The 243,793-nt window shown below is 39.7% G+C and overlaps 11 protein-coding genes and 1 long non-coding RNA gene across 34 annotated transcripts; 2 read left to right on the top strand and 10 right to left on the bottom strand.

Moving 5' to 3' along the window:
• Positions 1–736: 736 nt before the first annotated feature.
• pcmtd2b (protein-L-isoaspartate (D-aspartate) O-methyltransferase domain containing 2b) lies at positions 737–11,348 on the top strand. Of its 2 annotated transcripts, none has more exons than XM_086277339.1 (7): positions 737–1,040; positions 3,398–3,558; positions 3,639–3,789; positions 7,538–7,640; positions 7,719–7,890; positions 8,166–8,289; positions 8,368–11,348. In XM_086277339.1, exons 2-7 carry the CDS (start codon positions 3,403–3,405, stop codon positions 8,934–8,936), a joined length of 1,275 nt encoding a protein of 424 aa, XP_086133465.1. In that variant the 5' UTR covers positions 737–1,040; positions 3,398–3,402; the 3' UTR covers positions 8,937–11,348. The 2 variants fall into 2 exon arrangements, with proteins under 2 accessions (XP_086133465.1, XP_086133466.1); XM_086277340.1 differs by lacking the exon at positions 737–1,040 and adding an exon at positions 1,047–1,197.
• Positions 4,336–5,723, bottom strand: LOC147305402 (uncharacterized). The gene is made up of 2 exons (XM_086277341.1): positions 5,427–5,723; positions 4,336–5,245 (listed from the first exon to the last, which is right to left on the bottom strand). The coding sequence occupies exons 1-2, from the start codon at positions 5,706–5,708 to the stop codon at positions 4,601–4,603; spliced, it is 927 nt and encodes a 308-aa protein (XP_086133467.1). The 5' UTR covers positions 5,709–5,723; the 3' UTR covers positions 4,336–4,600.
• An 840-nt stretch (positions 11,349–12,188) lies between the features above and the next one.
• On the bottom strand, positions 12,189–30,239 carry kif3b (kinesin family member 3B). Of its 6 annotated transcripts, none has more exons than XM_086276648.1 (9): positions 29,920–30,239; positions 27,349–28,848; positions 25,568–25,669; positions 25,149–25,271; positions 23,903–24,021; positions 23,502–23,618; positions 22,625–22,730; positions 16,123–16,334; positions 12,189–15,749 (listed from the first exon to the last, which is right to left on the bottom strand). In XM_086276648.1, the coding sequence occupies exons 2-9, from the start codon at positions 28,747–28,749 to the stop codon at positions 15,644–15,646; spliced, it is 2,286 nt and encodes a 761-aa protein (XP_086132774.1). In that variant the 5' UTR covers positions 28,750–28,848; positions 29,920–30,239; the 3' UTR covers positions 12,189–15,643. The 6 variants fall into 6 exon arrangements, with proteins under 6 accessions (XP_086132774.1, XP_086132776.1, XP_086132777.1 ...); XM_086276650.1 differs by having other exon boundaries at positions 27,349–28,845; XM_086276651.1 differs by having other exon boundaries at positions 29,941–30,239.
• Positions 30,240–30,792: 553 nt separating this feature from the next.
• Positions 30,793–44,340, bottom strand: LOC147305399 (carnitine O-acetyltransferase-like). Its single transcript, XM_086276897.1, has 13 exons — positions 43,840–44,340; positions 42,601–42,719; positions 42,442–42,495; positions 41,916–42,081; positions 40,205–40,376; positions 37,907–38,082; positions 35,856–35,956; positions 35,375–35,494; positions 34,619–34,741; positions 34,097–34,232; positions 33,745–33,807; positions 32,175–32,312; positions 30,793–31,425 (listed from the first exon to the last, which is right to left on the bottom strand). The coding sequence occupies exons 1-13, from the start codon at positions 44,218–44,220 to the stop codon at positions 31,318–31,320; spliced, it is 1,857 nt and encodes a 618-aa protein (XP_086133023.1). The 5' UTR covers positions 44,221–44,340; the 3' UTR covers positions 30,793–31,317.
• Positions 44,341–45,388: 1,048 nt separating this feature from the next.
• On the bottom strand, positions 45,389–54,997 carry LOC147305398 (kelch-like protein 7). 5 transcript variants are annotated; one of them, XM_086277845.1, is made up of 13 exons: positions 54,879–54,997; positions 52,714–52,837; positions 52,299–52,401; positions 51,797–51,890; positions 50,773–50,897; positions 50,529–50,704; positions 50,209–50,383; positions 49,734–49,837; positions 49,087–49,303; positions 48,732–48,933; positions 46,520–46,617; positions 46,181–46,367; positions 45,389–45,816 (listed from the first exon to the last, which is right to left on the bottom strand). In XM_086277845.1, exons 2-13 carry the CDS (start codon positions 52,819–52,821, stop codon positions 45,750–45,752), a joined length of 1,656 nt encoding a protein of 551 aa, XP_086133971.1. In that variant the 5' UTR covers positions 52,822–52,837; positions 54,879–54,997; the 3' UTR covers positions 45,389–45,749. The 5 variants fall into 5 exon arrangements, with proteins under 5 accessions (XP_086133971.1, XP_086133969.1, XP_086133968.1 ...); XM_086277843.1 differs by having other exon boundaries at positions 52,714–52,840; positions 54,879–54,996; XM_086277842.1 differs by having other exon boundaries at positions 52,714–52,840; positions 54,835–54,993.
• A 1,105-nt stretch (positions 54,998–56,102) lies between these two features.
• Positions 56,103–62,209, bottom strand: pofut1 (protein O-fucosyltransferase 1). 2 transcript variants are annotated; one of them, XM_086278330.1, is made up of 7 exons: positions 62,057–62,209; positions 61,132–61,271; positions 60,664–60,846; positions 60,381–60,493; positions 60,082–60,274; positions 58,140–58,382; positions 56,103–57,468 (listed from the first exon to the last, which is right to left on the bottom strand). In XM_086278330.1, exons 1-7 carry the CDS (start codon positions 62,193–62,195, stop codon positions 57,274–57,276), a joined length of 1,206 nt encoding a protein of 401 aa, XP_086134456.1. In that variant the 5' UTR covers positions 62,196–62,209; the 3' UTR covers positions 56,103–57,273. The 2 variants fall into 2 exon arrangements, with proteins under 2 accessions (XP_086134456.1, XP_086134457.1); XM_086278331.1 differs by having other exon boundaries at positions 61,150–61,271.
• Positions 62,210–68,082: 5,873 nt separating this feature from the next.
• Positions 68,083–72,621, bottom strand: LOC147305396 (uncharacterized). The gene is made up of 3 exons (XR_015126593.1): positions 72,450–72,621; positions 70,200–70,283; positions 68,083–69,991 (listed from the first exon to the last, which is right to left on the bottom strand). It is a non-coding gene; the product is annotated as an uncharacterized LOC147305396 (long non-coding RNA).
• A 1,354-nt stretch (positions 72,622–73,975) lies between these two features.
• Positions 73,976–124,071, top strand: plagl2 (pleiomorphic adenoma gene-like 2). 3 transcript variants are annotated; one of them, XM_086277033.1, is made up of 4 exons: positions 73,976–74,250; positions 113,250–113,372; positions 113,566–113,963; positions 114,815–124,071. In XM_086277033.1, the coding sequence occupies exons 3-4, from the start codon at positions 113,629–113,631 to the stop codon at positions 116,301–116,303; spliced, it is 1,824 nt and encodes a 607-aa protein (XP_086133159.1). In that variant the 5' UTR covers positions 73,976–74,250; positions 113,250–113,372; positions 113,566–113,628; the 3' UTR covers positions 116,304–124,071. The 3 variants fall into 3 exon arrangements, with proteins under 3 accessions (XP_086133159.1, XP_086133158.1, XP_086133157.1); XM_086277032.1 differs by having other exon boundaries at positions 113,517–113,963; XM_086277031.1 differs by having other exon boundaries at positions 113,464–113,963.
• Positions 124,072–127,434: 3,363 nt separating this feature from the next.
• tm9sf4 (transmembrane 9 superfamily protein member 4) lies at positions 127,435–150,767 on the bottom strand. Of its 4 annotated transcripts, none has more exons than XM_086277338.1 (18): positions 150,748–150,767; positions 142,452–142,562; positions 141,077–141,176; positions 140,777–140,933; positions 140,492–140,633; positions 139,383–139,506; positions 139,101–139,222; positions 138,510–138,621; positions 137,831–137,901; positions 137,621–137,753; positions 136,288–136,369; positions 136,113–136,188; positions 135,858–135,941; positions 133,984–134,159; positions 133,822–133,885; positions 132,741–132,860; positions 132,485–132,574; positions 127,435–131,370 (listed from the first exon to the last, which is right to left on the bottom strand). In XM_086277338.1, the coding sequence occupies exons 1-18, from the start codon at positions 150,748–150,750 to the stop codon at positions 131,221–131,223; spliced, it is 1,917 nt and encodes a 638-aa protein (XP_086133464.1). In that variant the 5' UTR covers positions 150,751–150,767; the 3' UTR covers positions 127,435–131,220. The 4 variants fall into 4 exon arrangements, with proteins under 4 accessions (XP_086133464.1, XP_086133463.1, XP_086133462.1 ...); XM_086277337.1 differs by lacking the exon at positions 150,748–150,767 and adding an exon at positions 148,161–148,209; XM_086277336.1 differs by lacking the exon at positions 150,748–150,767 and adding an exon at positions 148,061–148,108.
• Positions 150,768–161,950: 11,183 nt separating this feature from the next.
• Positions 161,951–169,073, bottom strand: LOC147305393 (transcription factor 7-like 1). Its single transcript, XM_086278067.1, has 6 exons — positions 169,017–169,073; positions 167,212–167,345; positions 165,835–165,897; positions 165,469–165,625; positions 162,646–162,753; positions 161,951–162,088 (listed from the first exon to the last, which is right to left on the bottom strand). Exons 1-6 carry the CDS (start codon positions 169,071–169,073, stop codon positions 161,951–161,953), a joined length of 657 nt encoding a protein of 218 aa, XP_086134193.1.
• Positions 169,074–179,330: 10,257 nt separating this feature from the next.
• On the bottom strand, positions 179,331–200,259 carry hck (HCK proto-oncogene, Src family tyrosine kinase). The gene is made up of 13 exons (XM_086276812.1): positions 200,070–200,259; positions 190,105–190,244; positions 188,004–188,037; positions 187,382–187,475; positions 187,128–187,223; positions 186,753–186,856; positions 186,111–186,260; positions 185,584–185,736; positions 185,287–185,469; positions 184,905–184,981; positions 182,895–183,048; positions 182,470–182,601; positions 179,331–181,595 (listed from the first exon to the last, which is right to left on the bottom strand). Exons 2-13 carry the CDS (start codon positions 190,234–190,236, stop codon positions 181,393–181,395), a joined length of 1,512 nt encoding a protein of 503 aa, XP_086132938.1. The 5' UTR covers positions 190,237–190,244; positions 200,070–200,259; the 3' UTR covers positions 179,331–181,392.
• A 6,676-nt stretch (positions 200,260–206,935) lies between these two features.
• rbbp8nl (RBBP8 N-terminal like) lies at positions 206,936–230,090 on the bottom strand. 7 transcript variants are annotated; one of them, XM_086277603.1, is made up of 15 exons: positions 229,950–230,090; positions 224,605–224,680; positions 224,452–224,494; positions 217,665–217,760; positions 217,016–217,128; positions 216,748–216,823; positions 216,388–216,566; positions 216,264–216,307; positions 214,098–214,174; positions 212,405–213,131; positions 212,210–212,306; positions 212,027–212,094; positions 211,710–211,857; positions 209,155–209,235; positions 206,936–207,753 (listed from the first exon to the last, which is right to left on the bottom strand). In XM_086277603.1, the coding sequence occupies exons 2-14, from the start codon at positions 224,663–224,665 to the stop codon at positions 209,180–209,182; spliced, it is 1,785 nt and encodes a 594-aa protein (XP_086133729.1). In that variant the 5' UTR covers positions 224,666–224,680; positions 229,950–230,090; the 3' UTR covers positions 206,936–207,753; positions 209,155–209,179. The 7 variants fall into 7 exon arrangements, with proteins under 7 accessions (XP_086133729.1, XP_086133730.1, XP_086133728.1 ...); XM_086277604.1 differs by having other exon boundaries at positions 206,936–207,254; XM_086277602.1 differs by having other exon boundaries at positions 206,936–209,235.
• Between the last annotated feature and the right edge of the window lie 13,703 nt (positions 230,091–243,793).

The raw sequence follows: 243,793 nt of genomic DNA, 5'->3' as shown, positions 1-243,793 counted from the left end.
CTTATTCAAGGGATAGACCAGCATTGTAGCTACGTGTACAGACAATTTAGCAAAGAATTGATTATAAATTGTATCTTTAGGCCTTGTGTTACTAGCAGCTTAATTTGTTCCCACATCTTTTCAAAGATAACAGCTTTAAAAAGGTAAAATAGTATTTCTCCACCAACAAGGTGGTCCCCAAAGACCTATTAACACAAAACATGATATGTGTCCATAACAAAATGATACTGGACAAGCGGAGGACAAAAGAAGCACGAGGTCTAAAAAAAAAACAACCTACCTAGTACCTACACTAGATAACCATTTTCTGAAAGTCATGTCCTAAAGAGATGGGGAAAGCAAAGACCTCACACAGGACCTGAGAGATGAATCTGGCCTTTCAGTTAATCCATGTACCAGTCATTGAAGGAAGGGAAATGGGTGGGAAGAGAAGGCTGAGAAATGCCAAACCACACATTAGCTGGACTGAAAAGCAGTGATAACAAGTCTTGTGGGGTGATAAATCCAAATATGAAAGTTTTGGTTCAAATAACTGTCATTAAATGTATGGAGAAGGTCCATTAGTACTGCATCCAAGTAAGGTACTGACTTGACTTTTAACCTACTGACCTACAGATGTTGGAACACAGCAACTACCAAAGCGACTGTAATTCAGTAATAATTAGTAAGACGGTGACAGGCCAATCAGAGCGAAGACATGCTTAGGTGGGCGGGAAAACAAACAAACACACAAACAAACACTGAGCAGCATCGAGACTCAGTTGGATGAAGCTGTTTTCCTCTCGCTGCCGTTCACATTTGCGCTCTCCGTCGGTTTCCACCCGCGTCTGGCCTGTTCCACTTCCACAGCCCACACTGCTGAAAGTAGGCCATCCCCCTCTGGCCGTTACTCTGCGTGTGTTACGTCTGACGTCAGAGCGTCAGCTGGCCGAATGTTTACATCCAGCAGTGATGTGTTTCTGACTGGATCCCCCACCAACAAAAGGCTGAGCACAAGGAAAAGCGCAGAGACAGAGAATATCAGGCGGCGTTAATAAGAGGTACACGCTTCAGCTGGGCCGTGTTGTGTGTGGAGGCGCGCTGTGTGGCTGCAGACCAGCAGCAGCTCGCTGGGCTCCTCTCGATTTTCCTGATCTTCCACCGACGATAAGAATGCAGTTGTGTTTCTGCTTGTGTTGACCTTGTCGTTCCATGGAGGTTTGTTACGAATGCATTGTGCTGTTGTTATCCTTTAGGCTGGGTGATTATTGGCTCAACCGAGCTCCATTTATTTATTTATTTATTTCGAAACTCGATCACCTGAGTGGCGCAAATGGCACCGCAGCACAGCAGCGTGCAGACGGGTATGCTGGAGTTGGAAGTCCCGGCCGGAGCCGGACTTTAGACTCGACGTGAAAAGCGTTTTTAGAAAGGAAAGGGCGTGTTAGCTGATCACTAAATCAGGAAATAAATAGCCAAGTTCAGTTGGCACTGTTTGGCATGAAGCGTGTACCCTACTAGCCTACTAAACCACTTAGATACTAAATTACGAAAATGACCGGCAGCGCCCTGCTGTGGCCATTTGTGTCCACAACCCAAAACAAAACAAAGTAAATCAAAAAAGAAGAAGAAGAAAAAGGCGGGTGATCATACTCACGGGGGCATAGATTCCCATTGTATGCCAAAAGATAAAATAAAATAAAAAACATAACGAGGCAAAAACCTTGTTCTTCTCCTCCCAAGAATTCATGTTCCTTTAGGGCTTCACCACCTGACACTTTTTTTAAACGAAGACAGTACATCCTCTGTTATTTAAATGCACTCAGCCCTTTCTTCTTTTATAGCCTAACGAGGGTGTCCAACATTTCGCAGACAGTGCACCCTGCAGTGATCTCTGTCCTTTGGCACTGCCCTATGGTGTTTTTAACAGAGTTGGTCACATCCTAGTCACATTCTGCTGCTAAAAGCCACACCTAACCCTCTTACTGCAGTTTGATCATGTAATTGGTGCTGAAAGTCTCCCTGGGAAGCGTTCACTACTAAGATAAGATAAGATAACCTTTATTAGTCCCACGTGTGGGAAATTTGTTTTGTTACAGCAGTGGACAGTATAAAAGTTACACAGAAAAATTAGAAAAAAAATAAACACCGGAATAAGATATCAATAAGATACTGTGTGCCATTAAATTTATCCAGGAGTTGATCCAGATGCATCCTGTTGAAGTGAGAACAAAGGAAAAATTTGAATACTACTCTGCTGCAATGCTTCAGTTCTTTTTAAAAATTTATATAGCACCAAATCACAACAGCAATTGATGGCTGTAAGGGTACTGTTCACGTGCTAATTAGTGCTGACAAGACTAGTAATTTGGTAGAATTCTACTCTGCTCCTTACAACAAGTCATATTATTTGTAATATAATTCCATTAAAAATGCTCCAAAAGGAAACAGCAGTAGCAAGATGAAAAGGTCCAGTTCAGTGGCCTGAATCAACAGAGGTGAGTCTTAGTAGACCGCTAGAGGCCATGGCTGCCAGTGTAACAATCCTTAAGAAAAAACATAGACTATGTATCAAAGTGACTATTTTAACATGTGAGTCTGTGGATATTGATTGACTTTTAAAGTTAACCTTAAGAGGACATTAGAAGACCTGGACATTTTGGCACTTCTGTGTTTGCTCACTTTCAGCCATACAGGTTGATAATCACCTTCTATTCACTTCATCCATTTGAGGTTAAGAAAATGAAAAAAAGATCAAATATAATACAATGTATTCTGCCTCTTTGTTGAGCCAAAGCTTGATGGCGTTTGTCTACATGTAAATGAAAGTAAATGGTTCTGAAAGTAAGTTTAAAGCTGCCAGAATACTGTTGAAATGTGCAGGGCAAGGAGCAGTACTTAATTTGCTTAATAATTTAATCAGATATGTTGTTCAGCTTCAGTTTAACTTCAGTTTTTTTAGTTTAAGATAGCCTGCTAACCTGTTTAACTTTATGTGTCTGTTACAGATTAGTTTTGGAACCCACTGGCATATTTTCTTATTTCTTGTTGTTTTTGACACTGTTTGTTTTGCACACAAACCAGAACAAAACTCTAAGATATTTAATGTTTTAAGGAAAACAGCCTATCCTTTCACTGTAGAATCCTGTCCTAATGCCTTTTATTTGTTTCAGATTTTTTTTCCCCACAGGGTTGTGAAATTGACACTAAAAAAACAAAGACAGTGTCATTTGGAAACCTTTAAAGTGTGCAAACTTCTGGTGTGAGAGGGCACCAACCTAGAAGTCCTCCTTTAATGAATGAACTTAAAAAACACTGAAAGACTTAAAAAACAAACAAACAACAACAGCATGAACAGCTACTGGAACTGTGTCTCAAAGTGAAACCGTGCCTTATGCTTTTGTCATCTGGTCTTCAGTCAGGATGGGTGGAGCTGTGAGTGCCGGTGAGGACAACGATGACTTGATTGACAACCTTAAGGAGGCTTACTACATCCGCTCAGACCTGGTGGAGCGAGCTTTCCGAGCTATCGACCGTGCAGACTATTACCTGGATGAATACCGGGATAACGCATATAAGGTCAGCACAGTGAAAGTGTGTGGAATCAGCCCACAGGGGTCTAAGCTGGTAAATGTACTATATGCTGTTGTTGCATTTAGGATCTGGCATGGCGGCACGGAAACATCCACCTATCTGCTCCGTGTATTTACTCGGAAGTGATGGAGGCTTTGGATCTCCACCCTGGACTCTCCTTTCTCAACCTTGGCAGTGGGACGGGCTACCTCAGCACCATGGTCGGCCTCATTCTGGGTATGCAGCTCCTTACTTTTTCAGCATATATTCTTTGGTTATTATTTAAAGGACACCAAATTAGCTATTAGCAGTTAATGCTTTTAGCGTACCCAAACAATGACAGCTGTCACTGGATTACTTTACTCAGCAATATTTTTGATGTAAAAAGAAGCATCATTTTCCTGTGCTGTCTGTGAAATTCTTTATTCACAGTAGAGATGGATAATGGTGTTTTCTTAGTTGTCTAAAATATCTGCATGTTCACAAAAACAGTTAATAATAACAATGGTTGTTTCAAGGCTTTTCATATTATAAGATAAAGACCCTACAACATTTTTACAGTTTTTGCCCACTGCTTGAACACATTTTGCAAAACTCCGCTCTCTGTGCCAAAACTGTACACACAAGTACACATGACACAACACTGGGAAATATACCATTCACATCTGTGCCAAATTGAAACTCTACTCCCAAAACCTAAACTCTGCTGTCAAAACCTAACATTCCTTTGTCAAAATGTAACTCAAAATGACAAAATGACACATACTTGCATCATATGCAAACACTGACAGATCAGGGGGAACACACTAGTCTTCTTTATATAAAACACTGCAGTCCTTGATTTCCATTGTTTATTCAGAAGGCACATTTACAGGACACACATTTTCAAACAACCAAAAACGCAAATAGACCTACTCAATATTGTACATTGCAGTACCATGAATTCAGATAAAGCAAAAAAAACAACAACAACAACACAATAATACTGCAATAGAAAAAACACTATACTGTAAACACAAAAAACCATGACAATTGTGCATAAGTGGGCTCATGGATCCCGCCGTCTGTTGGGGTCTGGCCACAGGACCTCATCAACATCGCAAGCAACGTCCTCTCCCGCTAGGCACCGGGGAAAATATCCTCTTGCATGTCGAAACCATCCATGGATTGCTGTCACCTGAATGTCGCCGCAGGCCTGTTCCATTGCCTGCAGAAGAGGCATGCGGGCATGTGGTTGGCGGTCATATACTCGCCATCTCCAAGCCGAAAAAAATTCCTCTATAGGGTTCAAAAATGTTGAGTAAGGGGGCAAGTATACCACTTCAAATTGATTGTGGTTGGAGAACCAGGCCTGGACCAGAGCAGCCCGATGGAAACTGACATTATCCCATATCACCACAAACCTGGGCTGATCTGGTCTGTTCTGTACAACTATATCATGGAGAGCATCTAGAAATGTGAGTATGTGTTGGCTATTGTATGGACCTAGTATTGCATGATGGTGCAGAAGCCCTCGAAGGCATATGGCGGCACATAATGTGATGTTTCCCCCGCGCTGCCCTGGGACGTGCACAATTGCCCTTTGGCCAATTACATTACGACCCCGTCGTCTTGTTTTGCTCAGGTCGAATCCAGCTTCATCAATGAAAATGTATTCATGAGGCTGTGCAGCTCCATCCATGGCCAAGATTCTCTGGAAAAAAGGGGAACATATCACTGTACTACAGTGCTACACATACAGTACCCTCACCCCATCACACAGGTACCTGTGTAGCTCTCAGAATAGATCCATGTGGTACTGATATGGTACATATTCAGCTGCTACTGGACTTCACCAATACTCTATTGTAAATGTAAGGGACAGTTACACGTACCCGTACATATTCAGCTCGAAGTCCTTTGACCCTGTCACTGTTCCTCTCGAATGGGACTCTGTAGAGCTGCTTCATGGTGATGCTGTGTTTACCCAAGATGCGTCTGATGGTGGTGATGCTCACATGGTCTATGTTGCTGAACACTCGCCTGTCTGCAAGTATTTTCCGTCGTAGCTGGTGGAGACGGATGGCATTGTCTGCCCTCACTAGGTCCACAACAGCAAGTTCCTGCTGTTGTGTGAACAGGCGTTGCCGTCCTCCCCCAGAAGGTCTTCGAGTCATTCTGGAGAAATACAACCACATATTGTCATCGGTTTGCTTATTTTTCTTACAGTACTTTACTGTATGTACTGTGTCATCCACTGTACAACACTACTTCAATATAAGGAATCAGCCACTTTGGCTGCAAAAGGAGCATTAGCACCCCGTACACTTGATATGGTAATGTGATATACTGTAGAACAGTGCTATGAAACCATCTGAGTAGAGCAGAAGGTATGGAGGTGAAGACATACCTGTTTTCTAGTCGGAATGTTCGTATTACAGATGCCACTGTGAAGCGGCTTAGATGTGGGTGGACTCTCTGCCCAGCTTCCCTCATAGTCAGGCCGTGGTTGATGACATGGTCCACCAAAGTTGCTCTTATATCATCAGAAATATGGGTCCGTGCATGGCCTCTTTGACCTCCTCCTCCTCTTCCTCTTGCTCTCCCTCCATCCATGCTTGCAAAGTTCTTGAAATGGCTAAACTGAGGGCTTTTTGTGGTTGGCTAATTGGTGTTCAGTTTTGCAAGTAAGTGCCTTCAGGTGTATATTTGAGTGGTTGCAATTACCCGATGTGTTTTGTATTTTGGATACATGTGTTTTCCAAATGGCACCCTGAAATTTCATTTTTGAACGAAGTGTCTTATGTATGAAATAGAGTGTAGTATGCAGGACCATGTGTGTTGCATAAAGGAGTAAGTGTGTTGCATAATTGCAACCAGAGTGCAAAGCAGCACTTTTGTTTAAGGTATGGGTACATGTGTTTGAGGTATGGTAACAAAAGCTTCAAGTTGTGTTACTTTAGTCTAAGCATGGGTTTATAGTGTTCAAGCAACGAGCAAAAACTGTAATACAAAGACACCTTTGGCAGAACCAGGCTCAGGCAGGAGCAACCACTGAACGGTTGGAGAGTGAGTGTTAAAATAGAAGAAAGGGAGAAGGAACAAAAAGGCTACGGAAATTTGGTTTGATGAAAAACTTTGTGTTGATTTAATTTCTTGATTTATCATTGATTTCTTTTCAAACTGTTATATAACTTATTTATCAATGCTATTTATTTTCTTGGTTAAGGATTTGATTATTCCTATGGGGTAAAGGATAGGATAATTATAAGCCACAAGGCTTCAGCCTATTTCTTTTTCGGTTACTGTATGATTGAGTACTTTTATGTAAAATGATAATCTATGTTGTTGTTGTTGACCGAAATAAAAATTTCACTTCTTTCACTTCACTTCAAAAGGACAAAATGAATCCAGTACACTGAAGATGTTAACACTGAAGATACTCTGATATTCCTTTAGTGGTTGGATGTTTTACTGATAGTGATTTTGTGGACTGGTCTGCTTCTGAATGTGAGTAAGATCAAAGAACCGGTGGTCAACTTCAGAAGAAAAAGGACAAATGCAGGCATAGGTGTGTACGTGTGTCTATCCTGGGACAAGATCTGGATGTGGTGGAGGAGTACAAGTAGCAGCACAGCCACGTCAACAGCTTGAACACCAACACAGATGATGTGTACAAAAGGGGATGAGCAAGCTCTATTTCCCAGGAAAGCTGAGCTCCTTCAGTGCATGCTGGAAAATGATGAAGCTTTTCCAGCTGTGGTACACTGCAATCAGGAAGGATGGCTTTGTGATTGGCTGCAAACTGAACACTTTTGAAGGCCACCAGAGAGTCTAGGAGATCATCTAATTATTGGGGTTCTCTATGTTATTGTAGGGTCTTTAACCTACAATATAAAGCACCTTGAGACACCTGTTGTTGTGATTTAAAGATATATAAATAAAATTGAATTGAATTAAATATTCATAAGGTTGATTAGACACTGTGCTGTGCTGACTGTTACAGGTCCCTTTGGAGTGAATCACGGCATAGAGTTACACGCAGATGTGATAGAGTACGCCTACCAGAAGCTCGACTCCTTCATTAAAACCAGCGACAGTTTTGACAAGTAGGTTTCTTGACTTGTCAGCAGCATTTTTTTAATCTCCTCCATGGCTTGTTGTGCATTGCTGCTCTCTCACTTCAGATTTGAGTTCTGTGAGCCATCCTTTGTGGTGGGAAACTGCTTGGAGATCCCTCCAGAGAGCCGTCAGTATGACAGGGTGTACTGCGGGGCCGGCGTGCAGAAAGAGCATGAGGATTATATGAAGAACCTGCTCAAGGTGGGGGGCATCCTGGTGATGCCTCTTGAGGAAAAGGTTTGTGGTCTGTCTGAGTCTCCATGGTATTTTATGTTACTTTTTAAAATATAAGTGTAACTGGAAATATTCAAGAGATAATCTCTATAAATAAATATCTGCATGTAGTAATGTCACCCTCGCTTTTGGAGCTACAGTAGTGATTACAGGAGCTGCAGTTTTTGGCACACAAACTGATAGTATGAACTCTTCATGTTACTGAATTCAATCAGATGAAAAAAAAAATCATTTATACACACAAACGTATTAAAGGACTACCCTTCTGTTTTATGCAGTTGACCAAGATCACTCGAACGGGACTGAACAGCTGGGAGACCAAAAAGATCATCTCTGTGTCCTTCGCCCCTCTGGTGCTGCCCAAACACAGCACCAACAGCAAACCCAAGACTGTTCCACTACGTGAGTGTCATTTGTCCTTCTTTCATTTCTCGCCATTTTCATTTCCCTGATGTTGACTTGCCATTCTCAACATTTCAGCCAAGTTTGAGGTGCGATCGTTACAGGAACTGGCCCGTATCTGCATCCGCCACACCCTCAGGGTGACCACGGATGGAGGAGACAGCCACTCCCGTGGCCGAGGCTCCTCGTTCAGCGTTGGCCGGGGCCTGGCGGTGGCAGGGCTTCATAAGTATGGGCCTCGTTTCAAACGCAGGAGGGTCCACCGGCGGCACTGCAACGCCCTCGTCCTGGCCACCCGCCAGGTCGTAGCCAGCAGTGGGATTGGTCCTGCTTCCTTGGACAACAACAACAACCAGGGGGCACGAGGAGCGGAGGAAGAGGAGGAGGCAGGAGAGAGGGAAGTGAGGCAGCAGATGAGAGGGGGCAGGAGGGTGGGGAGGGGATCTGGAGGCAGGGCAGTCGTGGTGGAGGAGGAGGAGACGGTGGAGGAGGAGGATGAAGAGGAGGAGCAGGAAGAGGAAGAAGAGAAGGAGACGGGCGAGCTGCTCCGACCCCAGCCCGCTGTGAATGTCCTGAGAGAAAGGATCCTGGGCCTGCCGCTACCCGAGCCTCTGAAGATGTACCTGCTGTACTACAGAGAGAAATGAGCTGCAGCCAGGTCCCGAGTCAGAGTCCAGAGCTGGAATCTTGCAGGGGCTAAAGCCTCTGTTCCAATCCCACCACCTCCTGTACAGGCAGGACGATACACCTTACTGACCCCAAGCTCCGCCACGGGTCTGTTTCTCTCTTTTACCTGCCCTCATAGTCGCCATCATCCATCCTGTTTCTGCCCCCTCTTTTTCCCGCTGCTCTTTACTCGAGTCATTTTCTGGTGCTGTGAAAAGTCAGCTCCGTACGTCCAGGGGAGGGGGAGGGAGGGTTTTCCATTTGTAAACTTTGGACCTCCTTTGGGGTGCAAAAAGACAGAAATTGGTATAAAATAAACCATTTATGAATTAGCTCTGCAGCTCTAATATTAGAAACAGCAGTTTAACAGTCCACTGTTGCCTGAGTACATAGCTTGTACAGGGGCATCTTAGTGGCACTCAGAGAAGATACAGTCACAGGGTAAACAAGACAACCCAAGATCAAAGACTGTAGCAGAGGGATCGGTTTAGCCACAGCCTGGAACTGATTACAGCTGGAGAGTACAGAATGATGGAGTGGAAGCCAGTTTGTCCACAAGCAGCTGTTATCACTGGGATGATGTCATTTTACTAAAGAAGATTCAGATTAAAGGGTATGAGAACTAAATAGATTTTCTTTGGTGATGTTGTAGCTATAGCAGACAACCGCAAGATAGCGTGGCAGGTTTCTTCCACAGATTTCTAAATAAAATGGGAGCTGTGCCTTTAGCCCCCAGTCCATGATGTAATTTAAGCCCTTAAAGGATAATTGTGGTTTATTTGTTTCTGTTGTGTCTCGACACTAACAGAGATGCTCTAAGAGCCATTTCACTTGCTGTTAATCCCAGTGTAGAGAGAGTAGGCTGCTGCAGAGGATGCTGGTCAGCTACTAGCTTTTTTTACACCTGCTTCTAGAATAAAAACACAACACTGATAATATGTCAGGCTGGAAATCAAATTGTACTCGTCTTTTTTTTCTGTTTTTTTTTTATTTTTAAACAAGGAAACTGGTTCTAGTCTCCTGCTAATACATGCTAATTGGTCAGCTGAGCATTTCTGCCATGCTTCCTTGATGGATTCAAATGTTTACAAATGATAAGTACATACTAGAAGTCTGGGCTAGCATACAGCTGCCTGTGTTGGCACAACTTTCAGTCAAATCAAAGTCTGAGCCCTCGCTTAATTTTTCAGCCTGAGAGGTTGCTGCTTTGAGGAACCCACAGAACTACAATAACCAGGGGAGCACAGCAAATTTAAATAAAACCAGAATTACCCTTTAAATTATCTTATTTTTAAGGCTGACGCTCGGTCATCTTTTCCCTGTGTTTTAAGAGCCTAGTTGACGATCTACTGGGCTGAGTTTTCCTTTATTTTTTTTTCTTCTTTCTTTCTTTCCTATGCATAGGTTTCATCATACATTTGTCTTCGTCTCCTTGGAGATGAAGCTGACTTTAAGCCTCACATTTGCATCCAAAGGGCAGTCTCACTGTTTTTCTCTGCATCCCATTAACCAAAAGAGAATGACCATAAAATATACTAATATTCCATTTTACATAAAAAAACAGCATGATAAAAACACACAAGTAATTATTCTGATGACTGGGTGTGTGCTGTCATGTTCCTTGTAATATTTAGGTTTTTGTGAATGAAATCACTTTTTGAGACTTGAAGTGGTGTGTATGTATGAAACTGGTGTACTTTTTGTTTTGTGAATCATAAGAAAAAGCAACTTTAAACAGGTACTTTAAAATAGAAGATACTTCTTTAATTACCATTTTCCCCACTGTGGACTCTAGTTTGATGGGCATTATTCCTTTGTACTTTACACCTTCTTCTGTGCCAAACTTTAGTTGCATGGACTCAAATCTGGAGTGGGACCAGCAGATCAACAGCAAGTCACTCATCACAAGAAAAATACATTTCTAAAACTACACCACTTCCACTGTTTGGTACGTAAAAATCATCTAAAGCCTTAGAATATTTTTTTTCCATTTGAAGGTTGTTTGCATTCGAAGAATCGGTTTTGAAGCACAAGGCAATGCAGAAGGCACTCTGCATCAGTAATACAGTGTATCAGATAAATCATGGATGTGACCACAATAACGGGAATCAGAGAAAATAGTTCCAAGTGTAACGTCACGCTTCACTGTGATTTCTTTTTTTCTACTGCTTGATCTACTTTCAAGTACTGTATGTGCACCATTCCTTTATTCAATACAAATACCATTCTGCTGTGCTGTTGTGCTCCTCTGCTGAATGTATACGATCCCACACTTTTTTTTTCTCCTTTTCCTAAAGATCACAGTTTGGTGAGACTGACTTGCTTGTTTTTCTGAGTTGAGCTGTAATATTGACCTGCAGATAATAAAGTTCATTATATAAAAGTTGACAGTTTCTTGTGGTTTTGTCAGGTGAGTATTGAGCTTATTTTTCTCTTAGAGAAAAAATGTGAAATATGACAATAATCCCAGAGATAACAGGTTTGCAAATATATGAATTTATATAATATATAATTTAAAGGCGACATGCTAATTTATTGGGGGATTCCACCAGAGCAGGTCCAAAAAAACCTGTTTTACAATCTGGGGAAAACAGGTCACAGCTTTTAATTTAGGGCTTTTCAGTCCCTTTGCTACAGAATTAGAAACCTAAGCACCTATCCATTCAGTCTGCCTTTACAAACACTGAAAGAGTGGGTTTTTCTAACAGCTCACTGAATTTCAGGTAACACGATGCCACTATTGCTGCAAGTCACAAGTGAAATTTCTTCCCCTGCTTGACATCAGCTGTATTATTCCAAAGTGGACACATGCAGCAATCACAGTCCACATAAAGTTACAGAGCAGAATCACTGAGTTCTGAGGCTTATAGCTTGGAAAAGTCAGCAATGGTCTAACTCAAAAATTGCAGTTCCACGCCTCCTCTATAATTAACAGAAACTGTTAGCCTCATGACAACTTTCCATGGCTGGAGTAATGCATAGGCCTTGTACTGTTGTCTATATAGTATAGTTGCACTGGACCTTTGTGAGAGGCCACAGTCCTTCTGCTTTTCCTGGTCTAAAACAAGTTTTAGCTTTGCCTTAACCCTTCTACTGATTAACCATGTTTAATTTCCATCTACTTAGCGTGCGTGTGTGTGAATGAAAGAAAATACGGAAAAGTAGAGGGAAGGGTAGGTCCTAATGTGTAACATCACACATTCTTAAATACCCTCAAAGACACACCACAGTACTCCCATTAATTTCTCTTTATTAATGTAAAGACACTAAACAAGTAGAAGACATAGCCAAGTCAGATACATAAGCGCACCAGCAGAATCGTCATATGGCTACAATGACAGCATGTAAAAATTGATCGCAAACAGTCTGGGAGTTTGGATCCAGTGATACAAGATTTTTCAATTAAATTATACATTCACATTTTGTTCACTAACTTTCTATGACCGATGAACACAGTCACAACCAAAACATGTTACTCAAGCGTGCTAAAGTCATGCGTATACAGCATTTCAATGTTAGCTCTTATTTTAATATTTATGTTTGTGAAGTACAACTTACAGCTAATGTGCCAATACTGAACCGTGACTCTCTCTGCACAGGCCCACATCAACAACATGACCCATGCTTTCAACATCCATGTGGAAAACTCATCAACTAAGTGGGGAAAACAAGCCTGTAACTTGCCGAATACAAAGACACATAATATATATATGATGAAAAAAAACAACATTTCAACATTAAATTACAGAGCTCCAAAAATAAAATAACAACAATCTATTTTCAAGAAAAAGAATGAATAAAAAATTATATCTACATTTGTATATAAAAACATAGGATTGTAATAAGTTAGACTTTTTCAATATGGAAACTCATGTGTTTCTTACAGATCTAAAAGTGACTAAGGATTGCCTTTAAACAAGTTATATTCATTACAGTATCTAAATAGATACGCAGGCATGGGTCAAACAGCAGAGGGATCCTTGAGGTACCCTGTGAGGTCGGACCCCAACTTTAAGTCGGTGGTTTGAAAAGAGGGGGGGGGGGGGGGGGGGGGGGGGTTTGGGATAAATGTAAATAGACGTTAGTTAAAAAAATTTTTTCCTTGTTTTCTCCCCGATTGCCACGACTTAGGAAAACAATTTTCAAAAAAAAAAAAAAAAAGAAGAAAAAAAAAAGTCACATACTTTTATTGCACAGAGGTAGAGTTAGGGCTACCTAGACCTCACAGGGATTGTTAGAGACATAGCCCTGATGGTTTACAAGTCTTCAACTCACAAACTGCACACATCACAAGTATTTTAAAAAGATTTGCCACTTGACCCACGCTTGCTGAAATGACACAGTGGGTTGGAAAACCCTGCATGGTAGCAGCGAGCAGAGAGCGCACCCCTTCACGGTTAAGAATATGGGGAACAGAGAGCAGCAGAGAGGCAGGCTGAACCATGACGGTTAAAACTGCATATTGTCCACCTGGAGGCAAATGTTGAATGGTGTGTCTGTGGGGGTTTAATGTTCTTTTACACTCACACAAATACCAAGGTAGATAAAAATAAAAATCACAAGGAAAATATGTTGACCCTTCATCTGCCCAACTTTGCAGTGGTGCTTATCCAAATGACCCAGGATGCCCCCGACTGAACTTCACGCTCTTAACGATTCTCTGATCCTGGAATGAATTTGTAGATGAGCCGACGAAGACTGGGAGGCCTGTGTGTGCACGGCTCAAATGAAGGAGCAGAGACTGAGGATGCAGATTAAGGCACCATGGAACCCTGACAAATCTGAGGCACATTCCAGGACAGTACTTTTGACGTGGCTCAGGCTGTAGTTCAAGCTGATCTCTGGTCTGGTGGCCAACTGCTATGTCATGCAACCTAGAAACTGTCCACAGAGGGTACATGTGTCGGGCTCTCCCCCCATGTTCCCCACCTCCCTTGTGTGTCTCAGGAATAACAGCATCTACTGATTACAGCAACTCGTGACTGAGTCCAGATCTGGAGCATGCTTTATTTCCTGACCTACACACTTGCAGACTTAAAGAAATAGTCCACCATTTGAGAAAGTTTGCTTATGTATTAGTGTGAAATCTGTACGCTACATAAACCACAAGCAGAAACTAAGAAGCTTAGCTTGGCTCAGCTGAAGAACAAAAACAGTTCTAAGGTACTCAATCATAATATGTCGTGTGTATTTTTTTCCAATAAATATTTCATTTTAAATGTGTTTGTGCTCATTTAGAAAGAGTGACATCACATAGTTTGAGCTCTGACTGCTATTAGTAAACCTTTCAGTACTGTCTACAGCACATGCAGCTTTACAGCTGAGGGATGCGGATTGTTCATGGTAAGCTACCAACTAGCTTGTGAATCATCACGACATAAAGTTAGCCACAGTATGGCAAAGGTACTGTGGCACTGCATTACAAGGGAAATGTAACTATTTAATAACTTAAAATGTGCTGACTGGGTAACAAATCCAATAACATCACTTTTAAAGGGAAGTAATCAAAGCAAAAGGCTACAACCATTTCCTCTTTTGACACTGGTCGCATTTTCACATGCAAACAGGCTTCGCTATGTGCATGCCTTTGGTTTCAGAACTGAAAAACATTTTGGTGAGATCCTACTTAAAAGCTCTTTTTGGCTTGAGAATTCAACTTGACTAATAATTTACTTGTTCTTATTGCTTTTGTGTTGTGCTGAGCTGAGCTAGATTTGACACCGATATTCAGGTTGTACAGAGTAACATCCATTAGGTTGACTGGATTTACCAAAAACAATTAAATGTAAACACCAACATTTTATTTGGTAATTGTAACAGACTAACTGCTTTGCAGTTTGTTTATTATTCAGTTTATAATTTATTAACTAGATTCTATGTCTGCATTTGCATAGTTTTGCCTTTTCAGCTGAGCTGACATGCTCCCTATTAGAAATTTAGTACGAGAATTTTTGAAATTCAAATGGCAGTTTCACCAGCTATGTCTAAAGCCGATCACTTTCTGCTTCACACTTCAGCGTAAAGGTGGTAAAAATTCTTAACGCTTCTCTTTTGTAAGTGTATTTGCCAAAATGTGCAACTATTCCTTTAAGACTGAAGCCAGCACATGCAACCACACGCAATCTTAAAGCTCCTCTAAAGCAACAATTAAAGTCGTGGATAAAAACAGAAAACAAACAAACCCATTCAGACAGTGATTCAAAGATGCACAGACATGCAGCCAGATGTACAACACCACATTCACACACACAACTATGTTAGTGCCAGGTTCAGAGCTCTCAGCCCCCTCCCCCCACTACCACACACACATGTCCACATTTACAGTAACATGAAGGACATCTAACACACATCTAGGAAGATATGAAGTAGTGCAAGGGAAGGTTAAGCCCACCTTTACTTTTTTGTACGTTAAGAACATTGTGATGCGTCTCTCACACACACACACACACACACACACACACGAAATTACTGACATTCATCAATATCTAGGGAACTGTAAAAGCAGTGCAGTATAATGTCATGCACAGCTGCTATTGTTTTGTTGTATTCAAGAGATCAGTTAACAGTGGTGTAGTTAAAAACTAGAAAGCAGCATTAATCTTTTTTTATACCCATCCTCTAAAGGTCATTCCCAATGTGGACAGGTGCAAAACAGGTTGGCAGGCAGTGACAGTAGCAGTAGGAACCATCACTTTGGCACCAGGCCACGGGATTGGGGATAAAGAGGGGATCCTGGGCTGGAGGGGCTGTATGAAGAGGTCGGGGTACTCGACTTCTTGCCTGTTCTTGGTCGTCTAAAGGAGAGAAAAGATTGGCATAGAGTTAGAAAACCTTTTGGTGTCACACCATCAGTGAGTTTATGCTGTTTACAGGGTTCATCTGTCACATATCAAAAATTTGCAGAGTCTTTAACAGGGTAAATCATTTCCTCTGAATGCAAATTTACAATCTGCTGTCTCCTTCCTTTTGTGTTGCGTTGTACAATATGGACAGAAATGAAACAAAGAGGAAGAGATTATTTTGTACAACAAGCCAATGTAAAGCTGTTGCAACATGGTGGGTGTAAAATATTACCAAAAAAAAAGCAAAAAAAAAAAAAAAAAGCACTAGTATCTTAACAGGATGCGGCACTCGAAGGTGAATATAACTTGTGGTACTGTTGCTTACCCTGACTTTGGCTTCTTGAGGCTGCCGCTAGCACCAGCAGGCAGCATTTGTCCCAAGCTGCTGTGAAAGCTTGAGGCATCTACCTCGATCTCATCCTCATCCCGAAGAGCATCCTCCAGAGCTGCCGCCAGCTTTGGGGCGATAACTGGCTCCTGGTACTCTTTAGAGGTCCGTGCAGGAATGTCCATATCCAGCATTATGATGTTCTCAGCCTAGAACAATGACACAGAATCACATTCATCTGGGAAAATTCAGTTATATACAAATGTGGTCAGAAGATTTACACATGTTGGGAAGGTCTCTTAGAGACTTTTATAAACAGCTGCAGATCATCAGTTCAAACTCCTGTATGCAAGTATAAGTTTGCCAAGATCTTGAAGAAGACCAGCTGTTTAAGAACAACCCAGGAACCACCATGCCTCGGGCCTACTGTGAATTGGAAACTACTAGAGCACCAGTGTGAAAATAATATGATGTTATATAATGCATTGCATTATGTTTAATAACCAGTAAAGTATTTGCAATGAGCTCAATCTTAAACCTGTGCAGCAGTAACGTTAATCTTTTAAATACTGACAACTGCCATTGCTACGTCTCAGCCTAACTTTAAAAAGTTAGGCGTACTGGCACAAAAGTTAGGCGCACACAAATTTTATAATAATTTATATAATTATAACGTGTTTTTCTGGATACACTGTGCTTTTTCAGCTTTCAAAGATTGATGACACCGTGTCAGAGCACTGGCTATGAATTTCAGACGGATCAGGCCTTAACTTAACAGAAAAGTTAGCAATAGTTCTTTTCCTATTCCACTTCTGTCGTGCCTAGGCTGCTCACTACGGCTGGGTATCATCACTGATTTCTATAATCCATTCGATTCCGGTTTTCAAAGTCCCGATTCGATTCAACTTAGCCTCAGTCAGAAATATTATTTCTGATCATTTATCAGTACTGACTTCTTCAGAATTGTGAACATCACAGCAGATGCCTTTGTGTGAAAGTAACTGAGAATAAAACAGAAAAACATGAAGGAGATTTTCCTGGTCTGGCTTTTTATAGCAGATAACCTTAAAAATATTCTACAATGTTCTGCATATAAAGTTTAAATTTCTTCAGTATTGAACAACAGAAAAAAACAGGCTTTCTTGTCCGAGGTCATTTAAGTGAAAAAAAGAAAAGAAAAAGACAGCAGCCACAGCGCTGTAAACAACGGTAGACTGGTGGGTAATAAGCGAATGAATAATACAGAAAACAGAGATTGGAGACGGGAAACTGTTCTTGAAGTACAGAGAGAGATAGAGAGAGAGAGCTAGCTGTGCATGGAGTGTGATTTTAATAGTCGTGGAAGAAAAACAGCAAAATTCATGACGACATTAATCAAATGTGAAGCGCAGTTTGCTGCTTCTTTTGCTGCTGGCTCGGTGGATTTTGGTTGGAGAGACAAAACCTGCAGCTCAGAATCAGCGCAAAAAGACATAATCACAGCGCGGACCGGACGCATCAGGATCGCTAAGCTCCGACAGCGTGTACGTCTACGGGCTGTCGGGTGAGAAAGCCGAGAAAGTTGATTCTGATGCGTCGGTCCATTCTGTGTTTACGTCTTTGTGTGGAATCCGTGTACCTGCTCTCATTTGCTGTTTGGTTGTTGTTGAAATGGTTTTGTGAGCTTTAATCTGAGAATCTGGCGTTTCTGGCAAAACACAGTTATATTTAAAAGTCGATTCAGGATTTAATGAATTGATATCGCTTTATTCAAGCTACTCACCTCCCACTTCCACCTGCACTTTCAACTGGACCACGGCCAATCAGAGAGGTCCCGCCCCTTACTATCTCTGATTGGTTTAGTCCACGATAGGGGCAAAATGTGTGTCTGTTGTTGACCACAGGGAAGGTTGCAGATTTTTTTTTTTTTGCTACCCGAACAGTTGGTCGCACAGGTGCAAGCAAATTTTTTTTTTTTTTTTTTTTTTTTTTTTTAGTCGCACCACTGAAAAATTTGGTCGCATTTGCGACCAAATTGGTCGCACTCTAGAGCTCTGCTACACTGCAGCATTCGAGTTATCACATTCACAAGACCTTCAGAAAATTGGACGTTTGATTTAAGCTCGTTTGATGCACCTATGGTATCATTTTGTAAATCCTAGTTGACTTCTTCTCAACTATGAGCAGGGATCTAGATTAACTTTTTGCCACAGTTGCACTGATGCACTTTTTTTCTTTAAGAGTACCAGCACAAAAGTTAGATGCACCCAAATTTTTCAACCTCATCACTTAACCCCCATGTTTTACATGTTCACTATAACTTTACGTTAACTTAACAAAAAAAGTTATCAATCATTCTTTTCATCTTTTCTCATTACCCACAGCTACATCTACTTCTGTCGGGGCTAGGCTACTCACTAGGGCTGGGTATCATCACCGATTTCTCTATTTGATTCAATTCCGATTCGAAAGGTCCTGATTTGATTCTATTCAATTTTGACCCAGACAATCAGAAATATTTTAATGCTGATCATTAATCAGCACTGACACGTGTGAGACTTCATCAGAGGTGTAAGAATCCCAGCAGATGCCTTTGTGTCAAAGTAATTGAGGATAAAACTCAGAAAAACATGAAGGAGATTTTCCTGGCCTGGCTTTTTAAATAAATAAATACAATTTTATTTATATAGCACCTTTCTAGACAGAATCACAAAGTTCTGCACATAAGATAACAAATAATAAAACTGTAAAACAGACAATATAAAACAGGCAGAAATTTAACCAAAAACAGTTTTAAAAAGGTGAGTTTTGAGTTGTTTTTTTTTTTAAAAAACAACTACCGAGTCCACAGTTCTTAATGTATGAGGGAGAGAGTTCCACAGTCTTGGGGCCACAGTGGCAAAAGCTCTGTCACCCTTTGTTCTCATCTTAGTCTGTTTTATAGCAAGTAAGCCCTGATCAGATGATCTCAGGGACCTGCTAGGGACATAGGGCTGTAGCAGATCGGAGATGTAGGATGGTTCCAGTCTATGCAAGGCTCTAAATGTCAAGACCAGGATCTTAAAATGTACTCTAAATTCAACAGGAAGCCAGTGTAGCTGAAATAGCAGTGGTGTCACATGTGAATACTTTGAGGATTTTGTCAACAGCCTAGCTGCAGCGTTTTGCACAACCTGCAGACGATCCAGAGAACCTTTGCTTAGACACAAACAAACAGATACAATAGTCCAAGCGTGAGGAAATAAATGCATGTATAGCTATCAGTTCAGGGAGAGATAAAAATGGGGCTTAATGATGTCATTTCTTAAATGATAAAAACAAGACCGAACCAGAGATTTCACATGCCGATCCAATGTGAGAGTCGAGTCAAAAGTGACACCTAAATTCCTGATAGAGGATTTAACATGCACAGAAAGAGGACCAAGGGCTTTCACTATCTGGGATAAAGTCTGTCCGGAGCATATATGAGGACTTCAGTTTTCCCCTTCTTGAGTTGGAGTGCTTGATGGAATCAGTCATTTAAAAGCTGAAGCTTAGATAAATCCTGGGGGCTTAAAAGAAATGTACAACTGAATATCATCAGCATAACAGTGATAAGAAATGTCCTCAAAAGAGCCCATTATATGCTGGAGGGGAGAAGATATATTACAACCAATAAAGGCCCCAAAACCGAACCCTGAGGGACACCACAAAAGTAAGGGAGGTAGAGGATGACCTACAATCGGAGACCACCACAGAAAAAGATCGGTTATGTAGATATGAGGAGAACCACCCTAAGGCAGTACCTGATACACCAACCCAATGTTTTAAGCCTTTCAAGGAGGATGTGGTGGTCAACAGTGTCAAAAGTCGATGTTAGGTCCAACATAACTAGGACCGAGCATTTTCCTGCATCATTATTCATCAAAATGTCACTTGAGACCCTAGGAAGGGCTGTTTCTGCGGAGTGAGCTCTGCGAAAGCCGGATTGAAACTTATCGCAAATGTTATGTTTGTGAAAGTATCCAAAATGACAGGGCGTGATGAGGTGGAGATAGACATAACAGGTGCTGAATGAGAAAAGTTCATTCTTATGTTATTAATCTTTGCAAGAAGAAAAGAAAGAAAACTGTCACAGTCCTCATTAGATGAAATGGGAGCTATTGAAAGTAGAGCAGGGCGATATGGCCAAAAATATTTATCACGATATATATTTGAAAATTTGCGATAACGATATAACTGACGATATAATTGATGCGAGACAAAATACAACTCCACAACATTACTAGCGCAAAAAGACAACCTACCATTTATTTTCACTTAAACAAGAAGCTGGTTTTTATGTACATTAAAGCTTTATAAAAATGTAACAGTGCAAATGCAAATTCCTTGCTGAAAGTTTAACCAAAAGGCATTTCCAGTAGAAATGGGCTGACATATCCTGAGCATAACCATGTATAATATCCACTGAAGTTAAAAAGAGGTGCTTTGCAACATTAAACTGCAGTGTGCAGTACGTATTTTTCGGACCATGAGGTGCACGGGATTATAAGGCACATTAAGCGAAACAAAGCAGTCAGATAAATCAAACTTTATTAAACTCATTCTTCTTGCTTCCTCCACTTCTGTACCATTGATTCATTAATGTTGAATTCTCTGGCAGCTGTTCTATTCCCATGTTGTTGCAGTATATTAATGACTAACCTGGTATTGTGGATGGATTATCTCAGTTGTTCTCCTGACTGAAGTTTGGTCCGTTTACAGCATCCTGCCATGCGATTGCATTTGTCTCTAACCATGAGGAACCTTCACGTTAACTTTTATAAGTGGAAAAGTGTTAGTGTTCGTCCTCCAGCTTCACTGTTTATGTTATGCTAACATAGCTGTGTCGCTAGCGATCACGTAGCACATCATTATATACCAGCTAGCCCAACTTCAGTAACCCTACAAACGTCACTGCTGTTTAGTTTCCTGTCTTCATTTATGTTGGACGTGATAGCAGAGCTGTACGTTTGAATTTTTTCAGAAATCTCTCAGTCAGAACATGCTATATCATGCTTAGGTAACTAGCGAAACTAGCGAGCTAACTTCCGCTAGCTTCCTGCTAACTTCTAACTCCGTTAAATGTAATAAATTTTGTTTTCATGGATGCCTGGAAGTTAAACTTCATAGTTACACCTGGTAAAGCAGCAATGCTGATCGTTTTATTAAAGATGAAAGAATTTAGACAGTTTTTAACTCTCAGTGATGCTGCAGTGTTTGTTTGACCTGAAGTATACGGAGTTTAGGACCCAGATTACTCCCAGATTTAAGAGCATCTTAGTCCGACAAATACGACAATAACGACGGCCGCTTGCATGTTCTGCAAAAAAATGTGCTTTGTTGTGTATCTGACGGACAAACACCAAATCAGTTCCACATCACTGAAGTTGCACCATTTTTACAAACCAATTCTGGTTCATCTGTTTCACTCAACAATCGGCCATGTGCGTATGAAAACAAAGGCACTGCGCATGCGCGTTTTACTCATTCTATCGCGATATTTCATTTTCCTATCGTTGCCTAACATTATACCGGTATTACCGTGAACGGTATAAAATGGCCCAGCCCTAATTGAAAGTTTACATTTCTACGCTATTGAACAGCAGAAATGAGGCTTTCTTGTCAGACGTAATTTTTTTTTGGGGGGGGGGGGAAACGCGTCCGACAGCGCTGTAAACAACGGTAGACTGGTGAAAAATAAGCAAGAAAATGAATGCAGATTTTAGACGAGAAACTGTTCTTGAAGTACATGGAGAGAGAGAGAGCGAGAGAAAGAGCTGTGCAGAAAGGGTGATTTTTATTGTGGTTGAAGCAAAGCAGTAAAAGTAAGAGAGAATTCATGAAGATGTTTATCAAAGGTGAAGTGCAGTTTTGATCTTCTTTTGATGCTGGTTCAATGAGTTTTGGTTGGAGAGAGACAAAACTTGTAGCATCAGAATCTAGCGCAAAATAAGAAGTAAACACAAAGCACGGACCCGGAGCATCAGAATCATTGAGCTGTCAGTTTTCATTTATATTTAAAAGTCGATTTAGGATTTAATGAATCGATATCGCTTCATTCACTACTACTACTCACCTCTATCCGCCTGCACTTTCAAACGTACACACGCTTAGGACTACAGGACTATCTGGACCATGGACAATCAGAGAGGTCTCGCCCCTGACTATCTCTGATTGGTTTAGACCTCGATATAGGCATAATGTGTGTCTGTTGTTGACCACACGGAGACTTTCAGAGACTTTTTGTATGGCTGGTCGCACTGGTGCGACCTACGAGTTTTTTAGTTGCACCATTGAGAAATTAGGTTGCATATGCGACCAAATTGGTCGCACGCTAGAGCCCTGTATGAGAGTGAGGTGAATTTCAACGCGTTGTGCTCCCATGCACAACCTTTGTTGTCCCCATCAGCTTTCTACAGCTGAGGGAAAATACAGTTTTATATGCAGTGATAACTTAACTATAATAACAACACTATAAAGGAGAGGGAGAAAAGCTTACTTTGTATCTCATGTCAGGCTTCAACATCATGGCCACACGGGCATGGTGACTGAGGGGCCTCCAGTAGCCGACTGCAGACCGAGGCCTGCTCATCATCTGATGGTCACTGAGTGAGAAAGAGAGAGAGAGAAAAGGAGTATTACAAAGCAGCATGGGAAATTTGCTTCTTGCTTTGGTGTTTTACAATAAATCAGTTGCCAGCTCTGCCACTCTGCAGCACTATAATGAGCAACTGTGTGCACCATTTGCTAGAATTGCATGCCAAACAGCATCTATTGAAGGGACTTTTAGTTTCCCTTTCCTAATAAGGCACAGGTTCCACAGCTGGTTCTCCAACACTTGTCTGTTTTAGCTCTTTTCCAGTAGAACCTATTAGGGTCAGGTCGGCTCGGTTTTTAGGGTTTTCCATTAGGTGGCAGTACCTGGTACCAGGTACTTTTTTAGTACATACTTGGCCGGAATTCCAAGCGATCTAAAGTGATCAGAAAACATGACGTCAAGACTGCATGCCACCGATTGGCTAGTCAGTGATGTCATTCGATAAGTCTCCTTCACGAGAAGCAAAACTTCTACTTATGAATCCCTGCAATGAGGAAAATGGCTACACAAAAAACAACAGCGTGGTTCCAGACCGAGCAGCAAGTATATCACCGACTCAATGTGTTCCTTTGTTGTGGTGTTTAGAACGACCCCACGTACATTGGGTGGTACTCGATTGTAATGGACAACCAAAACAGAGTCGAGTAGGTAGTAGAGGAGAAGCACTATTTGTGAACCTATACAAAGAAAGGTAAATATAAGCTAGTCAAGCAGAAAACATTCTAAAAATGTTATGATTTGAGATGGAAAGACCCACTCTGAATATTCCCAGACTTACTCCTCAATACGTGTGATGGGCTTCATCTTCCATTCCTCAGGCTCCTCATCGAAGAAAGCCCTGTTGACTATTTTGTTTTTCTCCTCTAGAGGAATGAAGTTTTCAATAATCAGATGTCTGAAAGAAACACATGAACATTTAATAGACAGACAGGGAGACAGAGAGAGACAAAGAAAACTCAGACATGTTATTTAAAACAGGAAAGGTTGAAAGCATTTGAATGTAATGTATCTGTTCCTCATTAAATATTTCATTTCCATGCACTACAGTGAGAAAGAGTCTTAAAGCACAAGAAGCTCCACTAATTCGCTAGCAATCTTTTTACGGTTCCTCCTCGATCACATGACACAGTCTTGATCAGAGATTTGTGTCGGGCCAACATTGATATGCAGACTTCATACTTGAGTTTGAGGTCCCTGGTGAGTTCGTTTTGGATCTGCTCCATCTCCTGGCGCTCGTTGATGTGTGCTTCTTGGAGATCTTGGATTTCTGCCTTCACTGACTGCAGCTTGGAAAACAGCTAGAGGAGAGAGAAAGAGAAAACTAGAGTGACCAGAAAAAGACTGTTAGAGCATTCAGCCTTAAATGTTTTTGTTTAAAAGCCTGATTGTCATAAGGAATAATGAACAACCCAAATAGAACACCACAGACAATACCCGACTTAAAATAGCAGTTGACCTACTTACTTGCAAGAAACTTTATTACCCGACAAACCAAAAACACTGTACCTTCAACAGTGTCATTATGATGACAAGGTATGCCAACTTTGTCAATCTCAATATTAGATTCTGATCGTTTTATTTATTTATTTCTTATTTTTTGTTAAATGAAGGTTATGAAATTCAACATTTTTTTTACCATCCAAATCCATATACATGTTGATATAGTTAGTTTGTTGCACATTCAGCACAATTATTTTCATATTAAACAAATTTTAATACTAGACAAAGATAGCCCGAGTAAATATGAAAGGTTTTGAAATGATTACATCATTTAAGTAAGACAAATATGCAAAAAAATCTAACTCAGGAAGGGGGCAAATACTTTCACAGCATTGTAAACGTTCAGTTCAATTGAGTCAGCTCACAATCACCTCAATGTGCTTATATTGTAATAAAAAAAATTCTATAAGGTTACTGAGATCTGGTAATAATGATGGGGAGGAAGAAGCCCTTTTAACAGGAAGAGAACTCTGGGGAAAACGAGGCTCAGAGATAGACGGCCATCAGCTGGAGATTAGGGTAATGGCTTTTGAAATGAAAGATACCATGTTTACACTGCAGGTTTACCTCATTCTACATAAAGTGGAGAGTTTGTTTCCAGCCAGTCTGGTTTATCAACGACTCTATACTCTGCAATGCCATCATTAATCTTTGGTAACAAAGCAAAACACTTTTCACTTGTTTTCACTTTCATTAATTTCCATTTCTATATTCATTTTAAATGTCAGGGGCTGATATTGTAAAATCATAGCCTCTTAAAAAAAAAAGAAAAGAGTACTCTCAGAACTCAGTTCCTCTTTTTCTTTTGTGTCAACATGAAAACAAAAACTATTTTGACATTTGGGAATCAATTCAGAATTCTTCCATACCCATGTGAACCAAATTTGTTGATAATGCCTTGGGCAAATGTGACAACCATCCTCACCTTTTTCAGCTTCTTGGTTTTAATGTCAACTTCCTGTTGCAGAGAAGTGTAGGTCTCCTTAAGCTCCAGTGTCTCTTCATCACGACTTTCCATTTGCTGCTGCATCTCTCGCTCTCGCCGTTTCTGGGGACACATAAACAAACTTGCATGTGTTCACAACTTTTAATGGGTTCTGTCTCTGAGATCAAAGACAATTTACTGGCTGAAAGATGTTTTCGTCTGGTACTAAATGGACAAAAATGTTCACTTTCAAAAATCAGTGCCTAGTCTGCTGAAGAAGTCTGAAATGCCTAACAAGGAATTTGATGAATTTGGAATCATAAGTACATGGGATAGAAAACTGCTAGCAGAGTAATGTTTTGGTAATATAGAAAGTATTACCCCTGTACTTGGCCTTGGTGCCAACCCCTTTACTATACCTGTTCAGCAATCTCCTGCCTCTTTTGCTCCAGCATTCTTTGCTGCTCATTGGTGTGATCCACAATGTTCTTCCCCCCTACTAGGAGCTTACTCTCCATCGCCTGGATGCAAATAAAAATTAGGAAAAGATCTCTTTAAGTCACACAAGGGATAAAAGAAAATGACTCCAAGCACAGGACCAGTACAACCTCAAAGAAGCTATGGTAACTTTTGTGAGTGTAATTTAAATAATTTTGAGCTTGAACGCTTCCTTTTGTTCAAAATTGCTTCAACAGATAAGTAGAAGTTCCCCACAGCACATAGGTGCTCATGTTTGATTTGACAGATTTGTGTGTTATTTTTAACACACTGGATACCCTTCTTTGTGTCTACATCCAGGGATCTTTTGTTTCTTAAGTGAATGTGTGAACCACTGCACTACGGAGCCACAGCTAGTTCTAAAAGGAAGAACACCTATGCCAGAGTCATTTTCATTGACTTTGTCTCAGCTTTTAACACGATCATTCCACAGCAGTTGGTGGAAAAGCTGATTCTATTAGGCGTGAACCCTGCAACCTCCAACTGGGTTTTCAGCTTCCTGACAAAGCGGCAACAGACAGTCAAGGTGGGCAGCCACACATCAAAGACTATCTTACCGAGTACAGGCTCTCCTCAGGGGGGTGTCCTGAGCCCGCTGTTGTTCAGTCTGCTCACACATGACTCTAACCAAATTGTGAAGTTTGTAGATGACTCAACAGTGGTTGGCCTCATCACTGACATGAGTGATGAGTCCACTTATATAATGGACATGGAGCAGCTTGAAGTGTGGTGTAGATCTCATAATCCCACCATCAATGTGTATAAAACAAAAGAGATGGTAATTGATTTCAGGAAGTCTGGCAGAGTTCACAGACCTCACCATAGATGGTGCTGCTGTGGAGAGGGCCAGCAGTGTTAAGTTTCTGGGTGTGCACCTAGAGTTAATACCACAGCAGTTTAAATTGAAACAAAAAGAAAAAGCACAAAAGCGTCTCCACTCCCTCAGGAGACTCAGAAAAGCAGGACTCTCCACACTTCACCTCACAACTTTTTGCAGAGGCACCATTAAAAACATCCTGACACAAAGTTTTACATCTTGGTTTGGCAGCTGCAAGTCCAATGAAAAGCAACAACTCAATAGACTGCCAGGAGGATTGTTGGTGCCCCTCTCTCGTCTCTGGAAGAAATCTACAAACAGAGCTGCATACACTTAGCTATCTCCATCATCAGAGACTCCCACCACCCCTCTCATAGCCTGTTCTCCCTCCTGCTGTCTGGCAAGAGAGAGGAGCATCAGCTGCAGAACCACCAGGATGCTGGAAGGGTTCTTTGCACAAGCAGCGAGACTGACAAATGAACTGTGCCCCCTCCCCATCCATTCCGCTATTCACAAAGCTATACTGTAAGATCTACAAGCGGACTTTGATAACCCCTATCTACACATGCATGCACACACGCATACAATATACAGCTCAAATACACACACGACTTAATTTAATTACCCCCTTCTGTGAAAGGACTGCTGCTGCTATCGGAATTAGTGTGACTATTTAGACTTGAGTTTGTTTTAGAATTTAGATTTTGTTTTTTGTTTTTTTTATCCCCGTTTATTGTTATGATTTATTACTGCCTTTTTAAAAACATTTTATTGACTATTTCACCAGCTGATGAGTGTTTCATTTCAGCCTGGGTAACACCATACGAAATGACAAACTTCTTGAAACTCTTGGTACTTAAAAAAAAAAAAAAAAAATCTGCTTACCTTAACTTTGGCTGCAAGCTTCTCTCCGGCCTCCCTCTCCTTCCGGAAGTCTTCCATTTTCCTCTCTTTCTCTTTAAGAAGCCGGGCTTTCTCCTCAGCTACCAGGCTGTGATCCTCCAGGATTGCCTTTCTCTCCTTTTCCAACTTCTCCTGCTGTTCTCTCCAGTAGTCCCCCTTGTCGTCTCCATCTTCCTCATCGTCCTCTGTCTCGCCACTTTCCAGACCCTCATCATCGCTCCCTTCCCCAGCTCTCCTCCTCAGCCTTCTCTTTTTCTTTCCTGAGCGTTTCTGCAGCTGCGCCTTCAGCCTGGCAATCTCCTCCTGAAACTCCCTGAGCAGGGCATCTTTGGGATCTTCATTGATACGTGGTTTGTTCTTGATATTTTTTGCCCTGTTTGAATAGCGCAGAGTTGTTAAGGTCTCCTCCACATTGTAGGATGCTGGGCCAATGTTGGCAACCATGACAGTGCGGGCATTGCCCCCTAGGGAGTCCTGCAGCAGACGTGTCAGCTTCGAGTCTCGGTAAGGGATGTGGCTGCTCCTGCCATCCACCAGAGCTGATATGACATTACCAAGAGCAGAAAGGGATAGATTTATCTTTGTGGCTTCTTTAAGCCTCTCCCCCTGAGCTCCAGTCTTGGTTTGCCTTTCACTGCCAGCTAAATCCACCAGGTTGAGTTTGCCAACTCTTATGTGGTTCTCTCCATCCACACCCAACTCACTGCACTCCACCGTGATGACAAAAATGGCGTGAGAGCGTGAGCTGTGCTCATTCATATTAGTGGCTCCAACTGATCGATTCTGGTTTCCCACATTCATGACATGCTCGATCTCTCGCACACTCTTGGTAACAAATGATGAAAGATCTTTAACATACACACCCGTGTCGGGCCTCTCCCTGAGCTCGAGACGACGTGACTGATCTTTTGAGAGCAAGTCTCTGATCTCCTCCTGGTAGATTTCTAAGTATGACGCTCTGACAAGGTACTGTTGGTTCTGTGAACGTGAAATGTGTGTGAAGATGTGCTCAAAGGAGTTTGGGATCACTCCTCTCTTCTCCGGATCATTTCTCACCCCTTCCATAGTGTAAGTCTTCCCTGTACCCGTCTGGCCATAAGCAAAGATGGTCCCATTAAATCCCAGAAGAACAGACTCAACCAGGGGCCTGAAGGTTTCATCATACATTTCTAGCTGTTTGGAGTTCCAACCATAAACAGCATCAAATGTAAAGATTTTGGGCAGTTCGTTGCCCGAGGACTCCCTTGGGTTTCTCACAATAATTTGGCCCAGTTTGACATCAACAGACACCACACTCTCATACTTGGCGGCCCGCTCTTTCTCGTTCATAGGACGGCAACGGACCACCACCTTGACTGACTCCGAGCTCTTGCTCTTGGACATGGTGAGGAGCACCTGCCAATCCTTGCTGCTTGGCACCTTGTCTTCCTAAAGAGCAGCTTTAGTAACACTTCAGCAATAGATTGCCCAAATCTGACACTGCTGGGGTGAAAACAATCAGTGAATTACATCTCAGATCATGGTTAAAGCATCGCACAGGTTAAAGTGAAATTCTGCCACCGGATGGCACTGCTTACAAGCAGGTGTTTTGATTTAGGATAAGTACTAGTGCCTAACTTCTTTAAATTTTATGTGTTTTTAGATATCCTCGCTTCTGCACAACTTTGTGGAAGATGATGGTTCCACTAGCTCACTGCACTACCTTGTGTTAGAAAGGGGTATTACAAAGAACTAAATACCAGCCCTAATTCAAACAGCTGGTGTCTCTTTATGACAACATATAGATGTTTTGGACACATGCTAATGACTGTTATTTCTTCAGTCTCTGTTAACAGGTTTAGTTGATTCGGGAAGGGTTAAAAGTATTTTTAACTACCTTTAAGGACAAAAAGAGAAACCCACTTGGTTAAGGTATCGGATAGGCAGCGAGACCGCTTACCTGACACATCTGAGCAGCCGTTCCCTTGCACATAAAACTAAGCTTCCTAAGACTTTTGCAGCTATCACCGTAAAATACCACAGCAACAGGCATAATCACACATTAAGCTAAATATAGTTGTTTAAATGAATAACCGTTTTCCTATTCACATGCAAACTGAAAAAAACAATCGCACTGATACACTGTTCTGTCAGAGTACATAGCAATGACACTACTTTAAATTGGCTAACTGGATTTCAGCTAATTAGGTGAAGAAACCTCACCTTGGTTTAAAGTTGGAATGTCAGATAATTAAATGACAGCCTTTAGAAAGAAATTTGATAAATGGTCAATTTTACGATGGCAGGTTAGTAAACGTTACCAGTTGATTAGTCAAACTCACGGATCAGCTTTCTAGCGTTAGCTCATTTTAAACACGTCCTGTAACGAGACCACAACACTGGGCTAGCAACTGCAAACAAACTGGTAACCTAAGCTACAAATCTGGTAGCACTGCCCGGCTAACACTCTTAGCAAATCTAAAGATTATATTCAAGATATCGCTACGCGAAATTTCGCAAAACCTACTAACACAACTTTACACCAGCCACACAGAAACGTAATTTAACACTAACCAGTGACAAACGTTAGCTTACGCAAAACTCCCACTGCGATGAAGTGAATCGTCGATGGCTAAATTCCTGCCGAACCAGCAGCGGTTCGATTTTGTTGCGCGTCTCCTCGTGAATTTACGGAACGGGTGCTGGAAGTGGCCAAAAATGATCACGTGAAGTCTGGCGTTTAACTTTGTAAGACCCAACCCATCAAAAAAAAAAAATAGCAAGAAAATTCAGATTTTTTTTTTGGAACTAAGATGTCTATTAACCCTCATAACAAAATCCACGGGTTTTTTTTTTTTTTTTGCTACATCATGTTGTGTATGACATATTTAGTGTATCGCATTTGATACATCGGGTGTTTTTGGCACTTTTTTGTAAACAATGTTATTTTAGACAAAAAAATAATTTTGTCCATAACATTTTGAAATTATGGCAAGTATTGATCATGTTGATGAGATCTCAGGTCTCAGAAACTGATACTCATGTATCAAATATAATACAAAGGGCATTATAGGGTTAACAGCAGCTGGTATCCTGTATGTTACATTACTGCCCATTTCTAATTCCTTAGGCAGGAATTGTCATTTCATTCTTTGAAAAAATTCAAAATCTTGTGTGCTCTGAGAGATGTCCTCTTAGCTGAATATAGCTATCAATGTCCAGAGATGCACTCTAGAAAAAAAAAATTTTTTTTTGGTCCAAAAGTTTGCCATAGTGAGGTTGGATTGCAAAGCAAAGACAATTTAGTTGACTTTTTGTAAAAGAAAATATTCACTTTCAGTCTAAACACCTGGACAAACTACTTTTAGACATTTGCATCAATGCATCTCTATAGGAAGGAGTTACATCCAAATGACTGAACTTCAGTCAGACAGCTAATGTTTGAAATTGGTGTTTTATTACAGAAGCATAATAGTCTTTAGGCTTCAAGCTCAGCACTCATTTCTCAAATAAAATGCACATAGAAATTGGGGTGTGACAATTAAGACTAACACCTAGTGTTTTTTTGTGTAAGAATTTTCCTCAGCTGTGTCTTTGTGTTTAGCATGTGTGCCATGACACTGTCTGCTCCAGCCCACCTACCACAGATCACTCACAGGACTACCCGGTCTCTGCAAGTTTCACAAAAGATCAAAACTTAAATCTAGAATGGAATCTCCCATTTTTGAGCAAGTAATCAAAGAAGTGATGAGAAATCCCCACCCCCTCAAAAAATTCAATAATCATTCAAATAAAAAAATAAAAATAAAACAAAAGAAAATGCAAAAAATAAGGTGAGAGTTTAGCTATGGATGATTTTTAAGTTGCTCTTGGAGCTTGCTCCAGCAAAGCCCTCATGTCCAGTAGTGCATCCTTCATATTTTGGATCAGATGACGTGTGTTTAGTCTCTTGTGGGTGTTGGAAGTTAACAGTCACTTCATCATTGAGATGGCGTGACTGTTATGTACACTGTAGCACAAACTGTATCCAGAGTTTTCATCAACCTGATGGACTCCCACAGAGCCGGTATTGGATGTCACCTTGTGAAGAGAAATTTAAGTGAGAACGTTGCTTTACAGACCTTTAGATAACATTGTGAGTCCCACCACAAAATATGTGAAATGAAATGTTAGAGATGCAACTAAAATGCACTACTACTTTAATTCAGTCATGTTAAAAGTGTCAGATGTTTAAGAGCTGCGATGACTTAAACATTTCTTCCAATTTAAATCTTTGTGTGAATGTGAAGAAATCTAGTCTTAAATAAAAAGGTTCATTTTTAATACAACATCAAGAATCGGGCAGAAAAATGATCGCTCTCATGGACATGAGAATACTTGCACCCTGCAGCCATCCACAGTTGTTTGTGGGTCTTTCTGCTGTATGAAGTCACTGTTGGGTTTTATGGATGTCTTCCACTCCAAACTGACTTCTATATATTATGTTCAATATCAGAGTTTAAAAGAAATGTAAACTATACAATTTTACAAAGGGTCTTCTTTAATGATGATTTCTTCCACTTTAGTATACTTCCACTGGTTGAGTATTTTTTTATGAAATTTGAAGGAACATTTAAATAAATGTCCAATTTTGTTAATAACTAAAATATCTGTAGACACATACAACTGATGATTTTTTATAATTTTTAGATTTTTTGGACATTACATAATGACCTGCAAGGACTTCTGCTGGGTAGCTATTTAATCACATGCATGTGTTAGTGAGAAATATCAGTTTTACCTATAAGCCCTTCACCAACATAAACAAAGCAACATTAATGTGTTTTTACCTGACTTGCGGCGAATTGGTAGTTAAGGATTTTTTTGTATGAGATGTCTCTGAAGATGTCAGGCATGGGGAGTTTATTCTCAACAGCTTGCAATCTGAGAGCAATGATATGGGCTACAATATCATGTCCTCCAATTACCTGTAAGAAAAGAAAAATACTACATATTTAACCAACAACTCTTTGGGATACTATTACATGTCTGTCACACTCATATCTTTAATTAAAGATTAAAGACACAGGACCAAGTTATGCATTGCAACCCCTAACCCAATTTAAAATAGGAACTTGGCCTAGTTCTCTATTATGTGTAGATGAGTGTGGTTTATACATAGAGTATACTTAAATGGTTTATAGGTCAATGTTAAGGGATGTTAAAAAAAAAAAAGAGAAAAAAAAAGGAGGAGGGGGGGGGGGTCAGGTACAAGGACAAGAATGAAAATAAGTGGTGGCTCCATCACCAACTACAGGCACTGCATGAACTTGTACACAGAAACACTTTCTGTTGCTTAGTAGTTAAATAGCCCACTATTGTTCTGACCTTGTCAGTAGCACTGAAGTACACACTTTGTAGTTTTATTAATGCAGTCACACTGTGTATTCATTTACAATTTTTTGAAGTGATGTGAATATTCAACATTATCTAACAATCAAACAAAAACGCTTCCTCGATCATGCCAGCTTTATATTCATTCTCGTTAGATGAATATTTGCAGCAATCTCATTGAATTCAAATCTGAAAATCTACAAAATTACAATATGATTAAATAAGTTGATTAAATAGGTTTGAAAGGCTGAGAAGCTGCAGTCAATCCTTACATCAACAAGGGCAATGCAAAGCATTGACAGGGGTGTGTAAAACACACTGCCTCTGGACTCTAGAGTACAAAGTGATTAATCACCCTTTTGAGTTCGCCAAGCCAGTGGTTGCCAGTGGTTCATGGTTGCCAGAAGAACGGCACTTGTGTGACTGCACTGTCCAAGTGTACAATTTGGTGGCGAGGGGTTGTTTTTCAGGAGTTGGACTTCCAGATAATAAATGTGCTTCTAAAAGAACGGTCAGAAATTCCCATAAACACACTCTTAAACCTTGTGGAAAGCTTTTGCAGCAGAGTTGAAGATGTTAAAGCTGCAAAAGGCTGGCAACATTATGTTAATAGATTAAGAATGGGATGTCACTCAAATTCAATGCGTGTGAAGGCAGGTGAGTAATATAGTATAGTTGCATCTACTCCATTTTCTAAGATTGATGGTAAGACCTGTCTAGTTTTCCCACCAAAGCAGTGGTGCACATCAGTACATTGGTATACCATGCTCCCACTATTCAACTGTGTAGGTACACAGGTCTTCTTTGCTTCTCTAGAGTTCTTTTTCGTTGTCAGATATTTTCACTGTCACACCTTTGAAGACTGATGGAATAGGTTATTATTATACTTTAACAAATTTTTATTTGATAGAGCAACATGCAAGAGTGAAAATTTAAACTAATTCAGAGTATATGGAGAGAACAGTTGCTGCCAGAAGATATAAACTCCACAAAACTGAAGAACTAAATGTTGTAAATGTTACTCACCGCCTTAATATTCTCTTTGTGTGTTTTTATGGCTTTTTCCAACAGATCAATCTTCTCCGTGTTCTGTGTAAAACAGAAAGATGAAGTCTGGTGAACTGCTGTACTCTGACCCAAACACAAACTGTGTCAAATACCGAGCTGAGAATGACAACACTGTTTTAACTGTACATCTGTAAGTATGAAATAAAGGTTTATATTATGGAGAAAAAAAACCAACCAAAAAGCACGAGTATCAACAGTACTCCACTTTAGTGCTGTACACACTCAAAGGTACAAACAACAACTGTCCCTGTGCAGATATTTATGAACCTGATTGTAAGAGTTGGATTTAATGTTACCCATCTTGCCAGACCTGCTTTTGAGGGTCATCAAAGGCCTTGACAAAGGCAGCTGAGACACTTGTCGTTGAAAGCAGTAGGGACACACGTCCACGCCTGAACATTCGCTGGCTGACAGCTTCATATGATGCACAGACCTGCTTATTCATCCTGTCAAGAGAAGGGAGAGAAAGATTTTCCATAAACTGCGTTGCAACAAAGTTCTAAAACTTACTGACTCATGAGAGAAATACTGGCTCTGCGATGTAGTAATTCCTCCTTCCTTTGGGCTAATGTAAGCATACTGGCTGAGATCACAGCAGTTTTTCCTCACTATAAATGCCAGAATTTTAAATACCATATGAAATACATTGTGGGGCATCCCAATCTCTCCAAAGTGCTTATAAACTATGAACAAGCTAGACATCTCATGTCAGGGAGTGTTATTTCACATATCTCCATGTGTGAAACATTCTAGTAAAGCTGCTTGTCTGTCTGTCAGATCTGACAACATTCTGCATACACATCTCATTCTCCATGAGGTTTCAGGATTTCACCTGTAGTAGGCCAGCTGTATGGCCATTTGGATGAAAGCATCAGGGCTCATGTTGTGGGCCTTCAGATAATTTTTCCCAAAGTGGTCAAAAACCAGAACACTCAGATCAAAGTTTTGGATGTTTCTGTAGTTGGAGGAATGGAACAAACATTATACAGATGCAATAACAGACTGTGTCAAACACAAGTAACCATTGAATACACACAAATGCCATTTTGGTGCACGAGGCGAGATTATGGTTAGGCACTTTGTTGATACTTGACTTGTGGTAACAAACTGTAATAAAGGTCAGGGATATATTACACACTATTAATTCTAATTACAGAAAACCTGAACATATTCACATCTATTAATTGGGTGCTTTACATACATTGAGATTTTTATGCAGCAAGACCAAAAGCCACTTTTTTGTAGCTCACTTGAGTTTTATGAAGGACAGGTTTACACCAACACAATAAAAATACCACAATGTATTCAATTTTGAACACATTTGTTGCTTTGTGTTGTGAAATTTATTTTAAAACTCACACAAGATGTGTTGTGTGTAACATCCCATTTTGTTTTTCAACATCATTTCTAAGTGCAATATAACCTTTAACCATATTCTTTTCATACATATAACCAAATGTTTTATTTGTTCTAATAGCCATGCCTTAGCCCTAGCTTTGTTAGTGGATGACAGTCTTTTCGTGCCAGATGTGCAGATGTTTGTTCAACATGAGCCATATTGAACAATTTAAAAGTGATATGTACTCACCTGTCCATGCTCCTTTTAGCCTGCTCAATGATCTCTTTGATATCAGGGGTGACATGGAAGTGTAGTTTCTGGGGCATAGGTAAAGGCAGAATGGAAGCTTGCCTCATCTCTGGCTTCTTCCTGTTTCAAAAATGAGGGCAAATACATTTGGTGGAACAATATCACATGAAGTAACAAACCAAAGGCACCATACAGTATGCCAAACAAACAGAGCATGTGCCCTCCTTTAATCCTTAAGTCATGAAGGAGGTGATGTTTGCACAGCCAAGTGATCATAGCCCAGGCGTGAACAATTAAATTCATTCATACCTTCCACACATAAATACATACATATACCCAAATTGTGTGATTCACGAAAACCATACATCTGCGTTAATGCCATGTAATGATTTTAAAATTTAACATCTGAATTTTCAGTAATGTCATAACAAAAGAAAAAGCCTAAATCTACATAACCGAAAAACAATTTGGTTCCACTTACATGGATGCGACAAGATAGTCAGTTAAGGCCATACTAACTGTACCATCAGCAACAATATGAATCAGATTTAAACCCCATGACCCATCTTCTGCAACAATTATCTGAAAGACAGAAACAGTATTAGGATTTAATTGCAATTGTGTTGTCTCCATGTTTGCAATTTTTATGATCCTACCTGTCACTAAATGGTTGTGGATTAGAAACTAACATACCCCACGAATATGCTGCTTTACACACATTTGTGCAGTGAAACAAATCTTTTTTTGGGAGGGAATAGCACATACTCAGAGACCTGGCAGATAATTCTGGTGTTGGCCAGAGGGGCCGATGGTGCGATATGGCAGCCTCGCTTCTGTCAGTCTGCCCCAGGGCAGCTGTGGCTACAACTGTAGCTGCCTCCACCAGTGTGTGAATGTGAGAGTGAATGAATAGTGGCATTGGTAAAGCGCTTTGGGTGCCTTGAAAAGCGCTATATAAATCCAATCCATTATTATTATTATAATTCAGGAATTTGAAGAAAAAAAAAAAGAAAAAACTACTTTCTTACTTAGAAACCAGGAATGTCTGCTGGACATACCTCGGGTATAGAGGAATACAACAGAGGAGAAAAAACAAACAAACATTTTAGTCAACTAAAACAGATTAAAGAGGTACACCATGATATCTACATGAGTCAAGTCGCTGTACTGTAACATTTTTGAACTTTTTAATTACAAAAATGTAATTTAAACTTACATTGCAAGACACGGGTCTTCTGGGTTTTTTTTTTTTTTTTTAAAGGCAGAAAGATAGCAAAATAAGTGAATAGAGTAAAAGGCCACGAAATAAAATGAACACTGAATTTTTCTCTTTAGCTACATTGTATAAAGGGTTTTCCTTAACCACATCATTACTCGAGAAGGTCAAGTATACAATCAAGAGATCCCTTCATGTATGTAAATACAGAAGGTTATTCTTAAGTTTTTCAGTTTAACCAGTGATTTGCACCTTATTGTATAAACTAGAATAACTGGAAGAAAACAGCATGGAGAAGGAAAGGAACAGCTCATCATCGTCTGAAACATTTCACATCAGTCCTCAAACATAGTGGAGCCAATGCTGTTGCACAGTTATGTATGCATGGGTCACTAGTGTTTATTGACTGATAGAAGTAGCAGGAAGACAAAAAAAAGCAATTACAAGCATAGATTTCAACTCATTTCTACACAATTTTAATAAGAAATTGTATAAGAAAATACCCACCCACCTACAAAGACAACATTTTGGATGGCTTCATTAAGTATACTAAAGTAAATTCATTCATTTTCTTCTAAATATCCAATTCAGGGTTGCAGGGGGGGCTGAAGCCTATCCCATCAGCCACAGAGTGAGAACAATTCACACTCATACCTAAGGCAGACGGCTACGTGCACACGTACACGCATCGTTTTCGTTCCGTTTTGGCCTCCCGTCCACGGCGCTTTCCCCAAAGAAAAACGCAGCGTTTTGAAAACCCTCTCGAAAACGCATACATTTCAAAACGGAGCTGTCCCGCGTGGACACTCAAAAAACGCAGACTTTCTAAAATGATGACGCATTTTAGTCATGTGATGCAGGCATGTGACCAATTTTTTAAAAAAAGATAGCGGAGGGCATTATACAGCAGTTGTTTTGTTTGCTCTCAATTTTGACAGCCCTATTAAAGATTTGTATCAGTTTGTACATGCTGCAGATAGCTTTTCTTCAAATTATTTAATTCTCACTCGCTTTGGCAACTTTGTACTGTTGTGTTACTGGCAGCAACAACTCCGCCTCATTGTTAGTCTATTTAAAAAGCTTGGTGCTTTCCCTCGACCTTTTGCCGCGATGTTTCAACGAGCTGATAATGGATTGGAAAACCAGTAACTGCTTACTGTGAGGCAACAGTGAACCACTGAACCTCCATGTTGCCCATTAAATAAGTTAATGAATATCAGGTGACTGAGGGGAGCCAGATGGGAATTTCGCCCCCCCCACACACACACAAAAAATACCACATAACCATCCATTTCTTCAGGCAGGTTGTTTCTCACCTGCAGTGACTTGTCAAACCAGCGGTTGGCACTATTCCACTGGCTGCCTCCTCCATGTGTTATTAGGTGGAAATCACATGTGACGTACTTGTCAGACTCTCGAGGTATGGCTCTATCCAAACACAATGTGAAGATGCTCCTTTCAATGGCTGACAGTGATTCTTTGTTTGTTTGATCTACAAAAAACAAAACCAACCAAACCCAATGATTTTTAACAGTTTAACAGATCTTGCTATGACAGAGTGTCTCCATCACAGACCGCATGAAGCAGTCACAGGTACACATGCAAATACACAAAGGCAAGTAACACTATACAATTTCACCCCTCACTTATGTGCAAAAAAAAAAAAAGTTAACATTGCCCCAGAAAGTTAATTCTGTTCACCTGAAGGTACAGTTTTCAGCAGGAGAAACATTTCGTCATCCAAGTGACTTCTCATCTGACTGCAGGTTTCCCTAACCTTACCTGGATAATTAGGCATGCATCAAGTCAGTTAACATCGCCATCATTCCTTTTCTCGTCTCTTTTTTACTAGCGTGACCAGGGGTGTAGGAATTGGTTGATCTATTTATCCATACATTCATAAAACACACTCACCAACTAGAGAAGTGCTCAGCATGCTCTTCCCCACCCAACCTCAACGTTTGTAATGCAAAAATAGGGGCACCTTCTTATTAAATAGTATGTTCATATGCACGTCCAAGGTCACACATATTTTAAAATGCACCAAAGTTTCCTCTTTGGTGCATTTTTCATCCTAAATGAGACATTTTGGTTTAACAATAAAATACCTTTGAATAAACAAAATTACTGGTCGAAAGATTTTGTTGAAGTAATTGTTACAATTTGTGAAATATTCATTAATTAAACAGTAAACATGGCATCTGGTGAGAATTTGTTATATATTCTTTTAATGAAAATGCTGAGTGGAAATGATGAGCATTTTAAAAGATTGTACCTCTTGTATTTTTTTCCTCCTCCCATGCTAATCCAATAATGGCTGATACTGATGGTGTAGGAGGTCCTCTACCAGCATAACTAAAGCATGGTTCAGGGTCAAGTTTTATAAAAATTGAATCTCTGACATCTAATCTTAAAACTGGAGTGGATCTTTCTCCTGAATAGGAGCTGGTTCTACAGCAAATAAGCCTGTAGTTGAAAACATGGTAGTATGATATTTAAGCTGTGATGGGGCTGATCATTCTGGACTTTGTGGAAAATGATTCTAAGCAAGTTCTTAATTTATAGAGAAGAATATCACACTGCTCAGCCTTCCTGGAAAAGTGTACTCCAGAGTGTTGGAAAGAGGCTAAGACTGATTCACTGAACTAGAGACACAGGAGGAGCAATTTAGATTTGAGTTGAGTTCAAATATCTAAAGATTCTGTTCTCAAGTGTTGTCAAGATGGAGTGAAACAGATCACTAGATTAGTAGCGAATTATGACAAAGAGTTGACAGTGAAAGCAAAGAATTCAGTCTACACTTGATTTTCTAGCCCTCACCCAGTGTCATGAACTCTGTTTACCAAAACAAAGATATTTTGGGCACAAGTGGGAGAAAAAGGTTTCCTTTCAATTGCTGGGCTAGGTTTGCCAGAGGTTACTTCCTGTTAAATAGTAGGTCTTCCTTCCCATTGTCAGCAAGCACTTGCTAAGGGAGGATTCTCTGATGTTTTCTCCACTATCATAGGGTACTTACAATGAAAAAGTGCCTTTTTTTAAACTTTGTTTATTGAGTGTTATTTCAGTGTTGTCCTTTTAGGATAGGACCCTGGGGTGTGCAGTATTGATGGTTGCCCAAGTCTAGAAGTTTGACTTGTAATCTTTTTTTCCCCTCTTTTCTATTTTTTTTTTTTTAAATTTACTAAGGAAAATCCTCTTGCTTCATTTTACAAATTCAGTTGTTGCTAACAAGCTAGCTTTGGCTCTTCCATTCACATGTTTTATTTACTGGCTAGCCAGGCTGATAATAGTCTTTTGTAACTCTGTAATTGTAACCTGTAAATTGTGTTGTTGTAATAATTAGCTGAGATCCACTGCAAACTAGCTGGGTCACCCATTAGAACCTGCAGCACCATGATGTGCACTTAGCCAAGCTCACCAAGGTTGCAGAGAATAACGATGATGTGCTAGGATGAAATAGATGCCAAAAATGTTTTTCTGTGTTATTTTCTGGTTCATCACATCATAGAGAATGCAGATTACCCTTCTTTGCCAAGATCAGTTACTGTTGACCACTTTATGTCACACACTTTTTTCATTAGTTTAATCTGAGTTAAAGCTAAGCTTGGCCTTACCTTTCATACTGAGATATGCTTTGCTCCAAGAGTCACGATCCAGGGTGGTGAGGATACCGACAGGCTCCGTGTTAGTCTCTGATGTGGAGGTGCAAATGCTCTCCATCTGAACACAAAGCTGATCAACTGTCAGCGGAGTCCCATCATTGTGGTAGACCTCCACCACAAAGAACTGATTCAAAGGGAGGACACAGATTTATAGCATTACTGAGCACATGCTTCCCATCCAACTCAGCACTACATGCCTTACATTTGGGTAGTGGGACTAGGTGAACAGCCCACTCCTTTGGCCAACAGCAAAGAGTTTTTCAGCTACTCTTTCAAACATTTCAGGTAGTGTTCAAGTGTCTGCAGAGAGGAGAATTGAGTTGGGTTCCACTTGGTTTGCTTGGATTGTCATCTCTGGCAAACTCTCTCTTCCTATCTGGGGTTCAACTTTTGACCAGGGGGACTGTATTCAATAAGGGTCGCCAGGCTAGGCCCCAGATGCTAACCAATCTGCTTTGGTTATGAGTGAGAGGGAAAGATAACTGAAACCATACTGGCTGGATTAGTAAGGCCCACATCAGGTGCTAGGGAACTGTTGGAATACTACTATGGAAGTAACCTCAGCGGAAGAGGGTACATGAGATGGACATCAACAGTTGATGCCACCGACATCAACTGTGTGCAAGGAGAAGAACCATTGTAGAAGAATAGGCCCCTGCACGGTATGCACCACTGGCAGATAGAGGAAGTGGCTGACATCAAGAAATCCTACCAGTGGCTGGGAAAAAACTGGACTGAAGGATGGCACAGAGGCACCTCTAATGGCAGTACAGGAACAAGCTCTAAGCACAAGATCCATAGAGGCTGGGTCTACCACACCAGGTAAAAACCCCAGGTGCAGGCTGTGCAAAGATGCCCCTGAGACAATCCAGCACATAACAGCAGGGTGTATTATTGAGATTGACCAAGCTAAGATCCTGTAGGACTTGCAGATACAGACAGACAAACTGGTGATAGCTTATCAACCGGACATGGTAGTGGAGGACAAGAAGAGGAAGGAAAATAACCTTTGAGCAAGGGAGAATAAAGACCATGCAAAGATAGGGTATGCGTGAGAAATGGAATCCATTTGACTGTTTTTTGTAGGTCACGAGTAGTGTTTATAGAGCAAATATTAAGCTAACATTATATAGTACAGTGTGTTTTCGCAAGTCAATAGCCAGGGGTAACAAACCTGTGAAGATGTTACTCGCTACACTACAATATTCAAGCAAATAATTAAATGTCTTTTTAAAAAGGTGTGCTCATTTCACCCATTTCCTTATACACAGTAAACTATTCACTCATCCGTGTGAATTTGAGTGATATCCCATTCTTAACCCATAGACTTTAATATGTTGGCCCACTCTCATTAGGGATAAGAATAGAGAATCCCAGTAGTTCAGTTTGTTGGAATTGTTAGCTCGCTTGCCATAGAGTCCAATCAGCCGATTTCATTTTGTCTCAGAGGAGGAGGAAAATAGTGGCAGTCTACAGCGTGGATATAAACATTACTTTTATTTCTATTCCACAAAAGCACAATGGCAAAGTGTATACTGCATCCAGGACAGAAACAACCGCATTATGCTTTTAACACAGCTTTGGCTCTTTGCAAGCATCTCCACAAAGACTCTGGTAATATGTTGTGCAAAAAAAAAAAAAAAAAAAAAAAAAAAAATCTTACCTGAGAGTTATATGCCACTGTGATGTGTTTGGGTGGATTGCCGATCTTGGCATGGAACACCACCGAGTCCCTCTCCAGACCTGGGATGCGGCAGGTTGACAGCAACTGGGAATATTGCTCCATACAAAGAGGTTTCCCTCCCAGATTCTCAGCTGGTAATGTTTCACTGTGAAAGACACAGCCTCCATCAGTAAACCGAGGTGGGCTGAAAAATAGAGGCAATACACAAGTACCAAAAACTACTAAACTGATCTCTTAACCACTTTTCTTGTTTTGGTGTCTTTTGGAACATTTTGATGGAATTAGAACTTACGTTATTACAGGCATTTTTACAAAACAGACTCAGTTTCAGAGGCTCCCTAATTAATTTTACCGACTAATAGTTTCATGCTCAGGTGAGATCAGTTTCCTCATTATTTATTCTCAAAAGGTCCTGTGAGCATATGACGTGTTAACTGCACTATGGCATCTTAGATCTCTGGAGATTAATTAATTAATTAAACATTAATTTGATTCTGGTACTCACTTTTCAATGGTTGTCTTAAATTCCAAAAGAGCTATTATTAGTTTGGCTGCACACCTAAGCAGCAAACCCCCCCAAAAAACAAAACATGTTAGTCGTTTTAAAAAGCTATAAACACATATACAAGGTATCATTTTTGTGTTAGAGTGTGTGTTGGTTTACCTAATTTGTCCCTGTTTATCCCTGAAGTCCAGTCGAGGACACGCAATCGGGACATTTGCGTTAATCACCACAGGGCTCCGGTTCCCAAAGTATTCCAACTTCCCCCACAGGTCTGTCGTCTACACACAGTAGCAGGCTGTTAATTAATCCTGCAGAAAGCAGCTGATAAAAATTAGTGTCATCACTTGAGTTTCTAAGATGTTGCAAAATTTCATTTAAGTGTTCCTACTCTATCTGCAGTTCTTGACAAATTTACACCATTTTCTGTAATTGGAGTATTTTCATCAATTACTATAACTACAGCTGTACATTCTGCCATTGCCTTTAATGATAAGGCTCAGGGCAAATAGACAAATTATACATCAAATCACATTTTTTTAATTAATGGAGTGCAGTACCACAGCTCACTTAAGACAGTCAAAGAATTATATTTTATAAAAACACTTATAAACCAAAAATATTATGATTAATGTATATTACTTCTAGACTAAATATTACTTTTGCTGCTGCTTGTGAATAGCATTCACTCAATTTCACTTTGTTAGTGATAAACTAGTTTCCAAATCAGGCTGTGGGACAGTGTCAGACTTGAACACACAGAGTAAACTTTAACCCGATGCATATAAACATTTAAGTTTCAAAACTCTGATGGGCAGCTGTCAGATTAGAAACTGATGGCAGCACTTGAAGCACAGTGAGCAGTAAGACAGATTTATATAACTTTCACTTAATGAATTATTTCCCCACTTGCAATGATCAAAATACAAGTTCTCTTTTGGATTTACGTCATCACATTTGCAGCAACAGTGTTTCATTTTACTGTTTAATGCAACATTGTTAATCAATAAGACCAATAAAGATTCATTTCAACTTTTCAATCACAGTGGTTTTCAGTTACCAAATGTTCTGAAACAGAGCTGCTTTGTTTGACACAATACATTTAATTATCAGTACTCTTCATTGCTGCCTGCAGTTTTTAGGTTTTGTGAAGCCATATAAAGAAAGACTGGGTATGTTGAAATTTCTTCATAGTATAGTCCTCTGGAATAGCATTTCTATAGTACTTTTCTATTTTTACTAATGAATAAGGCCTGATGTTTTTTGTTCTAACTGATCCTACCTGAGACCTTTTTAATTCCATCTTCTTCCTTCCCTATAACATGATCATTCATTTTCAGTCAGTTCCCTATGTCTGGTCACTGCAACTTGAACCTCTTTAGTGGCAGTAAATGAGCTCACCCAGTTGTCAGTGTTGCATGCTTTCCTCTCCAGGCTTCTCTGCAGTTCCTCTCCAACCCCTCCTCTTTTCATAAAGGCCTCAACCAGCTGTTTTGCTCGCTTCCACTCATCCTCTTCTATTATGGGCTCCAGGGCACTGAGGTAGCCCTCACATGTTTTCCGCAGAGGGGGGACAGGTACCCTGGGAAGTCCCTTCTGCTGGTTCAAGTATCTGTCACTAATAAGAATCACTCGTACAGGCTTCACTAACTGATAAGATCTGACCTGGTCTGGAGGATTCATCTTCCCCAACTTCACCTGGGAGACAGAAAGACAAAAATACACGAATATAGAATAAAAGAAGATCAGATAATAAATCCTGAGACTTTTACTAGCATTCATTTGGTTAAAACATGAAAAATTGCTTCTGTTAATTATTACGTTAACAAAAACATAAAACCTCACACATATTTATGAATACAAGGTAATGGGCTTTTGTTATGACTTCAGTAAGATAAATCCTAAACAACTACACTGAATTGCTTACCATAATTCTGCTGAAGATTCTCAACATTGTATTTTCAGGAAACTCGCACAGAATGAGGCTGGAGTGTATTCACCTGTTTAACCGGCAGTTACAGTGCTGGAAAAAAATGCCAATAGACAAATAACTATCCTGAATCATTTATTGTTTGGCTTACACAGACACATCCCCATTAAGGTGATAACTGCTGAGGTAAAAACAAGCAGAAAACACTCCAGGGCTGCCAGTTTGTTACTCCACAAAAATAATAGCTTTCAAGCACACCTGCTCTACATCAGACACTGGCTGTGTCCCAATTCAGGGTCTGCACGCTTGAAGTACGCATTTCAAGTGCGGTTACGTCACCGCCACGCCACGACGGCTGTCCCAATTCGAAGTGTACTTCAAATGCGTCGATTTCCCCAAATATCAAGCGTGGTCTGGTGCACGCTTCGTGGTCCCATATATCCCACAATTCATAGCGCGGCGGTGGGTGTGGATAATTTTGCCGCAAAATGCGGCAGACGGGAGCGGCCGAAGAGGGTTTTTTTTTCTTCCAAACTTTATTGAACTTATAAAGCGAACAGTCAGTCATTCCAGTTCAGTTTGTACAGTAGACATACAAGGCAAATAAGAGTAACAATATATAGTACAATGAAAAAAGGATAAATAAAGGATAAAAAAAAAAAAAAAAAAAAAAAAAGGGGGGGGGGGGATGTGACAGACTTCATAACAACTTTGTACTTGAAAGTTGTGACAGCTCATTCGTTAAACATTTCTGAATGAATTTCAATCAATGATAAACCTTTTTTTTTTTAATTGGAAGTTAATTTAAGAGTTAAAGTAATATTCAATTTCAATCAAAAACAAATTAAATGATGGGGTTGAGTTTTGAAATTTACATTTATGTATATGGAATTTCCCTAATAAGATGGAGCGGCCGAAGAGTGAACTGTCAAAAGTACTGAATATGACGTCACTTATTTATGTGCGACTGTTTAATAATCTCTCTCACACACACACACACACACACGAAAGGAACTTACGCAAAGCAAGGGGGGGGGGGGGGGGGGGGAAGACTCCTACAAGAACATTTCAAATCATTAGCAAAGCACTTTTATTAAGTTAGTCATGAATCGATAAAAACAGCACATATCTGCCAAACATTTACAAGCAAGAGAATTTTTACTGCTAAACAAAGTTAAAAGAACATAACCATTCTGTAAACATGCACATTAAATATTGTGATGAGTAACCCTTTCAGTAGTAGGTCCTTGTGCAAATCAGTTTACTATTCCACTACAGGAATCCTAGGGGTCTCAAACAAGCATCATAACAATCAAATGTGTATCTTGTCCTATGAGGATGAGGCAAATAAAAACATTTTGCGGCTGCCTGCAATGAACTCTCATGGACCAACTGTGCAGATAATGCAGCTGGTGGAGAAAAAAGCTTGAGCTTTGGATGTTACCCACCTGAACACAAAAGAAATGTTTCAGTAAGAAGTTGAGCAAATAGATTGAGTGTTTACTGCTCAGACTTTATAGTAATGATGCTTCTTTTACAAATATCAGCAGTGGCTAAAGCATCATAAAATAATAAGGTAAGTCATATTAGGCACTACTTTTTACAACCCAACTGCCCAATCACTTATGTTGATTTCTAACAAGAATGTATCATTTTGTTAAAGAAGTGTAACCAAAATGGTTTGACTGACTGACATACATTTAAATTCATATTCATGAGATGTTTAGACATTCTGAAAAATAAAGTGCTGTCCATTTTTATATTTAGTTATTCATATAGTTTATGTCAACAGTATTTAGTTGATGTACCAACCTATTGGTTTTTGTGTGGTATTCTAGGACATTTGTGAGGCACTGTGCCCCTAGTCCCCTGCCTGCCAGCACAAAAATGACGTCACCGACAGGCACACATTTCACTGAGAGACTTCTCCATGGCATCCTTGAGGCAGCATGCCACTTGTTAGTGGTAATATCATAGTATTCTACTGAGTCAAGGCCACCTGGAAAACAGGGAATCCCCCCCCAAAAAAAAAACCAAAAAAAAAAAACCCACACACACAAACAAACCACCATGCATTATACAGACCTACTAGCTATGGCCATCGTGATAAACTACAGTAGTACTTTGATTCCTTAACACCATTTTCTTTACCAGTTGACCCTTCGCCTCCAACAGCATAGATCTTGTTGTCGATAACCACTAGCCCATGGTTCTTCCTGGCAACCCTCATTTCATGCAATTTTCTCCACCTGGAAGGTTGTAGCAGAAAATAAATATAGTGTAGAGGAGAAAAAAAAAATCTAATGCGTATTCTTGAGAGTTTTATGACCCTCTGAATAAGCTTTTAAGGGAATTTATTCAGCAAGATTTTCAAATGTTTGGTAATGACAACCTTGGTGCCGAAAACCGATGTCCAAAGCAAAGTGTCAAAAACCCTAAAGTTCCCGGAATTGTCATTGAAATCTGGTTCAAAATTAATCTCCAAATTCCATTGTTAAAATGTGCAGCTTCAAAGCAGAAATAGACTGGTTTACACCCACGTACAAAAACTATTCTATAATCAGTTTCTCTGCTTTGACATGAAGCCTTGAAAACCACCAATGGTTACTTATGCTATGCCCCAATTAAGGGGCTGCATGCTTCGGAGGCCGCATTTGAAGGCCGTTTATGTCACAGCCAGGCAATGAAGGCTGCTCCAAATGAGTCCTTCATTTCCCTGGACTTCGTGGCCCAACCTATCCCAGAATTCATAGCACCTCCCAGCCAATTCCAGTTTCCAATAATGGCGGAAGCTAACTAGTTGTAATATTACTCTTTTCAATACTTTATTATAAAAATATTATTAATAATATAAAAATACTTTTCAAACACTGCAATGGCGGAGGAGCCTGGCTAAAGAGTTTGAAATATTACAGTTCTCTTCCATAGTGTTGATTTTGTCGTTTCCCTTGCTCACCCCAAAAAGTCACAGCTGATAGCTGCCCCATCCTGAGCCTGGTTCAACCAGAGGGTTCTATCTGGTTAACAGGAGTTTTTCCCTTGCCACCAACACCAACTCTCTCCACTATGGTAGGATCTTTACTATATAAAGCACCTTGAAGTGACTGTTGTGATTTGGTGTTATATAAAATAAAACTTTAACTTGACAGAGTTTGTACCAACCAATCATCCTGCTCCTAGTATTTTATTAGCATTACTTAGGACTAATGAGAAGGTATTGGCCATGTAGCCATACAATCTATGGATGAGCTTATTAACAATCTTGATAATGTATCAATTATATAATTTTATTATATAAATAGAATTAAACTAAAAGTTCAGAAAACTTTACTTCTGACTTCGAATTTGGTCAAGATTTTTAGAAGATGCATTATGGTATTATTTTGAAATCCCATGTTTTCACAAGTTTTGGTGTCCTTGTTGACCACCTGCCGGGGTGGCTATAAGATCCACTGTGCACTGGGAGAAACCTGGAAACCATGTATTTTTACACTGGCGTCCACTGTGGCCAGTACAACAACAGTAACTTTTGTGCTTACTTATGCAAGATTAAAGCTACGTTCACACTGCAGGCGAAAGCTGGGAACTGTGTCATAACTTTCAAAGAGGTCCACAGCTGACCCACCTGCAAAAACAATACATAATATCAGACTAAAACTGCTGGGAAGACAACGTTGGAGAAACGTTAACATTTTATTTGTACTGTATAACCTGCAGATTCTGACAGAAATCTGCAACTATCCTTTGAAGCACCGCTCCTCTCTTAAACAGCAATAAGGATCATTATTAGGTTATTTACATTATTATGTAAATAACAAAATAACTTAAAGCAAAAATTGGGAAACATGAAGTCCGAAGTCTTTATATTAAGGGCCATCAGTCAAACAATATAGTTTGCTCTGGGTCTAAACAGAGTGCGTTGTGTGTGACGTCTTCTTTTGCGCATGCGGCCGCTTTGAGCGTTCACACTAGAGCGCGTTTGCTGTCGCATTTTATTTGTAGTGTGAACGAGCAGACAAAAAACAAAATAAACAAAAACGGATTTGATCAAAAAAAATTGGAATTGAGCATTAAGACCTGCAGTGTGAACGTAGCCTAATACTTCAGCTGCCACTTTTCTTTTATCTAATTCATCAAAATTCCAGCGTAATGCAGGAACACCATGCACAATCGCCAGTGACACTGGTCAGTCATGCAATAAAGTGGTATACATTTAGCTTTAACTTTGCTAGCCTCCTGATGCCCATTGATTCATACACCTCCTTTAAAGCACAAAGTCCCAAACATTGCAAACATACACAGACAAAAAAAAAAAAAAAAAAAAAAAAAAAAAAAAGCAGCATACAGAGCTGTAGTGACTCACTGTTGTGTGCTGGGGTCATAGACCTCACAGTTCCTGAGGACTCTACCAGAAACACTGTTGCCAGTCAGTCCTCCACAAACATAAATGAGCCCATTGGCCTCCACTGAGGCATGACTGCAGCGGGACACTAGCATGCTGGTGTTGACCTGCCATGACTCTGTCATTGTGTCATAACTTTCAAAGAGGTCCACAGCTGACCCACCTGCAAAAACAATACATAATATCAGAAACATATGCTTGCAGACATGGCTAGAAACTTTCCCCACTGATAACAAGTTATACTACATTCATAGCAAAACTATAGCAATTCACTGCCCACAGTCTCTTCAAGAGATACACATATCACCATGCATACCCGCTTCTGATCCTCCAGATGTGAAGATCTTGCCCTCAAAAACACAAGCAGACATGTTCTCACGAGGTGTTGGTGGCCCTGGCCTGGAGCATCTATTCCTCAGAATGTTGTAGAAGTCTGTGTGTTTGATGTGAAAGCTGTGTGAGCCACCTAAAATGGAGCCCACCCTATTCTGGCGTTTTGACAGTTTGCAGTTGATGCTCATCCAGCTGTAATCCTGAATGGAAAGCAATACCAACACTTGTGTAATGATTAGAACAGACCTGCTATTGTATGGAACTATTGAAAGAAAACAACAAAACAAACAAACACCGAAGATTAACCAAATCGTTATTCTACTAATGTGCACCACTATTTAGCCTCATTTACTGTTTGTTGCTTCGTGCTCATCTTCTCAATCTTATTTCCCCTTAACCTTCCACCAAAAATGGCTGGCCTGCCTTGAGCTGGAAGTCACTTTGAGAGTTTTTCCTCCTTATAGTAGGTTAAAGGTAGCTCATATGTAATCAGTGGGATTCCTCTACATTTACCTAAGGTGGCAATGTAAATAAGCATCAAGCAACTGCTAAAAAAGCACATACCCAAACGATATTACACAGTCTGAAGTGATGCCCCTGTGGCTAGAATTTGTAAATATTTGTTGTTACCTTGGGGTCAAAGTAGTAGCAGCGGTTACCATTAAACAGACCAATGCAGTTGTCGTACTTCTTGCGACGTGGTTGGCTGAGCTCTCCAAGGTCCCACATTGCACCTAAGGCAAAAAGCAATGAGGGTTTTTTTGTGAATGAATAGATCCATCTACACAGTGGAAAGCAATATCGCAACTATTTGAACTTTGCCTGTGTCACGTGACGAGCCAAATTACCAATACTGGCCATTTAGAGCAACAACATATACATACACACAAAACCCAGAAAATATTCCAGCAAAACCCTGGAATTCAATTAGCCACAATATTATGTTGAACATGTATAACAGGTTTTACTGAAATTCATCAGTTTAAACTTTTTGCTTCCATTGAATGATGCAGATCATTTCATTGGGAATGTTGGTTACGCCACTGTTCTTGCATGAATGTCTTAAACTTGAATTTGAGTGCAAGCTCTCCATTTTGCTACTCACGGGTGATCATCTGTAAACAGTGTGGGTTGTCCTGGAAGAGCGGCTCAGTCTTTACAGTTTCTGACAGGAAGGTTTTGGGGACCAGAGGTAGGCGAATGCACCTCAAAACATCCACAATATGCTGTTGTCTACTTGGGATGTTATACTTTAGCCAGCGCACTGCAGCATCATAAACCTGAATGGAGCAACATGTGGGAACAAAGGCTTTCTACAGTGTTTTTGTTTTTAAACTTGCTTTAGTTAAATTTCAGGTCTAGTTTGATTTCAGTTGGCTACATTTTTTTGTTTTAAATATAAAATTTTAGTCGACACTGTGGTACCTGTGTCTCACAGTAGACAGTGAGTTTGTCCTGGTGCAGTAGTTGCGCGAGCTGTGCAATGTCCAGATTTAGAAATTCATCCAGTCTGCAGACATCAGTAAAGTGGAGATAGGAAAACTCCTCTGCTGCTGCCTTCAGCTCTGGACAGTTCATGCGGTCTGAGAATACTGAAATGCCTGCAAAAGCACAGAACAGGAATCACTCAAAGAAATCCACAATGGCAGGTCTGTGTTTCTGTTGTTACCCAGGCAGTTTGTTGCATCAATCTGTCCAAAAATGAACTTCGCACACATCATCTTCACTGGTTCAATCTGGTACTGGTTGGCCACATTCAGCAATGACTCTGCATTAGTACTGTCCACTGTGATTCTGGGACACGGCAAAACACAAAGTATGAAAAAAGAAAACAATCTTTTATTGCCATATGATGAGTGTACTGCAAAGTAAGGTTAATGCACTAGTTATGTTAAGGCTTTCTGGTTTAAAAGTGAATAAAAATGCCATGTTCTCTCCTATTCTTTTATTTACGGCATGTGTTTAGAGCCAAGCATTTATAAAAAAATAAATAAATTTAAAAATTTAAAAAAAAAGGCTTGCTCTTAATCCAGTGCATTTGTCTGGCAGAAACCTTCCTTATGCCTTTATCTGCATGAACCTGTGTGTGCTGTGACTCAGCCACAGAAAAATGATCACACTTAAGTTCTTGTGAAATATCTAAGGTTTTCATTCCATGGCCAAGCATTGCACTATTTCACACTTTTCAGCAGAAGAGAGATCCTTTTTCTTTCCCATATAGCTTGAAAATGGTGGTCTGCTTAATAATGTGGAACATACTCTTTAGTAGTTTTTCCCCTCTAATTAGGCTCACCTGGTAAACTAATAGTCACAGGTGTCAGAGATTGATTTTAGTGATCCAAAGAGCACTGAGACACAGTGCCATCCATGCATTTAATTGAAAAACATCATATCTAATCTTTATGACACCAAATACAATTTTCATAATAATTTGGAACGCGGTGTAGGGATTATTCTGTGCAGAATAAGACTTGTGACACGTCAAAATCCCATTTTATGTGAGTGCACACAGAGTCTGAAGCAGAAAGCTGGCTTAAAAGAAAAAAACAAAACAAAACAAAAACTGCTAACCACTATTGTGATACCCATTACCACTGACTGTAGTTTTAAGCTTTGTCAAGCCAGTTAACACAAACAAAGCCTTATTGGGTTCAACTTGCTTCACAGTATAGCCCTGTTTTAAACACACTTACTGTGAGGTATAAATATATTCAAGCAACAGCTCAAGAATCTCAGGCTCAACACTCCTGAGCTCCACCTCAGGAGACACAGACTCCTTCATTCTGGCTGAAAGTGAAAAGAAAATCAAACAAACAAATAAAACAATTAACAACAATTAACAGAACTACATCAACAGCCATACGCGTTTCAGAAATTAGCCATCTTTGTTGAAATAAACCATTGAGCTTTTGTGTTTGAAGCCAAATGCAGTCCATTTTGTTAAATGAAATGTATATTGTGAATTAAAAGGAAGGCAAGCAAAACCAGAGTCGATTTACCATTATGTTTCAACTCACACAGTTACTTAATTTTAGTCTTTACAAGATATTTACATTTTGGCTCACATGGTTCTTTTTCTATTTTACTCAACCTGAGGGATGCTCCTCTGATGTTTCTCTGGAGACAGTTTTGTAGTAAGGCCTCAAGGCAGAGTATTAATGTGTGTTCTTTTGTGTAGTTTTGTGTTATCCTTACTGGTGAACATAAGTCTGAAGACATGGCTGGCTGCAGCTAGCACTGCTCTGTGTGCTGCAAGGCGTTTTCCCTGAACCACAAGGGTCACATCACAGAGGCTGCCCTGGAGAAAATCAGTCATCAAAAAGGTGTACTAGATAGCAAGTTCAACTTTGTCAAACTTTCCTTGTGTTTGACCTAAAGCCCCAGTCAGAGATTACCAATGTAGCGACGCCAATTATTTAGTCGGGTAAATCAGAGTTTCCTGTGTTACTTTTGTGACACAGGAAATTCATCAGTAAAATAACATCAGTATGCGTCGCTAACCCGTCAACCTTGCTTTGTACTACAAAGCACAAGAACCAAGACGGGAACAACCACAGTCGTGCCTTTTGGCAGCATTAGTCTACAGGCTTTTGTATTCTTAAACACCCACCTGTTTTCTCACGTGGTTAAGGAATCCCATGTAGTTGGTCAGACATGTGCGCTCTCTGATGGCACTTTTTCTGTTATTTTTCTTGGCACATGATGAGGAGGCCATCATCCCATTTATGTCGGCGCTACTGTCAGAAGATATGTTTCAGTAAACAGTTTCTCTCAAACTCCTTCCCTTCTGCTGCTCTTGAACCAGGTGAGCAACACTCAAATTTCCTCAGACATGCAATATCAAAGATGTCGATATCAAAACACAAACTTGCTTTCACAGCACTACTGGGCCACTTGTTACTTCCATGTCTGTTTTATGGATGCAGGAGCTTGACAGGTTACAGAGAAGGAGATGCCCCAACAACTTGAAAAGTGAGACGTTCTGGAGAGCACTTTCCAATAGCTTTGTTTCTTGTTCTAGCTTCTTTTATCCCCCTCCCTTCAGTTCAAACACACATAGTTCAGGAGAAGACTAGCTCTTAACTGCCTCCAGTACCAGTACAAATGACGTTGGCCCCCAACAAACAATGTAGAAAACAATAGTTGGGTTGCGGTCACGTGGTTCTGATGACGTGCGGAGGCAGCGCGATTTTTGAGTGGAGGGCGGAAGTAAACATGGAGGACACTGTGGAGAGTCAGGAGAGCAGCTATTGTGCAACTTTAGACCCCGTTTCTCGGGAGAGATATAAACAGATAGTTAAAAAATATATCGGACGTGATCCGTATTCTTTGAAAATGTCCGAATACACCACAGAAGTAAAGGATTTGCCTACTATCGAGGCTGTGGATATCACCAACTACTTGGTCCTCCAGACTTCTTACTACACTAGGCAGCAAATGAAAGCTTTCAAGAGTCTGGAGGCGTACAATTTTTTTGTCAGCGGGTGGGTCCACAACCTTGGAACAAAACGTCTCCGTGATGGATACAGTTTGGTGTTTGCAAGGGTGAGTGTTTGTTCTTATATTGCTTTATCTTAAACACGCTAACAGTTAGCGGTAGCGGCTTTAACGTCAACAAACATGCCACATCCTTAGGACTTCGTTAGAGTGACAGTTGTTTGTTTCAAGGTAAACCATTCTCAGCGGTCTAACGAGACACCTCTGAAGACTTGGGTAATTACAAAGGAGGATGGAGAAGTGATTGCAGCTCATTGCAATTGTATGGCAGGGTTAGTAGCCTGTTCTCCACTGTCACTAGGCTCAAATCCGGGCTCTCAGCAGTCTGTTGCATATCCAAAATCGCCTCTGCACATCGATGCTGTTCTGCCTTAAGCTTCATTCTTTTCTCTCGTTTGAGAACTGATTCCGATCTGGGTTTTCGTTCGTAGCCGAGATTGACCGTCGGAGCCCAGTCCTCCGACTCTTCGTCATCCAAAGCACTTGGGCAGCCTATAGTCCCAATCAAGTCAATATTAGACTACTAACTTAAAAGCACTAAGTAAACGAGAATTTAACGACTACCTAATGCTAATAAGTTCGTTTGCAAACATAACATTACCTCTGACGAAGTGGTCGCTGCAGACACGGGCATTGGCAGACTGCTCCTCCCGACTGTAAACGTAAATTTAAAATCCATTTTTTCCTACGTTTTTCGGTTAGAATTTTCCATTTTTCTCCTCTTCGTTGGGCTATTTTTGGTACCCTAAAATACCGTTTATCAGTTTCTCTGGTCGACCTACTGGAGCATCCGTAAACACAACAGGACATAGGCATTTTGCGTACTGTCTGTCTGTGATTTTGCGCTTATCTTTTTCACTTCCGACCGCCAGTCAAATTTCGCGCTTTACGTCGACGTCACGTCTACGTCAAATGAAACCTAGCTATTAACTAATTTTTGGGAGAAGTCAGCTGGAAGGTAGTGCCAAATCCTAATTACATAAAGAGCAATGAAATAGCCAGACATCACCTAGCAAAATACTTCTATTGTTTTGCTATGTTTGATTGGGTAGGACCTTCAAAGAAAAAAACAGTCTACACAAACACTTGAATATTAGCTGGCATGCTATCCATTGCTAGCATGCCAGCTAACTCTAACTGGCAGACAAGAAGAAACGAGGGAGGAATACAGGGCACGCGCACCACAAAATGGCGAATTTAATGGTGGCTTTAAAAAAGCAAATCAGTTACCTACCTGCACCCGATCTCTCAGATCAAGTGCAAGAAAGCAAAGCTCACTTTTATACTACAGGAAGTCCCGCTTTGTAAGGGTCAAGGCCGTGACCTTGTTTACATCCGTGCCATACTTGCCACTTTTAACTCAAGAACACTCAAACTGAGCACGAGGCCCGGGGGCGGAGTCCAAGTGTTGGCGTTACTGCATGGAACGTGAACGTTGTAATGTATGCACGAGACACTTTAATAACATTCCACTGGCACAATGTACATTTTCAGACTTTAAATGTAAAATTTCCAGATTGTTTTATTTAATATACTTAATGTTTATAATTAACTATTTACTGTATATAATATCCTGTTTATGCACAGTAGTAGAGGACCGTTTCAGTGCACGTCGTACTCTAAAGTCTAGTAAACTCTAGTAAAACTATGCATGTGACAAATAAAGAATCTTGAATGAACTTGTGGCACAAATGGAGCAGCCTTTCCGAGTGCTCTTCTTGGAAACTGCGGGAAAAAAACAAAAGAACTAAAAAAAAAAAGCCAAACTGAAAGAAACTAGATTTAAGAAGAGATTTGAGTTCAGATTTGTGCAAAAACTGTTCATTTTCAAGAAAAGGTTATGCTGTTTTAGCTTAACATATTCACTTCATTCACCCTCTCTGTTTATATGCCACTATTAGAGTAGAATAAAACAGTGTTTATTTCTAATATGTAAATATAGCTAAAATAACAAGAAAAAGAAAAACTTTGCAAACACACAAAGACGTGAAGTTATCATGAATATCTCTACATCCATACGTCTATACTCAAAGGAGTAGAATGAAGTTTACACTTACTTATTCCTACCTCTTTACTAAAAATTCCATAATTTGCAAATCAGTGTTCAGAGTTTGACATATTATCCATTTAACTAATAGTAATCATTAAACTCTGTCTATCCCATAGTGTGCCATTTCTCCCCCAGTGTCTCTCTGCTCTCCTCTCTGTCACCAGCCAATTGTGGTAGATTTCCTCTCTGAGCCTGGTTCTGCTTGAATTTCCTTCCTGTTAAAATTGAGTTTTTCCTTCCTACTGTCACCAAGTGCTTGTATATTGGGCATCTTCTGATTATTGAGGATTCTTCTTAATACTATTGTTACCCTAAAACACCACAATGTGACTTTTTGTGAATTGGTGCAATATAATTAAAACTGAACTTAATGGTGCAAGTAGGATATAGTTAAGATATATTTTGTAATTATGTGAAAGCATAGTATATTACACTGAAGAATACACAAAATGTACAACTTAAAAGTAACTTTATTCAGCTGTGAATAAAAAAATATCCAAGCTCACATTATGAAAAATACTTATAAAGGCCCCACATGCTTAGCCTGTTCACTGATTTGACAAACTGATTCAAAGCTAAGCTTCCAGAGGGAAGTAAACAGGCTGCTGGTCCTTCAGAAAAAAAGTGTGCATGACTTTATTGATTAAAAAAAAGACATGAAAAACATTTGACTTCAAAATCATTGCGTTTACCAGCTTAACATACATCGTCACATGTATGCACATCTAAATTCCCTTAAACATCAACAAAATTACAACTTTCAGTGCAGGTGTTCACATATGGATTTTGGTCCTGAGACCTTTAAACTGAGAGGTAATGTCTCCTCTTCCCCTCTCTCGAACTGGTATATACAGCAGGCTCAGTTACTGTGATCTCCATGTTATGGAAGTTATAGAGGAAGGAAAGGAAAGAGCAGCAGAGCGTCACTGCTGAGTGTGCATTCACTCTTTTACAGTTTGTTGAAGGCAGTACCTAAAGGAAATGTTAGGGAAGTGGCGTGTTTTCCTCAGGAAAGGAAAACTGGCTTCAGTATGGGGAACCAAAAAAGGTTGATGCACAAACATGAAAGGGAACAAAGACATTAGATCACTTGATGCTTGCTGTCTAATAACTTTTTTTCTGACTAAATGTAAAAATGGGGAGGGGGTTCTGCTTATACTTTTAAGCCATGTTCAGCTGCCAACCCCTGTTGGTTGAAACCCTGAACATTCTGTTGATTATCCCATAGATGCAGAGCCTAAAAACTGGTATTTCAGACAGTCCTTACAGTATACATTTATGCCTCCTCATTGCAGTATAGGTTCCACTTGTGTACCACAAACAGCTCAGAGTGAATGTGTGGCTGACTGATGAACACTGTTAAAACATCTGCTAATTTAACAGTTTTTTACTCCCTAAAAAACTGTATTTGCATTATAATAGCGTTTATTTAAATAGTGTTTCCTGATAGCAGCACTCTCCATGTTTTAACACACATAACCCATTCTGAAAGTAGACATGCGTGTAGCCTTAATTTATAATCTTACTGGACACATTGTGAACCATTGTGTGAGATTTGAACACTCTCTCGCCTCCTCATGACATGTAATTAGAATCAGTGTTCAGAGGACGAACGCCTGACAATCAGAGCTCTTCTTTGGCATTTGATTTCCCCGGCTTGTCCATACCGAAGAAGGAGGAGGGAAGGCTGCGGACGTCCCGCTCTCTCTTCACAAAGGCAGAGAAGGAGGAAACGCAGTTGCCAATGAAGTGGTCAGACTGGCCTAAGATGTACAAGTCCATCTGGGCAAAGTCTGGCTGAAGACTCACCACTTTCACCTGCAGAGGTCACAGTGGAAACCACAAATTAGACGGGCTTTCCTTCAGGTCTCGCTCCAGATCTTCGGGTCTTAAAGCAGGGAATTCCTCCTCTTAGAGGTACAAAAATTGTAGCTTTTATGTATCACTTTATGGTGGAAATGTCTTTACTACAAAAAAGAAAAATACAAAATTGAAGTATAATGGAGTAAGGTCACATGCAGCTTTCAAATATTTTATCGTCCTATAGATTACATATGTAAAAAAATGAGTAGCTTTATGATGCGTTCCATTTGAAGTCAGAATATCCAGTCCCCAGTCTGAATTAACAACTGGAACACCACCTCAGCAGCCACACCAACCCCGACTTCACAATTCAAGATGGTGGCATGAACGTAATCAGCTGTGAGATACTGAAGCTGGGATCTGACTATCTGACTTCTAAGGTAAATGGAGTATGAAATTAGCTCCTCCCTTTAAACCAGCATTTTCTAACTGGCTGCCCCTCATAAACGGCATGTGGGTGAAGCTTCTGGGCTCACAGCCAGCCAGATTATTTTTAGTGACTCTGTAAAGAGTTTGAAAGGTTCTTAAGTTCTCACAAACCTCCCAGCCCCTCAAGTTAGCATTAAGGACAAAGATGCCAAAACAAGCTTATGACAGACTTATGAATTCTCCACACAAGAACCCACCTTGCCTTTGAAGAGCTTTTCAATGTCCTGACTGTGCGATTCAGAGTCTGTGGCGATGTAGACAGAACGGGCGTTGGTCTTCTTTACCCACAGCTTGACAGCCCCACGAATCTCAGTTAGGTCAGGGAGACACATGGCCATAGTGAGGGGCAGGGCTTTTTGACGGTTATACCCGACGCACTGAGGGGAGGCCATGAAATGAGGTCCTGCATCGCCATTCTTCAGCAGTTTGCAGGCATTTTGCTAGAAAAGGAGACAAAGATTAAAAAGTTAGAATATAAACTGTACAGACTATAAGGTTTGACTGTTCCCTCACAATATATGGATACAATGAGCCAAAGGGGAAAAAAATGAATACAAATATTTCATTTATCGACCTCATTTGTGTCCTTGTTTCATTTCCGCATAGTTTCTTTTATGGGCTTGCTCCTCCTCTGTTGTCAGCAATGTTCCCTATAATTTTTGATGTGTCTGAGCGAACACACAAACTCCCTGAGACCCCGTTGGACCACTGTGACCAACAGCAGACGTGTGCACTGTTTTCACGCCAGTATCGAATCCATCCAAGTTACATGGTTTATTAAAATAATCAAATTACAGCATTTACATTTATGTTATACTACTTTTAATTAACTGCTTTAGCCCACTTACAATGAAAATTAAAAAAAATCTTGTTCGTGACCTGTGTAGTATGTTAAGTAAAAATAACTTGAACTCCAATTTGGAAAACAACACACTTTCTTTCTTTTTTTCTTTTCTTTTTTTTATAAAGCTCTGACTTGTATTATGAGTATGAGTCTGGGAGACTGGGCATCTGGGACAGAGTCCTGTAACTCTCTGTCTGCAAAATACAGTATATAATGACCAATGTTGGGCAATTAATTATATAGTTACTTCTTCAAAAAAGTAACTGAGTTATGCAAACAAAGGTTTTTGCAGCTGTTTACCTAAAAATGCAGCCAAGGCATTTTTTAAAATAAACATTTCAAACTATTTACAGAACAATCAGCTGTTCTGCATCAAATTTGATGCCACACAAATTATTTGTGCCATTCCAAAAAATAATTTCTGTCCACTATGAGATAAAGGAGAACAACAGCCTGATACCTGCAGGCCTGACAACAGGAGATGTATCACTCCTGTAACACCTCATTGTTCTGACACACACAACAAAACTATTGACTACATTACACACTAACTACACAAGATTTGCGCTAAACATCTCAAATCTCTCACATCTCAAAACGCCGCCGTCACTCCTAAAACTTCCCCCCCTTCCTAAACAACTAGAGGGAACATTGGTTGTCAGTAGATTTTAGTCAGTCATCACTGAGCCTTGCCTTCCTTCTCTCACCCTGGTTGGGGTGAGAGAAGATGGCCCCGCCCCTCCCTGAGCCGGGTTCTGCCGGAGGTTTCTTCCTGTTAAAAGGGAGTTTTTCCTTCCCACTCATAGGAAGACCTTGCTCATAGGGGTCATGTGACTGTTGGGTTTTTCTCTGTATCTATTATTGTAGAATCTACTGTACAATATAAAGTGCCTTGAGGCGACTGTTGTTGTGATTTGGTGCTATATAAATAAAATTGAATTGAGCCTCAATGATGCACTGAATGAATATTCATTTACTGCTATGAACAAACCCAGCTTGGGACTGAAACGGATAACCATTCACACTGACATTCATACCTATGGCCAATTTAGCTCTCTCATGAAAAACAGACTGTGCAGAGACACTTGGACCATCACAGGTATGTCTGTGATGCAGCACATGAATTCACCCAGAAGCCCACCCAACCTTCTGTTTGCAAGTGCTAGCCAATTAAGAGATCTGTGGCTCTGAAGGAAAAGGAGCTAAAACAACTCACTTTTTCAGACTGAGGGGCTGCACATAAGAGAGCATGTGAATAAAACCCTCTGTGTCCAGGCTTGTCAAGCTTATCTCACCCAGTCTATGCCAATCCTCAGATGGATGCCAACATATGGCCTGGTCAGCAAGGTGGCAATGTGCTCTTCTCCCTCCTTCACCATCTTGTCTGACCAAACTATATAGCGCTGCAGGCCCACATGCTCTTCTATCACTGGAAACTGAGCTGGAGCCCCAGGCATGGCCAGGACAGGGTGCTCAAAGGGAGGAAACCTAACCCAAGAGCATGAAACAGTGGAATAGTGAATGAGGTAGGTTTTTTTAATGTTTTATGTCACCTTTAATAATTCTGTGTATACCTGCACTGACATGTACTCACTTCTTCATCCACTGAGGTTGGTGATAGGCACTGAAGGAAATCCCACCAAATAAGACAGACTTGTCAAAGTCCACACCGGCATAGTCCCAGAATGGCCCAAATGGGTTCCCATCCTGAAAAAATAAATCGGGATAATCTGGCCATATTAGAATGTTCAAACAGGAGCTTCTGATCAATATACAATATATAATCTGTGGACTGTCCGTGGACCGCCAGAGGGCAGCATTTCACCTGTGGCTAATCACATTAAGCCAGATAAGGTTTCTTTTAGATTCTAATTCACCTTCATTGGGCAGGACTTCTTGTCCTTACTCCGATGGGCCGCCGTCTCAAAGCAGTAGGCATTCCTCTGTCCTGAAGGCCAGTATTTGGGGGCTAGCTTCTCCATGAAGTCCTCCAAGCTGATCACACGGTGGTAGGCAGACAAAGCCTCCAGCACGAAGAACTCGCTGTAGGGAACATGGACCTGAACAGAATACATAAGAGTGGAATAAAACAACACAGCCACCTTAAGACTTGGTGTGTAATAGCTTTAACAAAATCACATTTGTGTTAGACAGATATGCTCTAGCTATTTATGTATATTTTTGACAAGTACCTGCTACTAAAGCTTAGGGCTGCAGTGCATGTGTGAAAAATAGCTTTATGTCATTTGTTCTGATATACAGCGTGTGACCAGTACCTCTGATACTTCCCAAAGGGATACTAAAAGTACACCACACAGTACACTTAACAACAGCTTTGCTCTCACCTTGCTGCCTGGACTTACATTGGTGTAGGGGTGTGTGTGATGGCGGTACACTATCCAGGGAGGGACTGCCAGGGTTCGGTTCAACATCTTTGCAAAGGCCAGAGATCCTAGGAAGTGGTCAGCCTGGTTTCCAAAGCGACCTGAATAACATGCATAATGTGCATAAAGTTGCACTTATCTATCAGTGTAAACTTTGTGCTCCTTCACATGGCATGTGTGACATACATTTACTACAAGGAAGTTCGTTGTTTAAACAAGTTAACGAGGCATGAAAACATAACTACATTATAGTCATTTCATTGCAATGGATGGCCAAAAGCTAGGAAAACTACGAAAATGTCTGTAAGCCGCTGTTATGAGTATATATACATACACACACTTTTACATTCTTAATATCTGTTCTAAATTTACTAAATCTTATTGTTGGTAAGCAACAGCAGGTCACGGCATCGCTGTCTCGTAAGTGCATTAATGGAAGGGAAGCGTGTAGTAGAAAACTAATTTTAGAACAGATCGTGCTTAATCAGCTGACAAATTTTACGGAGATGCCAACTTGTGTTTTTGCGTACAGCTCTTCTGTTAATTTTTGCAATGTCCTTGATTTAAGTAAGTTTCTTACTTCATTAGTAGTAGGAATGATTAGTATTTCTTATTTCATTCGCTCTAAGGGCTGAAAGCGCCCCTCCTGTCTGAGCATACAAAGACATATATTTTAGCTGCTCAAATGTTCTCCAAGTTCAGCGTTTATTTTTATAAGGTCCTCTCTACTCAGCTTCACTGTAAAAACACTACCTCCGAAATAACAAGCACCCCCTGGGACAGCTCCTGGCTCTGTGAACTCATACATGGGCATGAAAAACTTTTGAACTCGCTAACTGTGTTACTCCGGCAGAATGAGCGCATGTAGCTACAAAGAATGATTTACCCATGCACGGGCAGTACAAAACGTAGCCATTCGCATCCCACTGCAGCTCTTCGGCAAAGGTTCGACAAGTTTGGAGTAGAAGTGATAAGAATAAACATTTTAGTGAAAGACCGTCAATGTTCTGTTGTTTAACCGCCATTGTGCTTCATGTCACATCCCACAATTCCTTGGGTTTCTTTCAATAGTTCAACTCAAACTTTGCTGCCACCTACTGCACTGGTGCTAAAGTGCACTCCTGGTAAAATCTTTGGTCTTTATCGAACAAAATGGGTGTATATCCAAGTAGAAAAGAAATACGAAGATCATAAAATATCAGGTAGCTATTCCTCGCAGTTTGACATTTTAGGGATTTGAAACAGTGAAACTTTTTGTCAGATTAAAGATGTTTAACTACATATTTAACCCCATTTAGTATAAGGAAAGGGATTTCAACAATACATCTCAGTTTTCCTGTATGATGCAGAAATGCTGCTGTAGAAATGCCCAGATGTAATTCACAATAATTAACAGAAAATGTATTTTTTTCATTGTAAAAAATAAAAATTTCTGTGAAAAAACAGGAACTTACCTGTGTTTTAATTATTATTGTTTATCTATTACTTAATTACTTTGGAAAGGGAGGGGGGGGGGGGGATTTCTTTGGAAATGGGGGCCAGAATCAGCTTGGCCTTATGTTTGGCGCCCAGGTTCTAAAGAATTAACTCTTACTTACTAAATAAGCAACAGTAGAACCGATTTAAACATAAGCAATAGAGCCAATTTTGTACATTATTGCATCTAACTATTATTTTCTTTATGAATGACATTGGTGATTGTCTTCACATTCAGTTTTTAAAGATCAAAAAACCTGCTCTAAAACCTGAGCTACAGCCACCCACAGCCACCCACTGTAGCTCAGGTGGTAGAGCAGGTCATCCACTGATTGGAAGGTTGGTGGTTCGATTCCTGGCTTCCCCTAGTTTACTTGGGCAAGATACTAATTACTCTCCGATGCAGCCATGTGAATGTTAGCTATGAAGCACTTAGAAAGATGTGCTTGTGCGAATGGGTGAATGCACAAGTTTCGTAAAGCGCTTTGAATGCTCAGATGAGTAGAAAAGCGCTGTATAAGCCCCAGTCCATTTACCATCAACTGAACTGAAGCAGCACCTTCACAAAACAGTCCAAACTTCAAAATGATTAAAAAAAGTAAAATGACTCAAATCTGAACCAAATAGAAGATCCTTTCAGTTGCACAAGGGTTTGCCACAGCAGTTAGCTCTGCACATTTGATTTGATAGTTTTGTGATTTATTCAACTGTTTTATCTAAAATTTGGAATAACTAAGATGTTGCAGTGAATATGAACAAAATGTTTGTCGTGTTTGAAAAGGATGAAGACAAAACTGTTTAGTTGGCATACTTGTTGGTCTGCTGGGATTTTTACAACAATCACCTCAGAGAATGGTGTGGAAAAACAGAAAATATCAAGTGGGTGGCAGTTTTCTGGGTTAAAAATGCCTTCTACTCTGACCCATAATGGCCAGAGTGCCTTGAGCTGGTAGGAAGGCAGCAGTAGCTGAAATAACCATTTGCTTCAATCAAGGTATGCAGAAGATTATCTCTGAACACACCTTGAAGCAGATGGGCTACAGTGGCAAAAGATCACACCTGGTGCCACTCCTATCAGCTAAGAAGAGGAAACTGAAGATTCAAAACTTAAAAAATCCAACTGTGTTCATACAGGACTCTTTTGCTTAAAGCTAGCAGCTAACTGAGATTTTGAGGGAATACAGGAAATAACATTGCAGTTACATTCTAAACCATCTTATATGCAGAAAATGCAAATACAAAATGATGCTTGAATAATGAATGATTTATTTTCATCAGGGTGAAGTGTAGCCCATTTCTATCTAAACTGAGACATCAGCCATATTCCCAAAATGAATATCTGAGAAGTCGTATCACTTTTTAACCATGTGTTAAACAAAAAGTGTTAATTTACATTTTGCAATTGTCCATGAGAAAAACAGTACCTCTAGCTCCTAGCCTGCTGTTAACCACAGCTGATGCACCTGAAAGCATTTATTTACACAACTGTAAATTGCTCTGCTCCAAATCATTGTTGCGGTAGAGGGTTTCATAAATATTGCCTTATTCTCCACAGGTTTGTTCTCCACAGGTTTGTTCTCCAAAGGGGGTTCTCCAAAATCCTTTTTTTTTGGCATCAACTTGACCTGATGTGTTTGAAGAAAAGAAATGCCAAATCCCAAAGAATATCATACTCTCGAGCATGGAGGTGGAAACATTATGCTTTGAGACTAAAGCTGAATTTTTCATTCATAATGTGTACAAGTTGGTCATTGGGTGAGCGGTGGTGGCTTTTAACAACTAGAATGGCTCTGTTTGTTTAGAACCTCCTATTTTATTTACAGTTCTGTGCCCTATCAAAGTTATACATTGTATATATTGTAATGTTTTTATGTAAAATGTCTATAAATCATAGTCTGGTTTTAACAGATTTTGGATTAAACATAGTCAAAATTCTGTTAGTGCAGTGCTGGCTGAAAACAGTGATTATATAGACAGAACATTATCTTTATATACAGTGCATGGTTGAAGTAAACAGTGGATGTACAGTAATCATACAGGAATAGCATTAACTAACTGTAGAACTAACCCTTTAAAAATGAACAACGCTGGGTGTCAGCACATATTTTGAGTTAGGAAGAAAATCATGGGTTTAAAGCATACAATAAGCGTTTGCTACTTCTCTTTTGATCATTCCTGCAGACTGACAAAGAAGGGGGTCACACAGAGTTCACAGTATGAGAAAAGAAATATTGCATTAGTCCTTGCTGCTTTGCCTGAGATTCCCAGGTGTAAATCAGATGGAGCCAATCAATGCTACATCCAGTGATAAAGACTCAGATGGGAGAAGGGGCAGCACTCCCAGAGTGTTGTCATTATGTGTTCGTCATTAGAGGTTCACATGTGTGCTCAACATGCCCAGACCAAGTGTACTGGGTAGGCATGACAACATGTGGCCTGGGTGCGGTCTCAAACTTTTGTTACTTTTATTTAGATGATTCTCTGCCAGCCTGCCTTGTTTGACCGAATCAACCGATAATTGCTTAAATATGTCACAATAAAGAGATTGTTATGCACAGCTAAGCGGCTGAGCGACACAACTGGAATGATCTGCATATAGTTTGTTTTTTATAATTACTCCAAGGACAACTAAACATGTACATCTACATAAAACAGCTAAAACAGTAGACAGACTATATATTTTTAAATTATAACCAAAGTCCAGAACTTTTTTTGTGAGTTTCACACGAAAAGGACTCTGAGGTTTTCTAGTTGGGCTTTCAGGGATTCTTAATCCCTTTGCATCCTCCAGGTCAGCCAACCCGTTCTAACGATTCTCTCTTTGTACTCAATCACTCTCGTTTTTCTTTTCTCTGATGCTCAACAGCTGGCTGCTCTTTCCCTCTTTTCCTGTGTCGTTCTTGATGTCTGCTCCTCCCCCATCCCTTGAACACACACTGTTTCTCATTGTTACAGATGACAGCGAAGATAACAATACAAAGAACCACAACTCACTGCCGGAGTTTGAGAAAAAGACAAAAAGTTGGTGAGACAGGGAGAGAGAGCGTGAGACTTCCTTGAGGTGACAGGATCACAACAATCAAACAAACATAAAAATGTTCACCTAACTTTTTTTGCATTTTAGTTTTTGTGCAGCTCTTCCTCACTATCCAAGGTTTTATCAGTTTCATTTCCTTTTTCGACTCTTCAAGCTGCAGAGGAAGAAGCTTTCAGTTAGTAGTATTCAGTATTAGAACATCTACACATGCATACATGCCACTTATGTTTCCCCATTTGTCTGCTATGTTTTTAACTTCTTTCATATTCTACACTGTTTGTGGCCTTTCACAAGAGGGAAATAAGGTAGTCAACCTCAAAACAACCCTCCTCCTGTTGACCTTTATGTGTTGTTCCTGACAACCCAGCTTTCAGTTCAGCTGAAATCTGTATGGTGTGCTGTCATTTTACAGATCTAGCATGCAGAGCTGTCACATGTTAAACAGGTTTTTCTGACAAATTTGTCCACGTAGAAGAAAAGAGTGTCAATAATAAAAGCTTTTTTGTTTGTTTATGTGTTTTTAAATATAATAAAACTCCATGTTGTAACTATGGAGGTGAAGAAAAAAACACACCTCTTCAAAGGCATCGCGTTACACACACCAGTTGTCCATGAACTATCTGAGGTATGTTTTTTGTCCGGGTGAATACTCTGTGAACAAACAGAATAGAAACAGTCCTCCTATTTTCTTTCTTCAGTGAGTTTTAAGATGCAAAAGTTAATGCCTAAACCTGAGAAAGAGTTTTTCCAACCCATTCCTCTGTGATAAAGGCATTAAGTAAAACTGGTAATGAACTTGGAAAACATTTAAAACAACAGATGCACCTAAAAAACTTTACCCTACTCAGCCTGGAATGGCTAGGTGCTCTTATTGTAGCTAGACATAGTAAATATATCTTGACACACCTTGACATAGAAGAGAGCCAAGTTAAACTTTGGAGAAGATATAGAGTTCGACTAAACAGGGGATGTGGAAAAGAGTTTAACTGAACCTACCCAGTGGAACTATTATAGAGGAAATGGAAATCCTGCAGGTGATGCTACAAGAGAGCTTAGTATCAGCAAGCTGAGAGAAATTTTACTGTGATGGACTACTCCAATGTTGCTCAAGACAAGAAAAATTACTTGGAAAAACCAATGAAATCCATGCTGTAAGAGGACTTGTCTGCTGTGAAAACGGCAAGCCTGACAAGTTCTGGAAACCAAGTATTTTTAAAGTAATTTTAAAGTAATTTTGATTATAAAGATTTAACTTTTAAGTGTCATTTCAAGTATTAAAGATTGCTCCAAACCTCTGATTTAAAAAAAACATTTTTTTTAAAACTTAATTTACCTGCATTTTAACCAGATTTTCATATTTAGTTTTACTTTTGACTTCACCTACAATTTCATTCTGGTTTTCAAGATTTATTTAAATTTAAAAGTAGTAGAAAATGGGTCAAATTTAATAACTGTTTACTGTTGATTTTCTTTAGTTTCCAGCTGCTGTAGGTCCATCTATTAGAAGCAGTTTGCTTTAGTGATATAGAGAAAAATTAAGAGAAACCTGTTTCACCTTCAAGGTTTTCTTGTATTTAGGGATGTTAAACTTTGTGTGTGTTTTATCTTATTTTATTTTGGTCTGTTGGTTCCTCTCAGTAATCTGCTGTAGCTACACGTAGACTGAATGTAACAAAAAGCAACACACAAAGTATCAAAACTGATGTTAGGAGATTTATCTTATTAATGAAATTGGAAAAAGCCAAACTATCTCTTTAAAGTCTATTCTAAAGTTTGCAGCATTAAAGCTATTAATGATAAGAAATATTTCTCACTTGACAGATTTATTTAAATTTAAACGTGGACATGCCAAAACAAACAAAAATGCAATATCTACCTCTAGAAAATGTTAGTAATACATGCTAATAATAATTTACTGACATGGATAAAAACTGAATGCACTAGAAAGGTTTAGACTAGTGAAAAGGTTAGATTTGAAAACAAACTAAAGTAAAATTAAAACACATGAGAAATATCTTTGTCAGTTTGATTGAATTTGTTAACACAACAGAAGACTTTAGTGCATGTTTGAGACATGTCTGTACGTCATAAAGGCTTAAAAATACCACTACTGTCATAACAAGCGCTGAGACTGTTAATCATGAAACTAATAACAACTAAACAAAAATCAACATTTGAAACAATATATTTTAAACCTTTAAAACTGTAAATGCTAAAAGCCCCTCTTCAAATGAAGCTGGACTAAAACACTAAAAAAGTAGTAATAGGGTAATAGTACTGCGCTACTATTAGTAGTTATAGCAGCACAGTAGCATATATATATATATATATATATATATATATATATATATATATCTATATATATATATATATATATATATATATATATATATATATATATATAGAGAGAGAGAGAGATAGATAGATAGATAGATAGATAGATAGATAGATAGATTAACAAACTTTATTTTTCTGTTTAAACACAAATATCCCATTTGCCCTAGTGTGTCTGAGTGGCATACATGAAGACTGTAACATAAGACTTTGGTTGTTCCCACAATAACGGACATTAATGAAAGGTAAGTAGATAATTAAACTAATTAAGCTAAGCCATCTGAACATCTGGATAAAGCTACAAGTGATTCTAAAACCTTTTAAATGGTTCAGAATGTTTTTTGTACCGGTTTTGTAAACTTATAACTGATACTCACATTACTGTGCTTTTAAACAGCAAATGTGTAGGCAGGTGCTCTGACTTGCAAGCCTTTGAACCTGGATATGCAGTATGTTCCTTTCACTTCCTGTTTGATTAAGTTATGCACCAAAACTACTTGATTCTCAGTATTGCCAAGAATACTGACAAATGTACAGGGTACGCCAGAAGTGACAATATTTAATTCATACAATAATTATCACATAAATATAACATTATTTACATTACTTCATTTTTAACAGTGTAGTAAATATAAACACTTTCCCTCAGAGTTTCTCACAGTGCTTATTTCAACATGTTACTATGTGAAACAGACTTTTATTTATAAGTGCAGTGACTTGGAAGACAGACAGAACTTGACAGTATCTTTCTACTATTCATTTCTTCTTATTTCATTATTATTGGCTTTATTTATATAGTTATTCATCTTGCCTTTCTTATTTTTTCATTCTCTTTCACAAATTTTTACCTCTGGGCTTACTAAAACTGTGCACACCTACAAACACTCCCTCAAGCACATTATCAGATACACTTATTCTGTTCAATAAGTGTTGTTTTTGTCCTGTTTTTGCATATAAAGCAAAAAAAAAAAAATCATTTCATGACTGAGTATTTTCATTAACTATTAATTTAAAACTCTTTTTTAAAAATAATTTTTGGGGCAGAGTGCCTTCATGATGTAACTGATGACTGTGTAACTGGACAGCTCTGCAGCTCCACCCATCTACCTTATCAACCTCCTGCAGAACTCTGATGTTTGCTCTCTGTGACTTGACACCCCACCTCATCGCAGAGAACTTCTGCCCAGAAATTATCACACACCAAATGCTCAGTGGTTACATCATGCAGATGTATCGTCTCTGTCTAGCTTTCAGTCGAATGCTCAGCCATTTCTGTGTAGCTGGACGGGACAATGATGTCCTGGTGGTTCCCCACCATCCCTCCTAAGCTGTTTATCACCCATCCCCACTAATGTAAACCGCCCATCTGTTTTAAACAAAACACATAAAAACACACATAGTCATTTCCCACTGTGCCAGACCCTGAAAGAAGAGATTGCTGGGTATTCTGGTGGCAAGCAAATCCACTCCAGATGTGAACAAATTGTCCCCCTTACTAATTGCTATTGTGCTTGCTGATGCTGATTTTGGATCTCTTTGGTTTGTGTAGATGGGTGTGTGAGTGCTTGCCACAATACGTTAAGTTTAGAGGTGCATGTGTACTTACAGAGGAGCTTGAGCGTGCGTCTATATGAAGCTGACGGTGTTAAAGTAATAGCTGTGAAGTAAAGCGTGCTAAAGGAAGGAGGTAAATCAAGATGACACTGCAAGATCAGTTGGAGAACAGAACACTGGTATACCCTGCCATAAACAGAGCCACATGTTTCTTCCCAGAGCCTGATGAAGGCTTTATTTAAGGGAGCCCATTGCTTTCTTCTGTCCTGTCATCAGAACTTCTCAAAGGAAACTTCTGGCTTCCTCGTCCCTCACAGTGCATCTAATCAGGACTGATTAGGTGTGTGGTAGCCAGAAACATGCAGGGGAGTGGTGGCTGCTGCTGTGCATGTGAGGGCTTTTCCTGCATGGTCTACAGGGCTGAGAAAAAGACAGAGGAATCAGAGGATGTCATGTTGTGGCATTTCATAGGTTAGTAAAAATTGCTCCACAGATGTAAATAACAGCCCACCACGCAACAACTGCAATCAACCTGACTGCGGTTGCAGCAAACCACACTGTAATCCAAATAAACAAACAAAGGCATAATGAAAGAAATCTCACTGTTTATGCCAGGAAATTGCCTCACCTCATCCATCTTCAGACCTTCTGTTTCTCTATCATCTATTCTTGTCCAGTTTCTGTTTGCTTTATAGGATCCTAACAGAAGAAGCTGCAGGGGGAAAAACAACCAAAGCGGTTACATCAGATCCCACCAAAGGCAGCGTGGTCAGCTGAATTTAGTCATACATTAGTCGTACCACAGGTAAAATCTGTAATGTATAATCTTTGTGAAAGTACAACTGATGGTAGCAAAATATACAGCTGATGTCAAAGAAAGTCCTACAGCCCAATCTGCAAAAAGTTCACAAACACAGAATGCAGTTAATCTGTTAATTTTGTATATAATGAAAATAAATGTGCAAAGACGACGCAAACTGCTTATGAGAAATATCCTTTTTTATTTTGACGCCAGAAACACATTTCAGAAAAAGCTACAACAGTGGCATGGTGTGTTGCCTCATTTTTGTTTTTGGGTTGTCTTTTTGTTTCAATACAGTGGTGTGCTGTCACCTGACAACAAGATGGTTCCTGATTCAAACCCTTGTTGGTGCTCTTATGAGTGCAGGCGCTCCCTGTGCCTACATGAGGTTTCCTCCTGTTAGTCTGACACATGCTCGTTAGAGACGTTGCTGATTCTGAATTGGCCGTGAATGTGAAGCTGAGAAAATGCTTATATGTGTGTTTAGTTAAAATGTCATCTGAAGCGTTTTGCTCAGTAAGACTGCAAATGTACTAAAAAATACAAGTGCATTACTTTGTTAGGGTTTTTTGGGGGTCTTTTAATGTTACTACACATGGTGAAGTCTACCAGCTGTTCATGTTTTACATCGAGATGTTGTTCTTTAATTGTTAAACTATTTGCTTATGAGATTTTTTTGTGTAATGAACCTTTGCTACTTTTAACTTAAAGAAGACCCAACCTCTTTAGGACATTCTTTTTCTACCAAATCACATGTTAATAACCTGTTTGAATATCCTAGTGGTTATTAAGTAACCTATAGGTTCTTGAAGTGATCTTTAAAGCATCAGTTTTCCTGGGTTTTCACCACCTTTTTTAAAATCCTTTTTGCTGGAATTAAATCCAAAATTAACATTTTTTCCTAAATTTTATATATTTAAAGATTCAGTTTGATTTAATGTTTATTTACATTTTTAAACAGATCAATTTTTTAAGACACCTGCTCCTTAAGTGGTTAAAGTAAAGAAAATAGGGCCCTCTTAAAATGGCACTAATTAGTTTTAAGTCACAAGTGCTTGAACTCCAGCTGAAGTGCCTAATTCCCACAAATATTTATCAGACTAAGGCAATTTTAATTAACAGCCTGGTTGGAAAATCCTTGAATATTCTGAGAATATTACCTAGAGTGTAGTATTTGTAGTTTTTGGGAGATAAAAAATTCTCACAACTTCCCTACCTCATGACCAGCGGCCCTTGGCCTTTGAGGGTTTAAATTGTCCAAAAATGGAAGATTTTCCTAGTTTTTTACATTCAAAGCATTAAAACCATTATTATATCCACAGATAATTTCTACAACTGTAGCATCAGGTTAAAGAGAATTCTTCATTAAACAAACTTTAATGAAGAATTATGTACTTTCTTTTGGCATTCAAAAGAAAGTACATAATTTCATCCAAAGTACATACTTGTCATTGCTTTTGGACAGTTTCAAATTGTTACACTTGGTATTCAGAGATTAATTCATGGAACGTCTAGGCTTAATTTAAGAATAAAAATGTCCAATATGAATAGAAAAAAATGGGTATAAAAATGCAATTATTTCCTTCCTTATGTTATTTATAACTTCCTTATTTGTCTATTTTTAAATCTGAGCTTTCTATGTTTGTCTGAATATTTTATTAGTATCAGTTGCTTAATTGTTTTAATAATGAAAAAATCTTTAAAATAATTATACAAATGTGGTTTTATTGAATATGCGTTTGTTCTATTAATTGTTGTGAGAAATTTTAATTCCTACAGATCTTGTGTTGACAGACCTGCTTTTATTTGTCTAACAGTTAAATATTTAACTGCCCCCCCCCCCCCCCCCAAATAAAAGTCTGCTTGAATACAAAAAACCGACCTGACTTTTTAAAGTAAACTTTGAAAAACAAAAAACAAAACAAACAAACGAACAGAAAACAAAACATCTCAACACTATTCGTGTTTAAAGAGGTTTTTAGCCTGTCTGTTTTACATAAACGAGTCTGCGACGTCAGGTACAGATATCCGGTCCGATCCAGTGGAGTAACATTTAGGTCCGAGACAACAACTTACAATATAGGCTTATTATAAGCAGCTTCTTCTTTAAAAAACGGGAAAAAAAAGTGGTTCGGGAAACAAAAAGCATCATCATCGTCATCATCATTTCCGCAAGCTCTTTCCAGCACACCGTTGTAGTAGGTACGTCTATTGTAGTTGTGCAGCACAGCAGCCCCGAACAACAAACACTTTCTGCCCCGCTCCCCTTTATTGAACAAGCCGAAAGGCTTTTGATGCTTTCATGTTCTGTCGGAAATTTTTCAATTTAGACTAATTGCCCATGAAAATCCGAATAACAGGATAAGTGCATTCTGCATGGTGATGTATTTTTTATTTTAATTGTTCACTGGCCAGTCAGCACCTAAATGCAAGATTTTGAATCATGTGTTTCTGTTTAATAAAAGCATTTTGCACTTCAACATGATGCAAAGGCTTCGGAATAAGTTGAATCATTTATGCAATTCAAAAATTACACAAATATATGTATTGATCTTTAAAAACAGTATTTTATTTTTTGTATGAAAATAGAACATAAGAACTTAAATGCCGCATTATTGAAGACACCCCTTCTCATTTCACTCACTCCGGCGCTGTGCACAAACACGTTCACCCTGCGGGCTCGGCGGTGGGACCGTTGGCAGCCTGTGGAGGGGCTGGGAAGTGGTGCCGGAGAGGCAGTTAGGGTGATGAGGAAACGAGTTGATGTGCCCTGGAAGTAATTCTTTCACCCTTCTCCCCTCCCCCTTCCCCAAAGGACACACAAGATGGGAGAGAGAGCAACGGGACCACCACCACCACCACCAACCACCGGTAGCCTTCAGCACGTGGGGACCCGGGGTGATCATCCACATTCCAGCTTGTGGGCTGGAACTCCTACTCGTTATCTGGCGCCATGTTTTCACTTTCTGATACCTTTAAAAAGCACCTTAATTATACCAGCACATTAATTTCAATAAAGTGGTTTTGTATTTTTTTTATAACGCATTTAAGGGTAAAAATGTTTTTCAAGTTGAATCCACCCCCCCCCCCCAATTATAAATAACAATAGCGAAATGATGATGAAGTGGCGTTATGAGAAATCTTATGTTCTTGATGGTTCTTAAAACGCAGACTCCCATTGTAGCTAAATATTGACGTAGTTATTCCAGCAAAAAGGCTGAAATAAACAAATACTACATTTAATAAACAGAAAATTCTTTTTTTTTTTAATTATCAGTGGTTTCCTCATTATTGTTGAGCTTCTTAAAAAAACAAGATAAATAAAAATAAGAAAAAGCAAAGCATCGAACAAGTGCATTCATAGCTTAACAACTAAGCCCTCCCCTCTTTACTCAAGTCTGGGCACAGCCTGCATTTTAGACATTGTAGAAGCTTCTGTTTTCAAACATCTTTCTAATTGTTTTAAAGGTTTTCTTGTTTAAAATCAATGCGCAGAGTGAAGATAAGCTGCAGGTGTTATAACTGAAACTAGTACTGCTAACTGGGAGGACTGGCTGCAAGCTGCTGAAAAACCAGTAAAGCTGTCGCTGGTTAGAAAAAAAAAGTTTGTGAAAGTGGCCTGACGTCACACTCCCATAATGCTTACCGCCCCATAACTCCGCTGCAGCCTGAGGAGAGCCAGACACACTCTCAGGCCCCGAATATAGAAAAATTATTGGGAAAAATCGGAAAAAATATCCAAGCAACAGATCGGGAGGAGAAAAGAGCGTGGAGCGGTGGCGTGGGCTCTCCCACAGCGGGTTTTTGGTCCGGTCCGGGATGGGAGGCTACCGGGAGTCCTTGTGAAATTGACTAATGCGATGCTGGAAACTTTCTGGTGGGTAAACTGCTCGTTTTTTTCCTCTAAGCGCTCATATTGTGGCTTCACGTCCTCCCGTCTGCATGTGTGCCTTTGCTACAACTTTCCGAGCCTCGTATCAGCCCTCAGTTGTCTCTAAGTGACACTTGAATTGTTGTGAACGTGTTGTTACCGTCGCACGATCGGACTTTGCGCTATTTTTTCTTTAGTGGCACCGTGTAAGAAGCCTGGGTATTTAATTTATAATTACGCGATCGTCTCTTCTGCCTCGTCTTCTTCCTCAGTTTTTTTTAAACGTTTTCTTGTTTTTGCTCGATGATTATGTTGCAAACGCAATCTGTAAAGTTGTTCCACACGGCGCACTTTGTGCAGCGGCCCCTCGCTGTTGACGTTTGATGTAGTTTTGCAAGTTTTCGGCGATCTTGTGATTTTTAAGCAATTTTCGAACATTCATCAAGTGTGCAGTGCCGCTGCACGGGAGAGGGAGGTCGAGAGAACGTCCTGTTGCGTGTGTTTGTTGACCAGAGGGGAAAAAACAAATTTGCTGAAACGTGCACGGATGTTTATGCCCATCACAGATTCTTTAAATAAGTTTTGCGACCGATATTCAGTCGCCCTCCTTGAACCTTGAAGCCATTGTTGCTGTCTGAATCGAGCCGTCCACTAGGTTGTGGTTTATGTCACAGTTCGGATGTTTTGCTGGGAGAGTGTGCGCTTTTCCTTGAAAGAGGGGGGTAAATAACAACCAAGACCCTGCCAAAGAGCCGGGGTGGTTGGGGTCACAGTGTGGGGGTTCAGTTTGTGCACTTGTTTCTGATTTGGCTGCACGCTTTTTACGTATTTACTGTCATTCAGGAGGGAGGAAATGAGCACAAACAACGGTGGAAGTAACCCTAAAGTAGTCAGCTTTGCAGAGGACTGAACAGAAAGCTGTTTCTCCTATTGGGAGATTGTTGCATTCTGGTGTTTTTCATTTGCATTTCATATTGTTATTGCAGCAATATTACATTTCAAGATTAGCAAACTTTTTCCCTGTTCTGCATAAAGCATGAACTCTGGCTGAACTTTGGGATATTTAAGTTGTTTTCATGACATCACTTATAAACTATAAGCAGACATCCTGTGATTGTACAGGAAAGTGCACATCCACAGTGGGAGATTCCACTACACGCATACACGGTTTTCCATTACCAAGTTATCCATCGTCATTTGAGCACACTAAAAATGACAATATGGAAGTACATCGGCCAACATAAGTATCAGCTGTTGATATATCTGTGTATTGTTGTTGTTTTCCATCATTTGTAGCAGCGTGGAAATGTTCAAAGATACTGTGAGGAAAGGAAAGTACTTTAGGACAGTTAACAAGAACAGAAATGTGGACATTTGTGTCAGCATCTGCTGTTGGCTAGATTGTTATTTTAAACATAGAAATCATTCCAGACATTGATGATCAATGTAACCTAAAAGCAAAAAAACAACAACCAAAAGATCAACTTACTTCCACAAACATAAAGGCTCAAAAATGATTGATTGATTTTTCAGTTAATGTAGGATAAATACCACATGACGTGTCACATTCGTTTTTAGAAGCTATTAGCCATTTTGCGAGTTATTAAGAAAATACATACACTACATATTAGACATGCATAGGTTGTGAAACTCTAGACTGATGCTGATGTTTAAATTAGCAATTCGATTGATAGCTGATATTTTTTCAGTATTTTTATTTTGTTTCTGTTGTTATTTTTGCGACACAAAGTAATCTTATTTGAAAACAAAGCTAATCTCTGTTAGTCTTTCAGCTTTTTATTACACAATATTTGTGCATCTAGTGAGTACAAAAATGATGTGCAATTAAAGATAAATATCAGCGACTGATATTGATAAATCTTGCCTTGTTATCCTGCTGATTTGTGTAGAAAATGACGTGATGAGTCACTTAGTAAGATGTCAATTCATTTATTTTACTGGGATCAATAAAGTTTTCGAACTGAAGATAACTTCTGCCTAATGGTTCAAGGTCAAATTCATATTTTGCTTGCTACTAAATCCACAAACACAATTTCAGTGCATGCAGCTATAAATCAAGTCAAACATTTTGTTATAGTTCATATGAATAATGTGATATAGCTGGACTACCAGTCAGAAAAGTCATACTCACGTTTCAGGTATAAAAGGTAGCTAAAAAGGCTAAATTCAGATCAGCATGTAATGAACTTTAGGTAGGTTTTTCCCTTCAACTTCACGCCTACATGTCTGAGCCAAGCATGTACCATCAAGGCCTCCAGCTACATAATAAGGAAATGGAAGTGAGGTTGTCACGAGACAATGCCTTTGCTGGTCGCTCTGCAAGTTGAGACCCATGTGTTGATGTTTGCTGCTCTCTCACTACAAGCGTTCGGCTGACGATGGATCCGCCCCATGGAGCATTAGCCAGATTTCAATTCTCACACGTGGAGCGTTGAAGAAGATGACTGCTTTATTTTTTTACATGCAGTGACATGATATATGAAAACAAAGGTATTTGAATATAATAGTATTTTCCCCCACAAATTCACAGAAGCTCACGCTAATTCCCATCAGTATGTGTGTTTTCAGAATGATTATGTGTACTCTAAAGCACAAAAAACCCTCAAGAAACTCCAAGACTCCAGTACTCCTACTTTATATTTTTTCCTCAGACATAACCATCTAATGATTCATGTTATTCTGCTGCCTGAGCTTTCAGATCTGCTCTGTTCAGTTGAGCACAGTCTTTGCTTGAGTCCACTGAGCCAGCTTCTTCTCATTAACTTCCATGCATTGCCTTACATTACTTCCATGCCCTGTGGTCGAGAGGCAGCACGTTTCATGTTTGCCTTTATGATTGAGCGAACGTGGGTGCCTGTGAGAGCACACACACTTGCCTGTTTGGAAGATGTGTGTGTGTGCAAGTGTGTGTCTGCGCTCCATTTTAGTGTGTGTGAGTGAGAGATTGCTGTTTTTTGAGTCCAAGGGAGGTCTTCTCTTCTGAAAATCCCCCTCACAATTCCTTGCACCTCTTCGGGCAGCAGCGGTGGTGGCAGCAGCGGTGGTGGCGGCAGCGACGGCGGTGGCAGCAGCAGCAACAGCAGGCTGATTACCATGAGAAAAGAGCATCAGTTGGGTTAATGGGAGGGACAGCCCTCTGAGGGGACAAATGGTAGTTAATAACCAGGGAAGAATCGGAAAAGCTCTGATCCCTTGCTTTGTACTTTTTCACCTTCTAGAGGCACGGATGGGATGGGGTTGGAGGGGGTGGGTGAGGGAGAAAGGGACACTGGGTTCATGGTAGAATGGATGCTGCTTGCTGACAGGCTGTAGGAAAACTGTACTATGTGTTACTTTCTCAGGAGTGGCACTGGGAACCTGAGAACTGCAACAGAATACAGGGCATTGCCAGAGCTGTTAAGTGTGTGCATGTGTAAACACTGGGCAGCGTCCGTACAAGAGTGTGTGGACGTAAGTACATTTGGTGTCATGGGATCAATGTACAGGTTTTTACTGAAAACAAGTAATACTTTACACATTATTTGATACTTTTCCTAAAAGTAATGCAATTTGTTTCTTTATGACCTGCCGGAGAATGTAATTCGTTACCCTATTTGATACATTACTTTTGTGTTACTCTGTAAAATGACCTTAAACACATTATCGTATAATTATCTATATAAACCATAGGCTATTATTATAATCCATATCTTTTAGTTTTAAAATTGAGATCAAAGAGGCTTCACAGTGATGCAACTGCAGAAACACGAACAGGTAGAAATGAAGGCTACAATGGTGCAAGCCTGACTGCTCATCACTGTTTTTGTTACCTGTTGAAAATCAAGCTCTGGCTGCAGGACTAGAGTCAGCAAGCCCTCAGCTTTAAAATAATTCTGGGCTCTTGGCTAGCTTTCTGTTAGTATGCTGTCTGTGCAGATGTTTGCAAAGAGTCCACCTTGTGTTAGCACAGTGCGGTTGTATTTGTCTTGATACAGTTTGCATTTCACCATCGTGCTTTTGTCCTTTTATGGAATAAAAGTAAAATTAATGTCCATATTTCTACTGCCTAAAAGCTCCACACCACATTTTTCCTCTTTTCTTCATATAGACAGAAATCAGCTAATAGTAGGGCAAGTGCACAGGAAAAAAGAAAACATGTTAACTTGATGCTTTTTTCTTTCTGTCTGCCTGGTGTGCAAACAACTAAAGAATCTTTGTAAAACAATGTCACAACATAATTGTAACTAACATGTCACTGTGTTACTGAAAAATTTAATGTGATTACAGAAACACATTACACTGAACACTGCATGGGACTAGCAGGTAAACAGATATTTCATTTAATTTATTTGCAATATGTGAGGCTTCACACATTAGCTGCTCGGCTTTCAGGCTATTGTGTGAGAGAGGGCTGAGAGCTGTATGTTGGGTGTGAAAGCAGAAAGAAGTTATGAATTCTGAGAAAGACTGAACAAGGGAGCAAGAAATAGAAAAGCAAAAGGATAAATCTGTAGCTCAGAATGTGGGTCTGATATTGAGTGGTAATGTGGTCAAAGAAAAAAAAAAATCAGCAGTAATTTGTTTTTCCTACCAAGAGCTACAAACTGCCATACTACTAAATGTTATGAAATACTTATAAATGTCAAGACTGGAAAAAATACTGGCTAATACTTTGATTAAAATAAGTGAATATTTTCAAAAGCTTAATTTTATTCTTGATGATTTTCACTGGTTTTAATCACAATTTTTTCCAGTATTAGACTGTATTTATTTTATTTAGGAAAATTGGGTGTGCAACTTCTTTATTACCGTTATTATGAAATTAGTAATTTTTTTTGCTAAATTAATAAAAGCAGCTTTGTAGAATCCAAAAAGTTTAGCTTTATTGTCCCATGAAGCCTGACAATCAAGTCTAACTTGTAGTCTGAAGTCCAAGTATTACATACTCAATTAAAATAGGATAAAAACAGACTTGGATATCCTTCCTTTTTCAAATGTTAAGTTTGTGGGCAATTAAACATAGCATTAAATCAAATCAAATCAAATCACTTTTATTGTCACATCACATGTGCAGGTACATTGGTACAGCACATGTGAGTGAAATTCTTGTGTGCGAGCTTCACAAGCAAGAGTTGTGCAAAATACAATAATGTAAACAAGCAAAATACAAGAATGGCTACATCTGAAACTAATAAATATATGTACAATATATAATAGTATATGCATTTCTGGATGTGTATACTAAATATTTTTCTACGTGTGTGTGTGTGTGTGTACACATATTTTACAAATTAAATAGAGTAAACAATAAATAAAATATATAAAATTACAAATCAGAGGTTTGTTGGATGGAATTGTTTTGCTGTATAGATAGCAATGTGATGGCTAGCCTACCATAGCTAATACCATAGCTAATGTATACCAATGCTAATGTCAGGTAACATTACCAAAGTTTGAATACATAGAACAAGGAAAATATTACTGAAACTTTTTGCTGACTTTTTGTTCGTGTGCATCATAATCATAACATTATCGTTATAATAACAATACCAGTGGAACTGCTGCTTTAGCTAAATGTGGCTGGTAACTGGTGGGTAATATTAGCTAAAGTTGACTGACCTTACTATTAAGTCTGTATGCTGAGTTTATGACTTTTTAGTGTGGAAGATTATTAATTAATTAATTTGACCAGATATTCTTAACACCATGTATATGGACAGAACCCATGTTGAAGTCATATATAATTTAGATGGTTTTTACTAAGTTCACATGATGTTAAAGGCTAAGAAGTAAGCTAGTAGGTTTAGGCATTGGGGACTAATATTGCTGGGTGCATAAATATGTCCCAAACAGCAATCTTTATCCCAATTTTTACTAAATACAACTCTATGTACATTTACAACATTTAGCCTGGCAGCTATGACAGAGAGAAAAAGATGTTTTGCTGTATAATACACTGATTGAAAACAGGCATACAAATGAGTGGAGGAGCTTACATAGGCACATAAAGTCTCACATATGCACAGATATTTACAAGACTAATTAAAGTAAAAAACAAACAAACCCAAAACCCAACAACAACAAAAGAACCCTCACATTGTCATTTTTACTATGCATAGGCACAAAGTTAATAATACAGGCACACATGCTCTCATTTACTCACTCTTGCAGAGGTTTTTCAGACCCAGGCACATTCTGATGGGTGCTGCAGTATGCTAGTCAGAAATAGTATGAGGATGCGAGATGCTTGAACCACATACTGCCACTTTTCCTCATGGATCTTTTTCTAGGAAGAACAGGGCAGCTGTGGCTTTTCAGAACCTAGATTCATCCATCAAAAAGCACCCATGGTTTACACCACACAAAACACACACATACACACCCTCTTTCCTCTCCCTCATTTACCTCTAGTCCTTCCCCCTTTCTCCAATTCCATACATCCTCATTTCTTTCCATCCTCTCTCTTTTGCTTTTTATTGTTCTTGCTTTTCTTTTTTTCAAAGAGTTTGTCCACCTTTTCCCCCTCTCTTTTGCCCTTCATCCATCCTTCTCTCACAGACTGAGTTTACAGCCCCAGGCCACTTCCGCCAGGCTGTCTGCAACAGATTTATTAATAGGCTCGTCTCTCTCCAGTAAACACAGCATTGGTTTAGGGGGTCGTCTCTCAGGCACTGATAGACTTGTACTTAACCTTAGGCACTGACCGACTCGAGAATAGTAGAAGGCCTGTTGGTTCCAAGGATGATCCACTGCAGACCAAGTAAAAGAGGGGAACAGTTGGAAATAAACACAAGTATGAAATAGTTTGCAGTGAAAGACTGAAAAATTTACATCTGGTCAGGTGGAGTTTGGTAGGTGAAAGGACAAAGGAGCAGAAGGGGGATGAAATGTAAAAAATGTCATGCGATTTTACTACAGGCAATACAGCTCACACCTCACCCTGTTCATCTACTATTGATTTATGCCACCACATGACAACAACAGATGGAGATTTCCCATTTGTCATGGACTTATGTTAAATATTGTTGGAAACAGTTGGTCCATCTTAACTGATCATTCACTATGCCCAAACCCCCTTTAGTTAAGGTCAATTCATGGTTTCTGTAAACTCAAAACAGACTTGAACAAGCTTCTGTGCATATACCACTGGGGGTTCATGGACACATTCCTACCTAGAAAACTTGATGCTGACCTCTTGACACCAAGAAAGGAGCTGTTTTTTTTTTTTGTTTTTTTTTAAATCGTTTTTGTGTTAGTAACATAAAAAAGTAAAGAGAACCTAGAGATTAGAGATTAGGGGAGAGGATGTGAAATGTAAAAGAACAGTCTACTCAGATAATCATGTGAGCATGATGCTATAACCTGGCTTTTACTGTTTCAATGAGTTAGCAAACATCTTGACTGTTAGGTGATATTATCAAATAAATGGTGTGACAAATTTAAAGATAGATACTGAATGGAGAGATTTGTTTTTAAAAGGACAGGACTAACAAACCTTTTTGCATTTTTTTTTATCATAGTTAGTAGTATACAAAGTTGGGACTCTCATTTCTTACAAAAACAACCATTGATATACCTAACAGATTTTAGCTGTCGTTGCTGGCGACCTATTCAGGGTGTACATTGCTTTTAACCCCATGACAGCTCAAGGGCTGCGAGATGCGGCATTAATTCGATACGGGGTGGCTGTAGTGTAGGAGGTGAAGCAGGGTCTACATGTCTGAATGTGTGTGAATGTTAGCTAGAAAGGTACTTAAGGATAGAAAAAAAAAATACAAAAGCGCTTATATAGCTTATATAGTGTGTGCTAAATAGTCCATTTAGCACACACAGAGTAAAATGGATGGATTGATGGTAGCTATTTTGTTAACTATCAATCTGTTGGTTGTCTTATAGCTGATGCAGACAGCAATATTGTTTTTTAATGTACTTTTTAAAGTTTCCCGTTTGTGATAGGGATTTTTCTTTTTGGCCAGTGCTAAATTTCTACAATGGATAAACATTAGTGATTGCCATTGGTTGAATTCAAGTCAGGTGATCTGAACTTTGGAAGGTGAGTTTCTACTTATACTAATGGTCGTCCAGTGTATTGGTACATTTCTAAATTAACTCAACTTTCCTGGTAATCTTTTATTATTTGTATTGCTTATCTGGTAAGGTAAACATCAGCATTCTTACCAGCTACGGAGCCATTAAAAGGCATGATAGTAAGGAAATTGCATTTTTCTTGTATTGCACTGAACTGCTAAGTTCCAGTATTACATTACGGCTTTTTAAACTACCCTAAATGTAACAGAGAAGGGGTAGGATTAGACCTCTGCTACAAACTCATAAATTTATGCTGAAGTATAACAAAAAGAGACTTTGACATTCTTATGATTTATCCACGGGTGCCTTACTAGTTTCATACATTTGAAACTAGTTTTAAAAATAACATGAAAAAAAGAAAGCAAATACGCTAAACCAGAAAACTAAAAGCCAGGCACTGTTCTTAAAATAGCAGGAATTTGTGCCAGTCATGATTTACATTACTGAAGAAAGTTTCTGTAATAGGTGAGCAGTAACTTCAATTGGAGTTGCTGAAAAAATGACACCCAGGGTGGATTCAAATCTATTACTAGAAAATTATTATAATTAAACCCATCTCCCTTTGAATAATATGGTCAGGACATACAATTTGGTTTGCTGTTGTAAATTGTAGTTAACTGGGTATGCTACATTTACAGTTTATGTAAATGATTCTGTGAGATTCACTTTGAGCTTTGTAAAATCTAAAAAAAGCCTTTATTTTTATATACATATATTTGAATATATTTTATATATATACGACTCTTAGTACAAGTAGAGCTTCAAAGGCCTGTCAAGCTTTTTTAGGTTTTGCTAAGATATACTTGAACAGTTGTTATTTGGTGAGTTTTTGTCTTCTTTTTTTAAAAACAAAATACAATTGCTTATTTTTTATGACTATACATGTAGCTATTAACCTTTTGGCATTTCTTTTTTTGTTTTTTACCTTAGGAGGTACCATAGGAAGCAAAAAAAAAAATCAGGTCCAATTTAGGGAAGATAAAATATTTTAGAAGCATCTGCATAAACTGACTGTCCTTCAGAGCAGCACTTTTTTTAAAAAAAAAAGAAGAAGAAGAAAGAAAACAAGACAAAAAACAAATTGCTGTTGATTTTAGCTGACATTATCCTTGCAGCTAGTTTCAAAGATGACCTCAGTTGTGCATTTCTGCCATGAAAAAACCCCCCAAAACAGAATACACTCTTTTTATGTTTTTGGTGTCTATGAATTCATTGAAATCATAATTTTTATTTTCATTATCACTGAAATTCATTCTTTCAAGCAAGTGAATAATAGTTCAGTTCATAACATGTTACGACTGTTTAAAACACAAGTTTTTGTGTGTTTTTTTTCTTAATAGTTATTTATATTTTATTAATGACTTTTCTGTTTGAGCATTAACTCTTTTAATTCACTTCACGCACACTTGTCATTGTAAAAGAGCATTTTGGGTGTTTTTCCTTTTAATGAAATGCCTGATGTCTGATTGGCATTTATATAGGTTTCTTGCTAGAGGTTTAGGCTGCAGATGGGGATTATTTTCAGTTCTTGTTTAAAACAACGAAGAAAACGTTTTTGTTTGTACCAGCAGTGCAGAACCCAGATTCATTCAGTGCACTGGCACATAACAAATATTTACATAAGAGAAGCTACAACTAGTGATTTTTAATTATATTATTATTATTTTTCAAATCTGTCAATACAAAATACAAACAATTCTGCAATCTGTTACAGGCTGGTTGTCTGGTGATTGAATTATTATTAAAAGTTTGATGGAACAAACTTTTACAGCCAAACATATTTAATTATTTTTAGGGCTACAAATAGTTGATTAATGACTTTGTCAGTCCTCAAAACATGTTTAAAATGGCACGTTGAGATCATAAAAAGTTACAATATAAATAGTTTCAACTCTAAATATTAAAATTTTTGGAATTTTAATTTTTGCATGTGAAAATTGTAGCCCTTTTCTCTAATTTTTGTATTGTCTAATAATTGTAATCGGGAACAGGTTTTCTAAAAAGAAGAATGTTGTCCAACAACAGGGAACGTAGAACCTTTGAAGTGTTTTTATTCTTTTCTCTTCACTATAATTCTATCCAGATTTTGTTAAATTTCAATATTTTTTTTCCGTGAATGTGCCAATAATGTGATGTGTTCGTGATCATCAGCATTCCTAATATCATCTGTTCACGTGCAAAGTTTTCAATCTGAGCCAAAAGTGGAAGTATTGTGGTGCGCTGCTGTGGTGAGCTGTAGCCGAGGACTGCTCCAGTACCGGACCATCTAGCGCGCGCACGCTCACTGAAGTATGTCAGAGAGTTGTTTAGGATCAACACGTGACTCAGAACAGAATTATGCGTATGTGTATTTTACAGTAATATCTGGAATATGGACCTGATGTCGAATGAAATGCAGTCACACACACACTCCTGACTCACACACGCCCTCCCCTTTCTCTTTCGCACACATTCGGCTACAGTAGTACTGATACATGAGTGCGCCGCTCCTGAGTCATCCTCAGGAAAAAGAGGAATGTAGCCACACTGTCTGATGACACAGTGCTTCTTCTTTTCTCTGAAGTGATTTTAATAATGTTTTTTTTAATAATGGTGGCCTGTGCCACCCACCCTACTCAACAATCCAGTGCTTGCTAAGTATTGCCAGGCAAAACCTTCAGCTCCCTCAGTAGAAGTAAGTTTCTCTGCTGCTTGTGCCAGCTGAAGTGAGTGATGACTTTGAGCATGGAGAAAAAGAGGCGCATCATCAGCTCGTACCTATGCACTTCTGATTTTAAACACTGGGAACATGACTCATGTAGGACTTACTTTCTGCCTGCAAGTACTCAATGTTTATCTGTGCCTCTACAATGTGGTTGCTTTCATTTTACAGTAACTACTTAACCAACAGATTCTCTGTAGTGAATTCATTGGTGGACAAAATACTTGCATTTCTTATTCAAAAATGTGCATCACCACAGTGTAAAACTGCTGTGATGTATAAAGCAAAGTACGCACAAAGTTGAAAAGTATGTGGCGGTGTCACTGAAATATAAATGTATTTGTTTATAAGCTGTACATAAAAGGACGCAGTAGCATCAATATATAGAGATACTGCAGGGGAAATATCTTTAAGCTATCTTTGAGTAAGTATATCATTACATCATGTTATCATCATTACATTGCACCATTAAAAAAAGGTTTGGTAAAGGGGGAGGTGGAAACTGTTATTTCTCTATTAGTATTAGTTTTATATACAACAGATAAGATAAAACAGCACTTTTCACTGAGTTGAATGAACAGCACCAAGGCCCAGTACAAGATAAATAGGTACTATTTTAAACTGTGAATCATGCAAAGCTATTCTTGTAGAGTCCAAGAATAAAAAATATAATGCTCAAAATAATCTGAATAGATCAAGTTTAAGCATGGCCAGATAAACATTTTGCTCTGGGGCAGGAACTCATTTTGGGCCAACTCTGTTTCAGTAAGACAGTGATAATAAAATACTACAAATATAATGCTATAAAATGCCCTTGTATTTGCATTTATTTACTTCATCGTTTGTTCAGTAGAGTAAATTATTACTTCACTTTTTGAAAACGTTAAGTAAATATATGCTCTGTAAAACCCTAAAATTAAACTTGTTTAATGTTTTTTAATAATAGTAGTCCTGTTATTAATGTTAATATGAATAATATTAAAAATAGCTGAAAACCTGATTAGCAAGATAATGCTCTCTATTTTTAAAAGAACGCAAGGAAAAAATACAGAATCTGCATCTAATGTGTTGCTATCAGTACCATGGATTAATTTTTAATAAAACAAAACGTGTGATTTAACCATGTGAACTTAAACCACATGAGACCAAAGGCTACTCTGCTAAGCTACCCTAGCTATTTATAAAAACAATTTTTATACTTCATAAAGTTTGGCTCAATCAGTTGTAACACTAATTAACTCTATACTGCTTGAAAGGAGCAACACATGAAGCTCTTTTCTGACCTTTGTAATGTAGTTAAAATACATCACTCCCTTTTATTAAAATAACAACTATCTAGCTGTATGGTTGAAAATCTTTGTGTTTTACTAGATGGGATAAAAATCTGTTGTGTCTCAATACATGTCCATTTTTTTTAAGGTCGCTCATTAGAAATAGGGTCTCGTGATTGCAGGCTCTGTGTACTACAATGGATCTAAAAGGCTGCTTTAAGGAACCTAAAATGCTTTAAGTGGTTAGTAAGACTAGAAGAGTGGTATATAAGTGTGAGGAGATAACTGTAAGTAATTCAGTTCAATTTTGCTTTTATTTATATAGCACCAAATCACAACAAGAGTCACCTCAAGGCACTTTATATTGTATATTGTAACCCTACAATAATACAAAGAAAACCCCAACAATCAGATGACCTTCTTTGAGCAAGCATTTGGGGACAGTGGGAAGGAAAAACTTCCTTTGAACAGGAAGAAATCTCCAGCAGAACCAGGCTCAGGGAGGGGCGGGCATCTGCCGCGACCGGTTGGGCGTGAGGGAAAGATGTAATTAGGAGGAGGTTGAGATGAACCTTTGTTATTGGACCAGTAGCTGTAGAATGTTGTCACGCAAAGTAATACGCAGGTAAGCCTTGTGGACAGTATGCTCACCTAATAGTGAAACACTTTTTGGCTAAATTATTTGAGCTGGAAAAGAACTCAAAAATTAGAGCAACAAATTCAAAAGTCAAAAGCTTAGAGAATTCAAATATTTAATTACCTGTTATGTAATATTTGTAATATTTTAGTTATAGTTGAAATACCTATAAAATTATTAAGGATAATAATAATAATAATAGTAATACCAATAATAATAAATAATAGATTATATTTAATTTAATTACTTTAGGCAAACGCGATAATGCAATTGCACATTATTTTAGCGCTTAGGTTTACAGTGTGCCTTAAGACAACCTGTTACCTCATAAAATAAATAGTGATAGTTGAGTTACATTATTTTGAGTCATGTCTTAATAAAAATTGAGGGAACTAAGATCGTCTATAATAATATGTCACTTGGGTATGCCAAAGGAAAATGTTTAAGTTTAGACTTTAGATATTAAGCCAAACAGTTATTGTCATTTGGTGTATTACGGTGCAGATGTGTCCTTCCTCCAGTCTTCATCGCCTGGTAGCTTTTCTGCTTCCCTCACTAACTTGTTTATCAGTCTGCTTACTCCCTTCCTCTCCCCTCGTACCTTTCGCTCTTCACGCTGTGTTTTGATCAGTTGGTGAGCTCCTACCCCCCCCCCCCCCAAACATACTTCCCATTATTTCCTTCAAGTATACTCTTTTGTGCCATTCTCTTTGCCGAGCTTTGAATTTTCCCCCTCTCTGTTCACTCTTTCGCTGTCTCTCCCCCTCCTCCACGACCACTTACCAAATTTAACCCCTCACCCACTTAGATGCATTCCATCAGCTTCATAAACACACACGTGGTACCAAACATGTAATGGTACTTCCTCTGCTGTCCTCCTCTTTTCCTCACATCTCTCCATCTATTCTCTCTCTCTTGCTCTCTCTCTCTCCTCTCAAGGCCTTGGTGAACGACGACAACAACAAGTTGGAAAAATGAAAGTGGGGTGACAACTGCGAGTCCCCTTTCTGCCTCCCCTCCAGGGCCAGTGTGAAGTTTTCAGTTTGATTGAAGGCCTCTTTTCTGTGGTGTGCAGTGTGAAAGCTGTCCTAATTGAATGATAAAGTGCCCCGAGATGGAGTCCACTGAATAGCCAACAATGGCCAGCCTGTGTGTGGTAGAGGGATTTTGGTTCACATCCAGCCTCTGCCTCTCTGCTCCGAGAGGGGGCCTATTATAATACTCTCTGCTGGACTCGGTCACGTGATACTGCCTTGCTCCCTGCTACTCACCCCCTCCTCCCTTTTTGTCCCCCCCCCCCCCCCCAATCTCATCTCCTCCCTGTTCCAGTGTGGCCTGGCCAATCCGGTCACATCATCGGCCTCTTCTTCACCCTGCTGGTTTGGTTGGATGGTCTCATTTTACCAGCGAGTGAATCTCTTTGTGTGTGTGTGTGTGTGTGTGTGTGTGTGTGTGTGTGTGTGTGTGTGTGTGTGTGTGTGTGTGTGTGTATACTGTACGTATCTATTAACTCAAAATGTCCTCAGGCCTGTGCATCCATCCACTGCTGTCAGGTTACCAGGGTGATATAGAAAAACTCTATGACAAAACAGAAGTGAAAGCAAGCACTAGATTTCAAAGTGACTCATCTTATTGATCTAAGTTGAAACCTTTCAACCACAGAGTGTTTGACAGTTTTAGGGTTGCCAAAAAGTTTGGATATTTATAAAGACATATAACAAATTTGAGAATGCTGCCCAAAGACTTCTGAATATTCAAGAACGCCAAGTCACTTCCCATATGGAAAAGATATAAATCTTATAAAGTTTGTATCTGTCTTGTGTGGAACTTGTTTGAAAAGCATACAAGAGTGAAAACAGATATAAAATCCCTTGAAAAATTATATAAATGAAACTTGTATGTTTTGGATACTTATTAAAACAATATATGAAAGTAATGAGAAAGTGCCAACTTTCATGAGTAAATCATATAAGCCTTATATGATTCACTATATGAAGTAAGCCAAATCTTATGCAAGTCTTTTATACGTTTTTTTCTATTTCTTCTCCATATGGGTTGACTTGGGCAGCTTAAAAGTGGATGCTCACAATTTCATTGAGAGAGAATGATGTGCAGTGACACTGGCACCAGCTTCTATTTCGATAGAAAGGACATCTGTGTATCTATTTAGCTAGCTATCTGCATTTACTTTTTTTTGTTTCAACTTTTGTATGACTGTAAGAAATTCATTATGAACAACTTTTCTACAGAATTTCTTGCACAGCCTCTTGATATCAATAGCCTTCAGTCACTGTAGCATTCCAGCCAGACTTTATTCAGACGATGCACTCAATGATCATTACGGATGGACCATAATTCACAGAAAAGGCACAGGATCAGCCTGCTAGATCACTCAGAAACTTGTTAACAATCAAGTAATACATTTACAAATTGTCCGAAATTTAAACAACAAGTACAATACACAAACATACCTGTTCGCCTTCCAGCTAGATGCTAATTTAAAGATGGATGGAAAACAATAAGTTTCTCATTAACCTTTTCTGTGGCAAGCAGTAGCAGTTCGATCTTCCTTCCCGGAAGTTGCCCGTTCTGAATTTCAAAATAAGAGTCTAATCTATATTATAAGGTATAATTTGTTCAGGGATTTAAGTGTTTGAAAAAATATCAAATAAACAAATAATCTGGGTCATTTACAGTCACCACAACCAACCACTTTTTATACACACATTAAAGTTTCACTTGTGGTCTGACTATGCTTCTGTCTATGTAAGAGTTTGTCATAAATCCTTAACTGACTAGCCAGCATGCATTAGTGTCTTATACTACATCTGCTATTTTTTTGGGATTAATTTTTGCCATGAAGTGCTTGTTTTGTGTTCTGTTATGAATAAGTTCATTTAAGTGGTGAAATTTCAACTGTTGCCAAAAGGCCGAGATGGCAGAAAGGTGACCTTTGATCATCAAGATCTGTCTAGAGGAAGACATAAACATTTTCAGTATGTGGACCTATGGAAAGACCCTTGGTTGCCTTCAAGTGCCACTTTTGGTTTTGATTGACTCGACTCTTGATTGACCTGCCAGTTGCAGGTGCTTGATCCATTGCTTACTGCTCCTGTCTCCATTCACAGATTTCATGTAGTCAAGGCTCAAGACTAGAAGTGACTGGCAGATACCCATGCAAGATGGCCAATATAAAAAAAAAAAGCAAACAAACCACCTGTTACTCTGGGCCTGATTCTTGTATAAGAGACCCAGCCACCTCTTTTTTCCATAAATTTATGTATTTTAATTTCAAGGCAATCACTTTTGAAATACATATTTTCAATGTTTGCAAATTCAATAATTACATGTTTGCTAACTAAGTGAAAAAATTTAGATATAGCTGATGGCTAAAATAATCATGGTTGTTGTTTTGTTTCATTCCAGATTACTTACGTGTATTTATGAAACTAAAGTAAAATAGTTGGGCTTCTATTGTCTGTAAGCAGATGTAAATAATTGTTTTAGTCCTTTAGCTTCGTTCACTCCAACTCATTGCAAACTTTGTGGAAAAAGCTTCTTTCGGCACGTTTGCCTGAATTGCAGTTAATTTCCGTGCAGTATGATGGTATGACTATCAGCTCTAAAACTGCTAAGACTTTTATACAACTATTAATAATACTCATTTAAAAGTGATGAATATTTACCTAATAACCTTAAAAAAATGGGATTAAATTCACTACAGCTAAAAGTAAAATCCCATTTGGTCTCATGCAGTTTGTATTTCGGGAAACTAAAAAAATCCTCCTAAGACCCAAACTCTTCCATGGCATGCATTTTTAATTTCTCTTTGATATTTGGGCTGATTGGGACCCCATGAATGTAAAAACAAAGGATTACCAGATTTTATTTATTTTTTTGTTTCTAAGAAAAATGAGAGCCACATCAGGCCCTTGTAGAGAAAAAATGAGTATTTTGGTCTAAATAACCCAAAATCTGATGTCCACATATGTGGACAGGTCCTAGGAGGTTAAAGAACTGTTCCAGCTTTATCATTTTCTCTTTGACTTCCTGTCTACAGATGATGTGAGATTGTGTTGCAGTAAGTGGATTGATTGACATACGCTTGATGGGTGATCACCTTGTATTTGGAAGAAAGTATTATGCCTTCTTCTATAGCTGTCTGGCAATCAGAATTATATTGACACTGTACTGAGATCATAGTTAATGTTATTATGGTGTGATTGTATTTGTTTTCAGTGAGCATTTTTTCATATCAGAGCAAACTCTGTGAACAGAATCACAGTGAGACTGGTCTGGTCACAGACACACACATTTTTTTGTCTTTTAATTGTAGAATAAGATTTAAAATATACTGGCAGTAATATGGAGATATTATAAGTTTAGTAAATAAACCTTTATAATAAATGGTATGCAGTACAAAATACAATATTTTCATTCATTGGCTGTGCCTACCAATGCCCCTCTCTGGTGACAACGCTGGTGGTCATTAGTTTGTTTAGAAAGTTTGTGGAATTATTAGCAGACTGTCTGTTCTACTTAGAAAACAGACTTCTAACTTGAGTTTAACATAGTCATAAGGATGAACAGGAATGGCACAGTTGGTTACAGAAAGTGAGATGAAAGTGTAAATAAATTTCCAAGTTAGCTGCAATGCCCCACTGTTTTCATCTTTTTAAAAAAAACAGTTTTATGGTACTTCATATCTTGGCTACAAAATGAGGCAAAGCTTTCTGTTTTAGTTATGATTTTTCCACATCCCTATATCTTTGATTTAGCATGTATTTGACCTCTTATGAAGCTCTACTCTTGCTGAAGGAATATATTTTTGTTTCATTTTCTCTTCAGTCAAATCAAAGTCATCACCTAGGGGCATAAGGATTTACTTGATTAATATAATTAATGTAATAAACAGGTGCATGAGAATTGTAGCTGCACATGCACAAAGATAGTGTGAGAGAGAAAATGAGACACTGGGCAGTTTATTTATCTGGATAAGGTAAAGGCCAGAGAGCACTGAATCACAGTTAACTCTATTCACACAAAGCAGTGAATGGGCTGTAGTAATCATTATAATAGGAGAGTTAGCAACTAAAATGATTTCAAGTAATCACATTTCCTGTAGGTCTTTTAAAAAAACAAAAAAAAAAACAGTTTTATTCGTTTTATTTCTACTCTCTTTATTTGGAATTTCTTGTAATCAATAGTCTCGAGACAGCGTAACTATAGCCAATACAATAAAACAATAACAAAAGTAGAGTGAAAGATTATGGGTATGTAACAGATGTAAAATTTGATTATGGAGTTCCTCAGGGTTCTCTGCTGGGACCAGTTCAATTTACATTTGTGCATTAATTAATCAGTAATGTGCATTGACTTTTACTTTCTGTAAAAGCCACTTTTACTTTTACTTCACATTTACTAACAAAACATCAAATATCAACATGCCTCAACTACTTAAGTAAAGTAAGAAAGTAAAATTTTATTTGTTTAGCACCTTTCAAGACAGAAATCAGAAAGTGCTTCACAGAAAAGCTAAAACATAAAAACAGAAATCAACCAAAAGCAAGTTAAAAAAGATGGTTTTTTAGCTGTTTTAAATGAAACCACTGAGTCCACAGATCTCAGGCTTAAAGGAAGGGAGTTCCAGAGTCTGGGGGCCACAGTTACAAACGCTCTATCGCCTTTCGTTTTCAGCCTCGTATGTTGGACGACCAGCAAGCCCTGATCACATGACCTCAGGGATCTGCTGGGGATGTACTAGGGTTGCACGATTTTGCATAAAATGAGAATCACGATTTTTTGGCTTAGAATTGAGATCACGATTCTCTCACGATTTTCTTTTCCAGTATAAATATTTATTGCACTTATTAACTGCACATCAACTTCGTAACAGTTGAGACTGAACATAAAAACAATAAATGTCTCACATTTTGTTGTTGCCGCAAAATGTTGTACTGCTTGTAATTCCGTCTCCACCGTTGCTCGACACTGCGTGTATAGAGCAGGTAGTGCAACAATAGAAAAATAGTTGCAGGACGGCACTGTGTAGCATATGTCTAGGGTGTTGATCATTTTCCTAAATCCCTCTTTTTTCACAGTGTTGATGGGAGCCATATCTTTGGTCAGGTGATAAGTGATAGCCTCCGTAATTTCTTTGTGCCTGCGGAAGTTCGATGTGAAGCGTTGTATAAGGTTCCTGTTACTGATGTTTGGGTGGTTGACCGGGACGGATTTTCTCCCGTCACTTTCTCCTCATCCCTGACGTGCTCTCCGTTGTTTTTTCCCTGCTAATTTTAGCATCACACGGCACAGCTTCTGTATCACGTGGTATAAGGCTCCGCCCTTGCCATTTGTTGAGCAGGAAGAGTGAGCGCTTGTTTCCATGCAGATTACGTCCCGGATCAAAATGCGGTACAATCGTCGTCATCTTTTTTTTTTTTTTTTTTTTTTAAATCGTTGTCATTTGGAAATGAGATCGCACATAAGTATGAATGGAGATCGCGATTTTCTAACGATTAATCGTGCAGCCCTAGGATGTACTGATGTAAAAGATCTCTGATATAGGTTGGTGCTTGACCAGGCAGAGCCCTGAATGTCAAAGTCAAAATCTTGAAGTGGGTTCTGAATTTTGTGGGGAGCCAGTGCAACTGAGAATTTAGAAGATTTGGTCAGAAGCTTTGCGGCAGTGTTCTGAACAGCTTGCAAATGATCCACAGAAGCTTTACAAGTGAACAAAGAATTGCAATAATCCAAACGAAATGAGACCAAAGTCAGAGCTGAGTCAAAATTTACACCAAAGTTCCTGATAGAAGGTTTGGCAAAGGTAGCGAGAGGGCCTAAGTTTTCCATAACCAAAGGTACCAATTTTTTGGGAGCACAAACAAGGACTTCAGTTAACAATTTAACGGGATAAATTGGATCACATTAAAAAAAAAACACCATTTGTGCTTCCTGTTTTCACCTTCGCAAACTATTACTATAAATATGATTACATATATATCTAATATAGCACCAAAAAATATTTATTATTAGTCCAGGGAGGAATTTTTTCAAACCATTCCTTTGGGAAAGAAAGCAACAAAAACTATGAAAATAATAATAATACATGACAGTAATTTAAAAGATTAATTAATGCAAACAGGCAAAAAGCTTTATGACTATAATGGAAGAAATTCCTTTAGTTAGTTTTTAAAAAAAATGTATGTCTGTTTTTAGATTTGACAACCACTGCTTACTTTGCTTGCATTATACAGGCATTATAAATGCTTCCCTTAGGCAGTATTATTAGAAGGCTTGCATTTTCATTTCTATGCAGATGATACTGAGCTTTATCCATGAAGCCAGATGACACACACCAATTAGGTAACCTGCAGGTTTTCCCACAGGGCTGAATAACCTCTAATTCCCTGCTTCTAAGTTCAGATAAAACTGAGGCTTTATACTCAGCTATTAAATCTTAGAAACAGGGTGTCTAACCAGATTACTTACTCTGGATGGAATTACTTTGGCCTCCAGTAACACTGTAATGAACTTGGACTCAGTTTTAATTGGTATTATGACTTCAGTGTGCACATTAAAGAAATACACAGGACTGTTCTCTCGCATTTGCAGAATCTCTAAAATGAAAAAAAAATTCTCAGAAAAATTAGCTCATGTATTTATTATTCCTAAGCAGAACTAAACTTAAAAATTCCCTGAAAAGGTTTCAGTTGATCCAGAATGGTGAAGCAAGACTACAGACAGGGACTAGAAAGAGAGAGCACATTTCTCCCATATTGGCTTCACTTCACTGGCTCCCTGTTAATTCCAGAATTTAATTTAAAATCCCTATCTTGACATACAAGGTCTTGAATAATCAGGCTCCATCTTATCTTAACAAACCACCCTAACTGAGCATTTCACTTTCTGCAGGCTTACTTGTGGCTCCTAGGAAATTTAAAAGTAGAATGGGAGGCAGAGCCTTTAGCTTTCAGGCCCATCCAAAGTGGGAACCAGCTCCCACTTTGGATTTAAAACTTTTTTGATAAATCTTACCGTTATGGCTACAACAGGTGACTCCGAATCCTTTCTGAGTTGTGCTGCAATAACCCTAAGCTGCTGGGGACTTCCCATGATGCACCGAGCATCTCTTCTTCACACACCTCTTATCATATCGTCTCTTCCATCTTTTGTTCTGCTCCCTCCCCTCACCCTGAGCTGGTTATAGCAGATGGCCGCCCCTCCCTGAGCCTGGTTTTGCCAGAGGTTTCTTCCTATTAAAAGGGAGTTTTTCCTTGCCACTGTTGCCAAATGAGGTCTTCAGATTGTTGTGGTTTTTACTCTATTATTTTAAGGTCTTTTCTTTTCTCTACCTTACAGTATAAAGCACCTTGAAGTGACTGTTGTGATTTGGTGGGATTCAATGTAATTCAATTGAAAAATGTTCTGTGAAACTTTAAACAGCACCCGTGGTCAACAAACACAAAATTATAGTTGGTGCTTTAGGCCATAGAAGGCTGCCTGGGTTGTAATACACTGGCAAAAACCTTGGTTAAAACAAGCCTTCCTCAGGAAGTACATTTATCTTTTTATATTAATGTATGCTAGATGGCAGCACGGCTACTAGATGCCAATGAATATGTAGATTTATCACAGGTTAATTCACCATTTAGTACTGAAGTGGAATACAGGTGAATACTTCCTGCAGAAGCAGGAGTTGATTTCGTAGGTCTCATGCAGGGGTAAGCATGAAATAAAGAGCTGTGGTATGGATGCAGGGCAGTCTGTTAACTATTTTACTCTCCGACTGAAATTTAAACCTTTCCCAGAGAAGGACAGAGCTTCAAACAGAATTCCTTACATCCCCCACCCATGTACACCCTTGCTACGTACACACACATTTAAAGTGTTGGAGAGGTAGTGAGGTGGAAGACCACCCTCTGGCATCCCAGTCATGCAAATGAAGGTGTGTTTTTATCTCTGGGGGCTGGAAGAAAGGAGAAGGAAAGAGCTGTGTAAAAATGTGTTAATGAATAACTCCTGAACTCAGCACTCTTTCTGCACAGGCTCTGAACAAGTCTTCCTCACTCACTCACTCACTCACTCACTCACAGTGAAACTTTCTACACTTGTCTCCAGATTTCCCCTTACTTACGTTTTGCTTTTTCTAGTGAGCCAAAGGCCATGTCCACACTAATACATTTTCGTTTTGAAAACGCATCTTTTTCTCTCCGCTTTGGCCTTCCGTCCACACTGAGATGGTGTTTTTGGTCAAGGAAAATGGAGCTTTTTGAAAACGCTCTCCAAAGCGGATACATTTGAAAACGCTGTTTTTGTGGTGCAGTGTAGACTGCATAAACGGAGACTTTTAAAAACGATGATGCATTTTAGTCATATGTCATTATACAGCAGTTGTTTTGTTTGCTCTCAGTTTTGACAGCCCTATTAAAGATTAATATAATTTGGTACATGCTCCAGATAGCTTTCTCACTCGCTTTTGCAACTTTGTACTTTTGTGTTACTCGCAGCAACAACCCCACCTCATTGTTAGTCCATTTAAAAACATGGTGCTTTTCCTTTACATTTGGCTGTGACGTTTCAAAGAGCTGGAAAGTAAATAAACGGCAGACAGAAATAGCGCCGGTCGAATCATCTTACGTTTCACCCATGCGCAACACAGGAACATAGCGTTTTCAATCATTTCGGTGTCGATGAACAACTGTTTGGAAACACTTGAAAACGATAGTGTGGACACGGAGCATTTTTAGACGAAAACGCCATTTTCAAATTCATCCGGATTAGTGTAGACATAGCCAAAGACTTGTAGGTCTGAAGTGTTTTAAAAAAGTATGATTGTAGTGTTCACTTTCAAAGAGATATTTGAAGTTCTTATAATTTTGTGGAAATATCTCATATATAAGCATAACGGCTCAGCAAAATGATAAGTTTGGTAAGTATGGTAAGTTTTCTACAATGCTAACTTTGTAGAACAAATGGTTGTAATTTCCAATTAAAGCTTTACACTGTAGCTAATGGTACTTAGTGCAATGCTAAAACCACTACTATTTCAAAACCTCAGTGTTACTTTTAAATATGCAATACTGGGTTTATTTTCCAGTTAATTACTTTTCTTCTTAGACTCTAGAGCAGGGGTAGGCAACTCCAGGCCCCAAGTGCCGGTGTCCTGCAGGTTTTAGATCGCACCCTGGGTTAACACACCTGAATCAAATGATTAGTTCATTACCAGGCCTCTGGAGAACTTCAAGAAATGCTGAGGAGTCATTTAGCCCTTTAAATCAGCTGTGATGGATCATGGGCACATCTAAAACCTCCAGGACACCGGCACTCGAGGTCTGGAGTTGCCTACCCCTGCTCTAGAGTATCGTTGCATGATGAACAGTTAAAAATCTTCCTTTTTTATCTTAAACGGTGTCTTGTTGCAGCCTCTCACTTAATCACTACTGTCTGAAACCGTAACTAGATTACATTATAGAAGATGGATGTAGCCACCATGACCACCTGTTGGTTTTGGTTCACATTTGGACAGGAGGGTGGAGTTCTGGGCCAATTTCCAGACTATTTTGATTAAGAAGATGTATCCATAATCTTTAGAGATTGATATTCACTAATCAGAGGTAAGAAACAGACTAAAAAAGTGCTGGGATTTCACTTGCCCAAACTGCAGCACAAACATCTTGGTCTATACCACACATCAAGTGATTAAAATGGCCAAAAGGCCATAGTTTTTGCGGCAATATTTGGATAATAGCACACAATTTGTTTTTAGCAAAAATATTATGAAATTGGTCTGATAAGGAGACTAGAATAACGGGGCTTTCTCTTTAGCTGTGTGTAACTTCCTGTACTGCATAATCTCTATAGAGTCCACAGCTGTTGTCATTTCTCATCTTGGACCAAAGTGGTCGCAATGCAGAGCAGTGTATGTACGTTAACACTGGGCATGTTTTTGCTATCTGCAGTGTCATAATCAAATACAAAAGCTAAAATTCCCCATGTTTGACAGATGGTATGCTGACATTTTCCTCTGCACTTTCATCTCCCCATCACCTACTGGCTGATCTGATCTTATCGTCTGATGCTATGTCCATAATCATAGAGGTTACGACAAGTACTGATTTGCACTCTAGGCCTTTCTGTTTTTGAGGCCTGTCGTAGTGTTGAATTGCTTTTTGTTGTGGAAAATCTCAGGTTTGGAGCTCATTCATGGCCAGGTTTCACAATAGTCTGCCAGTTGTTTGTTAACACTACCCATTTCTATCTGCCCATCGTGCAATAACAACAACAGGACAGTTTGTGGCTGGCTATATGAAGCCACTGTACTTTGGTGCTTTCAAACTGTATGTAAAAACAGAGTTGTTTTTTCTCACCATAACCTCAATTAGTTTTAAGTATTATTATTGTATCCCAATTTATATTGCATCTTTGTGTCACATATAAGAAGTGAGCTGGATGAAGGATTCTAACATATAACTGAATGATTACAGTACTGTCACGCTGCTGGTTTGAACTGAAATACCCCCGCATTGAACATCTGTGTTATCTGCCCTTTTTTTTTCTGTTTTGCCGTGTGCTCTGCTCCTGTCAGATGGCTGCTTACTCTTTTCATCTCATTCTTTTTGTGTTATGTTCTCTCTCTCTCCTTCTCTTCTGCCTGTTGCTGTCATCCGCCCGAAGGTGCCTACAGCCAACACTTCCACTAAACGTGATCGAGTTTCAAAAAAAATTCAAAGAATGCAATCTGCCCACTGCCCAATTCTTCAAGGTCCTGTTTATGCAAGAATGTTATTTTTTACAAGTCTCTACCTTTAACCCCCTCCCCCTTCTACACACCACTTTCCTCTTTCCATGGTTCCATTACCGTGAACATCCTTTAAAGACCAAGTGTGTGTGCATTCAGTAAACTAGTGACAAAACAGAAGAAAATTAGCTGTAGGACAAGAGTGGCAAGGAAAGATTAAAAAAAAGGCTATGAGTTCATTGAAACCTGTAGATTTCTGTAAACAAAAGGCTGTTGAACAATGCCTGTTGTTTTAAGCTGAGCTGACGTTGCCAAACTTAGAGATTGTTTGTTGCTGACCCCATCTGAATCAGAGAGAGCCAGCAGCAGCACGGAAAACAAAAGTGACCGAGTCCCAGCGGCTGGACGGACTGGCTCAGACGGACAAGCTATATGTGTCAGAGCAGCTACATAATGACTCCGTGTGTGGGTTTGACATTAGTGTTCTCATGTTTGCATTGTTTAAAGTTCAGTATTTTATCTGACTGTACAATGTCTTTTTCAGTATTTCTGACCAAGGATGTTATTATAAGATTTGTCAGAAAAGATCATCTCATTTCTGGGGCTGGAAAATAGAGCTGACACAGAAAAGCTAAAAGCTGCAGTTCCTCCAACGGCCACTTGAGGCTGACCCCCATGTTAAAATGCCCACATTAGAATGAATTAGAAAGCAGCCTGGTGTCTCATTCACAACCACAAGTGTTTGGTCGGTGAATCTTTTATCCATATGGAGCAGTGGCTAAAACACAAATTTTGAGGTTGGTGGTATTATGTTGGCTATATAACAGCCAACATAATAGATAATATCAGATCTTTTTTATCAATATTACTAAATTCTACAAATTATGATATATTATCATTTGTTGTCCATTTTTGTGTTAAAATTTGTTGCTAAAAAGATATTTTTATTTGGGCTCAAAAGTGCATATTTAATATAGTAAAAATACATGTGAGGTGTGCAGTTGAGGAGGTATAAGTGTGACAGTTTGCAGTACGTAGATGTTCTGCTCTTTAAACATGAGAGAGGGTGAGGGCATTTGGCGTGACGCCCACTGGAACTGTGCCCACTTCTCTGGCTGCTGTGGAGCTTCATGTCATGGCCAGGACTCCCTGCCAGAAGGGCTTTCCCCAGAATCACCTCTGCACACACACACACACACACACCCACACACACAGACTCCTTTACACGCTGAAAACACAGACACACATGCCTTACATTTAGTCATGCTGCCCGTGTCTTTAATGTCAACATTTTGATAAAGCTCTGCAACGGAAACACTGTATCCTGAATACTAATACGCTGACTCTGCAGTTTTTTTTTGTTTGTTTGCTTGTTTCTTCTTTGTGGTTCATCTGGTATAAATAATCATAATATAGATGTTCATGATGTTCAACTTTATCTTTTGGCTTAGCTAAGGGTCAGAGATTTTACTATTCTACTTGATCTTAACTTGCATTTGAAATATTAATATAATACACTGTTAAATATCCAGTACATAGTCAGTATAATGCATATGTTTCCAAATGACTATGCAGTCATGTGAATAACTAATTACACCCTGTGATTTATTTTCCCAGTCTTCTTTACAATGTTGTTGCAGCTCATTGAGGTTCACCTGCAAACTTCAATGCACTGTTAAACTGCGGCGTTATGACCACAGGATTTCACTCAGGTGGAGGTCTGCACTTTGTTCCATTTAATTCCTTCACTTGACAGCCATTCTGTGGTAGATTTACTGCTGTACTTTGTATCATTGTCATGTTGCATGACCCAATTTCAGTGACTGATGCTCAGATCCTTTCGCTGTAAAATGAGCCCAAACAATTGGTGAGGCATTTGTACTGAGGTTCTCACCAAACATGGTGCTGTGCGTTATGGCCAGACAGCTCCACTTTGCTCTTGTCTATCCAAGGAACTTGGGCCATCACTTACTAACAGCTTTCAGACCGCTCCTCTGTGGACAGCTTCCAGTTTAGATTTGGGAGACAGGTGCCTGTTCCACTTTTAGGATTAGACTTAAAACTTTTCTTTTTGATAAAGCATGTAGTTAGGACTGGATCAGATGACCCTGAATCCTCCCTTAGGCTACGTTCACACTGCAGGTCTTAATGCGCAATTCCAATTTTTTGATCAAATCCATTTTTTTTGTCTGCTTGTTCACACTACAAATAAAATGTGACAGCAAACGCGCTCTAGTGTGAACGCTCAAAGCGGCCCGCATGCACAAAAGAAGACGTCACACACAACGCGCTCTGTTTAGACCCAGAGCAAACAATATTGTTTGACTAATGGCCCTTAATATAAAGACTTCGGACTTTACGTTTCCCAATTTTTGCTTTCATTTATTTTGTTATTTACATAACAATGTAAATAATCTAATAATTATCCTTATTGCTGTTTTAGAGAGGAGCAGTGCTTCAAAGGATAGTTGCAGATTTCTGTCAGAATCTGCAGATTATACAGTACAAATAAAATGTACACGTTGTCTTCCCAACAGTTTCACTGACATCTACACTGGATGGCCAGGAAGCCTTCGTGATGTCTTCTCGGGCTCTTCTCCGGTGCTGATAATTGGCGTCTGTCTTGTATCAGTGACGTAAAAGACGGATTTAATGCGACATGACCATTCAAACAGCAGTCGCTTTCTAAAACATCGGATATGTATCGGATTCAGTACCACATACGTAAGTGACCCAGATCGGATTTGAAAATATCGGATTTGTACCGTTCACACTGTCATACCATGATCGGATATGGGTCGCATAGGGTCAAAAAAATCGGATTTGTGCTCAGAGTTATGCTCCAATAGGGCTAGGCTGCTGTGGGCTTCGCATAATGCATCGAGTGTTTCTTCTTCACTCGCATTTTTATACTCACTATGTTTTTATACAGCCCTCTGCATTTAATCATTAGTTGTTATTATCCATCTCTGGCTCTTTTCCACAGCATGTCATTGTTCTGTCTCTCTCCCTTTACACAAAGTTTTGGCAGATGGCCGCCCCTCATTGAGCCTGGTTTTACTGGAGGTTTCTTCCTGTTAAAAGGGAGTTTTTCCTTCTGACTATCACCAAGTGAATCATAGGCGGTCATCTTATTGTTGTAGAGTAACCTTGAGAACCTTTAGCCTGCTGTTGTGTTAGCCAGTGAAGCTCAAACATCAACAGGAGTGGAATTAGTTTGATTTCAGCTGTTTGTAGGTGTACTTGAGAAGTAAATGATTTTATTACATATCTGTAATTTGTGTACTTAAATAATTACTTAGAAGATGTTAAGCCCATTGTGGGGACAGGAATAAGTAGTATCTAATACCAGACAACATAGTTGAAAATCATTCATGCTAACCCTACCCCTAACCATATGCTATCACAATATCTATTTTTATTTTTTTAATTGTTCTTCTATGTCTTGGCAGTTTTTTTTTTATTCCCTTTAGTTTTTTCTCCAAAACATAAGGTTAGCATTAGATTCCAAACCAGGGTAGGGGTTGTCACTGACCGAGACCTCAGAGGGCTAATAACTGTCACACTGATTTACTGATTCTAACTGGTGAGTTTATAAATGCTCTCCATAACAACATATAGGGGGAGGCCTCTCTAATTCTCAAAGTATTAATATGTAGCTTAGTTGGCTAGAAAACAATGACCTCATGCGTTGGAAGTTGTCCACTGTGTGCTTGTATGGTTAAATTTGAAGTGTTGGAAAAGATTTATGTATGTGTATTTATACATGTGTTTGTGTGTCTGAGAGTGTGTGACCTGCAGTATCACTAACTGACACATTCCCAGTGTCAAATAGTCAGCGTGGACTCAGTGTCACCCCCAGCAACCTGGCTGACCCCCGCATCCCCCTCAGTGGCTCAACAGAAAACACACATAACATGTGTACACACAGAGATGCACATTGTATATTTTAGTCAAAGTTTAATAAGAAATTGCAGCTAATATGTCAAATAGTTTTCTCAGACAAAGGTTCAAACACTGCATAAATCAAACAAAACACAAACTCTGTGTTTAAGTGAAAATGGTTTTAAAATAATATGAAAAGGCTGACATGTTGGGAAATATCACAACTAAAATGATTACTAAGTAATATGACTAGATATAAAAATGACTCAGTGTCCAAAGAAGATGAGTCATCAAAAAGCCTGGATAAGGTCCACTCAGTGAAGGATTGAGTGGGTAGATGGTTGAGCAACCCTGTGTCAAAGTAGAATTGCAGAGAATTTGGCAATTATTATTATTATTATTATTATTATTATTATTATTATTATTATTATTATTATTAATAATAATAATAATAATAATAATAATAATAATAATAATAATAATAATAATACAGCCACAGAATCAGGCTAAATCTGTGGTAAGGCTGACAACCAATATTGAATCTGTATGTTATCAGTATACGGTTAATAACCAGGAGCAAATTGTAAGCATAACTTGTGCATCTGTAAAGCTGCAAAGTTAAAAGTTCTGCTCCAGTCACACTGTGGTTTGGTGTCTAACACTACAAACGTTTGGGTGTCGGGCTAAATTTAACTAGTAATGTCATGGCCAATACTTTGGTCATATCTGCATCATTTTTGTGTTTCTCAGTTGTGCTGCAAACACATTTATAGCTTCATGTTGATTAAAAAAACTATGAGGCATCATTTCAAATGTAGCATCTTTTAGTTTCTGAAATTCTGACTGAAATAAACCAAAACCCTTAACACTGCAACTGGTGTTAGGGGCAATGGCGTTTGTTATATTTTTTTGTTGTTCAGCTGCTTTTTCTCGTCAACTACCCAAACTGTCCTTATGTTCATATAGGCGTCTAGAAAACATGCACTTTAACCATTAAAAAATACCATCACAGTAGTCAAAGAGATAATTGTACACAGCTATAGAAATACAATTTACCACAAGAATATGGGGCTCTAATATGTGGTTCCTTGGGACGGTGATTTTTGTTAGTTGTTTCACTGATTTGATCAGGACTGCAGAATGCATCTAAGAAAATGCAAACCCTGTGTTTGTTTACCAAAAGAGAAACAGTCCAGATAATCTCCAGCATGCCTGGAGGTAAACTGTCCTTGAACAGTTAGAATGTGTATTTTTGTCCTCTGATAGCTTTGTCTAAAAAAGAAAACAAAAACTGACCTGACAGGGTAAAACAGTTTGTATCAGATTTCATGGGCGATTCTATACATGCACTTGTTGAATTTAGATAATGCTTAAAAATAACTGCCCAAATAAGTTAGTTGAGATATTTCAAGATGGCTGCAGACACTTTGCTTAGAATTCTGGATGCCAGTCTGCGAGTGTCCTTGGAGTAAACCCATGAAAGCCCATAATTTCAAAATTCAGCAAAAATTTCACCAAATTTAGTTCCCATCCAGGTCCAGTGGATGAAACCTTGTCATCCTGAAAGAGGATGTAAATGTTTCATTAAGGGCTTTGAATTGTTCCTCCCAAGTCTTGCATTTTTTTCAAATTCTCCTCGAACTTTTCAGGGTTAGGGTTACATTTGTTAATCAGGATTGGCCAAGATAGTTTATAATAGCGGTTCAGGGGGTGCAAAATATCCCAGTCAAATATGTTTTAGTTAGCTGCTGTTCAGGCAACTCCTATTCAGTTCCTGAGCTGGTTAGAGGTTCACTTCTGTTATCAGCAGGAAATTTTCCATTTCAGTAGACAAACATTGTGGTGCCATAAAATTGGTGACAGTTAAAGGAAATTAAGTTCTTTTTCTCTCGTTGGTAACAGAATGAGACAGTGCAGCAGTGAAGGTGTTGCCTGGTGGCAGTTAGATGAGCCCTGCCTTCTCCACCTCCCCCCAAGTTAGACCACAGCTATCTTTAGCCAGGACACCGGGGCATGGGTGCTGGGTTTATGGCCACATCCCGACCCAATGTGGCCTGCGCTAACTGCCGGGACAAGTGAGGGTTTGGCATGGCAGAAACTCTTCCTCTTCCTCATCTCACCCCAACCCTCCCTGTCTATAGCCTCAAAAAAGTCAAACAGGGGAGGAACTGAAACTGGGGGGAGGAGGTGGGAGGAAGGATGGAGAGAGAGAGAGAGAGAGATGAAGGGTTTGAGCAGCTCTTAGTGTGCTTTTACATTTGTTGCCTCACCAGGTTCAAAGAGAATTCCCTGTCAAGTCATTTTAAAATGCCCCTTCTGAAGGTTACATGATAATGACGATCCATTATTCCTACCGTGTGGTATTACTGTTTTCATAGCTTTCAGAAGTCTGCAGCTGCTGCATGTTTTCCTAGTTCAAAAACAGGTGGTCTAATACATTTGTTAAGCACTACAATTTGTTTGATTTAACTTTGTTCACATACGGCAAAGAATGATCTAGCTTACTATAATCAGTAATTACTGGACATAAGTGGGCAGGTAGTTGAAACATATTATTATTACTTCTTTGTCGTTTTTTTATGTGTAAAATTATCTAATAACAGCAGGCTCATAAGACCTTAACACATATAGTTATGTATAAAAAAAGCATCCAAAATTCAGAAGGTTTCCATATGTTGGACCTGTGGAAGGTTGCCTGTAGATGACTTTCTCTGCTCAGAGTTTCTCCACCAAACTCAGATTTTCTGCTGTCCAGAGCTCTCTTTACTTTTATCAGCACCTCCAGAAACCATGTGGTGGACGTTGGTTGTCCTTGCAAAACAAGCTTTACCAGGAAAAGCCCCTACTGTGGGTCTAACTACCAACCAGATTCCCATGTGTCTTCCATCACCTCTTTATTTTACTTAACTTAGTAATTTGTCATTTGAACAATCTTTACTGTGCAGGGAAATGTTGAGTAAAAACATGTTAAAGTTCAGTAACTCCATGATGGTTTGTCATATTAATGAATGAGTTAGAGTGTTGACCAAAGTGATTGTGATTTTTGCTATAATTGTTCTGCCATGTGACGCTGACACCGGGGCTCACAGAAACCTTTCATGAACTGTTTTTTTAAACACGTGCTGTTTACGCCTGTATTTACTCTGCTTTTCACATTTCTTACTGACCAGTTGAACACAACATAACTTTTTGACTTAAGACAGAACACAATAACCAAAACTGCTCTTCTTGCTGTTGAAGGGATATTGAAATTTTTTGATGCTCATGTGTGGAACATGTCTGAAGATTGTAAAAGTCTCACAAGTTTAGATGGATGCAGAAACCATGTATTAGGCTTAAACCCATAACTCCACCCAATATACTTCTATGGTACCTTTATCTGTCTTACCTTCCAGATTTCTGTTGTTGAACTGGAATTGGTTTGTGACTGTGCAGTGCGTCAGCTGACGGTGGGCATGCTGCCTTCACTAACCCTAAGCCTCCCTGGCTTCTATACCTAGTCAATGTGGTCAGTAAACCATGACCTGGTCTGGTCCTCTGACACCACCCCCTACACACCAGGTTTCGTCTCTCTCTGCCTTTCTCGTTCTCTGTCTGGCTCTCTCTCAGGAGTCACTTGACTGATGCAAAGACCCCTGACTACACTGCTGAAAATGACTCCAGTTTTCCCTCTCTTTTTCACCATCCCTTTGTCCCTCTTTTACTTACCTCTCTCCTCTGTAGCCCCCTCCTCTTATCTTTCCCTTTGTTTACTGAACTGTTCCTCACACTGACGTTTAACCACAGTTTCTTAGTCCATACCTAGGATTTTTTTTATCACTTTGTATTACCTTTGGAAAACGTTTTTTTTGCACACTCCCTTTGCAGGTCAGACTCAAATGCGCCTGTTCTTTGGTTTTATGTTCAGCATGCTTTGATTGGTGCACCCTGTTGTTCTTAAATAGAATTTAGAGGCTTTTACTTTGTAAAAACACCTTGTTTTTGCTGCTTGTGCCTGCTTTTGCTGCACTGGATGCCCTTTCTTGGGTCAACAAGAACTATTTTCTGTACATTAGCTGAAATGTTTGCGCAACAGAGCACTTCACCCACCCCCCTGCCCCCTCTCCTCCTCTCCCCATGAGTGCGGCTGTTGTCACCTTAGCTCCGGACGCTGAACTCACTTTCTATAATTAGTTTGCCTGTATGGTAAAGCCGCTTCTGCACCCACAGTGTCCTACTTTGCAGATCTCCATTCTGCAGAGGCTCCTGGCCTGGCTTGGCATCGTGCTACCAGGACCGTAAAGAAGCTGACAGCCCCTGTTACTCAATATGGCTGAGGCATGCAGCGAAGGGGTTAATACCAGTCACTCAGCATGCGGGAGCTAGGGCGGGCGGGCGGGCAGGCAGGCAGTGCAGAGGCTGACCTCTGACCCCTCAGGAAAGGAATGTGGAAGCTCTTTCATCCAGGACAGAAACCAAAGACACCCAGGCGGTTGGAAAGAGGCGGTTCAATTCTGCTTTCAACATTTTTGATTAGGGGAAGTAAGCAAGGCTCCATGTGAATGTGCTGTGTAGTGTTTGCTGCTACGGCATCTGCTATTTTGGGGAGTGAATTTCCATCCTACAGCAGTGCGTTTGTTACTTTGCAATCACGCTGAAGTAAGATTAGTGGTTGGAATAGGTTGCAGTTCTGTTCATGCTGGTGGAAAGCCCTGGTGATGAATTGCTGTGTGATCTCACCGATTTAAGTTTTTGTAGTTATGCAAAAAACAAGATGGTCCTTATCCTTTACTGACATTTGGGGATGGAATCACCAGTTATTTCTCATTATTAATTAATAACTGAATTCACATCTTGACTTAAATGTTTGGTTCTTAAATGTCACAAAATAGTGGAAAGTGTCCATGCAAATTTCTCAAAGTGCCTCTAAAAGTTGTCTTTCATCCAGAATCCAACAATATGCCGTTTACTGCCGTATGAGACAAAAAAGAAAAAGACCATCAGGCCGGGGTCTTTCTGTGTGGAGTTTGCATGTTCTCCCCGTGTTTGCGTGGGTTCCCTCCGGGTACTCCGGCTTCCTCCCACAAAATCAAACATTTATTAAAAATGAAGGTCCTCGGGGAAGCTCATCTACTAGTCGGAATTTGGTAGTTCCAGTATCCTTCAGTGCATCCCTATTAATGCGTACTAGTCAGTAATCAGTCTGTTTAGGTTTATCGTTTCATATTTTAGTGGGAAATTGATTTGTTGTAGGCTGGAAATTTAACTTTAAGTGTAAATGAAAGTAAATAAATGAAAAAATAGTTTGTTGTTTCATTTAGTTACATGTCACACAATTTGTTGCTTAGCTCTGCTGTGCAGTCTATTATTGTATACACCTGAATATACAAATAATGCCATAGAATATTTTATGGTTAAAAACAATCATTTTGTATTGCAGAGCTTTTTAAAAGCCAGAAATTTAAACTGTGGACAAGCTGAGTTGTGTTGCTGAGAGCAAAGTGGTTCAGATTCATTGCCATGACTATCTCTGGCACTTTTACAGTGGGAAGATAAATAGTTGGTTGTTAGCTCTTGTGTTCGCTTAGGATGAGAGAATACCAGCTGTAACCCTAAGCTGTCAAATAATGTAACTTCTTTCTGTTTTTCTGTTTTGTTTTGGGGGTTTGCGTTTTGTTTTTTACATTTTGTCCTATAAATTCTCTTACTTTTCTTTTATTTTCAATCTTTTTTTCTGAGAAAAGTAACAAAAAGCACTGTGTTGAGGAGAATGTGCTTCCTCTATCATGACTATACCCTTTACCAGTAAACACTTGATGGACAGATTTTCACCTTTCTAGTGCTGAAACTTTTTTTGACACCCATCTACAGATACAGCCACCCCCCACTTTGAGTACGGTACCTATGCCTTCTCTTGGGGCGTATCTGCTATCGACTGTGAACACACCCCTTTCGCTCAATTCCAGTGCCACCAAGAGATGGCACTTTCTTCACAAAAAGTTTGACTTCTTTAGTTTACAAATGTTTTGATAGTATTTCATGTTGGAATAAGCATTCTTTGAAAATGGAAAATACATCAAATTTTAGTCAGACCTTTCACACATTTTCCACTGTAAATTGCCAAAATCCAATGTATCCAAGAGACTCGTGGAACTAAATTTTTTAATATATTTTTTGATTGGTTAACACTTGCTCAGTTCTGAAAAGTTCATTTTTGATTTACCCTGTAATTTTTTTAAAACTTGATATTGGCCAAATGTCTTGAGCCACCATCTTTTTTTCTTTCACCTGCTGTAATGTTGTTTTTGAGTGCTCTCCAGGCTTTAATAGTTGTTCATTGGACATTGGCTGCTTTTTAAATACTTTTCAGTCCAGTCTTTGTACATCAAGATCTTCAGAAGAAGGTTGTTTTTTTTTGTTTAATCCATATGCTAAACTATTATTCCTTAAAAAGTACCTAACAACAGGTCTTATGGAGTGATAAATACAAATGTCTAAATTTCTGATTGAAATCGCTGTTTTATATATGGTAGAGGTTAGAAATGAGGCCTAACAGTGAGTGTCTACAGCCAAAAACATGGTGCAAGCTAGGGCTGGGTGATATGGCCCAAAATTCATATCTCGATTTTCTTTAGCTGGATGGCAATATACAATGTATATCGCGATATTTTTTTTAAAGCCATAAAGTAAGAACAAAAAAAGTGCTCTTAGTCAAAGCTGTGTCCCAGATGTCACACAGGCACTTTTATTAACATACAGCGTAGATGTACATGAAAAAATTACTCAGAAATAAATTAGCAACATTTATTAAATAATAATGCTCCATGAATAAAATAAAACAATGTTGTTTTTGTGCATAACAAAAAGCTCACAATTGTGCATTCAAAATGTAAACTAAAAGACGCTGAGCATAATAACAAGGACAGATTTTGCAGCTGCTGTGTTCCCAGGTTCTACTGCGTGACTGACAGCCTTGTTTGAAATCCACTTTGCAACCTGTCCCTTAACAGATCCCACTTGTGGTCCCTATACACACACACACACACACACACACACACACACACACACACACACACACACACACAATACGGTAATATTACGGTGAATTGAATTATAACGTAACCTAGACTATATCGATATAAACAATGTTGTCACATCTCATATCTCTTATAAAAACATATCGATATATTTAAAAACTAGTGCAAGCTCTATCATGGTTTGGGACAGTTCAGCCAGTGGTGTTGGGAATTTCGTCAAAATGTAGAAAAGTGCCATCAGATTTTAATCCACAATGCAAAACTATCTGGAAAGAGTCTGATTGTCAACAGTTTAATTTTCCAGCATGGCAATGATACAAACTGCACTCCCAGTTCAATAATAGCATTGGCAGTGTGAAAAACAAACAGCAGGAAAAACACACAATGGAGTACCATCACTCATGGACTGGCCTCCACAGAGCCCAGACCTGAACATTATTGATTCACTGTGGGAGCATCAGAGCAAAAGGCAGGCAACACCCAAAGAAGAGCTTTGAGTGGTCTTCAAGACGTCTGGAAAACTGTTCCTGAAGACTTGGCTTGGCTAAGAGAGTTCAGGCTATGTTAAAGAATGAAGGTGGTCATAATAAATATTACTTTCAAGCTAACATTAACATTATAAACTGTATTAACATGTTTTTCTCTGCCTCTTTCAATTAATAGCTTCACTTATTTTTCTAGCAAAATATAAAGAATTTAGTCGTAGCTCCAACTTTTTGCACAATGTAATTAACATAATGTGAACCATGCAAATGAAAGTGTATTAGACCGGTGTTTACTTAATGGATGTAGGAGAGTGTGTGAAGGTTCAGCAGGGAGAGCATGTTTGCAGTCCACTGGCCTGTCTGCCTGCACTGAGCTCTGATGTCAAATGGAGGCATTGCACAAAGTATGTGGTACAACCACTCTGTGGGTCGCTCTTGCTTGTGCTGTTGTTGGTCCATCATCCAGGCTCAGAGAAGAGTAAAGTTATAACATCCAAAGAGCTGAAGTGAAAGTTGAAGTGTGCTTTTCATGCTGTTTTTTTTTTTTTTTTAAGTTTTTTTTTGTCCCTGTGTCGGTGAACTCTGCTGTCGCTCCGTTCCCTATTCTGGCCCACTTATTACTATTCAACCATTCAGCATTCAGCAAACACATATGTCATCCACTTCGTGCAGTTTGAATTTTAGAGGACTGCATGGGAGTACGTTTGCAGTGTTTAATAAATGAACTAAAAAAAGAATTTAATAGAACAGGACTGCCAGTAAGTGGTTAATTGCTATGTCAATGTGTGTTAACATTCATGATGACTGTTTAATAATTCAATGTTGTTGGAACAGGAACTTCACTGAGCCCCAAAAAACATTTTCTAAAGGTCGGGGTGTCAGTCTTTAAGATGCTTTGCCAAGTTTGTTGTGTTAAGTATTTGTACTGGTGACATGCCAATTATCAACACAGGCTAAAGATGAAAAGCCTCTAGCATCACTCATAAATTCTGATGTACGTGAGACCTGGTGTGTGGGGTTTCTCCCCTCCTTACTGTACTATCCAATATACTATTCAATTTCCCCCAAAAACTTGGGAATATTGGAAAGTCCAAATCTTCATAACCACCCTCAAGCTGCACCCTCCCCACATTTCTTGACTTTTGTGTGCAGCCAGGAATCTTGGTGGATCGTACACCATCTTTGTGCATGCTTTTGTTTGTGTGTTTGTGCATGGTGCTGTGTGCAGAGTAGAGAGGTACGGTAGGGCAACACGGCATGGTTCAGGCCAGGAATGTGCGGTGTGTGTGTGTGTGTGTGTGTGTGTGTGTGTGTGTGTGTGTGTGTGTAGGCTGTACAATAGAACCTGGCTCCCTGGGGGTGGTCAATGGGATGGGTTTTACCCCCTGCTGGGTGATGAGCACCACATAACGCTGTAGCTGTCAGCTCCTCTTAACCACTGCTGTAAACACATGTATTATGAGGGCACATCAATGCACATGTACACACTAGAACATACGGGAGCACACAGACGTGTTAAAGGTGTGTTATAGATAAGAAATTACAGACACAGCACACATACATGACTACAGACACACGCACACAGTTCAGTACTGTGTTTGTACAATTCTAACAAGTTTGAAAGTCAATATGATCACCTTTATTCTTCAACACAGTCTGTGCTTTTTTAACAAAGCTTTCTTGTAAGTAGTCTTCAGGAATTTTCATTAGTTCCATTATGAAGATCTTCCCACACTGCTTCAGTTGTGCTGAGGTCTGGGCTCTGGAGAGGCTAAACCATGACCAATAGTGTTCCATTGTATGTTTTTCTACTTTTTGTCTATTGTCTAGTAAAAAAGTGCCTAAACAATTTCAAATTGGTTAAATGCTCAGTTGTCTGTTCTGTGATGATATAGCACTGGTTCATTACGGGTTGGGTTAGGTGCTATTTCTGTGCTTGAGTGATTCATGGTTTTGTCGCTTTATAAAAATGATCCGCTGATAAGTTGTCTGTTCTATGAACAGTCAGGTAAGGACTTGACTATAAATGAATGATAAAGGAGCCAAAGAAAAACTTTGAAAGATTTGATTTGTTGCAATAGTTTTGTCCAGTTTAAGGTGGAAAGAACATGTTTTTTTAACAGTTCAGTTAACATCAAAAGTATTTGTGCCAAAATAAATTTGTGAAAGCCTTTTTGTGTCATGTGTTTAGCGCAAATTCTCATAAAAGCAAATGTTAACATGCTCAAAGTAAATTCCAGCATATTAGCTTCATTAGCTCATCAATGCAGATACCGGTACATTTGGAGTTCTGCATGCATGTACAGACCTCTGTGCATCTTTGCACAGAGGTCTGTACATGCAGACCACACTCAGATACACTCTCTGTTCACATGACTGAAGCACAGAGCATGCCTGGCATTGAGATCAGTATTGGGAATGCTCAACCTTGGACTTGGCTGGTATGCTAGCTTGCACAGGTTGATCACAGAGGCCACTGAGGGTAAACAAGGGAATGCAAAGATGAGCGTGAGTAAAAAAAAGTTCATACGGTCTCTCGGAAACACAAGTTCATGGACACCAGGATTTTGGTGCTGGTTTTCATTAGGATTGACTTCATAGTTCATGGTCATTCATCATCATTGTCATTATCAGGGTGACAGGTAGTGCAGGTTTTCAGTTGCTGTAAACACAAGCCACCCCCAGACGCTTTACCACCCATACCAGTGCTCTCTTTCTTTACCCCAGTGCTGCTTCAGTGTTGTGTGCTTTCCAAAAGCTTACGAGAGCTTTAAGTACACACATGTACAAGTGCACGCACAAAGCTGGCTTTGTGCCCTGATCTGTCATCTGCAGACACACATGATGAGGAATGAAGCTATGTAATTGCATTTGGCCTTCACTAATGGGTGCACAAACAAAGGTCCTGTGGCTGTAACAGGAATCATCATTTACAAAACAGCTTTTCTGCTGATCAGTCTTATCATTCAGCTCCCCCTAGTGAGCTCAGAGGAAGCTTGCTTTCAAAGTGGAGTTTGCAAATTACATTATGACTCAAGTCAAAGCTGTTGACTAGTGAGCTGAGTAATGTTTCAAGTTCAGCTTGACTGGGTGGTGTTTGGTTTGTTATGTGACTATGATACTGCATTGACTGTCTTATTTATTAATTTCTCTTTTTTTTTTTTTTGCTTTCTCTTCCACAGCACAGTAAAGATGCGAAGCAGTATTTCCCACTCACCACCAACCATAGCTGTTGGGACTGGGTGAGCACCAGAGTGAAGGAGAGGAGCATCTAAAGAAGAGGCAAGAAAGATTTTCACTAACAGGTAAAATGAGGGTTTATAAGAAGTGTGTGCAGTGTTTCCACAAGCTTCGAGGCAGCTGGTTTCAAAGCTTGTATGTTCTGTCTCACCCCAGATTTTGGTTTACCTCGATGTTTCCTGTGGCTCATTGGCTCTTTCTGTGATCAGATCTGTGTTGTCTTCTTTTTCAACAACCCCTGACCTGCAACTTCCCAAGTTGAGCCTGGGAGGCAGGGGAGCTACAAGTGAATTTTCATGGCAGCGGCACTCTAGGGCTGCCATGGCAGCTGCTGCCGCCGATGCCTCACACCGTATTACCGCACTGACGCCGGAGGAAGAGGGACGACGGACTGCTGCCAAGCTGTTTGGGAGCGCCGCCCCACTGCCCCTGACAGAAAGAGAGAGAGAGCGAGACAGGGAGAAAGAGAGAAAGAGGGAGGAAGGAGGAGAAGAGGTGGGGAGAGCAAGTGGGAACGAGTGTTTGGTGTGTGGGGCTCTGTTCACCTCACCAGAGAAGCTCCGGCTCCACGCCTTGAGTCACACAGGAGAGAAACCCTTCCACTGCTCACATCCACACTGTCCCAAGGCCTTCAGCTCCAAATACAAACTCTTCAGGTACAGAGCCTTGATTTACATAGTTCAGTTTACATCCTTTTGAATACAGTGCAACACATTCAATTCAATTCAATTCAATTCAATCTTTATTGGCAGACTTCATGTCCATAAAAACAAGACAAGAAACAAGAAACACACACACAACTCCCCCCCCCCCCCACCCCCCACAACACAAGGTATAAACCATTAAATATATATATATATAAATAAGTATATAAAGCATTTGTAAACATGTCTGTTTCATTTAGGTATTTGAGTAAATGTACCAAGTTTGGTACATAGATATGTAGATCTGGACATGCCCCTTGCTCTTAGACAGATACAGACACTTTCCACTTATCTGGTGATCAGAGTTCTGACTAAAGGTTAGGGTGGTTTTCAGAAGATATAACATTCCAAACCCAAAATAAGCTTGCACTAGCCTAATTTCGTAGCAGGACAGTCAAAAAATCATAATGTCACCTTGAAAGATTGACATGATCTCCATATATATAAAATACCGCAAACCTGTTGTACCTGTTGCTTAGTTTTGGCACATTTGCACATTTCACAAGCCCAGCCTCAGCATCTTTATATATCTATGTGAGCTTTATAAGGTGGTGAACTTGTTTCCAGCCTCACGTGGCCAGAAATTCATTTTTAAGTGACTAAATTCACCACCGTGTCAGTGTGTCTGGTGTATCAGAGCAACTGGTTCCAAAACCCATTCTGGTCCTGCCTGGAAGCCACTGTGACTCGTGTATGTATTTGTAGTTACAAAGGATTTGACTGAAAGAATGCATGCTTCACTAACAAACATGACAGTCAGACGTGTAATTTCCCCTTCCATTCACAATCTCTACTTTTCACAGGCATATGGCCACACACTCTCCGCAGAAGACCCACCAGTGCTCATTCTGTGAGAAAATGTTCCACCGCAAAGACCACCTGAAGAACCACCTGCAGACCCATGACCCCAACAAAGAGGCCTTCAAGTGTGAGGAATGTGGGAAGCACTACAACACCAAGCTGGGATACAAGCGCCATGTGGCCATGCACTCCGCCACGGCGGGGGATCTCACCTGTAAAGTGTGCATGCAGAGTTACGAGAGCACACCTGTTCTCCTGGAGCACCTTAAGAGCCACTCTGGGAAGTCCTCAGCCGGTACTAAGGAGAAAAAACACCCATGTGACCACTGTGACCGGCGTTTCTACACACGGAAGGATGTGAGAAGACATATGGTGGTCCACACAGGCCGAAAGGACTTCCTATGCCAGTACTGTGCCCAGCGTTTTGGCAGGAAGGACCATCTGACGCGCCATGTGAAGAAGAGCCACTCGCAGGAGCTGCTGAAGATTAAGACAGAGCCTCCCGATATGCTAGGTCTCTTAGCTACGGGCTCTCCGCCCTGCTCAGTGAAGGAGGAGCTCAGCCCCATGATGTGCGGCATGGGGCCCAACAAAGACCCCATGATGGGTAAACCGTTCCCTAGTGGGGCACCTTTTCCAATGGGCATGTACAACCCCCACCATCTCCAGGCCATGTCAAATTCTGGGGTGGGTCACCCACACCCATCTCTGATGCCAAGCTCCTTGTCTGCCGCTATGGGCATGGGTTGTCATATGGAATCTCCTGCATCTCTTCACCCACACTCCCATCATCATCACCATCACCACCACCATCACCATCACCACCATTCCCCTCCACTGCCCCCCCACCATCAACCTCCGGCTCCCCAGCAGCAGCACCAGCCCCAGCCAGCGCCCAAGTACCAGCTGGGATCTACCTCATACCTGCTGGACAAGCCCTTGAAAGTGGAGATGGAGAGCTTCCTCATGGATCTGCAGAGTGGCTTGCCAGGCCCAGTTCCCTCTGCAGAGCCCCACGCTGCTGCTTCACCCCCCAAGGATGGACTGGAGCCCGCCACGGGCCTGGCGGATGAGCTCTGCGGGGATCCCCTTCTGTCTAAGAGCCCTGCAGTGATCGCTGAGTCTCTGTGTGCTGCTAACATGGACTTCTCCCACCTGCTGGGTTTCCTGCCCATCAACCTGCCTCCCTACAGTGCCCCCATGAGCACTGGAGGGCTAGTCATGGGTTACACCTCATCTGCGACCTCCTCAACTTCCTCTTCTTCCTCTTCATCGTCTCTGCACACTGCTGAGCCCCATGCTGCAGCAGTTGCAGCGGCAGCAGCCGCTGCTGTCGCCACAGCACCTCTTACCTCTTTGCAACCGCAACCTCAGGAGCAGCAGAGCTCCAGCGGGAGTCTGGGTCTTGGATCTCTGCACCCCCTCCCACCAGTGTTCAGCTCCAGCCTTAGCACCACCACATTGCCTCGCTTCCACCAGGCCTTCCAGTGAGAGTGCCGGCACCTTGCGTCTTGCCCAGCAGGAACGGCCTTCGCACCAGCCTCAGCTCAGCACAGATGTTTCAGGCTAATCAGAAAGTTGGAAAATTAAAATGAAAGAACATTTAGAAGCCTTAAATGAAAGTGCACACAAAAGCTTTTGATTGAGCCTTAAAAGGAATTTAAACCCCTTTAAGCAAAAAGGAAAAAGTTGAAGCAGCTTTTATTTTGGGCTTTTTTTCCCTTATCCTGTAGTTATACCATGTATTAACCCTTGTTTTTTTGGGTTTTTTTCTTCATTTTTTCCATTTTCATTAATTTTTATCCCCCCTTTTTATCACCCCTTTTTAGTGTTATAGAAGGCAGAATCAGTGGGCCAAAAGGCATGGTACTGCATACTTTCTAAAGTAATACTATAAAAAAAAAAATCAAAGATAACTTTTAGATTATCTGTTTTGTTGTGACCCAGAAAAAATATAGTTTGAAGTGGATATTTTGTTTTACTTATTTTTCTTTACCAAATGTAAGAACATGGTAGAATGCGTCTCATCTTGAGTTTTTGAAACACCCGTGCTTATATATATTATAGCTTCAACTGTCAGGACTGATATGGAGAGAAGAGAGACCCCTGAAAGGAAAACGCATAAACTTTATGTTCTGTTCAGAGATGGCTTACACAGAACCATAAAAGTGACCTGGCCTCTATAATAAAAAAGAAAAAAAGTGCTCTTCCAACATAAAAAACAACAAAAAAACTAAATAGAAAAACCCCACAAAAAATCCATAACAAAACGAAAAAAATAACAAACTGATGTGCTCTTAGAGTCAGCTCAGTTAAAAACAGACTCTAATCATAGATAAGAGATCTGTTGGCTGCCAAACACACATTTTTAAAGAAAAGCTAAGAAAGAGAAAGAAATGTGTGACACATGTTGGCTTCATTTTTTTTTATGTGTTTCTCAAGAGAAGCACTTTTTTTTTTCTTAGCAGAAGGCACTTCACCTTTTGTCTCCTCCCTCCTTGTGACTAGAGGTTTTCACTGAGACAGAGAGCTCCTCGCTAGACTAGAGGAGGGCCGTCTTTCACTTATCTTCCTTTACAAGTTTCCCTGATAGTGATATAGTTGTTTGCAGCTTTTCCTAGCTGTGCCGCATATCTCTGAAAAATATCTCTATTTTCTGAATATACTGCAACCACATCTTTAGGCGGTCTTTTAAAAAGATGCATCATCTTGGTAATGATGAACCCTGACATATGTGAATGACAAAAAAAAGAGCAAAAGAGTTACAGTGACAGATGAGGAAAAATGTGTTGAAGAATGTTATTGCAGTGTACGAAATATCTCAAAAATTATTATAATGGCTTTTATCTCAGTAAGGTGTATTTTTGGTAGACGTATTACAACTAAATGATGATGTTTTTGATGTCTGGCAAGTTTACATGTGTGTGTATCTTACAGTTTTGATCAAACAAATGGATGAAGTATTAGCCTTTTCCCTTAAGCTTTCTCTGTCATATCCAGTCTTTACCTTTACATGTACTTGAGTTAGTTTAGAGGAATCAAAACTATGGATGGGAAATATATATAGAACGCTGTTAGTAATTTAGTAACAACCTAGGATTTGAACAATTTAGGGATGCTGATATTGAAGACCTATGAAGCTACGTGTATATAGTAGAATATATACTCACCGGCAACTCAAATTACATACACCTTGCTGGCATTGGGTTGGACCCCCCTTTGTCTTCAGAACTGCCTTAATTCGTTGCACAGACGCCGCCAGGTACTGGAAACATTTCTCAGAGATTTTTGGCATAACATTGTTGTAAACTTGCTGCAGATTGGTTGGCTGCACATCCACGAACCTCCCATTCCAAAACATCCCAAAGGTGCTTTGTGACATGACACATTATCCTGGTGAAAGCAGCCTTTGGAAGATGGACTTGTTAAGAGATGCTCTTCTGCATACCTTGATTGTAACAAGTGGAAGAATTCACCTTTCTTCCCCATTCTGATGCTTGGTTTGATAGACTGTTTTGACCATGCCTATGTGCCTGAATGCACAAGTTTCTGATTGGCTGATTAGATATTTGTGTTAACAAGCAGATGTATCTGAGAAACTAGCCGGTGAGTGTGTATCTCACTGTATACATACATTTATAATGGGGTGTAACAACTCTGTGACCAAGACCAAAATTGCAATACAAATATCAGTATTGCATCTTGGCTCAGTCTTCCCATGCTGTGATACCCATGAGGAGCTGTTAATGCCTAGTTAAAGCAATGCATAGTTACAGTAACAAAAGCTGTAATGTTTTAAAGGTTGTTTAGAATAATAGAATGAAATCTTTGTTCATGATCCAATCATGATAAAGTTAATAGGCCTGTGTTAAAAAATGTTTTCTTTTTGTTTTTCATCCCCTGAAAAAAGGAACTGAGGCCAAAAAACTGACGTTTGAACTAATCTGTGGTCTCAAAGAATTGTTACACCCCTAGCAAAACTGCTCTGCTGTGATAAAATCTTCAGTCCAAGATCAGTTATCTTGAATGTCTTGAAGTTCCAACCATTCATTACTAGTCCTTAAAAACCCAAAACCCAAAGGTCACCTAAACCTTAAAGTCATATAGGTGCTCATTATCTTTCCATTTAATTTAACCTGTAGTCATTCCCTTTAATGTAATTATTGTGCCTTGATGGGTCATGCTAACTCTGCACTCTGTCCCTCTTTTGTAAAGATTCTAGAAATGGTGAGAATTTGGGAAAAAGTTTTTGCACACTTGTAGCCTAAAAAAAATCCCTCTGAGGTCTAAGTTGACCCCAAACCTAACCCCTAACACTAACCCTAACCAGAGACAAAGAAAAATACTTTTAAAAAAAGTTAGTGGCTTTTGATGTATGTCAGTTAGAATCAACAGAATTAAAAGTTGCATTTTCTGATAGCACTGAGTCATCAGCATTTATTGTTTAGTCCTAGGAGGGGTGACTTACACATGTGCAGTAATTAAGCACATCTATCATCCGTACTTACCTCATACGTCACACAGCCACAGGAACACTAGTGTTATTGACATTTGAACAACAACCATAAACTGGGAGTCAGTCAGAGTGGCCTGTTGCTAGCTAAACTTTTACAAAGACCGAAAACCACATTACACAATCAGAAAAACAATTTAAAAAAATGTCTAATTTAATGATGCAAAGTTATATTTTGTACTTTCCATTGTAGCAAGAGGCAGAAGTTCGTTGCTAACATGACCCATACAGCAATAACGACCACATCAATAGGAAATACAGGTTTAGATCAATTGGGATTATTCTTAATCTTCTCATCGGTGACGATGCCCAACCTTAATACTGAACCCTAACACTATATTTTGGTGAATCTTTTTTTTTTCTTCAAAAAATGTAAATAGTCTTTGATGTGTTTCAGTTAGCATGATTATTTCTTTCTCCTCTTGATTTGCAAGACTTGGCAGAACATTTTCTTTTAAATGTTAGATTTCCTTTAGCATAGGGTTAGGGTTAGGGTTAGTGTCGTCACCGGTAACAACCTCATAAGGTTAAATGGTCTTTCTGTGGCCTGACCAACACTGACAAATATGCATGTTCATATCTTTGCTAGTTCATTTTATTGGTGAATCTCATTTCAGCGAAAGCGCACCTGGTAACTCTGCCTTTTTAGCAGTCACTGTGCTACATGGGAACCCAAACACACAGAAAAAAAAGGAAAAAAACATAGCACATAAAAAATGGAAAGTCAAACACATATTGCTGCTTTTAGCTACGGTTGCAGATGGATGACAACTGTAGACCACTAGAACATTTCATTTTTTTTCTATCTGCAAGATGGACAGCCAGCTGAAAACGTGCACGAAACAAACCGACAAAGTGTTCATCGGCCCCAGTACCACTCCCTCTGTACTCCTTCCTTTCCTCCTCCTCTTTCAGCTGCTTCGTAGAGTCAAAGGAAAAGGGTCTGAAAATATAGTGATCTATCTGGAGGAAGGCAGTCACCGAACCTCTGTGCTTTGACATTCAAAGCAAGAGGGCGGACACGTGTTTGACTGCAGGACTCGAGGTATCGCTTATGCTCATATATTTGTTTTGTTTTTTGTCATTTGATATATTATTTTCTGTTTGTATAAAACAGGACCTCGAAAAAAAAACAACACAACACATCACCTCATTTTTATGTTTTTGTTTTTTTTGTTTTACCAAAACCTCGGGAGAAGAAACTATGTTTTTGCACAATTGCTTGTTGAAGAATGCTACAAGTGCTTTTCGTTTAATACTGTAGGATATAAAAGCCTGACAATGAGCAGCTGATGGACCCTGTTATTTACACAGGTGGAGGGGTTCAAGGTCCAGCGACTTTACTGCCTTTGGGTGGAAACACATTGGTCAGGCGTTAAAGTTGCGTACATTATTGCTTCAACCTCTTTAGACTTTTGCTCTTCTCTGTGCACCTTGGTAAGTAGGTAAAATTGTGCCAGAAACCTCTACTCTGTAGTTTCCATTTACACAGGTTAACCCTGACCCCTCCTTTCAGAAGGTATAAGAAGCTGAAAAATTTGGAATCACTGCAATGTGTAGAAAAGCGTCCCCGCACAGTCTGACTGTTTAACTTCATCCCTAAAAATTGTCTTTGTATAATCCAAATTTCAAACTAAATTGGAGCAGGTTTTACACTTAATTAGAATCCCATTGGAAAGTCATTTTTTGATAATGATGATGATGGCTCTTGCAAAATGATCAGACGTCTGATCTTAAATTCATTAGCTGTCAGCATCTTTCTTAGAATTTATCATATTAAAGAAAAGGTAAAACTGGTCTTTATTATGATCTCTAAAAAGGTGGTTTTATAAGAACCCTTTTGGGTTAAGCCAAACTTGTAGCAATCAAATTGAGCATTTATATATTTTTGTAACAAATAGTCATTTAGTCTTGAAAAAGCTTTTGGCATGCTTTTAGTTTGTCCTCCCTGGGTTTCTGTGAGCTAATCTGAATTCTAGCACTTTCAACCTTTAAAAAAGAGTATTTTTTTCTTTAAGATTTTCAGCTTATGTGTTCATATGTTTTTAATTTTGTATTGATCCTGTATATGTATGTGCCATTAGTTTGATGTGTAGACTTTATCAACTTGTGTATTTCTCTTTTCCAAAAGGATAACAGTATTTTTGATATACCTTTCACTAATATCCTTCTACATAAAAGACCTCTGCCCTTTTTACTTTTTTGTTCGTTTTGGGTTACCAGCTTTGCCTTCTCTCACGTGATTTTTAATCAAACTCTACAGCCAAGTGTTTGAAGACAACAACCACAAACCAACCACAGCCTGCCACTGAAAGCCTGTTGTAAGAGACCTGCCATTTTTCGACCATGTAACCAAACAAAAGTAAAGTCCAGAGCGACCCCACAACATAGATTTTAAAGCTTACCATTGTGGTCACAGGACTGATTGTCTCTGCCAAAAGGAACAACTTTGTGAGCAGCAGTGAAGTTGACTCTCAAAAATGGATTTAAATTAATGTTACTAAACTCAGTTTCAAGCACCTGAAAAGAATAATTGTTTCTTTTTAGATATTTTAAGCAAACTGGACATGTGATGAGGGCTTACTTGTAGCTGTTAAAATTCAGATTTCATGCCTATCTTACCACATGATTTGTACGGAAGCTCATTTGTGCCAAGAAGTGAACCAATAATTAAAATAATTCTAATAATAATACAGGCAGTTAGTCAAGTGAAAATAAGATATTATACTAAGTGTGATAAAGTGAGATAGCTATTAAAATCATTCCATCATCATTCCACACAGGAATGTTACAAAGTTCCAGGATCTGGTCTGTAACAGACCTACACATTCAGCAGGACAAGCTGCAGATACAAATATGATTTAACATCCATAAATATGTGTAGAGAACTTGTGTGTGAATAATCACATATTTAACTGTTTTTCAGTGTCACTTACGTTTAGTGATAGTAGGATGGGGTTTAGTGATGGTACATTTGTGGGTAATGTGCAAACAGGACTTGAAAATGGCTAAAGACAGAGCATAGCCTAACAGACCTACCTATCCATGGTTTCCATTTTTGTACTGGTTTCCAAAGTAGATCTGTATGTTGGTCATTTCATCTTGATTTAAAATGATCAGGCTGCTCATAGAGTTTTCAAAATATTTTGAACAATGTCATGTTGACTAAAAACGTGAATTTTCAACTGAAACAGGAAGTCTTTGTACAGCATATGTACTGAGCCATGTTTTTAGGTCGTATTTGTTTGCATTTTGCTGTGTACTGCCAATAGTCACTGATCTGAACAAAACTCAAACTGTGTTAATTATATGTTCCGCTTCATGCTCTAGTCTATTGTAGATGTACATATTACTATACATCGGCGTAATTTTGTGCTGATCTCTGTCATGATCTCTGTCTAAATAAATAAATGCATCTGGGTAAATTCCCAGATGGTTAAACATGCAACTATTTTGCTGGTAATACCTGAAATGAGTAAAGAAAATCAACAGCCTATCAACAGCAAGGTAATTCACAATTTTATTGGGGGGGCTATATTGGTTGGGTCTGATTATTGGGGGGGTCATAACCCCCCTGGAAATTACGCCCCTGTTACTATAAGATCCCATAGTACTATGGACAATGAGATCTTTAACTTCAAATTATATGAAAGATTACGAAATAAGATCTCTCCTTTTTTTCAGTGCAATACATTTCTCTACTTTTAAGTATTTTGACATGCTAATAATTGGTTACTTAAATGCAATTGTAAATGGAAATTTAATCTTAGTAATTTAAAAAAAGCACAAAAATAATACATCTGCTAAAATAAGTTTTGTTTCAGGCTCTATGAACTCTGTCCTGCTTGATCATCATTTGTCATTATTTACATAAAGTGAAAAGTATAAAAGTTTTGACTAACGTTTCCTAATTTAGACTGTAATAACACAACTACAAGGGGATTTTTAATTAAAACAATATTTCATAATTTCAATTTACAATTGTTTTTTTTGGCAGAAATGAGCTTCTGTAATTTGAGCTGATGTCCATATCATATCAATCCTATTCTGAAACAATTGCAGTGTTGTTCTGCTACTCTTCTTGGTTGTAGCTCCATTACCTCGACCTGCACCTACTAGGGATGCACTTATTCTCATCTTTTCTTCTTAACTAGTAGGTGCAGCACACACACATTTTAAGGGAATTTATATATCAGTTTAAATCTGAGAAAACTGATTAGATTTTTAATGAGGCTCTCTCTTTGTTGCCCTCTCTTTTGTTTCGCTGTTAATGAGAAACTGGGTACTGTCTGATGCAGGCAACATCCACAAGTAGTTTTATATATTTCTAGCTTAACGGAAGTCTTGCATTCCAACCTCTTTGTGTATCTTGTTTAGTGACATAGCCCATTTTATTTTTATCACTTGCTATTACAGCCACCTCTGAAATAACCAAGATTTTTTTTAAAAAAAGAAGAAGGTTAAAATAGAGTTTTTGCATCCACGTACACTATATTATATAGCATCAACTACAGGGAGAGTTCTATTAATGATGTGCTTTGGATAAGACAGACAATGCGAGGTCTTGCTTTTTTTTTGTTACATATCTCACATGCAATCAGTTGCTGCAATGTTAAAGTGACAGATTTGTATATTGGTTGATCCAAAGAGATGATGAACACAACAACAGAACTATTGACTTATTGTACAGTACAGTCTATCTTTGAGTTGTCATGTGTTATGTTGAAATGATTAAAAGAAAAACCAGTGGTTTCATAGCCTCTTGGCATTCTTTTTTTTTCATCTGCAAAACACTAAACCACACTAAAACATGTCAAAATGATTCACATAAGATATTATCATAAGATCTCAGTACCTTTTGAGAATCTGGGCTCTTTAGCAGTGTAGGAAATTTTTTTTTAGTATATCAACTTAAATCAGCGGTGTCCAACTCCAGGCCTTGAGGGCTGGTGGCCTTCAGGTTTTAGATGTGTCCTTGATCCAACACAGCTGATTTAAAGGCTAAATTATCTCCTCAACATGTCTTGAGGTTCTTCAGAGGCCTGGTAACGAACTAATCATGTGATTCAGGTGTGTTGACCCAGGGTGATATCTGAAACCTGTAGGACGCCGGCCCTTGAGGCCTGGAGTTGGACACCCCTGACTTAGATGTTTTAAGGTGATTATGGGACTTTCTTGAGAAGAGAGGATTTTGATCGTTCTCCTATGATGGACAACACAATCTAACATTCAGAAAACAGAATAAGTTGTTAAATCATTTTTTAAAAGTCATTTCCATTTAGGATATTTTTTCCTGAACTCTGTATTCTTGCGATTATTGTTTATTTTCTCTCGGCAGGAATAAGAATGCTTTACCGCTTGACCCGATCTACGCGATATATTCAAATCTGAAACATATTTATTTCTTTATATCATATTTCTGTTTTCAACATACATTAAGATTTTTTTTTACTCTGTATCAGACTGAAAGATAAGTAATATTGCACATCATTAGTAGCAGAAATTTTAAACAGATTTGAGAGCAGAGAAGTAGTGTAGAGAAACAGTTTTCCTGTTTCGTAATATGATGTGCATGGAGTGGAACAGGGAGAACCTGGCTGGATAGGCTTTATTAGCCATGCCGATGCTGTTTCTTGTAATGAGAAATGGGTTGAGGTTTGACCACAGTTAGGGTGTTGTTTATTTATTTTTATCACGAGAGAATACCAAATTACGAACATGAGTACGAAGATGTGATGATTATTGACAGTAAATTACAAATTTCTCTTATTTATGCAAATTTTTATTTTTTTAAGTAAGAAACTTACTGCTTTGCTCAAAATAGCTTAAAACAGTATCTCAGAGTATTTCCTTTCTATATGACTTGCTGCGTGTTCCACAGTGAGTCGAAACCTCGTACAGTACCAGAGTCTGGATTATGTCTTAGAGAGCTATACAAGTGCGCCTGCATGCATAACTGAGTGTCAAGACCATCCTAATTATAGTACCAAGGAGCTAACCTATACTTACATCAACTGAACTGACTCTAACACATGTACTCACGGGCTGCCAACTGTGCCATAATTCAGGAATAGAAACTCTTCTGGTTTCATAGAAGGGTTTGTAAATAGGATTTGAGACACCACAGCATAAACTTTGTCATGTGACCACAGGTTTCCACACAGTGAACAATTATGGAAGGACAAATCAGGAATTAACAACTTAAAAGCCATACACAGCAGACATCTCACAAAAAATTAGGCCAATAGTGTGAAACAGTGCTGCTCTATTGGTGGGGAAAACCAAGTGCTGGAAGATGAACACTTTGTAGTTGAAACAGTGCACTGATAGAAATGTTTTACAAAGGACATAGTGAAATAAGTAGTGGGAAAAAGCGAAGGGAAAACTACAGAAATAACAATAATCATATACATATAAGAATTAAAAAGGTAAATGCTTAAGGAAGCAAAATGACACTGGAAATTTTCTTAAATTTAAAAAATGAATGCATGCATTTATTGACCACTGTGCTTGGTGCATTTGAATTTCCTCGCTCTCTCTGATTGGTAGATCCTTAAGATGTTTTGTTTTTGCTTTGTTTTTTTCTAAGAATAATGGCTCGATGTGATTATATGATCCAGGCTGAAATAGAAAACCCACAAATTTTTAGCCCTTCTAAATCAATCTATTCATCCCTGATTGTGTTTTTGAAGATGGAGTGTTGAAACGTAGATATTTTTATCGATAGCTACTCCGGACAGCCTCTTTCTCACACAGGCAGACAGACAACGGTCCTAGACACTGAAAGTCATGTATTGCAGTTTACATGACTATCATTAGACTGGGGGACTTTTGTTCATATGCACTGCTCAAAAACAAATCAAAAAAAGAGCAGTGGTGTGACATAGCAGGTTAGCCCATTTTACTGAAATGTGCTTGTTTGCATGAATGACAGCATCAGCGCACGCTTATAATGAGATGATAATGTCGTGGGGGATCCCCTCCCTAATCTGGAACCAAGTACTACCGAGGTCCTGGACAGTCTAAGATGCAACCTGGTGGTGTTGGATTTTTCTTGGATTTAGGTCAAGCGAGCACAGTTAGTGGTATCAATTGCATCATCCTCCAGGAAGTGCCCGCATACTCTCACCACATGAGCTGGGCATTGCTTTGCACTCAGAGGAACCCAGAACCCCCTGCGCCAGAGGAGGGTCTGGCAATAAGTCCAAGGATTTCATCCTGATAGCTAATGGCAGTCAGGGTGCTGTTGCCTAGCCTGTAGAGGTTCCCCTGTCACGTCTGTCATATGCGCTCAGGCTGAAGGTACTCTAATATATGAAAAACATAGGGCTTTACATAGCCAATTCTCATTTTCTGTGGCAAGTGCCAGTATTGGGCTAAAGTGCCACAAGGCCTCAGCCCTTTAGCCCTCAGTGAGCACAGGGCTCATTAGACAACGTTGGACCCTTAGGACAGCTTCATGACAAAGTCTGTTTATGATTGTTTAGTCACAGACAGTGACACCAGTGACCTCCTGGAGGTCATGTTGTAGGACTTTGGCAGTGCTCCCTTTCTCCACTGCACAAAGGAGCAGAGCGGAGCAGTCCTGCAGATGGATTAAGGACTTCTTTGGCCTTGTTTCAACTGCCTGGTACTCATTTTGTGTGGCATAAACTCTGGGTGTTAGTTTTATGGAAATTAGTTTTAATTGATCATTTTGCTGGTTTTTGCCCTAGACTGTACATTAAAGATTGATATTGCCCACTGATTTCTGGACACTGCATTTTCATTGCTACCGTTTACCAGAGTGCTAAGTGAACAATAGGTAATGCAAGCTAACTTAGTTAGCAATGTTCAGTTCAGCAAGCCTTGTCTTGTGAAAATGAGAACTAGCAGACACTTATTAGCTAAAGCCTCCTGTGTTAGGACCTATCTGTAGTATCAAGATATTAGCGTTTTATAATAATCACAGTTGTTATAAAGGAAGAAACTATCAACAGATATAATAATTATATTTTGTGACAGGGAACAACCTGAAATAAAGTTGTGCTGCCTTTGTGGACAGGATGTGTCATTGTAAAATCATTGTAATGCACCATTAAGCATGTTCCAAAAACACAGGAAGCTAACTTTCATATTCAACTTGCCATCACTTTATTGTTTTGTCGTGGTACATTTTGTAATTGGACATTCTGTAAAAGAAACAAAGAGAAAAATAACAAACAAGTTTCTTTAAAAGTCATCAAGAGCATCATGCTTTTTGGCTAAAACGATGACAGGAATCATTACAGAGAGCGCCACAAACAGAAAAATGCAACAAATACAAAGCTGTTTTCTTTTATTTACATTGTAAAACCTTCAATCATACATGCATGACTCGGCCTCTTAAAAGTAAGTCTGTAAAAAATCTCCCCTGGTGTGTGCACTTGCAGGAGAGGAGTGTCTGTCCTTATATTAGACAGCAGTCAGGTATCAGAGCTCTGAAACTCTGACACAACACAGGGTGGTTCAGCAAGTAAAGGATGAAAATAAAAAGTAATGATCCTGTCATTTCAACTGAGGGATCCTTGGGGCTTTGATTAGTTGTTTCACATAGCAAGTGGCAGGGGGAAACTTCAAATGATTTTGCCTTCTCGATCTCTTTAAGCAGCTTGTCTGTAGCTTGAGTGAATTTGATAATGAAGGAGAGACCATGAGGATGAGTTAGCCATTCTTTCCTCTTGCCCTGAAGAATCAGGGTATATCTAGGCAAATATCTCATCTGTACTTTTGTGCAAAAGTGAAGCATTTCAATAACCCTACTAAATCTGTCAAGGGTGTAACAAATACAAGTGTGTACTAAATATTACCTTACATGCTGTGTAGTTTATGGTTTGAGTTTCTCATAAATCTGCGAGGTACTTCTTTTTGTTTTGCTTGATTAAAAAAAGGCCTTGGCCTGAGACATCCAGTCCTAATTGAAATTTACTGCAAATATATTTTCCTTTAAAACCACACCACATACAGTCTGATAACCTGGCATTCTGCAGACACCATCCATTGTTTTCTACTTGAGATATGGATACTGCTTCAGATATACTGTATTAGTGATACTGATCTGCACTTTTGTTGCTGTCTTCCTAAGAAGAGTGATACCACACATCTACTGACATTTAGCACAAAAACTTATGTCTCTATGTAGTTAAGAAAGTATTGCTATCTGCTGGCTAGCTTAGCACACCATAAACACTAATATCTGTGTTCTAATGTCCCCAGTTTTACTTTCAAACTCAAAAGCAACACCTATCATTATATAGTCCCATAATGCATTGGATTGTTGACATCACAATCTGAGCAAAGTTCCTGCTAGCAGCAGGTTAACTTAGCCTAGCATTAAGACCCATATATTAATACCCATATTAAACAGAAAAGCTTATGCTAGGTACCAGATAGCTTACCTTAGACCAAAAACTAATGTTTCTGTCGCAATCTACTGCTAGCAGCCAGTTAGTTTTCTCTAAATTAAACTAACCCTTGTGACCAGGTAGCTTAGCTTAGCAAAAAAGGATGAACAGGTAATCTGGCTGTACAGATGGTCATTACTCCTCGCCAGCAAAAGGCTGATTTATTGTGTACAGGTGCTGGAATACGTTGTTGAAGTTATACATAAAAACCACAGATGATATAAAACATGGACATAGTTTCTGTGTAGCTTAGTTGCTCATTTCAAGTCATATTGACTAAAAAATGAAGTTATTTTGTAAATCTCGAGACTCACAGGATTGTCAGCCAATGAGCAAGGGGTTTCATGGTCAGCCATACCCCCCTTGTCACATCTAGTTATTTGAAACCAAGATGGCAATGATGAAAACGCCAAACTCGAGGCTTCAAAACACAACTTTAGAAACCAACAGATGATGTCAGAGTAGCCACTTCCACCTTTTACACCGTTTATAATATAAAATGGCTTTTAACAAACATTCAGATTTAAGAAATTTCATGGGGCAAATTCATATCTTTTACCTTTAATTTGGCTAGCATTCAACTGAAATACGGTATCTGGTTAGAGCTGCTCTGCATAAAGTAACCTAGATTAGTCCATAGGCTGAAAAGTGAAGCTAGTGCTTTAGAATCTTAGACCCGCATTCTTTCTAATTTACCACCTGAAGGCACCGGTTGTTGCAAAGAGACTTTTGGTCCTACAGAACTCTGTAGATCTGCATCACTTGTTTCAGGTTTTGTATTCAGTAAAAATTGGGCGACTCAAACTGTCAGAAAGGCAGTCAATAAAACCCCCAGCATACGCGTATTGTCCATGGCGTTGTTGATATTTTGACTAAATAACATGAAAAGTCAGACAAATTACTTCCCAACTAATGGGAACACATGGATGCAGGGTTATATGCCTTAAGACATAGCAAGAATGTCATCTTTCCTCTTTATGCCTACTGAAAATAACCTGTCACTAGCTCATATTTAACAAACAGTCATGCGAGTGGTATCAGTCTTCTTACCTAGCTTTTAACGGAAGCGAATAAGTTTATTTCTATTTGCTCAACTGGATTATTACATATTGCAATTTTGCTACTGTAAAATAAAATAGTTACCTAGATGAAGCCCTTGAGTTGAAGGTAAAGCATTTTTTTAAAATCAGGTTCCACCCAAAACTGCATGTTTTTTAAGCTGAAAAATACATATAATTTGAAAATAAAGGTAAACACATGATCTGCAGCGCACAAAACACAGACTGTACACATCTAATAAGAACCCTGTCAATTACATTCAAAACATCCCAGGACCTCTAAGCTCCGATACCGGCCAGGTGATCTTGCTGGGCTTTCCAAACACATCAGGTTATACAAACAAACGTATGGTACATTAGGCTCAAAAAGGAAAGAAAATAGGCATTTCGTACTAAAAATGGTCCTCTGAAACAACCTTTGCAATTTGCACCTTTTCCCCCCCATTACTGCATAGTTCAGCAGGCTCAGGCGCTGCTAAGGCTACACTGATGGCATGGTTAACGAGCGGAAAAACATATTTGTGTTGTAGGCTTTTGAATATAAAATGGGTAGTTGGGTTCAAATATTCAAGTTCAGTCCCATTCTGAGCAGTTCTGCTTCATTTAGCGCAAATGGAGCAATATTTTGACATGAATAAGAAACCCAGTGTTTGGGAGGGAGAAGCTAATATTTGGATTACAGTTGTGGTTAACATGGTCACACCAGGACATGGAAACTGAAGTAAAAAAAACCCCAATAGATTTAATTTATCCATATTTGTGTTACAATGTAGAACTTCCCAGGGTGGTTTCCATCCATGAGTTCAACACAACAAACAGAACCACAGAAACGATCCTCAATCCTTTCCTGATCTGTAAAGTCTCTGAAAAGAAGGTCACGTCTGAAAATGGAGACAGCAGAAAGTGTAGAAACAGAATTTACGTGGGGAAACCAGAAGGAAGTAGCCTCCTGAGAGGCGCCCAATAGAAATCAAGACACAGATAAATCCCATGAAGACAAAATAAAAACCTGGATAAGTTACAATCAAAAAACACACACAAACACACACAAAAAAAAGATAAAATGTGCAGAAACCCTTGTTTGACAAGCTTTGGCCCCCTGTCTTTGTGGAAAAAGGTGAAACAGCAGAGGACATTAATAGTCCCGGCAGAACAGAGATCCTCTAGATGTCCTGGAAAGGAGGAGGAGGGAGGCAGAAGCAAGGTGACAGCCGTTTTAGATCTGCCACCTTGCTTTTCTTTATTGTGAGGCCAGCAGTTGCGACTGATGCACTGTAGAAAGCAACCCTCTCATTCCTTCTGCACTCAAGTCAGTGCTTGTTGGACATGAAGAACATTTTTATATATATTTAGAATGTTACAAAAAAAAAAAAGAAAAGAAAAAAATAAACAAAAAACAGCAGCACCAGCAATAACTAGTCGATTTTCACCGCAGCGTAGATTTTCCTGATGAACATGTAGGCGGCATAGAAGCCAATTGTGCCCGTTAACAGCCAGAAAGACAAGACCATGAGGGCGGTGTAGCCAAAGTACAGAAGGGAGGGGATGAACTCCACAATGTCCAGCTAGGGAAGAAAGACAAAAGGAAGCAGTTTAAGCATGCTGCACATTTCCATTTCTATTAAAGAGATATTCTTGCAATTTATCACTTGTATCTACAGTGCAGGGAACAAGATATTCTTGCCTAGAAAATAGAAAACATCTATCATTTGACATCGTTTCATGAAGGTGTGTCGTTTGACTGTCTCCCTCCCCTCACCCCTAACTGGTTGTAACAGATGGCTGCCCCTCCCTGAGCCTGGTTCTGCTGGAGGTCTCTTCCTGATAAAAGGGAGGTTTTCTTTACCACTGACACCAAGTGCTTGCTCATTCCAATATAATGCACCTACAGGTGACTGCTGTTGTGATTTGGGATATGAAAGGTCATATGAAAGGTTGTTTTTGCAGTAGTTGTAGATTTTAGTTGAAATTGTGTGAACCTTCCCCAAACCCTCTTCAATGCTCCCTTTTGAATATGCCTTCCAGCACCCCATAACATGCTCTGAACTCCCCATGGTAGGTTGCCATTTCCAGAGTTCATTTTGTTGGCCATGATCTTGTTTTCCAGCATTGTTGGAAGTATTATAGAGGAAACACAGAACCTGCAACAACAAAGATGGTGGTAGAAGTCTAACTGGAAGTTAGACTTGTGCTAGTATTAGCCAGCACTAGCTGATTACCTGCCATTTCCTATGATAAGGGCAGCTGGCTCCACTGAGCTGGTAAACTCTTAACCATAAACTGTGACTGGTTCTCAGTGAGATCCAGCTCAACCCTCTCAACCAAAAATGTTCTTCTATCTTTCAAAACTCAAGTGTCCAAAATATCAATCTTTGAAGTTACAGAACAGAAATCCACAAACCAATCAGAGACTAAATCTTATGTTTGTTTATACAGTCCATGTCTGTACGTTAAAAGAAAACAAAAAACTAGGTCCAACAAAATAACATTTTTACATATGAGTGAGTCGATGGTGGAAATCTTCAAAATTAAATTTAATTCTGCCATCTTTCAATTCAGGTATTAGGCAGGCTTTGTCAACACTGATGACTCTTCAGGCATTGACAACAGCATGGCTAAGAACAGTGCTTTCTTTAGAGTTTATTGTGGGAGTGTCTCAAACAACCCTGTGCTTTTTACCTTGTTGACAAAGTAGAAAACGGCGTAAACAAGGACATAGAAAGCCGAGCCTCCTGAAACCAGGAAAGTTCTCCACCACCACCGGTAATCCTGACAGTGAAGAAGAGAGAGACAAGGCTGTGCATAAGTTCTTGCTCATATAATACAGATATGTGCCACACAGGTGAAAAACATAACCAACAATATGTGAGATATGTGTGTATGTCAAGTAAAAGCCTGGCAGCCAGAGACAATAGTATGCAATTAATGAGCTTACCTCTGCACAGAGCTGGAAATAAACCATCACAATGCTGATCTGAGAGCAGGACACCACCAAAATGATGAAGACCAGAAAAAGGAAGCCAAAGAGGTAATAAAACTGGTTCTCCCAGATGGCCTGGAGGTGGATGGACACACATACACACATTGATTCTAGCATTATTGAGGAGGATTACACATCAGTTACATATCCTCTAAATAGAAAATAGATACTGTGTTATTTCTGAAAACTGTGTACCGTATTTTCCGCACTATAAGGCACACTTAAAATCATTAAATCTTCTCAAAAATCGGCAGTGCGCCTTATAATCTGGCGCGCTTTATAATCTGGTGTGCCTTATCTATGAATTCTGGCTGTGTTTACTGACTTCAAACAGATTTTATGTGGTACACGGCGCTCAAAAATCTGTCAAAAAATGTTTTAGTAGGACTTTGGTAAGCTACAAAGCCGCACTGCTTGATGGATTGTCTGTGCGTTATGGCTACCGTAGTCAGGAGCCTCGCGACTCATAGTAATCTGGGTCCAAAACTCCGTCCGCGTCAACTTTTTTCCACTTGATAAAAGTTCCCGATGTTTTTTTGACAAATGCAATCGCATGGAAAATTGCTGTAAACAGACCAACATCAGTAGGGGAGAACAACTGAGATAATCCAGCCACAATATGAGGTTAGTCATTAATGTAAGATAAAATAACCTTTATTAGTTCCACACGTGGGAAATTTGTTTTGTTACAGCAGAAAGTGGACAGTGTAAAGTTACATAGCAAAAATTAGAAAAACACTGGAACAACATATACTGTTGTTCCAGTGTTTATAGAGCAGCTACCAGAGAATTCAACATTAATCAATCAATGGTACGGAAGTGGAGGAAGCAAGAGGAATGAGTTGAGTAAAGTTTGACTTATCTGACTGTTTTGTTTCGTTTAATACGCCTTATAATCCGGTGCGCCTTATGTATGAAAACAGACCCCTTTGTCGACAGTGCAATTTATAATCCGGTGCGCCTTATGGGTCGAAAAATACGGTAATAGCATTGAAAGATGAGGAGCTCGGACATGCAACGGTGCACATGTACTTACACTGAAGATGAAGAAGAGCTCAATGAACATGGCACCAAACGGCAGGATCCCAGCCATCAGGATGCTAACGGAAAGAAGAGGAAAGATTAAATCATAATTTGCGTTTAAGCAAACCATTAGCCATTGGGGCACCTAAGAATGCGAGATAGACTAAACTCTTACCCGACAAACTTGTTCATGTACCAGCGCTGCTCTGGGACCTGCCGAGGGATCTGGTTGGTGCGTACAGGGTTATCATACGGCTGTTTGCGGAAGCCAAAGTAGTAGCCAAGATAGACCAAGGGCATGGAAATGCCAAACCACATGCACAGTAGGGCCAACATTGTAGTGAATGGGACCTGAAGTGAGAGAAGACATAAGGAACACAAGAAGAATTATTCAGAAATTCAATTCGATTTTATTTACATAGCGCCAAATCACAACAAAGGTCGCCTGAAGGTGCTTTATATATGGTAAGGAAAAGACCTACAGACCATACAGATATGATGTCAAGATGTTTAAGAATCCATGTGAGAGTTCAGTTAATCTTTAAAGTTAAACCACACCTACAGCACAAATGCTTTATTCTGTGACAAATAAGAAGACACTTCATAGGATAGTATACTTCTCCCGTGGATGCTTCCTTTAACAGTTTTACCAGCCAAAATTCCCTGCAATTGTTTTTCTACCCAACTTTAGTTTCCATTGCATCCAATCATGGTTTCCAGTTGATGTGAGTCACATTAAACCATTCTTTGGTGTCTCATCCACTCAAATACCTGTCCTTCCAGATTAGTGCCTTATTAGACCCAGACTGTACACTACATTGACTTGCTACACCATCTGGTGGTACAAATTGGTATTACAGGCAAATATGGTCCAATTCCATTTTTACTCGAGGTGGTATGGCTTCAAAACACAATAACCAACACAACACAAAGATGCTTTCAACAAAAAGTTGTTGTTCCAATTAAAGCTTTAGTTAATCTCAGAAGGGCATAAACACACAGTATCAAATTTTACAATAAAAAAAAAAGATGGAAAATCAATGATGTTGGTGTCACCTATCATCCCCAAGTTAGACTTTTCTGTGTTAGTGGCAGGAAGATAAAGAATATAAAAGTGAGTAAAGTGACTGTTTGAGATATAAAACAAACACACTCACTTTAAACATGTAACTTTTTTGTGTAATAAGGTGATTTCATTCTAAATCTCTCTTCATGACCCTCATTTAGCTCCCCCCCCCCAAAGGTCATCTGAGGTTTTCCATAGTCCAGTTTGTATTAATAATGACTATCATATTACCAGCTTGATGATTGTCACAAAATAATTTTTATTTCAGGTTAGCTCAGATAGATTGGGTCATAACAGGCCTGAACAAAGAAGGAGGAAAGCATATTTAGCAATATGTTCCTGTCTTTAGAAATCCCCCTTGGTGGTTCTCGTTTATATGACCTCTGTGAAATAACATTGTAACAACACATGGGGTAAAGTAGGATGTGCAATCTGCTGAACACTGTACTGGAAGACGTCTGCCATCACTGTTAATGTGCATGCTGATACTATTCTGTTGAAATGCCGTTGCATCTTTCCTTTATCTTATGACATTTTCCACCAAGCCTTAATTTGGCAAAGGAGGCAGGAGGTTTTTTCGACTATTCTGCCGTACCCTGGGTCTTGGTGCAGCCTCTCAGTTCATCCTCTTCATCTCAAAACAGCTTTCTGTTAACTGGCTGCACCTCATAATCGATAAAAGTAAAGTTTGGATCAGCAGGAATATCCAAGAGCAAGGAAAAAACTGCCTGACACAGAGGATTTAAATCTTTTGGCTCACATGGATTACTTGTACATACACTGATTTAATTATCTGAAACTCTGGCCATGTTATTTTGAGCATCTAGAACTGGAACAGTATAAAAGCATAGCATATCCAGTAAAATGTGTTAAAAAGTTAATTAAGGATAAACGATTCTTCTTTTAAACAGAATGTGAAGTATGTGAAAGCATAGCTGACACACACATTTTTGAATGTGTGACTTTCAAGTCATGGCACTCACCGCTCCAGACGAGTGTTCTCCCCAGATAAAACAGTTGAGGATGAAGCAGATCCCAAAAACCACAGCAGGATACAAAGTTGCTGTCTGCATGGCAAATACAACAACAACAGTCTAAGCCTCACTGCTCACATCATTTTACGCATACACGCATTACACATATACAAACATATATATATATACACACGCACACACGCACACACACACAACCCCCCACCTCCCCCGCTTCTTCACACTGCTGTAAGAACCTGAACTCACACAGAATGCTCCTTTCCTCCATCGATGACCCTTCAGTGTGCGATACAGTCTGCCAGCAAAGTAGCCACCAAATACACTGCAGGACAAACATCGACAGTGTAAAAATCAAAGAATTCTGAAACTCGGCGCCTCTCAATTCCTTAATGAGCTTTAGACAGATGAATGCGGCTCCTACCCCATAAACATGAAGAGGAAGCAGGCAGTGGTCATCAAGGCTCCTCGACTTGATGGAGACAGCATGCCCAACATGGCAACAACTAAACACAAATGAGAGCTGGATTAGAAGACTGCAGGACTCCTGGGCTCCTATGCTAAACACAGAGCTTCAGCTAGCAGGAGCTCTTCTAAACTGCAATTAAATAAAATAAGCTTCCATATGTTAATCAGAATACAAGACAATTATGCCCTGGACTAATATGGCATTTGGCAAAATTTGTGACAGTTACAATAAACACCAACAGATCATTTTGTAAAACATCACATTTTATGGATTTTAGCTTAACTCTTTGATTCAAACAACAAGTAAAATTATTTAAACATAAACAAGTAAAAAAAAAAAAAAGTAAATACCTACATCTCACAAATAGGCTAGGCTACCCCTGAATCCCCGAGCAGCTCCGCAACGAAAAACATGGAACAACCATCTTTTTCTCAACAGGAAATGGGAAATGATTACACCACGAGGGAGCCGCAACGCATGAAGCTTTCATGACTACCATACTCATTATTCAGTGAGCATAGTTAAGATTCCACAGATTCTGTCATCCAAGGTTTTTCCAAAGTGGACTGAGTATAAATCACTGTCTTTGTTGCAAAGCTAGGCTGTAAACACTGTCACAATCACTGAAAAAAGTTCCTGTTGAAATATTTCAAGCCTGAAATAATCCCTGCTGGATATTTTTTGAAGATACAAGCTACAACTATTAAAGCAGATAAAGAATATAATAAGCCTGATGTTACTGTTAACTGTTCTAAACAGATATAAAAACAGTCATACGGCAAAAGAACAGGATAAATGTCATGACTAACAACATTTACATTTAACAAACTTGCACCTCTTTAAAAGATGAAGTTGAAGTTTATGGTATGTGAATCATCCACCACTCACAACTCAGGTCATTAAGAGCTGCACCTTTGCCACATAGTATGCAGTATAACAGGTGGATACTGCACCATTAACCCCCCAGCAGCACAGGGTCTAACTACTTTACTGACAGAAATTCAGCTTTGAGTATTTGTTCACACTCCTAGTGTGAAACACAGAACATTAACAATTTGCTACAGAACATGCATTTGTTTTGTAGAAATGTGCAACACTGAGCAGTTTCATATTTTCACACTCTTATCTTTGCTGATTCATATATGTAAGGTGAGCCCTGTCACCTTGAGAGCATTCCTCGTGTTTTGTCTTTGTGAAGAAATGACAGGACTAGGACAACATGGCCTAAGCACAAATGTAAATAATGTCAGGATGTGCAGAAAACTGTTGAGAGAAATAAGAAACTCACAGATTACAATGAGGATCATGCAAAACAGCTGGATCCCTGAGCCCAGCAGAGAGCTGAGGATCATGGGATACTGTGGTGGTCTGAACACATCACCGTGGACATTCTTCCAGCCCGACTCCTCCATGGTGTCCTCCTGGTTAGAGAGGAGAAAAATGTGGTCAGGTAGTGATCATTAAGAATCCAGAGGCTGGATGCTGTGTATTTTCTTACTATGTCATCCTCTCTGTTGTAGTTAGCAATGTCTTTCCTCAAGGTCCTGATAATGATCATACTCAGAATACCTGAGAGAGAAAGGCAGAGAATAAAATACAATTGCAATATTTAATACGTTGTCATAAACCCATCAATGATCTCTTCGATATATAATAAAGTTTCATTTATATGTTTCAGTTAGCCAAAGAATGTAGTCTTATTTTATGGAGTTGTTATGAAGGATGGATAGTATGATGGTGTTTTAGTATTTTATACACAGTATTATGCTGACAAAGGCAAGTTCTCTTGACGTCCATTTTAAAAGCTGCTCAAACTTGCATCAACGATGACATGTTGAATAAACAAGTGACAGTGTTTAAAAAGACTATCCAAAACAATTAAATCAAATGCAGTGACAACAGGACAGGAAAAAGGACCTGGGTGTCACACAGAAAAACAAAACAAAAACTTCTTAAATTCAAATCTAAAGTTCAGTTGTAAATCTGCCAAATTGTATCCACTAGATTGATACATATTTTACAAATTTCTATACATTTTTGTACATATTATATAAAAAATATTATATTAGTTCATGCCTTTACTGCACCGACAGCAAACTGGTGGTGAAAATAAATCTGAAATAGTAAGAGTAAGATGCCATGAGCCACAGGTAAATTCTAACATGAATTGGACATACCTGAGAGGAAAAAGACGACCACCACAGAGTTAACAATGGAGAACCAGTGGATCTGGACATCACTCATGGTCAGGTATGTGTCCCAGCGAGACGCCCACTTCACTTCACTCTCCTACACACACACACACACACACACACACACACACACACACACACACACACACACATTTAAAATTTGCTAGTAGGTGCCCAAAATATTAGTTTGTTGCACATTATTTTTATGACTATTATTAATAAATTATTTAATTAGATTGAATATGTCAGAATAATAAACTTGAGTATAACAAAGGTACACAGCTATAACCACGTTCTTTACCAGGAACCCTGCAACGAAGGAACCAAGGCTACTGCTCCTAACATTGGTAAGGTTTGTAAACTCTGCAGTCTACTCTGACATTATATGTGTGCGCAACACTAAACATTAAACAAAGTATACATTTCAGCAACATTTAAACAGGCTTTTATTAATGAGGATTGTAATCAAGTTAAAGCAGTTATGTAAACAAAGTCATTTGAACAGATTATTCAGGGCTACAGATTTTTATGACTACTGGGTTGCAAGACTTGAAAACACATTCAGCCTTAACTGACCTCCCAGTGTACAGAGTAGGTGAACAGGACTTCATTCTCCTTGGTAGGGTCGATGTCTTGAGCGGCAGAGCCACTGGGTTCAGGTAGGGTGCAGGTCTTCAGCGCCTCTGCAGGCTTCAGATCTGAGGAGAAAAAATAATAGGACACAGGATGGAGTATACTAAGTATAAGCGGTAATCTTTACTTAACTTTTTAGTCAACAAATCTACTTCCTCTTTCCTTTAACTCACTACAGGCCTAAAGCAACATCAGGCGATTCAAAAAGAGTATGCTGACACTAACCTTCTACTTTGACACTCCGGGGTATAACCTCAAATCGCACCACCCTGTAGTCATGAAGGTCCCCCTCCACCAGTTTCTCCTTGTGGAAGTACAAGATGAAGGACAAGTGGTTGTGCAGATAAAACTGGGAGGGAGAAAAAAAAAGAGAATAATTTAACACTCTTCATATATTCATGTCTTTACTCTCTGCATATGGACTACATCACCAACTAAAGCTGACCTCTCGTGTATATATCCAACCTTAAATTGAGTGCAACTTGCAGAAAATTATATGCTGCAAAGTTTTTAAATCATGTTTTTGGGATTCATTTAAATATTCTTCTCCTGAAAGGGAAACTCCTGGAATTACATACACCATAAGGCCAGCTGCAAAAATACCCGTGCAAAGGTTTCAGTCATAGAACTGACACTATGTCTCTAAAGCAAAGGCTTTGTGCTGCCACAGACGATCAGTAAATCATTCTTTATCACCCTTTATTTTGAATCATTCTTTAAAATTCCAACCTGAAGGGCAATTTCAGGAGCCAGTAAAAACATTAAACTACTACTACTGAATGTAATCATTAGTTATTATTAAGCTCTTGCTCTTTCACAGTGCATCTTTTGTCCCATCTTCCACCCTTCACCCCTAAATAGTCACGTAGTTGACCGTTCCTCCTTGAGCCTGATTGTTGGGGTTCTCTCTGTTATTGTTCAGTGTATTGTAAGGTATGTAAGCCATATGCCTTACAATATAAAGAGCTTTGAGGAGACTGTTGCTGTGATTTGGCGCTATATAAATAAAAATGAATTGAGGAGCCTTGATGACCACTGCCTGCTTCCTCTTCATGTTTATGGGGGAGGAGCCACATTTATCTGTCTAAAGCCAGTTAAGGACAGATAAAGTTTCAGTAAGTTTCAGAATTCTTTGATTTTTACACTGTGTTGTCCTGTTGATGTTTGTCCTCCAGTGTATTTTGGCAGCTTTTTTGTTGGCAGACTATCCAATGAATTTGTGGGGAAACATGGTAAATATTCTGTAAATACTTTGGTACTGATCAGCAGCAATTTAAGTTACGTGCACTCTTCTCCTTTAAGCAGAAATGGAAGAGTCTGTGTAATGTACGTACCTTGTTTTTGTCAAAGAAGCCCAATCTGTAGCCGTGTTCAAACTGGACATCTTTTATCGTGTCCTTCTTTTGATCCTCCTCTTCTCCTCCCTCTCTGCTTGGATACTCTAACCTGGTGGCAACTGGAAGGTTATCTGCAATACTGCAATCACACAAAAGAAGGGATTTAAAAACAACAAAATAGATGCTTTAGAAGCAAGTCAGCCCAGAGATATAAAGCCTATCAAACCGGACAAGCATTTAAATGAATTCAGCCTGCTGAAAGCAGTAAGAAGGGACGCTCACAGGTGAACATAATACTCCTCCTGGATTCGCTCAGCCATCAGCTTACTCTCGTCTATGTTGAGCTTTCTCTTTTCACACACCAGCTCACATTTCTTGTCTTTACTCATCTCCACGTTATAAAGGGTGTTTACAATACGGTCTCCACGTAAGACCTCACCTATAAACAACAAGGAAACCACACACACACACGCAAAAAAAACCCAAAAAAACAAAACAAAAAAATCACAAATATATTTATAGATATATATGATAAAAATTTAAACAATTTTAAACTTATCACATAAGCAGCAGTGCACTCACCCAGGTTCTCTCCCTTGTAGAAGACCTTTTTTGGTTTACAGAATGGCAGGGAATAGTATTCATAAGGAAGCTGGGTACGGGAGCTGGTCAGCTTTACCGCCTGAAAAACAAAAGGATCTCTTTCCAGTGTTTGCACCATCATTGTTTTATCTTTGACGATGAGAGAGACAAGCATCAGCAAATTTGTCAGAGTACAATAGGGTGAGAACACCCCAAACTGGCTCCCGTTCTCCCATTCCTGGGAGAACTGTATGTCAAAGATTTTAACACTCAGTTTCATCTTTTTGTATGTTAGAACTTCACCCTTCTCTGTGGCTTGGTGGCAGACCAATGACCGCACAAGCAATAGTGAGCCACAGACTGGGGACTGAGTTTGAGAACCAGTGCTCTAATAACCATCCTGGGTGCTCTGGCTCAGAAGTAATGGCTTATGGTCAGACTATCTCACATCTTCAAACTGTGAGGGCAAGGTTTGCTGGATTAAAGTGCTCACTTGGAGAAAAGCACATGGTGTGAATTTTTGAGTGAAAAGACACATTTTTAACATCACTCAGATAGCAAGCTGTGCAAAGTAAAGACTCTTCAGTTGATCAAAGTATGCTAAACGCACCAGCCAGACTTTGCTGAAGCTTACAATTATTCCCAAACATCAAATATTCTGCCTCCCATTTCCTGCTACAGAACCCAAAATCTAATAAACACAAGATTTTAGAGTGAAATATTTCAAGGGGTCTGTAATCAAAGCCATGTTTAGAAGCCATGGTGTGTAGCCATTTTCACTAATTTAATAGAGTCAAAATATTTTTTTCAGTTCTTGTCGTAGATACTTATTAGCAACTCTGCCATCTAGAAGTATCACGTCTACCCCTTTAAATGAATGAAAACAAATTTACAGACAGTACTGTTCTGCAGCAGACCTGTGGCAGTTGCTCTCCCACTGCTCACTCTCTGTGTGCAGTTACTGCACCCACACAGAGGTTGTGTAGTTCAAAAGATATTTAACTTTCTGTTGCTTCAAACTTTCTACTCTTTAGATAAAGAAAAAACAACCAACCAAACAAAAAAAAAACAAAAAACAAAAAACACTGTCTGGTGATGTTGCCAGATGATGCAATTATTTTTAAAACGAAAGAGTTCACCCTGTCATCTTGTCCACCTGACCCTCCGCTCACTCACTGCAGTGATCATTTTGTGTCATTTCACCTCATCATTGCTAATTATCGCCTTTATCGCCTAAAACTAGGGACTTTTCAAACCCTTGTAAGCAGCTAGTGATAAATGAGTGACAACTCCCTCTGTGATGAGTTGAATGTAGCTTTCCCCCCTGAGTGCTCATAGTACAGCCGATATGTTTAGCAGTGAATTTTCATCTTACCTTGATATCTACAACGTCGCCATCATGGAAATTCCGTGGAGCTACTCCAGGAACATAGAAGGACCGGCTCACAGGCAGCAGGGACAACAGCAAAAAGGCCCACCACCTCACCTGCAGAGCGGACACACGTTAGATTTGACAATGAATTCCATGCGTTTCTCTGTTGTACTGTGTGCTGACAGTGGAATGAAAGTTGAGAAGCAAGTTCCGGCAGCTTGATAATGCCTCTGGGCACGATTTTGGAAACCTTCTACAAACCCAATTGTGACCAAAAAAAAGACACTGCTTAAAAAAAAATACGTGAACTATTTTTTTTAAACAGTATGCATAAAATGTTCTAAAAAACGTATCTGTTAAAGAAAAATATAAACTCTTTGAATTTGACTGGAGCAACACGTCACAAACTTGGGAAAGACTGGAAAAGTAAGTGTTACTAAAAACAAACAGTAGGAGAAACATTTAGAATGTATTAGGTTAACTGGCAACAAACCAGAAAGATGACTGGATATAAAAAGAGCATCTCAGTAAGGCATAGTCCCTTAGAAGGTGTGCAGAGGTTCACCAACCTGCAAAAAATCTACATCTACAAATATCATAATAAGGCTGCTCAATGTAAAATTACAAAGACTTTGAATGTCTCATAGTCTACACTACATGATATGAAAAGATTCCACGAATCTGGAGAAATTGCTGTGAACAAGAGTCAAGGCTGAAAATTAAAACTGAATTCCACATCATGCTGTATCAGTGACAACAGCACGGCTTTGCAGTAAAATTCCAGTTGCTGAACTGGCCTGCCTGCAGTACAAACTGTTTATAAAACAAAAACAATATGACAAAAAAGTCCAAGACTGCTGGGCAGCTACAATTTGACAAAACGGGACAAAATTCCTACATTCAAACTCCAGACATTTACAGACTGTTACACAGGAGTAAACATGGCCCCGTTCCAACTTTTCTTTGATGTGCTGCTGTCATCAAATTCAAAATGAGCTAATATTGCTCTTCAACACACAGATCTGACTTATTTTTTATGTTCAGTTGTGATTAAAAAATGGCTTTATGGCAGATCACTTTGGTTATTTCTTACTTATAGCTCTTGATCAATATGACACCTAAACTAAGGCATTATTAAAAATACTGTTTAGTTTATCTTCTAGGAAGCCTGTCTTAAATTTCTGACAGTATTGCATCTCCTGGATGAGGTAGATAAGGTGCATGAGTTTTTGTAAATGTGTATCCACAATAAAGAAAAGCCAGTATATCAACATTCTCAGAACTGAGGCTTGGCCTGTGCATTGATATGTATCCTACTGCAAAAAGCAGACAATTATATTTTAAATATTAATTTAATTTAATATAATATTTTACATAGATTTTATGCCTACTTTGTAGGGTTGCACGATTTTGCATAAAATGAGAATAACGATTTTTTGGCTTAGAATTGAGATCACGATTCTCTCACGATTTTCTTTTCCAGTATAAATATTTATTGCACTTATTAACTGCACATCAACTTCGTAACAGTTGAGATTGAACATAAAAACAATAAATAAACATAAAAACAACAAATGTCTCACATTTTGTTGTTGCAGCAAAATGTTGTACTGCTTGAAATTCCGTCTCCACCGTTGCTCGACACTGCGTGTATAGAGCAGGTAGTGCAGCAATAGAAAAATAGTTGCAGGACGGCACTGTGTAGCGTTTGTCTAGGGTGTTGATCGTTTTCCTAAATCCCTCGTTTTGCACAGTGTTGATGGGAGCCATATCTTTGGTCAGGTGATAAGTGATAGCCTCCGTAATTTCTTTGTGCCTGCAGGAGTTCGACGGGTATAGGGAAGCGCTGTATAAGGTTCCCGTTATTGATGTTTGCGTGGTTGACCGGGACGGATTTTCTCCCGTCACTTTCTCCTCATCCCTGACGTGCTCTCCGTTGTTTTTCCCCTGCTAATTTTAGCATCACACGGCACAGCTTCTGTATCACGTGGTATAAGGCTCCGCCCTTGTCATTTGTTGAGCAGGAAGAGTGAGCGCTTGTTTCCATGCAGATTACGTCCCGGATCAAAATGCGGTACAATCATTGTCGCCGTCTTTTTTTTTTTTTTTTAAATCGTTGTTATTTGGAAATGAGATCGCACATAAGTATGAATCGAGATCGCGATTTTCTAACGATTAATCGTGCAGCCCTACTACTTAGTTAACAGTACATCTGCATATTTTACAAACAGCAGTAGTTGAGAGCAGCAAGTTTGCGGTGGAGCTTGCTGAGCAGGTAGAGTGGTTCTTATGCAGCACTTTTCTACTCCCTACTAAAGCAAAGGGCTTTATATAACATGACTCATTCACCCATTTACACACATTCCCAAATTATTTCTGATGGATGCATCTGAGGACAACTTGGGGTTCCAAGAATGCCAGAGCAATTGGAGCAACCAGGGATCGAAATGCCAAACCTTCCAATTAAAAGATAACCTTCTCTACCTCCTGAGCAATAGAGATTGACAGACCACGTGACTTTCGCGCATTGCATGCCGGGAACTCGTGGCAAAACAATCCAAGTACCTGCATCAAATGCAAACGTTCATTCTTCGGTTCCAATAAATTCTTGCTTTTTCTTTGCCCCCCAAAAAGGTATGTACAAAACGAAGGAGAACAATGCCGGTCCGTACAAAGACAGACTTGATGAAAAGTCAAAGAAAAGATACGAGGAAAAAAATCAAACCAGTGAAAGGGTCAGACCCTTACGAGCACACAGAGGGACAAAATACGTTAGCGTGCTGCCCAACTTTCACCACGCTCAGATTTATAATTATACGCTTCTTGGAGTGAGTGCATACACTCGTGAAGTTTAGTAACTTCAGGTCACTGCAACAAGCCCAGGTACAGTTTACCGACGGATGGGTACAGGACCTTGAAATGCACCGTGTAGAAAGTAAAGACCATCGTACATATAAGTTTACCAGTCTCACAAATCATCTTCATAAATACACATTCGTTAACCGTTTATTAATATAACCTTTGAGCTCAACGGTAATTAATTAGTAGTGGAAATAATTTCTGGTAGTGTAACAGAAATGTAGCAGTGACAATAATATTGTATGCTGTAATCGTACTGGGCAATTAGTGATACAAAACAACTGTTTTATCCTGTGAATAAAAGTAAATGTTTTTGTCAGTGTACCATAATAACAGAAGCGAAACGCAATATTGTGTCAGGACAATTCACTATTTATGCACAATAAACAAAGGAGCATAGCGCCACAATTTCTGTTCAGCGCCAGACGTGCTTGTAACCTATATCACTAATTATGTTAAGAAAAATGACGCATTAACTACAACAGCAGACTGACCTTTGTAGAAATGCTTGGAGCAGACTAACCTGTGAGCTGGAGTGTTCTGGGACGTTATATTTGCTCTTTGAATGGCTGCAATCCAGTCGCCTCTTTGTTACTTCGGAAATATGGCTCGAACAATTTCTCTTCAACGACCTAATCCGATAACAACAGATCTCTTTACCCGTCGGCTTTCCGTGGCTGTCATGCGACCGGCTACTGCAGTTAATAATACAACAGCTTCTTGCCATTTTTTGGGTTTCTTTTTATCGCTGTATAACTGATTTCAATTGAAAGCCTACGTGCGCTAGTATCTCTTGCCACGAGTTCCCAGAATTATTTGCGGTTTTACCCCTAAGTGACGTCACATTTTCAATCTCTATAGCCGCTGCAACTCTATTTTTGGTTGCAAATGTGGGTGACATGCTCACTTTTACACAGTGACAACTAAGCGCTACAGAATCGTATCGAGGCAAAAAAAAAAAAAAAAAAGCTTCTAGTTATTTGAGTTTCTCCATTTCAAAGAACACCTTCCATACACCTTTACTACAATAATGAGAAAGGTCTGCCAACAGTTTAATCATTCATCAACTTCAACTGTGCGCATGTGTAAGTGAACCAAACAAAAGTCCTCTCAGTGCTTTTATTTTTTCATCTCATCATCTTAATCGTCATTAAGAAATAGAAGGGGGTCCCATCAGAGCAGTAAATATCATTTACATATTTTAAAAATAATCGATTACCTTGCATGTTTGAATAAATTGGCAAAGCTATGCAACAAAGATCCTCTGGAATATTCATCACAGTCTGAACTGTGAAAGGAACTTCAGTGCTCCTCAGCAGGGACACAGTCTGACTGTTGCATAGCTGATCCAAGCACTGGCATCTTTACAGTGGAGAACTCTCTCACATGACCACATGACATGACTCTAAGTGTTAACCTGACTATACCACCACATGTTCCTCACATGTAAGCTGCTCCAGGAGGGGACATGTTCAGATTTTTTGATTAAATCAGCTTTTTCAGAAATGCAGTCAGTTGAGCTGCATATTAATTATGCCACAGCACAAAAGTTATTCGTGCATATTCTCAACTTCCTCTTCATCTCGTTTGTTAGGTGGCAGTCACAATTGATCATTTTTACTGACTTGTCTGCTCCACGTTATATGCAGCGTGTGTGTGTGCTTGCATGAGAAGGTGCGCTCACTGAGAGCGCCCAAAGGCAAAACTAGCAGTAATGCAGTAAAAACTCAAACACTGAGCTGAAATGAGACTACCCAAAATAAAATAGGAGTTCTATGAATAGATCCCCCCCCCCACCCCATCATTAGTAATATTTCATCATTAAATACTCATTCAGTAATACTAATACTCGCTGGGTTGTTTTTTTTTACAAAGTTAAGAAAGTGTAAGCTGAGGCTTGTGTTGTCTCAGACATCAAAAATGACTCCACTTCTCTTCCCAGTAGTGAGGAACACGGCTTACTACTTAATTCAAGGTATATTCTCAAGGCAGACATCAACTCTTTTAAATCTTCTTGCCTCCATCCAGTTTGCAGGACAACTGAAATCAATGTTCTCTAACAGTTGTTTTGAAATTTGTACAGAGATTTAAGATTGTCACTATGTGTAAATTCGATACGATCTTTACGTTTTAACAGAGAAGCCTGAGCTGACAAGAGTGCCTTTACTTACTGTAGTTAAGAAGACATTTTGCGGACATGCGCTAATTCTGATAGGCAAAACGTCCCGTTTTATTACTACATGTTAAAAAATGAACTGAAATGATTCAACACTGAAAAAGCATTTGTATTAGCATTAAGCATAAAGAAGTGATCGAAGTTACCAACCACGAATCCTGAAACAAGACTGCATTTATGTTATCATGCGGTACCAACCCGATTTACGTTAAGTTTATACTTTGTAGCTGTTCCTGAGCGGTCATTTTACCATCTCTTTTAGGACTGTAACACACGCCGACACAGCGCTAACAGCTAACATTTCCCTAAAGATTGCAAAACCTGTTTATTTTGACAGTGCATCACATGACAGTCTGAAAGCCCAGCGTTTCACAGTTCATACTCTGTCAGGGCAATTTTATATATTCCACAAAAATGACACGAATCTGTTTTAAAGAGTCACCGCTTACTGACAACCAGGCTAGGTAGCTAGCTAACTCGTTTAGCAGGATCGTGAACATTCAAATAGCAGCGAATTCCAATGAAGTTTAGTCTAGTTAACATTAAATAGCACTTGATCGGTCTACTTAAGACCTACACTTTCCCACGACTTCAGTGCGATGTCCGACATAATTTGGAATGAAAGAAAGAGCAATGTACTGTTTAAAGCAAAAAGAGTTCGCTTTATTTCCACTTACCATAGCCGCGGCCGCCATTTTGAATACGTGTCATTACTGACGTTGCGGAAGTAGACTAAAGTGGTTTTTCTCTGGCATGTTTCCTGTTGTGTTTAATGAGAGGTGCAGTGAAAAATGCTCCATTACAAGTTAAAATCCCCCCTTTAAAAATAATATTTAGCTATAATTAGGTAAACATAATTAGGAAAATATTATTTTAAATAGTCCTCACCAGACTACAGAAAACTGTATAGCTATTAGCTATTAACTATAATAACATTTTACTTTTTATTTATTTTAGGTTAAGTTCAACTTGAGATATATATATGTATCGCCCCTGCAGGCAGTCTATCCTTCAAGCTTGGGTCCTCTACCAGAGGCCTGGGAGCTTGAGGGTCCTGCGCAGTATCTTAGCTGTTCCTAGGACAAAACAGCAAAACAGCTGCTTTGATCTCATCCCTTCCTTTCTACGGATCATATTGTCTGTTGCAAACATCATGGTCCACAGAGCTTCTGCCTGACCTCATCAGTTAATCAGTCCCACCCCCACCTTGGAACCATCAGTCACTCCTATCCAGCACCTCACCACTGTCTCTCTGTCCACATATATGTCCTGCACCCCCTTACATATTTCTCTGCTGCTCCTGACTTCCCCATGCACTACCACAGTTCCCCTCTTACCACACTATCATATTCTTTATCTAGATTCACAAAGACACAGTACAATTCATTCTGACATGAGTCAGAATGAGTAGGTACTTCTCTATCAACACCTTCAAATCAAACAACACATCCATTGTGCTCTATTGCTGTCATATTGCTGCTCTCTGATTGTGACACTATCATATAGAGATGGACATGCAACCTAATTAAACATTATATAATACTGTAAGGCATTGCTGTAGCAATGCCATGGCAAGAGCAACCATAAAGAGAACAGAAACCACAATGAGCCCATTCATTCATAAGTCATTCATAAGTCCCTGTTAATTCTCCTACCTACCTTACAAACTCCATTGGTAAATAGTGTTTATCATTATGTTTAAACAAACTTAACGACTGATGCCAGTCATTGAAAATAAAGAGGACTTATCCGTCTGCAAGTGAAAAAAAGAGGAAAAAATTGGAAGATGAGAAAAAAAAGCAAGACGGTGGTGAGTGGAGTAGACAGTAATGATAAAAGTATAACTAAAGTATAACTAAATGCTGCCATAACATAACTTTCACCAGAATTGTTGGGTCTGCGCTTCACAGGTCCCGCTGGTTTAGAGACTTATTCCCGTTAACGAAGCAAGACGAACAGCTCAACCGGTTTTTTACATGCTAGCATGGGAAGGATCTCAGAGCAGCCCTTCTGTCCTCGGTCTCAGACCTCTTCGAAGAACCACCTTCCCCTGCAGCCTTTTATTTTGTGACACACAGTTTACACAAACACCCATTGTAACCCCCCCTATGGTGTATCATAAACCCTAAGGCACTGAGTGTGTATGTGTTTGTAAGTGTGTGTGTGTGTGTATGTGTATTCATGTGCACGTGAGTGTGTGTGTGTTTGTGTTTGGGGGTGCGTTTGTGTGACCTCCTGCTCACCAAAATGGTCATAAAGGCAGGAAGTTTACTAAACAAGAAAACAGAACCCTCACATAGGATGTGCCTATCCGGTTGTTCAGTCTGACGTCACTAGCCGTGTCTGGGTCTAAACTCCACTGCAGGTCCATATATCAAACGATCACTATGGCATTACTGAGAGTTGAAAAACTGTCTAAAGTCTTTCATCTTTAATAAAATGATCAGCGTTCTGCTCTACCAGGTGTAACAATTAAGTTTAACATCCAGGCATCCATGAAAACGGAATTTATGACATTTAACGGCGTTAGAAGTTAGCAGGGAGTTAGCTTGCTAGCGTCTATCTAAATACAATATAGCATGTCCTGACTGCGGGGTTTTGGAAACAAATTAAAACGTACAGCTCTGTTATCACTTCCAGCATAAATGAAGACAGAAAACTAAAAAGCAGTGACGTTTGTAGGGTTACTGAAGTTGGGCTAGCTGGTATATAATGATGTGCTACGTGACCGCTAGCGACACAGCTATGCGCTATTATGAACAAGTTAGCTTGTTCATAATATAAACAAGCTAACTTTTTTTCCACTCGATAAAAGTTAACGTGAGTGTTCTCGGTGGTCAGGAACAAATGTAATCGCATGGCAGGATGCTGTAAAAGGACCAAACTTCAGCCGGGAGAACAACTGAGATAATCCAGCCACAATACGAGGTTAGTCATTCATATACTGCTGCATGGGCTGGGCTGTAGTTACATCCTAAGGTTTTAAAAACTGAGCTTAAATAAATGATTAGCGGTAATAAAAGCCGAGGGAGGTCAACAGTGATCACTGACTGTTTTAGGAGCTTTTTGAGATTAAATAGAAGAAAATACATAACATTAAACATGTTAACAACACAAAAGCCATATTAAACGCAGACTACTTTAGGCCAGGAAGTAGGATTCGTCGTGTCATCACTGAACAACCGGATAATAAAACACAACACTACATTTAACAATTTGACTCCAACAAGCATCACATTATTTTTTGTTTACTTTGACATTTACCATTAGTTAGCAGAGCTGCCTCGTACATTCATGTCTTCTGGCTGTGATGTGATGAAATTGAGTGATGGGGCTTGGAATCAGAGTTAGGACAGTTTATGGAAGCTGTTACATTGCTTCAATAAAACAAAAACTAAAGTGTAAACGCTGCATAGTGAACGCTGTGCCCGAGAAGAACATTCAGAAGTTGAATTTGAAGAATTGTAAATCTGTAATGTGAAATTGTTGTTAATATGTTACTGTTATAAGCAGTGTTGGTCAAGTTACTTGAAAATAGTAGTTACTAATTACTGATTACTTCTTCAAGAAAGTAATCCTGTTACTTTACTGACTACTTATTTTTTAAAAGTAATTAGTTACTTTATTACTTAGTTACTTTAAAAAACAATATACAATATACAACCTGATTACGTTATAAAGAAATAGACCTTTCAGTCCATTTCTACTTTTTCTGCACAATCCATCATATAAAATTGAATCAAATGAAAAAGTCTTTTTTTTAAATTGTTTTATGAGCTTTAATCTTTTAACTTAATGCACATTGTGTCAAGCAAAAATGAAATCATATGCAACTGTCTTTGACTTGAAGAAATTATTTTACATTTAAACCTATTTTCTGCATATTCCAGAATATAAAATAAAATTATTTTTTTCTGTTTACACGCACTCTTTCAAATAGATGCAAGTAAAACACAGCAATAAATAAATAAAATCAAAGATTCAGCAGCACTAAGTCCTGTTGCTCTTTAATCTATTTTCACCTGTTTAGCAGGAGTGGGGCAGGTGGAGGTTTGTCCGGTGCCGCAGCCCTTATGTCAGTGGGGGGATCCGGGGGTTTCTGTGAATTTCACATTCCCATGGCAGCGTGCTCGGTGCTTGCTCAGATTTAAAGTTTAATTTTTCTCTGTAGAAAGAAGTTTTCTTCCCATGCAAAGTATACAACGGACCCAAATGTTTTTGTCACTTTTTACAAAATCAAACTCAAAGTAATGTCACTACTTCTAAACTTTAAACACTACATGGTCGTACTCTCTCCCGCACTCCATATTATCCATTGTTGATGTGCACACGTCTGTTGCTACAACGCATGTTGCATGCTCATACATTATTGTCATGAGACACTGTCACAAACAAAATCATGGTTTAGTGACGCGGTAACACAGCTTGAACTCTCTCAGACAAGTATTCTGATCACTTCTTCTGATACCTTATTATTCTAACAGAGCCTGTAGTTTGACCTTTCAGCTATCAGGTCCTATATTATGGAACCAGCCACCAGTTGGGATTCCTTTTATACCGTGTGTTTATTTTCCTTTCTCTTCTTGCTCCCTTTCTATCTCCTCACCCCCAACCAGTCACAGTGGATGGCTGCGTCTCCCTTGAGCCTGGTTCTGCTGAAGGTTTCTTCCTGTTAAAAGGGAGATTTTCCTCCCATCGTCAAGTGCTTGCTCTTAGAGGGTCGTCTGATTGTTGGGGTTTCTTTCTAATATTGTATGGTCACCTTGAGGTTTTTGATATAAATAAACATGTTCTTCTCATAACTATACACTCATTATTATGTATTTAGATATTCTAATAGACTGAAGTTACCTATTTATGACCATTCAAAATTTGAATATTTGTATTTTCAGCATTTCTTTCTCATTATAGCTTTTGCCTCCTCCACCACCACTGCTCTCTCTTTCCTCATTCTCATCTCATCTTCTAGCTCCTCACCTCAAGGCTCATATTATGAACTCAATTCAGGGCTCTAACACACAAAAACATGAACATATATGCTTATTTATTCACAATACTTTCATACTCATTGTCATCAGATTAGACATGACACCCTTTCCTCTCTGGGCAGCTGACAACAAGCTAGATAATAGTGATGTGTCGGTCGCGAACGAAACGGCTCTTAGTGCCGGATCTTTGAAGTGAACGACGCGAGCTGGCTCCTTGTTGGGAGCCGTGGTTTTTTTTTTTCTTTCTCTCACCCTCTCTCTCGCACTCTTTTTCCGCTTCATTCCGCACGCAAGCCTTGTGCTTTGTACTGAGAAGAGGGGGGGAGGGGCGGTAGTTACACTAGCAGTAGCACAGGAACAGAGACGGAGGGAAAGAGGGAGAAAGAAAGCCAGGGACAACAACGTCACATTAGAAAGGTATAGTAATCATCCACAACTATTTTCAGTTGCAGATGATAAAGGATTCAGAAAGTTTATTCATGCAGGCCCATATGACAGAGAATGTGCATCTTCTTTTTGTTTTCATATTTTTTCATATTTATATTTAATTGTGTTGTGGTTTGCAGTGTTTTGTGTTGTTCCACTTTAAATTTGTTTAAAAGGAAAAAGCTGAAAATGTAAATAGTTAAAAGTTGAAATGTGAATAGTTGGTTTTTGTATTATATGATTTATTTATTACATTTTATGTGGAGTGAATAAATAAAAGTATATTTACGGTGGCCCCTAGAGACAAAGTGTAACACACCCAAAGAAAGATTCTAGGTCTGACCAACTGTCTCAGTCGTGGGCAAAAAGATGACAGTCAATAAAATTCTAAAAGATAATTTATTGAAAAAAAATCAAGAGATAAAAGATAAAACAGTCCAGTGTCCCATTTATGAATCAAATAAAAACACACAGTCCCAAGGCCTATGCCACACTGCCAGTTGCACTCCACGTGTTGCCTTTAACAGGGTTAGAAGTTGTCCTCTGAGACCCACCACCCAGCAAGCACATAGCCAGTGGTCACTCCAGCCTCTGCAACTCTGCTGCCTTTAGGCTGTGGCATATACACTCAACAAAAATATAAACGCAACACCTTTGTTACTGCTCCCATTCCCCATGGGATGGACGTAGAGACCTAAAATTCATTCCAGATACACAATATAACCATCCCTCCCAAACAGTGGTCACAAATCAGTCCAAATGTGTGGTAGTGGGCACATCTGCTATATTGAGATAATCCATCCCACCTTACAGGTGTGCCACATCAGGATGCTGATCTGACATCATGAGTAGTGCACAGGTGTACCTCAGACTGCCCACAACAAAAGGCCACCCTGGAATGTGCAGTTTTCTGCGCTATTGGGGGTCTGGGGACCCAGAACCGGTCAGTATCTGGTGTGACCACCATTTGCCTCATGCAGTGCAACACATCGTCGCATGGAGTCTATCAGATTGTCAATTGTGGCCTGTGGAATGTTGGTCCACTCCACTTCAATGGCTGTGCGAGGTTGTTGGATATTCGTGGGAACTGGTGCACGCTGTCGTATACGCCGGTCAAGCACATCCCGAACATGCTCAATGGGTGACATGTCCGGTGAGTATGCTGGCCATGCAAGAACTGGGACATTCTCAGCTGCCATCTGCCCTGAACAATGTGAACCATGATTCATCCGTGAAGCGCACACCTTTCCAACGTGCCAGACGCCATCGAATGTGAGCATTTGCCCACACAAGTCTGTTACAGCGACGAGCTGGAGTCAGGTCAAGACCCCGATGAGGACGACGGGCATGCAGTTGAGCGTCCCTGAGACGGTTTCTGACAGTTTGTGCAGAAATTGTTTGGTTGTGCAAACCAATTGTTCCAGCAGCTGTCTGGGTGGCTGGTCTCAGACGATCTTAGAGGTGAACCTGCTGGATGTGGAGGTCCTGGGCTGGTGTGGTTACACGAGGTCTGCGGTTGTGAGGCCGGTTGGATGTGCTGCCATATTCTCTGAAACGCCTGTGGAGACGGCTTATGGTTGAGAAATGAACATTCAATGCACAGGCGACAGATCTGGTTGACATTCCTGCTGTCAGCATGCCAATTGCACGCTCCCTCATTGCTTGTGGCATCTGTGGCATTTTGCTGTGAGACAAAACTGCACATTCCAGGGTGGCCTTTTGTTGTGGGCAGTCTGAGGTACACCTGTGCACTACTCATGATGTCAGATCAGCATCCTGATGTGGCACACCTGTGAGGTGGGATGGATTATCTCAATATAGCAGATGTGCCCACTACCACACATTTGGACTGATTTGTGACCACTCCCAACCCAGTGCAACTTCACACAATAATATGGAGCTGAATTAACACAGGCACATTAGTCTACCATGTTACACAAAGCACGTACAAACCCCGAAGCATGTACAAACTAGAGATGGCACGATACCACTTTTTTATGTCCGATACCGATACCGATATCATAAATTTGGATATCTGCCGATACCGATATGAATCCGATATAGTGTTTTTTAATCAACAAAACTGTTTTTTAAAATATCTTGCTGCATTTTGCAAGTCTGCAAGTTCATACTCAAGTTTAAAACAACAACTACACTAAAGCTATTCTGTTATACCTGTATACAAAAAAAATATTTCATAGTTCAGCAATACTGATCAATCTAATAAACTTAGACCTACACCATCCTCCCTATTCTGGTATTTTAAAGAGTACTTAGCGTAAATATTAAGCAACCTAACTAATAGGGTTCCAACTCCCAGCAACAACAAAAATAAATAAATAAAAAATAAGGAACCACCCCTCACGCGCCACCTCATGATGCTTAATCGACGTAATCAACCTTAATTTGATGCAGTGTGAAAAAAAATGCACAGAAATCAATTATTTTTCAAGAAATATTAAATAGATTCAACATCTTTCTTCAACAAAATTGCAGACTGCACAGATGGTACCTTCCCAAAGTAAAAAGTACTATAGCTTACTAGGGTATATATTAGACTTAATAGTCACTATATACAGTAATTGACTTCTATTCATTTTACATCAAATTAAAACTTTGGGTGTCAGATAATTATTTATTAAAAGCTAGACATTTTAAATGAGAATAAGAAAGAAAAGTATGTCTTTGTGCCCCCTTTTCCCTGTTCATGCCCTATCGGCCCCCCTGGCTAAACTTTGCTAGATCCGCCCCTGCACAGTTACCAGCGTCAGCTACGTAGAAAAAGATCCTCGAGTAGAAAGTAATATTAAATAAATTCTAACAACAGCTGATCAAGCTTAAACGTTCTGCTGTTGTTCAGCCGCTGGTTTCCTCTTTCTGGTGCAAAGTGGGCCAAAAGCAAACAAGAGAGACGGACTCGCGACAGAAAAGCCGATCAGCTGATCATTTAAGCAGTTTCACGATTGAAGTAGCAGCCGGAGAGCGAGAGGCAGTCGCTTGTTAAGCTTAACGTGGGAATGCTTTACAAACATTCAGAGATGGACTTACACACTTGCTTTACTTCTCTCGGGGATAACTTTGTCGGAGATGAAATGCCAGGTTGCTAGCGAAGCTCCACATGCTATCCAGACCACCGACAGGTCCCGCATGCCACAGCTGCTCTATCACGTGATGCATACTGCTCCGACTGCTAACGTTCTGAGGTGAGTTACGGCGTGTTGCAAGTTTTGCGAGGTGCTTTCGTGATATTTAATGGATCGGATTACATTTTTTATTTTTCTCCGATATCCGATCCAGTAATTTAGGTCAGTATCGGACCGATACCGATACGTAATATCGGATCGGTCCATCTCTAGTACAAACTCCAAAACACGTAAAAACTCCAAAACACGTTCCTTCCTTTCTTAAAGATGATAGTAGCTCCATTCGCAGTGGCTGCTCTCACAGAGAAGATATTCTGTGGAAATGAGGGAATGTATAGAGCGTCTTTCAGTGTTGTTTTACACTGTCTCCCTCTGCTTTCAATCAAGCACACCTCTGCATCTCCTCCGCCTTCAGCCACTCCTTACCTGGTGCCATCAGCTAATTCCACACAGTGTGTTCCCGGCTGGAAGTCGTCATTAAATTTCTTGAACGCTGTTTTATCATTCAGGATGTGTGATGTTGCACCAGTATCCACCATCAGGCCTTTGGTCCTGATGTCCTGTCGCTGTTTAGGTTCAGCGTAGTCATCGCTCATCCGGAAGACATAGGTGCCGTCGCTCTCTGCGTTGCCGCCCTCCTCCGAGGCTGTGCGTGCTTCATCATTCCGTTGTCGTCTCCTGCAAGTTGACTCTCGATGGGTGTTGCTTCTACAGTGACTGCACCACTGTTTGTAGTGGCATGCTCCGGCCTCGTGTCCCCGCTGGCCACACTTAAAACAGACTATGTCTGACATGTCTCGCCTGTGGTCACTAGCAGCTGCTGCAGGTCCGGCGCTAGGTTGCACTCTCGCCTTCATGATGTTATCCTCTTGTTCCACTAAGCGCATTTTCTCAGTGTCCTCATAACTGCGGAGTTTTGTTTTAAATTCCGCAAACTTGATTTCTGATTCACTTTGCGTTATATGAACACAAAAAGGTTTAAATGCTTCTGACCTTTTAACACCATTGCTACAAGCAGACCATCACAAAGTGTCTCTCCAGCATTTCTCAGGGCTGTAATAAATGTCTCTGCGTGTATGATGTACTCTGTGATGCCCTCACTGCTTGCTTTCTTCAGAGAAGTCAGTTCAGTATAAAGGCTGATAATTCTTGGTTTACCTTTTCCCGCATAATAGTCTCTTAATATTTTCAGTGCCTCACGTCCATCGTCGGCAGCTTCTCTCATCACGAGCGACAAACTCTTATAATCCAGGAACTGTATTAACTCTGCATAGGCCTGGGCATTCTTATCTTCATCGTCCTCATCTTTGTCATCTCTTTTCAATATTGTGTCTTTTAGACCTTGTAATCTAAGATGTCCCAAAATTTTTGTCTCCCACAGTTCATAATTCTTCAAAAACCAACCTTGCCCATTGGCCACTGGTTCACCGGCACGCTTACTCATGGTGCTAACTTAGCATGCTAGTCCTCACTGAACACGCTGTACTTTGCGACTTTTCTGGTGGTAAACTTTCCCCTGGCATAGCTTCAATATTTTCCTGGGCCCATAACCTGTTAGCAGAGACGGGTCTTCCAGCAGAATCTGCGTGAATATTGAAGATACTTATTATCTAGACGGAGGAATAATCACACGTGGGGCATCGGCTTTTACCGGAACATTCACACCAAAGTGACTTTGTTTATTGAACTCTTGCGTATACTCCGCAGCATAACAGGAAGCATCCTTTCAAAATAAAATCACAACAGATGACAATGAGGCATACCTAATAACTAGCTCAACAGTAGGGCAACTTTTAGACCATCTAAATCTTATGATTTAATAAAGAAATTTGCAGACTTGCACAGAGATTGTAAAATTATGATGACTGATTTGGAGATGAAGACAACAGACGACGAGGACGGGGAGGAACAGGGGTTTAAATGCACCAAGGAGACAGTCAGAGAGAACTCGAGACAACTGGAGACAATTAAGGATGCAGGGACTGACAGAGACAGGGAAGAAGTCTCATCATGACGAGTAAAGTTTATATTGCCTGGCTGGGCAGTTCTCTGGGTTTACAGCTTGGTTAGCCTGATCAAGTCTGTGAGCAGCAGGGTGCTGAATCCACTGGCAAATGTTGATGTACTCAAAGAGCCAATAGAGGGATACATCAGATCCAAACCATCCCTTGGTTACATTTTTGAGTTGAAAGCAGCTGAGTTGCACCTTGCGCCTGAGGATGAAAAAAATGTCAGAAAGCGGTGTGTACAAACTCCATATGTAGGATATATGGAAAAGAAATAGAAAAAACTTATAAAAGACTTGCATAAGATTTGGCTTACTTCATATAGTGAATCATATAAGGCTTATATGATTTACTCATGAAAGTGGCCACTTTCTCATTACTTTCATATATTGTTATAGTAAGTATCCAAAACATACAAGTTTCATTTATATAATTTTTCAAGGGATCTTATATCTGTTTTCACTCTTGTATGCTTTTCATACAAGTTTCACAAGACAGATACAAACTTTATAAGATTTATATATATATCTTTTCCATATGGGCATATCCCTCACTAGTTGAGAGTGAGACTGCTGGAAACATTGGAGCATTGTAGTACATGTCAGTTTTCAATATGGAGGAAACTCTAAAGCACAACAAGAGCCTTGGAGAAATAGAAAAAATTGCTAACCTCCTTGGCTTCTCCCATGAAGCGATAGATAAGATTGTCCACCAATGGCGTACTATCCATCTTAGTAAAAGGAATGAGACAAAAAACACAATGGACTTCTGGAGTGAGATTTGGAAGTACAGGGATGCAGCTGATATCAACCCATTTCAAGAACTTGCCATGGCTGATGTGTCTGTATTGTCCTTGCCACACTCAAATGCTGAAGTTGAGAGAGTATTCAGCCAGATGAGTGTGGTAAAAAGCAAACAAAAAACACCAGCTGCCTGATAATGTTTTGCAACTTTTTGGCACATCAGCTGCTTACTCATTTAAGTCAAGTGCTGAGAATCTTGACGAAAATGAGGATGACCCACTCTTTCTGTGAGCCAGCACATCCTGTGTGTGTGGAGGGTAGAGATGGACCGATCCGATATTACGTATCGGTATCGGTCCGATACTGACCTAAATTACTGGATCGGATATCGGAGAAAAATAAAAAATGTAATCCGATCCATTAAATATCACGAAAGCACCTCGCAAAACTTGCAACACGCCGTAACTCACCTCAGAACGTTAGCAGTCGGAGCAGTATGCATCACGTGATAGAGCAGCTGTGGCATGCGGGACCTGTCGGTGGTCTGGATAGCATGTGGAGCTTCGCTAGCAACCTGGCATTTCATCTCCGACAAAGTTATCCCCGAGAGAAGTAAAGCAAGTGTGTAAGTCCATCTCTGAATGTTTGTAAAGCATTCCCACGTTAAGCTTAACAAGCGACTGCCTCTCGCTCTCCGGCTGCTACTTCAATCGTGAAACTGCTTAAATGATCAGCTGATCGGCTTTTCTGTCGCGAGTCCGTCTCTCTTGTTTGCTTTTGGCCCACTTTGCACCAGAAAGAGGAAACCAGCGGCTGAACAACAGCAGAACGTTTAAGCTTGATCAGCTGTTGTTAGAATTTATTTAATATTACTTTCTACTCGAGGATCTTTTTCTACGTAGCTGACGCTGGTAACTGTGCAGGGGCGGATCTAGCAAAGTTTAGCCAGGGGGGCCGATAGGGCATGAACAGGGAAAAGGGGGCACAAAGACATACTTTTCTTTCTTATTCTCATTTAAAATGTCTAGCTTTTAATAAATAATTATCTGACACCCAAAGTTTTAATTTGATGTAAAATGAATAGAAGTCAATTACTGTATATAGTGACTATTAAGTCTAATATATACCCTAGTAAGCTATAGTACTTTTTACTTTGGGAAGGTACCATCTGTGCAGTCTGCAATTTTGTTGAAGAAAGATGTTGAATCTATTTAATATTTCTTGAAAAATAATTGATTTCTGTGCATTTTTTTTCACACTGCATCAAATTAAGGTTGATTACGTCGATTAAGCATCATGAGGTGGCGCGTGAGGGGTGGTTCCTTATTTTTTATTTATTTATTTTTGTTGTTGCTGGGAGTTGGAACCCTATTAGTTAGGTTGCTTAATATTTACGCTAAGTACTCTTTAAAATACCAGAATAGGGAGGATGGTGTAGGTCTAAGTTTATTAGATTGATCAGTATTGCTGAACTATGAAATATTTTTTTTGTATACAGGTATAACAGAATAGCTTTAGTGTAGTTGTTGTTTTAAACTTGAGTATGAACTTGCAGACTTGCAAAATGCAGCAAGATATTTTAAAAAACAGTTTTGTTGATTAAAAAACACTATATCGGATTCATATCGGTATCGGCAGATATCCAAATTTATGATATCGGTATCGGTATCGGACATAAAAAAGTGGTATCGTGCCATCTCTAGTGGAGGGATGTCTGAAAAAAACAAAACAAAACAATCAGCCTGAATTAGGACCAGATTAATTAGCATCCTTTTTTTTCACATTGACACTGCTTATTTCTACTGTCTGTTTTTGGTCCATTTAGATTGCTAATGTAGTTTGTTAACAAAATTGTGGTTAAAAATGTTCTTCTTTTACCCTTAGTCTTGTGCGGTTTAAAACTACTTAAAAAGCCCCCCCCCCCCAAAAAAAAAAAAAAAACTCCGGCAGAGTGCCTATTTCGGGTCACTTTTGCTGGTCCCAAGCCTAGATAACGGAGGAGGGTTGGAATTAAAATAAATGTAACTTGTAGTTCTAAATATATTCTAAATGCATTTAGGGTGTTTTTACTCACTTTATGTCTTTTCCACGATATTATTTCTCTCTTCTACAGCGTAGTTTACAAGCATGACCAATTATGCAAATTAGGCGATGGCGTCACTTAGCGACTTCTAGTGACTTCTAGAACAGCCTATAGTGATTTTCCTTACTGAGGAGTTGGCAACACTGCCCCAGTGCAAGATGTACATCATGTATTTGGAGCTACTACCTGCTTTTATACCTCTCGAGCACTTTTGTCCTGTTCTGGTCCAGCATGTCCTGGTCAGCACCGGTGTTACAATAGTGGTTTCTTGCATAAACATGCAGGTGGGGACATGCTCCCATCCCCTGTTAAAGCTGCTGTTGTTATGATTCCGTGTTCATTCTCTGTCTTGCCTCTTGAGAGGTCAGCTCAGCTAAAGGTTTCCTTCCAGCTATGGTGGCAATGATCAAAATTGTGAGGGCTTAATTTACAAGGGGTGTGTGCCTATAAATGGCAAGTGTAGGTGTGTTTTCTCTTTCCAGTGCCCCTTTACAAATGGACTGCAGCAGCCCTGTGAAGTCCCTGTGTCCTGTGATGTGCTGCTTCATTAACCAGATTCAGGATGTGCATTTATCTGATAGACTGTTCGTCTGCTTTGCTGACAGCCAGGTATAAAGCTTTACATAAACAGATACACTGCCACTGGATTTTGGAGGCCATTTTCCTAGCATAAAGTACCAAAGGTCTCTCCTTGCCTCAGTGTGTGAGACCACATACCACCAGGGAATGGCAGCCTTATGGGTTCCATTTAAAGGGTTTATATGAGTGATATCATTACAAACCCAGACGGTTCATACGAGAAGTTGATCCAAAAGCAGACTTTTTGATCAGGCTTTATTTACACACCAAAACAAGGATTATCTGTACACACACACACACACACACACACACACACACACACACACACACACACACACACACACACACACAGTGGCAGGGAGGTGGTTAAGAGGTGACCACATGTCTTCCTGAATGTCAGCGAAACCAATAGGCTCTTTTTGGTGTTGAAAAAATGTGGCAGAAGAAGCAAATGATGTGGATAGAGAAGTATATACAGGAAAAACAGGGTTGGTCTGATTTAGGTGATGACCAGTGAGTGGAGAGGAGGGCTGCTGAGACTGCTCAGAAGTGAGGAGGGGGTCAAGCTGTTCCACCACTGACAGCAGTGCTTCATCAGTGTTACTGACAAAAGTGGCCTCTTTCTGGAGCTGAACGGGTGCAGCAGAGGAGACCAGTGATGCAGATGGGGAGAAATCCATACGAGAAGCTGGGAGGACTTGACAACACAGTTTCATCAACTGTTGTCTGTGTGTTCTGCAGCTGCACACACGCTGACTGCTGATGAGGCAGGTTGGTAACAGCTGGCTGTCTCTGTGACTGCTCAAACAGCTGGCGTCTCCTTCGCAACTGAATAGGAAGAAGATGACTCTGTTTGAGCTGGCGTCACACAAAGTCTCTTGGCCTGTTTAGCTTCCTGTTTAGGTTCAGATGCTGCACAAACAAACACAAACAAAAACACAGTAAGTCTTCTTTTGTTAACAGATTTCCATCTTCTTTTCATCACATTTTCCATTTCAAAAAAGTTGTAATTCCCAGAAATCTCCTCTCACCTGTGCTCGAGGTGCGATTTTGCGTTCTCTTCCTCTTTTTGCTCTAAAAACAAAAAATATGAGAATTTTCATCAGTTGATCCAAACTCTGTGCACTGGTTGTTTCATAATTCAGTGCAGTGATGGGCACATGTATGGACTGCATGTTGGCACTTTGGACATATGTAGTTTTCTTTGGTGGACCAGTCTGGATGCTCTGTGGCGTGACGGCATCTCTCGGTTTCAGCCTGATCAAAATATTTTGCTTGTTGTTCTTTTGAGAGAGACCCCCACTGAAGACAGACAATCATGAGAACACACTGCCAGCATCGATAAATACTCAGCTACACTGTTACTACACATAACTACAGAACAGCTGGCACACACTTCAGGAAGGTGAACGCAAGCAAAGCTACTGGTCCGGACGGGATTCCCGGCCGCGTCCTCAAGTCATGCGCGGCTCAGCTGGCTGGAGTGTTCACGCACATCTTCAACCTTTCCCTCTCTCTGTCTGTAGTCCCAGCCTGCTTCAAAATGGCCACCATCGTCCCTGTACCCAAATCCTCCACCATCTCCTCATTGAACGACCGGCGACCTGTAGCCCTGACCCCCATCGTAAGCAAATGCTTCGAGAAGCTGGTCAGGGACTTCATCTGCTCTGCACTACCCGACTCACTGGACCCTCTACAGTTCGCATACCGCCACAACAGGTCCACTGATGATGCCATCCGGTTGTTCAGTCTGACGTCACTAGCCGTGTCTGGGTCTAAACTCCGCTGCAGGTCCATATATCAAACGATCACTATGGCATTACTGAGAGTTGAAAAACTGTCTAAAGTCTTTCATCTTTAATAAAATGATCAGCGTTCTGCTCTCCCAGGTGTAACAATTGAGTTTAACATCCAGGCATCCATGAAAACGGAATTTATGACATTTAACGGAGTTAGAAGTTAGCAGGGAGTTAGCTCGCTAGCTTCTATCTAAATACAATATAGCATGTCCTGACTGCGGGGTTTTGGAAACAAATTAAAACGTACAGCTCTGTTATCACTTCCAGCATAAATGAAGACAGAAAACTAAACAGCAGTAATGTTTGTAGGGTTACTGAAGTTGGGCTAGCTGGTATATAATGATGTGCTGCGTGACCGCTAGCGACACAGCTACGTTAGCATAATATAAACAAGCTAACTTTTTTTTCCACTCAATAAAAGTTACCGTGAGTGTTCTCGGTGGTCAGGAACAAATGTAATCGCATGGCAGGATGCTGTAAAAGGACCAAACTTCAGCCAGGAGAACAACTGAGATAATCCATCCACAATACGAGGTTAGTCATTCATATACTGCTGCATGGGCTGGGCTGTAGTTACATCCTAAGGTTTTAAAAACTGAGCTTAAATAAATGATTAGCGGTAATAAAAGCCGAGGGAGGTCAACAGTGATCACTGACTGTTTTAGGAGCTTTTTGAGATCAAATAGAAGAAAATACATAACATTAAACATGTTAACAACACAAAAGCCATATTAAACGCAGACTACTTTAGACCCGGAAGTAGGATTCGTCGCGTCATCACTGAACAACCGGATAGCCCTGACACTACATACTGCCCTGTCACACCTGGAGAAGAGAGACACGTATGTGAGAATGCTGTTTGTAGATTACAGCTCAGCATTCAATACCATCGTTCCCTCGAAGCTGGACAGGAAACTGCAGGATCTAGGACTGAGCAGCTCCCTCTTCAGCTGGATCCTTAGCTTCCTGTCTGACAGACGCCAAGTGGTCAGACTGGGCAGCATCACCTCATCCCCCATCACACTGAACACTGGTGCTCCACAGGGGTGTGTACTGAGCCCTCTCCTGTACTCACTCTACACCTACGACTGCACAGCCACTAACAACTCCAACATCATTGTGAAGTTTGCGGACGACACTACAGTGGTGGGTCTTATCACCAATGGTGATGAGACGGCTTACAGGGAGGAGGTCAGCGCCCTGACCCACTGGTGTCAAGACAACCATCTCACCCTCAACGTGGACTTCCGGAGGTGCAGAGAAGTACACACCCCCATCACCATCAACGGCGCTGCTGTGGAGAGAGTGAGCAGCTTCCGGTTCCTTGGTGTACATCTGGCTGAGGATCTTACGTGGTCAGTACACACAAACAAAACAGTGAAGAAGGCGCAGCAGCGCCTCTTCTTTCTCAGGAGACTGAAAAGATTCGGCATGAGCCCCCGCATCCTCAGGACCTTCTATCACTGTGCCATTGAGAGCATCCTCACTGGATGCATCACCACCTGGTATGGCAACAGCACCGCCTACAACTGCAAAGCTCTCCAGCGAGTAGTGCGGTGTTCTGAACGGATAATTGGAGGTGAGCTTCCCTCCCTCCAAGACATCTACAGGAAGCGGTGCCTGAGGAAAGCGGGGAGGATCATCAAGGACTCCAGTCACCCCAGCCATAAACTGTTCAGACTACTTCCATCAGGAAGGAGGTTCTGCAGCATCCGGTCCCGTACCAGCAGACTGAGAGACAGCTTCTTCCACCAGGCCATCAGACTGCTGAACACGTCATAGACACCTCAGCTTCACTACTGGAACTTTAACATTATGCACTCCATACTGTACAGTAATGCCACTGTTTTGCACATGTCTCAACTCTATTGACTCTATTTAATTTGTAAAATATGTGTATACACACACACACACACACACGTAGAAAAATATTTAGTATACACATCCAGAAATGCATATACTATTATATATTGTACATATATTTATTAGTTTCAGATGTAGCCATTCTTGTATTTTGCTTGTTTACATTATTGTATTTTGCACAACTCTGTTGCTTGTGAAGCTCGCACAAAAGAATTTCACTCACATGTGCTGTACCAATGTACCTGCACATGTGATGTGACAATAAAAGTGATTTGATTTGATTTGATTTGACATGCACAAATATGAGCATAAAACATTAACAGATGCATAAATATATGCAGAGTTACACACTTACCCTCTCTCCCACAACTGCATTTATGGCTGCACTGCCAGTTATGTTCAGTTCCGCCGTCACCTTTGGCCTCTGCTCCTTCAGGTAAAGCATGAAGGCGTTTGGTGGTTTCTTTATATACAGCCGTTTCTCATCCTGTTGGGCTTCACATTTCCTTTTTCTACAGGAATAAAACACAGAGTCAGAGCACATGCTAGCTTTATGTACAGCTGTGAGCAAACTAGTTTAAAAACATGAGTAAAGCTGTGAAGCTGAATGTAAGGAGGCACCATTAAAGGAAGCTGATTACAATAATTCGCACAAACATCTGCAGATCAAAGACAGACAGATACCTGCAGATCACTGACACAAAGCACCACAGAAACTTACTTTGGAGTGGAGGTGTTGGATGGGGGAGCAGGAGGGACAAAATCCCAGACTGGAACACCATGCCTACACAGATGCAGAGACGGATACGAGATAACAGAGTTTATGAAGATACAGACGTTCAGCAGCTGTTCACTGGTGTGTTCAGTGGAAGAAGTGATCAGTAGGAGGAGAAGACGTGCATAAAACTACATTCATACATAGCTGGACTTTGATCTCCTGCGTTATTCTTTGGAATTATGTTTCACTGGCAGTGACTAAGTCTACTGTTCAGCATTTTAGAGTCAACTTCCAGGCTGGACTACTGCAATTCATTATTATCAGGATGTCCAAAAAACTTGCTGAAAAGCCTTCAGATAATCCAAAATGCTGCAGCAAGAGTCCTGACAGGGACTAGAAAGAGAGAGCATATTTCTCCTGTTTTGGCTTCCCTTCATTGGCTTCCTGTTAAATCCAGAATTGAATTCAAAATCCTGCTCCTCACAGACAAGGTCTTAAATAATCAGGCCCCATCTTATCTTAATGACCTTGTAGTACCATATCACCCTATTAGAGCACTTCGCTCTCGCTCTGCAGGCCTACTTGTTGTTCCTAGAGTATTTAAATGTAGGCTGGGAGGGAGAGCCTTCAGTTTTCAGGCCCCTCTTCTGTGGAACCAACTTCCAGTATGGATTCGGGAGACAGACACTATCTCTACTTTTAAGATTAGGCTTAAAACTTTCCTTTTTGCTAAAGCATATAGTTAGGGCTGGACCAGGTGACCCTGAATCCTCCCTTAGTTATGCTGCAATAGATGTAGGCTGCCGGGGATTCCCATGATGCACTGAGTTTTTCCTTTCCAGTCACCTTTCTCGCTCACTATGTATTAATAGACCTCTCTGCATCGAATCATATCTGTTATTAACCTCTGTCTCTCTTCCACAGCATGTCTTTTATCCTGTCTTCCTTCTCTCACCCCAACCGGTCACAGCAGATGGCCGCCCCTCCCTGAGCCTGGTTCTGCCGGAGGTTTCTTGCTGTTAAAAGGGAGTTTTTTCTTCCCACTGTCGCCAAAGTGCTTGCTCATAGGGGGTCATATGATTGTTGGGTTTTTCTCTGTATCTATGAAGCACCTTGAGGCGACTTTTGTTGTGATTTGGCGCTATATAAATAAAATTGAATTGAAATAAAACTTTTTCTTTCATGTGGACTGAAGGATGCAACAGTTTTAAGCATCTTTATCAATAAAACTCTAATGAGACCTGTCACTACCTCTGGGTGTCTCAGCTGTCCCTGGCTATCTGTCCCTGGCTGACTGTAGAGGTGAGCTGGCGCTGAGACCATGAGTGGAACCAGCTGCTGAGTCACAGGAGGAGCTGGTTCTGGGGGAATGAGGCTAACAGATTCTCCAGTCTGAGGATCTGATGCTGGCTGGGGGGGGCAGGTCCCAGTGGGGAAAGGAGAGGCAGAGGGTTGGATGTTTGCCCCAGAATGCCAACTGCCGCATCTTCAGGAGTGGAAGGCGCTTCTTTCAACTGCATTGTTTCCAAAAGATAATTGTTTTCTTCCCTGATCCATTTTAGAGACAGACGGGTTGAGGTGGTTGCTCAGAAGAATGGAAAACTGTGTCTGTCTAAGATCCTGTGGCACAAACAATTATAAAAGGTTTTGCTCTCTTTAGACTGCGTTCTTACATCTCATATAATACAGAACTAAACTAAGGACAAGTATTATCTGGGAACAAGGTGTGAGTTAACAGTTAAAATCAGAGTCAATGTCATATTAAAATATGCTATTTACTGATGATAAGATATTTAAAAGTGTTATATTTGTACTAATTCAAACCAAACAGAGAAATACAAAAAGCTAACAAACTAATTAATACCCTGTTAACTCCATGACTTCACTGCATTTATATAACAGCAATTGTATATATATTCAAGAATCTGAAATTTAATAACACTAACAAGGTACATGAGCACTTAGAATTTGATGATTAAATAACATTAAATTTTGTTTACTTTTAATTTTGCATCAGCTTAGCCAGTTACAACATTAAAATAATGACTTTTGTGATTTAAAACCTGATTAGCTGACATGTACTGCAGAGGGAAATATGTTTTTTTAAGCTATAGTTACAAGTTGCTCTGCAGATCCAAGGTTTTTGTTTGGGAATTAAGATTCAAATTAAGATTCAAACTTCTTATCAAGTGTGAAATGCACTTCACACACGTACACACACGTACAGTTCTTTGTCGCCAGATGCCACGTTTATTTTTAGTTTTCATTTGTTATGACAGTCCACAGTCTGATAGCTCCGGTCTCAGCTGATTCCCAGCTTCCTCTCCACTCCTCTCCCGTCTCACTAAAAAAGGGGAAGGAAACCGTCATCAGTCCAAACGCCATCAGCTGTTCTCACCTGCGTCTCCAGCACCGCCCCGTTGAGCTCACTGCACCACTCCTCCCCTGCAGCCGCGCCCGGGACCACACCTCCGCAACATCAAGTTTCACAAGTTTTAACACAATATGATGCATTGAGATGAAATCACCCCAAAGTTTGATTAAAATGTAACAAGAATGTGCTGTATGAAAGAAGTTACTGCCTATAGGTTTATTTAAATACTGCAGACATATTTTAAAGTACATTTTTAGATTAGATTAGATTAGATAGAACTTTATTAATCCCTCGGGTGGGTTCCTCTGGGATGTGTCCTTGATGCAATTTGATAATATCAAAAACCTGCAAGACACCGGCCCATGATATACTATAGCTGTGGAACAGCTATACACTGTGTAGCAGCCTTGTGTTTAAATAGTTGCCCTGTGAAGTTATTCTCTAAGCTAAATTGTACACAAGTACAGGATGTCATTTTAGAGTTGTTTTTTTACATTTAAGCTAAAATAAAAGGAATAAAAATACAAAATTTAGTATTGAGAAAAGTAAAGTGGGAAATGACTTGAAAATAAAATGAATCTGTACACGCTACCATTGAAAGCCAGCAAGGAAGAACAGAGTTTTGGTTTTGGTTAGATCTGCTGTGGATTACCATTATTAATTTTCCTAAAATACATGTAGAGTTGAATACACATAACAGCTTACAGTTGCAATATAAGCAGTTTATAATTAAAGTAACATACAAACCTGCACAAAATAAATCAATCTCAACATTAAACTCACCTTGTTTTTGTAGAGAAGGTGATCAGGCTTTTTCTTCATCTCCTGAGACCAGCTGCACTGCACCATCAGCATCTTGTATCTTCATCCTTTTTCACTCAGTGAAGTCTTTCCTTTTGTTGGCCATTCCTCTGCACCAAAAAACAAAAACAAAGTGTGTGATCACAGGTGAAATAAGGGATATTTTTCCAATGCAGGTTTAGAGTGTTTCATTTAGTGATAGCTGTTGATCTACTTTTCAAATAATCTCTAAGGATCTGAATTTTTAAGAAAGACTCTGCTTATTATTACTATAAAAGCTTGATATAAACATAACAGTTTATAATATCCCTATATAATACCACTGCACACAAGCACTGCGCTTATATGATACTTTAATCAAGATAATGTTATAATTTAATCACATTAGCTCAACGGGGTCACAAAAATTTCCCACATACTAGAAATGATCTGCTCAGCATTACAAAAATTACATTTTCAACAAAGATTGGAGTAAAAATGCAGTTACAGGAAAAACATGTCTGTCTACAAATATTACCTAAACATTTTTATGTGCTACAAAATGGACATAATGGGGTGATTAAAACAATAGCTGTCACTTTCTTTATTTCTTATATTATCTCCAGTCTTAGCAGAGGGCAGTGACACTATTGGTTTAACCCCAAACAGATAATTCTGTTCATCTGGATGTACCTTTTGTGGATGGATGTTTTTCCCACTTAAAAAGGTACGTCCAGATGAACAGAATCAAATTTTGATTGAGCATGCATTTAGAAACTATTGATTTACGAGTGCACACATTTCCGGTTATCACGTAGATTTCTGAATCTTAGGAGTGAATCGATTTACAGCAGGAACTGCACACTCAGCCATCAATATATGGCCATCAATATACCCTCACGGCCCCCCTCCTGGACCCCCTGCAGTTTGCATACAGAGCCAACAGGTCTGTAGATGACGCCATCAACATGGCCCTACACTTCATCCTGCAGAGCTCTCTGCATTGAATCATATCTGTTATTAACCTCTGTCTCTCTTCCACAGCATGTCTTTATCCTGTCTTCCTTCTCTCACCCCAACCGGTCGCAGCAGATGGCCGCCCCTCCCTGAGCCTGGTTCTGCCGGAGGTTTCTTCCTGTTAAAAGGGAGTTTTTCCTTCCCACTGTCGCCAAAGTGCTTGCTCATAGGGGGTCATATGATTGTTGGGTTTTTCTCTGTATCTATGAAGCGCCTTGAGGCGACTTTTGTTGTGATTTGGCGCTATATAAATAAAATTGAATTGAATTGAATTGAATTGCAGCATCTGGACTCCCCAGGAACCTACGCCAGGATCCTGTTTGTGGACTTCAGCTCTGCCTTCAATACCATCCTTCCAGACCATCTCCGAGACAAGCTTTCCCAGATGAATGTGCCTGATCCCATCTGCCGGTGGATCACTGACTTCCTGACGGACAGGAAGCAGCATGTGAGGCTGGGAAACAATGTCTCGGACTCCCGGACCATCAGCACCGGCTCCCCTCAGGGCTGTGTTCTTTCTCCCCTGCTCTTCTCCCTGTATACTAACTGCTGCACCTCCACCCACCAGTCTGTCAAGCTAATCAAGTTTACAGATGACACCACCGTTATTGGACTCATCTCGGACGGGAATGAGTCTGCCTACAGGAGGGAGGTTGAACGTTTGGTGTCCTGGTGCAGCCACAACAACCTGGTGCTGAATGTCCAGAAGACAGTGGAGATTATTGTGGACTTCAGGAAGCACACAGCCCCACTCCCCCCCATCATCCTGACTGACACCCCCATCACCTCTGTGGACTCATTCCGCTTCCTGGGTACCACCATCACCCAGGACCTGAAGTGGGAGCCCACCATCACCTCCGTCATTAAGAAAGCCCAGCAGAGGATGTACTTCCTGAGGCAGCTGAAGAAATTCAACCTGCCAACACGGACGATGATGCAATTCTACACTGCAATGATCGAGTCCATCCTCACCTCCTCCATCACTGTGTGGTACGCTGGAGCCACTATCAGGGACAAACAGAGACTGCAGCGTGTTGTGCGCTCTGCTGAGAAGGTGATTGGCTGCAGACTCCCATCTCTGCAGGACCTGTACACCTCCAGGACACTGGGGCGTGCAGCTCGGATCTCAGCTGACCCTTCTCACCCTGGACACAGTCTGTTTGACCTGCTCCCCTCAGGCAGGAGGCTCCGGTCCATTTGCACCAGAACCTCTCGCCATAAGAACAGTTTCTTCCCCTCTGCTGTTGAACACATGAACAATAACCGTATGACTGTTCCCACCACTAACACATGACCCTACGCTGTGTTCACTGCATCATTCCATGTTTGGCACTGATCACCACCTGCACTCATGTATATATCATGTATATATCTATCTATCTACTTAGCACTTTTAATTCTTATTCTCATTTTTATTTTCATGTCCATTTAAGCTTAATTTATAACAGTATTTATAACAGTATGTTTGCACTGAAGCACCGCAGCAATTTCCTAATGTTGTAAACCCGCTCAACATTTGGCAATAAAACCCTTTCTGATTCTGATTCTGATTCTGATCAAGCGTTTTGGTAAAGTAGCACAAGTAGCGTAAAGTTTTGTAGGGTCCTGTTAAAAATCACACAAGCATCACAGCACATCTGGCATATTTAGTTCCATTTTATCCGGTACAACATTGAAATTATAAACTATAAATTCCAGTTATCCACTTATCAGTAATTATTGAGTAAATGGATGTCACTGATAAATCAGTGGTGATTCACCTGCAAGTGTTTTTATAAACTGTATTTTGTTTTTGTAGAACTCACCAGCAGCTGTATTTGAATATCTCCTGTTCCACTTTTCCTAACCTGGAAGCAAAGGATGGCTTACTTCTGACTAGGACACAAACCTTGGTGCTTATCATAGACGTTACATCATCCGTGCAGCAAGACTGAGAGCAGTGACCACTGATTAAGATCATTCGGAAATGTGTCCCTTTCTGGCAGCTGTGGAAACTTCTAATAAGAAAGTTTGCATTCTTAGAACAATGCTGGGTCATGTGTGATGTGTCTTCATATGAGGTGTTACATTTTGACTTAATTCTGCCCAATTAAGTGTTTTGATCATTCATCAAATATGGCAACTTTGTGTTGTGCTGCAAGTTGAAACCCACTGTCCTCATGAGCACAGCATCTAGCAACTCACCTGAAAAAACTGATTGAATTCAAATGGACACAATGGTTTTCAGTGGGAGAGACGTTTCATCACTCATCTGTGACACTGGAGAAGTCACTTGGATGAGTGACAAAACAATTTTCCTTGGAAACATCCAGAGGAACTAAACTTTTGGGCATATCCTTGCCTGTAATTCATTCACCAAGAGATGTTTTTATGTATACATCTTTTTTGTAAGTTCTTGTTTCTCTTGGCTTAATTTCAGTCTTTGCAGCATATCACAGAAGAAAACCACTGTAAACTATATATATACACTCAACAAAAATATAAACGCAACACCTTTGTTACTGCTCCCATTCCCCATGGGATGGACGTAGAGACCTAAAATTCATTCCAGATACACAATATAACCATCCCTCCCAAACAGTGGTCACAAATCAGTCCAAATGTGTGGTAGTGGGCACATCTGCTATATTGAGATAATCCATCCCACCTCACAGGTGTGCCACATCAGGATGCTGATCTGACATCATGAGTAGTGCACAGGTGTACCTCAGACTGCCCACAACAAAAGGCCACCCTGGAATGTGCAGTTTTGTCTCACAGCAAAATGCCACAGATGCCACAAGCAATGAGGGAGCGTGCAATTGGCATGCTGACAGCAGGAATGTCAACCAGATCTGTCGCCCGTGCATTGAATGTTCATTTCTCAACCATAAGCCGTCTCCACAGGCGTTTCAGAGAATATGGCAGCACATCCAACCGGCCTCACAACCGCAGACCTCGTGTAACCACACCAGCCCAGGACCTCCACATCCAGCAGGTTCACCTCTAAGATCGTCTGAGACCAGCCACCCAGACAGCTGCTGGAACAATTGGTTTGCACAACCAAACAATTTCTGCACAAACTGTCAGAAACCGTCTCAGGGACGCTCAACTGCATGCCCGTCGTCCTCATCGGGGTCTTGACCTGACTCCAGCTCGTCGCCGTAACAGACTTGTGTGGGCAAATGCTCACATTCGATGGCGTCTGGCACGTTGGAGAGGTGTGCGCTTCACGGATGAATCATGGTTCACATTGTTCAGGGCAGATGGCAGCTGAGAATGTCCCAGTTCTTGCATGGCCAGCATACTCACCAGACATGTCACCCATTGAGCATGTTCGGGATGTGCTTGACCGGCGTATACGACAGCGTGCACCAGTTCCCACGAATATCCAACAACCTCGCACAGCCATTGAAGTGGAGTGGACCAACATTCCACAGGCCACAATTGACAATCTGATAGACTCCATGCGACGATGTGTTGCACTGCATGAGGCAAATGGTGGTCACACCAGATACTGACCGGTTCTGGGTCCCCAGACCCACAATAGAACAAAAAACTGTAAACTTCCAGGGTGGCCTTTTGTTGTGGGCAGTCTGAGGTAGAGATGGCACGATACCACTTTTTTATGTCCGATACCGATACCGATATCATAAATTTGGATATCTGCCGATACCGATATGAATCCGATATAGTGTTTTTTAATCAACAAAACTGTTTTTTAAAATATCTTGCTGCATTTTGCAAGTCTGCAAGTTCATACTCAAGTTTAAAACAACAACTACACTAAAGCTATTCTGTTATACCTGTATACAAAAAAAATATTTCATAGTTCAGCAATACTGATCAATCTAATAAACTTAGACCTACACCATCCTCCCTATTCTGGTATTTTAAAGAGTACTTAGCGTAAATATTAAGCAACCTAACTAATAGGGTTCCAACTCCCAGCAACAACAAAAATAAATAAATAAAAAATAAGGAACCACCCCTCACGCGCCACCTCATGATGCTTAATCGACGTAATCAACCTTAATTTGATGCAGTGTGAAAAAAAATGCACAGAAATCAATTATTTTTCAAGAAATATTAAATAGATTCAACATCTTTCTTCAACAAAATTGCAGACTGCACAGATGGTACCTTCCCAAAGTAAAAAGTACTATAGCTTACTAGGGTATATATTAGACTTAATAGTCACTATATACAGTAATTGACTTCTATTCATTTTACATCAAATTAAAACTTTGGGTGTCAGATAATTATTTATTAAAAGCTAGACATTTTAAATGAGAATAAGAAAGAAAAGTATGTCTTTGTGCCCCCTTTTCCCTGTTCATGCCCTATCGGCCCCCCTGGCTAAACTTTGCTAGATCCGCCCCTGCACAGTTACCAGCGTCAGCTACGTAGAAAAAGATCCTCGAGTAGAAAGTAATATTAAATAAATTCTAACAACAGCTGATCAAGCTTAAACGTTCTGCTGTTGTTCAGCCGCTGGTTTCCTCTTTCTGGTGCAAAGTGGGCCAAAAGCAAACAAGAGAGACGGACTCGCGACAGAAAAGCCGATCAGCTGATCATTTAAGCAGTTTCACGATTGAAGTAGCAGCCGGAGAGCGAGAGGCAGTCGCTTGTTAAGCTTAACGTGGGAATGCTTTACAAACATTCAGAGATGGACTTACACACTTGCTTTACTTCTCTCGGGGATAACTTTGTCGGAGATGAAATGCCAGGTTGCTAGCGAAGCTCCACATGCTATCCAGACCACCGACAGGTCCCGCATGCCACAGCTGCTCTATCACGTGATGCATACTGCTCCGACTGCTAACGTTCTGAGGTGAGTTACGGCGTGTTGCAAGTTTTGCGAGGTGCTTTCGTGATATTTAATGGATCGGATTACATTTTTTATTTTTCTCCGATATCCGATCCAGTAATTTAGGTCAGTATCGGACCGATACCGATACGTAATATCGGATCGGTCCATCTCTAGTCTGAGGTACACCTGTGCACTACTCATGATGTCAGATCAGCATCCTGATGTGGCACACCTGTAAGGTGGGATGGATTATCTCAATATAGCAGATGTGCCCACTACCACACATTTGGACTGATTTGTGACCACTGTTTGGGAGGGATGGTTATATTGTGTATCTGGAATGAATTTTAGGTCTCTACGTCCATCCCATGGGGAATGGGAGCAGTAACAAAGGTGTTGCGTTTATATTTTTGTTGAGTGTATATATATTACAGGGAGTGCAGAATTATTAGGCAAGTTGTATTTCTGAGGAATAATTTTATTATTGAACAACAACCATGTTCTCAATGAACCCAAAAAACTCATTAATATCAAAGCTGAATGTTTTTGGAAGTAGTTTTCAGTTTGTTTTTAGTTTTAGCTATTTTAGGGGGATATCTGTGTGTGCAGGTGACTATTACTGTGCATAATTATTAGGCAACTTAACAATAAGACATTACTGAGAGAGGCATCAATGTCTGTATTCCAAGTATCAGAGTAAATCAAAAGTTGCACAACGTTGCTTTGAGTATCAACATTTGAAAATTAGATTTTAAAAGGTGGTTGCAGGAACCAAATAGAGAGGCTTTTTCTATATGGTTGAACCATAGATGGACCTACCCTGTAATAGTTTGATGAACAATAAGTACAATAAGTGGGTTAAGATGACTAGAGAAGCACTTTATAAATGCTGGATCATTGGTTTGTGAAGTCCTGTTCTGAAGCCTGAATTGTCTATTGTCATCAGTTGACGCTACCAAGCTTTGTTTCCAAGCTGCATTCAAAAGAAAGAACTACACAGATAGTGCCAGGTAATGTAGACATAAAATACTGTCATACACCTGTCAGTCAAAGCAGTCTTGCCCCAAAAACACTAATTCCTCTCTTCACAAAGAAGTAAGAAACATTAGTTATAGACACTAACGATACTTTGTTTATTAAGCAGGCAGTAAACATGTCTATTTGTGCTGTAAACATGGCAGTCCATCCTCAAGTGGGCATTCAAGGATGTGTAGTTTTTTGCACTAAATCTGAAACTGATAGAAAACCTTTGATGGACTGCATGTCAATAGGAATACTTGTGAAACATGAACTTTCATTAGTCATACAGGGAGTGCAGAATTATTAGGCAAGTTGTATTTCTGAGGAATAATTTTATTATTGAACAACAACCATGTTCTCAATGAACCCAAAAAACTCATTAATATCAAAGCTGAATGTTTTGGAAGTAGTTTTTAGTTTGTTTTTAGTTTTAGCTATTTTAGGGGGATATCTGTGTGTGCAGGTGACTATTACTGTGCATAATTATTAGGCAACTTAACAAAAAACAAATATATACCCATTTCAATTATTTATTTTTACCAGTGAAACCAATATAACATCTCCACATTGACAAATATACATTTCTGACATTCAAAAACAAAACGAAAACAAATCAGCGACCAATATAGCCACCTTTCTTTGCAAGGACACTCAAAAGCCTGCCATCCATGGATTCTGTCAGTGTTTTGATCTGTTCACCATCAACATTGCGTGCAGCAGCAACCACAGCCTCCCAGACACTGCTCAGAGAGGTGTACTGTTTTCCCTCCTTGTAAATCTCACATTTGATGATGGACCACAGGTTCTCAATGGGGTTCAGATCAGGTGAACAAGGAGGCCATGTCATTAGTTTTTCTTCTTTTATACCCTTTCTTGCCAGCCACGCTGTGGAGTACTTGGACGCGTGTGATGGAGCATTGTCCTGCATGAAAACCATGTTTTTCTTGAAGGATGCAGACTTCTTCCTGTACCACTGCTTGAAGAAGGTGTCTTCCAGAAACTGGCAGTAGGACTGGGAGTTGAGCTTAACTCCATCCTCAACCCAAAAAGGCCCCACAAGCTCATCTTTGATGATACCAGCCCAAACCAGTACTCCACCTCCACCTTGCTGGCGTCTGAGTCGGACTGGAGCTCTCTGCCCTTTACCAATCCAGCCACGGGCCCATCCATCTGGCCCATCAAGACTCACTCTCATTTCATCAGTCCATAAAACCTTAGAAAATCCAGTCTTGAGATATTTCTTGGCCCAGTCTTGACGTTTCAGCTTGTGTGTCTTGTTCAGTGGTGGTCGTCTTTCAGCCTTTCTTACCTTGGCCATGTCTCTGAGTATTGCACACCTTGTGCTTTTGGGCACTCCAGTGATGTTGCAGCTCTGAAATATGGCCAAACTGGTGGCAAGTGGCATCTTGGCAGCTGCACGCTTGACTTTTCTCAGTTCATGGGCAGTTATTTTGCGCCTTGGTTTTTCCACACGCTTCTTGCGACCCTGTTGACTATTTTGAATGAAACGCTTGATTGTTCGATGATCATGCTTCAGAAGCTTTGCAGTTTTGAGACTGCTGCATCCCTCTGCAAGATATCTCACTATTTTTGACTTTTCTGAGCCTGTCAAGTCCTTCTTTTGACCCATTTTGCCAAAGGAAAGGACGTTGCCTAATAATTCTGCACACCTGATATAGGGTGTTGATGTCATTAGACCACACCCCTTCTCATTACAGGGATGCACATCACCTAATATGCTTAATTGGTAGTAGGCTTTCGAGCCTATACAGCTTGGAGTAAGACAACATGCATGAAGAGGATGATGTGGACAAAATACTCATTTGCCTAATAATTCTGCACTCCCTGTATTTCTATCTTTTATTAGATGTACATGTGGTTTGGTTATTTGCCTTTTGGTTGAAAGTACACTGAGAGAGGACTTTTTTTATTAGTGATCTTAATAGTAGGTTTTTTCATATTAATGTAATTTTTGCGTCTAATTGAATACAATCTATTTGTGTATGATTGTCAGTCCAAAGAGGGAGAGAGGAAAGAGGGGAACGTGAGGAGAAAGTACAAGGTCAGGAAGAACCAGGTAAGAAAACAGACAGGGAACAGTGACAGGCACAACAGAAACTGTTAAGCTGACAAAGAAAAAAACACAAATTTTACTCTCACAATCTGGAAGTTGTGTTCTCCCTATATTAAAGCTGCTATACAGAATCTTCAAAACAAACTGGGTTGAATTTTTTTTTTGACCCTCTTTAACAACATTCCAACATAACATTATCATTGATTGGGGAGATTAAAATTAATGATATATTTTTATGTGGTTCAGCCACAACTCTACTAAAACCTCAGCCAATAATAGATAGGCCAACTTTTAGACCGTCAAAATCTTATGATTTAATAAAGAAATTTGCAGACTTGCACAGAGATGGTAAAATTATGATGACTGATTCGGAGATGAAGACAACAGATGACGAGGACGGGGAGGAACAGGGGTTTAAATGCACCAAGGAGACAGTCAGAGAGAACTCGGGACAACTGGAGACAATTAAGGATGCAGGGACTGACAGAGACAGGGAAGAAGTCTCATTGTGACAAGTAGTTTATGTTGCCTGGCTGGGCAGCTCTCTGGGTGCTCAGTACCCCCAAAGCTCTGATCCTAGAATTGCCTCTGTTAAAAGCTAACATTATACCAGCTAATGTTTTCCTCTGATTAAAGGCTGGTTACATTTTCACATTTTTTAAGAGTTTATTTTCTAAGAGCCAAACAATGTTAGATCCACTTCAAGGAAAGTTTAACTAATGCCAGCTAAGAGCAGCTAACAGCATCAAAAACAGCAACACTTACCAAGTGAAAAGTTCAGGGTATCCTCAACAACTCATCTCATTATCAATGTGATCAGACAGAAGTGAGCTTCACTGACTCCTTGTATTGGACTCCTTTCACAAAGTTTTGCAGCCTCCTTCATAGTAGTAGATGTGAAAACATATTGACAGCTGAGGTGAGCTGCGAACTGATAGCCTAAACTTACTGCCATAAATTACAGCCAAAGTTGGTTGTCCTACAGTGGCCGAGTAACTAGGATTATGCAATTGAATTAGGAGGGGTATAAAACATAATTCAGTTGATTGCAGTTGACTGATATCTAACGATGAGATTTTACACACTGTACCTTTCAGTTTTTGGGACAAGCAGCAAAAGAGAACAACAATCAAAATGCTGATAATGCTAATTATATTGCATGTGTAGCTCATTCTAAATTCCTTGTTAAACAACATATCATTTTGTTACCATCTCTGTCCAGTCAACGAAAAATTCACTTAAATAAACAATTATTTAATTTATTATTTATAACACAATGATGATGAAATCTGGTTGGAGACCCTTCTATGAACTTTTGTCTTAGGCCCCAGCAGACTCTCTCTAGACACATTTAATTAGGCATATGTCTGGGTTTATGGTGAGGTATCTTACAGGTAGTGGAATCATTGCTAGAGTCACATTTAAAATATGTTGCTTGCTGTTACACCAATACACACTTATAGTTTTTAAAGTAGTTTATTCCATTTCATGACAGTTGCATTGACAGAATCAAGCATCTCACAAATATCACAAGGGCTTTATATTGAAGAATTAAGAAAAACACTAAAGTATACTCAACTTTGTGAATATAACTATATACAGTGCTAGCAATGATTTAGTCATCATTGTAAATGAATCATACCTGTTTATATAAGAAAAAAAAGCTCTCATATGTTTTGCTCACAGTCCCCACTCTATGAATGGCATTAAATTTGTCACAGCATGAAATCGTTAAATCTTACTCCCCCCCCAAAAAAGCTCTTCTGACATCTGGGGCCCCTGAAATGCATTAGAACCACTCAAGTAGTAAACTTAGCATTGCTTTTAGTATATGATTTACTATTGCTGATCAACTACAAAAGAAATGCTTGTTGTATTGTGCAAGAAATCTACTATTTTCAAGATGAGACACATAATGTAAATAAAATAGAGCAGTCATCGTTCCTTCACAAAAACGAAAATAAAAGGCATTTGCTGTTAGGAAGACACTTCCATTGAAGATACAATGGCGTTCAGATCATAAAATTAGCAAAAAAGTCCAATGTGAAATGTACCTATGCACTGCTTTCTCAATAATTTAAGTAATAAAAGAGAAACATGCAGGAATCAACAAGCATCATTAGCTAAAGAGCCTGAATGTTTGCATCTCTTCATATATATCAATGTCTATACAGAATATATCGTACACATTAAGTCTGCAAGAAAGATCCACTGCAAAAGGCACTATAAAGAAGTAATGCTAAATCCACAGCATAATGAAAAGTATAAATAGTGCTTTTAAGCAGAATCAGCAAGACAATACCCGCTTTCCTGTGAAATACCACAGTTTTATGGGAGGAGGGGGGCAGTGGTGGGATTGCTTGTTTTATTATAGTTTTATTAGAGCTGAACACATTTTCCTGTGAACATCTGTGTTGTGGTTGATGGCTGGACAATGTGCGCTAGAGCATAACAGCAATCTCCAGGTGTTTGTGAATGGGGCCATGTTTGTGCTACCATAATATTTTGTGAGTGAGAGAGTCTGGTTTAATGTGAGCTTAAAAAAACCCTTCAAAGGCATTCGATGTTAGGGACTGTACACAAATTACAGTGCTGATAAGAACAAAAACACGCAGGGCTATTTATAGTTTGTTTTTGTTTAATAAAATAGTTTTCTGCCTCTTGCAAATTCACTCTTTTGTCCTTGCTCTTCTGAACTCTGCAGGCGCTCTTCACGTGCAGTGCATATACATATTACCCAGGAATCTTTTTTTCAAGGAACTAAAAGGTTACGTCATGCATTGGTGCACTCTAGATCTCCTTTTGGTTAGGCAAACTAGTCTGCTTGCACATGGAAACATTTTGAAGAGCTATGCCACAAACTTCTCCAGTCCTGACAAGTTGGTGTTATTTTAGAAAACAGAAAGGTTGAAAAACAGAAAGCTCCACCTCTAAAGTTCCTGGAATCTAGAGTTCCTGGACTTTGAGGGGGGAGGTTTGTCTGGTTTGTGCAATTCCTCCAGAGTTTCTGGAAATACGCTTTTCAGGAGACTCTTTCTGGTCCTTCTAACCCATGCCTCGCCTGCAAAGTGAAGTAATACAACTCACCCCTCCCAAAATGTCAGACAATGTGTCCTGTGCGTAACATTCAACTTCCTTACAGTAATCCATGATACGTCCAGTCTGTAATAAAATGACTACAAAAAAATGATTACAGGTACAAATGATGGATGTGTTTGTGCATCACTTATTATATCGGGGGCTGCAGATATAACAAACCTGTGGGACTATTAACAAAATTAAGAATCTTACATTGTGACTGCTTCCTTAAAGAAAACTTTCATGCATCTATAATTGCTGTACAGTCCCTTATTACTAAGAATTATATGTTTATAAATTAGAAAAAGATTGAGACGCAGATAGACAGAACTGTAGAGATTGTATATATGTGTGTGTGACCTGAGCTGCATTGCTTCCTGTAGAAGTTACAGTAGGTGTGAATGGATGTGCTCTGAAACATTAGCCTCATGGCTGCTGCTGATACTGGCTCTCTGTGGCTGTGTAGAAATCCTCCAGGACGCTCTGCAGGTAATCAAAGGTGGGGCGGTCCTCAGGCTTGTTCTTCCAGCACTCCATCATGATGTCATATAGTTCCTTGGGACAGCTATCCATACGTTGCATTCGATAGCCCTTCTCCAAGTGGCGGATCACTTCTGGATTGGTCATACCTGAAAATAATGGAACAAATAAAAGTAAAAAGAAGAGGACTAATGTAGGAGTAAGACAATCTAGAGTGCTTTGGTGAAGGTGATAGTTCATTTGATTAGTTGGTCGATGAACAACTTTGATTCAGACTAAAAACTACAGGATGGACTCAAGAAAAATACTTATGGAAAATCTCTGTCTTTGTTAATGGATAGGTTTATCTATCGCCTATGGATAGCTTCTCCCTTCATGATAATAACATTCCAAACTAAGGCAGCTATGTTATAATTTTCCACTCAAGGTGACGTGGCTGCAGCGAATGAACTGTTATTTAATCTTAGTTGTACTAAGAGGAACTTAAAGAAGTCACTTGCTAACCTAAACTAGCATCCTACTTGTTATTACAGTATAGTAAGAATGCAATCTGCCAGTGAAGCTACCAAGCAAGTGCTAGCAATATCTGATAGATACCATTAGAGCACTTCCTCGTTCACAGACTGTACATACAGTAAGACAGGATTTGTTATTCAAAGCATGCCTCTGAAATTGCTGCTCCACCTGACTGTTGTCTACCTCAACTTTGTGTTTATCAGAGCAAGAACACTACTATTGTTCATCTTCTTTAATACAATGTGTCTGGGGTTTTTTTTTTTTAACATTCTTTAGATTCTTTAGTGTCCTCCTTAAGTATAAAGTCATGTGTTGAATATCTCTAGTAACATTCTAACTTTTTATACAGCCATGTTTATATATTCAAAAAATCCCATGCTAGCTTGTTAGATTTATTGTCTTAGTAGGCCACTTTTAACCAAGTAAGCTTCTCCTGTTTACCAACTATTTGTGCAAATGTCCTGCTTTTCATGGGATTTGTGTCAAACTCTTGTGTTTTCCACTTACCAGGGTATGGTGTACGCCCATAGCTGATAATCTCAGTCAGCAAGATGCCAAAGGACCAGACATCAGATTTGATTGTGAAAGAACCGTAGTTTATGGCCTCAGGGGCTGTCCATTTAATGGGGAACTTAGCACCTGGTTGGAAATAATTGAAAACCCAGTTAGAATAGGAACTAATGTTGACAGTGAGACATCACTTGTCACCTAATGATACGGATCTCCTGGTGACATGTTTACAATGTGCAAACCATGAGGTAAGTCGCTCTTATCGTCATTCTCTGCTTGTTTTGTCATTTGGGTCGTAATCTGATATTTCACTGACACAAAGTCATTTCCCTTTGATTGATGAAACTGTGACTGCTGCTATGCCATCTGTTCTGGGACGATACTTGCCCGGATCTTTTGTAATAGGAAACATTGCGCTGTACCTTCCCTGGCTGTGTACTCGTTGTCTTCAATGATACGAGCCAGGCCAAAGTCGGCAATCTTGCACACCAAAGCCTTATTGACCAGGATGTTGGCAGCTCTCAAGTCTCTGTGGATGTAGTTCCTCTGCTCAATGTAGGCCATCCCCTCGGCAATCTAGAAACAAAAATGACAGAGGACAAAAAGTTGTTGCCAAAAATTAATATCACTGGCAAGGAAACACTGTTCCCTTTTTCTTTCAGTTCATTTTACTGCTGGTAATAATAGCAACAGATATTTTGCTATAATATGCATGAGGATTCACATGGGTACTCTTTCCCTTTAGCACCTTTGTGTTACTGCTTGATAAGATCAGCCTCTCTTGCTATCTGATCAATAAACTTGAAAAAATCAGTCATGGTATGATTTAATCAAAGTAGGTGACCTTTTTCCCTTCCCCTTCTCTCTCTGTTCTTTGTATTTAATAGGAACCACCTCAACAGCAACAGCAACAAATATGCATGCACCCCCACGGATTAACTGCAAAAACCTGGATGTCTCACTCTCTTTGAAGGTGGTATAGTTGTTAGATGGGCTATTTCAGAAACTGCTGATCTCCTGGGGGTTTCCCACGTTACCCTCTCTAGTGCAGAAGAGAAAATATCAGTTCCCTGAGCAAAAATGGCTTGCCTATGTCAAGTTAGAAGTCAGAGAAGGATGGCCAGACTGCTCTGAACTGATATGAAGTTTAACAACTTTAACCACTGTTTACAAAATGGTAAGCAGAAGAACATCTCTGAACACACAGATATTGAACCAGATGGGCTACTGTAGCAAAAACCACTTCATACTATATGCCACAGCTGTCAGCTAAAAACAGGAAACAGGCTGCAGGTCATGCAGGAGTTTTTTAGTACTAACTAAGCACTGTTTAACCACCACTGCTTATCTAATTAAAATGTTGTTGCTAAGCATGGTAAATGGCCTGTATTTGTATAACGCTTTACTAGTCCCTAAGGACCCCAAAGCGCTTTACACATCCAGTCATCCACCCATTCACACACACATTCATACACTCATGACCATGCCTTTATGACTATAGTGTGTGTATCTTCTCATATCTGCTTGCAGATAATCTCAAACTGCTTTTTACAATATCAGTTCACTCTAGGCTACTCAAAAGGCCTCAAAGTGATCAGAACTTAATCAAATAGAGCACTTCTGGCATGTGGTGAAACTGGAGATTTTGATCATAGATCCACTGCTTAACTGCATGAAGCTGTCATGTCAATATAGATCTAAATCTGTGAGGAATGTGTCCAGTACCTTGTTGAATCTATGCCACAAATAATTAAGGCAGCATTCGGAGCTGCCTTAATTACTCAATCAAGTACTAGCAAGGCGTAACTAAAGAAGCTGCTGGTGAGTGTGTTTGTTTTGTGTTTACTGCGAAAGACTGTTAGCACAAACTGGTGATATGTAGGTAAAATTAAATAGGATTTAAGTGGAATGGTAATTACAGTAAACTAGCCAGTTAGGGTAAAATAAGCACATATTCTCAAGGCACACTAGCTTCAAAGAAATGGTAGCTGCTTGAAAATTTGAATTTAGCCTGTTGATGTGTAACAGAAAATGTCTGTTTTTGAAGATTTACATTCATTCTTAAAATATTCAGCACAATAGCACAATGTAACCTGTAGTTCTTCTTTCATTGTTCCTCTTTGTAGTTAATATTTCCTTTTTTTCATTGACTAAACATGGTTGGAACATTTTGTTCGGTGTTACTGATAGGCCAGCACCATTACATTATCCTTCAGGGAGTTTTAATCATTTTACTTTGCTCAGTTTTACAGTTAGAATTTCTCACAGAGAACATCAACACAAGAGCTGAACTTTGAAAATGATTTTAATATTGGGACGTGTGCTTTGCACTGCATACAAACACAAGTTTCATTTACAGCCAGAAAACCAGGGAAACAGGTGGGACAAGCTTGCAAAAGCACCAGTACTGAATGTGACCAATATATTCTCACCTGAGCAGAGAAGTCAATGAGCTTTGGAAGCTGGACTCGGTTGCCCTCATCACTCTTTAAGAAGTCCAATAAACTACCTGTAGGCACACAAATGCAAAAGTATTAACAAACAGATGGCATTAGTTATTAAACTGATAATTATTATTATCACCCATTTTAACTATAGCCACTGCTTGTATTAGCTATGATCAGTTCATCTTTTTCAAATGTTCTTTTACCTCACAGCAAAGAGCATCTCCCTTCATTTTTAGTGTAACATAGTGTAAACATTTTGAACGTAAATGTCATGGGAAAACACTTTTCAAAGATGTTGCAGCAATCGCTGACATCAATAGCCCATGTGGACATGTACAAATACACACTCAGGCACACACACACACACCTTTCTCCATGAACTCAGTGATAATATAGATTGGCTCCTCTTTGCTGACGACAGCATGAAGTCGAACCAGTTTGTCATGTTGTAGAGTCTTCATGAGGTTGGCCTCCATCATGAATGCTTCCACTGACATGCTGCCAGGCTTCATGGTCTTCACTGCTACCTTTGTGTGTTTGTTGTATGTGGCTTAAAACAAACAAACAAACAAACAAACAAACAAAAAATTACGTTTAGGAAATGGATTTCTATCTAACATCACAATAAACAAATGGATTCTACAATGATGAAGATCTATCTCACCCATCCACACTTCTCCAAACTGGCCAGCACCGAGCCTCTTATCCAGTTTGAGTGAAGATCTTGGGATTTCCCATGCATCCTTCTCCCATGGCTTTTCAGGTTTTGGACTCAGGCATGGGTTAGTCAGGGACTGGCAGAGACCATCTCCTTGCTCTGTATGTAGCAGAATGAATATTTAGCAATTTGATTTTGTACCTCTGTGGTAGAAAAGTATAAAATAAGAAATAATGCTATTGAGAAATCATGATAGTAGTACTCGTCACAGAGCAATGCAATGTTCCACAAAGGCTGCCATATTAAAGTTGGCCAGCAGAGTGTGCTCTGCACTACTATAAGAATAATGTTCAGTGGAATGCAAACTAAGCTGGAGCTGCTTGGCCGCCCCCAAGAAGTCCCAACGTCAGCAATTCAATGCAAACAGAAGATAACCTAACTGTGCTATTAAAACACTGTGAGCACAGCTGTGAAAAGTTTGAATGAGTCAGCACTGGACTAGAGCGTGAGATTGGTTGATAGCTAGAACTCACTCTTGTAATGGCTGACCAGTTCCTGCAGGGTGCTGAAAGTGATGCGGGGAGAGATATAAAATCCTCCATTATCCAGTGTACGAATCTTATAATGCTTCACTGTGTCACCGGACTGAGGATCACTGTCCCTGACAGACAGAGAGTAGCTGCCTGTGGAAAAGGAGAAACAGCATCTTATCCACAGGGACTGTTCAAAGCAAATTAAAGCAACACACAAGAGGTCTAGCTTGAACTGGAGTGTCTTTTCTCTTGTTTTTGCTTCATTTAGGGAAACAGAAAAAGCTGTGAGCATCACATGGACATTCCATCACAATTTTAATTTCATTCACGCTAGTGTTAACAGGAAGTCATATGTCTAGTTTTCAGACACTTTGGAAACATAGCATTCATTTTCAAATGAAATATAAGTCTGCTAAAGTATCCTTTTATCACTTCTATAGTTATGACTCTAAATGCTAATATTAAAACTAACTAAAACTAACTATTAACATTAACAAGTAATTAGCCCATGTATATACTGTCCTTTGTTACAAAGAAATATTAATATTATTATTTTAATGTACGATTTGGTCCATGCTTCAACTTTCTTCTCTTAGCCAACAAAAGAACAAAGAGTGTCTTTCTCAAATATACATCACTTACCTTTGGTAGTCTCACTGTCTCGGATCATGAAGGATCCAATTTTGTTCCCAGGGGCCAGCAACTGCCTCTCAGCATCTTTCCTGCTTACGCCCTTAAAGAACCACCTTAACAGTAGGAAACAGATAAGTCAGTACTGAAACCTTGTAGCGGCTATTTTGTATATGCCCTCATTTTACCTTCATATTGTTTTCTGTGTTACCAAGTTCATTTTCAGTTTAAAAACGTGACATCTAAATATGTTTAAATATGTTTAGCTTACATAATGCTCATTTCCCTATTATCAGTAATAACACTATGTCATGTTATTCGTTTTACTAGTATGGTACACAAGTGTGTGTGCATGTGTGTTTTTGTGTTCAGAGTGAGTCTGCTTACTCCTCTGCCTCCAGAGTATCTTTGGCTACATAGTTACTGGGGATGTAGCCTTCCTGACTTGTACTGATTAACATAGCTCTCCACCACTCGCCTGATCTGCAGAGAGAGTAAAAGACAGCATCTGTGAAGACTTAACAGAAACATGGCAAGTCAGAAGTGTCACAAGTCCCCAAACTAAATTTGGAACACGGAACAACCTGATAACTCTTCAAACCGCAAATAATATAAACCATCTTTTTTGTGGTTGAACTTACTCCTCTAAGATTTTCAGCTTATCTCCCTTCTTGAAGCCAAGGTCTCCCTCATGAATGGCCTCATAGTCGTACAGTGCCATGGCAATACTCTCCCCTAAAGCAGAAAAAAGAAAGCAGAGGAAGGCCTCATGCACTGTTGCTGTCATGTGCAGACTAAAACTTTTTTTCATTTCATTTTTTCATTGTCACCTTAAATTATGTGCATGAGGTTTTTGGCCAGTACTCCTAATATGTGAGAGCGACTGATTGTTCTGTTTGTTTCAGCACTAGGTTCACCGTTTTCTGGCTACAAGACTGACTTCTTTGTATGCTTGATAATAATAGCAATAGGGTTAGTTTTGAAGGCCTGCGTGGTGAGGCAGTGTGAGGGGTTATCGCTCTGCACACACACGCTGAGTCTTCTTCCTCTTTCTGGCATAAAAGACATAGCTTTCTGCATCTAACCAACACTGACCTACATCTTGGTTTTTTAAATGTGACATATCTATTCTCATATATCTGTGACATGTATTTGTGATGGCAAGGAAAACACCTGTAACTGGCTAAACGTGCTACTGTAATAAAAGATGTGGAATGAAGTCCCGACATGTTAGTGTTGCTGTACGTATAGAGTGAGACTCACCATCTGCAATGTTTGCATTGGAAGGCATTTTGGCCTGTGGAAAGACAGATAGAAAAAAAAGTAAGTTCTTTCAAATAATCATTTCAAAATCTACAAGAAAATTGTTTAAAGCTGTAGTAATTATTACAAATCCTGCACAAAACACTAATGCAGGATTGGACAACAAGTCTAATTTTTAGTTAAAAATTGGACTTGTTGTCCACCCACTTCCTGGTGGTATTATGATGTCACATCATGGTAGTTATTCTCTTCAAATTCAATAATAATAAACTACTGTACAATTTGAATGAAATCAAAGTTATCTGAAATCCATAAAATTGGGTTATGAATTGAATGTGTGTGATGACATAGCTTAAGTGCTGTCACATGCCTCATGGCCATTAGGTTCGAGCACATTAATGTGCTTCAATAAAATAACTGGTTCTTATTCTACATGGGTTTTTTTAAACTCCATGCTGGAGGCATGTTACTGAAAACACACATTTCGAAGGAAGGAAGGACTTTATCATATCAAATCTAGAAATCTAAATGTGGTACAGAGTAAATTTTGTTTGAGGTTTCTGACATGTAAGTCGGCTCTTCGTGTCACACAGTTTTTGACACAAAGTGTTTATTTTTTTTACAATGATAAAAATAAACAGAGTTATGTAGAAACCAGGCGTGTAGATGTAACATCTGTATATTTAGACATCTGTAAAAGAATACTATGTGCAAGTCGAGAGCTGTCTTATCCCTTTTCATTCTACATCTCCTAGCTGACTGCTGTGCTCTGCTTCTTCTTCTGTTACTTCCTCTTTCTTGACTAAGGGTGAAAGAGATGTTATAGTCAGTACACAGGAAACAGTAGCCGGAAGAACCGCACTTACCGACCGCAGCACTGCTGCTTACCCGTGCCACAGATCAAAGTCTGGCCGGTATGCAAACTCACAACAAGTCACAGGCTAGTTAAGAGTGTGTGTTGTCACGCATATATCCTTTTTGAGTAGCACAAGAGAAGTGACTCCTATCACTTCTGAATCAGTGAAATGTGTTCTTACTCTTCTGTATCATTAAAGTAAAGTAGTACTTGTAATATGTTATGAATAATAATTATTTGTCTTTTAAAGCCAAAAATCTGTCTGCCCCTTTTATTTGGACCAAAACAAAAAATGGAAAGTACTTTCTGTTTATTTACTACAAATATATTTCAGTTTGATTCTACTTCCGAGCTACTGCACTTATTTGCCAGCTGTTGTTTATTTTAAGACGTCAAACATTAAAGAAAAAGAGGTACATTTATCAAGCGCTTCTCTAAAAAAAATTACATTACGTGGAAAACGGAATGTACATATGAAAAATAATGGTATGTTATCATTTTCCATTTGTGGCCAACCATTAAGTTAAAAGCCACTGGGTTAAAGTGTCCAGTAGCATTAAGTAGCTACAACAGTCACTCGCTAGGGGAAGTTGCGTATTCCTTGACTGGTTGGTGAGTGGCTGCTGCCTCTCACTGGTCACAAAGAGGGTGCTACAGCGTGCATGCAGACAACCTGCTATTGTTACCTTTGGGTGACTAAGGCGATCGCCTGGTGACCAAAGCAGGATTTTTTTTTGGTGCAGCACACCAATCAATCACTTGTCAGCTTTTTTTTATGGTGGTTACAATAGGGTTACTGAGCTGTATTGATGCTTTCATAATGACTGCCTTCAACCACTTGCATATTGGTTGGAAAAGGCCCTTTGAAAAAGGCCTGTGTGACTGGGGTCTAACCTAAGACTAAGGTAAATAATGATCAAAAATTGGTGGTATGAGTGAATGTGAACATAAATGGCTGTCTGTCTCTGTCTCTGTGATGGACTGGCCACCTGTCAGAGGTGTACCCTGTACCTTGTCCTATGAGAGCTGGGATAGACTCCAGCCCAAGTTCAGTCAACAATTATGGTAAAATTATATTGCTAATACTGTTGCGAGTTAGACCAGTAAATACTTTTACAGTACATTTAACATTATTTAAGTGTGTCATCTAGTAGAACCTAACATATAGCCAGTGGAGGCAATAGAGGCTAATTGCAGGCTAACAATATGAAACACTTTATGCTGTGACATAAATTGACTACTTACAGCTTTATTCCCAGAGTTTCCTGTGGTTGGGTCTTTGACATAGTGGGCAGTCTGTGCTCGGTTCTGCAGATCATCATTACCTGTTCCTTTGCTGTGAGGCTCCTGCTCCTTTTTTGAGCCCACACAACCCATGGTGCCTTCTGAAAGATAACAACAAGAGGAGAAACAGCAAGATGTGAAAGTGTGGACATCAGCAGCATTTTTCAGGGTATTTGCCCCCTAAACTTAATAACTAGTTGTGCAACCTTTGGCAGAAAAACAGCAATCAAGCATTTGTGATAACTGTGGAGGACTTTTGGCCAGTTCTTCTTTGCAGAATTGTTTTAATTTAACCACACTGGAGGGTTTTTGAGCATGAATGGCCAGTTTAGGGACAGTTACTTTTACACAGCATTGTATTGGTTTTATTCAGAGGAGAGTGGAGTGTGCAAAATAAATTAATATAGTTTAAGAATTGTGGAATTTTAGTATCAAAAACGGCAACAAACAATATGATTCTAGCTTTTCGTACACAGAAGGAGTTAGGATGTTTAAAAAGCACAAGATTCATAATAAATGTGTAAAGCAGTGGTTCCCAAACTTTTTTCGCTGGCCCCCCCTTTGTTTTACAGAAAAATGTTCGCCCCACACACACATCCATATTTTGCTCAATTGAGGTTAATTACACACCTCAAACATTTAGTAAACAATTAAGCAAATACAAGTAAACTGCAGGTAGTAATAAAATAAACTACTAACTCTTTTACGCTACGTCCACACCTACACGGGTATTTTTGAAAACGCAGCTGTTTCGTCCACACGTAAACGGCGTTTCGAATCACTGAAAAATGAAAACTCATTTTTTGCGTTTACGTGTGGACGAGGAATACAGAGTTCGTCATGCAACGTTAAAGGTATGTGCCTTTTTTCACCTCACGCTGTGCGCCACGTTATTGTTTACGTGAGAGGAATTGCAGAATGGCAGATAGTCAGATTAACAGTATTTTGTCTCTATCTTCAGGTTTTACACGCTTACATATAAACACACAGTTTCTGTCCCTCTATTTAGAAAGGCAGAGGCGTCACGGTTTGATTATTTTACATGTAGTTGTTTTTTTCCTGTGTAATAATGTTCAACATTGCTATCAATAAATTTTTCAAAAAAATGCCTCTCTGTGCAAAATGAGTTTAAAAACATAAACAGCTGTGGGATACTGTTTGTCCTGATTTAGACAGGGGGAACAAACTGGCAGGATCAGCCTGATGTTATTTATATCCCACTGTAACTTTACTGTATAAAGAGCAAACATCTCCAAAATGTCAGGAGTAGTTAGTCATTACAACAAGTGTTTGTGAACTAAAAATCAAGAATGTGGAATACTGTTTGTCCATGATTTGAAGAGCCCAGGTGTGCTCCCGACGAAGGAAAGACCAATTCTGCAGGGGAGACCAAAGGGAAGATATGCTTCTCCATATTTTCTAGTCTTTGGCTTAAAATAAAGTTGGTTTGGAAACATATTCAGCTATGCTTCATCTCCTGCTTTGCGTTTGTGTTGGCTCCCCGTGCTAGCAGTGTCCAAGCCTTGTTTTAAAAAAAAAAAAAAATTCCCTTTTCATGCAGCGCCCCCCCTGCAATGGCTCTGCGCCCCCCCTAGGGGGCGGGCCCCACACTTTGGGAAGGTCTGGTGTAAAGAGTTAGCTAGCTTCTCTTACACATATAAGCTTAATAAATTATTTCTCAAATGACCTTTGAAAGAACTGCAGAGGATTCTTCGCTTAGTTAAAGTAAATCCAGATCCTTCCTTGTAAATATAAGCCGAATATTAATTTGATTACAATTGTTAATTTTTGGTTTTTACTGCCGAATAGGGTTGTCCACACAGGAAACAACTAAAATCAACCAATACCTCATCACAGCTCACAATTAAACTTCATGTATCATGTTTTTGCTATGTGGATAAAAGAAAAGAGAAGTAACTCAGGGGGGTGGCTGAGGTGAATGGATGGGCCAATGTTACTTTGAACACGGGAGGCTGGACTCCAAACCAAAACTCAGCATTAGACATTATCTCAACCCAACTGCTCTTACTGTAAATGTACTGAGAAAATTCTCTCATTTTGGGTGTGTAACGTGGGAAAACAGCATGTGAAGATATATGTGTCGCCACAGACGGTAGACTGAGAAGAGAAAGATGCCTTAAAACTCAGATGACCATGAGTAAATGTTTTTGACACACTGCAGGCTTCTGCGAACTCCACACTACTGCTGTTTATTCTGAATAATTCATATGTTCTCACACATGTTCGTGACTCACTTGATGATGTTTGCAGTTTTGGCAAGTAAGTCTTTCTGTGTCATGTGCCAACAAAATAATTTCCACACAAGTCTCTGTTATTCATCTGTAACATCTAGGGAATGCATCCTTGTATCACACTGTTTCAGCGCATTTATGTCTGTATATGTAAATGTGCATGCAGATAAATGGAACAAAGTTTTACAGGAACAAGAACAAAGAGAGAGTCTGTGATAGGAGATGGACACTGTGTTTGATAGCACATGCACAGATAGAGAGGACACAAGAGAGACAGCTGTTCATGTCTGATCTCCCGCCACCTCAGAGAGGCAGATTATCGCCCTGAGCAAAGGAAGCCTAAACAGAAAAGCCACAAAGCAGCAAAAAACATCAGCGGTTACAGAATTTTTCATGTTTTCTCCAACTGGCTGTTGATCTGTTCTGGAAGCTGCAGATTATTATGGCCAGCAATAATTACCATACTGTCAATTATGCACAGTGGCGAGCAATGGAAAATGTTTAGACACAGGAAGTGGTGTTACTGAGGTCAAAATTGGTGGCGTTAACTTATTTACTTCCCCTTTTCTCTGCTCCAAACCTTGTTCCTCTTCAGATGTCTACTTGAGGCCTCTTTGACTTCTTTAATAAAACTCTCAGTACAATACCTCTAGATAATGAACAGTCATGGTGCCGCAGTTTTACTAATGCAAAATTAAAATTAGCGAAACAGTAAAAGAGAGCTTTTTACTCTGTGAAAATGCAACTGTCAGTGTCTTGCCCACATGTGACGCACCTACAAGACACTTCAAAGACAAACCAACTCGTCCACACAGCCTGAATCAAAAGTGCCAGCAAAAGTGGAAAAAAACCTCAGTTCTCAGGCTGGGATGTTGGTGCATGAAGTCCTGACAGCGCTTCACATTGCAGCATAATTTTAATATCACTGTATCCAGTGATAATATCCTAAATATGTCTCATCGCCAGTACGTGCAGAATCTTTACAAGAGTATAATATCAGTCTGATTGTGTGGGTGCCCAGTTGTTGCTGTGCCCTTGCTACCAGTAGGTGAGAGCTGACAAGCATCACAGTGACTTTAACTTTAAAAGCTGCTTATCCTATTCAAAGTATTATGAACACAGAAACGACTTTTTCAATTACATCTCTGTAACACTCAATATGCAATAAAAAGAACAGCAAAACATTTTTCTCCAAGAGTTATCTACTGCAATTAAGCTCTAAAGTTAAAGACAAGATCTGTTTTGCAGATAATTCAAACTGATCAATTTGCTAAGAGTAGCTTATTGCAGATATAGTGAATGGTTTACAGGATTTTTTTTCACTAAAAAAAATAAAAGATTAAATGTGAAGCATAAATGCATGAATTTGGTCTAATGGCCTTTAGAATACAAAAAGTCAGATTGTGCAGAAGTGTATGGGAAAGCAGATCTCTGTAAACACTTTCACGAGGGGTGACTCATTTGGATAATTTAAAGTCTGCCTAAAAAAACAAACCCTTGATGCTTTTAATTTTTTTTTCATGAAGTAAGGTCCCATTAGAGTCAGAAAGACAGATAAAGCTGTGCATTGTTTAGAGCGGGCCTTATTTTGTGACACGTAGCTACCGCAGTGTTCCAGGGTTTCTCATTCAGATCTAGCCCTTCGCTTGTCATGTCTGGTTTCAAAACGGCAAGATGGTGACAGTTAAAATGCCCTGCTAGGGCCTCACAATGGGGCCACTTTACAGCTGTGCGCAACATTTTTAGATCTAAACAAACTTAAAGGCAGCTTTATAAACCCGATTTATCTCATAAATACTCTTTGTGGTAGCAGATGATTCAACTTGCTGTTAATCCCAGTGCTTATATTCTGCCCGTACATTACAGATACATGGATGCTACTCTTCACTGGAACACCTTGGAAAACAAATCCACTAATGACTTTACTGTAGCTTCTATTTGGAGCTTTCTGTCAATGAACAACAGCAAAACTGTGTTAATCCTAATGGACTGTGCCTCCAGGTTATGAAAGCTGGGAGTGTGAGGATTATCAGTTCTGCAATAGAAAGACCTTGGATTCTTAAGGGCCTGGATGTTGTATTTTGTTAGAAAGAAAAATAAATTTCCCAAAAAAGCTAACCCTTCTCAAATAACGAGGTTGTTGAATGTAACTGCGGTAAAAATTGCGTGCTCATCCACTCCATCATTATGGATTAGAGGGGATGACGACTCCTCACATCAGAGAATTTCTCCTTTTTTCATGTGTTTTCTGAGAATTCTGAAAATTAACATAAATATTAAACATACTGATTAGAACACACTTGTTTCTTTGAAGAGTATAAGAGAAAAAATGACAATGCAGTCATTGTCATTTTTTCTTAACATGAAGCCAACTGAGTTTAACCAGCAAAAAGAAAGTATTTCTAAAGACTACTAATTAACATATATTGCTTTGACAGTACTTAGGAAATACAAATATAACGGTAAATGATAGCACAACCAAAGTGCGTGAAGTCATTGAAAAAAACAAAACACAAAAGTCTGAACTGATGAACTTCAGATATGCTGTTAGGCCTCCCACATACATTTATAAATAGTTGCCATTTCTGGATCTGGATCCATTTTGCTAAGGGGCTGTTGACTTGGGCTGCTAACCCATCTCTACCTAATAAAAACTTAATGTTATGTTACCATCTTTAGTGCTATGCTAAGTGAAATAATAATATATTTTCTAACTAAATTAAGAGAAAGATGTTGACTAGTCCAAAATAAACTATACATAAAGAAATGATCAAACCACTTTACAACAATGTAATTTCATTGTGTCCTGACAATCTTGAAAGACCTCTAACCACAGACACGTGGTGCCACTCCCCTAAACAATATGGCAAGTATACTGAGATACTGTTCTTATAAATAGTAGAGGCCAAAGATCTCTCTCTCTCTCTCTCTCTCTCTCTCTCTCTCTCTCATAAATATATATATATATATATATATATATATATGGGCTTCCCCAGATTTAACACTTCATGCTGAGGCAACTGATAGTCATTACACAAGTCATGTCTGCATAAGTCTTTAATCAATATTGCGCTATTAATCCACTAAATGTTAAACTATTGATTTTAGATTCTAAGCATGGTCTTCATAACAACAAGGTAGCAATACAGTCTAAGTAAAACAGAAAATAAATAAAAAATTGTGTATATAAAGTAGGCTAGCAAAACAAAACCACAACCGTCTCGTCTGTTATGATTCTCACACCTACAAATGTTTACACTAAATGTGAAGCACAGACCAGAATGGAAACATAACTACATCTGTAGTAGTTGTGAATGGCTCACCAGTCACCACCTATAATTCATCTACTTCTGCAGCAGACAAGGAATGAAGCCCCTAATTAGTGATTCATCTCATCAAAGTATACAAAAATAAGTGGTAAATGAACATGGATCCTGTGTAAATGTGAACGTGTATCAGTTTCTGTTGTGTAAAAAATAAAAAAACTTGGTTAAAAAAATGCTTTTATGGCAATTTTGTTTTCACCTTTTATTGGGGATACAAAAGACAAATTCATGGGAAAATTCTTATGCTTTGACTACGCCATCAGTTTCAGTTCTGTGCCTATGCTGTTCTCTTATTGTTTTTTCTCCTCAGCTTGTGGCCGAGACCACATCAACCTTCAAAAAAGCACTATCTGGAACAATGGCTTTGTTAAACCTGTAAAGTCACCTTGTTTCTTTAACAGTAAAATCTTAAAAAACACATGGCGTCTAATGATAGAAATCCCAAATCTATATCTAGTTATCAATCTCCACCCATGAAAAACATGATTTTAATCACAGCAACAAAAGATAAAGTGTGGAGTTTGACACAAGGTTATGTCCCAAAATACTTTTTGGGAAGTAAACTTACTTTCTTGTAAAGAGTTAGCAGGGAGTTTTACCACTCCTATGTGCTCAAGTTAAAAAGAGGCTATGGCGAGGAACCTGTAACCTTAGCATCACGACTGGAAATTGGCTTAAACAAATAGCATAACTCTGAGTCGTCATGTATATATACATAAATATACATAAATATAGGTTACATTAAGATAAAGATAAACAGCCAGTGATGACTGAATCACCGTATGTTGTACGTTACATTTCAGTTCAAAACATCACAAATTGGTGCGCTGTGGTAAAACTATCGTGACTTTATGAACTCATGTAAATGCCCCACTGTAATCACAGCCAGTATTTTTTTCATTATCTTTTCTTTTAAATAAATTAACTGTATTTTTAAAAAATGTTCTTTCTGTTTGTTTTTTGCTGCATAAAAAAAATTATATGGGCACTGATGGTTTGACAGAAGAGACTTTTCTTCATCATGTATTTAATTTAAACACCACGGCGGCCCTAATAAACAGTCATTAAAAAACTTTAAAGGCAGACTGCACATGTGCTAAAGGAGACTTGAAGACGACGCATGATAGCATGATGAATCTGACTTTATCATCTGAGATCAGCTTGGCTCATCTACTTTAAAGACACCACTGACTGTCAGCATTTTTGACCAGACCAAGTAAGGCTGCCATGGCAAAAACCCTGTACTGACTATTTCTTTTTGTCTTTTTGCTTATGAATTCACTTTTTTTATTAGAAGGAGGAACTTATAATTTCTTCTTTCATAAATGATGCGGTAAAACTCTATAATAAGCACTTTGTTTTTCAATAGCAACGTCTATAATATGACATCACTTTTGGAAAACATGCACCGTGTCTTTCAGAAGAGAAATGCTGCCTTTCAAATTATGCATTTTTGATCTGAGATAAGAAAACATATTGGCTCCCTAGCAAGTGATTTACTTTGATAATACCAACTTCTGAAAGCATATAAGTGAGGGTTAACCTTATGATTACGAGCGCTGATTGCAACTTTAAAGAATTTGTAATGAACAATTAAACTAAGATACTTATTCAGTAATATCATATATGGATGTTGACAGTATAACACCACTGTGTCTTCTAACTGACTCAATCTCTATGGCTGGCAGTGTAAAGGCCCAGCTCAGAATTAGCAACTGATATACTATGCAAATGAGTACCACTCCTAACACTAGGCTGTGTATTCATAAATATATGTATCCATTTTATAGACCCTATTGCAGACTTGTATTTGGAGGCTATCTGCTTCCTTTACCTGTCTGAGAGGTGACAGGTAAACAGGTGAGCAGGTATCAGGCTGCTTTAATGCTCATGGCTTTAAGGAAGTATCTCATTTATTATCCTACATTTAAACTAGTCTGCTACAGCAACAAACATGAGCAAAAACTCTCTCAAGGGACAGAGGAGTGGAATTATTCATGTGTGCCTTGTTGGGCGGCCTTTCTTTTTTATGAAAAAGCTGCCAAGCTGTGTTTGTAGCTGTTTAGGACTGCCTCAGGCCATAACAACATCACCTGCCAGCCTGGCAAGGGACCAACAGAAAGAAAGAAAGAAAGAAAGAAAGAAAGAAAGAAAGAAAGAAAGAAAGAAAGAAAGAAAGAAAGAAAGAAAGAAAGAAAGAAAGAAAGAAAGAAAGAAAGAAAGAAAGAAAGAAAGTTGACATCGTGTCAGCCTGGTGGGTTACTCCTGTGCATCTGTGTATACTGCTGGCACTCAATAACACCTAATAAATTTGGCTGATAGACACATGGCAATCGAAATGTGATAAAACAAAATAAAAACATATACTTTCTATATGAACAAACAATTTTATTTATGGTTTGATTCTTATTTTATTATTATGTCACACAAGTATGACAGGTTTGGGTAACAAAGTTATAATCAGTGTAAGGTTGCACTTATTAACTTGCACGCTTGAAAATAATATCTAGTTTAGGTGGTTTAATGTTATCTGTCATTAATTTCTGAGTTCTCAGAGAAGTCCAATGTGTCTGCTCAAATTTGAACATTAAAAAAAAATTAATTTTTCATTTGCCAAATAGATAACTAGAGAGATGTTTTCTGTTTGTTTGTACAGTATTAAACAAGTTCAACAGATTTCTAAAATATTTGTTTTTTATTGCTTTTATGACCTGTCGTCCAGTAAATCTTGAAGTAAGAGAGGATTGTCTTCTAATAACTGATCTTTCATAGATCAAATGACTGTAGTCAAGTGTACAGCATTTTAAGAGGACCTTTTCTTATTGACTGTCATGCTGTACAATTCTACTGGTCGATGTTTATTTTACAGAAGTCCAAAGTTTCATAAAAAGACCCCACCGCTCAGGCTTCAGACTGCTTCAAATACTTAAAAAAGCTGAACCGTGAATCACAAAGATGAGCAAGGGGAGGTACTCTCACTTAAATGATGATAATTATATAAACCGGTTAGTCATCTTATTTGAGAAACTAAAATCAGTTAGCAGAATATTGTAAACCATGTTCAATAAATGTTACACATTAAGTTCAGTTGAAAAAAACAATAAAAAATTTGCATTTTTTTCCACTTCACGGAGTCACTTCTTCATTTACAGCAGTGGCTTCTGGGGACATTTTGTACCCGATAATTCTGCACCCAGCGACTTTATAGGGTACTGACTGATTCTCAGTTTTCATCTTTATCAAACAACAAACAACGAAGACTTAACATACATTAATGTTAACACATTTAAAGCATATACACCAGCTTTCCATCATGAGGGTTTAGTCATTAGTCAGTCTCAGAATTGTGTTTCCTTCCAAACTAAACTAACAAACTAACTCATATAAATGTCATGTCAGGATAAATCGTGATTATGTGAAATGACGTGTTTGGAAAAGATGTAAAACTCAGTATGCTATATACATAACATACGTAACAGATCGATTCCACTTCGACTGTGTAATACATAAATTTGAATACAAATTAACTACAAAATTATTGTTTCATGTTTTGTAATGTAATTAAAACAACTGGGTTGCAATAACCCTTTAATTTTCCGTTTAGGACATTTTCGAAAAATGACGCTGAAGTGACTTCAGGCCTATTAATGCAAGACAAGACGAGGTATTCAGCTCTACTAAGTACTGTGATGTAATATCGGCATTTCTGCGGTGTGTCTAACACCTCCGGACTTTCTTTTAGTGCAAGTCTGTGGGGTAAGAGCAGGAAAATACAAACAATTGTCTTCCCCACACTGCAATCATATCCGTCGTCTTCCTTTAGGGGCTTTGATTCTAAACCCATTCAACGTTTAAATTGAAAGCTGGTGTATAAATAGAGAACACAAGTGAAACTAGTCTTGTTTCTGGTTTAGTCTAGATGGACATTCTAAAAATAACTCCCATGCACCCACTCACACGCACTGTCACAAACACGGTAAAGGACTTCAGACCCTCGTTTTAAAAGATTTTCACATTTAGAAAGTGACGCGGGACACTCTGATAAAGGTGCTTTACTGCTGTACATCCCGGTAACACGGCCCACCGGCTCATCATCGCAGTTTATGCACCGTGACTTCTGCAGGCGGTGGCTGTCAAGCACCGTGAACTTCCTCTTTTTGGAAGTGAGCATCGCCTTTATAAAACTAAAAACTTGTCGATGATCAAACACCCACTTTCCAAGTCTTAAAAAATATTTTATTGTAACCTTTTTACTTCCCACCGTTATCTTTTTTGTGTGTTTTTGTTAAAATTTGTACATTATACCCTCTCACTCACAACACAAGCGAACACATAACAGGACACTTACCGCGCTTTAGTCAGTCGCTTCGACTAGTATCTCTTTGGTTATAAATGATCTTCTAAATTTGGATGAGCGGGTGTCGAATATTCCTCATTTCTTTTAAGTGAGTTCCATCCCTTCCTAACTCGTGTGGGTCATTCCGGACACGTTGACAGGGCGGCGGAGCGCAGCGCACTGGACTTGCAGGAGGAAGTTTAAGCTGTACGCATCTGAGGTGGGGGAAAGAGGAACAAGCGCACACCAATCGTGCTCTTGGTTTCACTGGCTGAAACAGCCGCTGGTGCCTTTGATACTTTGATGGACTCCAGAGCAGAGAGCTACCAAACGCAGGAAGTTGCATCAAGTTTCTTAACTACTGAGAGTTTGTATTTCCAGTTCAGTTTACATACTTGATAACATCTCCTGCATTTTTGCCATATTTGGATTAAAAACCTAATCCAGGTCAGATGGAAAAGGGTGGCTGTGCACAGGGAAGAGTGGATGGATTGGTTCACAGATGCGAGAGGAACATTTGCATGATGTGCGGGATGGCTCGAACAGGTATTCAAATAGTAGTTTGACAGCTATCGTGCTCAGCAGGTCGTTCTGGGGCTGGAGGCAGGCCAGGCAGCAGAGGGAGGAGGGGTAGGCGGTTCAGCCCCGGGGTAACAGCAGCGGCTCAGCATTAACACATGAGAGAACGCTCCCAGCTATAATCCTTAATCAAGAGTCAGGATTAGATTAGAAACGAAGTTCCCTCTGTCTCTCCACCTCCCGAGCAGAGACGGGAGGTGGAGGAGGGGAATCAGGATAAGAATAAAAGGGATAACATTAGTAAAATAAACAGAGAAAGGTACAATCGGGGCTTAGGATCGAATGAAGATGATCCTAGATAAAAACAGGGATGAAGGATTAAAGAGGCAGCTGCGGATGACCTGACTTTGTGACTGCAGATGTAGTGAGCCTTTTCTATTCTAAGGTACAGGCTTCACTTTGTGACTCTCATTAACTTCAGTGAGAAAAGTTCCTCATTTAGCCTGTGAAAAGCCAATGTTAAATTATTAACCCAGACACAGTCAGAGTAAACTGATGGGTAATTTGTTAAAGTGTTGTGGAGTTTTAATATCTTTATTGGGCCTTTCCATAAGGAAAACAACAACAACAACAACAACAACAACAACAACAACAAAATAAGCCAGAGTGAGCTTTATCTAATAACACCAAGCTTGCACACCCTGATAGATCCAAATGAACCCTTTAGGCAGAAATGACTACTACCACAACCAAATTTCAATCGACAACTTCTTATCTTTGCGAAACCTTTTACTTGTCATTGCTCCTTTTTCTGATTGCATCGAAATTTTGATGGCCTAGCATGAATTCATTTCATTCAATTCTGTGTATTTATTTATTGAAACAAAAGTCACGTCAAAGTATTTATATTATATTATATTATATTATATTATATTATATTATATTATATTATATTATATTATATTATATTATATTATATTATTTTATATTTTTATATAAATACTCAATAAATATAAAAAATAAATATATAATTATAAAATATAAATATCAAGACATATTTTGAGGCCTGTCCAGGCTGTGCTTTGCCTACTCTTGGGACACTAAGTTGGATAAAGAATTAAGAAAACGAATCAGTGGATTCCCTACATGCAGGTGCTGGGCAACAGTACTTGAGCCCCAAGTATAAAGCTTACCAAAAAGGAAAGTTTGAAGCCTAAAATTAAAAGTAGAGTCCTAAACCCAAAGTGGGAATTGGTTCTACAGGAGAGTCTTCTGATAGTTGAAGGCTCTGTCTCCCATTCTATAGTTGGAAACTGGGAACCACAAGTAAGCCTGAACCCTAAGAGAAAAATGCTCCATTGGGATAATAGAAAAACACACAATAGAACATTATGAGAAATGGATGGGGCTCCCGATAGAGCACGATTTCAATATTATTGAAACTGTGAGGTATCGTCTTGAGAGAGAACAGAACAAAATACAGTGTCCACTGAAGAGCTTTGAAATGTTCTTCACAAAGATTGGAGAACTATTCACGCAGACTACTTAAAGAAATTACAAGACAGCTTGCCTAAAAGAGGTGATCAGAGCAAATGTTAACTTTCAAGATAATTATAATTGTAAATTGCCTCATTTACTGTATTTTCACATGTCCTTACACATATTTCAATAAATGGCTACACCTATTTCCTCCTATCATAGCAAAACATAAAGAAATAAAGTGTGCCTCTAGTCTTTTGCACAGCATTGTATATTTCACAAATTGAATGGATCGATTTATTTTAACTATGTATATTTTCTGTGACCAGTTTCGGAGTCCCTGCAGATGTTCTCTTCTTGTTATAACACAGTTCTTCATTCCCATTCCATTTTGCATAATTGTAATTTCCCTGTTCTTTGATCTTTATAGATTTCCTCCTTATGCTGGTTATTTTTACATGTGTTTTGAAATAACATTAAACAATAGTTTCAATTTATTCAAACCCATCTTGTACCCACACATGTGCACTCAGAATGGCTGCAGGTTACAGGTTGTCACTCTGTGGTGATGAGAGGTTTGGGGTAGGGGGAGGAAGAAATATTGCAAAAATATTGCTCTTACTAGACCCCTACCACTTGCAAATAGAGTACAGAAGCTACTCGATGGTTACTTGATGATGTAACATACTCTTGCAATATACACTTATTTACTTACTGTGAATAATACTGTATCAGTTAAATAGAACACAAAAATATAATTTTAGTCATGTCTGACCATGCCGAAGATGGGGAATGGGAATGATGATACCGATAACATATGTTTTAACCAATCCTGAACAGAAATTGCCATTAATTTGAAAAATTTGTTTATTCTAAGTATAAAAAAAATAATAAAAATAAATAAAAAGTCATCCAATAGGTCCTTACTGCTTTATTTACTAAGAGTGCAGTGTGACAGTCAGATCCACCCCTCACTTGTCACATCTGGTTTCAAAAAAGCAAAGTGGTGAAAACATTCAGGTCAAGGCTTCAGCAAGGGACTTCACAAACAATGAATGATGCCACAGTGACTAACCCTAGTTCTCTTAAGTCTAGCAGTGTTAGCAGTTTCAGCAGCAATATTGAGAGTTAAAAAACTCTCAATACTGTCTAAATTCTTTCATCTTTAATAAAATGATCAGTAGGGCTAGCTCTACCAGGTGTAAGAATTAAGTTTAACTTCCAAGCATCCAAGAAAAACATAATTTCTGAAGTTTAATGGAGTTAGAAGTTAGCAAGGAGTTAGCTTGCTAGTTTCCATCTAAAGATGATATGCAATGTCTGAGTGAGGGAATTCTGAAAAACTAAAACGTACAACTCTGCTATCACTTCGGACATAAGTGAAGTGAAAACTAAAAAGCAGATGTTTGTATGATAACTGAAGTTGGGCTAGCTGGTATTTAATGGTGTGCTATGTGGTGGCTAGATACAGAGCTATGGTTAGGATAATATAAACACATTAGCACAGTGAAGCTGAACTTTTATCCCCACAATAAAAGTCAGCATAAGAGTTCCCAATGGGCAGAGACAAATGCAACTGGATGGCAGGAAAAAAAAATCTGAAAACCATCCAAACTTCAGTCAAGAGATCACTTGAGATGATCCATCCCCAGCATGAGGTTAGTCATTATTGATATTCTGCTGTTTAGTTGCTGTTGAAAATTCCTGATCCTCAGCTTAATTCACCCATTCAAATCTTTCTTAGCCTCAGAGTGATTCTTTTCTGACCTATCAAATGTAATTACGTCAGGTATAATTACATACTGTCATGGTCCTGGTTCGGTGACCCAGCGCTTTAAGTTTATTATTATCATTTTCTAGTTTATTATTATGATGATTATTATTGTTTCAGTTCTCTTCGGTCTGCCTCTGAGTCTGCGTCTGTATCTCTGTCTGTCTATGGTGTCACCCCGTCTGTTTGTGAATCTGTCTGTTCAGTTCAGCATCTTGTCTGGTTCCCTGTGTCTGAGTTTCCTGTTTTATTGTGATGGTCTGTGTCTTATGTGAGTGTGCTCAATTTACTACTCCCTTGCCTCGTCAGTTCTGATTTCTCCCAGCTGTGCTCTCCTTCTGTGTCTCATTCCCCTTGTTACTTCCCATTGTATTTAAACCCTGTGTTTCTCTGAGTCAGTGTCGCGTTGTCCCTCATGCTGTGTCTCACTGTGAGTTTTAGTTTGTTGTTTCCCAGTTTAGTTTAGTTTGTATGTTTTTCCTGCCAGCCAATAAAGCTGTGACTTTGAGTTAACACCTTGAGTCTGAGCGCCTGCATTTTGGGTCCACATCTCCTGCCTGGCACACAGCGGTTCATGACATATACAGGTGTAATTATTGTAATTATTCAGATCAAAAACCCAGACAGGCCAATTGTGATCATTGAGTATTTTAGTACCTTGTTCAGATTAAATAGAACAAGATGAAAAGCATTAACACACATTAAAAAGACAACCTTAATGACCTTAACACAGTGTAGTTTGGACCTGGAAGCAGGCTTTATATGTCATAACTTGACACCTGATGGTTGTGAACAAAGAATTTCAGGAGAATCAGGTTTGCATGTATCTATGTATCTATGGAGAGAGAGATGCCATGAGTGAATGACATATCATTTCACTGATCCACACAACCTGGATATACAGCAACGGCTGTTATTCTGATAGGAGAAGTGTAGTCGGATCATAACAAAGAGAGGGAAGGTAGTTAGTCAGAATTGAGGGGATCGAACTACCAGAAGGCAACATTGCAGACACAGAGGACAGCTACAAGTACCTGGGGATCCCACAGGCAAATGGGAACCATGAAGAGGCCGCTAGGAAAGCTGCAACCACCAAGTACCTGCAAAGGGTCAGGCAAGTCCCGAGGAGTCAGCTGAATGGTAAGAACAACATTTTGGCTATCAACACCTACGCCCAGCCCGTGATCAGGTACTCTGCTGGGATAATAAGCTGGCCAAAGGAGGAGATAGAAGCCACAGACATCAAGACCAGGAAGTTCCTGGGCATGCCATCGGTTGTGGCCATCTTCTTGATGTACTTGTGGATGTTCGTTGTCTCATCCTGGACCATGGTACTGACACTCACTAGTCCCCGGCCTCCTTCTTTCTGCTTAGCGTACCCCCTCAGGGTGTTGGACATGGGCGACCGCATGCTCAGTGAATACCTCAGGCAGCAGAAACCCAAGAAAGAGGCCCCCCTGGACAGTATGCACCACCAGCAGATGGAAGTGGCTGACATCCAGAAATCCTACCAGTGGCTGGACAAAGCTGGACTGAAAGACAGCTCAGAGGCACTAATCATGGCAGCACAAGAACAAGCTTTGAGCACAAGATCCATAGAGGTTGAGCTCTATCACACCAGACAAGACCCCAGGTACGGGCTGCATAAAGATGCCCCTGAGACATTCTAGCACATAACAGCAGGGCGCAAGATGCTGGCGGGCAGGGCATACATGGAACGCCATAACCAAGTGGCCGGCATAGTAGGAACAGGAACATCTGTCCTGAATATGGCCTGGAAGTCCTGAAGTCAAAATGGGAGACAATGGGAGGTTGAGAATGACCGAGCTAAAATTCTGTGGGACTTAGAGATATAGAAATACAGAATAGTGGTGGCTAACCAAACGGACATGGTAGTTGTAGACAAGCAGAAGAAGACAGCCGTTGTGATAGATGTAGTGTTGCAGAATGACAGCAACATCAGGAAGAAGAAACAGAAGAAGCTGCAGAAGTTCCAAGGGCTCAGAGAAGAGAAGATGTCGAGGGTGAAGGTAACAGTGGCCCCAGTGATAATGGTGCAGTGACTCCCAAGCTAGGCGAGTGGCTCCAGCAGATCTCAGGAACAACATTGGAGATCTCTGTCCAGAAGAGCGCAGTCCTAGGAACAGCAAAGATGCTGCGCAGGACCCTCAAGCTCCCAGGCCTCTGGTAGAGGACCCAAGCTCAGCTCACGGAGTGCAGTCAGGGCTCTGAACTAGGAAGCTCACATGCTAAGGAACGACTAATCTGTTGTGACTCTGTCAGATAGTGTTGGGGTTGTGCTTCCAAAAGTGTGTGTTAATGTGTAATGTGTTATACATTATTCATTAGTCAAGGTTAAGATTAGTGAAGCCAGAAAATCAAAACATATTCTGGGCATCTTGAATTCGTTTAATCGGGAGTACAGCCCCTTGATGTGGGTCTCAGGTTCTTTACACTAAGTATCTATTTTTAATGTAGGACTTTCCTATGCTAAATAGTTATTCTTTAATTGGAGCTTTATTTTTATTTGGAACTTGTTTTTTTTAAATTAGTAGTTAGCTCCTGGGCTCTCTTGTCCAAATGATGTCTCTGTGTTGAAACCAGAATTAGCCTGAGCAGCGAAACTAAAACTTCAGCATTTAATGTTTGTTTCTGGTCTTAAAATACAACGTCTCAGTTCACATTAAAATGAGGGTTACTGCCAAAAAGAAAAGGGAAGCATAATCTCACACTGAAATAGTGTAAATTTCCATCCATCACTTCCTGTTGGGGAAATGTGACCATTAAACCAGTTTCGCCTGAGCAGCTAGAACAAATCTAAAATTTCTTGAGCAGTCTTGAAATGATCAGCTGTATTGCACTTCTTTCTTGTTTAGATGGGTTTACATGATACCATAACTACTATCTGACAGTAAGTTAAGGTTCATCAATGAGGTCGATCAATGGAGCACAGCCCTTTTGCATAACGTCCCTAAGAAAACCAAACATTAGATGTAATGCTCTATTTGACTTCTATTACATATTCTATTTCCTGTTATTTGTCCTGTGGTGATTACTAAATTTATTATGGTGCTAAAATATAATTAATCAAACCGGACCAACATTTAAGAATGGAAATTTATTTCAACATCAGTAACAGTACATTCATTAAAAGGTTTCTAACAGTGTAGTATTGTAAAAAAAATACTCTCAACAGCACATCGTCTAGCTTGACAGTTTAAAAGTCAGAACATAGCAGTACACTTACAGTAGGATAGTCAATCACATTTTTTTTAACCAAGAGATGCAAATGGCAGGGAAAGACCACTGACCATTGATAAAATACCATACTTAATGGACTATAATGGCATCAGACACACATAACAGAAACAGGAGAAATCAATATGACAGCATTAGGACTGCAAATCTGGGTTCATACACAGGGACATCTAAAAAATGAAATGAAGGAAAAATAAGTAGATTTGAGATTAGTTGACTCTGCCAGTCCATCCATTTTTATATCAATACAAAATGGACTCAGTAGCTTCACAGTGCTTTATCACAAGAGTTTCTTTAGCTGTCTCTCTGCTTTTAACACTTCCCATCTATCACCCAGCTAAGCAAAGGTTGTTGTCACAGCTGTTAGTGGAAAGTTCATACTTGCAAAATATGTGCTGTCTGAAAATGAGAAAAGAGGAAGAGGAACTTCTTTTACTCTTCGGACTTTCTTTCTTATATTCTTCTAAGTTAGCCACATAAGAGGATTTACGTGTTTTTTTTTTTTTGTTTTTTTAGCCAAGCAGTGACGGGCATGCCAGGACATTTAGACTGAAGTTCTTTAAGCATTAGCAGCGCAGACCGTGTTTTGTTTTGCTCGAAGATGAGGAACAAAAGAGAATTCTGCAGATTTTAGTCTCTTCAGCTGGTCATACACGAGGGTGTTTGGCACTGTGAAAATGGGTTGGTAGATGTTAGAAAATGTTAGAAAATGGTTGACTTTCTAAGCCTGACTGTCAGGCTGTTCAGTTTTCCACCCAGTTGCTAATAGCTGCGATATACCCTGTGCTTACATTAAAATTTCCACTCAGACCACAGCAAATATGAAGATTTTAGCTCCATGGTGACATGTGGAAAAGACTTATTCTGATAAAGAATGTCACATGTTTGTACTATTTGTATTTATTCTTTGTGCACAAATCTTTTTCATCATTTTAGACTTAATACCCTGGTGAAAATGAAACCTTTGTGGTTTACTAACCAAAACCAACAGCCACTTATATAATACTCTGCTAAACATTAAACTTCATATATAACAGCTGGTGAAAAGGGAAGTTGTAGAGCTTTACAGCCCACTGCTCTAAGAAGGAAACATGGCCTGAAAAACCTGAACTAGTTATGACCACAGGGATGTTAAAAATATAACGCGGCAGAAAATGGTGGAGTTTGGGTGAGAAAGTTGCAAATACAAAAGACTGCTACAGTGTGTAGCTCTTTTGAAAAGCACACCTTCTGTCAGAAAGGATGTTTGGTACCAGGTGCCACTTCAGCTTGCTTGACCCAATCTTAACATTAGCCAGTGTCCTATGGAAGTTGGCATACTGCTGCATCCTCACTGTCAGTCAGGGCTTTTGTGTCATGCTTAGTTAAACCCCACTCTCTGGAAACTAATGGAATGAATTCCCTTTGACAGAAGTTTTACTGTGTCTGCTGGATGTTCACAATGCCTATGTTCCTTAGGGGCAGTTGCTGCCCCCAAGTGGACAAAAACTTTAATTTACAGCTGATAAAAACAAAACAAAACAAAAGAATTTTGGCAGAAAAATTCAGTTTAATCAGCAGAAGCCCATTACCAAATAGTCTTTGACGACTGGATCACATGACTACTTGGATGAAAACAGTTGCTTACTGCAGATAATAATAACCCGATGGTGTAGATTCTGTTACTGTAGCAATCTGGAGTTTTTGTTAGAATTTAGCAAGTAAAATATTCATTTTACGGCTCACAACTGCACTGAAAATACAGTTTTGATTTGCCATTCTTATCAGTTTAATATTTAGCCACAGCAGAGAGCTGTTCTAAGGAAATGAAGATCTATACCCACAATGTACTTCCTACCACGCAGAAAGCTGTCTGTGAAAGTAACAGAGAGTTTAGCAGCTAAAGAGTCAGATATTTCCCTTAGCAATATGTGGAGAACCAGAACTAAATCAAAAACTATCCGGCTAGACTCAGAATCAGATTGGCTGATGATGGCTGCACTCTGTTTCTCCCCTCTGTAAATTATACCTGTACTGGCTTGTTGTACTTTTTACTCTGAAATGGTTAATGAAGAGTTCTTGCAAAATTACCAAGTCAGTGTGACATCCTCTTTATCTAGGGCTTTTCCTCTGATCTCATTGTGATTTTGAGCTTCCTCTCCCGATGGTTGTCTGGGGGGAACAAAAACAGAAAGCATTTCAGAGTGCTTTTTTTGTGTGAATGACAAATAACAGAATTAGAACTCAACAGAAAGTAGTAGTTCATGAGAAGGTAATAGGTTTTTAACTTAAAGAGAGGTCGGATCCTAAATCATCAAAAAAACAATCTGGATATGTTGGAAAAAATCTGCTTGTCAGACACAAGTGCAATTGAGAAATACAACCAGTTGTGAAACAACTGGTTGTATTTATGCCATACTCCAACAGGGCGAAAGACAAAGAAAGTAATCATTCTAACTGACATGGTGTCACAGCGGGGTGCGCCGGTGTGTTTTTTGAAACAGGACCCAAAAGCAGATGTGGACGAGGAGTTGCAGGTTTAAACAGAAAGCGATCCTTTATTTGGATGATAGCAGGAGTTAAACATGGAACCCTAAACAAACTAAAAAAAACACTAAGAAACAAATACTATTAAGTTCTATGCCAATGACTAAGCCAATGGTGGCGATAACAGACAACCTGACCACGACATTCAGAAAACAGAGGACTTAAATACACACATGAGGCGATCAGGGGAAGTGGAGACACATGAGAGCACAGCTGACTCAAATGAAACATAATGACAATACAGGGGAGAGTAACACTAACTACAATGAACAAAGAACACCAGACTCTTACAAAATAAAACAGGAAACACTGAGACATAGACATGGAGATAAAACATGACATGAACTTAACATAACCACATAGACATGAAACATAGACGCAGGAACCAGGAAGACTGGGTACAAGGGGAGATGACAGAAATAACTAAGAAATAAGGTCTGAACAGCAACCTAGAAATTAACTAGATTGAAAATGAATACAAAAATACATAAAACTCAAACACTGGGTCACACGACCTAGTACCGTGACACATGGATTAAAAACTATCAACATTTTTTTCAGAAAAGTACTTTTTCTACGTTTTTTACAAAAAAAGTACATTTTTTGTTTGAAACATAGGGTTAAGCTTAAGAGCTGGGGTTGGGGCTATGCCAGGTAACGATTAAAGCAGAAGTTGTACTCTCTGGAAAGTGATAAAATGGTAGCTTACTACCACAGTCTGTTGATCTTTATGATCAAACAGGCTGCATAGTGCAGTAAACACTTATTTCAGCCACTACTACCATATTTGCCTGAGTATGTCTGCACAATTATAAAGACCAACTCTTGGACCATCGCTTTGTACCAAGCTGACCAAAGTATAAAGTTTTCCACTCTATGCCGTAGTAGTGTCTCTTTTTCTTTGTGACAGTTTTCATCACATCTCATCAAAACCCGCATAACATTTGTGGTTTGGCTTTATTCCTGATTTTTCAGGTATGATGACGCATCGGCACACTCTGTAACTGGTTAACTTGCGCTTGAATCCAAGTGCGTATAGTTTAACTCACTTAAATGGTGCATCTAGGGAAACAGCCTTCCCTGCTTTTTTCACAGACACTGCGTCAGATTTGATTTAGATTTTAGAAAACTGAACTGTCAATTCAGTATTGACTTTTCAGAACTACAGAGCTAAAATACCAGAAAAAAAGAGACATAAATGCTCTGCAATCCCTTAGACAGCAGGCGATCTGTTCGCCCTACTCTGACCAAAGTGTACTCTAGTGAAACATCCCTGTTAGATCTCTGGAGAGCTATTTCTAAGAAACCTTTGAAAAAAAGAGAAAAGTATGGCGTAGTGATTAGTATGGAGCCTTATACTGAAGGTGATACAATTTACTATCCACATTGTCTTTTTGTTGTTGTTTGGTCATTTGTTGCTGTGTGTGTTTGTAAATAGATAAAATTAAGACATAAAGGTGACAGTTGTTGAGAAGGTTTTCCATCCATGCATCCATCCATGGCCAATTTAGAATAACTAATTAAACTTTTAATTGATGTATCAATTAAAACTTCCTCCCATAGTTCAAAGATGTGGACTATGGAAAACAACCCACACAGGTACTGAGAGAACATGCAAAATGTATGTACGTCTGTATGGTGTAAGGCAGCACATACAAAACTTATGCACAGGCTGACAGACATAAAACTCTAAAAATATTTAGAAATGCAAAATGTAAACAATGACAAACAACAGCAACAATAATAAAAAAAATAATTCTGTCAATTTATTTAATATAAATTGCCAAGCCAAAGATATGGTGTAAAAAAGGCCGAAAGAACTACATTGATGATGACCTAAACTTAAACCTATCATTTTAGTTCTTTTTGACGTTACTCTCCCATTTTTTCCTAATTATCAAATGTCTTTTCATTATCAAAAGTACTTTTTCTCTGAAATGTAGGGTTAGAATTGGGGCGAGGGGCACAGAAGTCAAAATGTATGTAGACCTCATGAGGTAAAAAAAAGAAAAAAAGAAATCTGCTTAAAGCCCACACTCAAGACAGAGATAACAAAACTGAAGAAAGGAAAAAATATCTGAAAATAAACAGGTGATTACTGCTGTCTGTGTTGGAATCTCTGTCTGCATCTGTCTCCACAGATGCCCTTTTCCTTTTGGAGCCCTGATTGCTTTTGTGTCCTGACCGGTTGGCTTCCTCGTCCTGCTCATCAGAGCTGGTTTCTGGCTCATCTGTCGCCGAAGATGTCTGTTAAAAAGAAAAGGATGCACAATTGTTCACAAAAGAAAGAAGTGTATATAAACTAAAGTCAGCTGTTTTTGATTGTTGTTGTATTTTTTCAATAAAAATTGTAATACAAAATGAGTTAATGTGCTAACAAAACCTTCACGTTCTCTGTTTTGTTTGGGCGAATTACCTTGCCATTTGATGATAAGGAATCTTGCTTTTGTAGAGCTGGGTTCAGAGTCTCCAACACCACTACTGCTACAAAAACATAATAAAAACTATTCACTTGTGCATTGTCAATTTTTAGTAACCTTGGTTTAAAAGCAATATTTGACTGAATTTCAGGAAAAATCACAGAGACATCCTACTTTACCTGGCCGTAATGATAGAGTGAGGATAGGCACCTTCTTCCCCTTGCTTTCATCTGTCTTTCCATTCACCTCCTCTTTCTGATCCTGCTCTCTGACTACCTGCAGGTAGAACATCCCCACACCATGAATTTAATTTGCCCCCTCTTTACTTCAGCCTCTTCTAATTTTATTGTAAGAAGTAGAAGACCTTAAATTACCTTGTGGTTAGGATCCTTGTCAGGTGCTTGCTCTTCTGTCGTTGCACACGATGATGAAGGAATGACAATAGATGAAGATGATGATTCTGCTATGTCTGCAGAAGAATTTGTGTTTACCTCCAATTCAGGGCTCTTTTGAACTCTTGTTCCATCTTGTAAGGCTGAGGATGAATCACTTTTTGGCACTTGACTGGATATGGACTTCCCCCGATCAGATAAGTCCAAAGGCCCATCATTTAACTCTTTTAACCCTTCTTCAGACACCCTCTCAACCTTGGGTAGCAGGTTTTCCTTTTTCTCTGTTTTCTCTGTGGGCTTTGTTTGAATCTCCACATATTCTGGCAGATTTGTCAATCGGAAAACCACAGTTGGCTCTCTGGCAGGGGGCTGAACGCTGCTCTGCTTAGGAAACGGAGGACTAAAAACCTGCCTTCTGGGGCTGGCCTGTTGCCTCATTGGGTTCAAGCTGTGAAAATGTTGTGAGTGTGGATTGGGTGAAGTTTGCACTACTGGATTGGTGCCGGCAGTAATCCAATCAGATGATTCAGATAGAGACCAGCGAAGAGAAGCAGAGTTGCTGTTGATTGCTTGAGGATGTCGGGCGACAGGAGCATGGACAACATGTCTGCCGGGTCGCACATCTCCAGCAGCTGGGACAGAAGATCTCCTAAGCAGAGAATTAGTAGGCATGGAGGAACACTGGTCGAGTCCTTCAACATTTTGAATTCTAAGGTATGAGAAAGAAAGTCAAGTCTGTAGGAAAATCTTTTGGCAGTTAAGGTTTAATTGGTAATGTGATGCAGTACTTATTTTTCTTCAGTAATGATTAGAGCAGAAGCTGCCTCTTGCCTTGTTATAGCTATAATTACTGTAAAAATGGATGAATGGATGGATGGATGGTTGGATGAGGACAGTGGTTCCTAAATGGTTTGGTGTATGAGGCTATGAGGCCGTAACATGTTGCAACAGGTGCACATCATGAATAAAATAACTAATGTGTTAAGGAGCTCCTGTAAAATGAAACCCAACTTCATTTTCACAGTTCTCAGATGGTAAGAATTAGGTTTGTGTGACACATCAATAGCCCCGACTGGGAGCACAAGTATACTGTCCCAAGCCCAAATGTGTTATCTGAGGGAAGATGTTTGCTCAGGCCAGGAAAACTAAAGAGGCCCAAATCTTGGACAACTAAAGTCCCGAATCTTAAGCAGAAGTGGAAAGATTATTTGTTGGATTGGTTGAAAGTGTCAGATAAGGCAGTGGTGGGAGGTTGGGAGGGGGGAGGTTCTATTGCAAAGTAGAATAAACCTTATAAAACAGCAGCAAGACTCTTGTTATTAAAATAAGAAAGGAAAATAAATTGAGCTTAAATTACCCCATACAGATGTTGGCATAATGACTCAATACAAGAACAAAATTGTAGTGGAGTGAATGAGGGAATGTCTGAAAGGTGATGTAGTTGTTCATTTTTGGCAAGTAAAGCATGCAAACTGTAAGTTTTGTGTTCTCCTTAACCTTTATGGATCAATACTGGTGCAGAAATGTGGGAAAGTGTAATATTCAGACTCTATATGTAGAAAAAAGTATTGACTTTGGAGCACATAATCACTAATTTGATGAATCTGCTGTTACTCACAGTACATATCCTCATACAGTGGCAGATTAGCCCATTTCGTGATTTCCTATGTCTTACCTCTTCTCTCCAGCACGAGTCACAAAGTGTTCTTTCTTCCATGACGGCAATGTGAGGGCTGACAATGGAAGAGCATCCTGTTTGAGCAGAGAAGGGCATGCAGCAAAAGAAGTCACCATATTACATTAACCAATGTTTTGTCAGTTCAGAGAACAATTTGAATTATCCTCAAACATTTTTGGTTTATCTAATTTGTAAATGCAAAATCTGTAGCTAGTTAGCTTAGCATAAAGTAAAAAAAAGAAAGAAAATAAACTAAGCTACCTAGGTAGCTGTCTTTGTACCCATCACAGAATAAATAGAATAAGACAAAATATGTTAATATTTAAGGTTGAGGAGAGCTAGGATTTCACTATTTTCAGTCTTTAGCTTACTGTGTGCACTACCTAAAGCAACATTTTGGCTCGATTTTGAGAATAATGCTTTACAGAGGAGACCAGAAAATATAATGTAATCAGTCTGATTCATAGTATTTCATGTGCTAAGCTTGTACAAGTTGCAGGTAAAAGGCAATGGGAACTTCCAGAAAGAAAGGGAACAATCATAAATCTATGATATGAGACTCAATGACGGAGTGTTGTAAAGAAGCAGTGTACATGTGTATAGGCAGCTTCTTATTTAAAGTGTCATTGTTAGTGTGAAAATGGACTAATGGACTTTTCTGTATTTGCTTTTTCATTACTGAGCTGCGTCACCAAGTACAACCTTATATTATCATAATAACCAGCCTATTGCCAAAATGTCCTTTGGAACCTGTAACTAAAATGTTAGCTAAGCTTAAGAAAAACTCCACATAGAGGGGTTAGGTACAACACAGTCTTACAAGTTCCTTCATACAGTATAATGATGGTGATATGAAAGCAACACATTTTTTGACATGTGGCTCTATCAACATCTGTAGCTCAAATGATTTGGAAAATCCACTGAAAACAGACTAATACTGACGGATAAAAAGAAACATAGCTGATCTTTCCCCTCACTCAGTCAGAGCAGATGGCTGACCAAGTGTCTGCTGAATGTCTCTTTTCATTAAAAGGGGGTTCTTCCTCCCCACTACTGCCAAGTGCTCTTTAGTATTGTAGGGGTTTTAATTTGTAATATAAAAGGCTTGAGAAAAATGTTGATGTTAACTGGTGCAGAGGAAAAAAACTAATTACCAATATAAATATAAATAATGATAAATTTAAGCATTCATCTTAATGAAAAAATAATTAAGGTGAACAATACATCTTCTTGTAGGGTTTTATATGTTCAGTGAGAGACTGAAAAGCACCACTGAACGACACAGGAAATCATTCCTGCCTGTGGCCATCTCCCTGCACAACATATCCACTTAACACACTGTTTATGGCAACAGCTACACCCTTTTTGCACATGTTCTTCCTTTTTCAGCTATTTATTAATAAGTGACCTTTATGTATATATATGCCTGTATATATTGTGCTATTCTTAGTTAGTGTATTGTCTGTCTTTGTTAATGGCTGTTTATAATGGAGCACTGTAACGAAAAAGAATTTCCCCTAGGGATCAATAAAGTATTCTGATTCTGATTCTGATTATAACCCATTCATGGTTGGTCAATGGTAAGATGAGGGATGTTTGGCAGTTCTACATCTCTTATTTATCTATCATGTATGCATAGAATCATAGATACAATAATAACACTTGAAAGCTTTTTATGACATCTTAGAGCTAATGTTCCATCACTGGTTACTGGGTAAGTTGTTGTCACTAACAGTGTAATCGTACAAAAAACAACTTAAACATGTGTGTCTTGATTTTAGCAGAAATACATTTTGCTTCTTTTGAGCTCAAATATCATTAAATTCCGTAGAAAAACACAACAAGTTTTAGGTTGTGCCACATGCTTCTCTCATGTAATTCAAATGGCATCACTGTCCCTTAAGATGATGGAAAATAAGCATACATATTTTTCTGGTGGTAATTGTTTCCCATTTGTTCTCTTCACTTTAATATTATTTTAGATCTTATATCTTATTCTTTCATACCTATCTGCAAATTTGGATTATTTACACTTGGTGCTACAAGTTGTGATCTGAATCGTTTTGCTTAATAGAATAGTGCAACTAGCAATTAATTGAATACTGAAATTGATTATTATTCAAAACAAATGTATGATAAAAAATTATGAAAAAACAAACTTACAAACTGGCTTCGGTTGATTCCTCTTAACTGTCTGCCTTCAGTTTCTGTTTGATCAAAGCCAGAAACTGCATGTATTTATTAAGTAAGATGACAGAATATAATCACCACTATTGTTCATTTTTACCTTCAGTTTTCAGTTCGACATCAGGCTTTACTGAAATGTTGCCATCTGCTGGCTTGTTGCTTGGCCTGCTGGTTGTTGTATTGGACAGGATTCCAGATGCGGGTGAAAGGGCAGGGGAAGAGTTGGGCTTGACCTCTGTGGTGGTGCTACTATTAGAAGAGTTGTCACTGTGACCTTTGCTACACAAACACACACACAGGCACAGAATGACGACGGTTTTAAATTTTGTCGTGCATCAAAAAATACAAATATGCCTAAAACAATGTTCCTCATAAACAGAAAATACTAATATAAGATGTATCAGCATTAGTTTTAAATTAAAGATTAGAACAACCATATCGTTAAATAGCATCTACTCACTCAAGTGCTGCTTTTAAGTTTCTGTTTTCATCTTTAAGTTTCTTGTTCTCTTTTTTCAGGTTGTTCATCTCTCCAGCTGCAACACAAGCAAACGACATGATCAGAGTACACATCAATAGAATTGTCCTTAAACAGCATTTTTAGTAGAAAATAAACTGGGGAAACATTAATGGTGTCAAAGGTTAAAGAACAGACAGGAAATTCACTGTAAAGGAGTTTCGTAGAGATGCAAGATGGATAGATGGATTATTGAGTAAGAACAGAATACCAAGTAGAGAGATGTGCTGGAGACTCTGAATCTGGGAGGCTTCAAATTCCTGTTGTCTTCTCTTGGCTACCTCTTGAGTGACCGTACATCTGTCACACAGCCCAGCCCTAAGCCTGCGCAGGCAGGAAGAAGTCACTTAGTAGCACACCTAATAACTAGGCTGATGTGACAGTAGCTCACATTATGCAACAATTGAAATGAGTTTTTTTTCTTTGACAAAACTAAAAACAGCTGTAATTAGTCATTAGTTGGGTTAGTTGGTTTTTGAATTGCCAGTTAACCTAACCTCAAGCATGTCTTTGGATTATGGAAGTAAGCCAGCAGAAGGCACCCCTGTGGAGTGCTGGTTAGGACTGCAGCTTCATAGCAAAATGGTCATGAGTCTAAATCCAGCATGTTGCCTTTCTGTATTAATCAGTCTATATTAATCAATTTACACAAAAACTAGAGAGAACAATTTTATATAACTTACAGTTACAGGTAATTAATAAGTACCTGTTGAATTTTGATGCTAATTTTATGTTATATGCGATCTCTTTCCAATAAAAAGAAATTACCATAAACATTAGATCACTTTTTGTTAGTGAGCAAACAACTTTATTTCTAGTGTTTTATACAAGAAAAGAAAAATGCAATGTAACATTGATACCTGTTTTCCAGAACCTTAATGTTTTCGGTGAGTAATCTGTGTTGTTCTTTCATCTGTTGGTTTCTGGTAAAAAGTTCTTCCATTCTTTTTGTGTCACTATTGACGCAAAAGAACACAAGGTGGTTAGGCTTCAATACTAAAAAAATGTGTTTCAGAAAGATTGTATTTCCTCATAGTTTAAATATTATCGTAAGCTTGTATTTCCGTACCAGCCTACATAATGTTCCTCTTTCCAAGTGAAAGGTAGTTATGTTATAAATGTAAGTTGTATATGCATCATATAGGTTATTATGGAGGTGGATGAAACAATGGTCTTTCATTATGTTACATCTCTCTTTACTTGTGTTCCAGTCACTGAAGCAGTGTAGGTAGTTCATAAGAGAGGTCTGTATCTTCATTCTAAATATTTGACATTCAAGGGCGAGTAGTACTATAGGCAGAAACATGGATGTGCCATGGGGAAACATTGCAGAGCGACTGGTTCAGGATACTACCAAATAAGAAAGAGATTGTGATACAGAAATTGGATCCTTTATCATCTAGTGTAAGTGCCACCACATGGTTATGTTTTTTTTTTGAAACTGCTGTTTTTTATAAATGATGCAGACCAAAATTGCCATTAGATTGGCTAATTTGGAGGTCCCCAAAGTGGGGGGCAGGTCCCTTTGTGGCCAGAGCCATTGCCTGGGGGGGGGGGGGGGGGGGGGGTTTGCAAATATGTTTCCAAACCAACTTCCTTCCAAGCCAAAGACTACAAAATATGATGAAGCATATCTTGCCTTTGGCTTCATCTGCACAAGTGCCAAGGTAGTGATCCCCGGCAGAATTGGTTTCCCTGCGTCAGGAGCACACGCTGGGCTCTCCAAATCACAGACAAACAGTATCCCACAGTTGTTTATGTTTCTGAACCCAGTTTTTCACAGAGGGGCTTCTTTGAGGAAAAAGTATTGATGGCAATCTTGAATATTATTACACAGGAAAAAAACAGCTACACATAAACTAATTACACCATGACGCCTCTGTCTTTCTAAATGGAGGGACAGTAATTGAGTGTGTATATGTAAGCGTGTAAAAACTGCAGAGAGTAGAATTAACAGTAACAGTATTTTGTATATCCGCCGTTCTAGAAATTCATCTCATGTAAACAATAATGTGGAGCACAGCTGATGTGAAAAAAGCACACACCTTTGACATTGCATGACGAACTCCGCATTCATTGTCCACACGTAAACGCAAAAAAGAAATTTTTGAAAATCTCCAACCTGGCAGGAGTTTGAAAAAAATATATCAGTTTTCGGTGATTCGCAACGCTGGTTATGTGTGTTATGTGCGTTTTCAAAAATACCCGTGTAGGTGTGGACATAGCGTAAAAGACTTAATAGTTTATTTTATTGCTATCTGTAATTTATTGCAGTTTATATATGGGTGTGTGTGGTTGGAGAATGTGGGGAAGACCACTGGGCTAATTGATCAATAATGATGCTCACATTAAAACTAAGCAGCTGTCTTTTTAAATACTGCAGTCATATCAATACAATTTGCTGTTTCATTACATGAAGGAACCTTTCAAATACAAGCGCACTCATGCTCACAGGTGTACACGCGGGTGCTCACAGACACAAACTACACCCTTTTTGGCTCCTACCTCAAAGCACACTGTGCGCTGTCAATCCTGCATGCTGCACAATAATATTCAATATTTAGTATTTACTGTTATATTCACACAGATCATCGCGATGATGTTGTTTATTATATTGCTCTGTTTTTTTTTGCTTGTTTTCTCTTTTTTCTTTCTCAACAGGTGATCCAGGTGATTGATAAATGTATTTTTTGTCTGTTTATTTTGTTGGTTTTTGTTTTTTGCCCTTTATCACCATTTCTCTTCCCCGCTGTTTTTCTTTCCCTCTTTCTCCCTTTTCTTTCCCCCAGTCATGTCTGTCCCGTGTGCAGCAAGTGAAAAAAACAAACAAAAAAAACAAACAATAAAAGCAAAGGTGAATCAAATAGACCAATACGGCAAGGCTGGGATGGTCCATTTGGTAAAGTAAATCTGTTTGGCATCTTTCTTTGCCTTTAGACAATAATTCTGATGGCAAAAGAACCAAACGAGACAGGCGAAAAAAGTACATAAATAAATAAACAAATAAAGTGGAAAGTGTTAGGCAGGGCCTTGAGTTTTTCATAATTCTGAATTTCTTTTTGTGATGCTGCATATTTAGCAATGTATTTATTAATTTGTGCAAGAAAATAACAAAAATACTTCACAGAAAAGTACATAAAGTACAGTCACATACATAGTGACATAAATTATTTTGCACATCCTGAAATAAAATGATTGCTGCACCTATCTAGAATACTGAAGGAAATCCATCTTATACAGTGTCATTGTCATGGTCTCCGCTCCTCGACAGCTGACAGCTGTCAGGTGCTTTGTTTTTGTTTCCCTTTCTCTCTCGCCCTCTTCCATTCTCTCTTTCTCCTGCCGGGGCGGAGCTCAGTATGGGCTCCTGCCCCTGGCCTACACACCTGGAGGTGATCAGCACATCTGTTGCTGATCATAAGAGATTGGAACCCTTCTTAAGAGGGCGAGTCTGCTCTACTCGTCGCTGGATCGTTGAGCCATCAGCGTCAGTCGTCCTGTATTTTGTAAAGTCAGTTTGTGAGCCTGTCTGAACCAGGAAACTAATGTTTTTTTTCTGCCTGTGTATAGATCGCCTCTGGACCTGTTCTTTCCCTGTGCATGGCGACTGAACGGAAGCAAGAGAGATAAAGGAAAGGAGAGGAGATGTGCGAGGGCTGAATGAAAACCTTCCCTTCCTGGACTCCTGCCTCTTTCACTCCTGGACCCTGGAACCCCGGCCCCTTTTCCCCTTGACATCACTATATGTATATATGAATTCCACTGTAGAGGAACACTACAAATAAATGCACCTTTTGAAGACACGAGTGGTCTGCGCGTGAGTCCGATCTACAAAACTTGACAGTCATGTTATGATTTTCAATGACTTAAACATCAGTATGCATTGAAAGAACATTGGAAGAAGAAATAGAGGTAAACTATGATGGCTTAACTTCAAATGAGAATAAGGAGCAGAATGGAGCAAAGTAATAAACTATTTCAATACCGGTCATAGTGAAAGATCAGGAGATGTTTACCAAGTTAGCAGGATTGTTTAGGTTCACCACATGAAAAATCAAATTCAATAAAATTAGTGCTCTAATGTTGCATATGTTAGTTATGGCTGGGTTATACCCCCAAGCAGTCAATGCATTGATGCCAGTGCTATGTTTTTGTTATCTATAACATTTTGCAGTGTGGACCTTTCTACTTATGTTTTAGCTAACTAGAACCCTCAGCAGCTTACCAGCCACATGGAAACATTTCTTGTTTTCTTTAAATTTAACGCCTGTGTGTTTTAATGCAAAGAAACTGCAGAAACATAATTGTTCCTTGTTAATATTTGTCGTCATGTAATAACGTAGATATAGTGTTGTTTTGTGTTGCACCATGTGTTGATAGAGTACTGATTTAACATTAATAGTGTGTTGTATTTTCACTGACTGGCTCAAAAAATATATTTGAATTCTATTAAATATTCCACATGTGCACTGCATCCAACATGATCATTATTTGAAAGCCTTTGTTGGAAGACACAGTTTTGTCAACTGTGCTAATTGTGAGCTAAAATCCACAAATATTAATGATTTCTGTTTCTTTTTATTAAACGAGTCATTGTCTTTACTTTTGTTTAATGTTACTATTTACAGCTTCAGAAATGTAAGGTTGAACATTACAAAAATGTTGTATAATTTTTTTTTAATGTTGATGTGAATTTATATTTACAAACTCTTTTTATTAAGTAACCTAATGTAGATATAAGAAAATAAGAAATCCATGTGAGGCAATTCCTCCAACGCCTACTGGAAAGTAGGCTATATGTGAAGGGGGAGAAGTGTGAATTTCATGTGGACTTGGTGGCCTTTCTGGGGTACTGTCAAGGCCCAGCGGCACGAGGGAACAGAGATGGACACAGGTGCAGAAACCAACCCGGAAGCGAGACGATAAGGGAACAAAGGATTTATTTCCGCCCACAGGCAAACACAAGCAAGAAAACTACGCGCCACTAGTGTGGTGGCGTAGGATAATCTAAGATAACGGAGGGTGACCTAGACACCTCTAGGAGACGGCTGAACAGCAGAGGCAGCGGGGAGGTGGAAACAGGACTAGGTAGGGGCCGGGGCATTGGTTTCAGGGGGAGGTGACAGGTGGGGCGGAAGGCGTGGTCGTGGTCGAAGCGGTCGAGGCGTGGGGAGGCAGGCAAGTGAGTGGTGGGCCGCCAGGCCACGTCGTATCAGCAGCAAGCGGCCCAGGTCCAGGAAGGCGGGAGTGAGGGAGACAAGACCTCCACTCCAGATGCTACCTATGGGGATAGCAGATACTCAGGCGATGAATGGTTGAGAGCGCAGGTCTGATATACTGCCGGAATAATTGCTCACAGGTGGTCAGCCAGGGAGGAGCAACCGAACTCCGCCTAAAGGAGGAGGGGCCGCTGTTGGAGACCTGCAGGTACCCATCCAGACCATGACAGGTATATTATTGAGCAGGGGAACCTGAATCCTGACGCAGTAAAGATACAAGCTGTGCTTGAATGGCCCGAATCCACTAACTGCCGACAGCTCCAGTGGTTTTTCTCGTTTGCCAATTTTTGTTGCTGGTTTATAAGGGACTCTAGCAAAATCGCTCTACTAGATTCTAGTATACTTCTCCCAAAGTTTCCTTTCAGTGGGTTCAGCCTGTTCGAAAAGCCTTCTCCCATCTCAAGGAGTGGTTTCCCATGGCTCCCATTGTACGACAGCCAGATCTCAGTCCTCAAGTCATGAACTAGGTGGATGCATCAGACTGTTACAATAGAGAAACGGTAAGCTCCACCCATGGGATTTTTACGCTCATCATCTCTCCCCAGCAAGCAATTATGACATCAGAGATGGGGAGTTTCTTGCCATTAAGCTCGCCCTGGAGGAATGGAGACATTGGCTTGAAGGCACTGCACAGCCATTTAGCGTTTGAACTAACCACAAAAACATGGAGTACCAAAAGGTTTAACTCTCGACAGGCCAGGTGGGCACTGTTCTTTACCTGCTTTAATTTTTCTATCACTTACAGATCTGGCTCGTGGAATGTGAAACTGGATGCCTCCGCAGGATCTGATCCCTGATCCTGAAGCCGCCTCTTGCTCGGTTGGAGCAGTAACTTGGGAGATCGAGTCAATTATGTGGGAGGCACAAGAAACTAACCCCAACCCTGGGTCTGGCCCACACAGCACATTTTACCTGCCACCCTGGGGTCCAGCGCTACTTCTGGTAGCCCACACTGGCAAAGGACACCAGGGAATATGTGACCGCCTGCATCACCTGTGCTCCAAACAAACTTTCCAAGCAGTCTCCGTCCGGATTACTTCAGCCTCTTCCCAAGCCTGGCCGACCGTGGTCCCACATCTCTCTCGATTTCATCACTGGGCTGCCACCCTCCGCAGGTAACACCACTATTCTGACAATAATCGACTGGTTTTCCAAAGCTGCCCACTTTGTCGCCCTCCCAAAGCTCTCCACAGCCATAGAAATGGCTCAGCTGCTCACCACACACGTGTTCAGCTCCATGGCATTCCAGAGGACATCGTCTCAGACCGAGGACCCCAATTTAACTCTCGGGTATGGAGGGAGTTCTGCTCCACCCTGGGCGCAAAGGTCAGTCTATCTTCTGGTTGTCACCCCCAGAGGAGACAGAGTGGACCAATCAAGAAATGGAGGCTGCTCTATCGTCGTTTCTCAAAACCAAGCCGCCTAGAGTGAACAACTGCCGTGGCTCTTGTATGAACACAATAGCCTCCCATCTGCCACGGGGATGTCGCCCTTTGAAGCATTCCTGGGGGTCCAACCTCCCCCTGTTCTCGGAAATAGGAGCACAGGGTCACCTCTGTGCAGCATAACCTCTGCCGGTGCCGCTGCGCTTGGTGAGCCACTTGGGCCGCCTTGCTCCAGAGCAGATTCCCTGGAACCGGCCTGTAACCCCTGTTTCCCTGGATGCCTGAACGTGAGTGTGACAGTCTGGCAAAACGTGTCAATACAGAGGGGAGAGGATCTCAGGAGCACAGTGAGTGAGCAGAAAGCAGAGTGAGAGGAATGAAGCGAGTGGAACACCTTTTTCCCTGTCTACCCATGGACCCCTGGAACTATTCCCCCCACCTTGTATATATTGCACGTGGTGTTGAAAAATAAAGAACTCAGTGTGTGCCTGAGAATGACCTGCCAGTTAACAAAAATGTATGTATGAACATTATATATTTATATGTTAAAGTGTCTCAAGACAAGTAGATAGAGCATTTTAAGGGGGGGAAAAAAAAGAATAAAAGTCACATTTTTGAATATATCACCACACAATCAGCCATACTTTTGAAAAATCACAAAAATAAACAAATAAACTGCATAAACAAATACATATACGAATATTTTGTTTTTTTTAAAAGAAAAAGTTCTCTTTACTTACTTTTCCACAGAAATTAAGCAAATATTTTGTGAGTCATTATCTCACAGAATAACTTGTTGCAACATGAGCTTCCTTCCAAGTTTGTGAAATGTGATGTTTGCGGGGGGCATAGGACCAGCATGCCTACCTGTCTGATTACCTGCCTGTCTAGTCAACAAAGACTTGAGGCCTACTCTGGATGAACCTTTTTATACATATTTTCAGCACTGTCTAAATGTGATTGCCCATATCACAATGACTCACCAGCCTTTCTTGTTGGACAGCTCTTGAACTTTCACCTGCCATCCTTGAAGAAAAAAATATAAAAGACCTTTTAAGGAGCACATGTGTTGGAATTATCTTATGGAACTCTTGGATACCCATTGCAATCATTTAATTTTTTTTTATTCCACTTACCTTCTAGTTCTCGCTCGTGGACCTCCTTCAGTTTGTGGAGGAGGTCATTGAAACACTCCATTTCTACAGCAATCACCTTTGCACAGAACATGCAAGATTTTAGTTAGTTAGAGTTGTTAATTTTAGCTATTTTTTATGAATAACATAACACATTCTAAATCGAATGTTTTTAACTAAAACTTTACTAAAACAGTAAAACAAGTCAGTTGAAGTGCACAGGCGTTATAGCCGGAGGACTTTCTGTGCATGTGAGAACTGAGCATAGGACACTTTGTTGTTATTCACATGTGGGAGCAAATTCTTACTTATTTCAGGTCTGATTAAAACTAGTTCAACCGGTCCTGCGAGGCATGGGATTTAGTTCTGCAGTATGTGTTTCTAGTATATGAAAAACAGCCTTGAAACTTTTGAGTGCTCATGTACTTGCAATAACTTACAGTTTTACCACTGTAAATACTTTGTAAACAACAAGTGATACTAATACATATTGCTTTTTTGGGGAACTTAATTCTTCATCATTAGGGTTTTGTAGACATTATACCATTTCGTCTTGGTTCAGTTCTGGTTCCTGAAATGCACCAAACTAAAGAAGTATGACCTCAATGACAGAGAGACTACACAAAAATATATTCCATGATTGGAAAAGAGTAGGGAAGGTCATAAACCTACATAGCTATGCCAATGAATACGTTGAATTTGTCTGTTGAGTTTACTGAGTAATCAAAGACCTATTATTAATGTAGTTCAAATACGTATGCCTCCATTTTTATGTATACTTAACTACTCACACTATAGTGTGACACTAGTGCGACATACTTTGACATAGTGTCACACTACTCACACTATAACAGTTTTGGGGTGGTGTATTTGACCCTCCTTTAATCAGAGCCATACCCTTTTTCTTTTATCATGACTATTGTGAAGGCGCATGGTAATATATACACTTGGCCTTTGAGGGTTTATCTATAGTAAGTGTATGCTGTCAGTCCACTGTTTACCTCAGCTGTCAGTATGTGTCCACATCTATTTAGTCTTCAGGAAGCTGTAAAACTTTGTGAAAGGAGTCATTGAAGCTCACTTCTGTTCCGTGACAGTGATACTGATATTTGTTGTTTAGGACCTTCTCTTGGTAAGCACTGCTTTTCCACTGTTAGCTGCTGGTATCCAGTGTTAGTGGTGCTTTCTATGAGTGGATCAAACATAGGTGGGCTTGGACACTTAATGAATAAACTCGTATATGAAGCCATTCAGCCTGAGCTGTCCCTCTGATATACTCGTTTCTAGTACTGTCCATCCTGGTTACTACCACATGAAAACCTTAAAAAACCTTCAAGTCTGCCGCATCCAGCTCTGCTTCCTATTTTTCTTTTGTCAGTGCCAGCGTCTCTAAACCATACATCAGAGCATGACTCAGCAGTGTCTTATAAACGTTCCCTTTCACTCTCACTCCTGCGCTTCTATTGCAAATCAACACCTCTCCAGACTCTGCTCTCACCACAGATCACAATGCCATCTGCAAATATCATAGACCCCAGAAAACTCTTTCTGCCATATTGCTGCTCACTGATTGTCACCAATTTTCCTAACATAGCTTCAACAACTCTGCCCCATGGCTTCATTTCATTTAAATTTTCATGGTGCAATGTAATTTTAGCATTAGTAGCATTAGCATACTAGACTTCTCTGGAGTAGCTGTAGATTAACTTTTGTGTGAAGAATTTCGTAGTTTATAAAACTACCAAGTAATTTCCCCAACACATGAACTCAGAGATTTCTTACCTTACACATTCACTTTATATTATGAACAGTATGTGAATTATTAGATGTTAGCACTGGTTATCTCTGGTTATATTTTTGTGATAGGTTACAAAAGTTAGCTTAGCTAGATATTTAGCTTTTTATGAAACATGATAGGGAGGTCATTGTAAAAGGTTCTGAAAAAAAAAACTGACCAAGAAAAGTTACTCGGGTGGTGGGTCATAGCCTCTGTGTTTGAAGAGCATTTTTTTAATGGCCAGCAAGAATCGATGTCTTTAGTACAAAAACAGATGTCGATTATGTATTAAATTAGATTGTGATCTCAGTTACCTATTTTAAGTCTTCTTTAATATAACGTAGTATTGATTTTTGTACATGATGCTCCTATTAAGAGTATGAAACATAATAAAGCAGTTTGTGTATGCTTTAGTGCGTGGCTATGGTGGCTGTAGATCGGGAGCAGGTCATCTACTGATCGAAATGTTAGTGGTTCAATTCCTGGCTCCCCCAGTCTGCATGCCAAGTGTCCTTGGGGAAGATACTAACCCCAAGTTGCTCTCTAATGCATTAATCATTAATCAGAGTATGAACGTTGCTTTTTGTACGGCTATTTCCGTCATTTCCTTGCCTAAAAATGGCGGTCTTGATTTTTGTGAAGGAATCGCTCTCATGACTCACTGAGTGAAGTCACTGCCAATTGGTGGCATGCAGTCTGTGGATGTGACTTTTTCGGATGGTCTCCGACTATTTGGAGCTGAATAGGTACTCAAAAAGTACCTTGTACCAGGTGCCACCACTTTAAAAACCAAGTCGAGCTGAGCCAAGTAGGTGGAAATGGGCTCAACTTCTTAGATTTGCTGGGTTAAAGTCAAGTTTTCTGTATCATCAAAGCTGGTTCCTTTTTTACCTGGCTAAATCACCCTGGTTTCTAATGCTGAACGCATGAACTGGTCAAAAGCTGGTTATGTTCTAAGTTTCAGTTTAAAATTGTCTGGAACTGCCATGTTTTAATTAATTATTTTTTTGTGCAGCATGTCTGAAGTTTGATTTAGTTATAGATTCCCTGCTGTAGGAGCACTTTTTAAAAATGCAACTTGATAAGCCGTACCTGATTAAAATGAGGTAAATGAAGCTCAGCTGTAATGTTACAGCTGCATACAGGAGTTTGTATGCAGTCTGTTGGTGATGCATAAAATATATAAATGATTTTAAAGTTGCAGAGGTCTAATGTACAACAACCACATTGGAAATAAATATGCAGCGTTAAAAAGTTTACAGTTTTTTATTGCTCTGTGCTCTAAATCCCAAGATAAACACATCGCTGCAACATTACTTTATTTGTCAAAGTGTTGCAATTAACTATTATGTTTGTTCTTTTTATCATCATTTAATTACCATCTGATTGGCGTAGGCAGCACTTATAGGGATCATGTTGTGCAGAAGCTCTTTTTGATGTGACAGTGCCTGAAGCAAAAAGCTGAACAGTGAAACCAACAACTATGACTGCAATACCCGTTACCTCTGACTAGAGTTTTAGGTTTTGTCAAGTCATGTTATGAAAGTCAGATAAGAAAGCCTGACTATGTAAATTTACTTTGTAGTAAATTTACTCAGGTCACCACTAACCTGTCTATCATAGGGTTAGGGTTAGGTAAATGTACACATCTTTTTATAGAATATTTGCCCCTTTGACCACATAAATGGAATGAAAGCTATTAACTGACAAAATGAGATGCTCATCTTTTGGCTGAAACAAAAGTCAGACTTAAACTTGAAAGGACAGAAGAGATAGCTACCTATACATACTTGTCTAGGTGGCTATCTCTTCTGTCCTTTCAAAAAAGTTTCCTGATATTTTTGATGGAATTCAAAGCTGACATGCTGCAAACTAAGTTTAAAAACAAATTTCCTTTTGCCATCAATCTGCATATCCCAACATTTTCATATAATCTTTTTATTTCCAGTATAGCACAGTTCCTTGAGGCCTAGGGCATCATTAGCAATGACCCCAATTCAAACTCCATCGGCTATTTAAATATGACATTTTCTTTCAAAAAGAAGTTCTCCTGAGTCTTGGCAACCAAGAAACAAAGAAAGCAGTCATGGCAAGTGACATAGATCAAAATCCATTTACATTAAAAAACAAACAAACAAAAATCAAACCTTTAGCTTGAGTCTAAGATCTTAAAGCATTAAAACAAAAACAAATACGTCAGTTTGGTTATCCTTGATTTGATGAAGAGTCTGTTGGTATCTTCTTCCAGTTCCTTGTAAAAATTTGGTTTGCTTTCCTCGGTTGTCTGATGATTTAAAACGGATGCATTTAAAGGACTCTGTTGTCCAGCAGACATTCGGCTCTCCCTCTGCTTATTCATTTAATAATACAAAAACCCTAGCCTTAGACCTGGGACCTTAACAAAAACCCTATTATCAAACCCATTTTTCATACCACAATTTACCTCACTGCATTTTACTGGCACAGTGAGTGTGAAAAGATTTAACATGAATCATACAAGTTTGCATATTTATGCAGATGCATAGACATGATCGCTAACAGCACAAATACTGTGATTTAGCATTTTGATCGGCGTGGATTCGGCTCTCTCAACGTGTCAGGATATGTTAGGCAACTGGCTGTTCACATCACCTCAGCAGAGCAAGAAAAGACCTGTCTGCTTTTATGTTCCTGCTCTGCTATCGGTAGATCATTATTCACTCTTACACATACACACACACACACACACACACACACACACACACACCCCTACATGCACACACCTACGCATGCATGTAAACACACACACACACACACACACACACACACACACACACACACACACACACAAATTATTATTTATGAAATTACACTGAATTTCCAGGCTACTAGCTCTGACGAGCTAACTGCATCACACGTTTCTGACTGTTGACAGAAGCATTAGCACGTTATGTGCAAACACGTAGTTCTAGATGGCACACACCTTAAGAGAGAGATAAAGAGCACACTGGAGGCACATTTCACTACTGCAGCTTTAACACAGGGATTAAAAACACCTCCCATCAGCACAGGACATTTTCTGTTCAAAACCAGAGGTGAGCTGTGTGTGTGTGTGTGAGAGAGACAGGAAGTTTTGTGGTTCAGTCCTCAGTCACTGCTGTCGCACAATGTCAGCTGATGCTGTTCGAAACAAATAAGAGCAGGCAGGGTTTCTGCTTGCTAAGCTAGCTTTAACCGTGCATGTAATAAGACCATATACTTAGATTGAACTAATTCTGAATGATTACAGAGACATTTTAATTCAAGACCACAAAGCTTCTAAATACATATCTTTTCTCTGAACTCCTAAAATAAACCCTAGAGGTGTCCTTATGAAAGAACCCTGTGCCTTTGTATTTATTTATATTTATGGGTTGTAAATGAATACATTGTGTAACACAATGTGAAGTAAATGTGTAATTGCCCCCAAAGTAAGGTCATGATTGTTTCCTGTTCTCTGTGTTGGCTCAATCCCTGCCAAAGCCGCTCACTTGTCAGCAAGTCTATCCTCGTCCTCAGGCAACAACTCAGAGCCAAATCAATTCCCACTTACCAAAACAGCCAGTGACTGCCTCTCTCTCAGCCGCCAACGCTTCTTTTCCACAGCTGGACGTAGTGAAATGCAGGCGGCGGGAGACCAAGTGTGATAAAGAAAAGAATGAGAATAGAATGAGTTGAAAGAGAACGCCCCACATACACCCTCCTCCTCTTCACACTCTGCCTCTATCTCTTCTCTCCACCCCAGAAAACCGGTCAGGGCGGTCGTCCCCTTGAGGAGCAGAAACAGAGAGGCCTGGGCAAGTTCTCCCTTGATATTCCTGTTCTGCTGAAATCCCACATAACCGGCTAAACCGGTCCCCTAAAGCCCTGTGGTAATAGAGGGACAACTAACTCGAGAACAGAAATGTCCAATGCAGACACCTGCGGTTGTATATTTAAAGCAGAAGTCAGAGACTTGAGAGTTTTTATACAAATAAACAGGAAAAAAAAGGCATGGTTCGTAAGCATAGCATAGCAGGTTGTTAGTATAGCAGAACCTGTAAATGAACTTCTTAACAGCTGTATGGAAGTTTGATCAGTCTGCAGTGTCCATTGTTCTAACTTCGATGTTGAATGGTGCCTTTGTGAATGACACATGGGCAGCTGTGTGTGTGAAGTGAGCAGCAGGGTGTGGTGGACTCATTGACAGTGGTACTGGTATGTAAATTCGATGGCAAACAACAGACAATAGCGAAGGCCCATGTGTCGTCTCGGAAACTAGATGCGATGCCACTTCCTGATTCCCAAACCAGATTCCTTATGACTGGCCTGACTGGGTTACGATGGATATCTTCATCAACGTCGTCATCATTGTCAAGTTTCTCTTCCTACAAGCTGCCACTCCTGCAGCCCCAGGTACCATAAATATCAACATGTAACACTTAACACTGATTTCTGTTGTCCGTTTTCAATAATATACACTGCAGCCACATGTGGTGGTGCCTTTAAAACTCTTGATTTTTAATCATTTCAGTGAAAGTTTTCTGGAGAAAACCACAATGCAAACCTAAATTTTAATTAAGGCCTGTAAACTTGGATGACTAATGCTGACATTTAGCTCATTCATACTCATACTGAAAACGTAACCCATCTGCATGCAGAGCAGTGTTGTCATGCTTGGTAGCTTGGTAACTGACAGAAACATTCATACTCACTGTTGTTCCATTTTTATCAAACATCAGCATGTACATCCATTCAAATCAACAGTTGGCCCAGAAGAAGGTACAAAAAGCTATCCTCAAATCTAGAGAGTCAGATAAAGAACAGCAATCTGAATGTAAAAAAAAAAACCAATGAATGAAGAATATAATTCTAGGAAGCAGTTGAGCAACCTCCAGGTATTGCCATCAAGTTTGGAACTGAGCCACATGAGCTCCTCCCATTCTGAAGAAAGATCGCACAGAAGAAAAACATGTGGAGAGAGGGAGAAGAGGCATACCAATTCTGATGTGATTATGGCTGTTATACACCAAACACAGGGTGAGTGCAGAGTTTTTATACTTTTCTTCAGACGCTAACCTAACCAAGGGACCAAACGAGTTGGTGGCTCAAGTCCTGAACCTCTCAACACTGTTGTTGATAAGTCATTCAAATAATGATTAAAAGGTTCAAACAGAAAAACAAACAAACAAACAAAAAAACCCCAACCAAACAAAGGGAAAAACTAAACAAAGATAAACAAAACTGCCACAGGGAGGGCCAATATTAGACAAACCATCTACAATGAAATGCAAATTACACACTGATGCAAAATCAGTCCAAACGTGGTCATTGTGCACCTACTATGGAGGAGACAGAGTGGACCAATCAAGAAATGGAGGCTGCTCTATCGTCGTTTCTCAAAACCAAGCCGCCTAGAGTGAACAACTGCCGTGGCTCTTGTATGAACACAATAGCCTCCCATCTGCCATGGGGATGTCGCCCTTTGAAGCATTCCTGGGGGTCCAACCTCCCCCTGTTCTCGGAAATAGGAGCACAGGGTCACCTCTGTGCAGCATAACCTCTGCCGGTGCCGCTGCGCTTGGTGAGCCACTTGGGCCGCCTTGCTCCAGAGCAGATTCCCTGGAACCGGCCTGTAACCCCTGTTTCCCTGGATGCCTGAACGTGAGTGTGACAGTCTGGCAAAACGTGTCAGTACAGAGGGGAGAGGATCTCAGGAGCACAGTGAGTGAGCAGAAAGCAGAGTGAGAGGAATGAAGCGAGTGAAACACCTTTTTCCCTGTCTACCCATGGACCCCTGGAACTATTCCCCCCACCTTGTATATATTGCACGTGGTGTTGAAAAATAAAGAACTCAGTGTGTGCCTGAGAATGACCTGCCAGTTAACAAAAATGTATGTATGAACATTATATATTTATATGTTAAAGTGTCTCAAGACAAGTAGATAGAGCATTTTAAGGGGGGAAAAAAAAGAATAAAAGTCACATTTTTGAATATATCACCACACAATCAGCCATACTTTTGAAAAATCACAAAAATAAACAAATAAACTGCATAAACAAATACATATACGAATATTTTGTTTTTTTTAAAAGAAAAAGTTCTCTTTACTTACTTTTCCACAGAAATTAAGCAAATATTTTGTGAGTCATTATCTCACAGAATAACTTGTTGCAACATGAGCTTCCTTCCAAGTTTGTGAAATGTGATGTTTGCGGGGGGCATAGGACCAGCATGCCTACCTGTCTGATTACCTGCCTGTCTAGTCAACAAAGACTTGAGGCCTACTCTGGATGAACCTTTTTATACATATTTTCAGCACTGTCTAAATGTGATTGCCCATATCACAATGACTCACCAGCCTTTCTTGTTGGACAGCTCTTGAACTTTCACCTGCCATCCTTGAAGAAAAAAATATAAAAGACCTTTTAAGGAGCACATGTGTTGGAATTATCTTATGGAACTCTTGGATACCCATTGCAATCATTTAATTTTTTTTTATTCCACTTACCTTCTAGTTCTCGCTCGTGGACCTCCTTCAGTTTGTGGAGGAGGTCATTGAAACACTCCATTTCTACAGCAATCACCTTTGCACAGAACATGCAAGATTTTAGTTAGTTAGAGTTGTTAATTTTAGCTATTTTTTATGAATAACATAACACATTCTAAATCGAATGTTTTTAACTAAAACTTTACTAAAACAGTAAAACAAGTCAGTTGAAGTGCACAGGCGTTATAGCCGGAGGACTTTCTGTGCATGTGAGAACTGAGCATAGGACACTTTGTTGTTATTCACATGTGGGAGCAAATTCTTACTTATTTCAGGTCTGATTAAAACTAGTTCAACCGGTCCTGCGAGGCATGGGATTTAGTTCTGCAGTATGTGTTTCTAGTATATGAAAAACAGCCTTGAAACTTTTGAGTGCTCATGTACTTGCAATAACTTACAGTTTTACCACTGTAAATACTTTGTAAACAACAAGTGATACTAATACATATTGCTTTTTTGGGGAACTTAATTCTTCATCATTAGGGTTTTGTAGACATTATACCATTTCGTCTTGGTTCAGTTCTGGTTCCTGAAATGCACCAAACTAAAGAAGTATGACCTCAATGACAGAGAGACTACACAAAAATATATTCCATGATTGGAAAAGAGTAGGGAAGGTCATAAACCTACATAGCTATGCCAATGAATACGTTGAATTTGTCTGTTGAGTTTACTGAGTAATCAAAGACCTATTATTAATGTAGTTCAAATACGTATGCCTCCATTTTTATGTATACTTAACTACTCACACTATAGTGTGACACTAGTGCGACATACTTTGACATAGTGTCACACTACTCACACTATAACAGTTTTGGGGTGGTGTATTTGACCCTCCTTTAATCAGAGCCATACCCTTTTTCTTTTATCATGACTATTGTGAAGGCGCATGGTAATATATACACTTGGCCTTCAGACGCTAACCTAACCAAGGGACCAAATGAGTTGGTGGCTCAAGTCCTGAACCTCTCAACACTGTTGTTGATAAGTCATTCAAATAATGATTAAAAGGTTCAAACAGAAAAACAAACAAACAAAAAAAAAAACCCCAACCAAACAAATGGAAAAACTAAACAAAGATAAACAAAACTGCCACAGGGAGGGCCAATATTAGACAAACCATCTACAATGAAATGCAAATTACACACTGATGCAAAATCAGTCCAAACGTGGTCATTGTGCACCATAGTAGGTGCACAATGACCACGAAACACACAAAATAACCATAAAGAGACACAAAACTTTCAGGAAGAGATACAAAATCACAACATGATTAATTAATAATGAAGTAACACTACTTATATAAACAAAAACTGAAACCTGCTGTGGAAACCACCGTGTTGGCTGATGATTACCCTTTGACATATGGGTGTGATTATTGGCATTTGGTGCCTAAGAAGACCAGAATGGGGAAAAAGGTTTTGGACAGGAATTTTCACGTGGTAGATTTTCAGGTGAGAAATGCAGGAGATCAGACAAGGTTTATAGTCTGTGCTGAGAGTTTCACTTTAAAGCCTAAAGCAAAGAATTGTTCGGGAAGTCTGAAGTTGGCAATGTGTGTGGGGTAAGGTTGCCAACTTTTTAACTGTCAAATAAGGGACATTCTGGCATGCCAGAAGCACAATGTACAGCGATGTGAGCATAATGTAAATATACACTGTTAGTCCATATTCTTATAATAAAAATGCAGTAAATTGTTGGCATTCAGTTTAATCAATGCCTCATCCAGAACAATAAAGAAAAATACAGTAAATGATAACAGAAATCACATGGACCTTTCCTTTGAAAAATAAGCAAATATACATGTTTATTATGCTATGCAGACCAAATGGCACCTTATTTTTATGAATCATGAGTTACTCACATCTCTCACTGTCACTGATACCTGTGACTGGACACAAGAACTCCTCTGATACAAACTGCAGTCAAATGAGATTTGGTATTTGTAAGAGTGCCATCTGTTAGTCAGAAAATGGCATTGCAGGTAACTGTCAGAGATGGGCAGTACTTTTTTCAAGTAACGAGTAAAATAAGGGATTACTATTGCAAAAAAGTCATTAGATTACTGATACTTTCCTGTAAGCACGCTGCGTTACTAAACTGTGATTTTGTTTGTGAGAATGTCGAATGACAATGACGTACGAGTGTGCGACGTCCTTGGCAACAAAAGAAGTGTGCAGATCAACAATGGATAACATGGAGTGCAGGAGAGAGTACGACTATGCAGCATTTAAAGCTTGGAAGTACTGACATTATTTGAGTTTGATTCTGTAAAAAGTGACAAAAACATTAGTGTCTGCCGTACACTCTGCATGGGAAGGAAACTTTCTAGAGAAAAAAACTTCAAATCTGAGCAAGCACCTAGCACGTTGCCAGAAGAATGTGAAATTCACAGAGAAACTCACGACGGGGGACATGGACCCGTACAAAGCCGCGTCATATTACGTGCGGAGGGCGGTGAAAGAGGCGAAGCAGCGCTACGGGAGGAAACTAGAGTCACAACTCCAACAGAGAGACTCTAGGAGCCTGTGGCGGGGACTAAGGACAATAACGGACTATAAAGCACCAACAACCGGTATGACGAACGCGGCCGTGACTCTGGCAGACGAGCTGAACACTTTCTATGCTCGCTTCGAGGCTGCAGCTAAGGACTCCAACAATGCTAGTGCTAGCGGCGCTAACGGCTGCAGACAGGAAGATACTGCCAGCACCGGAAACGTGCTCGTCATCTCCGAGCATGAAGTAAGGAGAGCCTTCAAGAGAGTGAACACCAGGAAAGCAGCAGGACCAGACGGCATCCCAGGTCGTATCCTCAGAGACTGCGCATACCAGCTAGCTCCTGTGTTCACTGAGATATTCAACATCTCTTTATCTCAGTCGGTGATCCCCACATGCTTCAAAGAGTCCATCATTGTTCCTGTCCCGAAGAAACCCCACCCTGCTTCTCTCAATGACTATCGCCCTGTAGCCCTCACCTCAGTAGTGATGAAGTGCTTTGAACGCCTGGTCAGAGACTTCATCATTTCTTCACTACCAGACACACTGGACCCACTACAGTCCGCTTACCGTCCAAATCGTTCCACAGACGATGCCATCTCTCATCTCCTCCACACATCACTCACTCACTTGGACACTAGAAGGGGGAATTATGTTAAAATGCTCTTCATAGACTACAGCTCTGCATTTAATACCATAATTCCCTCCACACTCACCACCAAGCTGGAGCATCTGGGACTCAGCTCATCTATGTGTCAGTGGATCTCCAACTTCCTAACTGGCAGACCACAGGCAGTAAGGATGGGCGGACATGTCTCAGCCTCCACCACTCTCAGCACTGGAGCCCCCCAGGGGTGTGTTCTGAGCCCCCTGCTGTACTCTTTGTACACATATGACTGTGTGGCCACTACCAGCTCCACCACCATCATCAAGTTTGCTGACGACACCGTCGTGGTGGGCCTGATCTCTGATAACAACGAGACGGCCTACCTGAAGGAGATTAGGAATCTGGAGAACTGGTGCCAGAGGAACAACCTCCTTCTAAACGTCAGTAAGACAAAGGAGCTGATAGTGGACTTCAGCACTAAGCAGGAGAGGAACTACCAGACCCCTGTCATCAACGAGTGCCCAGTGGAGAGAGTGGACAGCTTCAATTACCTCGGAGTTCACATCACGCAGGACCTGTCATGGTCCTGTCACATCAACACCGTGGTGAAAAAGGCCCGTCAGCGTCTCTACCACCTCAGACGCTTGAGAGACTTCCAACTGCCCTCCAAGGTGCTCAGGAACTTTTACTCGTGCAACATAGAGAGCATCCTGACGGGAAACATCTTAACCTGGTTCGGGAACAGCACCATGCAGGACAGACGAGCTCTACAGAGGGTTGTGCGGTCAGCTGAGTGCACCATCCGCTCCGAGCTCCCTGACCTGCACTCAATCTACAGCAGGCGGTGCTGGACCAAGGCCAGGAAGATCGTGAAGGACCTCAGCCATCCCAACAACAGACTGTTCTCTCTGCTGAGGTCAGGAAAGCGATTCCGCTCCCTGAAGACCAACACAGAGAGACTGAGGAGGAGCTTCTTCCCACAGGCGATACTGTCTCTCAATCACACCACCACACAGTACTGACCCACACATATAGTTCTTACACACACACTGGACATTCTGGACATTGTTTTCACTTCATCACTTAAATCACTTTAAGCATATTTGCACTGCACAAGACATAATGTGGATTGCACAACACTGGTCACTATATTCTTCACTTCCAGTTAATACTTGTACAGCTGCTGTTATTGTGTATATATTTATTAATATTTCTTCATACATTCTTATATAGTTCTATATTGTGTATTGTGTATTTTGTTGTACAGTTATTTTATTTTCAACTTTAATTTTTATAATTTATCTTATTCTTTCCCAGTTAAATTTACCCTTCATTCTAATTTGTTTTGTACAGTTATTTCATTTTTAACCTTAATTTATATTTTATTCCTTCCTAGTTAAATTTACCCTTTTTAATTTTTCATATTTATTTCATATCTTATTCATAGCCTTTTCCTTTTTTGTTTTCTTTAGGTCACGAGCAGTTGTCCAAGCATTTCACTACATATCGTACTGTGTATGACTGTGTACGTGACAAATAAAATTTGAATTTGAATTTGAATTTGAAACCCCCGGATCCCCCCACTGACATGAGGGCTGCAGCAATTCAATTAAATTTACAATTCAATTTTATTTATACAGCACCAAATCACAACAACAGTTAATATTGTAAGGTAGACCCTACAATAATACATACAGAGAAAAATTCAACAATCATATGACCCCCTATTAACAATAGGTTGGGGAGAAAGAAGGAAGACAGGATAGAAGACATGCTGTGGAAGAGAGACAGAGATTAATAACATGTTTGATTCAATCCAGAGAGGTCTATTAACACATTGTGAGTGAAGAAGGTGACTGAAGAAGAAATAGTCAATGCATCATGGCAGCCTACACCTACTGCAGCATAACTAAGGGAGAATTCAGGGTCACCTGGTCCAGCCCTAACTATATGCTTTAGCAAAAAGGAAAGTTTGAAGCCTAATCTTAAAAGTAGAGATAGTGTCTGTCTCCCAAATCCAAATTGGAAGCTAGTTCCATAGAAGAGGGGCCTGAAAACTGAACTCTCTGCCTCCCACTCTACTTTTAAACACTCGAGGACCAGGCAATCCTCCACTGGCCCCACTCCTGCTACAAATTGTGGTAATGGGTTCGGAACACACAGGATGACACACTGGATGACACAGAACAAACACAGTTATGTCTGGGCAGCCTGGGATATTTGCAGTGTTGGGAAGGTTACTTTTAAAATGTATTCCATTACAGATTACAGAATACATGCCCCAAAATGTATTCTGTAACGTATTCCGTTACGTTACTCAATGAGAGTAACGTATTCTGAATACTTTGGATTACTTAATATATTATCATGCTGTTTACAACTACGTGAATGTACGATTGCTGTGATTTATTACTGTTACTGAAGGTTCGCGGCTCTGAACCGTAGTAAAGGGACCTCTGGCTAATACGTCGGGTTCCGTGTCGGGCTCGTAGCCGAAAAATAGCTTTACTTTGTTCTCTGGGTCAACTTTGCTTTCGAGAGACAGAGAGGCGTTGAAAGGCTGCTCCAACGGAACTTATTGTTTCGGAGGAAAACACGAACACAGCTTACAGTCGAGTCTTAATAGCTTACTTACAACTGGGCTCGTCAGGCACTCTTCTTTTGCTTGATTACAACTCGTACTTTTCCTTTTTCTCCCTCCCTCGCTCACAGACACATAACGTGTATGACAGTCCATTTTCCCTGCAGCACGGACTACACTGTCTATGATGCTACATTCTTTAGAGCTATGCCTGTAGCATTCTGCCTATTAGCTTAGCACAACAACAACACAGAGAGAGAGAGAGAGAGAGAGAGAGAGAGAGAGAGAGAGCGTCACCCTGTAACCATGGCAACCGTAACGCTGCCGCCTGAAACAACAGAACATAGCTGTCAAACAAAACTCAAACAGTCCTGACCCGCGACAATATGAAACAGGGAAGTACCGCCGTGTAATCCATTTATTTCAACAAAGTAACTGTATTCTAAATACCACCTTTTTAAACGGTAACTGTAACGGAATACAGTTACTCATATTTTGTATTTTAAATACGTAACGGCGGTACATGTATTCCGTTACTCCCCAACACTGGATATTTGCACTCTCAACTTTTCCCAACTGAAAAGTTGGCTTATAAACAGAAAACATGGACTCAATATCAGAGCAGGCAGAAAACACTTGTCCTTAAGGTCAACATTAATAAAACCTTTAGTATCAGTAATGGCTGAGCTGGAAACACAGGAAACAGCAGCTGGCTTAAAAACCTCTGACACCACTTCATTACACAGTCTTAATAACCTGAGCGATTTCATTTTAAGTTTTCTCAGAAATGCAGAATTGTTTAATTGCAAATGGCTCTGAAACATTGCACAACCCTTCTTCATGAATGGCAGATGCAAGAGCAAATCATTGTCTTTGCTTGATTAAGCTCAGGAATGAATGTCACGAATACTGAATCTTTTAAAACAGTGTTAACAGAAAGGATCTTACTCATGTGTCTGGCCAGACAGCGGGATGTCTGGGGTGCAGAATGGCAGTGGTGAGGCTGGAGAGCCGAGCGGTGATGGAGAGAAAGTAGAAGGAGAGAATCTTTCTTTCTGGCTGAGGATGGAGAGGTCTGGGAAGGCTCCTCTCTGACTTGCCAGAAAGAGAGCTGGGCCAGGAGGAGGGGAAACAGTCAGCTTGGGTAGAGACTCTTGGGAAAGAGGGTGTTGTGATGAGGAGCTACTGAAGGAATGAAGCAACTCTAGGGCTTGTAACCTCTCTCCAGCTGAAACCTAAATGAGCATACATTTTGGCAATTATTGGAAACCACCATCATCCCTCCTGATGATAGCATCCATGGCTGCCAAACCAACTGACAGTCTTTAGGTCCATAGACCCCTAATTCAGTCTCTCCATCTCCTCACTGAGCTCCATGAAAGCATCCACTTGGTCCATTCAGATCAAAGCATTAAGTCAGAGTATGCAAGGTGTGCATGCAGATGCTGGGAGGCAGGAAGAAGATAATAAACGGCCCACCTTCAGTTAAGGCTGATTGTGAAATAATACAAAAAAAAAACCCAACCCAAAATTGAACAGGGAACTATAAAAGAAAACGTAAGCCCATTTGACAAAGGCACCTTTGCTTTGGCAAACAGCTGGGAACACAGCAGGAACAATTTTGACAAAACAGGACAGGGGGAAGCAAAACTAAACATAATGAACATGGACTACCAAAATAAAATAGTAGCATGAACACTGAGAGTCAAAAAGGACACACAAGCTTGACACTGAGACTGTGAAAAACACAACAGCCTGGGAGACAAAGGACGAAATACAGAAGAATATGGGTACTGCTGGAAGCCAGAACGGAAGTGGACCCAAGAGCAGATGTGAACGAAAGTTTTATTTACAATACATGAAACAAATACTAGGAATGAGAACATGAACTAGAGGTATGGACATTGTTGAGACAACACCGGTCTCTGCGATTCTTTTGGTCCTGGTAGAGATCATGCTCAGATGTTTCCATGTTTTACACAATCCTTTTATTACCCATTATTCTTACAGATGCATCTGGAGATCAGCACACTGCGTTCCTATGCAGTCCTATGTTAAAGGCTGATCTAAAGAACTCCACACAACAGTTACAGTTATAACCTCTGGTCTCCTCCCCCCTACAGTAAACACCCCCACAATGGAAATACACTAGTACAGTGGCCAAGGGTGCTCACACCCTGACCCCCATCTCCTTTTATGGTAGTGCCCGTTTGCCCTTTTGTTACGTCCCCACATGACAACTAGGTGAAGGGAGTGGGGGATAGTAACAGTTGGATCCGGGTTGAAATGAAAAGGACGCCAGGCAGAGGAGTGTAACACAAAATAAATCTTTATTATAATTAATTAACCCAATAATCATATAAGCAGTAACAACAAAAAGAGACAGCAACGCTGCTTTAATGATAACTTAGACAGGCCAACCCAAAAAGATGGTGGCCGCTTCAACTAAGAAAACAACAAGGATTCAACAGAAAAAGACAGCAACGCTGCTATTAGCAATAACCAGGCAGGCCAAACCAAGAAATGGAGGCCGCCGTCACTTAAGCAAAACCACTGCCCAGTTGAGCTATTCACAACAAGCCACGCACAGTGGGGCTGGTCACACGCACAGTGGGGCTGGTCTCGCTCGCACGCGCGCGCACACACACACACACACACACACACACACACACACACACACACACACACACACACACACACACACACACACACACACACACACAGCAGGCCTTTTCAACACCTAGACCAGACTCACACACAGACCAGCACAGAGGAAATCCACCAGAAGCTTCTCCCACCTCCACACTGCTCTCCTCCAGGTTAAATTCACCTCTGAGGGTAATTGGTGGTAAACGAGGGCAGATGAGCAGCAGGTGTGTCCTAAAAGGAGAAGGCAGGGGCAGAGAGAGACAGGGGAGGGGCAATAAAGAAGGAGGAGGAGAGGGAGAGGACAACACAATGCCCACACACTCCCACAGCCTCACAGGATGTAACATCCCCCCCCCCCCCCCTTACATTCACACTATACAAAACACAGAACAAACGCATCATTATGCGCTGTGCGAGAGTGGAACAGCCACCAGATTCTCAGTCCCTTTCTTGTGTTGGATAACCAGATCATAATCCTGCACCAGCAATGCCCAGCGCATTAGTCGCTGGTTGTGGTTGTATATACGTTGGAGGAAAGTAAGGGGATTGTGATCTGTATACACCGTTACTGGAAAGGAGCTAGAGCCCACATACACAGTGAAGTGCTGCAAGGCCATCAGCAGCGCTGGAGCTTCTTTCTCTATGGTGGAATAGTTTAGCTGATGGCGCTTGAACTTTACAGAATAGTAGCAGACTGGGTGACACACACCCTCTGCGTCGTCCTGTAACAGCACCGCACCAGCTCCGGTGGCACTGGCATCAACTTCCAGTTTGAAGGGCTGAGAGAAGTTGGGGGCTGCCAGAACTGGGGCACTGCAACGGAGAGATTTTGCAGACTCAAATGCGTGCTGGCATTCCCCTGACCACTCAAAAGGGATTTTGGGGCTACATAGCTTTGTCAAAGGGGCCACAACTACCGCAAAGTTCCTACAAAAACAGCGATAGTATCCAGTCATGCCCAGGAACCGCTTTAGCTCCCGGCTAGTGGTTGGGGCCGGGTAGCTGAGGACAGCCTCGACTTTTGCCTCCACCGGGCGAACCTGCCCAAAACCCACCTGCTTTCCCAGGTAGGTGACTGTTGCTTTGGCAAACTCGCACTTAGCAAGATTGAAAGTTAACGAGGCTTCAGCCAATCGCTGAAACACTGGTTGTAGAATGGCCACATGCTCTTCCCACGTGTCTGTGTGGGAAGACAACATCATCCAAGTACACATTACACCGAGGCACACCCCCCAACACCAGCTGCATTAAACGCTGAAATGTGGCCGGAGCATTTTTCATGCCAAACGCCATCACAGTGTACTGTATGAAATGGTCGGGTGTGACAAATGCAGAAATGTCAGAGGCTCTGGGGGTCAAAGGCAGGTGCCGATACCCTTTAAGAAGGTCCAGTTTGGAAATGAATTTGACAGGACCTATATTGTCAATGCAATCCTCCATACGAGGAAGTGGAAAAGAATCAGAGATGCATTTACCTTCCGGTAGTCGGTGCAGAAACGTGGGGTGCCATCAGACTTGGGCGTAAGCAAACACGGTGTTAAGGTTCAAAATTGAGGAGGGAGAGTACAAACCACCCTTGGTCCAGAAGGTCTTGGTCAAACAATGATTTTAATGACTACACACGTGTGGGACGACAACTCTGTACGCAGACAGCAATTGAGCTTCGACTTAATCAAAGCATGAACAGATATTTTATAGCATCAGGGTTTGATTTACTGACGCCCCTTCATGCGTCACAGATACATTTTATACATAGATCAGATCAACACCACAATGACTTTTAACCCAGAAGATCATCTTCTATTTTCATGGCTGGTACTTTCCGTTCTTGTCTTAAAGTGAATTGTTCCTCTTTCTTGCCGAGACATGACTAATCTCTCCTCTAAATAAATCTAACTCATGTGTGTGTGTGTGTTGACCTCACATGCTCTTTGTGTCACCTCTTCACCTACTAACTGTCTGTGTCTCGTCCTCAAATGCTCTTTCTCAATTCACCTGTTGCACTTCTGACCTTTCACCAGACCAGAGGCTCACTGAGACTATATGTATGTCTTCTACTAAATAAATGTTTTAACCAAGAACCTCTACTTAAAACCTTAATATAAAATGACCTGATATAAGTGTTTTGTAAGCATGTACGCAGTTTTAACCTTCTATAGCTCCAAGTCACTTGCACAATAGATTGTCCGGACATCGCGCCGAACAAAGCTTCCAACCCCCAATTATTGGACCGAGCTCCAACTCTTTAATAAGCACAGATATGCATTGTGTATAAAATAGTTATAACTGCATCTGAAATACAAAATTAACATCATCATAAACATCTTAAGGCCATCTTAAAGCTATCTGTTACATTGTTAAAGCCTCGTCTTAGCCTGCTGCTCAAAATAACTTCCTGCTTCTGCAAACTCTCTGCAAGCCTGTTTCCTGTCAGCCTGTGACTTTTAGCCTTTCTGAAAGACACACACTGTTCAACCCCTGAATGCAATATAAACTCCAGATTATATTATTAATGCAATGGTAATAATGATGAT

Source organism: Aulonocara sp. 'chitande type north' Nkhata Bay, linkage group LG20 (genome assembly GCF_057382095.1).
Source record: "Aulonocara sp. 'chitande type north' Nkhata Bay isolate Kocher_YH1m ecotype deep benthic linkage group LG20, A_spYH_male_GT1.1, whole genome shotgun sequence".
NCBI lineage: Eukaryota > Metazoa > Chordata > Actinopteri > Cichliformes > Cichlidae > Aulonocara > Aulonocara sp. 'chitande type north' Nkhata Bay.
This window is presented reverse-complemented; position numbering and strand designations above follow the sequence as displayed.

Excerpts from the sequence above, each read along its gene's own strand:
- pcmtd2b (XM_086277339.1), top strand. The coding sequence starts at position 3,403 with ATGGGTGGAGCTGTGAGTGCCGGTGAGGACAACGATGACTTGATTGAC. Across the intron at positions 3,559-3,638 it reads ACCGGGATAACGCATATAAG|GATCTGGCATGGCGGCACGG; the intron begins GTCAGCACAGTG and ends TGTTGCATTTAG. Across the intron at positions 7,891-8,165 it reads TGATGCCTCTTGAGGAAAAG|TTGACCAAGATCACTCGAAC; the intron begins GTTTGTGGTCTG and ends TGTTTTATGCAG.
- LOC147305402 (XM_086277341.1), bottom strand. The coding sequence starts at position 5,708 with ATGACTCGAAGACCTTCTGGGGGAGGACGGCAACGCCTGTTCACACAA. Across the intron at positions 5,246-5,426 it reads TTCGAGCTGAATATGTACGG|AGAATCTTGGCCATGGATGG; the intron begins GTACGTGTAACT and ends CCTTTTTTCCAG.
- kif3b (XM_086276648.1), bottom strand. The coding sequence starts at position 28,749 with ATGTCCAAGAGCAAGAGCTCGGAGTCAGTCAAGGTGGTGGTCCGTTGC. Across the intron at positions 25,670-27,348 it reads AGCTTGCAGCCAAAGTTAAG|GCGATGGAGAGTAAGCTCCT; the intron begins GTAAGCAGATTT and ends ATTTGCATCCAG. Across the intron at positions 16,335-22,624 it reads AGCCTGACATGAGATACAAA|GCTGAGAACATCATAATGCT; the intron begins GTAAGCTTTTCT and ends TCATTGTTCTAG.
- LOC147305399 (XM_086276897.1), bottom strand. The coding sequence starts at position 44,220 with ATGAATGCTAGTAAAAGTCTCAGGATTTATTATCTGATCTTCTTTTAT. Across the intron at positions 38,083-40,204 it reads AGCATATCTCAGTATGAAAG|ATCAAACAAACAAAGAATCA; the intron begins GTAAGGCCAAGC and ends TGTTTTTTGTAG. Across the intron at positions 34,233-34,618 it reads ATACAGCTGGCCTACTACAG|GATGAATAAGCAGGTCTGTG; the intron begins GTGAAATCCTGA and ends TTCTCTTGACAG.
- LOC147305398 (XM_086277840.1), bottom strand. The coding sequence starts at position 54,416 with ATGCCTATGTCCTGTTGTGTTTACGGATGCTCCAGTAGGTCGACCAGA. Across the intron at positions 50,384-50,528 it reads CTGTCTACTGTGAGACACAG|GTTTATGATGCTGCAGTGCG; the intron begins GTACCACAGTGT and ends TGCTCCATTCAG. Across the intron at positions 46,368-46,519 it reads TGGAGGCGAAGGGTCAACTG|GTGGCCTTGACTCAGTAGAA; the intron begins GTAAAGAAAATG and ends CCTGTTTTCCAG.
- pofut1 (XM_086278330.1), bottom strand. The coding sequence starts at position 62,195 with ATGGCGGTTAAACAACAGAACATTGACGGTCTTTCACTAAAATGTTTA. Across the intron at positions 60,275-60,380 it reads CAACCTCAGTGGATGAAGAA|GTTTCCTCCCTTTGAGCACC; the intron begins GTGAGTACATGT and ends CTCTTGGGTTAG. Across the intron at positions 57,469-58,139 it reads AAAAGCTCTTCAAAGGCAAG|GTGAAAGTGGTGAGTCTTCA; the intron begins GTGGGTTCTTGT and ends TGACCTCTGCAG.
- plagl2 (XM_086277033.1), top strand. The coding sequence starts at position 113,629 with ATGGCAGCTGCTGCCGCCGATGCCTCACACCGTATTACCGCACTGACG. Across the intron at positions 113,964-114,814 it reads TCCAAATACAAACTCTTCAG|GCATATGGCCACACACTCTC; the intron begins GTACAGAGCCTT and ends TACTTTTCACAG.
- tm9sf4 (XM_086277334.1), bottom strand. The coding sequence starts at position 146,034 with ATGGCAAGAAGCTGTTGTATTATTAACTGCAGTAGCCGGTCGCATGAC. Across the intron at positions 140,934-141,076 it reads CTACAAGGGAGAGAACCTGG|GTGAGGTCTTACGTGGAGAC; the intron begins GTGAGTGCACTG and ends TGTTGTTTATAG. Across the intron at positions 140,634-140,776 it reads GAGGAGTATTATGTTCACCT|TATTGCAGATAACCTTCCAG; the intron begins GTGAGCGTCCCT and ends GTGTGATTGCAG.
- LOC147305393 (XM_086278067.1), bottom strand. The coding sequence starts at position 169,073 with ATGAAGATACAAGATGCTGATGGTGCAGTGCAGCTGGTCTCAGGAGAT. Across the intron at positions 165,898-167,211 it reads ATCCTCAGACTGGAGAATCT|GCATGGTGTTCCAGTCTGGG; the intron begins GTTAGCCTCATT and ends GCATCTGTGTAG. Across the intron at positions 162,754-165,468 it reads ATGCAGTTGTGGGAGAGAGG|TGGGGGTCTCTCTCAAAAGA; the intron begins GTAAGTGTGTAA and ends GTCTGTCTTCAG.
- hck (XM_086276812.1), bottom strand. The coding sequence starts at position 190,236 with ATGGGTTGTGTGGGCTCAAAAAAGGAGCAGGAGCCTCACAGCAAAGGA. Across the intron at positions 186,261-186,752 it reads AGACAGTGAGACTACCAAAG|GCAGCTACTCTCTGTCTGTC; the intron begins GTAAGTGATGTA and ends CCTTTTCCACAG. Across the intron at positions 185,470-185,583 it reads GTTTGGAGAAGTGTGGATGG|CCACATACAACAAACACACA; the intron begins GTGAGATAGATC and ends GTTTGTTTTAAG.
- rbbp8nl (XM_086277602.1), bottom strand. The coding sequence starts at position 224,665 with ATGGAGTGTTTCAATGACCTCCTCCACAAACTGAAGGAGGTCCACGAG. Across the intron at positions 224,495-224,604 it reads CCACGAGCGAGAACTAGAAG|GATGGCAGGTGAAAGTTCAA; the intron begins GTAAGTGGAATA and ends TTTTTCTTCAAG. Across the intron at positions 212,307-212,404 it reads ACAAGGATCCTAACCACAAG|GTAGTCAGAGAGCAGGATCA; the intron begins GTAATTTAAGGT and ends TTCTACCTGCAG.